Raw genomic sequence first — 288,358 nt, 5'->3', positions numbered from 1 at the left:
TCCGCACTCTCCCACCCGTTTGGGAGCTTTGGTATAATCCCCATGGTCCTTACGGAGTCCCAGCATCCACTTAGGACGTCAGAGAAAATAAGATTTTACTCACCGGTAAATCTATTTCTCGTAGTCCGTAGTGGATGCTGGGCGCCCATCCCAAGTGCGGATTGTCTGCAATACTTGTTTATAGTTATTGCCTAACTAAAGGGTTATTGTTGAGCCATCTGTTGAGAGGCTCAGTTATATTTCATACTGTTAACTGGGTATAGTATCACGAGTTATACGGTGTGATTGGTGTGGCTGGTATGAGTCTTACCCGGGATTCAAAATCCTTTCTTATTGTGTCAGCTCTTCCGGGCACAGTATCCTAACTGAGGTCTGGAGGAGGGTCATAGTGGGAGGAGCCAGTGCACACCAGGTAGTCCTAAAGCTTTCTTTAGTTGTGCCCAGTCTCCTGCGGAGCCGCTATTCCCCATGGTCCTTACGGAGTCCCAGCATCCACTACGGACTACGAGAAATAGATTTACCGGTGAGTAAAATCTTATTTATACTGGTGGTCCCCAGTCCCCACAATAAAGCAGCACACTGAGCACAGATATGGAGTGTTTTTCAGGCAGACAACGTATACTGGTGGTCACTGTCAGCAAAACTCTGCACTGTACTCCTGCTATATAATACAGCTGCTCCCCAGTCCCCACAATTAAGCAGTGTGAGCACAGATATATGCAGCACACTGTGAGCACAGATATGGAGCGTTTTTTTCAGGCAGAGAACGGATAACTGGTGGTCACTGATCAGCAAAACTCTGCACTGTACTCCTCCTATATTATACAGCTGCTCCCCAGCACTCCCCACAATTAAGCAATAGTGCACAGCACAATCAAGTTCAACAATAACGGAGAGGACGCCAGCCACGTCCTCTCCCTAACATTTCCAATGCACGAGTGAAAATGGCGGCGACGCGCGGCTGCTTATATAGAATCTGAATCTCGCGAGAATCCGACAGCGGGATGATGACGTTCAGGCGCACTCGGGTTACCCGAGCCATACAGGAGAATCCGAGTATGGCTCGGACCCGTGTAAAAAGGGTGAAGTTCGGGGGGGTTCGGTTTCCGAGAAACCGAACCCGCTCATCACTACTTTATTCTACCTAAATTGCCCTCCCTCCAGTGTGTACTCCGAAAGAGTGTTTAGTGCAGCCGCTCACCTTGTCAGCAATCGGCGTACGAGGTTACTTCCAGAAAATGTGGAGAAGATGATGTTCATCAAAATTAATTATAATCAATTCCTCCGTGGAGACATTCACCAGCAGCAATTGCCTCCAGAAAGTACACAGGGATCTGAGATGGTGGATTCCAGTGGGGACGAATTAATAATCTGTGAGGAGGGGGATGTACACAGTGAAAGGGGTGAGGAATCGGAGGATGATGATGAGGTGGACATCTTGCCTCTGTAGAGCCAGTTTGTGCAAGGAGAGATTGATTGCTTCTTTTTTTGTGGGGGCCCAAACCAACCAGTCATTTCAGTCACAGTCGTGTGGCAGACCCTGTCGCTGAAATGATGGGTTCGTTAAAGTGTGCATGTCCTGTTTATACAACATAAGGGTGGGTGGGAGGGCCCAAGGACAATTCCATCTTGCACCTCTTTTTTCTTTCATTTTTCTTTGCATCATGTGCTGTTTGGGGACTATTTTTTTAAGTGCCATCCTGCCTGACACTGCAGTGCCACTCCTAGATGGGCCAGGTGTTTGTGTCGGCCACTTGTGTCGCTTAGCTTAGTCACACAGCGACCTTGGTGCGCCTCTTTTTTTCTTTGCATCATGTGCTGTTTGGGGACTATTTTTTTGAAGTGCCATCCTGCCTGACACTGCAGTGCCACTCCTAGATGGGCCAGGTGTTTGTGTCGGCCACTTGTGTCGCTTAGCTTAGCCATCCAGCGACCTCGGTGCAAATTATAGGACTAAAAATAATAGTGTGAGGTGTTCAGAATAGACTGAAAATGAGTGGAAATTATGGTTATTGAGGTTAATAATACTATGGGATCAAAATGACCCCCAAATTCTATGATTTAAGCTGTTTTTGAGGGTTTTTTGTAAAAAAAACACCCGAATCCAAAACGCACCCGAATCCGACAAAAAAATTTCAGGGAGGTTTTGGCAAAACGCGTCCGAATCCAAAACACGGCCGCGGAACCCGAAAAATTTCCGGTGCACATCTCTAGATGTAACTACAATTTTTGTAACAGTGCAACATGTATTTTTCCTGATTTGCAGGGAAGTGACTTGATGTGAATTTCCATATCAATGTGTTACGTTAAAGTTAAAATGTATTAGCACGGTGCATAACACAATCTATTAAATAACTAATATCTACTGTATCAGCTCCAGAGTAGAGTTTACAGGGTAGAGCAGTTATGTAAGAATACAATGAGACAATACAATCCCTTATCCTGACTCTGCTGAGAAGATTACATCTGTTGGGTGATTATTTGCTATTTAGCAGATGGAAGGCAAAGCTTAGGCCTGTCCACTACTTACACCTTGCAGCACCTCTGCTCAATATCAGAATCGGCTTTATTGGCCAGGTATACTTGCGTATAATCAGTAGCGGACCTTGCCACGGGCAAGCAGGACTTTTGGCCGGGGCGCCGCCTTCCGGAGGGTGCCGCACCATGGCAAGATTCGCTACTGTGCCCCCCCCCTGTGAAGGGAACCAGACGCTACGCTGTGAAGGGAACCAGACGCTAGGGGTCATAATTAACCTCTAGTGTCTTTGCTGATCCGAGGAGAGGAGCGACGCCGGCGGAGGTCTGCAGCGGTCTGGAATCAGGAGCAGTGATAGTAAGTATACATTTTTTTTTTCTCTTTCAGCGGCGCTACAGGGGGCACAAATGGGGGCGTAACTGACCACGCCCCCATATGAAGCCACGCCCCTATCATTTTGCCCGGGGCGCCACAAGGGCAAGAACCGGCCCTGCGTATAATAGGAATTTGTCTTCGGTTTTCTATACAACAACCAAGTAGGTAACCGATAAGCAGGTGGTGGGGGGAGGGACATGAGTGAGTTACATGTACGTCTAGTCAGTCAATGTTCAGCAGGCGGACCGCTTGGGGAAAGAAACTTTTGAGGCTTCTGGTGGACCCGGCGGGGAGGGCCCTGTAACGTCTGCCTGAAGTAAAGCAAGTTAAACATGCTGTGGCCGGGGTGTAGCTGGTCCTTTACTATCTTCGTTGGACGCTTTTTAGCTCTGGACAGGTACAGGTCCTGGACTTAGGGAAGGTCAGCCGAGATGATCTTCTCTGCGGTTCTGACCACCTTTTGGAGCCTGCATCTGTCCCTCGCGCTGGCGGAGCTGTACCATACCAGTAGGATTGTAGTAGAAGACTTGTCCTTGTGGCCCCTCAACTAGCCTGGGAATACTCTATACATGATAGGCTCTGCGTTCTGTTGTTAATGTGTAAGTAACTGTACTAGGCATCAGAGCCAAAATCTTTTCATTGTTGAACAAATAAGGGGCTCAAGATTCAAACATTTGTATACCTGTAACCGGTTTAGAAATGTTAGGACCTGGGTTGCATCAGAAATAGTGTGCTCTTTGCATAGGATATACTGTAGGTAGCAATATTTGGAAAACATTTCTGGGAACAGTTTGATCCTTGATAGGCACGTCTGTTAACAGAGGCGGATTGGCCATAGGGTTTACAGGGAGGATTCCCGGTGGGCCGACGCACCCGTGGGGCCTGTTTTGTTTGAGGACATGTGGTCCTTTTTATAGACATAATGAATAAGATGCAAAATAATTTGCATATATGAAAATGACTTTGCCACTTAGCCTGTGATTGCAGATGATCTAGTGTATGCTCTGTCTGCCTGGTTGGCTGACATATAAGATTGAGTGAATAGTGATTGGGATACGGTTGGTGTAATAAGAGAGAAAATATATCTTTCTAAAGAATTATATAGTTTCCTAAATTCTGAAGAAGTATCATATAATGTGCTCATAATATTTAGTTTTATTTCTTTTTAACTTCCTCCTTGATGCTGGACATGCCCACTATCTGGAAAGTCTTGGGGATAGGGTGCTGCTGCCATGGCCCATGGCTAGACCTTACACCTCTGGTGCTGCCCATGTGGTGCCACTAGTACAAATTTTTCCAGGGCCGCTTTTTGTTCCCAATCCGCCCTGTCTGTTAATATTACCAGAGTTCAGAAACCAAAGGACAAGGTGGTGTGCTGAGGCTGTTATGTTCTAATATTGCAGTGACGTGCGGTGGGGTGAGGCAGGTGAGGCAAAGCCTTTCCTGTCATACTAACGTTTGTTCCAGAGTTTTGACTGTATAAAGTATATGAAAAATACAAACTATATAACCCCTTGCTCTATTAAACTTAATTAGAGGCAACAGGACATGAATACACTCGATATAGTAATTGTAAGATAGTTTTAATATCTATAAAATCAATCATATAAGAACACACAGAAAATTCATCAAAGAATGAAATAATTAATATGCGCATATAAATAAAACCAAATCAATAATTAAATAATAAAACTACTAATTGAGCATAAGAGGTGAGAGAAAGTGCCCTATATGTGACCCAGTGGACACTGTCTGTTGGTCCGTATTGATGTGCAGTGTTGTCCGAGATTGACAAGTGGGAGACGGGAGGACGCTATATGCGGCGGCTTGAAGACGGGAGCAGAATCAGCTGTTCAGCACCTGCGGTGCGCAGAGCTCCGGGAGCCGGACTGACATCTCTCTCTCAAAGTCATTAAAGGTGTGTGCACGGGAGCCAGCTTCAGTGGGAGACGGAGGACGCCACTCGTGGTAATTGGAAAACGGGAGCTTTATTCTACAGGTGCTTGCGGTGCACTAAGCCCCGGGTGTTATATCAATTCCTCCATGATCTTTGGACATATCTCCCATAAGTAAAGAACCATCCGTTTATGTGAGCAATCGGTTAAGTCCATTCATTGGTATATATATATAAACAAAGGCTCCATATATATCACACCATATGATATCTAATCATGAAATATTTATGAGCACATCTAATGGGACTGTCCTATTTGGGAACAAAAACAAGGACATCATCAATTTTATGAGTATTGAATAGCCCACTGTGGTCACTATTAGCTATATGATCCACCTCTTATGCTCAATTAGTAGTTTTATTATTTAATTATTGATTTGGTTTTATTTATATGCGCATATTAATTATTTCATTCTTTGATGAATTTTCTGTGTGTTCTTATATGATTGATTTTATAGATATTAAAACTATCTTACAATTACTATATCGAGTGTATTCATATCCTGTTGCCTCTAATTAAGTTTAATAGCGCAAGGGGTTATATAGTTTGTTCAAGTTTACATCTGGTTCTAATCAGGTGGGATTGTGTTGGCTATATCCACAGGCCACTATACCTTTGTTGCTGCTGTATAGATTTTACGAGCTATAAGAAATAATATTATTGGATTGTATCCTAGATACTTGTGCGGAGTGCAGAGGCGTAACTAGGGTTTTTGGAGCCCAGGGCAAGATCAATAATGGCGCCCCCCCCCAAAAAAAATAATTAATAAAATGATAATAAAAAAAAAAATACAAAAGGAAAGTATGTGCAGACGCCACCGGTGTCACTGCATATAAAGATGTCAGGGGGTGTATGTATGTGTATGTAGGTGCAGTGGTCGAAGTTGAATTTTTGAAGGTGTAATGAAAGAGTGTAGATAGCAATTATGCGCGCGCGCTCCGGAAAAGGGGCGCGGTCACTCAAAAGGGGCGTGTCCTTCAGTGTCGTAGGACCCCTTATACTATCTAGTACTGGTGCCCCTTTCACATTATAGCACACGGTATGAGCCGAAATTCACATTATAGCACACAGTATGAGCCGAAATTCACATTGCCCCACACGGCATGAGCCGAAATTCACATAATAGCACACAGTATGACCCGAAATTCACATTACCCCACATGGTATGAGCCGAAATTCACATTATAGCACACGGTATGAGCCAAAATTCACATTTCCCCACATGGTATGAGCCGAAATTCACATTACAGCACACGGTATGAGCCGAAATTCACATTACAGCACACGGAATGAGCCAAAATTCACATTACCCCACATAGTATGAGCCGAAATTCACATTATAGCACACGGTATTAGCCAAAATTCACGTTACAGCACATGATATGAGCCAAAATTCCCATTATAGAGTTAGGGGATCCTACCCCCAGAATTAACATGGCCTGTGGGGCACTATGATGAGGGGAGCCCACCCCCTTAATAGACTAATTGCAGAGTTTAGCAGCGGAAGGGCTGCAGCGGTTTCTCACCCCAAGCTGCGGCGCTTCTGCCACCTCCGACACTCCACATCTTCGGCACCACCCGGGATGCAGAGCACCGCACCGGGTATGCACCCTTTTCAGTGTGGCCTGCTGTGCTCCGAAGGGGTTCTTGTTTCATGCTGCAGGATCCCGATGTGCGCCTTCCTCCCCGCTGTTACTGTCACGGTAAGCATTAGTATCGTTTACCGCAGAGGCCATTTTCTGAGGCATATGTGTTAAACCTCAGGAACTGAGATGCCCTTCTCACCATACAGCTGTGTGGCCGGGCGGGGGGACAGCCAGCAGCAGCATGCCGGATATCAGCAGCAGAGGGTGCGGGCTGTACATACTTGAGGCAGCTGGATATACAACAGTGCTGAAAGCCTCCGGAGCCCGCACCCCCGGAGCTGCAGTACACCGGCAGAGGACACCCATCCCCCGAACCCTGCGTAGCCCAAAGCCGGAGATCAGCAGCATGTTGAACGCGGAAGCAGAAGCTGCTTATTGCCGGTCAGCATGCTGCTGATCTCCGGCTTTGGGCTCCGCATGTGCATTACAGCCCCCACCTTCGGCTGCTGATATCCGGCATGCTGCCCCTGCTGCTGGCTTTCCACCCGCCCGGCTCGCCCACCCAGCTGGATGGTGAGTGAGAAGGGCATCTCAGTGCCCGTGGTTTAATACATATCTCTCTTCGGTAAATGGCCATTAGTACATCCCACACACACTGATTACACACACACAGACTGGCCACCCACAAATCCTACACACACCCACTCAGACTACACACACACATTCTCATACTTTCCTCTCCCCCACACACACACTGGACTGCAAAAATTTACACACACTGACACTGTTCCACACACACACAATTAACACACACCAGTGGCGTGCGGTGAGGTCAGTGGCGTGCGGTGAGGCACTACAGCCATAATGTCCGCCGAATCCTGCCGATGACCCCTACCGCCACCGAGCCAATGCCCGCCACTGCCTCTGAGCCGATGCCCGCTGCCACCACCAATGGCTTACAAACTCGCCCACCATCAACTGACCCAGCCCTCCGCCACTAATTTGCAACTCAGTCCAAAGTCGCCAATGCCCGCTGCATGCCTGCTCATCATACTTGTGATATATTGTACATTTTTATAGAAAAAAATAATAATTAGTGTTTGGGACTGGGAAGGGAGTGGGAGGAGGACATGAATGCAATTTTGTTGTCCAGGGTTTCCATTAACTTAATGGAGAAGGGTCTGAATGGGTTAAAAATGTAAAAAAAAAACTGCGTGAGGTCCCCCTCCTAAGTATAACCAGCCTCGGGCTCTTTGAGCCGGTCCTGGTTGTTTAAATACTGGGAAAAAATTGGACAGGGGTTCCCCGTATTTAGACAACCAGCATCGGGCTCTTAGTCCGGTCCTGGTTCCAAAAATACGGGGGACAAAAGATGTAGGGGTCCCCCCGTATTTTTAAAACCAGCACCGGGCTCCACTAGCCAGGGACATAATGCCACAGCCGGGGGACACATTTATGTAGGTCCCTGCGGCCGTGGCATTACCCCCCTAACTAGTCACCACTGGCCGGGGTTCCCTAGAGGAGTGGGGACCCCTTAAATCAAGGGGTCACCCCCCCTCCAGGCACCCAAGGGCCAGGGGTGAAGCCCGAGGCTGTCCCCCCCATCCGTGGGCTGTGGATGGGAGGCTGATAGCCATGTAAGTAAAAAAAGAATATTGTTTTTTGTTGTGGAACTACAAGGCCCAGAAAGCCTCCCCCGCTTGCTGGTACTTGGAGAACCTCAAGTACCAACATGCAGGGAAATAACGGGCCCGCCGGTACCTGTAGTTCTACAACAGAAAAAATACCCAAATAAAAACACAACTCACACACCGTGACAGTAAAAATTTATTAAAGCACACTGACACACTCACACATACTTACCTATATCCCACACCGGTCACTTCCACTTGTCCAGTAGAATCCAATAGGGGTACCTGTAAAAATGAGAGACAGATTACTTACCTACATCCCACGCTGGTCATGTCCACTTGTCCAGTAGAATTCAATAGGGGAATCTGTAAAAATGAGAGACACATTACTTACCTACATCCCACGCTGGTCACGTCCACTTGTCAGTAGAATCCAATAGGGGAATCTGTAAAAATGAGAGACAGATTACTTACCTACATCCCACGCTGGTCACGTCCACTTGTCAGTAGAATCCAATAGGGGAATCTGTAAAAATGAGAGACAGATTACTTACCTACATCCCACGCCGGTCACGTCCACTTGTCCAGTAGAATTCAATAGGGGTACCTGTAAAAATTAAAATGATACTTACAAACTGCAATCCACAGGAGGAGAGAGAGAGAGAGAGAGAGAGAGAGAGAGAGAGAGAGAGAGAGAGAGAGAGAGGGGGGGGGGTGGAGACTAACCTGCTGCTGCTGGGGAGACCGGCACACACTGCAGGGCCACGATGGGAGGACGGAGCCGGCGGAGGAGGGGGAGAGCCGCACACCGCCGCTCCTGTCAGCGGCAGCGGAGGAGGACGGGGCGCACACTACAGACGCCAATAACCGCCGGGACAATTAACAGACACACACACACAATTAACACACGCACACTGTCCCACACACAATTAACACACACGCACGCACACTGTCCCACACACACAAATAACACACACGCACACTGTCCCACACACACAAATAACACGCACACTGTCCCACACACACAATTAACAAACACGCACTGTCCCACACACACAATTAACACACTCACACTGTCCCACACACACACACAATTAACACACGCACACTGTCCCACACACACACAATTAACACACACGCACACTGTCCCACACACACACAATACACACTCACACTGTCCCACACACACACAATTAACACACTCACACTGTCCCACACACACGCACACACAATTAACACACTCACACTGTCCCACACACACACAATTAACACACACGCACACTGTCCCACACACACACAATTAACACGCACTCAAAACTGTCCCACACACACAATTAACACACTCACACTGTCCCACACACACACACACACACACACACACACACACAATTAACAAACACGCACTGTCCCACACACACAATTAACACACTCACACTGTCCCACACACACACACACACACACAATTAACACACACACACTGTCCCACACACACAATTAATACACACACAATACACACTCACACTGTCCCCCACACACACACACACACACACAATTTACACACACTCAAACTGTCCCACACACACAATTAACACACTCACACTGTCCCACACACACACAATTAACACACACGCACTGCCCCACACACAACACACGCACACTGTCCGACACACACACAATTAACACACACACACTTAACACACACACACACAAAATGTCCCGCACCCCCTTCCCTCCCCTGTCCCGACAGCGAAGTATAAAGAAGATTACCCCGCTCACCTGCACTCACTGCTGTTCAGGGGCCGCACGCCCCCCGAGGTCGCGCACGCGCGCACCTCCGTGGTCGCGATCGTGCACGCGATCGCGTACACTTTGCAGGGGGGAGTAGGGGGAGGCTCCTGGCTGCCGCTGCCTGTCTATTGTGACAGGCACAGCAGCCGGGGAGACAGGGAAAGCGCCGCGGGTAGCACCGGCGGAATCCCTGAAGCATGGGGCGAGTGGGCCGTGCAGGTGCCGGTGGCGCCCCCCTCTGTTTGGGCTCGCCCCGTGCTAGATACGCCTCTGCCGTGTCGTCACTCAGCACAACATCACTGCCCTCTGCGTCGTAACTCAGCACACCATCAACTACCCCCCTGTGTTGTCACTCAGCACACCATCGCCACCCTACACAAACACACGGGTCACGAACACCCTACACACACCTACATGGGTAATTGCCAGCCTACAGTTACACAGGGGCCAATTGCATACTATGCACACACATACACACGCTGTGGGTAGAACCACACACTCACCTTGGGACCAGACACTCCTTCTCCAGCCACCTCCATGCTCAGTCTTGCTGCCAGAGCTCTCCTTGCCTGGCCTGTTCTTCCACTCCCCATCGTAGATATCCCAGTGCCCATTACTTCAAATGTGCAGGGGCGGGGAGAGGGGGAAGGGGGAGAACCGCTGCTGCCGAGGATGGGGGGGAACACCGCTGCTGCTGCTGAGGGGGAGGGGGGAGAACCATTGCTGCCGCTGAGGGGAGGGCAGGGGGAGAACCGCTGCTGCTGCTGAGGGGAGGGGGAGAACCGCTGCTGCTGCCGCCGAGGGGGGGAGGGAACCGCAGCTGCTGCTGAGGACAGTGGGGAAGAACCGCTGCTGTTGCTGACGAGGGGGTAGGGAACCGGTGCTGCTACTGCCGCCGAGGGGGGGGAGGGGGGGGGCGGATCCGGATTTAACATGCATGGGTCTGGGGGATCGGACTGGCACTTTTGGGGCAGACTGACCGGGGAAACGGGAGGCGGGAGTGTCGGGACGTATGTAGCTGGGGCGGGTGAGCGCCCCCCTGGCTGCTCCGTGCACACACTTCTTCTCCAGAGCAGATCATCCCGCCCGCCGTGCGGAAGAGGGTTAGGGAAGGAGCCCAGATCTGGCACTAGCGATACACAGTACGCGGGGGTGCAGGCAGCCGGGCTGTATTGAATGAGGTCAATACTGCAAAATCCGGTGACGCCTCCGGACACCACGCGCAGCCAATGATGGTGCCTTGTCTGCTACTTCCCCACTCCACTCTTCTCCTATTGGACCGGCGGTGGCTACACAGTTCTCTGATCCTCACCCGCCCAGGGACGGTCGGAGCGGAGGTTCGAAGCGGAGGTTCAGACAGAGGCTGACAGTTTACTGTTTAATCTGCCCTGGCCTGGCCATCAGCGCCCCCTTCTGCCAGTCTTGCCAGGGCGCCCAGGGCATATGCCCTGCTCGCCCTACCTTAGATACGCCTCTGGCGGAGTGGGTGTGATTGTGGATACAGGCACCCATCCGTAATTGTATATAAAAAATAGCGCCAGACATTAGTAGTGGTTTATATGAAAAATACAAACAATATGTTTGAAATATCTTCTTTGCATTATTCAAATCATTTTTATAGCCAAAACTCCGGAGTAAAAAGTCTATGGCAGGTGAGGCAGTGCCTCACCTGGCTAGCCTTTCCGCATATCTCTGCTCAAAACTCACCAAATTTCCAGGTGTTTGTACTGCTGCACCTGTGTATAAAGCCCAGATGTACCTTTTGGCTCATATATTGCGTGTAAATTTGGCTCTGGTGCAAGCCAGTGCCTCCTGAGCCATTTAGCTCACCGCACGTCCCTGTAATATTGTCATACCTATTTGGTGCTTTAAGGAGAATAGGGGAGTAGTCAAGTATGGTAGCCCCACACTGCTAATTTTCTTGCTCATCTTAAAGGGATTTCCATCCACTTTTGGGTTCCACTGACAAAGAATCTAACTTGTTGTATTGCAGACCACGCTACCTAAAGCTAACCCTCTGCACTTGGTGCCTAACCCTAACCTCCCCTTCTAAGTGCCTAACCCTGCCTTCCCGGTACCTACACCCTAACCCCTCTTATAATGCCTAAACATAACCCCCCCCCCCCCCCCCCCCTGCTGCTGGATGCAATCGGGCTACCGGCTGTTGGTATTTTGAAGCTGGGATCTCGGCCTCCATCGGGTTTTAGATGCCAGGCTTCTGGCGTACCTCGGGATACAGCGTCGGTATATCGACTGTTGGGATTCCGTCCTTTGGGATATTAACTGCATCCCGGTTGAGCAAATTACATATTTTTCCCCATTACATTTTAATAATAATAAACTAACGTCAGATAATAGTATAAAAGTTTATTATTGGCTATAATAAACGTATTTGTGGTACTTAAATTGGGTCAAATGGCGGTTATATGCATTTTTTTTTAAATGTAAAAATATTATAGAAACGTATTTTTTTCCAGCAAAATAAGTGCTAAAATTAAACTTTGCTTACATAACAATGGGTATTCGTATATATTTAGGCCATTTTAGGGGACTATTTACAAGTGGAAACTTTCAAATACACTGTAGACAGATTTCTCCCACCTGCAAGTCTAAAAACACTTGTCCCACTTAAAAAGCACCCCAATATACCTGTCCCATACCTTGTACCCCAATTTCCATAATTTTGCACTTTTTCACCCCAAAAATGACATGTCCTTATTGGACAATTAAAAACTTCTAAGTGCCTAATTAGTAATTCAGGGGGTTGTACTAGGGGTTCATAAACAAATTCTGACATTTTTAGCTTAAGTTAGAGCTCAGAGTTGGTGAATTTAATTGAAATTTGCGTTAAAATTAAAATTACTGTGAAATCGTTTTCGCTGACAATTGAATAGGCGCTTTGGCGAATTTACCGCAATTCGCTGTAATTTCACCTCTTTACTGTGGAAATGCATTTTCGCAGTTAATTTAATTCCTTTTATAGTGTTAAAAAGGCCAAAGATAAGATAAATGAAATGAAATACTTCTGCTCCACTTGGAACGCAATTCCAGGGCAGTTTGTCCTCTTCCTCAGGCAAATTAGCTTCACTTGTTTGATGAAGAGGATAATGTGTCCTGGAAACACAGAGCTAAGTTGTGAAGTATTTTATTTTCATTTATTTTATCCTTTTTTAATCAGTTTTTTTATACTCTACAGAAGATGTGCTCAAAATGTAGCCCTCTTGCATGCTAAAACTGTGGCAGGGCATAATGGCATTTTCTCCTACGTCCTAGAGGATGCTGGGGTCCACATTGGTACCATGGGGTATAGACGGATCCACTAGGAGCCATTGGCACTTTAAGAGTTTGAGTGTGTGGGATGGCTCCTCCCTCTATGCCCCTCCTACCAGACTCAGTTTAGAAAATGTGCCCGGAGGAGCCGGTCACAGCTAGGGGAGCTCCATAGGAGTCTTTCTAGTTTTATTTTTTTCATTAGAGTTAGGCACAGGGAGGCTGCTGGCAACAGCCTCCCTGCTTCGTGGGACTTAGGTAGGTGTAGTGTCCAACCCTGAGAGGTTAATGGTCACTATCTCCGCTGACAGGACACTGAGCTCCTGAGGGTGATGATCGTTAGCCGCCCCAGGCGACCGCTCACTCCAGCAGCATGCCGCCACCCCCTAACAGACCCAGAAGATTCAGGTGGCGAGTGAGTCACTGGCACCCCAACAAGCGGGGAGCCAGTGTGGAGATGGCGGCAACAGGGTAGGAGCGCAGTACTAACTGCGCTCCGGAGGCTCAGCGGTACATCAGTGCGGCGTCAGGAGGGGCGCCCTGAGCCAGCGACTAAATACCCTACACTGGTCACTACTGGGCTTTCAGGGACCTCAAAAATGCTGATTGCTACAAAACCTCCGGCCTGTATAAAATTCAAAAGTGCGGGAAGACGCGCCATCAGCAAGGGGGTGGATCTTCTCCTCAGAGCCATTTTCCTCCCTGCAGTTCCAGTGACAGAGACGCTGACATGGGAGTGCTGTCCCTCCACACGGCTCCAGCTACCATGTGCGGTACCAGGGGGTTGTAGAAGGCGGGGAGGCTTTGTATTTACTGTGTAGTCGATTAGGTACACAGTCAGTGTCAGGTATTTCTGTTATAATTACCTAAGTGAAGCCTAGTGGGTGTGCTGGCTCCAAGCTCTGTATTTCTCTGAAGGTACTTGGTGGGGAAACGGTCTTACATTTTCCTGTGTGTGTTGGTGTATGTTTTTTCACATAGCCATGTCCAGGGATTCTGTGTCTTATGCTGCGGAGGACATTTCTTCTGCTGAGGAATCCATTCCATGTACCCAAGATTGTAATGTCTTGTCCCAGATCCCTGTTAATGAGCCAGAATGGGTGACTTCTATTAAGGGAATGATCTCTCAGATATCTGCTAGGGTAGCTCATACTGAGACTGAAACTCAGGTTTTAAAGAGTTCTATGGCTGTTTGGTCAGGTTCTGCTCTTATTTCTTCTAAATCCTCTGCCATATACCCACAGAAACGTGCACTTGCCCAGATTATCAAGATGACACGGCAGACGGTGATGGGGATGTGCTGAGGGGTACGGCATCTCTGGCTAAGGGGTTGCAGCTCATGATTGAGGCCATTAGAGATGTGTTAAACATTACTGACACACCACCTGAGCTGGTTGAGGTGGCTTACTTTACAGACAATAAGAAAGCCTCGCTAACCTTCCCTGCGTCAAAAGAAGTAAACGCTTTATTTGAAAAATCCTGCAAAACCTCGGAGAAAAGATTCCAGATCCCCAAAAGGGTTCTGGTTGCTTTTCCCTTCCCTGAGGAGGATAGGAAAAAATGGGAAACCCCACCCATAGTTGACGCATCTGTTCCAGACTGTCAAAAAAGGTGGGTTTTACCTGTCGTCCCTGGATCTACCGTGTTAAAAGAACCGGCTGATTGTAAAATTGACACTACACTCAAATCCATATACACTGCTTCAGAGGTGGCATTAAGGCCTACTATTGCCTGTGCATGGATTTCTAAAGCTATAATAAAGTGGTCAGGCACATTACTAGAGGACGTTGATACAATGGATAGAAGTGACATTGAACTGTTTTTACGTAACGTACAGGATTCTGCGGGGTTCATGGTGGAATCCATGAAGGACCTGGGTATGCTGAATGCACGGATTTCTTCCATGTCGGTCTCAGCTCGCAGGGGACTCTGGCTACGCCAATGGTCTGCAGATGCGGAATTCAGGAGAAGTGTAGAGAACCTACCCTACACAGGTCAGGCTCTGTTTGGGGAAGCACTGGATGAGTGGATCTCCACCGCAACTGCGGGTAAGTCACCCTTTCTTCTTTCAGCTATGCCTTCTACGAAGAAACCATTTTCTTCATCTGCATCGCAGTCCTTTCGGACAGCTAAAACAAAAAAGTCCAAGCCACCTACCACCTTTTTTAGAGGTGGGCGTGCAAAATCCAAAAAACCTGCACCTGCGGGCTCCCAGGACCAGAACAAAGATTTTTTCGGGGGTGTCCCAGGACAGGCGCCAAGCAGCTTATGGTATAACAGATCTCAGGAGATGTCACCACATCTCAAACACAACTCACAATACCAGAAATTTGAGATCTGTATTTATACCAACAGCGCTCTAATAAAACAATTGTAATAAAAATATCACCATTACATCCCTTATTGGCAGTTTCCTGTGGTGAATCCTTCAATAGATATTGGCTGGTGTAATTTCTCCAGTAGAAAGTCCGCTCGAGACACATGACCAACGGACTACAACATCCATGATGCCTAGCGGTGTCGTACTTCCGGTCCGGCGTGAAATTTATTTGTTAGTGTGAATAGTTACACACAATTCTAGGTTTACACTATGTAAATATAAACGTAATGAGGATGTTTGTGAAAACGTCATGTGCTTTGTAATCCTCTGCGGAAACGGCAAGGAGGATCTATAGGTAAAAAGTTTATAATTTAATTATGACATCACTTCCTGCTATTCTTCGATTGGACAGCTGTCCTTTAAATATTAAGTCACAACCACACTCCATTATGTCTCGATAAAGGCCCAGGCCACGGCTGAAACGCGTTGACAAGCAGGAGTGTGAGTAGTGACAACTTTTTCCGGATTTTTATTCATTAGACTTTTATTTGATTTTTTATGCTTTACTAAAAGGGGATATCCTGTGCCCTTGGGACCCCCCTCATTTTTTCCTTGCCGGCTCTGCCTAGGAATTGTTTTATTTTTGTATACTGTGTTTTTATGGATCCAATACAGTTTGTCTGTATCTGTGACTTCCAATAAATTTTTGTACCCCCCTATATCCATCTGAGGAGAGTGAGTTCCTTCTTTTGGGGAGGCAAGACTGTTACCATTAAGGACATTGGACGGGGAGTTGAACCTAAAGATACCTTGATGGGAGTACGACGATATTAAGAACTGTGAGTTTGGGTACTCACAAGTTGATCCACAGATTTTCCTGTTACTTTAAAGATACCTTGATGTGTTTATTACCGTCTTCATGAGTGTGAGTTTTTGGGTACGCTCCATCTAGACATTACAAGTCTCTAAAGATACCTTGATGTGTTTACCACCCATCTCGCGAGTGTGAGTTTTGGGGTATGCTCCACCAATATACTATAGACCACATCTATTTGCCAGGCGCAGTTCAAGTGAATCAGGCCTTGGTATTGGAAAAAGAAACCTTGATGGGCTTAGAAATATCTGATTAAAGTGTGAGTGGGGTACGCTTAGAACCACCACTAGTTCTCTTGAAAAAGATTCATCTGACATATATAAGGAATTTACTACACATTGGTTCTTTTGTTTTCATATTTCCCATCATCCCAGGACCAGAAGCCTGTGTCTGGTACCTCAAAATCCTCAGCGTGACGGTGGACCGCATAGCCTGGAAGACGGATTGGTGGGTGCGAGACTCAGACATTTTAGCCATGTCTGGGTGTCGTCCGGCCTGGATCCCTGGGTACAAGATATTGTGTCCCAGGGGTACAGACTGGAGCTTCAAGAACTTCCGCCTCACCGATTCTTAAAAACAGGCTTGCCAGCTTTGCTGACAGACAGGGCTATCCTACAGGAAGCCATCCAAAAATTGGAAAAGTCACAGGTCATTATCCCAGTTCCACCTCATATGCAAACCAAGGGTTACTATTCAAACCTGTTCGTGGTACCAAAACCATATGGTTCAGTCAGACCGATTTTGAACTTGAAATCGTTAAACCCTTACCTGAGGGAGTTCAAATTCAAAATGGAATCTCTGAGAGCGGTGATCTCAGGGCTGGAGGAGGGAGAGTTTCTGGTGTCCTTGGACATCAAGGATTTGTACCTCCACATTCCGATTTGGTCGCCACATCAGGATTATCTCAGATTTGCACTGTTAGACAGTCACTATCACTTCCAGGCACTGCCATTCAGTCTCTCCACGGCACCGAGGGTGTTCACCAAGGTGATGGCAGAGATGATGGTTCTCCGCAGACAGGGAGTGAACATAATTCCATATCTGGATGATCTGCTGATAAAGGCATCATCCAGGGAGAAGTTGTTGCAGTTCATTGCTCTCAAGACTCATCTACTCAGGAAACATGGTTTGATCCTGAACCTTCCAAAGTCACATTTGAAACCGACAAGGAGATGGTCTTTCCTGGGGATGATCCTCGACACGGAAGTGCAGAGGGTATTTCTACAGAGAAAGCGTTGGTTATACAAACAATGAGTCGGGATGTCCTGAAGCCTGCCCGAGTATCTGTTCATCAGTGCTTTCGCCTTCTGGGGAAGATGGTTGCTGCCTACGAGGCTCTTCGGTACGGAAGATTTCATGCACAGTCCTTTCAACTGGATCTCCTAGACAAGTGATCGGGATCTCACCTACACATGCACCAGAGGATACGTCTGTCGCCGAAAGCAAGTATTTCACTCCTCTGGTGGCTGAAAATGCCTCACCTTCTGGAGGGCCACAGGTTCGGGATTCAAGACTGGATCCTTCTAACCACGGATGCAAGCCTCAAGGGTTGGGGCGCAGTCACTCAGGGGGAAAACCTTCCAAGGAAGGTGGTCAAGTCTTGAATCCATTCTTCCAATAAACATTCTGGAACTACGAGACGTATACAACAGTCTCCTTCAAGCGGCGCACCTTCTGCGACATCAGGCCATTCAAGTAGTTGGACAATGTAACGACGGTGGCCTACATAAACCGACAGGGAGGGACAAAGATCAGAGCTGCTATGTCAGAGGTAACAAGAATCCTTCTCTGGGCAGAAAAGCATGCAGTGGCGTTGTCAGCAATATTCCATCCAGGAGTGGACAACTGGGGAGCAGACTTCCTCAGCAGGCACGATCTCCATACAGGAGAATGGGGCCTCCATCCGGAGGTGTTCACAGATGTGACCAGTCGCTGGGGCGTGCCTCAAATAGACATGATGGCCTCACGTCTCAACAAGAAACTTCGGAGGTACTGTTCCAGGTCGAGAGACCCACAAGCAGTGCCTGTGGATGCCCTGGTAACTCCGTGGGTGTTCAGGTCAGTGTATGTGTTCCCTCCAATTCCACTTATTCCAAGAATTCTAAAACTCATAAAGAGAACAAGGGTTCAGGCAATTCTGATTGCTCTGGACTGGCCAAGGCGAGCTTGGTACGCGGATCTTCTGGATTTACTGATGGAGGATCCAAGGCCCATTCCTTTTCGCAAGGATCTTCTGCAACACGGGCCGTTCACTTATCAAGACTTACCACGGCTACGTTTGATGACATGGAGGTTGAACACCAGATTTTAGCCCGGAAGGGTATTCCAAGCAAGATTATTCCTACCTTGATATAGGCTAGGAAAGGAGGAACGTCTAAACATTGTCATCGCATTTGGAAAAAATATGTGTCTTGGTGTGAATCCAAGAAGTTTCCTATGGTGGAGTTTCAACTTGGACGGTTTCGCCTCTCCCTGCAAGCAGGTGTGGATTTGGGCCTGCTGTTGGGATCCATTAAGGTCCAGACTTCGGCTTTATCCATTTTCTTACAGAAACAATTGGCTACCCTCCCTGAGGTTCAGACTTTTCTGGAAGGGGTTCTGCACATCCAACCTCCCTTTGTGGCGCCGACGGAACCCTGGGATCTTAACGTGGGTTGCATTTCCTGCATTCAGATTGGTTTGAGCCTCTACAGGAGGCTGAGGTCAAGTTTCTCACGTGGAAGGCTGTCACTTTGTTGGCCTTAGCTTCTGCTCGACGTTTGTCAGAATTGGGTGCTTTGTCCTGTAAAAGCCCCTACTTAATCTTCCATGAAGATAGAGCTGAGCTCAGGACGCGTCAGCAGTTCCTTCCAAAGGTTGTGTCGGCTTTTCATATCAACCAACCTATTGTGGTGCCAGTTGCTACTGACTCCTCAGTTGCAGCAAAGTCCTTGGATGTTGTGAGGGCTTTGAAGGTCTATGTGAAGAGGACTGCTCGTCACAGAAAATCGGACTCTCTGTTTGTCCTGTGTGATCCCAAAAGACTTGGGTGTCCTGCTTCTAAGCAGACTATCTCTCACTGGATCAGGTTCACTATCGGCTTTGCCGAGCGGCTACTTGGCCTGGGTCGAACACGTTTGCTAAGTTTTACAAGCTCGATACTTTGGCCTCTGAGGACCTGAAGTTTGGTCAATCAGTTCTGCAGGAGCCTCCGCATTCTCCCTCCCATTCTGGGAGCTTTGGTACATCCCCATGGTACTAATGTGGACCCCAGCATCCTCTAGGACGTAAGAGAAAATAGGATTTTAATTACCTACCGGTAAATCCTTTTCTTGTAGTCCGTAGAGGATGCTGGGCACCCGCCCAGCGCTTTGTGATCCTGCAGTGGTTACCTAGTTTAGTACTGCTTAGTTCTTGGTTAAGTATTGTTTTGTTACTTGGTTAATTTAATCTTGTTCAGCCTTTGCTGAGTTTTCAAGCTGGTTAGCTTGGTTTGCCTTGTATGTGTGAGCTGGTGTGAATCTCGCAACTATCTGTGTAAAATCCTTCTCTCGAAGTTGTCCGTCTCCTCGGGCACAATTTCTAGACTGAGTCTGGTAGGAGGGGCATAGAGGGAGGAGCCAGCCCACACTCTCAAACTCGTAAAGTGCCAATGGCTCCTAGTGGACCAGTCTATATCCCATGGTACTAATGTGGACCCCAGCATCCTCTACGGACTACGAGAAAATGATTTAGCGGTAGGTAATTAAAATCCTATTTTTAGTTCCACAACAGCTGGAGGGCCACAAGTAGTATACCTGTCTTATAGTCTCAATTTGTAAAATATATGTTGTAAATACTGTATATTTGTTTGAAATAAACTTAAAATACTTCCAAATGCTTCCAGTTGCGGCCACCACCCGGGTGCTTGAAATCCTATAAACCTCCTATGGTAAATTAGTCTGGAACTACTGCCAGACTGTTATTTTTAGTCAGCTGGCGGCTTGGCACTTCCCTAAAGGCACAAAACGTTGGGTGGATCTGGAGAGTGAACTGGGCATGGTGGACTGTTTGTCATATCTTCGTTGACTCCTCCATAAACATAGACCATCACCTGTCCTATCTGTTCCCTCGGTCACCCTTACCTTGTTTGTTTGGGACCCTCTTGCCACAAAGTTTGCCCTCTGTACTTTCCCCTCTCCCCAAGCACCCATATGGCACTATCCCGTTTCCTCCAGGTCAATCCCCTCATGTGGCCACTGTCTGGACCAACCGTTTTCAGCATATCTCTGGCAGTTTTGCCCCTTAATCCTTTTCAGAAATCTGGGATAGGCAATCCATACCTTGCTCTTGCTTTTTTCAATACCTGCAGATATGAGCTTTGTCAACTCAGCTCTTCCTTCCCCATCTTCTCCGAGTGCCCCACCCCTATGAGACATCTATACATTTATCGTCCTTTGAATAGAGGTACTACTTCCTAACTATCATTCCTTTTTAACCCTAGGTCACCAACCACTGGCCGCCCACAAACTATTTTGGGAGGAGGACCTCGGTTCTCGCTTGGGAGCTGTTTGGTCAAACATATCGAAATGCACCATCAGTGTTTACATTTAGGTATAAACCAGTGGTATCTTGTCCCAGATCGCTTGCATCAAGTGTTCCCCAATGTCTCAAGTATGTGCTGGCATCACTGTGACCAGGTAGGCACTTTTTACCACACTTAGTGGGCCTGCCCAAAATAATGCCTTTCTGGGATATGGTCAGATCACTCATAATTTCTGTTGCGCCTGCCACCCCCCCCCCCCCACCTACCCCCATCCCTCCCCATTCTTCCCCGCTGCATTACTCTTGCATGCCCCAGTCTGCCAGTTATCTAAACAAGCCAACAAATTGATTCTGCTTATCTCATATGCGGCTAAATACCAGATTGCTAAGACCTGGAAACAGTCCTCTCCACCTTCTCGTCTGGAACTGATTGGCAAGATATGGTATGTGTCTATAAAGGAATATATAACTAGCCTCCAAAACAACACAGTGGACAAGTTTCATGTAGTTTGGAAGCCTTGGTATGACGTTCAAAATGTGTCTCTTCCTGGTCCTCTGCTATACTTTTTCCCTGCACGTATTCCCCTGTTCATCCTTTTGTTGTTTTCCTGCCCATCCACTAGACCATTTCTCCCCCCCCCCCCCCCTTATTTTTTTTCCTCTTCTCTTTTTCTGCACAGACTCATACTTCCTCAGATGTGGATTAAGCGAGCGACATTGTTGAAGTAGACAACTCTTAGACTCCATTAGTTCGACAGAGTCATTAGATCGACACTGTGTAGATCAACAGTAGCACAAGATTGTCATTAAAATTGTCTACTGTAAATTGTATCAATAGATCGACACATTAATTATCGAATACATAAGATAGGCATACAATAATGGTCTGTAATTAGATAGACAATGAATAGTGCGACAATATGAAGACAGACGGTATTAACAGGTCTACATAAGTAATGTAGATAGCTAATAGATCAACCGTGTAATGGTAGGTAAAAAAAAAGGTAGTTAATAAATCGACAGACAAATGATCGACCAGTAATAGATCTACAGGTAAAATGTGGGCACTTAATAGAGCAACGGATAAATGGCACATGATAGATCAACACCCTAGCCATTCCAAGTCCTAGAACTACATGGTGGCACTGTACAGCCCCGTTAACAGCCGCCCACCCGATTACACTTTGAAATATGGTACTGCAAGTACCACACTGCCCTTGCAGCCCTGCAGTGCCCTGGTAGTACTACAACGCCAGCACCTAACCAGCCACCCTTGCTCTTAACTGATGGTCACCCTCTGTACCCTGCTGCGGACATGTGCCATCACCCCCTTCCCTATGCTCCCCGCAAATTCTGCCCACATTGAACTTGGTGCAGCATCACCCCTTATACACCGCAGGTAGTCCAAGCCACCTTATTCTAGGCGGCACAGTGGAGTCCCATTATTAATGGCCCGACCGACTTAACTTCAAAATATGGTGCTAGAATTACCACACTGCCCTTGCAGCCCTGGTAGTGCTACAAGCACCAGCAGCTAACCAGCCATCCTTGCCCTTAACTGATAGGCACCCTCTGTTCCCTGCTGCGGACATGTGCCATCACCCCCTCCCCTATGGTCCCCGCAAATTCTGCCCACATTGAACTTGGTGCAGCATCACCCCTTATACACCGCAGGTAGTCCAAGCCACCTTATTCTAGGCGGCACAGTGGAGTCCCGTTATTAATGGCCCGATCGACTTAACTTCAAAATATGGTGCTAGAATTACCACACTGCCCTTGCAGCCCTGGTAGTGCTACAAGCACCAGCAGCTAACCAGCCATCCTTGCCCTTAACTGATAGGCACCCTCTGTTCCCTGCTGCGGACATGTGCCATCACCCCCTCCCCTATGGTCCCCGCAAATTCTGCCCACATTGAACTTGGTGCAGCATCACCCCTTATACACCGCAGGTAGTCCAAGCCACCTTATTCTAGGCAGCACAGTGGAGTCCCGTTATTAATGGCCCGATCGACTTAACTTCAAAATATGGTGCTAGAATTACCACACTGCCCTTGCAGCCCTGGTAGTGCTACAAGCACCAGCAGCTAACCAGCCATCCTTGCCTTTAACTGATAGGCACCCTCTGTTCCCTGATGCGGACATGTGCCATCACCCCATCCCCTAAACCCCCCCTGCAACTTATGGACACCTAGGCACAGTATCACCCCCTTATACACCCAAGCCGCCTTATTCTAGCACAGATGGAGTTATATTTATTATTGGCTTGCGGTGTATGCACTTAGTTTAACTAACATAAATCGTATTCCCGCCAGCATCCATCCAATCAAATGGCTGCAAACACCCTCTAAAACATATTAGCAGCACAGCATGACCTGACATGTGGTGGTGTCACTGAGCCAACCATTTATACAAAATAATTCCCATGCTGAAGGTGGAGCTCTTTTCATGCTCTTTTATAGAGACAATAAAAGGTCTGACCCACCCTAGCTTAGGCACCATTTTTTTATGACTGCTACCTGCCCCTTCACTGTGTCACAGTGTCTTGGAAGTGGGCTATGGTGATTACTGATCACGGATCAGAGCAATCATCGCTGACTTACCGGGACACCTAATGTGCTGCTGGCAAGGAGACCCATCGGAGCAGGAAAAGAAGAGAACTATTTCCTCTCCCTTTTAAGGTAAGCAGTGCTAAAATTACTTATTTTTTAACTGTCTACCCTATTTTACTATACGCTTTCCATACTATTCCGATTGTCTTCTCTAGCTGTTCCATATACACTTATGCCTTTTAATCCTTCTTTCTTATTTCTATACAGTAGTCATGCCAATTTGCATCACAGATGCCTCGGGGGGAAGAGGCATAACAAAACCGACCCCAGAGAGAGCCCATGCTTCGATGCTCCTTCCCACACACACACACACACATATATATATATATATATATATATATATATATATATTACACACACACATAATATATATATATATATATATATATATATAAAAGCTGTATCAAGCACTAGAGGAACAGAGAAGAGGGCAGAGATCTGCAAACTGAAACTTTGTGATTGCAGGCGGCTTACCCAAAACATCAACTCAAGAAACTATTGGATTTGGAGAAGTAGTTCCAGGAGTACTTCATGCTAGTTGAGGAAGAATCAATTCCGGTGACCAGCAAACAAGGTAAAACACAAGTACTGTATTCTAAATCTGTAAAAAAAAAAAAAAAAATTCTGTTTCCATAGTAGTTTTAATTAACAAGTTATTGGATTCTATATTAAAAAAATTTTTATAATGTTTGCTGATGAATTTTGTACTACAACACACAGGAAAAGACCAAAAATGACTGTCACAGGTGATGGACCGGATTTAAGAAACACAATATCTGCATCCTCAACTGATTGTACCTATCGCTCACAGCATTGACATTTTAGCAGCATCTCATGGTCAATCAAATTCTCTTACAGAGCAAGTCCATCTCTGCATGCTTCACAACAAGCAAATGCCAACACATCATTGATAACCACAAGCCACAGGTGATGTCTGAAGATTTCAGAAGAACGTAATCGCAACCGTCAATAATTCCCATCAGACCTGAAGACATGCCAGGAACTTGAACGCAAATAAATCAACCATCGAGTTCTTTCCCGTCATAATACCTGGAGAGTATGGGGCTTTGTGTACAACCGGAGTACATGAAGATAAATATCCCGACTCCAGGTACACCAGAAAGTTTCCCAAAGGAATTCAAATGAGAAGGTAAAATGCACAAACAAAAAATATTAATATAATCAAAGTTGTATTTTATGCTTAAACATTAGCATCCCTCATCAATTTGAATTGATGGGAAGGGTGTATGTCCAGAAATAAAAGTCTATCTATGAAAACATTAATTTCATTGTTTTTACTTAATATGTTGACTACATTTAGAATTGGACATTTTAGTTAAATGGTTATTGGCTTAGAATAGCAGGCATGTGGGTCTTTATTACTTTACTGAACATTGGCGTTTAGTGCTTTCATCAATATGCCCCCCCCCCCCCCCCCCCCCCAATTTCCTCTGCAATCACACTACAACAACATCCTGCAGGTGGTATGGAATAACTGCAGCTGGCGAGGGCACATACACACTTTCTCAGCCATAAATCCCTCCCCCCTAATACACTCCCCAACACAACAACTTCCACTGCCCCTCCATCCAAAGTCTGCATTTACAGACTGTGCCTGCCTGCTATGCACGCAAAGCACGAGAAGAGGAAGAGTGTGGACCAAACAGCTTTGGTGGACATCATGGACTTGCAATTCAGTGGCCCACATGTCAGTAAATGCAGGGTTTATAATGGAGTATGGATAGCATGGTTACAGATGAAGAGAAAGTGGGAGAATATAAATGTAAGACTTTATGGAACTATTGATTCAGGATGATGCTGGCTCGCCTCCACTGGTGTGACGACGAATATAACGGGGATCTCTCTCAATATATATTACATGTTCAAAAGCACAAGGGGCAAATATACAGGTGGACACACAACCTGGACAGAAGTGTGACAACCCTTTGGCAGAACACTGGATGAATGGGTCCATCTTCAGAAGCAAGAGGGGGGGGGGGGGGGCTATCAAAAAATTAAGATGTGTAGCCTTCTAAGTTATTATGATGCTCTTTAGCCACAAACACACAATGACTAAAAGCTTAAAAGCAAATGTGCATATAAATTAATGTAAAAGAAACTGACATTATATATGGTTTTATAGTAAAAATGTATTTAGACTCAATAATGTTTTCAAATAACCTCACATACTGTAGAAAGGTAAACTTGAAATATAACAGTTGTATATTTTTATTTTGTATTTTTACCAAAAACATTTTATGAAAAATAGAAACAATTTACCAGTCTGTAGGCGGCCAATTTTTTCTCTCAAAGTATGTTATTCAAACGTCTGTGCCACCTCTCTAATTTGTTTTGGATACAAGGGGGGAGATTCAGATGTTTGAAAAGTCAGTTGGGAGTCTGTTTTTTCCTATCTAATAGACAGGAAAAAACAGACACCCAACCGACTTTTCAAACATTTGAATCTCCCCCAAGGAATTCCACTTACTACATTTTTGTGCAATGACCACATAGCAGGTGAAAAAAGTGGAGGAGCTCTCGACTGACTTCGTGTGCATTCTTGTAAATGGCCCAAAACATAAGTCTTCAAAATAATTGACTATGGGTGTAGCATTGGCAGGCATTTCAGATTTCAGTTGCTCAAAGACTAATGAAATTTAATCGGCTGGCAGGAAGGCCAGAGATTGTAGGTGCCTCATCTTCAGCAAATTCACTATCTTGACCATACTGTAGAGCCAGAACATGAATTTTTCATCATAAATTCTGCCCAAGATGGAACGGGCAACATTTGTGTGAACTGTCAGGAAAACTACTTTGGCTGCTTGTATTGTTGCTATTTTAAAATCAGTCATTATAAATAATGAGGCATCTGGATTTCGAAGACCTGTCCATATTCATGCAAATATAAAAAAGAATCTCCTCACTCTTGCTGCTCATCAATCCATATACAAGGGGCAGAAATCTCTGAATTTCTTCTATGCTAACCATAGAATGGATAGAATTAATATGACAAAATAAGGTGGGACATGTTTTGAAATCTGTTATCCAATAGTGGGATTCATGCAGCTTTTTTTTTTTTTTAATTATCTTAAGTACTGAATAACAGTGGTCTTCCATTATGGAAAGTGCTGTCTCTACCAAGAAATGTCATACCATTGATCGCTTTTAACGTGAGAGCTTGGCTCAGGAGAGAAATCTTGACTGCAAACTCTTTTTACATGTTGCCTCAGGGTTTCTCTGTTTGGCATATAAGCAGCACTGGTTGATTGCATTTCTGATATACCTTGCTGATTTATTTAGGAAGGAGGGGCATTGGTATCCTGAGCACATTGGGGCAGATGTATTAATCTGGAGAAGGCATAAGGAAGTGATAAACCAGTGATATGTGCAAGGTGATAAAGGCACCAGCCAATCAGCTCCAATATGTAAATTAACAGTTAGGATCTGATTGGCTGGTGCATGTATCACCTTGCACAAATCACTGGTTTATCACTTCCTTATGCCTTCTCCAGGTTAATACATCTGCCCCATTGTTCTGTAACTGCCCTAGCTATAGCAATGTCTGTTTTCAGAGCTCTTGGAATGCGGTTGTGTGTTCCATGAGTGCATAAATGATGATTTTAACCTACTATCTTGGTCTTTGCAAAACATGGACATTGTCCAGTCTTCCGCTCCGTGCAGTACCAATAGACAATATCTCCACGCTGGTGATTAGTTTGTCACAGCACCCCACCCAAGCCTGCGCTCGGATACACCACCCTGATGCAGATGGGCGGTCGTAATGTAGGTTTTACTTCAATTGCCACCACAACTAGTACTGAATGGCGCTAATAACATCATGACTGCCCAACTACATCAAGTTGGCGCAAGCTGGGGCAGGGTGCTGTGACAAACTGGTATATTGCTAAGATGGAATTTAATTTTGCAGCAATATACCTTCACTATTTAACACAAGAAAGGTGCAGAAATGCAGACGGTCTCTCTGGCACTGCGAATAGGCAGTTGTTGTGTCACAGGGAAGTATGTGATGATCAGCACCTCCCTGTGCCATTCTTAGGGGGAGGTGTGGCATTGCCATAAGTTACAATGATTTCTGAGTCTCTCTGTACCTAAGATTTTGGATGTGATATTTAAACGCAGAAAGAGGTATCAGAAATTGTATTTCATGTACAGCATATGGAACAACATGGCTGCTAAGCTGTGTTGTTTATTTGACCTAACATCCATTAAAATGGGAAAAGGAGAATGCATGTTTAGGGAACAGATGAAGATCTCTTGTCTTGTACCAGTCCTAAAAGTTTTGGGGTGGAAAACTAATTCATTCACTTTCAGAAACCAGGTCCCCTACACAAGAGAGATATATGAGCAGTGGTCCCAGATGCCAACCTAATTTACATCTAAGCAAGCCTTCTGTGAACAAAGGAATTCCTTGCCCAGCCTGAAGTGTTGGGTCTACTGTGTTGTGGGACTATATCTCCCAGGAAGAGACGCTGCTGTGGAATCACTTTTCAAAGGAGTGCTTTGAGGCTAGGAGTGCTTCATCTTTCTGCTTTCTGTGGACTCACTCCATTCAGACCTGACCTCAGCGGATCTAGCAATCGGCAAAGAGCCATTCAATACTAGGTGTGCATCCCAGGCTGCACTCAGATACGCCAACCTGAAGCAGATGGGCAGTTGTGATATGGTTTTACTTCAACTGCCACCACGCCTAGTACTGAATGGCGCTTTGGCAATCACCAGATCCATAAATCAAACAGTTATTATCTACATGTAGCATGGGCTGGTCCAGGAACATGATTGTGTAACACAGAGGTACACTGATAACGTTTTAGGATTTATTGAGAAATATCTCCAGAGTTAAAGTGTATAGTAAAATGGGTGTAACTAAGCAAAACAAACAATTATGAAATATTCACAGTCAACTTTAAGTAAATAAAAATAGAAAGTCAAAAAAAATAACAGATTTTATGTTGATGTTAGGTCTGAGTGGAAGGAGCCCACAGAAAGCAGAAAGATGGAGCACTCCTAGCTTGAAAGCTCTCCCTTCAATAGTGAACTGCCAATCCATTCACTTATCTCCAGATTTGATTACTGTAATCTCCTCTTATCTGACCTCCCTGACAAATGCCTCCAATCTATCCTCAATGCTACTGCTCGTCTCATCTTCCTCACCAAACTTACTACATCCACCTCCCTTCTCTTGCATGACCTTCATTGGCTACCCTTCCCATTCAGAAACCAATTCAAGCTTCTTACACTCACCTACAAAGCCCTCACCCACTCTTCTCACTCTTACATATCTGAACTTATCTCTCTTTACACTCCCACCCATCCTCTTCGCTAGCTAATGCACGCCGACTCTCCTGCCAACTGATTACCTCCTCCCACTCCTACCTACAAGATTTTGCAAGTGCTGCTCCCTATCTCTGGAATTCTTTACCTCTCCCTTCCAACTCTCCACCGCTCTCCTAAACTTCATATGGGCTCTCAAGACCCAGCCAGCTCTCCTCATAACCCTCTTGTCTATGCTCTCTGTCTAACCCTTCTGTGTCAACCCAGTTTGTTAGCCCTTCACCTTTTAGATTGTAAGCTCGCAAGAGCAGGGACTTCTTTCCTCATGTGCCTTTCCTTTTCTTACTTACACTATCTTATACTCCATACTCCCTTTGATGGCACCTAACCCCTGGTTTTCTGTATTTCTCTTATATTGTCTTGAACTGTAAGTGCTGTTTTGCTCATTTGTTTAAGTACTCTGTAATAGGCGCTGCGGGTCCCTTGTGGCACCATATAAAGGATGATAATAATAATAATAATAATAATAGGTATCCATTAACCACTTACCTGGCATGATCAGATGCGACCACACCAGACTGGGCCTTCCCTGACATGGTCGCATCTGATCAGAAATGCCCACTAGGCGGCTGCTGGAAGATAATCTTCCAGTGGTGGCCTATAACAGAGGGACCTCCCGGTCCCTCTGCAAGCGCAACTTAGCACTGTGTGTTCCCCAATCACTGTTGGCTACAGTGATCGGATCCGTTTGTGGCACCCACCCTCCAGCTGGCTCTGCAGTGCAGATGAATAGTAGCTGCAACTTTCCCTCACTTCAAAGAGAAGCCGCGGCTTCACCCCCTAGTGTGTCCCGATCACTGTGCTCAGCAGCGATCGGGAAGCCCGCAGCGCCTTCCCCACCTCCACCCAACAGCTGTGTTTGGCTGTGTCCCGATCACTGTAGCCAGTAGTGATCGGGCAGCCCGCAGCACATCCCCAAAACCCTGCACCCACCTCAGCGCGTCCTCCCCCTGCAGCATTCAGTAAGTGCAGGGAAGAGGACAAATGACAATACAACACATGTGTGTCGCAATTTGAATTTAACGTTTCGGGATCCAAAATCCCGTTGTCAGGAACAGAATAAAAAATAAATAAATGGACAACTAAAAAAAATACTATATATATATATATATATATATATATATATATTGGGGATGAACGGGTTCGGCTCCCTGAGAACCGAACCCACCCGAACATCGCGTCCCAAGCCCGGATCCGAGTCTGGCTTGGGACTTCCCACCAGGCTCGGAAATTAGAACGAAGCAAAACACCATCATCCCGCTGTCGGATTCTCACAGGTTTTGAATGCCATATAAGGAGTCGCGCGTCGCTGCCATTTTTGCTCCGGAATTGGAGAGAGTAGCGAGAGGACGTGTCTCCTCAGTGTCTGTGCGGGAAAGTGGTGTGGCGCGTGGGGTAGCGACCTGCTCTTATGTGTCATTCCAGTGCTGTCTTGTGCTGCCTTGTGCTGCATCCGTCCAATGGTGGTGTCTTGTGCTGCATCAGTGCAGTCACAGTGGTGGTGTCCTGTGATGCCAAATGTCCAGTGCTGCTGTATAAGTCCAGTCCAGTGCTGTGTTGCGCGGCATCAGTCCAGTGGTAGTGTCTTGTGCTGTCATAAGTCCAGTGGTGCTGCTGTATAAGTCCAGTGCAGTGGTGCTGTGTTGTGCTGCATCAGTCCAGTAGAGGTGCCCTGCCATAAGTCCAGTGGTGGTGTCCTGTGCTACCATAAGTCCAGGGGTACTGCCGTATAAGTCCAGTCCAGGGGTGCAGCCGCATAAGTCCAGGGGTACTGCCGTATAAGTCCACATATATTGTGCGTGCATTACTTTTGGGCAAATTCCTGCACGTCCCAAGTTTTGCACACACAATTTGGTGGTGCAGAATTTTTTTTAAAATGACAGGGGCGTGCAGGAGATGCTGACAAAAAAATTGCGGGCCACTTTTGACATTCAGCCACTGTGTGCCACTCCTAGATGGGCCAGGTGTTTGTGCCGCACACTTGTGTCACCTAGCTTATCTATCCAGTTACCTCATTGCACCTCTTTTTCTTCTTTGCATGATGTGCTGTTTGGGGCCTAGTTTTTAAAAGTGTCATCCTGTCTGCCACTGCAGTGCCACTCCTAGATGGGCCAGGTGTTTGTGCCGCACAATTGTGTCGCTTAGCAAAGTCATCCAGCTACCTCATTGCAACTCTTTTTCTTCTTTGCATGATGTGCTGTTTGGGGCTTAGTTTTCAAAAGTGCCATCCTGTCTGCCACTGCAGTACCACTCCTAGATGAGCCAGTTGTTTGTGCCGCACGCTTGTGTCGCTTAGCAAAGTCATCCAGCTACCTGATTGCACCTCTTTTTCTTCTTTGCATGATGTGCTGTTTAGGGCTTAGTTTTTTAAAAGTGCCATCCTGTCTGCCACTGCAGTGCCACTCCTAGATGGGCCAGGTGTTTGCTAAGCGACACAAGTGTGCGGCACAAAGTCATCCAGCTACCTCATTGCACCACTTTTTCTTCTTTGCATGATGTGCTGTTTGGGGCCTAGTTTTTAAAAGTGCCATCCTGTCTGCCACTGCAGTGCCACTCCTAGGTGGGCCAGGTGTTTGTGCCCCACACTTGTGTCGCTTAGCAAAGTCATCCAGCTACCTCATTGCACCTCTTTTTCTTCTTTGCATGATGTGCTGTTTAGGGCCTAGTTTTTTAAAATCTACCACTGCAGTGCCACTCCTAGATGGGCCAGGTGTTTGTGCCTCACACAGTGGTGTGGCGCGTTGGGTGGCGACCTGCTCTTATGTGTCATTCCAGTGCTGCCTTGTGCTGCATCAGTCCAATGGTGGTGTCTTGTGCTGCATCAGTCCAGTCACAGTGGTGGTGTCCTGTGATGCCAAAAGTCCAGTGCTGCTGTATAAGTCCAGTCCAGTGCTTCCAAGCACTATTTGACTGATCTCTGCATGTGCAGAGATCAGCTGCACTCCCCTGACACATGCTCCACTGCGCTCTGCATGTGGGGGGAAGGGGAGATGTATGCCCATGGGGGTGAAGAGGTTGGGGGATATCAATCACTAATGGAGGGATAAAATAAAGTTAAATTATGCTGGAGGGAGGTTAAACTAATAAATAAAATAAAAACATTGCCACAGGGTAGAAGGAGGGGGGTACAAAAACGGGGCTTTTAATGGGGAGGAAGGGGGGGTGTTTGGTTTATAAACATGTATTTTTGTTACTACTAAGGGGGTGGAGAGGTACTATTATTAGGATTTAAGACCATTCGGGGGACTGTTGCCAATTAGGGTTGGAAATATATTTTATAATGGGGCCCTATGGACACAGGGGGATGGGGTGGGGGATGGTGCAAAACACCCCTTACATATATATTTTTTTAAATAAAATATTTTTTAATAAATTATTAAAAATACTTTTTAAACTTTATCAAGTAATACATTTTTTTTTATTTCTAAGCGTTTTTTGGTGGTAAAAATCATCAGTTAAGTGGTTAATGTTCAGTAGCATACCTCTAGAGCAGCCTTTTTCAACTGGTGTGCCGCCGCCCGCCAGAGGTGCCCGCCGCACAGACCCGCTGCCGCCAATCAGCCAAACCTGCCACTGGCCACCAGACTCCAGAGACTCGCCGCCCTCCAGACAGTCCCGCAGCAGCCGGCAGCCAGCTATGTAAGCCTGCTCGGCCAGCGCTGCTCTTCCATTCCACAACATCCGGCCAGTGACCTATGAGTCACCATAGGACACGGGCCAGATGTCGCGGAATGGAAGTGCAGCGCTGGCAGAGCAGGCTTACATATCTGGCTGCCGGCTGCTGCGGGACTGTCTGGCACCCATTGTCGCATTCCCGCTCTACCGCCCACCCACCAGCTCACTCACACACTGCTGCTCTGTGCTGCCTGGTGCGGTCCCAGCGCTCCTGCCTGAGAGATTTCACGTTTATTAAAGCGTGAGAAATTATTATGGGGGCTGGAGGCAGGTGTGTGGAATTACTAAGGGGGGGAGCTGGTGTGTGGAAATGAGAGGGGCATGTGTGTGGCATTAATATGGGGGGAGCTGGTGTGTGGAAATATAATGAGGGGCATGTGTGTGGCATTACTATGGGAGGGGGCAAGTGTGTGGAATTAAAGTGAGGGGCATGTGTGTATAATTACACTGGGGTGCAGGTGTATGGAATTACAATGAGGGACATGTGTGTATAATTACGCTGGGGGGCAGGTGTGTGTAATTACAATGAGGGATGTGTGTATAATTACGCTGGGGGGGCAGGTGTGTGTAATTACAATGAGGGATGTGTGTATAATTACGCTGGGGGGGCAGGTGTGTGTAATTACAATGAGGGATGTGTGTATAATTACGCTGGGGGGCATGTGTGTGGCATTACTATGGGGGAGGGTGGGGGGCAGGTGTGTGGAATTACAACCATCGGTCCTCGGACAAGATGCATCATGAGACATCACCAAGCACAGGTTTTCCAGTGATATTCTTATGTAAGTAAAACCTGTTTATTTCTACTCATTTTAAGAGAAATAATAACAAATATTTATCAACATATTAAATATATGTCGATATTTGTTATTATATGTATTATATTTGATTTAAAAAAAACTGCTGGTGTGCATTGGCAATTTTAGAATCTTGTTTAGTGTACCACAAGTTTAAAAAGGTTGGAAATCACTGCTCTAGAGGAAGAAGCAAATCTGAAAATTCTTCTGACATTGCTCTAAAGGGGTGTAGTATGGTATGCTGGCGGTCGGGCTCCTGGCGACCAGCATACCGGCGCCGGGAGCCCGACCGCCGGCATACCGACAGCGTGGCAAGCACAAAGGAGCCCTTTGTGGGCTCGCTGTGCTCGCCACGCAGCGGGCACGGTGGTATTCTCCCTCCAGGGGGGTCGGGGACCCCCACGAGGGAGAATATCTGTCGGTATGCCGGGTGTCGGGTTTCCAGCGCTGGTATACTGTGCGCCGGGATCCCGGCATTTGGCATACAGAAGATCACCCCTCTAAAGACGTGCTGTATAGTAGGAGAGTTTTAACTTGACTGGACTAATTAGAATAGTTAATGATGTAATAAATGTGCATGAGCAACAAATTATTAAATTACAGGCTTAGTTTGTGTCTGGGGAGGGGTTAATTTGTGCCTGGCACTGGAATAACTAACGTTTGTGGAAGGGGTGAGGCTAATGTGGTGACCGGCCAGACTCAACGGCCCATCGCTACCTCTGCTCCAAGGGTGGTCTTTACTTATGGACTAAACAGGCAGTAACCCAAGGGCCCTACAAATATAGGGGCCGGCAACAGTGGCCAATACACTCACAAACACGGACAAGCTGGAAGCAGTGCTGCAAAAGCAAGTGACAGGCAGCTAACAGTGTAGTGTGCCTTTCCCCGCTGTGCCACCTAACATACAGTGGCTTGGACTAACTTGGCTTGTATAAGGGGGTGATGCTGTGCCTAGATCAAGGCTGCCTGAATCACAGCAAAAAAAGGGGAGGGGGTGATGGCACATGTCCTTAGCAGCGGACTGAGGGTGCCCATCAGTTAATGGCAAGGGTGGCTGGTTAGGTGCAGGTGCTTGTAGTACTACCAGGGCATTGCAGGGCTGCAAAGGCAGTGTGGTACCTGTAGTACTATATTTCAAAGTGGAGTCAGGCAGGCCACTAATAATGGAGCTGCACTGTGCCATGTAGTTCTTGGTGGTTTGGAATTGCTGGCGTGTTGTCGATCTAATGAATGTTGATATTTTCATTGACGGCCTTATTACTGTCGGACTCAAAAATGTCAATCGAAATGGTATAATCAATAATTTTACATATCGATCTTTTGTATATCGAGTTTACATTGTTGAATGTCGATATATCTTTTGGGTTTACATCATGTGTATCTTTATTTATTTTGTTTGTTCAACTATGTATTGTCTCTCGGTTATGTGTGTCATGTCGATATTTGACCTTTGTCAATCTTGTGTATGGCGATGTAATATCATTGTTAATACTACAGAATTTGTCTCCTGCATGTACTATGCTGGAAGCCCCTCTCTAATGTCAATGAAATGGCAGAGTAGCAGTCTCATAGTGTAAAATACACATCCGATGCCATGGGCACTATCCGTAGAGAACAGATCGACTGTAGGCCTACTTAAATATTAAAACAGAAATTCTATTCAGCAATGGAAAAAGTGGCAGTATACTGTAGATAGCTATCTGTGGTGGCAGCCCCCTTGGCCATTGCCCATGGTGGGTACCATCCTTGCCAAACCTTACTTTATGGGCTGTCATTATGCTAGTCATAACTTCCATCTTGTCTTACAAATATATACATACTTGTTTTAACACAGTCATTTTCAAAGTTTCTGAAATGTGAGATTATCAACATGGTCTAATTGAGCAGGCAGGGCTATATTTACAAAGTGTGTCAGTGCCCGACAGCACGGATTATGGCACTGTGCTTGAGTCATTGCTATATTTTGCTCATTGATTGGTATGATTTTTCTGGGGGGAGGGGGCCCAAAACTAATTCAACTCCCCTGAACTGGAGATAGTAACGCCATCAGTTTTGAGCTGAAAATTGGTGGTGATGGGCAGTTATTTACAGACCGACAACAAAATGCTTCATAAATCTTCATGTCCCGTAAGACGTGTCAGACTGTCTAGGCCAGACTGCTAGGCAAGAGAAAGGGGACAAATCAGCCATGGCTTGTATAAAATATTTTGGCTGATGTACTTGTGCTACCCTATAATGTTATGACCTTTACCCCTTCTTGTCTTTGTAGACCTATTAAATGTAATGTGCGCTAAGGGGATCTGAAATCGTATTCATGTACAGCTGTGTTAATACAGCCTGCCCTGACATAGTTGATGATGATGATGATGATAATAATAATACTTTATTGAATAGACATATATGTGTATATATTTCTTTCAGCAACTTGGAATTGTTTTAAGGATAAGAAACAGTGCTATAACTATGATCAGCTTTGGATGCTCTAAATCATTCGGGAGTGGCTAAGCCCCATCACAGGGATGAAAGAGACAGATCTGACAGCCTTAGCTGTCTGAGCATCAGAAATCTGCTGAGGGCAGGAAGATGGTGACTGACCACAGATGGTGGCTGTCAGAGATCTAGGTCAGGACTATGGCATAGCTATCACGGAATCTACTGAACAAGCTACATCCAAGATATTCTGGGAGCACAACTACAGAACAAAACATTGTCAATATGCTGACAAGTTATGCAGACTCTAGTCCCTGCTTGATTCAGAACTGTAGATCGGTCCACAAATGTATACAGTTTTACAAGAACACATTGAAAGCTAATGTTAGAACTTCCTTATGGTCATATGATCTTTATCATGTTTAAGACTGATGGGTCTATTTACTAAGCCTTGGACAGAGATAAAGTACCAACTAACCAGCTCCTGTCATTTTTAACACAGCCTGTAACATGGCAGTTAGTGGCAAAGTAGAGAGAATAAATTACCAGACAATCTATCTCTCTGAGGGCAAGATGTACTAAGCCTTGAAAAGTGATAAATTGCATGGTGATAAAGTACCAACCAACCAGCTGCTGTCATTTTTCAAACCCAGTCTGTAAATTGGGAGTAGGAGCTGATTGGCTGGTACCTTATCACCATTAAATTATCACTTTTCAAAGCTTAGTACATCTACCCCTAAAAGGCTTAGGGGTATATTCAATTGAAAAACTGCCGTCTGTCGAAAAGACTGCAGTTTTCGACTTTTTTTTTAGGTCGGAAGGGGTTCCAACCTATTCAATATTTTCGACAAGTTGAAAAAATCGACTTGTCGAAAAGCACGTGGATCGGCGGAATAGCAGCCAATCCACGCGCTTGTGTCGAAAACGGGGCCAAAACCGACAGGTTCTGGCCCCCTTTTCGACCATTGAAGTCCGACATCAAAAGATGTCGGACTGAGATGCGGACCCAGAGGAGGAGAGGGGGGAAGAGCCGCAGGGAGACGACGGACTGCCGCGGGCAGTCAGAGGAGATCAGCGCTACAGCACAGCGCTGCAGCAGGATGTCACACAGCCGCGCCGCTCACGGCAGCGTCCACCCGGCTCCGGCAAGCTTGCTGGAGCCAGGTGGACACTGCCGTGAGGTCGGGCAGCTGTGTGACATCCATCTGTAGCGCTGATCTCCTCTGGCTGCCGGCGGCTGTCCCCCACTGGTCTCCCCGCAGAATCCCCCCCCCCCCCTCTGCGTCACTCAACTTAATTCGACTTGAAAAAGTCAAATTAAGATGAGATTTGAATAGGGGTTGTCAGATCCATTCCGACAAATACATGTCGGAATGGATCCGACTTTAATTGAATATACCCCTTAGTAAATAGACCCCTGAGTTTGCATGCTGGAATTACCGTATATGGCCCACTTTGCATATCCTGCAGTTGTTTGTTTAGCTATATAATGTGTGAATACTGAAATGTATTTTCTACATTTACATATTATTATATTAATTGCAGGACAGCTGATTCCTGTTAGTCATCTACCTCAGGGTGTTCAGGGACAATAATACAGCAACAATAGCAGCAATTGCATTCACTTGCTGTGGTTTTGCGGTAAGTAGGGATTAGTGTCTACACTACAAACCATAGACAAAGTTCCATGATGAGTCCAGGCATCTGTCACTTTAATACCTACAGACCAAACATACTTTTCATTAGATATAGTAGATGTAAGTTATGGTAATAAACAGAAGTTGGAGGGTATAAGGGCAGTGTGACAATAATGTTGCTGGTATATGTGTATCTGTGTTTGTACAGTGTCTCCACTCTAAGGATCGTTCCCTGATTCTCTGAGCTCTCAGTCACCCTCACCTGACAGGTGATAGTAATCCGGATAACATGGAGGATGTAGAATGACACGAGGTAGAATTATAGACACCACACTCAAATGCAAGTAACCAGCTAAATTCCACATCCCTTATCCCAGCTGTCACACACAAGCTTATAACCCAACTCCGACCTCTCTCACTCCTCGCACTGATGTCACTGTGGGACGCTGCTGCTTGATATCAGCCGCATTAAGCCACAATAACAAATTTCTTCTGCTTTTAACAGGAGATGTTTAACATTTGTATTATTCTGGGGCTATAGGGCATTAGTTATCAAAAGTATTGTTTATTGTATTTCCATTTAATATGCTATTAAGTAAACACACACACACACACACACACACACACACACTGCATAGATATACATGTAAATGTGCAACACTCCCTGTTAACACTGCAGGTATCTGCTTTTCCTTCAGCAGTCCATTTTGGTGATTGGTGATGACTGAAATGAGATAGTGGAGAAGGATGAGCACATGGTAGTGTAAAACACATAATACAGGTAGGTGCATACCAAAAACAGAAATGTGAGAGATTATTTATATAGTAGATATTCTCCTTCCACAGAATAGGTAATGACAGATTCTTCTCCACTTCCTTTTTCAGTAGATACATATCCAAGTGTTGTCAATTCAATTAGGGGTGATGTAACATCTCACATTCTGGGACGAAGTGCAGTGGGCATAAGTCTCATACATAAGGTAGGCTTACATTGTACATTTTCCTGCACCCCTAATGGGGTTCCAAGGTAATATGTGCTTTGTAGGGTGCCAATGTCTAGTGGGATAAGGGCACAGCTGAGAAGAGAGGGGAGTTGGAGATTGTTATCCAACTAATTTGAGAAGTACAGAATAGGAGTCTAGGTTTTCAATGGCAATATCTTGAATAGTTGGTTTCAAATATCCTGGTAATAAGGAGCTACTGTACCTCCCAAAACAGTCTATTGGGTCTGTGGGATTCTCTGTTAAATACTGTAGGACTCTATTTCAGGCATTTATCATTTTACACAGGAGGAGAGTGGTTCCCAAAAAGAACCTGAAAAAATAGTTGAAAATAATCTATCTTTCTGTCTATTTTGCCTCAATGCTACTTTTTTTATTTACATTTTTTATTTTCTTTACTGCCCATAGTGCAGTCTTATTTCACTGTCCTGTTGCCTACCGTTAGTAAATTCACTGTTGAGAACCTTGTGATCCATGAGATACAGATGATACTAAGTTCATCCACTAGAGGCCACCACAATCTAGCCTTTATCTGACCTCCATTAAAAGACAGAACCTGTAATATTATTATTATTATTATTATTATTATTACTATTTATTACCAGTTATTTATATAGCCCACACATATTGGCCAGTCACATCAGTCCCTTCCCCAGTGGAGCTTACAGTCTATATTCCCTACCACAAGTACACGCACACACATATGACCCATACACACTAGGGTTACATTTGTTGGGAGCCAAGTAACCTACCAGTATATTTTCGGATTGTGGGAGGAAATCGGAGTACCCAGAAGAAACTCACGCAAGCACGGGGAGAATATAATGAGTGTGCTTTGTTCCTGAGAGCTTACAATCTATAGGAGAGGGACAGACAGAGATGGGTGACACGGGTATGGGTGACCAGCGGTTGTGATACCATACCGACACCGGGATCCCGGTGTTTAGAATGCCAGCTGGGTGGAGCAAGCGCAACAAAGCCCCTTGCGGGCTCGCTGCACTCACCGCAGGTTCTATTCCCAGTCTACGGGTGTTGTGGACACCCACGAGTGGGAATAGTCCCTGTTGGATGGTATACTGACTATTGGGCTTTCCCACCAGTCAGGATTCCGGCGTTGGTATAGTGACGGCATCCCGGTGACACAGAGGTGTGAGTCCGTGTGTGTGCAAGGACAAAAAGTGGTGTATTATATTATACAGTATAACAGCATCCCTTGTCATGCCAACACGTTAGTAGAGGCAAAATCACTATTTCAGCCTCTACTAGAGTTTTGAATGTCGGCGGGGTGGGGCAAGCGCAACGAAGCCCCTCGCAGGCTCGGTGCACTCGCCACAGGTTTATCCCTTGTCATGCCAACAAGTTAGTAGAGGCTGATTCACTATTTCTAATGGCCTCAATACCTGGGGAAAATGTCTGTGGCTGGAAACTCCCATCAAAAGTTAATAAATTGAAAAATGTGTCATAACAGTCCTGAAGTGCACTGTGCAGGGCATGTGGCGTGACTTGCTGAAGTGTACTGTGTAGGGCATGTGGCGTGACTTGTTGAAGTGCATTGTGCAGGGCATGTGGCGTGACTTGCTGAAGTGCACTGTGCAGGGCATGTGGCGTGACTTGCTGAAGTGCACTGTGCAGGGCATGTGGCGTGACTTGCTGAAGTGTACTGTGCAGGGCATGTGGCGTGACTTGTTGAAGTGCACTGTTACTGGCATGTGGCCTGACTTGTTGAAGTGCACTGTGTAGGGCATGTGGCGTGACTTGCTGAAGTGCACTGTGCAGGGCATGTGGCGTGACTTGCTGAAGTGCTCTGTGAAGAGTATGTGGCGTGACTTGCTGAAGAGCACTGTGCTGTGCAGAGCATGTGGCGTGACTTGCTGAAGTGCACTGTAAAGAGTATGTGGCGTGACTTGCTGAAGAGCACTGTGCTGTGCAGAGCATGTGGCGTGACTTGCTGAAGTGCACTGTAAAGAGTATGTGGCGTGACTTGCTGAAGCACACTGTGAAGAGTATGTGGTGTGCCTTTGCGGAAGTGCAGCTGTAATGCATACTTGCCTACAATGGGAAACTAGTTCCAGGGAGATTTTGGTAGGTAGTATAATGTGCAGTGCTTAGTGTGATGTGCATTTGAGGGGGGGGGGGGTTGTCATGCAGTGTCAATTTTGGGGAACTCTGCGGGGCAGCTGTGTAAAAGGAAAGTCATTGGGGGTAATTCCAAGATGATCGCAGCAGGAAATTTTTTAGCAGTTGGGCAAAACCATGTGCACTGCAGGTGTGGCAGGTATAACATGTGCAGAAAGAGTTAGATTTGGGTGTTTTATTTTGTTTCTGTGCAGGGTAAATACTGGCTGCTTTATTTTTAGATTGCAGATTGAACACACCACACCCAAATCTATCTCTCTCTGCACATGTTATATCTGCCTCCCCTGCAGTGCACATGGTTTTGCCCAATTGCTAACAAACTTGCTGCTGCGATCAACTCAGAATTACCCCCATTGTGCAATCTGTCAGTTAGCTGACATTTTCTCTTAGGTGGTGATATTTTTCATATAAACTACTGTAGAACTATGATTTGAATTACAAAATAGGTTGGGTTTTTTGGGGGGGCGGGTGATTCAATTAGGTGTTAGATTGGTCATGCAAGCTGAAATCACGGCAAATTCTCATATAATTCCAAACTCACATTTCTTTTTCAAAGTAAATTCAGCTGTTCAGCTGCGAGAAGTGCAAATTGACTTTTCTAATTGAATTGTGGAAATCTCAGGTGCGACGAAATGTGCCTTCTGCAGACTTGCACCTAATTATATTCCCTTCTTAATATAAATGATGGAAGACAGTCTTTTGAATCAAAGGACCAAAAACCAAGTTATATAAAATATATATATATTTTTTGAGTCCCTTATTGTAATATTGGTCTAGTTTATATTTAATATGGAGTGTTTTGTACAGCACATAATACACTGTTGTGTGAGCATTATTTGCCAGATTTAGGGGTCTATTTACTAAGCCTTGGATGGAGATAAAGTCGCTGGTGATAAAGTACCAGCCAATCGGTTCCTAACTGTCATTTTTCAAACAGAGCCTGTGACATGGCAGGTAGGAGCTGATTGGCTGGTACTTTATCTCCAGGGACTTTATCTCCATCCAAGGCTTAGTAAATAGACCCCTTAAAGATAAAACTCGTAAGTTGTACAGCATTTGGTACTTTGGCCAAGACAAGTCCAAGTTCAAACCATTTTTTTTTCCAGCTAAGATTTGTCAGGTTTATGTGTAGTATTGATTGTTTTGCTCTGTTGCACAGCAAATTAAGTTTGGCAATTAATAATTATTAATTACCAAATTACTGAGTTCTGTATCAACGCTTGGAGAGAGATAAAGTAGAGAGATGAAGCACCAATCAATCAGCTCCTAACTGCCACTTTACAGGCTGTGTTTGAAAAATGTCAGGAGCTGATTGGTACTTTATCTCTCTTCACTTTATCTCTTTCCAAGCATTGATCTATAGGCCCACCCTTAGGCTCAGACTAAGAGCCAAGAAGTCCAAGTAATTATGAAGAAAAAAGGGTCTTGCCAGGCCGGGCAGCCACCAGCAAGCAGACTATGGATCTGACTCAGAGATGGATGCTATTCTCATCACTACTGCATCTTTGGACGCAGCAACAATGAGAAAATATACTAATGCTGTAGGAGGTATCTGTGGACAAAAGACACCCACTGCCGGCATCACAGATCCAAGTGCTGCATCCAAAGATGCAGCATCTGATCATTATTACAATGGCTGCAGCCCTAAACCATCTAGGTAAATCCTCAGCTTACTCAGAATGACCATTGTGTCTGCATACATCTCTGAATGGGGCCCTATATAATATCTATTTGTAGTGAATGTGACTGTGTGTATCACAGCTTGGTTCACAGCCAGCAGTGCAGTCCCTCCCCTCTTGAATGGACTCAGGGGCAGATGTATTGACCTGGAGAAGACATAAGGAAGTGATAAACCAGTGATAAGTGCAAGTGATAATATGCAAATTGACAGGAGCTGATTGGCTGGTGCTTTTATCACCTTGCACTTATCACTTCCTTATGCCTTCTCCAGGTTAATACATCTACCCCTCAATCTCTGTGAGTGCTCTATGTGGCCTGACTTTCTGGAGCTCCTGGCACCACTTCTTTGCTGGTGACTGTGACTAGAATCTCTACTTCAGGGAGATGGTTGAGCATAGTAGCTCTTATCTGTAGCTTACCAGCACATATGTCTTACAGGCAGGGAAGCCAAGAAAAATTCTGGGCCCGGTACAATAACTTCCTGGGCCCCCCTGCCACCACTGGAGGAGGTGTGACCACAGCATGCTGAGGGCATGGCAACTCCTCTTTGGGGACATGTCTAGCACATCAGAAGCACCCACTCACAGAAGCATGGCATGCCTCCCTGCCAGGGTAGTAGAGAACCTGGCTGGTCCCAGGTACTTTTCAGGGGGCATGGCCTAATCAAAGGAGGTATGGACCTGGGCCCCCACTGGGCCCCTCTATCAGACCTGGACCCAGGTAATTTGATCTTTTTTTACTATTCTTTTTAACATTTAAATATTTTTTTACCACACTTACACAACCCAAAACACCCCCATATGCCTTTTACAACCCCCTTTTACCAAAAATACCTCAGTTTCAGGGATCAGAATTTTCCCTAAAACAGCACCCAGCATTCTATCCTCCCCACTCACATATTTAATAATAATTAATCATACATTAGGAAGCAGCTTGGGAGCTACAAAGAACTGCTTGGTGGGCCACATGTGATCCCCAGGCCACATGTTGCACATAACATCACTGATATATAGTATAGACAAAATCTGTGTGTGGGGGGAAGGGAAGGGGTTGACTGGACTGCACACCCTAATATCAAACATTAGAGGTGCTATCATGCTGTGACTTATAGTGCCACACAGAAAAAAGGCAGGTGCACACTTCAGGCACTAAGGAGTCTGATGATCAGAACAATTATAATAAACTCTACCATATAACATGTAATAAAAATAAGGTTTCGAAGTACATGTTTGGCCAAAAATGTTATGCCACCAACCATGGCAATGTGAACCTTTATCAGGTGGGTCCATAACATCACTAATACTGACACATTCTATTAATTTATAGCCTGCTATGCAGGTACCATACACTAAAATCACCTAAGGGCAGACAGGTGGGGTGCTAGTCCAGACAGATGGAGTCTCACCTTCAAGTGTACAATATATACTCAAATACAGAGGGAAAAAACGGGAAGGGGGGTTTGGCTGGACTGCACTCCCTAATTTCAAATCTAATAATAAGGTGCAATAAGCTACCATGCTGAGACACATAGTGCAAAGCGGAAAAACGCAGGTGTATACTTCTAGCACTAAGAATACTAATAATTAGTACAATTATAAACTATTACTAGTATACTTAGTGCTTAAAATGTGCATCTGCATTTTTCTTTTTTTTTCTGAGCGACACTATAAGTCTTAAGGCCCGTATTCACGGGCCGATGTGGGAGAGATGTGTGCTGAGCGAACCGCTCAGCACACATCTCTCCCACCGCTCAGCACAGCGTAATGTGTGATGAGCGTGCAGGGGGAGACAGGGGACCGCTCATTTCACCCAGCGGTTGAAGTGAGTGACCTGCTAGATTGGCCTGCATGCAGGCCAATCTAGCACAAGCGATAGCGATGTGCGGGACTGCGCATCGCTATCGCTGTGGGGAGTACACACGGAGTGATCATGCTTAAAATCTAAGCAATCTAGTCAGATTGTTTAGATTATCGCTCCGTGAGTACCCCCCTTTACTTATTATTACTTCATGTTAAATTGGTTCTGATTATTAGTATTCTTAGTGCATGAAGTGTGCTCCCGCATTTTTCTTTTTTCCTGCGTGGCAATATAGTATAGACAAGTAATAAATATTTGCAGAAATACATTTAGAAGTTCAGTAATACATTAATTTACCTTGAACTACTTCCACAGTGGGAGATCTTTCGATCATCAGACCTGTAGATATTATACAGAGGTAGAAAACTATGAACGATCATTTCTGCATTAGTCCAATATGCATCACCTTATACAGCAATTTACCTGTCCTGTTTTCAGAATGGACTAGACTGCAACATTATGTTTGACACCTACCTCTACTTGCTTTAGAAGATGCACAATTACTATACCTGTAAGTATGAATACATTTTTAAATCCAAACTTTTTAATGTAAGTGGTGTTTTACTTGTTCCGTTGCTCATTAGTGTACAAAGGAAACCTCCCTGTTTGTAATTTGCACATATTAGGTTTGACTTGTAACTGCATACTGATCTCATATTGAGCAAGATAGGCACATCTGAGAGAAGGATCCTGACTTATCCAATTACTGGAGTGGGGAGGGGTGGTGTGTGCTGTTGTTGCTCATACAGTAATTGCTTGCGTCTCACTTTAATGCAATGTGTAAACGTATTAGCAGAGGATTATGGGATTTACAGCAGGGTTGGCTCTGGACGCACTCCTTTCTGATCCCTTCACTGAGGGGGTGAGGGTTAGTAGTGACTGCTGGAGTACACCTGTAGGAAGGAGATTAAAAAAAGTATTCATAGACCTACAATATTACACAATTAGTTTTGACAGTCACGTACTGCAAATGTCTGATAGATATGGACCATACAGGACACTTGTATTAGTTCATCTTATGTACACTTAGATAAATTTTAGTTAGAAGCAGGAACATTATATTTACTTGTTTATAGTAAAACTTATATTAAATAATAAATAATGTCTGATTATGATTCCAGTTGTCTCAGCATTAAGGACACACCTTATGATTTAGGAACATGCACTGTGAAATAATGATGGTAAGTGTCTTAGTGGGTCGCCCATTCACCATTGTATTAGCACTTTTCTTTAAATGACGGACACCAAACCAAACCATAGATGAAAAGCTGAGAAGCTATCTCGTGTAATGTTGAGATGAATTAATAATAATAAAATAATAATAATCCGCATCATACACCATAAAATCACTACTGCTACTGAGGCTTTCTCATTGGGATCAACAGGAGAAAGATATAAACTAATGTAAACTGAGGTCACAATCACGTATGATAGACAATACCCTCAGTCACTTTGTCCTCCCTGTAAAACCCACCATCTGCCGCATGATTCCTGAGCTTTGGACACGTTTGTCAGCTAATTGTCTTCTGTATTGTCTGCTGATTCTATCATTTCTGGATAAATGGATTATTGAAGGCTTTTTCTAATTACTATCATTTATTGTCTGACCTTACAGCTGCTGCCCTCCTGAAAAGAATCATTATATAAATAAAATGAAATACACCTTTACATTTTTAAAGTTCATTAACAGTTGCATAAGATTTTTTCTTAAATCATCATGTGATCATCTTTGCTAAACTCTAGTGAGTAAACCAGGCACCTGCAGTATCACCATTTTGACATATCACATTACACAGCTCAGCCTTGTATTATATATATACAGGGCCGTAACTAGGGGGGGCTAAGGGGGCATGCGCCCCGGGTGCAGGATTTGAGGTGGTGCCAAGGAGTTACAGAGGAGCAGGGTTTTTTTTTTTAAACTGGCAGTGCTGAGCTGCGCTGCTCCAGTGAGACAGCAGACAGCTCCCTGGGCAATGTATCTGACCCACCTGTCTGCCCGCAGCTGGCTCCGACGCTGTGCGGATGAGCTCCAGTACCTGGGATCTCTCCTATGCTGGCTAATGTCTTAAACTCTCTTCTTTGCCATGCAGTGCTGCGACTAGCATGCAGTGCAACGTACAAGCTATAGAAGCGAACTGTGCTTCCAGTAAGCAGTATCAACCTCCGCTTTGCCTCCCAGATGGGGGGATTTGGTGTAGAGTAGCTATGTAGTGTGCCATATAGGGTATGTTGTGTAGTAACGTACTGCAGTATATAGGGGCATGTAGTGCACTGATGTGGTGTAGCATATAAGGGGATGTAGTGTAGTGATGTAGTTCAGCGTGTAGGGGAAGTAGTATAGTGATGTAGTGCAGTGGATAGGGGAATGTAGTGCAGTGATGAAGTGTTATGATATAGTGCAATGTATGGGGATACACAGAGGAGCATGTAGTTGCACACGCTGGCGGAGCAAGTGACGCTTAGGGCATTTGAGGAATATTGTCTAATAGATTCCCCTTTTAAAACATTTTTTTATAATCTGATTATTTTAGTCGGACAGGGTTTTTGTTTATTTTATGTTTTGTTTTTGCTTTTTTTGGGTGGGGGGTGGGGAGCCAAATTACTGTCTTGCCCCGGGTGACAAAAATCCTACTTCCGTCCCTGATTAATGTGTGTGTGTGTATGTATGTATATATATATATATATATATATATATATATATATACATACATGAGTAATCAGTCTTTGGCTAGTCAATTCAGGTAACAGAAGATCCTCTGGTGTTACTCAAGCCTGGATGACCCCATCCATATGCCCTGTGAGGTGAAAGGTGAAAGACCTCCTCTGTTTTCTAACAAGCTCCATGCACTGTTGGGAAGTTAGATTGCAGTGCTTTTAATAAAATTTGAAAATGTAAAGGGCACATTAACGTTGGTTCATTTGTTTTTGTTTTTAAAGATTTTTACTTTACTTATCAAATATGTTATAGAAATGTCCTTACCGTCAGAGAAGGAAATGGAAAGCCAAGTACTGCTTACTTAAATAGAAGAATAGAACGGTACATGTCAGTTTCAGGGGAAAGTTCATCAAAATTTGGAGAGTGACAAAGTGGAGAGAGATAAAGTACCAACCAATTAACTCTTAGCTGCCACTTTTAAAAAAAACATGGCAGTTAGGAGCTGATTGGTTGGTACTTTATCTCTCTCCATGTTATGATGAATTTCCCCATTAGTCATGGTCATTATCACAGTATCCAATTAGAGGCCGATTTTAATGGCCGACCTTGATCGCACGATAACTCATGGGATCAGGGATAAGTCTCCGATCCCATGTTTTATCTCGGCTCCGGAAGTTGCTTATCGGGGATTATGGTTTGCGTGCCTGAGGCATTGGGGCTAATAGGATAGCCCCATCCCATCTCCAGATGTGCTGTGTCCAGCTCTGTAGCAGTAGCAATATGAGCCAGGTTTATATCACTTGCGGCCTCTCTAAGGGGATCTGCATCTGTATATGGATGCAAAGGTCAACGCTACTGTATCAGGATCCTTCTCAAGTCTTTCTCTCTGCTACAATTTTGTTATATATCGCTCTAATATATAATTTATTAACCCCTTGTCTTAGGTACGTTTTGTAGACTTAATTAGCCTGTGACGCATAGCTTGTTTACAGGGAGGCAATTCGGCATAATAAGCATAGGGGATCGCCGGAGAGCGATGCATTGGCAAACGCAAGAAGATTGACAGGAAGAGGCCGTTTGTGGGTGTCAACTGACCGTTTCCAGGGAGTGTCTGAAGAAATGCAGGCGTGTCTAGCCGTTTTAATGGAGGGTTCCTGACGTCCGCTCCAGGCCAGATCGTTGCAGCTGCTGAGTAAGTCCTGAGCTGTGCAGAGACTTGTTTGTGCAGCTCTCTCCACATGCATTCGCACCCCTGAACAGCGATTATCCCCTCCCCCTATAGGTGGCAACTACTTGGTCGCAGCACTGCAAAAATTGCTTGCTTGTGTCCAGGTCTGAATTAGGCCCGTAGTTCGCATCACGCATGTTCCAAATTTCGCCACATTTAGTGCTTTGTCACATTCTATAAGTATTGTGGGCTGCATATGCTTCTTTGCAAGTGCACACATGATTCACAGTCCTAACCATTCCAGTCACTTATCTGCGCTCTCTAAATGAAGGTTTCTGGGTGGCAACTGGGCAGCGACAATGCAAACAAATAGAAAATCATTCACAAAATCTTGTGCTTCAGGGAACCATATGCTAGAAGTAACGTTACAGAGCACTTGATCAGTCCATATCGCTGCTGTTTTGCCACTTTTTAGACTTTTCTCTTTTTAATGCTGCAAAAGTAAATCGTTTAGGGCATTGAACCAATGACTTCATATGTAAAGGTGGCCCTCCATAATGTTGCTCTTTTTCTGCATACCATGTACTCTGGGCACATCCTTGTTTATTTCATATTTTATGTATAGGAACACCTACTGTAGTTACTTGTTGTGTAACTTGTCATCTACAAGGTCAAGTGCAACTCATCGTTCTATTTTAGCAGAATTCTCTATGAGCCCATTACATTCTATTGTAATAATTTGTAGGTCTTCTCCATTGCCTGGCTCAGCAGAAAGTTCATAATTCAGTCTTCAGCCTACAGTATGTGAATATCCAGATTGCACCTAACAGAATTCACACATTGCTCATTTTTCCTATTGCTAGATGACTGCTCCACCTTCTCATAGACGGTAAAGATTAAGAGGATAACAAGAGGCATCTGCTTACACAGCGTTAGGAGCTAATCTCCAGGCCCTAAGAAAACTAAGGGAGATATTCCATATTCTATCTATCCTTCATCTCTACAGAATCAGCGCTTCTTCACTCTTCTATGTCTGGAGACACCATGACCTGTCCCACACAATATATTGGGTAAATTTCAAGAGATTTTAAAGGTCAGTCTGGCAGACTGTTCACACCTTTGCCGCCGAAAAGGAGCTTAGAACCTGATAAGAGGAGAATCATTTAAGGAACCACTCTAGAAAGTTAAGGTGACATGAGTTCACCCACTGGATCCGTGCTTAGCACCAGTGCAGAGGACAGTCAGTCAGGTAAGGAAACATTGCTGATTCTCTAAACTAATGGGCTATTCATCCATTAATTCACTGCAAAATATAAATATATTCCTCCAAAGCATCATATATTTTTTGTTCACATCAGATATTTGATACTATGCCCTTTCATGCCTTTGTAAACTGTCATTGATGATTTTATATAAATATATATACAGGTTGAGTATCCCATATCCAAATATTCAGAAATACGGAATATTCCGAAATACGGACTTTTTGGAGTGAGATAGTGAAACCTTTGTTTTTTGATGGCTCAATGTACACAAACTTTGTTTAATACACAAAGTTATTAAAAATATTGTATTAAATGACCTTCAGGCTGTGTGTATAAGGTGTATGTGAAACATAAATGATTTGTGTGAATGTACACACACTTTGTTTAATGCACAAAGTTATAAAAAATATTGGCTAAAATTACCTTCAGGCTGTGTGTATAAGGTGTATATGTAACATAAATGCATTCTGTGCTTATATTTAGGTCCCATCACCTTGATATCTCATTATGGTATGCAATTATTCCAAAATACGGAAAAATCCCATATCCAAAAGTCCTCTGGTCCCAAGCATTTTGGATAAGGGAGACTCAACCTGTATATATATATATATATATATATATATATATATATATATACATATATACAGGTTGAGTATCCCTTATCCAAAATGCTTGGGGCCAGAGGTATTTTGGATATCGGATTTTTCCGTATTTTGGAATAAATAGATACCATAAAGAGATATCATGGTGATGGGACCTAAGTCTAAGCACAGAATGCATTTATGTTTCATATACACCTTATACACACAGCCTGAAGGTCATTTTAGCCAATATTTTTTATAACTTTGTGCATTAAACAAAGTGTGTCTACATTCACACAATTCATTTATGTTTCATATACACCTTATACACACAGCCTGAAGGTCATTTAATACAATATTATTAATAACTTTGTGTATTAAACAAAGTTTGTGTACATTGAGCCATCAAAAAACAAAGGTTTTACTATCTCACTCTCACTCAAAAAAGTCCGTATTTCGGAATATTCCGTATTTCGGAATATTTGGATATGGGATACTCAACCTGTATATATATATATATATATATATATATATATTTAGAGAGAGAGATACTAGGTGGGATCTTGTTTCATACAGGTATTAAACATCTACAGTCCAGTATCCATTTTATTTATGCTGATCCGTTCATTCTTGTTATTATACATGACTTTTTCCACACATTTTTTCCATATACAGTGTATTCACTCTGTTATATTACTGTCTAGTTTTGATTATTAGTGGAAAGGCTCAATATATGTTTTAGCAATGCAGTCATAACAAAATAACGTACATACAATATATGGGAATGCAAATGTTTGCTCATTTTCGAACAATATGTTTTCTCCCATAAACAGTCCACACATATTGTTTTGAGTATATCTTCTACCTGGAATATTATGGTGGGTTGTTTTTTTGTAGTCTTTTTTCTTTATGTTTATGCTTTCTGTTGTTTAGTCTCTTGAAAAATGTAAAGCTGGGGTTTCATTCGCTATATACCTTCTATCACAGTTTGTGATCACATAATAAAGTGTTCATGTTCTAAAATATTCTTAACTACAGTAACAGTGAAAACAGCAAAGAAAAAAGAGCAAAAAATAAATAAGTTACCTTTAGACAATTTTCTGTTTTATAAACTCTGCATATTTACTGTTTTATACTTGACTATATATGTGAATAGAAATTATTAATTTAGTAAAATATGTTAATTGAAAATTCTAATTTAAAAACACAATTTCCAAGCAAAAGCTTGTTCATGTTAAGATAAATGGTGACATGTCAGCTGGCAGTACAAACCGTCAACAGACCAGTCGTTACCATTAATAAAGAATGCTAATTATACCTCAAATCTCTCCCTCTTTTCAGTATTTTTTCCCGGCTGCACACTAATTATTGATCTACAGACATAGTAGTATATGGAAATCTAGACATCTTGTCCTTTTACTACCTAATTGCATATGAAATGAATTGCTCTCCTGCAGTTCATTTCATAGAAGTATGAAATACTGAGCCATTGAGATCTATTCAATTAGCCGCTAGTTGTGTCACTCTGTGAGTAGGTGCGCATGTATATGTGCCACTTATGGTAGCCCCATACTCACAGCTATTTGTTTGCAGTCCCAGTAGGCTGCGTACAAACATCCATGAGATCGGGGAAAATGAATATGCTATTTTCGCACTATTGCAATGGCACGTCGCCCTGCTTGCAGATTTTTGGATCGACCCACCAGTTTGTGAATGAAATGTTATTTAAAAAATAATACATTTTGAAATTTTACCTATCCAGTAACCTCATGAAGGAAATTTATGTATTTATTTCCTAGACCTCCTAGAATAACCAAAATCTGAAACATAATGAAATACACTAGATCAGTGGTTCTCAAACTTTTTTGAATCACTGTGCCCTAGAATATCAGATTTTTTTCGCTGCACCCCTAGTTCAAAACTTTCTTATTAAGAAATTTTAAAATATTAAATTAAGTAAATTGTGTTTATATGTCATCCTTGGGTTCAGTTGTGTGGTGAGGGACAAGATTTGCTTCTGTTTGTCCACATATTTTACGATTGACAGCTACAAGAACTGGTTTTACCTATTATAATACCATAAATAATTTGAATTGGTCCTGGACCACCAATCCAAGGCATCCCTGTATGTGTCCCGAGGCACCCCAGGGTGCCACGGCACACAGTTTGAGAACCACTGCATTATACTGTTCTGCGTATCACTATTCCAATAAAATAGATACATGAATTACCATGGTTTGTATATAGTTCTATTATGTATGTAATATTTTGCTTTCTGCTTTTCTTTGCAGCTCCTAGTCCTGCCCCGGGACCTGCCCCCAGCCCAGCTTTGCTGTGCAGAGTATGCGGTGACAGTAGCAGTGGAAAACACTACGGCATTTTTGCTTGCAACGGTTGCAGTGGTTTCTTCAAGAGAAGCGTACGACGAAAACTTATTTACAGGTAGGTTAAGTTCTTTCATTAGTGAGTTAAGTTGGTTGTGCTGGTCTTGAAGCAAACATACAGAGTGACACCAGGCTACAAATAAATAATCTTTTATGCAGTGCAACATAGTGTTGTCAAGGTGCAAAATTACACTTTTTAATTAGATTTGCTCCTAACGCTAATATACTATGAGACATACAGCACAGCCAGTTGTAATAAAGCATTTTACAGCAAGATTTAAATCCGTTTTTTTTTTCCTTTTAAGGCAAAACCAGGTTGGTTTTGCCTTAAAGAAAAAATATCACCCCTTTAAAATGAAAAAATACTGAAAACTGCAGCAATTATATTTGCCCATAACCTCTGTTATAGCACCTATATATTGGGCAAATGAGCTCAATCGTTAACAGTTTGAAAGCTATAGATACATATTTATTGAGAATTACACTTGTGGAGTAATATTTATGTTCCTACGGACTGATTTTTGTGTGTGTCTGTGTAACTCTCACTGCCTGTTAAACCTTTCATAATGTAAAAATCAATATTAAACTAAACAAAACCTGAACAAAAGGCTATATTACAGATGCCAGGCAGGAACAGGGATGTGTCCAGTGGATAAGGCACATAGGAATCAGTGCCAGGCTTGCAGGCTGAAGAAATGTCTACAGACAGGCATGAATAAAGACGGTGAGTTCTCTGCCTATGTACTATATCCATAACAGAGTTGAATGTCTTTCTGTCATTAATGGTAATCAGATCATTATCTTTGACTGCTCTTACTGCCTTTACTTTGTATTTCACTATGTGACTGCTGCTGTTCTTCTACTTACAGCTGTCCAGAATGAGCGCCAGCCTCGCAGCACAGCTCAGATTCGCTTGGACAGCATAGATCTGGACACAGATAGCCGCTCTGAACACTTAGCTACAACTCGAGAGCCTCCTCCGTCCTGTCCACCAGTCAACAACTTACGGGCCCCTGTACCAAGTGTAATGTCTGGGACCCTAAGTCCACCCCATAATCACCGATTCATGGCCAGTTTGATGACGGCAGAGACATGCGCCAAACTGGAGCCAGAAGAAGGTATGTGCAAAAGGGTGGTCATTAGAAAATGGATGGTGGGTTGGGTTTTGCATGGTTCTTGTATGTGATGTGAAATAGTAGTCTAAGTCTGCATGCTCCTATTAAACATACATTTTGATGGTAGAAAATAGCCTGCAAGCCCAACGGGTCTGCCCCAGCAAGGTTTATAACACAGACCAAGAACAACATCTTCCCTTATACTTCCAGCTGATGAGAATATTGATGTTACCAGTAATGAGCCAGAACGCACACCTAGTGACTTTCAAATGTCTGGTTTCATCACATCCAGTCCCGAGGGGGTGTACGAAACCTCTGCTCGTCTCCTCTTTATGGCAGTGAAATGGGCCAAGAACCTTCCAGTCTTCTCTAACCTTCCATTCAGGGACCAGGTGAGACTCAAAAGTTCAACTCCTACATTATTGTGATATTTTACGTATAACCCAATGGTGTATAAAACTGCTGACCACAAAAAAATTTCAACTTATGCGTATGAATAAAGCCTTAGATCTTAAGGATAAGGGCAACTCCTATAATGGGGCGATGTAAGACTCTTGTCTCACAGTGGCAAGGTTCTCACCTGGCCTCCCAGCACCTTTCCCTTTCCTCAATGGTGTCCCTGTGCCTGCAGTTTTCAGTCTCAGAACGAGTGTGTATTGCAGATTTTCCTCACTGTGCTATTTTGCCTGCATGAGAAGCAGGCTTGTGCTGGACAGTAGAAGTGGCGATGGTGGGGGTCTGCATATGTGTACCACCTCCAATGCCGCTGTTCATCCACCAGCCTACTCCTCATCATGTCCTCATGAAAGAGACTGTGCTAAATAGGGGGACTGACATTTTTTACTAATTAAGTTTTGATGGAGGTGATGGCAAAAGGGGCATCCTTGTACTTGGACTGACAATCAAATTCGTACTTCATGGTATTTTATTGTCTAGGAAAACATTATTTCTTCCAGCTGCTATTATATAAGACTACATTCCATATGCTTCAAAAATAAGGACATAAATTACCGTATATACTCGAGTATAAATCAACCCGAATATAAGCCGAGGCACCTAATTCTACCACAAATACCTGGGAAAACTTATTGACTCGAGTATAAGCCTAGGGTGGGAAATGCAGCTCTAGCCGTACACAGCCCTCAGTGCCAGATATGCCCTCATACTGCCAGATATGCCCCCACAGTGCCAGATATGCCCTCATGCTGCCAGATATGCCCCTCATGCTGCCAGATATGCCCCTCATGCTGCCAGATATGCCCCTCATGCTGCCAGATATGCCCCACAGTGCCAGATATGCCCCTCATGCTGCCACATATGCCCCACAGTGCCAGATATGCCCCTCATGCTGCCAGATATGCCCCCCAGTGCCATATATGCCCCTCATGCTGCCACATATGCCCCCTCCCCCAGTGCCTGTTACTTACCCGTCCGTCGATCCCGCGCTGTCTTCTGAAGGAGGGACACGGAGGGCACAGCGCGCGCCTCTCCTATGTCTCTCCGCCGGCCGCGTCGGGTCTATTAAAGGAAGTGCCGGTTCGTGATCAGAGGTCACGAACGGGTACTTCCTTTAATAGACCCGCCGGAGATGCAGGAGGGACACAGGAGAGGCGCGCGCTGTGCGCTCCGTGTCCCTCCTTCACACTGCTCTGCCTGTCACACTGCACTGCCACTGACTTGAGTATAAGCCGAGGTGGCTTTTTCAGCACAAAAAAAAGTGCTGAAAAAGTCGGCTTATACTATATACGGTAATAGGATTTTGTACTTAAGTAAAAAAAACAGCGCTATGTATTCTATGCATGGCACCTGTAAAGGAAATTATGTGGTTAAAAACAAATGTGTTTACAGCTCCTTTTGGAGCAATTATGGCAGCCAGGGGTAAGGTCTTTTAAATATGACTGGCCCTTGCTTTCCCTACCTTATGACGGAGAAAGGTGTTTCACAGTCTTTGCGGCCGTCCGCGGCTCCACGTGTATTGCCGCCTCTCTGCCGCTGCTGGGGGGGGAATGCTGTGATGGCGTGGTCCGTCGGACGTTTGACTGTTCGCGGCTCCTGATGTTTGGCCGCCTCTCTACTGCTGCGTCCAGCGGAGAGTAGGATGACGTGATCTGGCGGGCGCTGGCCGTCTCCGGTGGTAGCGGTGTGAACCTCCTGGCTGTCTTTATAACGTCCCCAACGCGTTTCTTGCATTCAATGCACTTTTTCAAGGATGCATCACTTAAGTATTTTATCCAAACAGTTGAGCAGCTTTTAACATACACAGCGCGGATAACATCTTTTCACCATAATAGGATTTTGTATTCAAATCTTAAAAAACAGATTTAACTCATAAAGGGGTATCCAATTATCTGCAGTCAATGACAGTGGGTAATTGTATCGCCGTGGCCATCCTATTAGCCCTTATGCGGCGGGCTCCTCCACCTGATGCCTCATGCACCCGAAGCATAATCCACGATAAGCGGCTGTTGGAGCTGCGATAACACATGGGATAACGCTTATATTTTATTGCTCGATTGCAGGCCCAATTTCAGCCGATGAAAACAGCCTATAATAGGATACCGCGATAATGACCATTGGTTGGCTGCAATTGAATACCACCCCTTGGAGAAAGAGAGAGTGTAGAAGTTGCCCAAAGCCGCCAATCAGCCTGCGTCATTTCATAGACTGCTAGATAAGTGGCAATTTGAAGCTGATTGGTTACATTGGGCAACTTATCCACTATATTTCTCTCCTAGGCTTGATCCAGTCTCCCCCTTGGTACACTCATACGTACGATCAATGTACTGCTGCAGCATACATCTATAACATATGAAACCAACAAGGAAATAACATAATAGCTGTGTGTCGCCAGGTACAGAAATATTTTGGATAACTTGATCTGAATAATGAAATGAAATATTCACCCATCTTTGTTGTAGGACACGATATTGAGCCTTTGTTACTTTGGAATACTGGCCTTCAGACTCCTAAAGCTTAATGCTCAGATTTCTAGGATCAGCATAAGTTACCAGGTAGACTAAACGCTGTCCTGATATCTCCTTGTCCTGCAGGTGATTCTCCTAGAGGAAGCATGGAGTGAGCTATTCCTGCTGTGTGCCATCCAGTGGTCTATGCCACTTGATAGCTGTCCATTGCTGTCTGTACCTGACCTTTCTTCCAATGCCCATGGAAAATCTATCTCCTCCAGTATGGATATTCGAATCCTTCAAGAAACAATCAGTCGCTTCAAGTCGCTCAGTGTTGACCCTACAGAATTTGCCTGCATGAAGGCAGTGCTCCTCTTTAAGCACGGTGGGGCTTTTTTAAATTTTTGACAAGTGTTTGCAATTGTGTTTCATTTGTTCCATCAAATGACTCATTTAATATTCTTTCTGCGTGAATGTATCTTCCATTTCAGAGACCAGAGGGCTAAAAGACCCTGAACAAGTGGAAAACCTACAAGACCAGTCTCAGATGATGTTGGCTCAACATACAAGAAGTCATTACCCCACCCAGCCTGTTAGGTAACTGAGCAAGACAGTCACCTTTTTATCACTTTCTACCTCTATGTCTGCCTGTTATTAAACAGTTTTGTTTTATCACTGTTGTTTCCAATTGTAAAGTGCAACAGAATTTGCTGCACTATATAAGAAACTGTTATTAATAATAATAACTTACATTTCAGCCAGTGACAATGGGCTGATAATAGATTAGAAAAGTGTCTAAAAATAGAGCAAGCTAAAGACTGTAGACACACACAAAAAATATCAATGACTGTATTAAGTTATATTTTAGTGGATACAGTTGTGTATCTTAAATTATATTTGTGAAAAAGAGGCAGGGAATAGCCAAGAGCGGATATGCAGCTGACCACTATGGAGGTAGTGCTGGGCTCTTCAAGTCATTAGGCCCCATTATGACATATTGGCGTGAATGGCGCGCCTGTGCGGCCAAGCTTGGCTAAAATGAAGCATTTGCATCATTTCAGCCCCAGCCCTCCATATGGACCCACGACTTCCTGTGTTATCACCTCATCCTGCCCACTTCACTAGGAAGTGGGAGATCCACCCACTCTTCCATGAGTCTGTGGGACTACCCCAAAAACTGAGTTTCCTGCACCATCTGGGAGAGTAGGTAAGTATGATATTCAGGCCATCACTAGTAATAGCCCGCACTTTTGGTCCGATGCAGAGATAGACATATGCCTGTGTCTGCTTGTGACTATTGGGGCATAACCGGGCTGTAACAAGGTGTTCTTATGTAGACAATAGTCAATAAGGGTGATCTGAGGTACAAGCTATACGGAGGTGAGCAGAAGCGTAAATACGCATATGTTTACAGGAGCACCTTTTGCCCCAAGCATAATGCAGCGTACAGATTGGGGGGGAGTGATGGGTACAGCTCTGCATGCCGGTAAATATACACATTTTATTCCTGTGCATGCAAAATGGGAGCCAAGTTACATTTTACTCTGCATCTGTCTAATTACCTAGTGTACTCCTGGGTTTCCCAACCTCAGTCCTCAAGGCACACTAACAGTCCAGGCTTTAGTGATATCCATGCTTAAGCACAGGTGACTTAATTAGTGCCTCAGTTATTTTGATGTAACCATCTGTGCTGAAGCCTGGATATCAGTAAAACCTGCCATGTTATTGTGCTTTGAGAACTGAGGTTGGGAATGCCTGCTGTACTCTAAATATTGTTTGACTAGGAAGCTATTTTGCAGGTTAGACTATTTGATGGGTAAACTGTAAATTAGGAAATTAATCTCCTAAATCTGTTCCCTTCCCGATCAGGTTTGGGAAGCTGCTTCTACTTTCCCCATCTCTTCGGTATATTTCCTCTGAGCGCATTGAGATTCTTTTTTTCCACCGCACTATTGGCAATACTCCTATGGAAAAACTCCTGTGCGACATGTTTAAGAACTGACCATGTGACTGAGACCATTGAGTTGTGGACCACTATACCAAGCTGCTAACACAGTAGTGAAATACAAGGACTCTGTAAATCATCTGTTTAACAAGAGCCTGAACTGCGAGAGTCACTGGAACATGTGCAGATCAATGCAATGGCTTTGGACTTCAAGTACTGCAGCTATACATTTTTTACGGGTGGTTTTCAGGTTGCCGGCGGCCGGGCTCTCGGCGACCACCATATCGGCGCCGGAATCCCGACCGCCAGCATACAGACATCTTTTCTCCCTCTTGGGGGTCCACGACCCCCCTGGAGGGAAAATAGATAGCAAGGCGCGCCACCGTGCCCGCAGTGTGGTGAGTGCAGCGAGCCCGCAAGGGGCTTATTTGCGCTCGCCCAGCTGTCGGTATGCCGGCGGTTGGGATTCCGGTGCTGGTATGCTGGTCGCTGGAACCCCGACCGCCGGCAAACCATACTACACCCATTTTTTACACCCAGACAGAATATTTTGGAAAAGTTTGGAATCTGCAATATTAGTCTCTGTTCTGTCTGTGCCACATTTACAAGGACTAAAGCATCTTAGGCATTCTGTGTGAGAGACATGTCAACTGTAGCCTAATTAGTACTGTATTTCCAGGACTAAGTCTGTTTTTCTCCATAAATTAATTTCACCCCTTATGCTTCTAGGGAATCTGGTAACAATATTACACAATATTGTTCTAGTAATAGGAGTATATGTAACATGTGCATCACAGCCCACACCCCATCCATATGTGTCTTATCTTACACACTGGGAATTGCTGCACGCACGCTCCCATGATGTTAGAACAAATGTTTCATGTATCTACACTGTTGTACTGCTTGTATTAAATCACATTTTATTTTACAACTTAAGCCTGTTTATACCAAAGCAATCACCCGGATACTGTTGTATGGTTTGTTAAGTTGTGAACATTTTTCATCTACCATACCTTCTAACCTGGAAGCAGTCCACCTTCTCACTTGGAAAATGTGACAAAAATTGTCTTTTCTGAACGTACAGTAGATTAGTACAATGCCATAAACACAGAGAACAGACCAGGTTAAGCCAGCTTTCCCCTGCAAATTCCTGGGTCCATATGCTTGCTCTGGGAATTTCATCTCTTGTGTGAAAGGGGGTATTGAGCTGGGACCGGGATTAAACCCATGTTACAAAAGCTGGGCCGAAGCCCCGGCTTCTGTCTGAAAGCATTATTGATTTTCCTCTTCAACTGAAGATAATAGGTTGTGCTATCCACCTACATAGGTAGCACATAGTGGGGCAGATGTATTAACCTGGAGAAGGCATAAGGAAGTGATAAACCAGTGATAAATACAAGGTGATAAACACACCAGCCAATCGGCTCCCATATGTAAATTAACAGTTAGGAGCTGATTGGCTGGTGCATTATCACCTTGCACTTAACATTGCTTTATCACTTCCTTATGCCTTCTCCAGGTTAATACATCTACCCCTATATTCACTATATCAGTGGAGACAGGGAAGCCAGAAGCCTGGAGACCAGTCAAATGCCAGGATTCAGGAGCTGGATAGTGTCTGCTGTATTATAATATCATACGGTCTTCTATGAAAGGTGGTGGGATAAAGATCAAACATAGCGATGATCCCATTTACTACAGTTACACACACCCCTCGGTGGATGTTCCCTTTTCTGTGCATAGATCTTGCTAAACTTTCAGTGCCTCTCATTTACCAGCACATAAAGGCAAATGTATTAACCTGGAGAAGGCATAAGGAAGTGAAAAACCAGTGATATGTGCAAGGTGATGAACACATCAGCCAATCAGCTCCAAAATGTAAATTAACAGTTAGGAGCTGATTGGCTGGTGCATTATCACCTTGCACATATCACTGCTTTATCACTTCCTTATGCCTTCTCCAGGTTAATACATCTACCCTAAAGTGTATGGAGAAGGTAGTAACATAATAAGTAATGCAGTAAAAGTCTGTCACTGAATCCTCCCACAGTCATGTAAGACTCACATCACTGACCCTTACTAGACATAACTACAGCCAGTAGGAAGTGTTGGGCAATGTATGGATACTAGCATCGTCTAGTGCAAGTTTCATGACAAAACATATACAGCAATCACTCATTATTTCATATTTTCATTCACTGATTTAATTATTATCACTGCCCATATGCTTATATCTCCATGGAAGTACTGTCTATTGTGTTTTCTATATATTACTTTGTTTCACAGAAACTCCAATAGATCAGTTAGCTATTATGTTGCCCTGCTTTCATTTATTCACAGTCCATAATTTCCATTTCTTCTAATTTAGAAGGTGGCCATATTGTCTGCCGCACTTAGGAGAAAAGAAACACTACTGATTCCGCAATTAACATTCTGCAGCTTTTGTTCTTTAATAAGCTCTGGGTTTGTTCGTGATGTAATGGATCTTACAGCAGTAAATTTACACAGATTGTACTGAATACATACAATAGTACTGTCTCCCATTGCACCTTGCGCTCAGTGGCTTCTCCCAGATGCAGGACATTTACATTCAGTATGGAAGTATCTGCCCACTAGTAGGCTCAGCAGGTTTATGTTGGGGTAAAATCTGCAGCCAGAAGGGTGATGCGTGAAGAGGCAGCTGCCCAGGTTTTAGGTTTGTCCCACACAAGTCCTCTTCTGCATAAAAGAAGATTTCGCTTGAATTAAGACTTCTGAACTCTCAGCACACAGTGTCTAATTCCTGGAATATTTGTTCTCTGGATTATACAATGCGGATCCCACAGAACAGGTGGAATGTACTCACCAAAAGGTCTAAAGTTCTTTTTGGGTCAGTGTTATCTTGGAGTTCAGATGAAAAGAACAAACATGAGCTATGCGGTAATTAACCCCACGCAGAAGTTGATCCATGCATTGCAAGGGGTTCCACCCTTACAAAGCTTTGTGTAACCACAGTGCAGATGCTGCTTTAAATTAAAGGGAATGGTTTATTTATATAGGGCTTAGAAACCACAAATAAAATTAATAATATTAATATAATAATATTTATAATAAAAGCCTCTCTTTTGAGATCAGTATATGTTGATAAAGGGAGTGTTAAGAGTCATGTAATGAGATCTCATAAGTAGTGGATTCGGCTGGATAAGGCTTCTGTTAGACATGACCCCTCTTTTCCTTGGTAGATTGCTGGCAGCACATGCCAAATGGTCTGTAGTTCCTGGTGACATAGGAGGCACCAGGGTAAAGCTATAGGGGACAGCACAGGTCTTGGCAAGAAGAGGGTTTGTGATTTGGTTGATGAAAGTTGCCAATAAGAGAATTAAGAATATACTTCCTTCAAACCATAAACTCATTGCTCCCAAACAAGACAAGGGACTGTGAGCTGCCATCTGATCCCAGAATCCTTTGTTCCCCACTTTCAGGTGGTTCTCTTGATTTCTGAGGAGATTGTTTGACATTCTTTAGTTTTTGACGTCCTTTCTCAGGATTAAAAGTTCCACGACTTGTGAAATGTACAGGGTGCCCAGAGTCCTGAGAGTCAACTGGGGCAGGTTCTCGATAAAAGGGGGATTTAGGGTGTAAATGGAACCTTTTTCTTCCCAGATGAGGTAAACAGGATGAGGCAACAGGAGAGGAAAGGTTGCGGTCCCCACTATCCGTGCTGTCACTTTCTCTCTTAGCTGGTCTCCGTGTTCTCATTGGCTCAGTTCGCATGGAACCGAGAGTGTAGGTTCTTTCTGCAAGAAGACGGTAGAAAGAAACAGAAATCTAAAATGTTATTGAAAAAAGTGAAGATAGTAATCAAAGGATATCATCATAAAGTAATGAACTAGAAGACAATGCACTATGTATATGAAAAGCAGGAGCACTCAATATGTAAAAATACTTAAATACAATGAATAAAGACAGGTGAAGCTGGAAGGAAAGTATTACCTGTCCTGCTGGATGCCGCCCCCTCAGACTCGCAGTGCAGGTTCTCAGAGCTATCTGCTGTCCCAAGAGACGCTTCAGATTCTAAGGTCTCGTCATCTGAGGCTCTTGGCTCTAAAGCTAACATTTCATAAGCAAGTTCCTCTCTGAGTTAGGGAATAAAAAGGAAAAAGAAAAACTACAGTACCAAAACAATCAATGGTACATTCAGCCATATTCTGTGCTTATTATATTATTATATCCATATTCATTGACCTGTACCATTTCTAAATTGTAATAAACAATTGACCCATCAAATGAGAGCCATATTTTATGCTATATAGGTGCAGGATCTGTTAGCAGGAATTTTTAAGACATTTTTGGGTATAGCATTTCTGTGTAAGTTGTTGCGCCATTCCTAAAATGTTTATATCTATCTATCTTGTGTATACAAATAAAATTACAATATACATTCTCTATCATCAACCTAAAGTTGTTTTAAATATAAAGGTCAGTCACAAGGCATAATTATTATGAAAAAAGTTGTAACAAAAACCACAATAATAGAAAATGTGGGCTGATAATGAAAATGCTATGTGGAGGAAAGGCACTCAGCTTATTTTACACTGACATTGAAATTCCTCTGAGCAGACTCAGCAGCGCTGTGTAGGAATAGCAATGTGCTCTGCCTGTGGCTGCCAGCAAATTACAAGTGTTTTATATTACTAAATAGTATTAATAAGGATTGTCAGGAAACAGGACATTACATTATCCATAGTAGTATAACACTTGGAAGGGAGAAAGCGCACTTCTTACACAGTTTAAAAAGAAGCTGTTTTGTTAACAGATGCTTAAGGAGCATATACACTAGACAATTTTTTAAAGTGATATGGACATATCATTTAAAATTGGCAAGTATGTATGCACTATGCAACGCTGATGTACGCTCCCACGGGTCTTTTGCCACATCATCTGATATTATCTACTTGCAATAAGACCTGTAACTATCATTAACATCAGCATACTCCTGGATGTGGCCACTGATGATATCTTTTGTAAAAGTGCACAGAGTGTATGCACTATGGAGGGGTATCCAATTACCCACTATAAAACATCGGGAGCGGAAAATGGTGATTCACTGACACCTGTGCGTTTTAGCTGTCACCCCCCCCAAAAAGCCGGCGCTTATCGGGGATTTTGCTTTGCCTGCTTGATAAGCTGTGGCAACCCCACCAGTCAGTGCCACGCGGGTGCTGCAGCCAGAGACTGCAGGGAGGGTGCCCGGAAGCCGGCCCTGTGGACATACTTCTCCCCTTTTCAGGTTCCCCTGGCCCCCGGGGGTCATGTGACAGGGCGGGGGAGCCGATGCAGGTACCCTATGTGATATAATTTCCGGCGGGAATATACTGCGGGTAATTGGATATCCCGCTGTATCATTTGTCCAAGAACAGAAAGGAAATTGCTGACGACATTGCATCATTTGCAAGTCGTCTAATGTGTACCCACCTTTAGGCAGCAGTGCAGGGTGGGCTCAAATCACTAGCTACTGAGAATGGACTTTATGGGATCTGAGATCTGGGGTTCACTACTTGTAACTATACGCAATGTATGCACTGAATAACAATGACATGTTGTTGGTCATGCTAACCATATGATATTGTGCCCCATGACTTACTTCTCTTTCTGTAGAGTCTCAATCTGCTGGGCCAATACTCTTTCCTCCTGCTGCATGGCTGCTTCCTTCTGGTCGGAGGACTCATCCTCTGAGGGGATGGGTGATAACCCATGGTCACCAGCGGCATCCGGAACAACCGGAGAGAGCCCAGAGATCACAGGGCTCAGACTGGAGCGCAAGCGTCCTTTCCCCTGAGCAGACACAAAGGCATGAATGCTAGACACTGGCAAATCTACAGTTCTATGTACTTAAAAGGTATCTGGAAGCGAGCTGCTAATTCCTTAATCACTGACCTAGGAAACATAACTGTATCTAAAGCCACAGGTACATTCATTACATTTTAACATGTGGCTTCTATGTTTCTCAGATATAATAAAAACCATGTTCCAGTAAGAAAGTGCTCTATCAATTCAGGGCCTTATTCAGGTTTGTTAGCAAACCAAAAAAAGCACACTAATGGGCAAAACCATGTGCACTGCAGGGGGGGGCAGATGTAACGTGCAGAGAGAGTTAGATTTGGGTGGGGTGCATTCAAACTGGCAACTAAATTGCAGTGTAAAAATAAAGCATTCAGTATTTACCCTGCACATAAACAATATAACCCACCCAAATCTAAAGCTCTCTGCACATGTTACATCTGCCACACCTGCAGTGCAACATGGTTTACTAATAACCCCCACAGTGCAGACATGCAGTAACCCAATGCATCCATTCAGATACTTGCTTTTATTATCTCCCTTTTACAAAACCCAGGTCAAACAAATCACATTGGTTGCCATTGATTACTGCACATTTGCCCATTGTTCATTTTTGAGATGTGCGGGTTCGGATTTACCCGGATCTCAAAACGGCATCTTATTAGCTCTCGAATGTGTCAAAGTCAGAAAAATATCACTATGCACACTGCCATATTTGCACCTCATACAGGTCCGCGCTGCGCATGCGTGCGCTCTCCCGTGCGTGCGCATACTCGCTGTTGCGGGCACCCGCAGGCGCACGGTATGTGCATTTACGGTAGAGTTTATGTGTTCGTAGCGTGCGACTCAATCGTTACGTATTTTCACTATATAATGTATTTTGTAGATCATGGTCCCTTTGATAGATTCTGAAAGTTTAGTTAATGTAGCATGTTCATGGACAGAGAGATCCCTCTTTGTCTGATACAAAGGGTCAGACAGGGATTATACAGTGGTGTTTAGTATCCATCGGAAGAGTATTTAATTAGCAATATTCCGGTGTTGGTTTGAAGCGAATTAATCGCTCGTGCGAATAGTTATGGACATAAGAAGTTTATGTCCATTTACTATTATTTGCACTTACTTATCCATGCGGCGGGAAACCTAGTTTCCCACCCACCTGAGCAGTTGGAAATTGTCACAGCCCACCTGTATGAATCAACCTATGACCTTTTGTTATAATGCGAAGACGAATTCCTGTGTCCAATGAACAATGAGATTGTAGGGACCATTGAATTGTATTGTGTGTGGGGCATAAATAGACAAGCCGATCACATCCAGCTCACTCTTCAACGGTTCTCATTGCTGATAATCGGGAGCTGGATGTCCAGAGGCGCATGCGATCGTTTCCCCTTTGTGCGTAAGTTTTTCTCCGCAATCATATTGTTTTTCTTGTTATTCTGAGCCATATCTCTCGTTCTCTCTCTCTCTCTCTCTTTCTCTCTCGTATTCCCTTAAACGTAATAGTATTGTATTGTATTTCCTGTGTAGTTATCTGGTTAGTTAGTCTATGTTATATTGTAGTGTATGACTTGTACTGTATTATTCTTTTTGCAAGTATAACATTCATATAAGGCGTTAGACCCTAAGCCCGGTAGTTGTGTATTTCTTATAGTGTTAAGTATTCTCAGAGCGTCGGTGACGCTCAAACAGCTTTTAAGTTAATAAGGTTACACTGTGTTGCATCTACACTCTATCACTACACAAAGGTTTTCCTGTATGATACATTGTTTATGGTTTAAATATAAAGGTTCAACATTGTGAGCGTCTGCGCCGCTCGTGATCTCCTCGTGGTCTCGAGCGTCCGCTACGCTGATAGCGTAGCATTACGGTAGTCGCTCACCTATAAGTGTGCCCGATACCAACAGCGTATTCTCGCGAGCGTTTGTGTCGCTCGAGCGGCTCGCTCCAGATACAGCGTCCGCTACGCTAAGAGCGTACCCTTACGGTACCTCGTGCGCCAGTTGCGTACAGTGTTTCATAACCTCTTTATAGTGTGATATATAGGATACATATTTGGCTTTATCTAGTCGGCAGCCTATAGCATGCCTGTCTGTGATCTCTTGGTCGTGAGCGAACGTAACGCTTGAGCGTCTCGACTACGGCTAAGCGATTGTTACGCAACGTGCGTACCCTTACGGTACTCCAGACGTAAATAGCGTACAGTGTTCTTAGACCTCTTAAAGGGTTTTTAAATAAGATAAATATTTAGCTTTATCAATTGGCGGGTCGTCCTGTCCTTCACATATCTCTGCTAGGTAATTTCAGCAGACATTATCCATCAGCAAAGGGCGGGAGATCATATTCTTCGCAGTGCTGACGGGATAAGCGTCTGCTTCGCTTAGTAAAGGGTGCTGAGGGAATCCGGAACCGGAGGTAAGAACAACACGCTAGTGTCTTTTAAAACTGTTTATTTCTATCTTGCGTACGCACACACGCATATCTGCATTTCTTTTTCGTGTATTTTCATATATCACTCTCCTGTTTGCCATTTTATAATTGATAAACGTGCTAAAAGAAATTTGTCGCTATTTCATAGTTAAAAGTGTAAAAGTAATATATTAAGGGATAAATTGTAAAGCGCAACTCTACCTAAAGGTACAAGGAGAGATTGGCGTGGTGCTTGGTAGATGATTAGAGTTAAAAATCATCTACATTGATAAACGTGTAAGTTGTGTTACGGTGGACATTTGCTTTGCGTCCACGTGTCTCTAACAAAGGACTGAGACTCGCGTACGCAAAGGCCGACGCACGCAGCGTAAATTACGCAACGGAGCGTCTGGGTACGCCCACGTAACTCAAGTCACACGATAGTGTTGATTTTTAACAGGCGATAAATAGCGCAACAGGCGATAAATAGCTCAAATCTATTTTAATATCCGAAATTTAAATCAACAGATCCTTCTCCAAATTTACAACACATCTGGTTTAAAGAAAATTTCTGCGCAGAAATAGAAATAGAAACAAAAGTGTACATGTGGTGAGTGAGTGTGTTATATACAATTTTGAGGTTGAACCACAAGAAAAGTATCGAGTTCTCGTGGAGGTACATACATGTAAGTGACGTGCATGGTGGCTAGGGAGGCATCCCTGGTTAAACATAAAATTTGAGCATTAGAGTGTAGCAGACCAGGAGGTCACACTGTAGCAGCAGACCAGGAGGTCTTATAACAAGACCAGGAGGTCCAGTTACAGCAGACTAAGAAGTCCGCTATAGAGACGAGTAGCACAACACCAAGAAGGGTTGGTGCGGAACCCATATAGGCCATAAAGCTCTGGCTGAAGGAATTCGCAGCCGTAATTTTCGATTCCACTGGTCGCTCCGCACATAAGATTAGTTGCTTATGTGCTGAACGATTGTACCGCACGTAATTGTGTGCATTAGTAAACCTGACCGGTACCATTTGTGTACGAAGGTCATAAACGCTATTTGTACATTTTAACGTGATTTGTGAAATTTTTTTATTTTAAGGGAAGTTCGCTGGTCACTCAGGAACTATCCAACAACCGATACTTGCTGGGGAACGCGCCCCAGTAAATAAAGGTTCACAGGGGCCCTAGGTTGGGTACAACAGCTCTGGATACAGTGATTGTGTTACTGGCCAACGTGGGCGAGAAGTGAGTGGAGTACTTGGTAAACTTCACCGCCAGCCTGCCCCGGACATCTTGGTTTTTGTAAGGGTTCGCTGAAGAAAAGCAACACCTGCAAGTTATGGGGGCCAGTTGTTCAGGTAGGGGGCGATCAACCTCGGTTCGGGTTGATTTAGTAAACCGACCAATCGGGTCGGCAAGGTATGTAATGTGTGAAAAATACGGTTCACACACAGAGGTTTTATGTGATGAATGGGAAAGAATGACTGTACATGACGGGGAGAAATTCCCAAGAATAGGTAGCTTTAGCCCAGAAGTGTTACTAAATCTAAGGAGAAGGATAGGTCTTATTAAACCAGCAAAGAGACGGATCAAACATTATGATTGTTTAAAACTGTGGCAACAGGAAAGTGAGATGCAAAGAGAGTTAACGGACATATCTGACTCTCATCTTGGGAGGAGAGATATGGCAATGGAGAGGATTATGGTTGCGGAGAAAGGCACAATGGTGTACGATAAAAATGCACTTAGTAACTGTATTAAGAATGAAAGTGTAAAATGTAATAATGTTTATGAAAATGAAAGTGTAAAAATTACAAATGTTAACCCGTGCAAGTCGCACCCCATGTCAAACTTCCCTCAGGAATACAAACAAGAAAGTGAACCCAACACGATGTCGGCACCTCTTCCAGCAGCCATCACACAAGACATCCAGGTGGACGCGACCAAATCGGTAAAGGCAATAATCAAACCCCCTAACGGAGGGTCAGGTGAGGTCGTGTCCACAGGTACGTACAATGTTTTATATCACGCACAAACAAATGTACCCCATATTGTAAGACCAAAACAAGGTGATGTAATTGAGTTTAGTCCTGTCAGGGTGATCACAGTCCCCAATGGGAAGACTGACGATCAGGGAACCATTCCCGTCCAGGACAGTGCAATGCGCTGTCCATGGTCCCGGACCGAATTGAGATCAATTATGTCTGAATTTCCTGATCCTAGGAAAAATCTAGTCGCATGTCAAAGGTTCATTAAAGAACTAGGAAACTCAACAGAACCCACCAACAAAGAGTGGCGGACAGTGCTGAGGGCATGTTTGCCCTCCGGTGTTGACTCTGCGAAATTTATTACTGATTGTCAATTAGACACAGAAGTACCTCAAACAGAGGAACACAATCAGGAATGTATTAAGCAGATAAACCAACAGTTGGAAGTATATTTCCCTGCCGTTGTCAAGTGGAATGAAATCTTCTCCATAAGACAAAACGAAAGGGAAAGTATTTCCAATTATTTCAATCGAGCACTGCAAGTAATGGCTAGGAACACTGGGATCACAGACATCAAAACATGCGCACAGCATAGAGAAATAGCGGTTAAGGTATAATGAATGGTTTAAAGGAGGTATTGAGAACAAGGGTACAGACCACCAACCCAAACTGGAGAAATATCTCAGTGGCCGCATTAAGAGAGGCCGCTATTGATCATGATCGAAATATCACCAGACACAGGGAGTCACAAAGTGATAAGTTAATGGCCGCAAGTATACAGGCCCTAACCACAAGACCACTCCAGCATAAGCCCCAAACCCCTGCGAGAAATTTAAATGCGGAAATCTGTTACAATTGCCAGAAGGAAGGTCATTTTGCAAGAGATAGTAGATCAGGAAGTAGACAAAAGTCACATCAGCCCCCTAGACAACGACATAATCATGGTATCCAAGGAATCAGGGAAGTACAGGGAAAACGGTTGATGGTGATGAGCATCCGAGCGTTTGAGGAGGCATCAAATCAACCAAGACCTCAGGTCATTGACACTTGGAGGAAACCCAGGGTTTGTTACCTTTGTAAAAGAGAAGGGCATTATGCCAGTAACTGTAACAGCCCACATAAAGTCAGACCCCCTAGACATGAAAATGAGCAAAAGTTAGGACACACCAAATTGTAACCAGGGATCATATAGGAAGAATTTTGGGCCACACCCATAATATATAGTCAGGAAAGGTGATTATTAGGATTGATGGTAAGCCTGAGGTTATGGTTAACAAATTGGGAGGTCATTCCCTGAAGACACAGGAATGACCGGGTGAAACGTTGTAAATGTATTTGTGAAATGTTTCTTTTTCTCTCCCCATCTCTGACGATTATTGGTAAGACTCAAACATTGCATGTCTGCTTGGTCTTTGCAGAAGTCTACCAAACCCCAGCATGACCTACCCACATCAATGTATCCTGGCCAGATACAAAGGGTGGAGTATGGAGGTGCTGATGGGAGGGACTGCGCAAGGAAACCATTGGACATGTAGATATGACAGCCTGATGATCTGACAATTTTTTAAAAATGTTTGAAAAATGTTTTTCCCTGTTGTTGTTTATTGTTGATTTATGTGATATATACATATATGAACGGTTCTCTCTCTCTTGTTGTTTTTTTTTTTTCCTCTCCCTCTTCTCACTCATGTTTTTATGTTTTAAAGATGGTATGTCACACCTCAGTTAGACAAATGGTAATGCAAGATTTTTTGCTCCTTACAGAAAGATCGCTGGTTTGGAAGGAATATTGCATCATCGGAATGTTCGGTTGGAAGACTGAGAGACAGCACCTTTGAGATGACAGCAGAACAAGAGGAACAACAAGACGAGAGAACTAATTATCGTAACAAGTTTCTCTCCCCCTCAAACTGTTTTTCTGTACCCCCATTACAAATTTCTTCTTTTCTCCTCCTGTAAGATGGACTTGCCCAAAGAGACTGTGATATGGATTTTCCTGTTGACCATGATGTTGACCAGAGCAGTCTGTTCCGGCGAGAGTACCAGTGAGGTCGAGAAAGGATCCAGAAAGATCCCGATGACTGAGACAGAGGTGTAAATTTCCAATAGCAACACAACCACCAAGCAAAAGGCGAGTACCGGAAACGATCTAGCAGCCATGTTATTTGTAAACATTGTGAAGGATTGTTAGCTGAAGAAAACTGTATCTGTAGGCTCTGTGACAACGTAGTTGAGGATGGGTGCATTAAGAAATGCCAATCCAGTTTTAATATCCACATGGACCGGCATCTATTGAGTGACTATCACTCCTTAGTGGGTAGTGTGTTAAACCAAACAGATTGTTGGGTATACTCTCAAGTACCTCAAGGTCATAGCAAATCAGGACTAGTACCATTTCCTTTAACGGTAGGGGAGGTACTTGAGCTAAGTGGTGGGAGACCGGTGGACAGGAGGTTTAATATCTCCAGTCCTCCTAGTTTGAAGCTCCACCAATATCATGTGGATAGATCCCTAATATGTTTTAACATTACCAATCCCCGAAAGCCGGGAAATTGGGAAGTGTCATGGAGTAACCAAACCATGACCTTTTCATATAGAGCAGATAGAATGCCTACAGATACAGAGCTTATACGCCACATAGCCAGTAGAGAAAAATCTTTCCGATATAGGTATACCCTAGGAAGTAGGATTACGAGAGTTGGAGAAGTATCACCAGGATACTGTGCACATATCGTACAAACTGATACGTGTACTAGACAGATGGGAGAATTAGGGGTAGGAGATTTCACATGGAGGATGTGTAATATGGTTATGTCCTACTCCGTCCCATATGTTCTCCCCGATGATGCATATTTCATATGCGGGAGGAAGGCGTATAAGTGGCTTGCCCCAAACTCTGAAGGATTGTGTTATATTGGAAAAGTACTGCCTGAAGTAATGACTGTATCACATGCCAAAATGAAAGATATACACCATGTTGCCCAAGCTCCTTATACTCATACTGTATGATGACACGTTTAGGTATACTGGAAGAGAACTTCAAGCTTATAAAACAGAACTGGTACAGCATAGAATGGTTCTTAATTATCTCACAGCAGTGACAGGTGGATATTGCGTCACACTGGCAACGCAGTACGGCGTGAAATGCTGCACATATATAACGAATAGTACCGAGGACCCGGTCGAGGTCATAGACCAAAAGATGGACGATATTCTCCAATTATAGTGGGAATTTCGCAGGAGACACAATCTCACCCTTGCTGCTGTGGGTAATGAGCTGACTGGTTGGGTGTCATGGTTGAACCCGCGAAATTGGTTCTCTGGTTTAGGTGAATGGGCTCAAGGAGTCATAATGGATGTTGGGAAGTTTCTTCTATGTATCTTAGGTGTTGTCATATCCATTGGCTTGATATTTAGATGCGGTCAGGCTTTAATGAAGTACAAACATAGTACCAGGGTAATGAGTCTAAGGAGTGAGGAAATTGTAATTCCAATGGATTTGATTTATGACCCAACGGTAGAAACAATGATGTGATGAAAATGCGATTATACGGTCCGTTTCTTTCGCCTGTTTTTCCGTTTTCTCCAAGGTAAAAAGACCCACTTGGACGAGGAATTTGATGATCCTGTATACAGACAACTGATGGATTAAAGAAGAAGTTTTGACAACCTAATACACAGATATTTGATGAACTATGCCATAGACCCCCAGTTTCCCTAGAAATTTTAAAATTACGCTAGCCCAACACTTTTGTAAGTCTATGGACATTGACAAAGCTTTTTGCTTGCACCTTTTGGGCAAAAGCACAAAGAAGACGGCATTCAACAGACACCGAACAAGACTTCAACCGACAAATGTTCATTAACCTGACATAGAATACCACTGCATTTACCATAATTGTGTCTTATCTTCATCTCTACAACCTTCAGGTAATGACACACATAGTCGATAGGGAATACAGGCACAGATATCAGCAATCACATATTCCCCCATTCATGTATCATCAACTAAAATGTGCTTCTCCATTTTGTTACAACCACAGCCGAAAAGAGCTCGGTAAAGTTTGACAGCCCATCCACAGACCCGTACCACGGGATAAGAAGGAATTCAAATGTATACTTCGCAATACCTCGAAGCTTGATTTACAACACGTACGGCACGATGATACATTACCCCCCAAACATGGATTCATACACACATGCTTCTACTATCTCACTAGGTCATACCCTCTTCACACCTTTTCCTCTCTCCCCCCTTACCCAACCATGGAAATGTATTTACACCTGACATATATTTTTCTCTTTTTGAAATGTTTTAGGAAGTGGCAGTTATTGTTGACTGCCAAAGGGTGGACTGTCAAAGTCAGAAAAATATCACTATGCACACTGCCATATTTGCACCTCATACAGGTCCGCGCTGCGCATGCGTGCGCTCTCCCGTGCGTGCGCATACTCGCTGTTGCGGGCACCCGCAGGCGCACGGTATGTGCATTTACGGTAGAGTTTATGTGTTCGTAGCGTGCGACTCAATCGTTACGTATTTTCACTATATAATGTATTTTGTAGATCATGGTCCCTTTGATAGATTCTGAAAGTTTAGTTAATGTAGCATGTTCATGGACAGAGAGATCCCTCTTTGTCTGATACAAAGGGTCAGACAGGGATTATACAGTGGTGTTTAGTATCCATCGGAAGAGTATTTAATTAGCAATATTCCGGTGTTGGTTTGAAGCGAATTAATCGCTCGTGCGAATAGTTATGGACATAAGAAGTTTATGTCCATTTACTATTATTTGCACTTACTTATCCATGCGGCGGGAAACCTAGTTTCCCACCCACCTGAGCAGTTGGAAATTGTCACAGCCCACCTGTATGAATCAACCTATGACCTTTTGTTATAATGCGAAGACGAATTCCTGTGTCCAATGAACAATGAGATTGTAGGGACCATTGAATTGTATTGTGTGTGGGGCATAAATAGACAAGCCGATCACATCCAGCTCACTCTTCAACGGTTCTCATTGCTGATAATCGGGAGCTGGATGTCCAGAGGCGCATGCGATCGTTTCCCCTTTGTGCGTAAGTTTTTCTCCGCAATCATATTGTTTTTCTTGTTATTCTGAGCCATATCTCTCGTTCTCTCTCTCTCTCTCTCCCCCTCTTTCTCTCTCGTATTCCCTTAAACGTAATAGTATTGTATTGTATTTCCTGTGTAGTTATCTGGTTAGTTAGTCTATGTTATATTGTAGTGTATGACTTGTACTGTATTATTCTTTTTGCAAGTATAACATTCATATAAGGCGTTAGACCCTAAGCCCGGTAGTTGTGTATTTCTTATAGTGTTAAGTATTCTCAGAGCGTCGGTGACGCTCAAACAGCTTTTAAGTTAATAAGGTTACACTGTGTTGCATCTACACTCTATCACTACACAAAGGTTTTCCTGTATGATACATTGTTTATGGTTTAAATATAAAGGTTCAACATTGTGAGCGTCTGCGCCGCTCGTGATCTCCTCGTGGTCTCGAGCGTCCGCTACGCTGATAGCGTAGCATTACGGTAGTCGCTCACCTATAAGTGTGCCCGATACCAACAGCGTATTCTCGCGAGCGTTTGTGTCGCTCGAGCGGCTCGCTCCAGATACAGCGTCCGCTACGCTAAGAGCGTACCCTTACGGTACCTCGTGCGCCAGTTGCGTACAGTGTTTCATAACCTCTTTATAGTGTGATATATAGGATACATATTTGGCTTTATCTAGTCGGCAGCCTATAGCATGCCTGCCTGTGATCTCTTGGTCGTGAGCGAACGTAACGCTTGAGCGTCTCGACTACGGCTAAGCGATTGTTACGCAACGTGCGTACCCTTACGGTACTCCAGACGTAAATAGCGTACAGTGTTCTTAGACCTCTTAAAGGGTTTTTAAATAAGATAAATATTTAGCTTTATCAAATGTCATGTGTTTTGGATAGCCAATAAGAAAAAGCTGGATAACTATCTTTTTCACGCTAACTACCCCAAATTACTTTTGCAATTTCAGAAGGATCTTGAAAACTGGGATTGGCCGTGTCAATGCCGTTAACATTAACCTACTACCAAGACTTTTATATTTATTCCAAACACTCCCAATTTGAGTGCCCCCCTATGTTTTCAAGCATCTCCAACACATTACTTCAAAATTTATATGGTCCAAGAAGAAGCCCAGAGTGAAGCGTATGATAATACAAAAACACACCTCAGAAAGTGGCCTTGGGGTCGCAAACTTCAAATCCTATTATTTAGCTACCAGACTAGCACAATGTATTCAATGGAACAGTCCCAAGAATGAGAGGGTTTGGGTCTCGATAGAAACCAACGCACTCAAACTGCATTATATTTCCTCATTACTGTGGCTTCCTAGGTAAGCTTGACCCCGCATTATTCAACTTTATCCTGTGGTTTCCCACTACTTAGATATTTGGGATTTGGCTAATCAAGATCATATAGCCCCATAACCAAGCCCGCTTTTAAGCTAGGTTGTCAACCAACTGCCTTCGCACACTGGCAAGAGGGAGGTATAAAATTGCTGAACGATATCACGACAGACTCGTTCCCTACCTTTCTAGATATCCAATCCAAACTCTCTATCCCTCATAAATTTTTCTTCCAATATTTGCAAATCCGACACTTTCATTCTACGCTTTTATCGCAGCTTAATCATAGATCCCTTACTACTTTAGAAGATCTTGCACGCCACATGGACTCAACTAAAGGGCTTATTTCTACTATATACACATCTCTTGTGCTCCCCTCACAGACGAACAGAGATCCTCACAAAAGAGCGTGGGAATCACTTAGGAGAAACGCTAGATAACGATGAATGGTCTGATATTTACTCAAAATTAGTGTCGAGTTCCATCTGTGTGCGAGCGAAAGAAAACGTGTATAAGCTTTTTTATAGATGGTATTATGTTCCCACTCGCCTTAACAAAATGCATCCTGAGCTTTCACCCCTATGTTGGAAATGCAACACATTGGATGGAACGTTTTTACATATTTGGTGGGGTTGCCCAAAACTCTTCTTGTTCATGGAAGGAAATTGGGTCTTTGATCAGCTCAAGTTCAGTTATTCAGATTCCTTTATGCCCTAAATATTTTCTTCTTGCTGTGTCTCTACCTGAAGCTTCTCGATTTCAAAACAAAATATTTACCCATACAGTCCTGCCAGCTAGATGTGTCATTGCCCCAGCCTGGAAATCTATGGAGGTTCCTACCATTGGGAAAATTATAGGAAAAATCTGGCACATCCACTCCATGGAACATATTACTAGCATTTTAAAGGGGTCCTCCAAAAGTTTCATCAAAGTCTGGGAGCTGTGGACCTCCTTTTTTCACCCCCCCCCCCCCCCCTTCCTTTCATTGACTGGTCATTGCTCTCCTACGTACACTAATTGTATAAATGCCAATATGGTGTTCTCTTGGTTGTTACCCGGTGATTTGACCAGTCAAGGTACTGCCCCCTCCTCTTATCTCTTCCTTTCCTATTCTCTTACTATATTTTACCTCCTTTAATCTCCATCTCTCCTTTTTCCACTTTTCAATGAAATTCACACTCTCATTATAACAAAAATACGATGAGACTGTTTAATTGTGTAAGGGTGAACATGATTTCAGGAATTTTTCGGTACCAGACAATGTCTTCTCAAATACTGTATTGTCCAGAGAGTCTGTTAAAATACTAGAAATCCTGGTGCAGGCTACCGCTGAAAATTTCTGTACTGTACCTCATCTTTTCAATAAAATTTGACTTTAAAAAAAAAAGAAAGAAAAAGCTGGACAAATCCGAACTTGCGTTAATTTTGGCATTAAGAATTGAGTAAATCTGAACCCACACATCTCTTGTTCATTTTAAATAAAATACATGTATACACGCTGATGTATATATGTAATCTATGTTAAACATAAAATATAATTCAAAAAAGATAATAAGAAAAAAACAAACAAAAAAAACCCCAGCTTGATGTACAGAAGTTTGCACACAAACAGAATACACATGCTTGCCATAAAACAAATGGCCATTCACAGTCCTAACTTTATCATTAGAATACAACCTTTTTTTAATTAACTACAAAAAAAAAAAAAATCACACTGGGCAAGAACCGGTAACATTTATTAGTATATATGTTATGTATGTATGTATGTATGTATGTATGTATGTATGTATGTATGTATGATTGAATGTATGTACAATTACCATTGTAGTACTGTATGTCATTTAGTTGTGTACCTTTCAGAATAAAACCTTATGTCACGTGCTCTAATACAATGTTATATCGATTCTCGGTACAAAGCAAGAAGCCAAATTATGTTATGTATGTGCAGGACGCAGTTTATGTCTAGAACGCTAGTAAACTACTGTAATATTTATAGTTCCAGGATATGTACATTATCATTACCCTTTAAAACTCCTGCTACTTAGTTCCAGACAATCCTGACAGGAAGTTATCTACTAATAAATCATCAAGACTGCTGCGTAGTACACAGATTTCATTGGCTCATGTAATGCTAGAGTGTGCAGTATTGTAAGTAAAAGTAAGTGTGCATATTATCACTGACTTAGACACAAGGTATGTTATTGCACTTGCTAACAGGTAACCTGCTTGATAATGGGATTGTTGTACTTACTCTCAGTCCATTGAATATCATGTGTACTGTATACAGTGTGGTGATAGGATATTGGGCACTTTTAGGTCACTGGCAAAAAGCTCAGGCACCTACCACTTTATACCCCATTTGTTACCTGTCTCACAAAGCCCCAAAGGCCAGACAATGAGTATAAGAAAGTACAGTATCCAACAAAAACAATCCTAACTAGAACTGTGGAAAACACAAGTGTGTAAAAGAAGGATATCCAAACTCCCTAATGGACTGACATTTTCTGTAGTGTCCATTTGGGAGACACTGGATACCATAAATGCCCGAAAGCTATCAGCAAGGAATGGTCCATCTTTCAATACAAAAAATATTAGATGTGTAGGTGACCGACACAAAAGTTTAGCAGATGTCACATACAATGCTACGCCGCCCACAAAGCTGCCACTGACCGGGTATGCACCCTCATATTTCAGGAACAGGTAAGACCTACCCCATGGCAAAGTACCAAAATAACCATTTTGGAAGCTTTCCAGCTGGTCTCGTGGACACTATAAAGAACCAGAAAGTCAGACGCTCCTACGGACAGACTCTAAAGGCCCTTACAATAGCCAGAGAACAAAGAGAGACCTCTTTTCCCAGAGGATTTTTTTTTATTTCTTCAGCTGGGTGAACAATCTTCTTATTCAAATAAAATGTAGGGCCTAATTCGCAGCTGCAAAATCTTTTTCTTATGGACAAAACCATGTGCAGTGCAGGTGTAGCAGATGTAACATGTGCAGAGAGAGTTCGATTCGGGTGGGTTATTTTGTTTCTGTGCAGGGTAAATACTGGCTGCTTTAATTTTACACTGCAATTTAGATTTCAGTTTGAACACACCCCACCCAAATCTAACTCTCTCTGCACATGTTATATCTGCCACCCTGCAGTGTGCGTGGTTTTGCCCATTAGAGAAAAATGTTGCTGCTGCGATCAGGTCTGAATTAGGCCCTTAGGGCCCCTTAGAGACAACTTTTGGTGAAAAGAAGGTTTGGTTCTAAGAACAGTCCTATCTTCATGGAAGGTGTAGAAGGGAAAACTACAAGACCGTCCACTCTGACATTCTCCAAGCTGTGGAGGCAACAACCAATAGGATTTTTGGTCACTTACCATTGAATCCTTTTCTATGAAGCAGGCTGGGGAACACTGTTTCATGGGATTGCAGGTTGGCTGGAGGAGTTGCCAGATAAACCATACTGTAGCTTTAAATTCTAAGCTCCTCCCCCCTGAATTCCACTATTTCTTTATGAGAGTCCAGAAAGGAGTAGCAGGAACCCAATGAAATGGATATAACAATAAAATAAACCAGTAGGGAAGAGACTGTCAAGAACCAAACCTCACTGAGCATGAGGGAGGGAACGCTGTGTTCACCAGCTTGCTTCAGAGATAAGGATTCAATGGTAAGTGACCAAAAATCCTCTTTTCTCTTTCAGCAGGGCTGGCTGGGGAACACCGGACCATGAGATGTTCAATGACCCCTCCCCCAACCTTCCCAAGGGGAGGGAACACTTAGCCTGCCAGACCAGAGAACTGTATGCCTAAGGTGGGTGTTGCAAAAACCTGAAAACAGTAAAAACGTGTGACCAGACAGCTGCAAGACAGGCTTGTTTCATCAAAGCTTTGTGTTGTGCTGGCCTGGAGATCACCACTGCCCCTACACAAACGGCCTGTAGGCTGTTGGTTGCCTTGCACTATGTATGTGCATTATAAATAACAAGCAGAGAATCTGTGCAAAGATTATCTTATTCAAGGAAAGTCGCTGAAGGAGGAAAAACTGGAAAAGATTATTTCTGGTTTAAGCTAAAACCAAAACAAGTCTCTGCATAAATGTAGGAATAGTAAGGAGTACCACTTAAACATCATTGAAGAGGAGACAAGACTGCTTGCAAAGCAAAGCCCCTAACCTGGAAACAGAATGGGCTGTGGCATTAGCCATAAGGTAGATAGCTTTGCTATAATGAATTGAAGATCTGCTGAATGTAAATGCTCAACCGCAGCCGGTTTGAGAGTTAACGAGACCAGATAAAGATCCCACTGTGCACTCCATGAGGTACATAAAAAAAAGACTGGAATTCTGGGATTGCAGGGGGGGGGGGGGGGGGGGAGCTTACAATTTAAAGCTACAGTATAGTTTATGTGCCTACTTTTCCAGCCAATCTGCTATCCCATGGTCCAGTGTTCCACAGCCTTGCTGAAAGAGAAAGGAATTTTATCTCCAACGAAAGCATTGATGTGGAAGAAATCAGCACCAAGTTGAGCTGCCAAGGAGGTATTGAGAGGATGAATGAAAGCTACACATGCATTACTCCCTGTAAGATGGTCAAAAGCAAAAAGGACTGAGGGCCTGACCACCCTTCCAGACCATCCTGCAGAAACGGCTGTAACCGGTCAAAACAAAAATAAAATGTAGCCAATCTCAATGATGTTGGTATTCCAGACCCTTCAGTAATAATTGGCCAAAATCCTTAGCTCTGAGGATCGTGGATTCAGCAGCCATGCCATAAAAGTCAGCAAAGGTAAACGCTGATAAAAGAAGGGAACCCTGACTAAAGAGATCGGGTCTTGAATACAAGCATCAGCCTGCCATGTTTAAAATGTTTGTAACCAGGTCAGTGCTGCCATAATCACTGGACAGTCCTCACTTTTTAAGTTGGGGCTAATTGATCCCCTGGAGCTAATCAATTAGCCCCAACTGCAGTCCACAGGCTGCACTTAATGGGATTCTTTTGGGTCTGTGCTAAAAATAAATAGCCAATAATAGGGTGCCGCGCACCCATTAACACACAGATCCGGCAAATTAGCCCGGATTCTATGTGTTAACACCCGATAACAGACTAATTTATCGGATGAGAAAATAAGATTTTAAACCTACCGGTAAATCTATTTCTCCTAGTCCGTAGAGGATGCTGGGGACTCCGTAAGGACCATGGGGTATAGACGGGCTCCGCAGGAGACATCGGCACCTATAAAGAACTTTTAGTATGGGTGTGCACTGGCTCCTCCCTCTATGCCCCTCCTCCAGACCTCAGTTAGAGAACTGTGCCCAGAGGAGATGGACAATACGAGGAAAGGATTTTGTAAATCTAAGGGCAAGATTCATACCAGCCCACACCAATCATACCATATAACCTGGAATACACATAACCAGTTAACAGTATGAACAAACAACAGCAACGGTCCAAGACCGATTCCAACTGTAACATAACCCTTATGTAAGCAATAACTATATACAAGTCTTGCAGATTTTCCGCACTGGGACGGGCGCCCAGCATCCTCTACGGACTAGGAGAAATAGATTTACCGGTAGGTTTAAAATCTTATTTTCTCTTACGTCCTAGAGGATGCTGGGGACTCCGTAAGGACCATGGGGTTCATACCAAAGCTCCCAATCGGGCGGGAGAGTGCGGATGACTCTGCAACACCGACTGAGCAAATGCTAGGTGCTCATCAGCCAGGGTATCAAACTTGTAGAATTTAGCAAAAGTGTTCGACTCCGACCAAGTCGCTGCTCGGCAAAGCTGTAATGCCGAGACGCCCCGGGCAGCCGCCCAAGAAGAGCCCACCTTCCTAGTGGAATGGGCCTTTACTGAATGTGGTAACGGCAATCCAGCCGTAACATACGCCTGCTGAATCGTGTTACAGATCCAGCGAGCAATAGTCTGCTTTGAAGCAGGCGCGCCAATCTTGTTGGCTGCATACAGGACAAACAGAGCCTCTAGCCGTCCTGGCTACATAAATCTTTAAGGCCCTGACTACATCCAGGGACCTGGAAGCCTCCAAGTCACTCGTAGCCACAGGCACCACAATAGGTTGGTTTATATGGAATGAAGAAACCACCTTAGGTAAAAATTGAGGACGAGTCCTCAATTCCGCTCTATCAACATGAAAAATCAAGTAGGGGCTCTTGTGAGACAAGGCCGCCAATTCTGACACCCGCCTTGCAGATGCCAAGGCCAATAACATGACCACTTCCAGGTGAGAAATTTCAACTCAACCGTGTTAAGGGGTTAAAATCAGTGTGATTTTAGGAACTGCAACACCACGTTCAGGTCCCATGGTGCCACTGGGGGCACAAAAGGAGGCTGGATGTGTAGCACTCCCTTTACAAAAGTCTGGACTTGTGGAAGAGAAGCCAATTCCTTCTGAAAAAATATCGACAGAGCCGAACTCTGTACCTTAACAGAGCCTAATTTCAGGCCCATATCCACTCCTGTCTGTAGGAAGTGGAGAAGACGACCCAGGTGGAAATCTTCCGTAGTAGCATTCTTGGTTTCACACCAAGAGACATATTTCCGCCAGATACGGTGATAATGTTTTGCCGTCACCTCCTTCCTAGCCTTTATTAGAGTAGGTATGACCTCTTCCGGAATACCCTTCTCAGCTAGGATCCGGCGTTCAACCGCCATGCCGTCAAACGTAACCGCGGTAAGTCTTGGAACATGCAGGGCCCCTGCTGCAGCAGGTCCTCCCTTAGAGGAAGAGGCCAAGGATCTTCTGTGAGCATCTCCTGAAGATCTGAGTACCAGGCCCTTCGAGGCCAGTCTGGAACAATGAGTATTGTCTGTACTCTTTTTCGCCTTATGATCCTCAACACCTTTGTGATGAGAGGAAGAGGCAGAAACACGTAGACCGATTGGTAACGCCATGGGTGTTCCAGAGCGTCTACTGCTATTGCCTGAGGGTCCCGGGACCTGGCACAATACCTCCGAAGCTTCTTGTTGAGGCGTGACACCATCATGTCTATTTGAGGAACTCCCCAAAGACCCGTTATCTCTGCAAAGACTTCTTGATGAAGTCCCCACTCTCGTGTCTGCTGAGGAAGTCTGCCTCCCAGTTGTCCACACCCGGAATGAAGACAGCTGACAGAGCGCTTACGTGATTTTCCTCCCAGCGAAGAATCCTGGTGGCTTCTGCCATCGCGACTCTGCTCCTTGTCCCGCCTTGGCGGTTCACATGAGCCACTGCTGTGACATTGTCCGATTGAATCAGCACCGGTAGGTTGCGAAGAAGACTCTCCGCTTATCGAAAGCCGTTGTATATGGCCCTCAATTCCAACACGTTGATGTGCAGGCAGGACTCCTGGCTTGTCCATAGTCCTTGAAAATTTCTTCCTTGGGCGACTGCTCCCCATCCTCGGAAGCTCGCGTCCGTGGTTACCAGAACCCAGTTCTGAATGCCGAATCTGCGACCCTCTAGGAGGTGAGCACTTTGCAGCCACCATAGAAGAGACACCCTGGCCCTGGGGGACAGTGTTATCTTTTGATGTAATTGTAGATAGGGCCCGGACCATTTGTCCAGAAGGTCCCATTGAAACATCCTCGCATGGAACCTGCCGAAGGGGATGGCCTCGTAGGCTGCCACCATTTTCCCCAGAACACGAGTGCATTGATGAACTGACACTCTTTTTGGCTTTAGCAGGTCTCTGACCAGGTTCTGGAGGTCCTGGGCTTTTTCCAACGGGAGAAAAACCTTCTTTTGTTCCGTGTCCAGTATCATACCTAGGAACACTAGTTAAGTTGTTGGAACCAACTGTAACTTCGGTAGATTGAGAATCCAACCGTGTTGCTGGAGTACTCTCAGAGAGAGTGACACGTTTCTCAGTAATTGCTCTTTTGATCTCGCCTTTATCAGGAGATCGTCCAAGTATGGGATAATTGTGACTCCTTGCTTGCGCAGGACCACCATCATTTCCGCCATTATCTTGGTGAAAATCCTCGGGGCCGTGGAAAGCCCAAACGGCAACTTCTGAAACTGGTAATGACAATCCTGTACAGCGAATCTCAGGTACTCCTGATGAGAGGGATATATTGGGACATGAAGGTAAGCATCCTTTATGTCCAGTGACACCATAAAATCCCCACCCTCCAGGCTGGCTTACTGCTCGGAGCGATTCCATCTTGAATTTGAATCTTTTCAAGTACAGGTTTACGGATTTTAGATTTAAAATGGGTCTGACCGAACCATCCGGCTTTGGGACCACAAAGAGGGTCGAATAGTACCCTTTTCCCTGTTGGTTCAGGGGAATCCTGATAATTACTTGCTGTTGACACAGCGTTTGAATTGCAGCTAACACTACATCCCGCTCAGGGGTAGAAGCTGGTAAGGCCGACTTGAAAAATCGGCGTGGGGGCGCCTCTTCGAATTCCAGTTTGTAGCATTGGGAAACTATTTCCAACGCCCAAGGATTCACGTCTGACCTGACTGAAGAGTCGAAGGCGTGCCCCCACTGGTGCGGACTCCCGCAGGGGAGCCCCAGCGTCATGCCGTGGATTTTGTAGAAGCCGTGGAGGACTTATGTTCCTGGGCACTAGCCGAAGCAGGTGTTCTCTTTCCTCCACCCTTACCTCTGGCAAGGATGGAGGATCCCCGACCTCTTCTGGACTTTTGCGACCGAAAGGACTGCATGTGATATTGTGGAGTTTTCTTTTGCTGTTGGGGAATAAAAGGTAAAAAGGTAGATTTACCCACGGTAGCTGTGGAAACCAGGTTCGCGAGCCCATCCCCAAACAACACGTCACCCTTATAGGGTAAAAATAAGAATTTACTTACCGATAATTCTATTTCTCATAGTCCGTAGTGGATGCTGGGGACTCCGAAAGGACCATGGGGAATAGCGGCTCCGCAGGAGACTGGGCACAAAAGTAAAAGCTTTAAGACTACCTGGTGTGCACTGGCTCCTCCCCCTATGACCCTCCTCCAAGCCTCAGTTAGGATACTGTGCCCGGAAGAGCGTACACAATAAGGAAGGATTTTGAATCCCGGGTAAGACTCATACCAGCCACACCAATCACACCGTACAACTTGTGATCTGAACCCAGTTAACAGCATGATAACAGAGGAGCCTCTGAAAAGATGGCTCACAACAATAATAACCCGATTTTTTGTAACAATAACTATGTACAAGTATTGCAGACAATCCGCACTTGGGATGGGCGCCCAGCATCCACTACGGACTATGAGAAATAGAATTATCGGTAAGTAAATTCTTATTTTCTCTAACGTCCCAGTGGATGCTGGGGACTCCGAAAGGACCATGGGGATTATACCAAAACTCCCAAATGGGCAGGAGAGTGCGGATGACTCTGCAGCACCGAATGAGAGAACTCCAGGTCCTCCTCAGCCAGAGTATCAAATTTGTAGAATTTAGCAAACGTGTTTGCCCCTGACCAAGTAGCTGCTCGGCAAAGTTGTAAAGCCGAGACCCCTCGGGCAGCCGCCCAAGATGAGCCCACTTTCCGTGTGGAATGGGCTTTTACAGATTTTGGCTGTGGCAGGCCTGCCACAGAATGTGCAAGCTGAATTGTACTACAAATCCAACGAGCAATAGTCTGCTTAGAAGCAGGAGCACCCAGCTTGTTGGGTGCATACAGGATAAACAGCGAGTCAGATTTTCTGACTCCAGCCGTCCTGGAAACATATATTTTCAGGGCCCTGACTACGTCCAGCAACTTGGAATCCTCCAAGTCCCTAGTAGCCGCAGGCACCACAATAGGCTGGTTTAAGTGAAAAGCTGAAACCACCTTAGGGAGAAATTGAGGACGAGTCCTCAATTCTGCCCTGTCCGTATGAAAAATTAGGTAAGGGCTTTTATAGGATAAAGCGGCCAATTCTGAGACACGCCTGGCTGAGGCCAGGGCTAACAGCATTACCACTTTCCATGTGAGATATTTTAAGTCCACAGTGGTGAGTGGTTCAAACCAATGTGATTTCAGGAACCCCAAAACTACAGTGAGATCCCAAGGTGCCACTGGAGGCACAAAAGGAGGCTGTATATGCAGTACCCCCTTGACAAACGTCTGGACTTCAGGAACTGAAGCTAGTTCTTTTTGGAAGAATATTGACAGGGCCGAAATTTGAACCTTAATGGACCCTAATTTTAGGCCCATAGACAGTCCTGTTTGCAGGAAATGCAGGAAACGACCCAGTTGAAATTCCTCTGTAGGGGCCTTCCTGGCCTCACACCACGCAACATAGTTACGCCAAATACGGTGATAATGTTGCACAGTTACATCCTTCCTGGCTTTGATCAGGGTAGGGATGACTTCATCCGGAATGCCTTTTTCCTTCAGGATCCGGCGTTCAACCGCCATGCCGTCAAACGCAGCCGCGGTAAAGGGCCCTACTCACTGGCCGACCCGCCGCCGAGCTGCCCGACGGCGGATACGGCCGACGAGCGACCCGGCGGCGGGGGGGCAGTGACGGGGGGAGTGAAGTTTCTTCACTCCCCCCGTCACGCGGCTGCATTGAAGTGCAGGCAAATATGGACGAGATCGTCCATATTGGCCTGCATGCACAGCCGACGGGAGACCAGCGATGATCGAGCGCGGGGACGCGCATCGTTCATCGCTGGAGTCTCCACACTGAAAGATATGAACGAGTTCTCGTTCATTTATGAACGAGATCGTTCATATCTTTCAAAAAATCGGCCAGTGTGTAGGGCCTATAAGTCTTGGAACAGACATGGTCCCTGATGGAGCAGGTCCTTTCTTAGAGGTAGAGGCCACGGGTCTTCCGTGAGCATCTCTTGAAGTTCCGGGTACCAAGTCCTTCTTGGCCAATCCGGAGCCACGAGTATAGTCCTTACTCCTCTCCTTCTTATGATTCTCAGTACCTTGGGTATAAGAGGCAGAGGAGGGAACACATACACTGACTGGTACACCCACGGTGTTACCAGAGCGTCCACAGCTATTGCCTGAGGGTCCCTTGACCTGGCGCAATATCTGTCCAGTTTTTTGTTGAGGCGGGACGCCATCATGTCCACCTTTGGTTTTTCCCAACGGTTCACAATCATGTGGAAGACTTCTGGGTGAAGTCCCCACTCCCCCGGGTGGAGATCGTGTCTGCTGAGGAAGTCTGCTTCCCAGTTGTCCACTCCCGGAATGAACACTGCTGACAGTGCTATCACATGATTTTCCGCCCAGCGAAGAATCCTTGCAACTTCCGTCATTGCCCTCCTGCTTCTTGTGCCGCCCTGTCTGTTTACGTGGGCGACTGCCGTGATGTTGTCCGACTGGATCAGCACCGGCTGACCCTGAAGCAGAGGCCTTGCCTGACTTAGGGCATTGTAAATGGCCCTTAGTTCCAGGATATTTATGTGAAGTGACGTTTCCATGCTTGACCACAAGCCCTGGAAATTTCTTCCCTGTGTGACTGCTCCCCAGCCTCTCAGGCTGGCATCCGTGGTCACCAGGACCCAGTCCTGAATGCCGAATCTGCGGCCCTCTAGAAGATGAGCACTCTGCAACCACCACAGGAGAGACACCCTTGTCCTTGGAGACAGGGTTATCCGCTGATGCATTTGAAGATGCGATCCGGACCATTTGTCCAGCAGATCCCACTGAAAAGTTCTTGCGTGGAATCTGCCGAATGGAATCGCTTCGTAAGAAGCCACCATTTTTCCCAGGACCCTTGTGCATTGATGCACTGACACTTGGCCTGGTTTTAGGAGGTTCCTGACTAGGTCGGATAACTCCCTGGCTTTCTCCTCCGGGAGAAACACCTTTTTCTGTACTGTGTCCAGAATCATCCCTAGGAACAGCAGACGTGTCGTCGGAATCAGCTGCGATTTTGGAATATTTAGAATCCATCCGTGCTGTCGTAGTACTACTTGAGATAGTGCTACTCCGACCTCTAACTGTTCTCTGGACCTTGCCCTTATCAGGAGATTGTCCAAGTAAGGGATAATTAAGACGCCTTTTCTTCGAAGAAGAATCATCATTTCGGCCATTACCTTGGTAAAGACCCGGGGTGCCGTGGACAATCCAAACGACAGCGTCTGAAACTGATAGTGACAGTTCTGTACCACAAACCTGAGGTACCCTTGGTGAGAAGGGCAAATTGGGACATGGAGGTAAGCATCCTTGATGTCCAGAGACACCATATAGTCCCCTTCTTCCAGGTTCGCTATCACTGCTCTGAGTGATTCCATCTTGAATTTGAACCTTTGTATGTAAGTGTTCAAGGATTTCAGATTTAAAATAGGTCTCACCGAGCCGTCCGGCTTCGGTACCACAAACAGCGTGGAATAATACCCCTTTCCCTGTTGTAGGAGGGGTACCTTGATTATCACCTGCTGGGAATACAGCTTGTGAATGGCTTCCAATACCGCCTCCCTGTCGGGGGGAGACGTTGGTAAAGCAGACTTCAGGAACCGGCGAGGGGGAGACGTCTCGAATTCCAATTTGTACCCCTGAGATACTACCTGCAGGATCCAGGGGTCCACTTGCGAGTGAGCCCACTGCGCGCTGAAATTCTTGAGACGGGCCCCCACCGTGCCTGAGTCCGCTTGTAAGGCCCCAGCGTCATGCTGAGGACTTGGCAGAAGCGGGGGAGGGCTTCTGTTCCTGGGAAGAGGCTGTCTGCTGCAGTCTTTTTCCCCTTCCTCTGCCCCGGGGCAGATACGAGTGGCCTTTTGCCCGCTTGCCCTTATGGGGACGAAAGGACTGAGCCTGAAAAGACGGTGTCTTTTTCTGCTGAGAGGTGACCTGGGGTAAAAAGGTGGATTTCCCAGCCGTTGCCGTGGCCACCAGGTCCGATAGACCGACCCCAAATAACTCCTCCCCTTTATACGGCAATACTTCCATATGCCGTTTGGAATCCGCATCACCTGATTACTGTCGCGTCCATAACCCTCTTCTGGCAGAAATGGACAGCGCACTTACTCTTGATGCCAGAGTGCAAATATCCCTCTGTGCATCTCTCATATATAGAAATGCATCCTTTAAATGCTCTATAGTCAATAATATATTGTCCCTGTCCAGGGTATCAATATTTTCAGTCAGGGAATCCGACCAAGCCACCCCAGCACTGCACATCCAGGCTGAGGCGATTGCTGGTCGCAGTATAATACCAGTATGTGTGTATATACTTTTTAGGATATTTTCCAGCTTCCTATCAGCTGGTTCCTTGAGGGCGGCCGTATCAGGAGACGGTAACGCCACTTGTTTAGATAAGCGTGTGAGCGCCTTATCCACCCTAGGGGGTGTTTCCCACCGCGCCCTAACCTCTGGCGGGAAAGGGTATAATGCCAATAATTTTTTAGAAATTAACAGTTTTTTATCGGGGGAAACCCACGCTTCATCACACACCTCATTTAATTCATCTGATTCAGGAAAAACTACGGGTAGTTTTTTCACACCCCACATAATACCCTTTTTTGTGGTACTTGTAGTATCAGAAATGTTCAAAACCTCCTTCATTGCCGTGATCATGTAACGTGTGGCCCTACTGGAAAATACGTTTGTTTCCTCACTGTCGACACTGGAGTCAGTGTCCGTGTCTGGGTCTGTGTCGACCACCTGAGGTAACGGGCGCTTTAGAGCCCCTGACGGTGTTTGAGACGCCTGTACAGGTATTAACTGATTTGCCGGCTGTCTCATGTCGTCAACAGTCTTTTGTAAAGTGCTGACACTATCACGTAATTCCTTCCATAAGACCATCCAGTCAGGTGTCGACTCCCTAGGGGGTGACATCACTAATACAGGCAATTGCTCCGCCTCCATACCATTTTCCTCCTCATACATGTCGACACAACGTACCGACACACAGCACACACACAGGGAATGCTCTGATAGAGGACAGGACCCCACTAGCCCTTTGGGGAGACAGAGGGAGAGTTTGCCAGCACACACCAGAGCGCTATATATATACAGGGATAACCTTATATAAGTGTTTTTCCCTTATATAGCTGCTGTATAGATTTATCTGCCAATTTAGTGCCCCCCCTCTCTTGTTTTACCCTGTTTCTGTAGTGCAGGACTGCAGGGGAAAGTCAGGGAGCTTCCCTCCAACGGAGCTGTGAGGAAAAATGGCGCCAGTGTGCTGAGGAGATAGGCTCCGCCCCCTTCTCGGCGGCCGTTCTCCCGCTTTTTTATGGAAAAACAGGCATGAGTTAAATGCATCCATATAGCCCAGGAGCTATATGTGATGCATTTTTTGCCCCCTAAGGTGTTTATATTGCGTCTCAGGGCGCCCCCACCCAGCGCCCTGCACCCTCAGTGACCGGAGTGTGAAGTGTGCTGAGAGCAATGGCGCACAGCTGCGGTGCTGTGCGCTACCTTATTGAAGACAGGACGTCTTCTGCCGCCGATTTTTCCGGACCTCTTCTGCTCTTCTGGCTCTGTAAGGGGGACGGCGGCGCGGCTCTGGGACCCATCCATGGCTGGGCCTGTGATCGTCCCTCTGGAGCTAATGTCCAGTAGCCTAAGAAGCCCAATCCACTCTGCACGCAGGTGAGTTCGCTTCTTCTCCCCTTAGTCCCTCGATGCAGTGAGCCTGTTGCCAGCAGGTCTCACTGAAAATAAAAAACCTAAAACTAAACTTTTTTCCAAGCAGCTCAGGAGAGCCACCTAGGCTGCACCCTTCTCGTTCGGGCACAAAAATCTAACTGAGGCTTGGAGGAGGGTCATAGGGGGAGGAGCCAGTGCACACCAGGTAGTCTTAAAGCTTTTACTTTTGTGCCCAGTCTCCTGCGGAGCCGCTATTCCCCATGGTCCTTTCGGAGTCCCCAGCATCCACTAGGACGTCAGAGAAACCTCCATATGCTTTTTCGAATCCGCATCACCCGTCCATTGACGGGTCCATAAGGATCGTCTCGCTGAAATAGCCATGGCATTGGCTCTGGAACCCAGCAACCCAATGTCCCTTTGAGCATCTCTCATATACAAGACTGCGTCTTTAATATGGGCTAGAGTTAACAAAATAGCATCCCTATCTAGGGTATCAAGGTCAGCCGACAGGGTATCTGTCCAAGCTGCAACTGCGCTACATACCCATGCCGACGCAATTGCCGGTCTGAGCAAAGCACCAGTATGTGAATAAATAGACTTTAATGTAGTCTCCTGCCTGCGGTCCGCAGGGTCCTTGAGGGCCGCTGTGTCTGGAGACGGCAGCGCCACTTTCTTGGACAGGCGTGTTAAAGCCTTGTCCACCGTGGGAGAGGATTCCCAACGTACCCTGACCTGTGTAGGGAAAGGGTATGCCATATTAATTCTTTTGGGAATCTGCAGTCCCTTATCTGGAGTCTCCCAAGCTTTTTCAAATAACTCGTTAAGTTCATGAGATGGGGGAAAGTTTATTATCTGTTTCTTTCCCTTAAACATGTGTACCCTCGTGTCTGGAATAGAGGGTTCATCAGCAATATGCAACACATCTCTTATTGCAATAATCATACACTGAATACTCTTTGTCACCTTAGGGTGCAATCTAGCTTCATCATAGTCGACACTGGAATCAGAGTCCGTGTCAGTATCTGTTTCCACAATTAGTGACAAGGGACGCTTTTGAGACCCCGACGGGCCCTGTGTGTCTGTCCAATCCGAGGATTGACCCCCTGATGCCTCCCTGGATTCAGCTTTATCTAGCCTCTTATGTAAAGATGCCACACTTGCATTCAACATATGCCACATGTCCATCCATTCCTGAGTCGGCACTACCGACGGGGACACACCACTCATCTGCTCCACCTCCTCCTTGGAGAAGCCTTCCGCTTCAGACATGCCGACACGCACGTACCGACACCTCACACACACCTATATATACCTATAAGGGGACAAATCCCCAACCAGGCCCTTAGGAGAGAGAGAGTATGCCAGCACACACCCAGCGCCAAACTGACACTGGAAACTCCAGACAGCGCTTTTATATTATTATATAATGCCAATCTTCCCACTCACTGCGCTCCAATGTGCCCCCCTCCTCTTTTTCAGCCCTCTGAAGTGTTCAGCAGGGGAGAGTCCGGGGAGCCAGCGTTCTCTGCAGCCTCTGTGGAGAAAATGGCGCTGGTTAGTGCTGAGGGATCAAGCTCCGCCCCCTCCAGCGGCGGGCTTCGGTCCCTCTTCAATTTTAATAAAATGGCGGGGGATCATCTATTTGCTGCCTCCGCAGCCTAATGTGACCTTTTTTGCCCAAAAACAAGGTTTATTGCTGCCCAGGGCGCCCCCCCCTGCGCCCTGCACCCATCAGTGCTTTCTGTGTGTGGGAGCAATGGCGCGCAGCTTACCGCTGCGCACTTTACCTCATGAAGATTTGAAGTCTTCTGCCGCCTTTGACGTCTTCTTGCTTCTCATACTCACCCGGCTTCTATCTTCCGGCTCTGTGAGGAGGACGGCGGCGCGGCTCCGGGACAAACCCCCAGGGTGAGACCTGTGTTCCGACTCCCTCTGGAGCTAATGGTGTCCAGTAGCCTAAGAAGCAGAGCCTATCATTTAAGTAGGTCTGCTCCTCTCCACTCAGTCCCACAATGCAGGGAGTCTGTTGCCAGCAGTGCTCCCTGAAAATAAAAAACCTAACAAAATTATTTTTTCCACAGAAAACTCAGGAGAGCTCTCTGCAGTGCACCCTTCTCCTCTGGGCACAGGATCTAACTGAGGTCTGGAGGAGGGGCATAGAGGGAGGAGCCAGTGCACACCCATACTAAAAGTTCTTTATAGGTGCCCATGTCTCCTGCGGAGCCCGTCTATACCCCATGGTCCTTACGGAGTCCCCAGCATCCTCTAGGACGTAAGTGAAAAAACAGCTACAATTGAATAGCGCAACCACCTTTTTTTCATGCCCGGTAAATTACTGGGTCTATTTGAATACCCCCTATAGTGTCTTGTCGGAGACACTTATAGATCTCGTCTGGGAGTAGAAACACTCCACACTGTGGTTCAACTGAGATGCCATCATGTTGACTTCTACTTGCCTCCACGAGTATACCAGTTGTTGAAAACTCTTGAGATGAGGAGACAATCACTGAGATAGGATGTCATGTTCTCCAGACTGAACAGCAATATTTTGTCCGAGTTGGGGACTAACATATGTTGGATAAATTGTAATGTGACACTTTTTCTTCTCACTTTGGTCAAGAGGCGGGACTGTAGCACTTATGGTCAGCAAAGACCTAAATCGGCGTCCAGTGGCATTATGGTGTTTGTTATTTTTTGCTTTCAACATTTAGTCACAATGCAAACCCTATTCTTGAGGATTCCTACAGTGGGCTATCCAATTAGCACCGATGCGGTACGCTCCTGTCCCCAATGCAGGCACTTATCAGGGATTATGCTTCAGGCACCTGAAGCATAATCCGTGATATGTGGCCTACCGGAGTTGGGATAACACTTGGGCTCGCGGAGTAATCCCCGATCCAATGTGTTTTTGCGCGATCGCAGGTCCAATTTCATCTGATCAAAATAGCCTCTAAGTGGATACCACGATAATGAGCATTGGTCATTAATTGCATATCCAGCCATTTTGAACGGCCAAAACGGCATCTGGGCTAAATAGATTGCCCCAATGTTTTATGCATGGGTGTTACACTAACTTATACCTTCCTGGCTTTATATACATACTGATGGAGCCCTGCTCATCTATCCCTTTAATAGGATTAATTGAGCCAGTGCTGTCGGATTTAATCCCCTGCTGTATTGTTCTCTCTGTATTGTATTACACCTGAGAACAATAGATGAAAGGCTTATGCTAATAAACCTTGGTGCACCAGAGAAGGCTAGATGAGCGAGGCTTCGTCTGTACATATTACATGACATATTAAATACATGTCCATAGATTATGTGACAAAAACACAAACAGAGGTATAACACCACATACCACACATGGATTCTATTTCTAGTAATGTGCATGTAGTAGGATATACAGAGATTGTGAGTGGAATGGCATGTGTACACTGAAGAGGATAGAATTGGTCAATGAATTAATAAAGTGGAGTTGCTGGAAAGCACACACAATGTTTATAAAGACAAGTAATATAAGTACAATGAGCTTAATGTCAAAATGGGGATAAGACATGCATAAGAAATGCTATGTAGTGGTACCATATACAGTAAAGTGAGTGTAAGAGTATACTTGTGTTAATGGGGACAAAATGAATGAGCGTCACAGACAGCCTGATCTTAGTATACATACCGACAGGGTGCTGCGATTTATGCTCATAAATCTAACTGCAATTAGTACGGGTTTCTGGATTGGAGAAGGAGATGAAAGGAAAGCAGAAGGTTAGAAGCGGAGAGGAGTTAAAGATGGCGAGCAGAAGGGGCAAGTCTGAGCGTGTTACAGTTACAATGGAGTTTACGTCTCAACCCCCCTAGAAACACAAATTTCCCTCACCATGGACCTGCGAATTAAAGACAGGCGACTCTTGGCTTTGTTCTCTGCAAACTCCAGGCTATTGATATCCTTCAGGCGAGCTCTGTATTTATTCATTTGTTCCAACACAATCAGCTCCACACAGCTACATCGAGAGAGACATTACCAGAGCAGTAGAAGACATTACTTCATCAGTAGATACAATCAAAGATATTAGGAGGGGGTCATATGATGTCACTGAGCATAATCTATGGCATAACAATTGTTTCACATAGTGTAATATTAGTAGGTATTCTAAGAACTAAAACAAATAGTATATAAGAGGAGCTATATTGTTGAATCTATGAGTATCTAGAATCTAGGAGTAATCTATGAACAGGTTACATAGTAAAATATGGCAGGCATTCCCAACCTCATTCCTAAAGGCACACTAACAGTGCAGGTTTTACTGATATCCAGGATTCAGCACCGTTGGTTACATCAAAATAGCTGAGGTACTAATTAAGTCACCTGTGCTCAAGCATGGAAATAACTAAAACCTGGACTGTTGGTGTGCCCTGCGGAGCGTGGTTGAGAATGCCTGAAATAGGATGAGGTACTTGGCTTAGTTGATCATACAGACTTTAGTTTAAAAAAGAAAGCCAATGATTAAAATAACGAAAGGCTGCGTCTCTTACGCTGTCGTCTTTCCAATATCCTGCACACTTTGCAGTGGGTCTGTGGTATCTGGGCAACGGAGAATACATGGGGCAAATACAATTGCTAGTGCGTTGGCAGACATGCGATTGGTCTCCTCCTGTTGTGCGATCCTAAAGACATTAAAAGTGGTAAATAAGCATATATGGCTGTGACATATACAAGTCTATACAGTAGCATCACTAAAAGAGTTGCCACCTGACAAGATGAAAGATGAGTCTTTCCAAAGTACTGAGGTGCGTCCGAGAGAGTTGATCTATTACTGAATAAACCCCCCGCACTGTTTCCTTCCTCTCTCCAAGACCTGAAGAAAAGAGGTAGGACAATTCTTAATGTAAAGCAGTATTATAGAATAAAGCCAATACAAACAACCCCCCCAGAAATATATAAAAAAAAAAAAAGAAGGTGGTGCCTATGTGTGTTTAAGACCTTCAGGTGTTTAAATGGTGGAGTGGAGTGCTTATCTAAATGTCTCCCCCAGTAGCTTATGCGGCTGATACCTGGGAGAGTGCACTATCAGAGGCTCTGAACCTGCCTGCTGCACCCAACAACTGGGGTACAGCCAGCACTGATTTTCTTACAACTACCATGTATACATGTTTTATGATTTCTACTATTTATATATTCTTATTTGTACTACTATAGTATGTCGGTAATGTACTTTTGCATGCACTATATATTCTACTATGCTTGTTTTGTACTTCTGTATGTACTATGTAAAGTGCTGCACACACCTTGCGGTACCCTATAAATAATGGATAATAATAATAAAAATCATAGTAATGACAAACAGGGAACAAACACAAAAAAAAGAAGAAGGTTCGGCTGAGATGTTTAGTAAAGGAATTAAGTGAAAAAGCAGGAAGCACAGGAGTGAAGAGTAAGAAAAATCATGTCAGGGAAAGGACAAAGTACATGGAAAAGTCATTTAAGGGTAATCAATTGGAGGAGACAGAGGCATGGCATTCAAGGCTCAAAGTTGTCTGCAATTGCTCACCCATAGATCTGAGGAACTCTTCATATAGTTCAAATGTCATCAGGGGATTGGGAAGCTCCCTCAGCCACTGTTTGAACACACTAGCAATCACATGGATGTTGTAATCGTCCAGATTTACACTGTCAATATCTGCAATAGTCACAAAGATGAGAAACCGCATTACAGGACTAGATACAGAGAGTGAGAGACAGCACCACCATAGTTTTGGATGTACTTTACAACTGAAATTGTCATTATATAGGAGGCCCACGGAGAATAGAATAAACTTTAGGTCATCTTAACGGATAGCTGTAACTTCTGCCACAAACTATGACAACCAGAAAAAAAAAAAAAAAGTTAATAAATAAAAAGGAGCCTGGATACCAATGATAAAGTTAATTATATGTGAGAAATCAAGAAATATCATTAAGCTGCATTCACATGGTCTGACTGGTTCCAGGACATCTGCAGCTATCCTAGAATGAGATGCTTTCTCCTAGGTGGCAGGCTTTTTTGAAGCACCTACTGGCATCATCAATATGAAGCGAATATTAAGCTATCTGTTTGCACCACGACAATGCTCAGATTGAAAAAAAAGTCTGCAAGAACAGGAGATTGTACACCAGGCTTGTACTTTTGCAGACATTGAGGTAGCTGTCAGATACTGTAGGAAGGATATGTGGGCTCAGAATACAGACTTTTTCTTTCATTATACACTCAAAATTGTAGTTTGAGGTAGAGGCAGAACTCAAGGAGACGTTTATGGTAACCACAGATGGGGACTGTGGAAGAGAAAAGATATAATCACCTGTGTCCAGGTTCTGTCTCAGCTCACGAATCTTGTTTGTGGATCCAGGTTTCCTGTATATGCCTTCTGTATACAAGCCATGCATCTCAATGTAACTGATAAGTTTCTCTAGCAGCACAGGAACAGTCCTCTCTTCATTAGTGAGACGTGACAACTCTACTCCAAAGTGACGGGGGGACAGCTCACAATCATACTAAATTGTAATAATCAAGATGGTAGAGAAAGCGTGGCATAAATAATACTGTATAAAGGGAATAATAGGACAATCTAAAAACAAATGAGTGTATAAGTAAGACTTGGCTATGTGCATACAAGACATAGATCATTTTGTCTTATCCATACATTTTAGAAGAATAAAAAAAACCCAAAGAGATGGAAGCTGATCATTGATCTTACCGAGGCAGATGACGCAACAGGTCTTGGGAATGTACATATGTTCTATCTCTCCCCCATTCCTGCATTGATATTTGCCTTGCTATGGATGTGTGCACTGCATGAATGTCTTCCATGTCAAAAAGCAACCTTGGTGCAGCTATGAAACTGCCAAATGCCTATATGCTTGCTGTGGCGATATGTGTGTGATAACTACGGAATACGTAGGTTTATGGCTAAATTCAGATGTACAGCTGTACTCACAGTATCAATGCAGGTAGCGGAGGTAATGCAGAAACATACAGAGGACCAGTCAATGATATATGTGCAGCTGTATGCAGGTAAACAGCGATATTTCCTACACAGCCATGTAGTACTGTGACACTCAAACACCATAAAGATGGTGCTGCGAATGCGCAGAAGCTCTGTTGGTGGATATCTTGGAAAAGGTCCTAATGCCTCAGTAAAGGCACAATGGAGATAGCACAGGAACACACTCTATTACCAACAGAGACACACATAACTCAATAAAGGCAGCAAACAGTACACTCACACATACTGTATAATACATAGCTCACCTTTTTACTGCATGTTGTAGTGATCTGGGAACAGCACTTCTTATGGCAAGCAAATCTACACACTGAGATATAATACTGTATAAATTTCCATAATAAAAACCACACAGAATGACAAAAACATATTCTATAACAGAGGAGTATGCGGATAAAGCATGTTGTGAAAACCATATATATATTATATGTTCCAGTCTGGAATAATAATAAAAAAAAGCGGTCTAGCTTGGAAATGCTGCTGTGGGGTAAAGAGAATACTGGAATCATACATTAAGCCATGCAACATTTCAAATTAATATTATATATATATATATATATATATATATATATGCGAAAGCCCTCACTGACTGACTGATTGACTGATTCATCACTTAGGGGTGTATTCAATAATTGTCTTGTCGGAAAGACAGTAACTTCCGACAGGTTTAGGCCGGAAGGGGTGCTGACCTATTTAATAGAGGGCCGTTTTTTTCCGACAAGTCGGGAATTCTCGTCTTGTCAGAAAGCTGTCGGAATGCACGCGTATCCGAGTGTATTGTCGGAAGCGCAGCCAAACACGACAGGTTTTAGCCCCGTTTTCGACCATGTCAAACCGACTTTTAAAAAAAGTTGGATTGCCATTGTCGGGATCGGCAAACCTGTCGGGTTTGGCCCGGCATTGAATACTGACCTGTCGGATCTTTTCTGTCGGAAAAGATCCGACAGGTATTGAATATAGCCCTAATTCTCTTACTTCCTGATACGTTAGGAAGATGAATTTTAACATATGTATTCTTCAGGTGGGAAATAGAAAAACTACGTAATTAGAATTTTGAAAAACCTCCCCTATAGGGATGAAAAGGGGGTTGACATAATTATGTCATAACCAATGTGTGGCTTGTGTTGCATGAACAATAATGCCCAAATGGACAACCAGATCAAAATTTGGATTGCACCTCCAGTGTGTAGAATATAATAAACTACAAAAATGCAAAAGCCATCACTCACTCACTGGCGTATATTCAATAACAGTCGGATCCATTCCGACATGCAGTTGTCGGAATGGATCTGACAACCTCTAATAAATGGATGGCCAAATCTGACTATCGGATTTGGCCGTACACAGGGTCCTGTCAGGCCGCTGCTGTCAGCGGCTGCGGATGAGCTGACAGCAGCGGCCAGGGGAGCAGAGATCGGCGTCCGCGAAAGGGAGGGACTGCCTGCGGGGGACATGTGTGGAGCGGCGGGGGGAGGCGCTGCAGGGAGAGAGGTGCCTGACCGGGGGACAACCCGGCACCTCTCTCCCTGCAGCGCCTCCCCCTGCCGCCGCAGACATGTACCCCGCAGCCAGCTCTCCCCGCCGGCCACCGATCTCAGCTCCACAGCCACCCACAGCACTGCCCCTCTCCTCACCTCAATCAGACTTGTTTTCAAGTCGGATTGAGTTTGTCGGAAAGGGGGCCAAAACCTGTCGGATTTGGCCCCATTTCCGACAGAAGCACGTGGATCGGCGTCTATTCCGCCGTTCCACGTGTTTTCCGACAAGTCGGGAATTCCTGACTTGTCGGAAAAAATAAGCCCCTATTGAATAGGTCAGAACCCCTTCCGACCTATTTCTGTTGGAAGCTGCCGTCTTTCCGACAAGACGGCAGCTTCCGACAGTTATTGAATACACCCCAGGTGGGAAATAGGAAAACTACGTATCTAGAATTTTACTAAACCTCCCCTAAGGGGATGAAAAGGGGGTTAAGACGTCTCAAATTTACAGCTCTATAGATTTACCAAATTTTTAACACTCATTTATATTTACAACCGTGACAATCAGAAATCCCTGTGCGGAGAATGAGTAGAACAGCTAGTTACTTGAAAAACTCCTCTTCCCCAAAGAACTGTAGAAGCGCAGATATGCCGCTGCCTCCTCTTTGCCGCAAATGCGATTATTTGAGGTAATGTAGGTTCAATTAGTGTGCCCGTGAATGGGTATGCGTGCTGTAGACGCACCCATGTCCCAAAGGAATGCATGGTGCATACGCACCAGCGACTAAACGTGCACGGTCATAATAGTCACATGCCGCAATGTGTGCGACAATCTTGGCAAAGATGAGGCTGGGCAAGAGACAAAGATAGGTTAAAAGTGCCTTTAAAATGTAGCAAATTTTGTTTAATAAACAATTTCTGATAGAAATTAATAAGAATTTGTCTAGCTTGAACATATTATACTTCCGCATATAAAAGAGAATTTATGTTTAAATAGAACTCCCAATTTCTCGACTTCAATTTTATTTACACTTTAAAAAAAATATATTCTGCATTACATTTTCAGAATACCATTAAAGTATTAAATTATATTATTATTAATTATATTAAAAACTTTATTAAAGAAAAATATTTATGAAAGTGTCATTTTGATACAATATCAAGCACTTTTATAAATAACCTATTCTTGCACAGATTTTGCATCGTAGCTATGAGATTTATCAGCAAACCTCTGCCATATATTCCTAATCACTTAGGGGGAATTCAATCAGCCCCAAAAAAAAAATTGGGAGAAAAAACAAACAAAAAAAAATAAATGATTTTTACTACAATTTTTTGCCCAATGTTTTTTTTTTCTTGGCAACTCAATTTTAGCCACTTTATTTCTCACAAAAAAGTCCCATTTTCAGGTGAAAACAAATAGAATACAGGATAAGTTCCTGGACCTACCGTATATACTCGAGTATAAGCCGACTTTTTCAGCACTTTTTTTTGTGCTGAAAAAGCCCCTTCGGCTTATACTCGAGTCAGTATTTAGAAGGAACACGGAGGGCACAGCGCGCAGCTCTCCTGTGTCCCTCCTGTGTCCCCCCTGCGTCTCCAGCGGCAACGGCGTGTGTGTGTGTTAAAGGAAGTGCATGAACCGGCACTTCCTTTAACACACACATACACGCCGCTGCCGCCGGAGACGCAGGAGGGACACAGGAGAGCCGCGCGCTGTGCCCTCCGTGTCCTTACTTCAGAAGACAGCGCGGGAGCGACGTATGGGTAAGTAACTGGCACTGTGGGGCATATCTGGCAGCATGAGGGCATATCTGGCACATCTGGCACTGTGGGGCATATCTGGCAGCATGAGGGCATATCTGGCACTGTGGGGCATATCTGGAAGCATGAGGGCATATCTGGCACATCTGGCACTGTGGGGCATATCTGGCAGCATCAGGGCATATCTGGCACTGTGGGGCATATCTGGCACTGTGGGGTATATCTGGAAGCATGAGGGCATATCTGGCACTGTGGGGTATATCTGGCAGCATGAGGGCATATCTGGCACTGTGGGGGCATATCTGGCAGATATGAGGGCATATCTGGCACTGAGGGCTGTGTACGGCTAGAGCTGCATTTCCCACCCTAGGCTTATACTCGAGTCAATAAGTTTTCCCAGGTTTTTGTGGTAAAATTAGGTGCCTCGGCTTATATTCGGGTCGACTTATACTTGAGTATATACGGTATGTGTTTTTGCAGCCATGATCGCGAAAACAGGGCACTTAGTGGTGAGTTTTCTATGGGACCTTAGCAGGTTCCCAAAACAATCCCAGATAAGTTTTCTTTGTCGAATCCCAGATAAGTGCCAACATCGGGCTTCCTTGGGGGCTAATTGGATAGCCCCGGAGGAATCAATTAGCCTGCGCAACTGAATTCCCCGCCAAATTGCATATAATAAGAATGGAGAACACACAAACGACTACCTAAAGATACAAAGTTGTAACAATGCAAGTTTGCTACCCGTATTTGGAGATGGCAAAAATGTGTATGTTCCAATCTTACGTTTACAAACAGCAGCTCTGTCCATGATCCAGATAAGTGAAGAGCAGAACTCGCAGTATGTGGGAATGTTGTATTGGGTGGCTTTAAATATATGACCATTGTGTTCCTCAACCTGAAAAATATGGTAAGAATACCGTGAAGGAAAAGAAAAAAAAGAAACAGATGCAAAGTATGGCTGTTTAGGGGCTGGTAGAATGGCGGTGATCAGTACAAATACCAAATTAGAAGACTTATAAAAAGGAAAGCTTTAGCAGCAGTAAAATAACAGGACAAAGAAAAGAGGATAACAGGAAAAGAAAGTTTGAAAACCATATGGAAATAATCACATTAACTTACGATATCGGACTCCTTTTTCCTTCTCTTTTTTCTTTCCGTCTTCTGTGTCTTGCAAGAAAGACATAATATATAATATAAATTATTAATATAATATTTTCAATATTTAACTCACAGACGAAGGCTTTGACTCATTTGGTTATAATTACCTTTCCTGTGGTGTAATTCAGAGGTTTATAATCATGAACAAATTCATCTAAGAAAACCTTGAATGTATTGATCCAAACTCTCACTGGGGATTCGCTCCATGCCCGTGGTTGATGCTGTTTCATGGTCTTGTCCAGGATCTGCTCAAAGAGAGCCCCAAGGTCCCTGTAACGGATGCTTTTCCCATCTTCTCCCTGTAGCATGTGATGGGATTAAAGGTTTATAAAATATTAAAACAACTCACACAAATCTGAATAATCAAAAGGAAGGTTACTGCCGGGGCGGAGGCAATGCAACACTGACAAATTCATAAAAAAAAATAAAAATAAATGAATGTGCGAATGATCAGGGTGTGAGAACATAATATTATCATACCTATTAGGGGTGTGATAACCTCAGATTATCAGAACGAGGATTGTTAACTACACAGTGTGGGACTGATTACAGAAAAACACCTTGATCACTGTGCTCTAAACTGTTCCAACATCAACAAGTCAGACGTTAGTTACCATGAGTGAAGTTGAATAAAGACTGAAAATATTCTGCCGAAATTCTTTTAGAGCTCTTTTGAAGAGAACATCCACCATAGAATCCTTCTTTCCATCTTCTGAATCCAAATCATTAATCTGTAAAGGGAGATATGTTAGATCTGCTACATAAGCAAATGGAAATAAAACAAAAAACACTAATACATATTCTGTAGATATAAATATAATAAACCCTCAGTTGTGTCCTGGAATAAATGAAGCAAGGAGTACACATTTGCAATATATGCACAATACCTGGGACTAGTGAGAAAAGCTACTGCCTGATATTAGTCTACATTACTATAAAGCCCAACCGTGCCAACCATCACACTGGCTGTGGTGAAGAGAAGGTGTGGCAAGGTTCTCCCTCCCCCACACCCTGCTCGTGCTGTATAACATATTTTATCTAATTTGCCCATTGCATTGTAATGCAGACACAGCATGCCTTGTATATAAAAATGTTGCAAATCAGAACTAATCATGTACTGTGGTGGTTCAATGGGAATCAGTGAGAATCTGGTGGAACAACACTGCCACTTCTGTAACCATTTGCAGGAATATTTGATATGCGGTGCGATTGGATTTCCAGTAACTGACTATTCAAATATTGTACTGTAACAGATCTATTGTCAACGGTACGTGGGATCTAAGAGTCTGTAAGGTTTCTGCCTTTAACATAAAGTCGTTTAAATATAGAATTACTTTTACTCCCTTTGATCATTGAAATGTGTCCATAACTGCCACCAGTTTTGTAAAAACCCGAGATTGTAGTTGAGAGGCCAAAGGGGACATCCCGAAATTCAAAAGCGTGAGAACCTACTCTGAATCAGAGGAATTGCTGGTGTCCCTCACAAATGGGTACATGGAGATAAGCAACTCTGATGTCCAGAGATACCATGTATTCCATTTTTTCCATACTGTTTATAACCGATCATAGAAACTCCATTTGAGACTCTGCCTCTCTAGATGAAGTTTCAATGACAGATTTGGAATTCGGATGGACCAGTCTGTTTTTTTTTTTTTTTAACTAGAAATAGATTTGAGTAAAAACTGAACTTTCTCTGAGTGACTGGGACAGGAGTGATGACTGCAAACATTAAAAAAAAGTGTGAATTGCTTCTGTTGGAGTCAAGTTTGTCTGCAACTGGGGGAACAACAATCGTAAAAAAACAAACAAACTATTGGGTGAAGGATTTTTTAGGTTTAAAAAAATAATCCCAAGAGACTGTGCCCATCACCTAGATGTCTGATATTATCGCCAACCACCTGTCCCTGTAAGCTGATAAACGCTCCCACCATGGTCTCCACCAAGTGAGAGGAAACACTGTCATGCTGGTTTGTCCACAGACTTGATTTGGCTACCGGACTGTGATCAGTCCTTGCTTGCTTCCCTGTAGGTCTTCCATCTCTACCTGAGGTGGACTGTTCCCTAGGCTTTTGGGCGAAATGAACGAAAGTGAGGTCCACGATAATTTAGAGCTGAAGCAGGTAATAATGCTTCCTTTGTAACTGTAAAAGCAGCAATAATTTATTTTTCTAATACTACTAGACCAGAAAATCTCCTATGATTCTTGGTCTACCTGCCAGTAACAATAGCTGCTTCCTAAGTGCTGATTCTCTAATGTGCTCTACATGGGTAAGAAGCTTGGATCTAGGTTTGCCGAACTTCAGTCCATTCTCTAAATAATATACCCATCTTTCCACACCTTTATTGACCATGCAAAGCGAACATATGTTGATGAGAAGCCCTAGCTGCTATGTAAATTGATTTCTACCTGAACTGCCCTTAGAGAAGCACTAAGAGGATGAATATTAATTTTCTTAAAAAAATCGTGCAATTAGAGAGTCAACTTTTGGATACAAAGAAGCATGTTTTGTGGAAACCTGAAACCCCTTATTCAGATTTTAACCATATTTCTCATAAGAAACCATCTAACTGAGGAAAATTGTTGTTTACAGAACCTCTGCTAATTATATTTAGCACTTCTTTGACTGTGTGAATAAGATTTAATACCTCATAGCACTGATTCTGTCCTCTTCAGCTAGTGAGGATACATCTTGATCAGAATCTGGGTTACAGTCCTCTTCCATTTGAGAGGACACAGTGATCGCGCTGAGACCAAAAAAAAAGTGGGTCCCAGGGACCCCTCACTTTTAAAAATTGGGGTCCTACCTGTCCTTTTTTGGGTCCCATCGGAATGAAGGTTTTAATTAGTCTTATTAATGATTCAAATATAAAAACACAAACTTGATTTGGACACTACAAAAGGGGTGCATGGGGGAGGATGGGGTGACGATGCTGCTGGGCTGTGTAGCATACAGGACAACCCGCACTTTAGATGTAATTAGACATTTTGGTGACCTTGTGGCAGAAAGAGAATTGGTTCTCCCGCACCGACACTGAAAACAGCGACAGTGCGCGCCGAAGGCGCGCTGGAATTTTTTAGGGGCGTAGCTTTGTGGGGAAGGGGCGTGGTCACATAACAGTACCAATTCACATTATTACACACAGTAGTGCCGCTTATACACATTGCACCAGGTAGAACCTCCTATACACACTGAGCCAAGGAGAGCACGTTATACACATTGCGCCAGGCAGAGCACGTTATACACATTGCGCCACACGTTGCACCAGGTAGAGCACGTTATACACATTGCACCAGGTAGAGCACGTTATACACATTGCGCCAGGTAGAGCACGTTATACATATTGCGCCAGGCGAAGCACGTTATGCACATTGCGCCAGGCAGAGCACGTTATACACATTGCGCCAGGTAGAGCACTTAACAATTATATGATTAAAAAACAGGACAACATTATTAAATACATTTTCTATATGTAATTGGTTTATGGTGCCGCTATAATAGAGCCCCAGACTGGATTTAGACACTACAAAAGTGTTGTGGGGGAGGGAGGGTGACAATGCTGCTGGGCTGTTATCATATCGGAAGTATGCATTCAGGATCCTGGCTGTCGGGATCCCAGCAGTGTAATACCGATGCCGGAATCCTGACAGCCGCCACAATACCAACGCTGGCATCCCGAGGAGATCAGGATCCCGGCAACGATATCCTGACAGTCCGGATCCTGAAGGGAAGTATGCACTGCCGCCACTGGTTTAGCGTGCGGGTGGGAAGGGGGGGGGGGGGGGGGGGGGGGTTAGGATATGGTGCTTGGGGAGGGTTAGGGTTAGGCTGCAGAGAGGGGGTATAAGTGTTAGGCACTAAGGGGGTGGGTTAGGTTTAGGCTGCGGGAAACGGAGGGTTAGGGGTGGGAGGTTAGGGTACCCTCTGCACTCGTCACTCTTGTCGGCTTTGCTGCGATCGGGATGCTGGTGTCGGTATACTAAATGCCAACATCCTGACCGACGACTTCGGACACTTGGTACAACCAATGGATTTGAGTCATCCTGACTGTAATTTATGTGCTGACTGATCAACTTCAGTGACACTCACTGTGCTGGCTGCCTGTACAGTAACCAGCGGCAACCAGCAGTAACCAACAGCAACCAGCAGTAACCAACAAAGGCAGCCAGAACAGTGAGTGTCACTGAAGTTGATCAGTCAGCACATAAATTACAGGCAGCATGACTCGAATCCAGTGGTTGTATCAAGGGTCCTGTATGCTGCAGAGACCAGCAGCACTGTCACCCTCTCGCCTCACCCCCACTCCATACCACAAAAATGTTGCGTTTAACACCTGTTTGCCGGCGCCATGCAGCCCCCATCCCACCGATATGAACAGCCCCCCAGCCGCCACCGCAAGTCCAGCTCACCCTTCCGCACAGCACGCACAGTCCGCGGTCACCGGCGTTCAACTTCCCCGCAGCACAGTGTGTAGCGCGCCGCAGAGCCGTCCTCACTCTCTGTCCGGCTCCCTTGAAGCTGCAGCAGGTGATCGGGGGGGGGGGGAGCCGTCCTCACTCTCTGTCCGGGGGGTAGGGGGGGGGGCGGCCCGCGCCGCCACAAGAGGACTTAAACAAGATACAGGAAGCTTAAACAAGATGAACAGCTTCAGCGGAGCGCGTCCCCGGGGACCCACACAGTTTAGAAAAGTGAGTCCCCGGACCACAGATCAGGGTAAAATACGCGCTATAGCGCGTATTTGCGAACACTGGGACATATCAGCTGAGTCATGTAGAGACTGAAAAGTTCCAGGAAGATGCATCTGAGGCATGATCTAAAGGGCCCCATACATTACAACGAAATGTCTGAGGCTGAAGTCGGATGTAATTTCCCTTGAACTCTCCCGGGACCTTCCCGGGAGTGATTCCATACGATTTGGCACTTTTGTGCTATTTTTGCATAAGATATATCGCATGCGATTGATGAAGCCGCTATACATTGCACGCAATATATCGTATGGCATACAATTGTACCATGATATATATCTGATGGGCAGGATAGAGGGCTACGGGGGCTGGGAGTGTCCTGAGAATGCCAGTCAAACTTCCCTGTGATACATCGCATGCAATATATCACATGCACAAAAAACACACTTTTTCCATCCGATTCCATACAATTCCGATATATCATTAGTGCAGCACTAACGACCTAGGGGATCCTATCCGACAGCCACGGGGATGCGCATCAGATTGGATACGATCTAAAACACATACGATTGTACACAATTTCATACAATATATCAGACGGATATATCGGAATTGTATGAAATTGTGTAAAATCGTCCTAGTGTATGGGGCCCTTAACAGTGTCCCTGGGAAAGAAGAAAGCTGAACCAGACCCTCAACTAACCAAAATAATGCTTGCACACAGGTGGGTTAATCAGAATTCCTTGGTGAAGGTAAATTACTTTCCAATGGTAAAGTTGTCACACACTCCACAGAAATACCTAGTAATTGAACAGGTGGCAAAGCTCTATTAGACAATTCTAACATAATCTGAAACCTGAAATACCCACAATGGCTAACTAAAGATTGTTAAGGGTAAGGGAGCACTAGGTTCTAAAATTCATTGGTCTGAAGACATACTAGGGGATTAGGGTCGTCAGACTTTACGGCAGAATGCGCCAGGCAGAACTTTGACCTAGGGAGCCTGGATAGATTTGGAAGAAAATTTCACAGAATGGTAACATTGGATCCCAAGACATACTAGTGGGCTGGGGTCCCAGTCGGACCTCCCATTGGTGTACACTGGGAGCATGTTCTGGGCCTTCCACTGGATGGATTTGGATGAAAACTTTAATGAACTATAATAACTGACAGAAATGACCATAATTAAACGTCCTGAAATAACTGTAAATCAATTAACTAAACTAACTGACAGAAATGGAGGTGGGAAGACAAAAAAATGTTGTGTACCCAAAATCCTTGGAATAGCAACATCGATAACAGAAGGGAATCTTTAAACCCAACTTGCAATGGAAAAGTGATTATAAAACTGAACAGAAAGAAAAGCTGGGAATCAGGGACGCTGGCCCCAAAAAGAAAAACGACACTGGGCAGCATCTCATAAGTGTGTTGGAAGAGCTACTAAGCTACTATTTTTAATATGTTGACAGTTACATCCAACTCATTGATAGCTTAATAATATTTTATATATATATATATATATATATATACATACACAAAATATTATAGATATATATCTATATCTATCTATCTATATATATATCTATATCTATATATATATATATCTATATATATATATATATAATATGTGGGTGTTTTTAAAATATAATACAACATAAAATAACTGGGATATAGATATGGAGGAAGCAGGATGTTAAGCTCAGAAAAAGACACTTAGCATCTGAGAGTCATGCTGCTACTGCTGTTGCAGCCTCCCAATAACCGGCAGTGTCTGACGAGATTCTTGGCAAGTGTCTGAGAACAAAATGAACACCAAAGCAGGGGGAAGGAGAGGTGGCTGGGCAAATCTCCCTCCACGCCTCAGCCTAAACAAATAAAGGACAGCTACCAGAACAAACAACAAAAAAAGACTTTAAAATTTGTTCTTGGTCACACAAGACATCATAGACTACTGTATGTCCCCTGACACAAGGGTATGCTGTATCTCCCTCCTGTGATGTCAGGGACTTACCACGACTTATGTAATCTTCAGAGAAAAAATTCCTCTGTAGCGCAGTCCCAGCCACGTACCAGTAACTGGAATGTCCACTGCTCTGGGGACTAGGCAGCTATAAAAGGGACATTACAAGGATCTATCAGGAGATGTGTTTATCAAGAGAACACTACACTGGACACATGGTCACCTTCTGAGGCTAGAGGAGAGAAAGTTTCATACCCAACGTAGGAAAGGGTACTTCACAGTAAGGACCATAAGGATTTGGAACCGTCTGTCAGAGAAAGTAGTAATGGTGGACTCAGTAAATACATTTAAAAATAGTTTAGATAAATATCTAACTGAAAAAGATATCCAAGGACATAGCATTTAAAATAATTATGTTTTAGGAAGAGTACTAATTATAGTTTCAATTAGTATTAGGGAAGCCAATCCCGGGTATCAGGATTGAAAAATGGCCAATCCCAGGATTCCCGGGATTAGCTTTTACCTAGGTGGCCGCCCCTTCGCCCCGCACATATAACTCACCATATACCGGGGGCGGGCGGGAAGAGAACATCCTGTGAACGCTGCAAGAGAACATCCTGTGAACGCTGCTGGCGGCTCCCAGCAGCAGCTGACAGCGCAGCGTGACCTCTCACGCTGCGCTGGGGACCCGGAAGCAGGAAGCCGGCCAGCGTTTGAGCGTCCTGTGGACGCTCAAAGCTGATCCCTCAATCCCCAGGATTGGAGCTTCCAATCCCGGGATTGAATCCCGGCCATTTTTGGGCCTAAATCCCAGGATCCCACCGATCCCGGGATTGGCCACCATAATTAGTATTAAAACATCACTTCAGCTGGGACATTATAGTAAGCTTTAGCTAAATACAGCATAGGTTAAGAATTATAATACAGGTTGAACTCGATGGGTAATTTGCCATTTTTCAACCTCATCAACTATGTTACTACGTTACTATCTGCTACGGAACCCTACAGAGGTACAGGCTGCAGCAGCTAACCAACCACCTCCTGGAAACCCTGAATGGGACTGAAAAGAAAATTAAGAAAATAACTGCTGCCAGAGCAGTCTGAAAATAATAACCCGCCTCCGAAAGACACTGAAAAATGTCTTGGTTGGGCCAATTTTGGTATAGAGGGGGAGGAGACTAAGCTATGGAGGATATATTATTCTAAAGTGCTTATGCTCCAATGTCCCCCTTGCGATAACAGAGAAAAAAAAGTTGCTTCTTTGGAATGAGATACAAATGTAGGTGTGTTTTGTATTCACAAAGTATAGCAGTAATTTGAGAAAGAACAGAATGGAAATTCATAATAAAGCAATAAAAATAAAGATGAGATCCATTTCAGATGGTTGTAGATTTGCATTAGAGCTATGCAGTGCTGGAAGCAAGTTTTACAGTGTAACGGAGCATTCCTCTCCCCTTCACCCCCAGGTGTGTTGGCATTTACCCAATGTTCCCAGAGATCTTACGCATGACAATAACACCGGGTTCTGCAAGATCAACTATATGCTGCTTACTGCTAAATTTGGCTGACACATGACCAAGGCAACCTCCCCCCCCCCAAAAAACCCCCCCCAACAACTCATGGAATTTGATGAACAGAAACAGAAGCCACAGACACTGAAGCCAAGCATATTTTTAAATAATTGTTTGACTTGAAGCTCGTTTTGCAGAAAGGTATTTCTACTAAAGTAATTTTGCAAAGATTGAAAACCAGGGCTGTGGAATGTAGTGCTTTACCTTTTTCAGTAAGAATTCATCCATACATTTCAGGTCGCTGGCACTACAAATGATTTGAACTCGCTCATTCTTCCACTGTGTAGGTTCCAAAGCAGCACTGCTGATCTTCACACTTCTCCTGCGCTGCACCTTCGGGGATGGGTCCTTGTTCTCCTTCTCACGTCCTCGGCTGAGATCAGGACTGTGTGGAACAAGCCACAGTCCTGAGTCCACTAAGGATGAAGAATATAATATAAAAAACAATTATATAGTACTCACTGAGGAAGCATGGGACGTAGAGTAAGCACAAGCACCCAAAATTATTTACAGCTGTATGGATAGTTATATTAAAACGGTTTTATAAATAGGTGGTCAGAAAAATAAAGCAGCCTGAGAAACACATCAATAGGATATTACTCATGAGTGCAAACTTTACAATCATAGCCTATTAGAGAAGCAGAATATTTGCTACAGCCTTCATTTAAAGAGACAGTATAGAAGACAGATTAAAAAGGATAACCGCAGTGACCACATTGAAAGTGCTGAAGCTCTGATGTCAGGAGTACAACATTCATATCACAATTATTGAATTAAACAAGACTTGAAGAAAACAGTAGCAAAATAAAGCATAACCTATTTAAATAACGTTCTAGATAGATACTAAGAAAACACACAAAGTTTTACTTACCATTCTTGTGGCAAAAGGCTCAATGGTCTAGCACTGCGATGTAGGCTTTAACTTACAGTTGTGTTTATCCCTTAACATTATTATAAAGTTCGGGCAAGTGGTTAAAGACTTGTGAAACAGGGTACTGCTGCATTGATGATAAAGTTGTATTTTGGGCATTTATGTACCATGGCCACTATACTGTATTATAAGCACAGTACATCTGTTTGTTATAAAAATGTAATGAGTAAAAGTAAAAGCACTTAACCTGTTGGCCAAGTGGGGCATTGGAAGATAGAAAAGATATGGCACAGGACCTTCAGTTTCACATTCATGGGAACTGAAGAGTGGGTGGGACCAGGTGGTCTCCATTTCTGGTGCTCTCAGTATAACTGAAAGCATTTAATTACATATGGAAGGCAAGATCCTTTTTGGGTGTTCCAGGAAGCAAAGCGATACACTACAGCTCTAGTACAAGCACTTGTACCAGAGAACTAGCATCAGTGGCATTGGGATTTGACTGCTGTCCTCATGGAGTTTAGATCAGTTTAGAGGTACCACTAGAAACCTCGGAAGATGCCCTGGTTGTTAGTCTATATCCTGCCATTCAGGAGCGACACTCTGCTTATAGGGGGAAAACAGAACTCGGGGAGCAAAGTCCTGGAGGATTTTGGGAAAGTGATTTAAATATACATTTCCCAGTCTAACCTTAGCAGAACTGAAATTGAGATGGGGGCCGAGTCTCTCTAAGATCCACTCCCCCTCAAACAAAGCCAATATGCTAATGACTTTCACGTGCTGTGTGTAAGAACAATGGGGTAGATGTATTAACCTGTAGATGGCATAAGGAAGTGATAAACCAGTGATAAAGCAGTGTAAAGTGCAAGGTGATAATGCACCAGCCAATCAGCTCCTAACTGTTAATTTACATATGGGAGCTGATTGACTGGTGTGTTTATCACCTTGCACATATCACTAGTTTATCACTTCCTTATGCTGTCTCCAGGTTAATACATCTGCCCCAATGTCTGAGCAATAGCCATTACTACTACTAGGGACACATATTGCAGCTGTATTCCTGTGACCTAGAAATTAGCTAATATTCATCCACAAGCTGTTCTGTGGAGTCCAGAGTTCTTACTCAATGTCCTGCTAGCACAGAGGTGCTGCAGCAGACAGACAGACAGACACACACACACACACACACACACACACACACACACACACAATCTACAAGTTTGAAGAGTTCCAATAAGCCTGGTGGTGGCAGAGATATCCTCCTACATCTGGGAGCCACGCGCTGGTACATAAGTGACACACAATCAGCAAGGATCTGCCATGACCAAGCAGTACAGTAGAAGAGGTCAGTGAATGAGTTATTAAGTTAAGCAAGACTGCATACACTGGTAACCCCTCAAGCAGATTGCAGAGTATGCACACATGGCACATGATTCTTCTTTAAATTATCTCAGTGACCTAAGAATTCTTTTACATGACAGATAGACACACTGTCTCTTGTGCATATGAATGTAAGTTGCAACAATAATCACAAAACCGCATCAATCTCACCATCACTGAAATGAATCCCTTCTTTCCCTGAAGGCTCAGTGTCCATCTCTAGTACCTCTGTCTGCGGAGTCAACTTCTCTGCTGCTTTCATTTTCCCCCAGAAGCGAATCTTTCCCCTCTGGGGCCTGATATGGCATATAAAGGAATCAATGTTACCACCTTAATCAATTTGTATATTTGTCATCAGGACACAAATAAATAATCATCAATTTAAAGAACATTATATTATGATTTGCCTACTGCTTCTGTGCTAAAAAACAACAATATTTGTCTGAAATTAGAATAATGAGAGGGGGAACACATTACTTGTGTCTTCCAGAAACACAGCAGTTTTCATCATGTTATATAGACTGTGATTTGGGGTAGCGCTGAAGACATGGCTCACCTAGAGTCCGGCTCTGGACCCCTGTGCGCAGTGAACATTTGAGACATCTCTCCTTGGGACACAGCTTTCTGGAGTTTGCTGGGTCGTCCTATACCCTGGACTCTCTGTAACATCTGGAAGAAAAAGGAGACCTATAAACCACAGAGACAGCACTAAGTAGTTATCATACTATGAAAGTCTTTCACTGAGGAAACACCTCTAAAGCACTGCATTGGAAATCTCTTAATGGGATACGGTCGTTAGGTCGACACAACTTAGGTCGACAGTCATTAGGTTGACCACTAAAGGTCGACATGGTCATTAGGTCTATAGGCACACTAGGTTGACATGGTCATTAGGTCGACTTTTTCATACTTTATGATCCACGTGGACTACAATTGGGAACGGTAACCTGTGCCGAGCGCAGCGGTAGCGGAGTGAGGCACCTTGCCCGCAGCATGGCAAGCGAAGCAAACCATGCGAGGGGACACGGTGCACTTATTGGGTTTCCCGTCACTTTACGAAGAAAACTACACCAAAAAAAGTCCAAAACTCCACGTCGACCTTTTGACCTGTCGACCTAATGACCATGTTGACCTAGTGTACCTAATGCATGTCGACCTTCAGTGGTCGAACTACTGACTGTCGACCTAAGTTGAATCGACCCAACGGCCCATACCCCTCTTAATAGTGCTGGGTCTGATGCATCTGTCCTAATGGGTAATGTCATATTACTATCATATCCATTACCACATCGTTTGATAGACTTCCCTATTACAACTGTAAATCTATGCCCATTTACACTTACAGGAGGGAATACAAGTGAACACGTTGTGCTGCCGCGATACCTGGCTGTGCACATATCGGAAATATATACAGTAGTGCCGACATTGCAAGTTTTCCACCGCATTCAAGCACAGCAGTCACTGTTACAAATAAAACAAGTTATGTAGTCATCAGGATTCCTAGTAAATGCATAAGAACTGCTCCAGTTGCCGTAATAACTCGGAATTCTGAAACACTAAACCACAAGCCTATGCTGGGAAATGACTCTAATGGTTCCCAATAGACGTCATCCGGAGCTCCCCTCTACTGCAGAAGGGGGAAGGGAAGAATACAGGAGAGAACATACTCTAGTGCATGTTTATTAGACATTATGGTGGTTGGTATTTGTGCAGCCTTGCCTTAGCTTAATACTTTATTAACAATTATGGAATTATCTACAACTAGACTATCCGTGCATGATGCTCAAATTCATGTGAAGTCTATTAACTGCCTAAAAGGTAATAGTGAGGACTGTATTACAATGTCACTGCACTGAGGAACACAACAGCCATTCAAATCTGTGTACAGTATGACGCCTTCTAATTTTTCTGGATAACCAAATGACCCCCCCCCCCCAAAATCATTAACTCCTTTGGAAAACAGCCTTAGAAACTTTGAAAAGTTTTTGGTTTCTTTTGTTTTTTTTACATGCTGAACACAATAAGATTTAAATCGCCCCAGTTTATCCACACATAATCCAAATTATAAGAAAACCGATAAAAGGTACAGTAAATGTGCTTTTAAGTCAGGACACAAACAACACCCCTTTTATAAAATGTCCTCTATGTTCTCACTCCACTAATTCTGCTTGCCTAACTTCTTAGTGTACAGTCTACTCACAAGAAGCAGTAAGTATAGGGCCTTTCAAAATGAAAGATAATAACCTCTCAGCACATCCAGAAGACTAACTTTGCATATTCTGTGAAACAACAGACTGCCCTTTTAATAAAACTGTGTTTCCCCTCGCACTGCTTAGTATGCAAACCAACCAGTTCACCTCACAGGGCAGTTGGAAAAGAAGAACTGGAAAAGACCACTGTCCTTGTGAAGTACGTTTTATTAAAAACATCCAAAGAATAAAATATAATACACTTACACTTCATATAATTATAGTCACTTTCAACATAAACTTGTAATAAATAGATATACATTCCAGAATGGAGTTGATTGTACTGCATATAGTGTTACAATGTATTTTATTGTTTGGACCTTTTTAATAACACGTACGTCGAGGAAAGCAGTCTGTTCTTGTTCTCCTTTTCTAACTTCTCTCCTAGGTGTATTGGATATAATTACATACAAAGCAGTGCGAGGAAAAGCCGTTTTATTACAAAGGCGGTATTTAGGAGTGTTCCAACGCAATTATTATTCACACTCTTAGCAAAAACATGTAAAATTCTGGAAGCATTAGCAGGTGACTCCTAACTTTACAACCCTTTTAAAAGCCATTGACCATCAGGGAGGTAAAACGTATGTAGAACAATCGTATTAAATTCTGTAACTGCAGAAGACTACTGAACGGCTACAACTGCCTTCATACACATACAAAATTATAATCATAATACTTATACTTTAATTTGATCATGATAGAAACTTTCAGTAAATTGTAAAATGATATGCAACCTTGTATTGTGCTCTAAGTTAAACAGAATTTTGGCAATTAACATTTTTTTGTTAAGCCATGTTTAGTTAGAACAATAAATATTCTTCAGTTTAAGTGGGGACTACAGCATGTTCTAGGATCTAGAATAATTCTGAAGCCATGTGACTGACATTCCTGCAATTTGCACAGTGTTCAAATTTGTTTCAATGATGAATCACTGCTCTAGACACCAATGAGCTGATGTTGAGCTGCCTGCAAAATTCCAGACCATATGCCTTATGGTTGACATAAAAAAAACACAACCACCTGCTTTATGGCAGGCACTACTTACAGAACCTTACATACCACTTGTGCCCATGTTTGTAACAATTTATTTTAAATGAAAAAAATTCAATCATTATTAGGCATTACAGTACAAAATCCTCAATGCAGAAGAAACAACTGCCCATCTCATGTACACAAAAAAGCCAATCATAAGCTGTTCGCTACTGCCAGTAACCATCCCCATGCGCTATTTGCACCCGCCTTTGACCATCAGCAAATAATAAACCTTTCTTTGGCAAATATGCACTATTTTCACCAGTCGGCATGTGGTCAAAGTTGCTCAAACACAAGCGTGCTGTACAAAACCTACCTTAGAAAGCCCCTTTCAGCCCCGTTCTGCCCATCTGGGTATAAGCATATGTAAGTAGCAGAATTAGGCAAATCTACAAGGAGGCATGTGTGTGCACGTAATGTGCTGGGCAAGCATATTGCAACTTCACACAAAAAACACTACAGCCCCTACGGTCTCAAATCACTTTCAATATGACTATTGAGGGACACTCGTTCAAAGACAAAAAGGTGTTTTATTTTATTGCAGTGTAGAACATGTAGGCAAAGACTGATGAGGTGCTCTGGCTAGCAGCATCTATTTGCACATTAGTGTTCATAAATGTCCAACTATGTGTAGTAGTCTTACCAAAGAACCTTAATCATAAGACAGTGGTTCTCAAACTGGGGTGCCTCAGATTTGGGTATCCGTTCACATGGTCGACCATGTTATGGTCGACAGTCATTAGGTCGACAACTATTGGTCGACATTGACGTGGTCGACCTGGACACATGAAAGGTCGACACATGAAAAGGTCGACATGAGTTTTTTAACTTTTTTTCCTTTTGGGGAACTTTTCCATACTTTACGATCCATGTGGACTAGGATTGGAACGGTAATCTGTGCCGAGCGAAGCGAAGGCACCATGCCCGAAGCATGGCGAGCGAAGCGAGCCATACGAGGGGACGCGGTGCACTAATTGGGGTTCCCAGTCACTTTACGCAAAAAACGACACCAAAAAAACTTAAAAAACTCAAGTCGACCTTTTCATGTGTCGACCTTTCATGTGTTGACCATGTGTCCATGTCAATGTCGACCAATAGTGGTCGACCTAATGACTGTCGACCATAACATGGTCGACCATTCATACCGGAACCTCAGATTTGTGGTCCAGAACCAATTCAAATTATGTATGGTCAATGTAATAGGCAAAACCAGTGCTGCTAATCATAAAATACATGGACAAACAAAAGCAAATCTTTTCACTCACCCCATAACTGACCATAAGGATGACATATAAACACAATTTACTTAATATAATATTTCTTTCAACATTTTTCAATAAGAAATCTTTGGCCTAGGTGTACTGTGTAAAAAACTCTTGATACTCTAGGGCGCCGTGATTCAGAGGAGTTTGGGAACCACTGTCATAAGATGTGAATGCTATAGCAAGCCTCAGACATATATAGAGAAGGCAGTATTACATGCACTGATGTTTGTGTACTAGAATATGGTAGCGTATTATTGTAGAAGATGGAGAGGTAAAGCATTAATATTTGTGTACCAGGTGAGAGATTCATGCAATGAAGCCTGTAATAGGAGGAGGCCGTTATCTATGTACCAGGAAGTGGTGGAAATTACATACGATAATACTTCTGTATAAAGGAAGCAATGCGGTATAAGTCACTGTAATAGCAGCTGATGGGAAGCATACGTTTTAAGTCTGTCTATTATAAAGGGAGTTGAAGTTTATTTTATGTCCACAAGTTTTGGGCACACCTTCTCTTAATAATTAATTGCAGACGTTTGTGGACTGTTTCTGGACTTTACCATTTCAGAGTCGCTGTGACAAGCCTGGATCAGGCTGCCTGCTTCCTCAGCTGCATCAGAGGGGGGGAGCCGCTCACCCTGTTCATCTGAATCTTCCTCAGAGCCTCCCCCCCCAAGAGCTCCTCTAGTCATGAAATCTGATCGTGTTCGTGCCATGCGAGCTTTTCGTCTGTGCGGGGCCTGACGGACAGAATGACAACGTACATGGGGAACACAAAATAAAATCACAAGCACATGAGGGAAAAGGATAAATCAATACACAATAAAGAAAAATCAATAAATGGACATGTCAGACGACACAATGGGATATAAAATTGTTTTTTAACCGTAAGGAATGTTAAAACGAGTATGGAAGGACTACAATGAATAATGAGGAAAGCAACAAGTAGAATGAACATGAAAACAGACTGGATGGTAGTAGGGGACATACTGTATGACACAAGCCTATTTATGCTGGGCTGTCGTCTAGAAGATCCACTTTATCATTCCTCTCAGTGTCAGAAAGAGCTGGCACTCACCGTACTCACCTCACTTACACCGGACGGCTCTGTTGCATCCAATCTCTTTGTGGAATCACTACGTGCAGATCGGAGTGGTTGAATGGAGGAATTACTATAATAAATTATAACAAAATCAGTAACAGAAATTAAAATACATGGGCATCAAGAGAACATCAATGAAGGTGTAAAAATAAAACTAAGACCCAGATTTATCAAGACTTGGAGAGTGATAAATAGCACAATCAGCTCATAACTGTCATTTCAAACACAGCCTGTAACATGGCAGTTAGGAGCTGGTTGGTTGGTAATTTATCACTCTCCAAGGTTTGATAAATCTGATCATAAATGTACATTTACATCTCAGTGTGTGAGTTATGTAATATTTCATATCAAGAGCTATGCTCAAAGACAGACATGTATATGATCTCACTGTGTTTAGTTGCTATCCTGTGATTAGCGTCCGGGATTTGTGAAAAAAAGGCCACATAATCCACAGACCCCATTGGTGCCTCTATGCTCACTTTTTCTTTCATTGTTTTTATTCATGTTCTTTATTACTAATTTATTAATTGCCTGTTAATATTTTTTTTTATTAAATCTGAAATACTGTTTTTAAAGATAGGATTCTGTGGGAGCTCGGACAATAAAAGTACCAAAACCCACAAAAATCTATCATATACTGGAGCCCAATGGTCCAGGATTTAAGTATATCCATGCTTGGCCACAGGTGACATAATTAGCACCTCAGTCAATTTGATTTAATCATCTGTGTTGAGCCATGGATATACCTAAAACTTGGACCGTGGGGTGCCTTGAGGACCTCGATTGAGAAACTCTAGTTTAGGCTGAGGGGAGGGGGGGGGGGGGGGGGGAGAGATGGTCTTTATAGAAACAATACAATTAACAGAATGAGCAAACAGTACACTAATAATACAAAGTATAATGAGAGCCACTAAAGTTTATCTAATGAGTTAGAGAGCAATGTTCATTAAAAAGAAACAAAAGCAAAAAAATAACGTTTAAACACATAACTTGATACATATTGGAGATAATTTAAAGAGGACTTGATGAAAATAACAAATGACACAAAGGGGGATAATTCAATTGTTTGAAAAGTCACTTGGATGTCTGTTTTTTCCTATCTAATAGAAAGGAAAAAACAGACACCCTACTGACTTTTCAAACATTTGAATTCCCCCCAAAGAATTGATATGTAATTTAACATTAATCAGTAAAGATTGCTTCCAGATGGCTGCCCGTCTATAATGTAGGTGGACCTACTGACTTAACTCATTTGTGTCAGGAAGCTCTAACAAAAGTACAGCTGCGCTTCTGCTGTTTTTTGTTGCTTTTTTGTAATCTATTAGACTATGGAGGGAATTCACTTAGCCACGGTAGCTTACGGTGGTTAACTGATCTCCTGAGGGATAGCCAATTAGCCCCAAAAGTCGGCATTATCAGGGATTTTTGTTTTACTTGCCCAGAGGCTGGCGAAAAAACATCTCTGATAAATTATCTGTTTTTATGATGGCAAAAACACATGGATCTGGGAAATTTATCCAGAATCCTATGTGTTTTCAGGTCAGAAAAATTTCAGACATAATTGAATTCCCCCCTATGTCTGATCAAGAAAAATGATGAAAGTAGTATACCCACTAAATTACCCTAACTCCCACAATTTTGGATTTTTTTTAATCAGGACAAGGAACACTGCAGTGGCACACTGGGCATGTGGCATGCTGAAGCATGGTTACCATTTCATTGGTACATATGCTGGAGGCATGGGAATACAATGGCATTGGTGCAAAAGTCTTAACAAAAATTAAGAAAGTATCATATTTTACATAATAACAGTCTCAAGAGGGCATATTTTATTTGCACCAGATTGTATTTATAAGAAAAGGGACTCCAGATTTATTAAGGGAGCAACATTTCCGTTTCTATTTTCTTTTTTTTTATGACCAACCAGAGTACCAGGGTAGGGAAACTTAGCTTTGGCCTGGGCATATGTCCAGAGGCATTCAATTTGCCAGTTGTCGGGATACCAGCTGTCAGGAGACAGACGCCGGAATCCCGACATCCGGTGAAATACCGGTGTTCGGAATCCTGACTGTTGGACGAAATCCCCACTTGGATGGCGGTCTACGCCACCACCCGAGGGGGAATATAACCCTGTGGCGACTAAAGGCCGCCACTGGACCCGAAGCGTGGTTAGCGCATCGAGCCCGCGCGGGGACACGCCGCGCTCGCTGCCGGATATCATACTGATCCCTTTTGGACTCCCTGTAAAGAAGAGTGGGACCTATAAAATGTAGTACGGACTCTCAGGTAAGTATCTTGTCTGTTGCAACCAACTCTTTACTGTCCGCTTATGCGGTAGGTTTATCTGCACTTGATGTAACTGCAGATTAATGTAATGTAAAAAAAATTCAAGATGGATATTTGTGGTGGGCAATGTTTGGAAATGGTTTGCTTTAATAAATCCGGTAGCTTTTAAAATCACACAAAATCATGGCAAAACAAAGTTCATGAAGTAGCTGCATGTCAAATTCCCCCATAAATATTTTTCACTCCACAGAAAGCCTCTAGTAGCTGAACAATGTCTTTTTTGTTTATTCGTGGGGATATTGAGAGAATTGAAAGGGAACTAAACAACCCCAGCTTTAGTTCTACCGAGCTAAAAGATCATATCCATCATATGTATGCTGAGAAATGTATTATAGGTGACATTTATTTAAATTTGGCCCTATATCTTGCTACTGGTTTTATTTGCTGATTTCCCTATCAAGTGTTGCTCTGACAATAAAAAAAAATATTTTATCAAAAGTTCAGCAACGGAATACTGGTAATATAAGGTAGCAAGAAGCAGCAAGCCACAGTCTCCATGTAACTCTCATAAAACACCATGATATTTAAAACCTCAAATAAGCAACTGTGTTGACAGTACTAAACACAGAAGTGTTTGTAATTCCGTTAGCAATCTGGTAAGTGTAAAACATGCAAGCCTCTCATTTGCATAGACTGCCTCTGGCAGTCGGAAGGGACAGAAGAGAGAGGGTTTAGTCTAAAAATACTTTTATAGATTTGTGTAATAAATAACTAGCTTTATGGACACAAAAGTCATGTGACACCAAGTCATAAAATGTTAAATCAATGATGTCAGCACCACTGTAGGCAATTAACACATTCAAGCCCGGAGATGGTTTGCACTTCTACGACCAGACTTTGTCTTAGTTCTGCACTACATCATTTTCACTCAAAATCACTTTTCCTGTTTAATTCCTCATTCTAGCCAAGCAAGTTTTACTCTTTTTTTATTTTTGATCAGGTCATATAGGATGTCCTTTTGTTAACATATTGAAATACAACTATAGTGTAGAGTTTCCCAAACTCTGCCATTACAGTCCAGGTTTTAAGGATATCCAATGCTTGAGCACACGTGACTTAATTAGTAACTCAAGTAAATTTGATTTAACAATCTAGACTGAAGCATAGATATCCTTAAAATCTAAACTGTAATGAGACACAGAGCTGCGGGTAATTAGGGATGGCAATCGATGGGTCATTGGTGGTTTGCATTGATGGCATGAAGACATTAACGGTAAACCGTTGGTTTACACCATTGTTGGCTCTCACTGACTGGGAAGCTGAACTCGGCGGACGGCTGGTCAATAAGGGGATATGTGCCACCACCTGGGAGAAGAAATAACATTAGCATGCTCTTTGCAATCGATGGCAGAGAACCATTTGATCTCTAGTAGGTAAAGAGGCCTGCCAATCTAGAGGGATATACGATGATAATATGATGATACCCTAGTGCTAGAATTCCATCTTTATCATGGTTCCATAAATTAAATAACAGGTCTGCGACTAGGGGTGTATAATTGTGCGGCTGCCCCGGGAGCAATTGGGGCAGCATCTGTGGCACGAAACACTCCGATATCTGGAGAGGCACCCAATGTGTCCTTAGGACCGTCACATTGCCAGCTTTCTTCTCCAGACCCCTCTTTTGTGACATCATGAAGGCACATGTGCTGGGGTTCACATAAACAGCTCCTGTCCCCATTGCTTTACCCAGTGTGATAATCTCATCTATATTATAACATTTACTAATATCAATCTAAAGGACTGAGACCGCCAAATGTGAGGTTTCTAATCATTATTTCATGTCAGTGAGTTGAGATGCCTTGGTTTTCATTTATAATCCATTTAAAAAAAAAAAGTATAATAATAATAATAGTTATTCACATTTTATACTCTTCTTCATTTCCTGATGCATGTGACATCTTATGCAAATGGAAGAGTACATATAAAGCTGAATTTTAATTGGGATTTTAAAAAATGGCCACTGTAATTTTGGGACAGTTACAATAATGAAACATCAGGTTAACATCCTCCACTCATCTTTATTGATGTGGAGTCACTTGAAGTGCAAATGCTCCTCTCCTTGCACAACAGTGAGTTCTCACTTGGTAATATCTCAGACTACCTAGGCTATAGACACCTCTATCAGTGATACTGCAGCTACCTATTGTTTACATCTCAATGAAAAGTGACAAGCAATTGAGACAGTGGGAGGAAAGCTATGATGGGACCTGCAACTTTCACTAAAACATTCAATTTTTAAGCAAAAAGTAAACACAAAATAAAACAAAACTATGTTTTCCTGTTTAAATCTAAAAAGTATAGAGTTTTTATAACTGTGTCCCTTTATTTATTGCAACAATAAATACATTTAAGGTATGTAGTCATTAAAATGCTAAATACCCCTGATATTTATTTTTTTACTGGCAAATACGGTAGGTTGAAATGGTACTTACTCTGAGTCACTACTAATATTCCCTTTAGGAGTAAAAAAGATGGTGGAATTCACAGTGCTGTGCAACCAAGGGCGTCTCCCTGAATCACCAATGTCTCCTGTGACATTCCCTCTGGGAGCTTCACGTGGCTCCCTTTGATCCAGGAACATGCTAACTGGACGGTCATTGTGAGGAACTGGACTAGTCTTCCCTTTAACGGTCAGTCCCTTGATCTCTGTCTTAGGAGGGCTATTCCAGTGTTGGCTTTGTAATAGAAGAGACTTTGGCCTATCAGACTGTTTTTTGTTGTCTATCTTAGACAAATGCAGCGAGCTGTCTGGATCTCTGACATGTCCTTTTTGTTCCTGTAATCTACGTTGTCTCTCTAGCTCTTGTTTTTCTCTGCGGATCTGCTCCATCATAAGTCTTTCTTTTTCGTGCTGCAGTTGTTTTTGTAGCTCCTCCTTCTCCTTATTAAGTTTCTGAAGCCGCTGTAGGGCAGTTTCAGAAGGCATGGCTCCAACATCACTGTGCTCTTGTCCCCTAAAATATTCCTGGTTTGGAACATAAAATGTAGGGAGACTGCAAGAAAGGTGGGACTCACGAGTATGTGTCTTGTTAGAGAGAGGGACGGAAGTCTTGGCAGGGGCACTCTCTGACAAGTCAGGTCCAGGAGACTTCTGTCTCCAGATGGATGATGATCCATAGGCAATATTAACAGCATTGGAAGGAGGAGATGGAGGATGGTGGGAAGTGGGGCTTTTCATGATTCCAGAAGAGGCTCCATGTGGTGCAGGGAAAGATTTACAAAGGGAAACAGGGGACTCTTGGCCTGGAGGACATGGTGAAGTAGCTTGAACATTAGATTCAATAGGTCCATTCAATGAAATATTTTCTTGATTAGTAGGCAAGGAGTGTTCATCAGAAGGTGCACATGAAATGCCATTGGATTGAGAGTAAAGTGATCCATACTGAGGAGATTCTTGTGGGCCATTGGAGTGTGATATAAAAGGTGGAGAAATAGAGCTTATTTGGCTATGAATGGTAGAACTTGGATACTCATTGTAGGAGTGGTTAGTGGGTTCAGTACTGGTAGTGTTTAGGGCTTCATACAATGGAGTGTTTAATGACCTTTTGGTGGAGGAACTGTAAGGTTCACATAACTGGGAACTCATTGGTTCTGATACTAAAGTGTCTGGTAGCTCACGTGTGGGGGATTCTTGGGATACTTCACTGCAATTTCTTGAAAGTCTATGAGTGGGAGACCTAGGATGTTGATTGTAATGTGCCAGATCTGCTGTAGGATCTTCACATGGCTGTTGATTTTCTTCATAGCTAAAGAGTTCCAAGCTGCCCAGGGATCCTTCACTTTCAGGGGTATCTGGTAGTTTCTCTAAAATGATCTCTGCAGACCAACGCCTCTCATCAGAAGGAGACACACCCCCACTACGCACCTTCAGTAATTCAAGACTGAACTGTGCTTGCTCTAGTTCTCTCATGCGACGGCTTTCTCTTTTGGCTCGGACAACCTTCCTTTGGTTGGGGTTCTCCAATGATTTTGGCCTCTCCCGAATATGAACTTCACCCGATATATCTTTTCCAGAGAGTAATGGTGTTGGACTTGGGGGGTTTGGGTGGCTATGTTCAGAAGGGTCTTCCCAGTGGCTGTCAATGTCTGGAGATTGGGGTAAAGACCTGGAGGCTATATTACCGTGATCTCCTGATGAATGTAACCTAAAAACGAAAAAAATAAAAATAAAAATGCATTCTTTATTTCACAACACATTTTAAATCTCTGCTATTCAATTTATAATAGTAATGCATTACCTGTGCCTGGCTAAATAACCTCTGCATGCTGCTTGTAAAGTTATAATGTGTTGTCTCTGACGATGATATTGCCTCCTTTGAACATAGCTCCTCCAGGTAGTTTGGATGCATATTGCCGCATTATTCCTATGCATCCAATGTCTGCGCCAGAATCTCTGAATGATGATGGCTGAAACCTTCATTTGCAGGTAGACCTGCCTTGCCCTGTAGCCTCTCCACCACGTTTGAATTATATAGGCTGCCTGAAAAAGTGTGTCTGCTTTGTCTGGTGGTTCTTCTTCATTCCACTTCCTCTTGTAATGTCTCCAGTATCTCTGAATAAGGACATCAGATATAAGTTTTCAAGGAATAAAAGGAGAAATGGAGAGCAAAAAATAACTAAAGGTACCTGAATAGTGATGGCTGCTTCTTTAAAGTGCAAAAATCTCTGGCGCTGGAGCCCTGCTCTTATCCAGCGCTGTAACAGAATGATGCGTTGTAGGACAATCTGATGCAACATGTCCCGCAGACACTGCCGTTCCTGCTCCTTCAGAAAAACCTAGTAATGAAGAAACAAAAGGAATAGAGGAAAAGTGACTAAATCATTGTAAAAATATATATAATAATAATATAAAGGATGAGCTGTGAGAGACCTATTAGAAGAAAAACAAACATATACAACAGCAACAAGGAAATCAAAACTCTTTACACATAACACCAATGTAAGTGTTCACCAAGAATGATAATTACAATTGCACAATAAAATTCACCAATTCATTCCTCACCATGGTTCTCCCAACTTGATATTGATCAGGACTGTGTCCCATCCGCCAAAAGAATTCCTGAATACTTTGCCGAGTGGGGGTAACATTTCTTGGCAACAATACTGAAAACTGAGTAACAAAGTCCTAGGAAAGGCAGTAAGAAAAGTCAGTAGTAAATATATATAATAATTACCACACAACTGTGGCCCAATCATTTCAGAACCATCAAATATGTTACTTGAACTGTCAGGTAGAATGAATAGGATTGTCTAGCTGAAACAAAACATTGACTGTGAGCAGTACATAGTGAAATCATATGATACACTGACCGGGATGAGTATGTATTGCCGACGGTCGGGACGCCGGCCGTCAGTATACAGACAGCGGCATCCCGGCCATCAGTATGCTGGTAGCGGGGAGATACCCACGAAACAGAGTAGACCCTGTGAGTCGGGATTCCAGTTGGCGGTATTGTCAGCAGCCGAGATCCAGCGTCTGTATCCTTACCGCCGGGATTCCGACTGCCGACAGTATAACTGCATCCCCACTGACTGTGTCTGTCCACTCACTCTTCATTAGAGGCACCTGTTTTCTCACCGTCCATCACTAACCAAATCTAGCTCAGTGAGAAGCAGTTTGAATGACAATTTGTCATAACCAGCCCTCTATAAACAACTTGGAAATAACTTGAAGAACATGCCAAGGCATGAGGAGACCAGGCACAAGGAGAGAGTAGACTGTGTACTGCATACAAATAATAAGTTCTAGGACAACCTGTACCCTACTATAAAAGAATGGTCATTTTACAAACTGTACTTTGTGCAAATAATAAAGTTGTACAGAAAAATTGCCCACAGTCTAACCTGAAAGGGATATTTGCAGCTGTAGCCCGATTGGCGAATTCGGACCGTTTCCAGCATTCCAGTGTAACGAAGTTGTCTGAGCACCAATGAGTCATTGAAACGCAAAGGCACCTATTTAATGAAATGGAAAAATGCACATGAAAATAAATTCAAATATAGCAGTATTGTTCTAAAGGATGCAACACATTCACTACTTCTGTTTAAGTGGCACAAGATCCTTTTACAAAAAAAAAGAGTCTGCAAAACACCACACTGTGGGCTTGATTCAACCTGGGAGCAAAGCAAAAAAGAGCAAGTCACTTTGCACCTTGGAAATACCATGCCTGTAGGTGGGGCGGATGGAAAATGTGCAGCGAGATTTAGATGTATTCGGGTGTATCCAAACTCAAACCTACATTGCAGTGTAAAATTACAGCTGTTTAGCATTAAATCATTTAAACCCAAAAGTATATTTAATAAATTAAAATAAGAATTTACTCACCGGTAATTCTATTTCTCGTAGTCCGTAGTGGATGCTGGGAACTCCGTAAGGACCATGGGGAATAGTGGGCTCCGCAGGAGTCTGGGCACTCTAAAAGAAAGATTAGGTACTATCTGGTGTGCACTGGCTCCTCCCTCTATGCCCCTCCTCCAGACCTCAGTTAGGGAAACTGTGCCCGGAAGAGCTGACACAATAAGGAAAGGATTTGGAATCCCGGGTAAGACTCATACCAGCCACATCAATCACACCGTACAACTCGTGATACTATACCCAGTTAACAGTATGAATAACAACTGAGCCTCACGAAAAGATGGCTCATAACAATAACCCTTTAGTTAGGCAATAACTATATACAAGTATTGCAGACAATCCGCACTTGGGATGGGCGCCCAGCATCCACTACGGACTACGAGAAATAGAATTACCGGTGAGTAAATTCTTATTTTCTCTGACGTCCTAGTGGATGCTGGGAACTCCGTAAGGACCATGGGGATTATACCAAAGCTCCCAAAGGGGCGGGAGAGTGCAGATGACTCTGCAGCACCGAATGAGCAAACTCAAGGTCCTCCGCAGCCAGGGTATCAAACTTGTAGAATTTTGCAAATGTGTTTGAACCCGACCAAGTAGCAGCTCGGCAAAGCTGTAAAGCCGAGACCCCTCGGGCAGCCGCCCAAGAAGAGCCCACCTTCCTCGTGGAATGGGCTTTTACTGATTTAGGATGCGGCAGTCCAGCCGCAGAATGTGCAAGTTGAATCGTGCTATAGATCCAGCGAGCAATAGTCTGCTTTGAAGCAGGAGCACCCAGCTTGTTGGGTGCATACAGGATAAATAGCGAGTCAGTATTCCTGACTCTAGCCATCCTGGAAACATAGATTTTCAGGGCCCCGACAACGTCCAGCAACTTGGAATCCTCCAAGTCCCGAGTAGCCGCAGGCACCACAATAGGGTGGTTCAAATGAAACGCTGATACCACCTAGGAAGAAAATGGGAACGAGTCCTCAATTCCACCCTATCCATATGAAAAATCAGATAAGGGCTTTTACATGAGAAAGCCGCCAATTCTGATACACGCCTGGCCGAAGCCAAGGCCAACAGCATGACCACTTTCCGCGTGAGATATTTTTGCTCCACGGTTTTAAGTGGCTCAACCAATGCGACTTTAGGAAATCCAACACCACGTTGAGATCCCAAGGTGCCACTGGAGGCACAAAAGGGGGCTGAATATACAGCACTCCTTTTAACAAAAGTCCGAACTTCAGGCAGTGAAGCCAGTTCTTTTTGGAAGAAAATCGACAGAGCCAAAATCTGGACCTTAATGGAACCCAATTTTAGGCCCATAGTCACCCCTGACTGTAGGAAGTGCAGAAATCGACCTAGCTGAAATTCCTCCGTTGGGGCCTTCCAGGCCTCACACCAAGCAACATATTTCCGCCATATGCGGTGATGATGTTTTGCGGTCATATCCTTCCTAGCTTTAATCAGCGTAGGAATGACTTCCTCCGGAATGCCCTTTTCCTTTAGGATCCGGTGTTCAACTGCCATGCCGTCAAACGTAGCCGCGGTAAGTCTTGGAACAGACAGGGCCCCTGCAGTAGCAGGTCCTGTCTAAGCGGCAGAGGCCGAGGGTCCTCTGAGATCATTTCTTGAAGTTCTGGGTACCAAGCTCTTCTTGGCCAATCCGGAACAATGAGTATAGTTCTTACTCCTCTCTTTCTTATTATTCTCAGTACCTTGGGTACGAGAGGAAGAGGAGGGAAACATATAAACCGACTGGTAAACCCATGGTGTCACTAGAGCGTCCACAGCTATCGCCTGAGGGTCCCTTGACCTGGCGCAATATCTTTTTAGCTTTTTGGTGAGGCGGGACGCCATCATGTCCACCTGTGGCCGTTCCCAACGGTTCACAATCAGCTGGAAGACTTCTGGATGAAGTCCCCACTCTCCCGGGTGGAGGTCGTGCCTGCTGAGGAAGTCTGCTTCCCAGTTGTCCACTCCCGGAATGAACACTGCTGACAGTGCTATCACGTGATTCTCCGCCATCAAAGAATCCTTGTGGCTTCTGCCATTGCTACCCTGCTTCTTGTGCCGCCCTGGCGGTTTACATGGACGACCGCTGTGATGTTGTCTGACTGAATCAGAACCGGTTGTTTTTGAATCAGGGGTTCTGCTTGACTCAGAACGTTGTAAATGTCCCTTAGTTCCAGAATATTTATGTGTAGGGAAGTTTCCTGACTTGACCACTGTCCTTGGAAGTTTCTTCCCTGGGTGACTGCCCCTCAACCTCGGAGGCTTGCATCCGTGGTCACCAGGACCCAGTCCTGTATGCCGAATCTGCGGCCTTCGAGCAGATGAGCACTCTGCAGCCACCACAGCAGAGACACCCTGGCCCTCGGGGACAGGGTAATCAAACGATGCATCTGGAGATGCGATCCGGACCACTTGTCCAACAGATCCCACTGGAAGATCCTGGCATGGAATCTGCCGAAGGGACTTGCTTCGTAAGAAGTTACCATCTTTCCCAGGACTCGCGTGCAGTGATGCACCAACACCTGCTTTGGTGTCAGGAGGTCCCTGACCAGAGATGATAATTCCTGGGCCTTCTCCTCCGGGAGAAATTCTTCTGTTCTGTGTCCAGAATCATGCCCAAGAACAGCAGACGCGTCGCAGGAATCAGCTGCGACTTTGGGATATTCAGAATCCAGCCGTGCTGATGCAGCACTTCCTGAGATAGTGCCACGCCAACTAGCAACTGCTCCTTGGACCTCGCCTTTATAAGGAGATCGTCCAAGTACGGAATAATCATGACTCCCTTCTTTCGGAGGAGCATCATCATTTCGGCCATTACCTTGGTAAATACCCACGGTGCCGTGGACAGACCAGACGGCAACGTCTGGAATTGGTAATGACAGTCCTGTACCACAACCTTGAGGTACTTTGAACTTGAACTTTTTTATATAAATGTTCAAGGATTTTAAATTTAGAATGGGTCTCACCGAACCGTCTGGTTTCGGTACCACAACATTGTGGAATAGTAACCCCGTCCCTGTTGAAGGAGGGGTTCCTTGATTATCACCTGCTGAAGATACAGCTTGTGAATTGCCGCCAGTACTACCTCCCTTTCTCTGAGGTCAGCAGGCAAGGCTGATTTGAGGTAACGGCGAGGGGGTGTCGCCTCGAACTCCAGCTTGTATCCCTGTGATACTACTTGCAGAACCCATGGATCCATCTGTGAGCGAGCCCACTGGTCGCTGAAGTTCCGGAGACGCGCCCCCCACCGCACCTGGCTCAGCCTGTGGAGCCCCAGCGTAATGCGGTGGACTTAGAGGAAGCGGGGGAAGATTTTTGATCCTGGGAACTGGCTGTCTGGTGCAGCCTTTTCCCTTCTTCCCTTGCCTCTGGCAGAAAGGAAGCGCCTTTGACCCGCTTGCTTTTCTGAGGCCGAAAGGACTGTACCTGATAATACGGAGCTTTCTTAGGCTGTGAGGGAACCTGAGGTAAAAATTTTGACTTCCCAGCTGTTGCTGTGGATACGAGGTCCGAGAGACCATCCCCAAACAATTCCTCACCCTTATAAGGCAGAATCTCCATGTGCCTTTTAGAATCAGCATCACCTGTCCACTGCCGGGTCCATAATACCCTCCTGGCAGAAACGGACATTGCATTAATTTTGGATGCCAGCCGGCAAATATCCCTCTGTGCATCCCTCATATATAAGACGATGTGTTTAATATGCTTTATGGTTAGCAAAATAGTATCCCTGTCGAGGGTAACACTATTATCTGACAGGGTATCAGACCACGCTGCAGCAGCACTACACCTCCATGCTGAGGCAATTGCAGGTCACAGTATAGTACCTGAGTGTGTATATACAGACTTCAGGATTTCCTCCTGCTTTCTATCAGCAGGCTCCTTCACGGTGGCCGTATCCTGAGACGGCAGTGCCACCTTTTTTGACAAACGTGTGAGCGCCTTATCCACCCTTGGGGATATCTCCCAACGTGACCTATCCGCTGGCGGGAAAGGGTACGCCATCAGTAACTTTTTAGAAATTACCAGTTTCTTATCGGGGGAAACCCACGCTTCTTCACACACTTCATTCAATTCATCTGATGGGGGAACAAAACACTGGCTGCTTTTTCTCCCCAAACATAAAACCCCTTTTTAGTGGTACTTGGGTTAATGTCAGAAATGTGGAACACATTTTTTATTGCCGAAATCATGCAACGAATGCCCCTAGTGAATTTTGTATATGTCTCAACCTCGTCGACAATGGAGTCAGACTCCGTGTCGACATCTGTGTCTGTCATCTGAGGTAGCGGGCGTTTTTGAGCCCCTGATGGCCTTTGAGACGCCTGGGCAGGCGCGGGCTGAGAAGCCGGCTGTCCCATGGCTGTTACGTCATCCAGCCTTTTATGTAAGGAGTTGACACTGTCGGTTAATACCTTCCACATATCCACCCACTCTGGTGTCGGCCCCGCAGGGGGTGACATCACATTTATCGGCACCTGCTCCGCCTCCACATAAGCCTCCTCATCAAACAAGTCGACACAGCTGTACCGACACACCGCACACACACAGGGAATGCTCTGACTGAGGACAGGACCCCACAAAGTCCTTTGGGGAGACAGAGAGAGAGTATGCCAGCACACACCACAGCGCTATTTAATCAGGGATTTACACTAATAGAAAGTGATTTATCCCTATAGCTGCTTTTTTATATACAGTTTGCGCCTAAATTTAGTGCCCCCCCTCTCTTTTTAACCATTTGAGCCTGGAAACTGCAGGGGAGAGCCTGGGGAGCTGTCTTCCAGCTGCACTGTGAAGAGAAAATGGCGCCAGTGTGCTGAGGGAGATAGCCCCGCCCCTTTTTCGGCGGACTTCTCCCGCTCTTATAATTGTATTATGGCAGGGGATTTTTACACATATATAGCTTATTTGGCTATATTATGTGTTGTTTGCCAAAGTTAAGGTACTCTAATTGCAGCCCAGGGCGCCCCCCCCCCCCAGCGCCCTGCACCCATCAGTGACCGGAGTATGTGGTGTGCATAGGGAGCAATGGCGCACAGCTGCAGTGCTGTGCGCTACCTTAATGAAGACCGAAGTCTTCAGCCGCCGATTTCCAGGACGTTCTTCTTGCTTCTGGCTCTGTAAGGGGGACGGCGGCGCGGCTCCGGGACCAGACGACCGAGGCTGGGCCTGTGTTCGATCCCTCTGGAGCTAATGGTGTCCAGTAGCCTAAGAAGCCCAAGCTAGCTGCAAGCAGGTAGGTTCGCTTCTTCTCCGCTTAGTCCCTCGTAGCAGTGAGTCTGTTGCCAGCAGATCTCACTGAAAATAAAAAACCTAACAAATACTTTCTTTACTAGGAGCTTCAGGAGAGCCCCTAGTGTGCAACCAGCTCGGGCCGGGCACAGATTCTAACTGAGGTCTGGAGGAGGGGCATAGAGGGAGGAGCCAGTGCACACCAGATAGTACCTAATCTTTCTTTTAGAGTGCCCAGTCTCCTGCGGAGCCCGCTATTCCCCATGGTCCTTACGGAGTTCCCAGCATCCACTAGGACGTCAGAGAAATATATTTACCTAATTGTGTCCACCCTTCTAAACCAACAGTGAGAACCACCATATCTGGTGAAGATTTTGCTTACTACTTCAAGGACAAGACTGACCAGATCCAACATGGTGCCTTCTTCTATGAGTAGCAACCTGTTATCGCCTCTTAATTTGAGCCCACAAATGAACAGGAAGTATCTACTCCCTTCTCCGCCCAACCAATCAGTAGATTGGCATTTCCCGTGCTCATCGAAGTCTTAAATTATATCAGTTATCTCTCTTGTCATCTATTTTTCTATTATCCAGAAAGTGGGTATTGCGTTTATTTTGAGAAAAAATTATTCTGACTCAAACTTGCCCACAGACTGCTACAAGATCTCTCCTCTTCCATGGAGTTTTAAACTTCTGAAGAGGCTTCCCTACACTCGTCATCCTTTCTTTCTTCACACAAACTATTGGGAGTCTCTTCAGTCAGGCTTTCATTCCCAGTCTCCACAGAGACTGCAGTGACAAAGGTGGTCAATGATTTGATAACTTCAATCTAAAAGCCACTATTCACTTTGTTGAAGTTGCCACAGTAAACCTCTCACTTTGTATACCAACAAAGTCTTCAGAACACAGTCCTATCCTGGTTTTCATCTTACTGTTTTAGTGTTTGATTCTCTGGATCCACCTACTCTTCCCTTAATCTATCAGTACCACAAGGCTCAATCCAATGCCCCAACTGATGAAATTCCCACCACCAAACAAAAGCTTTCTACCAGACACCTATTTTGGTTGATAACATGACTGTAATGAGTCCTATGCATCCCAGATTCAATCTGTATCCACATTACATACATTTTAGAAATATATTCTAAAATGAACTGGGTTTGGATTATGTCCAGTTAAATACACAGGCTAAAACTGAGATTTTGCAGCAAGCATGCATACGTGAATAAAACCTGACAGTTAAGGGCCAGGTTAACTTGACTAAAATGATTTTCCGACCTGAGCTTTTGTATGTGTTTTCCAGGCCTACCTCTGATTCCTACATTTATTTTTCATAAAATTGACCAGCTTTTGTCTTCTCTTGCTTGAAAAAAAGAGTCTGCAAAACACCACACTGTGGGCTTGATTCAACCTGGGAGCAAAGCAAAAAAGAGCAAGTCACTTTGCACCTTGGAAATACCATGCCTGCAGGTGGGGCGGATGGAAAATGTGCAGCGAGATTTAGATGTATTCGGGTGTATCCAAACTCAAACCTACATTGCAGTGTAAAAATACAGCTGTTTAGCATTTAGGCTACATGAAAACAGAGCTGGTATTTACCCTGCACGCAAAAATGGATTTACACCCCTTGTATTACAGCATGGTTTGTTCCAGATATAAAGCTTCATATTCAAAGTTCATATTGCTTTGTTCCCCACTCAGACTCCTGAATCTAGACTTTATTTTGTATTACTAGGTTCTTTCACCTACTGTTAAATCTTTTTTATGTCTTTCACCACTGGGGAGATGGAAACATGTAGAACTTGAAAAAAGGACTCCTAAAGCCTAAACAATTTTCTACTAGCAGTAGCTTCAGTTTCTACTAGAACAGTCAAAAACAGGAGCCACAAAAAAGATAAATGAAGCATGCAAAAGGCCAAAAATAATTTTCCCTTTAAGACAAAGGCCTGGTAAGGGCTTACGCCACTGACATTATAGACAAGCAGGAAAAGGAATCAACATTAAGTAACATGGGCCATTGTCACAGGCACCAAGATCACGGACAAGCACATTGCTATGCACAGAGCTATGATTTTTGTTATTTTATATATTATCAAAGCATGACAGAAAGACCAGGAAACAGCCTATAGATTTAAGGTAGCATTTATAAAAGCGTGGATAGAGATAAAGTACCCGCCAATCAGCTCCTAACTTTCATGTTACAGGCTACATGTGACAGGAGCTGACTGGTTGGTACACTTCTCTCAAGAAGCTTTGATAAATATCCCCCCTTAGTTAGTTATTAAACTGAACAACCTAGATGTGTCACCAGGCCTCCTGCAAAGAGCGAACTAGAGAGCCATACACCATAAATGTGCATAAGAATGACTGATGGTAATATTCAGTTTCATAGGAAGTTTCAGAAGGCAAAATATTTCTTTACTTAAGTCGTGGTGATCCACTTATCTGGCGGATACCTCAACATAACGTGTTTCACTCACTTGAGGCTTGGACCTGCCTCCTCAGTTACCAACTAGCTGTGTTTTGCTGACAGACACTGTACTGTCTTCATGATAAAAAGCTGCCTTGGCATGACTGAGGACAGTCCTTCAATTTCTGCCCTGGTCTGGATGCTTTCCTAACTCCTGTTCAAGCAGGCTTTCATCACAGGGTGTTGTCTATGACCAACATATGGACTGCAGATGTAGGAACAGCTTCATCTGGTTCCACACAAATGTCCAACAACCAGCCAGATTGGGTGAGCTGCTGTCAAGTTTGTAAGTAGTAATTTGCATAAAAATTTAATATATCAAAGTGCACCAATAACCATGAGACCCTATTTCCCTGGCAGGACAAACATTATGGAAACTACCTCCATTAGCAGAGGTGTCTATACCCTAGGGTTAAAATTAAAGATTTACATGTTGTCCATACCTCAAAGTGTTAAAGGGAATAGAATAGATACAGGACAGAATTTAATCTCATGAAAGCAATAACTTGGCTTTCAGTGAATAAAAAATGAAACACAGACAGGTCATAAGACTGTCGGCTGAGGTTTTCATCCCTGGGGATCATTCTAGAAATTATTTTAATAAATATATTTACATAAATAAAGTCAGGGAGTTATAGAGACGACAGGGCCGAGTTGCTTTTGTTGTTCACCAAAGTGATAAAAGAATCAGTAAACCCTCAAAATGTCATATTTGGTAAACAGACTGTTCCTGCTTACAAAAATAAGAATTTACTTACCGATAATTCTATTTCTCATAGTCCGTAGTGGATGCTGGGGACTCCGTAAGGACCATGGGGAATAGCGGCTCCGCAGGAGACTGGGCACATCTAAAGAAAGCTTTAGGACTATCTGGTGTGCACTGGCTCCTCCCCCTATGACCCTCATCCAAGCCTCAGTTAGGATACTGTGCCCGGACGAGCGTACATAATAAGGAAGGATTTTGAATCCCGGGTAAGACTCATACCAGCCACACCAATCACACCGTATAACCTGTGATCTGAACCCAGTTAACAGCATGATAACAGAGGAGCCTCTGAAAGATGGCTCACAACAATAATAACCCGATTTTTGTAACAATAACTATGTACAAGTATTGCAGACAATCCGCACTTGGGATGGGCGCCCAGCATCCACTACGGACTATGAGAAATAGAATTATCGGTAAGTAAATTCTTATTTTCTCTAACGTCCTAAGTGGATGCTGGGGACTCCGTAAGGACCATGGGGATTATACCAAAGCTCCCAAACGGGCGGGAGAGTGCGGATGACTCTGCAGCACCAAATGAGAGAACTCCAGGTCCTCCTCAGCCAGGATATCAATTTTGTAGAATTTTACAAACGTATTTGCTCCTGACCAAGTAGCTGCTCGGCAAAGTTGTAAAGCCGAGACCCCTCGGGCAGCCGCCCAAGATGAGCCCACCTTCCTTGTGGAGTGGGCATTTACAGATTTTTGGCTGTGGCAGGCCTGCCACAGAATGTGCAAGCTGAATTGTACTACAAATCCAACGAGCAATAGTCTGCTTAGAAGCAGGAGCACCCAGCTTGTTGGGTGCATACAGGATAAACAGCGAGTCAGATTTCCTGACTCCAGCCCTCCTGGAAACATATTTTCAGGGCCCTGACAACGTCTAGCAACTTGGAGTCCTCCAAGTCCCTAGTAGCCGCAGGCACCACAAATAGGTTGGTTCAGGTGAAACGCTGAAACCACCTTAGGGAGAAACTGAGGACGAGTCCTCAATTCCGCCCTGTCCGAATGGAACATCAGATAAGGGCTTTTTCAGGATAAAGCCGCCAATTCTGACACGCGCCTGGCCCAGGCCAGGGCCAACAGCATGACCACTTTCCATGTGAGATATTTTAACTCCACAGATTTAAGTGGTTCAAACCAATGTGACTTTTGGAACCCAAAACTACATTGAGATCCCAAAGTGCCACTGGAGGCACAAAAGGGAGGCTGTATATGCAGTACCCCTTTTACAAACGTCTGAACTTCAGGGACTGAAGCTAGTTCTTTTTGGAAGAAAATTGACAGGGCCGAAATTTGAACCTTAATGGACCCCAATTTCAGGCCCATAGACACTCCTGTTTGCAGGAAATGTAGGAATCGACCCAGTTGAATTTCCACCGTCGGGCCTTACTGGCCTCGCACCACGCAACATATTTTCGTCAATTGCGGTGATAATGTTTTTGCGGTTACATCCTTCCTGGCTTTGATCAGGATAGAGATGACTTCATCCGGAATGCCTTTTTTCCTTCAGGATCCGGCGTTCAACCGCCATGCCGTCAAACGCAGCCGCGGTAAGTCTTGGAACAGACAGGGTCCTTGCTGGAGCAGGTCCCTTCTTAGAGGTAGAGGCCACGGATCCTCCGTGAGCATCTCTTGAAGTTCCGGTTACCAAGTCCTTCTTGGCCAATCCGGAGCCACGAATATAGTGCTTACTCCTCTCCATCTTATCAATCTCAGTACCTTGGGTATGAGAGGCAGAGGAGGGAACACATACCCTGACTGGTACACCCACGGTGTTACCAGAGCGTCTACAGCTATTGCCTGAGGGTCCCTGGACCTGGCGCAATACCTGTCGAGTTTTTCACAACGGTTTATAATCATGTGGAAGACTTCTGGGTGAAGTCCCCACTCTCCCGGGTGGAGGTCGTGCTGAGGAAGTCTGCTTCCCAGTTGTCCACTCCCGGAATGAATACTGCTGACAGTGCTATCACATGATTTTCCGCCCAGCGAAGAATCCTTGCAGCTTCTGCCATTGCCCTCCTGCTTCTTGTGCCACCCTGTCTGTTTACGTGGGTGACTGCCGTGATGTTGTCCGACTGGATCAACACCGGCTGACCTTGAAGCAGAGGTCTTGCTAAGCTTAGAGCATTGTAAATGTCCCTTAGCTTCAGGATATTTATGTGAAGTGATGTCTCCAGGCTTGACCATAAGCTCTGGATATTCCTTCCCTGTGTGACTGCTCCCCAGCCTCGCAGGCTGGCATCCGTGGTTACCAGGACCCAGTCCTGAATGCCGAATCTGCGGCCCTCTAGAAGATGAGCACTCTGCAACCACCACAGGAGGGACCCCTTGTCCTTGGTGACAGGGTTATCCGCTGATGCATCTGAAGATGCGACCCGGACTATTTGTCCAGCAGGTCCCACTGGAAAGTTCTTGCGTGGAATCTGCCGAATGGGATTGCTTCGTAGGAAGCCACCATTTTACCCAGAACCCTTGTGCATTGATGCACTGAGACTTGGCTCGGTTTTAGGAGGTTCCTGACTAGCTCGGATAACTCCCTGGCTTTCTCCTCCGGGAGAAACACCTTTTTCTGGACTGTGTCCAGGATCATCCCTAGGAACAGAAGACAAGTCGTCGGAACCAGCTGCGATTTTGGAATATTTAGAATCCAACCGTGCTGCAGCAACACTACCTGAGATAGTGCTACACCGACCTCCAACTGTTCCCTGGATCTTACCCTTATCAGGGAATCGTCCAAGTAAGGGATAACTAAAATTCCCTTCCTTTGAAGGAATATCATCATTTCGGTCATTACCTTGGTAAAGACCCGGGGTGCCGTGGACCATCCATACGGCAGCGTCTGAACTGATAGTGACCGTTCTGTACCATAAACCAGAGGTACCCTTGGTGAGAAGGGTAAATTTTGACATGAAGGTAAGCATCCTTGATGTCCCGAGACATCATGTAGTCCCCTTCTTCCAGGTTCGCAATCACTGCTCTGAGTGACTCAATCTTGAATTTGAACCTCTGTATGTAAGTGTTCAAAGATTTTAGATTTAGAATCGGTCTCACCGAGCCGTCCGGCTTCGGTACCACAACAGTGTGGAATAATACCCCGTTCCCTGTTGCAGGAGGGGTATCTTGATTATCACCTGCTGGGAATACAGCTTGTGAATGGCTTCCAAAACTGTCTCCCTGTCAGAAGGAGACATCGGTAAAGCCGACTTTAGGAAACGGCGAGGGGGAGACGTCTCGAATTCTAATTTGTACCCCTGAGATATCACCTGAAGGATCCAGGGGTCTACTTGCGAGTGAGCCCACTGCGCGCTGAAATTCATTGAGACGGGCCCCCCACCGTGCCTGATTCTGCTTGTAAAGCCCCAGCGTATACTGAGGGCTTGGCAGAGGCGGGAGAGGGTTTCTGTTCCTGGGAACTGGCTGATTTCTGCAGCCTTTTTCCTCTCCCTCTGTCACGGGGCAGAAATGAGGAACCTTTTGCCCGCTTATCCACGAAAAGACTGCGCCTGATAATACGGCGTCTTCTCATGTTGAGAGGCGACCTGGGGTACAAACGTGGATTTCCCAGCTGTTGCCGTGGCCACCAGGTCTGAAAGACCGACCCCAAATAACTCCTCCCCTTAATAAGGCAATACTTCCAAATGCCGTTTGGAATACGCATCACCTGACCACTGACGTGTCCATAACCCTCTACTGGTAGAAATGGACAACGCACTTAGACTTGATGCCAGTCGGCAAATATTCCGCTGTGCATCACGCATATATAGAAATGCATCTTTCAAATGCTCTATAGGCAAAAATATACTGTCCCTATCTAGGGTATCAATATTTTCAGTCAGGGAATCCGACCACGCCAACCCAGCACTGCACATCCAGGCTGAGGCGATTGCTGGTCGCAGTATAACACCAGTATGTGTGTAAATACATTTTAGGATACCCTCCTGCTTTCTATCAGCAGGATCCTTAAGGGCGGCCATCTCAGGAGAGGATAGAGCCCTTACAAGCGTGTGAGCGCTTTATCCACCCTAGGGGGTGTTTCCCAACGCACCCTAACCTCTGGCGGGAAAGGATATAATGCCAATAACATTTTAGAAATTATCAGTTGTTATCGGGGGAAACCCACGCATCATCACACACCTCATTTAATTTCTCAGATTCAGGAAAACTACAGGTAGTTTTTCCTCACCGAACATAATACCCCTTTTTGGTGGTACTCGTATTATCAGAAATGTGTAAAACATTTTTCATTGCCTCAAAACATGTAACGTGTGGCCCTACTGGAAGTCACATTTGTCTCTTCACCGTCGACACTGGAGTCAGTATCCGTGTCGGCGTCTATATCTGCCATCTGAGGTAACGGGCGCTTTAGAGCCCCTGACGGCCTATGAGACGTCTGGACAGGCACAAGCTGAGTAGCCGGCTGTCTCATGTCAACCACTGTCTTTTATACAGAGCTGACACTGTCAGGTAATTTCTTCCAACAGTTCATCCACTCAGGTGTCGACCCCCTAGGGGGTGACATCACTATTACAGGCAATCTGCTCCGTATCCACATCATTTTTCTCCTCATACATGTCGACACAAAAGTACCGACATACAGCACACACACAGGGAATGCTCTGATAGAGGACAGGACCCCACTAGCCCTTTGGGGAGACAGAGGGAGAGTTTGCCAGCACACATCAGAGCGCTATATATATACAGGGATAACCTTATATAAGTGTTTTTCCCCTTATAGCTGCTGTATTGTTAATACTGCGCCTAATTAGTGCCCCCCTCTCTTTTTTAACCCTTTCTGTAGTGTAGTGACTGCAGGGGAGAGCCAGGGGAGCTTCCCTCCAACTGAGCTGTGAGGGAAAATGGCGCCAGTGTGCTGAGGAGATAGGCTCCGCCCTCCTGCTTTTTTATGGATTCTGGCAGGGGTGAAAATTCATCCATATAGCCCTGGGGGCTATATGTGATGTATTTTCGCCAGCCAAGGTGTTTTTATTGCTGCTCAGGGCGCCCCCCCCTAGCGCCCTGCACCCTCAGTGACCGAAGTGTGATGTGTGCTGAGGAGCAATGGCGCACAGCTGCAGTGCTGTGCGCTACCTTGGTGAAGACAGTCTTCTGCCGCCGATTTTCCGGACCTCTTCTGTCTTCTGGCTCCGTAAGGGGGCCGGCGGCGCGGCTCTGGGACCCATCCATGGCTGGGCCTGTGATCGTCCCTCTGGAGCTAATGTCCAGTAGCCTAAGAAGCCCAATCCACTCTGCACGCAGGTGAGTTCGCTTCTTCTCCCCTTAGTCCCTCGATGCAGTGAGCCTGTTGCCAGCAGGTCTCACTGAAAATAAAAAACCTAAACTAAAACTTTCACTAAGAAGCTCAGGAGAGCCCCTAGTGTGCACCCTTCTCGTTCGGGCACAGAGATCTAACTGAGGCTTGGAGGAGGGTCATAGGGGGAGGAGCCAGTGCACACCAGATAGTCCTAAAGCTTTCTTTAGATGTGCCCAGTCTCCTGCGGAGCCGCTATTCCCCATGGTCCTTACGGAGTCCCCAGCATCCACTTAGGACGTTAGAGAAAGTCTACTATGACTCTGTCCTGCAGTGAAGCTAGTGCATACCAGGGGATACATACCGTAGGCCGATGGTCACTTTGTGACGAGATCAACAGTAGAATGTCCACAGCAGTATCTCGACAAGGTAAATGCAACTTAAGCATATTTACAGTGCAGGCATTCTAACCTTATACACAAATTCTTCATAATGAAGTATTTCTGCATCTTTGGCCTGCCAGGGATTTCCAGACACCTGTGCTTGTCTATGATTTACATTATCTCCTTTGTACCCAGAAAAGTTTGGCAGTTTACTGTCTAGCTACAGAAAAATATCCACTGGTTTCAGATTGGGCAGAATAATACACATGATATTGTGAATGTAGTAGAATGTCCCTGTAATCATATAAAAACACAAGACAGAGGCTCTGCACACACATGCACATAGATGGGGTGGCTAAGCAACTGCACAAACACACCCACACTCCAGTAGATGAGTGCTCTCCTACAACTTCTTTCTTTAATAGCTACACATACTATTTTCTCTCAGAGCCACATCTGACTCAACCCTGGCACACAAAAGGAAAGCTCTGCTTTCAAATACTCTCCCACAAAGTAGAAAATCACTGGTACAAGTAGTGTGCTGCTAAGGACTTCCACAAATATACTGCTGCCTTCCACCTCTATCATAATACTCTGTACGTTGATGAAGATGCCTCCAATTACTCATCTGCGCTTACTCATTTAAACCCAAAAGTATATTTAATGAATTAAATATATTTACCTAATTGTGTCAACCCTTCTAAACCAATAGTGAGAACCAACATATCTGGTGAAGATTTTGCTTACTACTTCAAGGACAAGACTGACCAGATCCAACATGGTGCCTTCTTCTATGAGTAGCAACCTGTTATCTCCTCTTAATTTGAGCCCACAAAAGTACAGGAAGTATCTACTCCCTTCTCCGCCCAACCAATCAGTAGCTTGGCATTTCCCATGCTCATCGCAGTCTTTTTATTTTTATTTTTTATTCTTTATTTTTGCGTGGTTAAACAGAATGAGCAAACGATACATTGACAGAAGGGACAGGCGGTCAAGCGAACCAACGTCCAACAGAAACCACAATTTTAGAATAAACAACGAGAATAATCAGAAGTAAAACATTAGTAATCAAGTATCAAATTTGGGGGGCAAGGGAAAGGCGGAAGAGGGGGATAGGGGGGAGGGGAAACCACGATATAATCCAATCACAGTACATTTCCTGGAAATAGTGAGATCAGAAAAAAGAAAGTGGGAGGGCAAGGGAGAGAAGAGAGAAGATAAGAAGGAGAAAAAGAAGAGAGAAGAAGAGAAAAGAGAAGAAAAGGAGCAAGGCGATGGAGGCGGAGTAGTAGGCAATGCCCATGGGTCTGCGGAAGGAGCTAAGAGCAAGAAGGGGGAGACGGCGATCTACGTTCAGCAGCGAGCCAGGGGGCCCAAACCTGCTCAAAAACGTGACGCCGGTCGTGGAGATAATATGTAATCTTCTCCATTGATGCAATATGCCAAATTTTGGTTTTAAGGGACGAGAGAAAGGGTGGAGAGGGGTTCTTCCAATTAAGAGCTATCAGTGATTTTGCCGCAGTTAGAATATGTGCAGTCAGTTTTTGGGAGAATTTATTAAGCATCGGGGGAGGGTAACACAGCAAAAAGTTCCAGGGATCTTTCAGCATGGGGGAGTCCAGAAGGGAGTTAAGGAGGGAGTGGACTAGATTCCAAAAGGAGACTATGGACGGGCAGGTCCACCATATGTGTAACATAGTGCCTCTAGATCCGCAGTTCCTCCAGCAATTAGGGGAGGAAGACGGAAAGAGTTTGTTAAGTCTATCAGGGGTGTAGTACCAACGGTAGTAAATTTTGTAGGCAGTCTCCTTAAAAGCAGTAGCAATAGAGCATTTAGCAATCCCCAGTCTCATGTCCTCCCAGTCTTCGCTCTCCGGAGGGGGCCCAAGATCACGCTCCCATGCGAGTTCATGGGGCCAGGAGGAGGGAAGGGAAGAATCTAGTAAATGGGAGTAAAGTTGGGAGATTAAGCCTTTGGAGAGGTGAGAGTTAATGCATAAACTTTCAAAGGGAGTGAGGACTCGGAGCAAAGCGGAGGAGGGCAGAGAACCTAAGAAGTGTCGGATTTGTAGGAATTGAAAGGGATTAAGTGAGTACGAGGGAGTCTTCTGTTGGAGGTCAGGTAGGGACAGCCATTGGCCCCGATCGGCAAAATTAGTCGGGAATTTGAAGACCAGCGTTATCCATGTACGGAATCTCGTAAGCGAGAATCCAGGAGGAGACATAGGGTTATGCCAGATGGGGGTCAAGGGCGAGGGGGTAGTGGTGAGACCCATCTTCAGAGAGTGGGAATCCCACATTTTAAGGTTAAATTTAATAGTGGGGAGGAGTTTGCAGGGTGGGGGTCGGGAGGTAGAGGGCAGACCCCATAAGGGGGTCAGGTCCGAGAGGTTAACGAGGGCTGCCTCGATATCCAACCAGGATACAGATCCCGGAGGAGCATAAGAGGTGACAATATGAGATAGGTGGGAGGCTAGGTAGTAGAGTTTGATATCCGGGAGACCTCTACCGCCAGCGGAGGTTGGCCGTTTCAGGGAATTGGCGGCGATGCGGGGGGGTCTGTGGTTCCAGATAAAACGCATGAGGGCTCGTTGGGTAGTGCGAAGAAAGGAGGCCGGAACTGCCACAGGGAGGGTCTGGAAAAGGTAAAGCCATTTGGGGACTATGGTAATTTTAACCGCTATGATCCTGCCCAGCCACAAAATGAGGAGACTGTTCCAGGATGTCAGGTCAGCGAGTGTTCTGGTGAGGAGGGGTGGAAAGTTTTCCCGGATTAGAGACTCGTAGCGGGAGGTCAAAGAAATCCCCAAATATTTAATCTTTGTGGGCTGCCATTTAAAACTGAAATTGGCGCAAAGGGATTCAGCCTCTCGGCGAGGGACATGGAGCAGCATAGCCTCGGACTTGGAATAATTGATCTTGTAGCCTGATATAAGGCTGTAAGAATGCAGGACTGAAAATAAATAAGATTTTACTCACCGGTAAATCTATTTCTCGTAGTCCGTAGTGTATGCTGGGAACTCCGAAAGGACCATGGGGAATAGCGGTTCCGCAGGAGTCTGGGCACAACTAAAAGAAAGCTTTTAGACTACCTGGTGTGCACTGGCTCCTCCCACTATGACCCTCCTCCAAGCCTCAGTTAGGATACTGTGCCCGGAAGAGCTGACACAATAAGGAAGGATTTTGAATCCCGGGTAAGACTCATACCAGCCACACCAATCACACCGTACAACACGTGATACCATATCCAGTTAACAGTATGAAACAAAACTGAGCCTCTCAACAGATGGCTCATAACAATAACCCGTTATTAAACAATAACTATGTACAATTATTGCAGACAATCCGCACTAGGGACGGGCGCCCAGCATCCACTACGGACTACGAGAAATAGATTTACCGGTGAGTAAAATCTTATTTTCTCTAACGTCCTAGTGGATGCTGGGAACTCCGAAAGGACCATGGGGATTATACCAAAGCTCCCAAACGGGCGGGAGAGTGCGGATGACTCTGCAGCACCGAATGAGAGAACTCAAGGTCCTCCTCAGCCAGGGTATCAAATTTGTAGAATTTTGCAAACGTGTTTGCCCCTGACCAAGTAGCAGCTCGGCAAAGTTGTAAAGCCGAGACCCCTCGGGCAGCCGCCCAAGATGAGCCCACCTTCCTTGTAGAATGGGCTTTAACTGATTTAGGACGCGGCAGTCCAACCGCAGAATGCGCCAGCTGAATTGTGCTACAAATCCAGCGAGCAATAGTCTGCTTAGAAGCAGGAGCACCCAGTTTGTTGGGTGCATACAGGATAAATAGCGAGTCAGTTTTCCTGACTCCAGCCGTCCTGGAAAATTTTCAAGGCCCTGACTACGTCCAGCAACTTGGAATCCTCCACGTTACTAGTAGCCGCAGGCACTACAATAGGTTGGTTCAAGTGAAAAGCTGATACCACCTTAGGGAGAAACTGGGGACGAGTCCTCAATTCTGCCCTATCCATATGGAAAATCAGATAAGGGCTTTTGCATGACAAAGCCGCCAATTCTGAAACACGCCTGGCCGAAGCCAAGGCCAATAACATGACCACTTTCCACGTGAGATATTTAAGATCCACGGTCTTCAGTGGTTCAAACCAATGTGATTTTAGGAAATTCAACACCACGTTGAGATCCCAGGGTGCCACTGGAGGCACAAAAGGGGGCTGAATATGCAGCACTCCTTTTACAAATGTCTGAACTTCAGGTAGTGAAGCTAGTTCTTTTTGGAAGAAAATCGACAGAGCCGATATCTGCACCTTAATGGAGCCTAATTTTAGGCCCATAGACACTCCTGCCTGTAGGAAGTGCAGAAATCGACCCAGCTGAAATTCCTCTGTTGGGGCCTTATTGGCCTCACACCAAGCAACATATTTCCGTCATATGCGGTGATAATGTTTTACAGTTACATCTTTCCTGGCTTTAATCAGCGTAGGAATGACATCCTCCGGAATGCCTTTCTCCTTTAGGATCCGGTGTTCAACCGCCATGCCGTCAAACGCAGCCGCGGTAAGTCTTGGAACAGACAGGGCCCCTGCTGCAGCAGGTCCTGTCTGAGCGGCAGAGGCCATGGGTCCTCTGAGATCATCTCTTGAAGTTCCGGGTACCACGCTCTTCTTGGCCAATCCGGAACCACGAGTATTGTCCTTACTCCTCGTTTTCTTATTATTCTCAGTACCTTTGGTATGAGAGGCAGAGGAGGGAACACATAAACCGACTGGTACACCCACGGTGTCACTAGAGCGTCCACCGCTATCGCCTGAGGGTCCCTTGACCTGGCGCAATATCTCTCTAGTTTTATGTTTAGGCGGGACGCCATCATGTCCACCTGTGGCCGTTCCCAACGATTTACAATCAGTGTGAAGACTTCTGGATGAAGTCCCCACTCTCCCGGGTGGAGATCGTGTCTGCTGAGGAAGTCTGCTTCCCAGTTGTCCACTCCCGGAATGAACACTGCTGACAGTGCTAACACGTGATTTTCCGCCCATCGGAGAATCCTTGTGGCTTCTGCCATCGCCGTCCTGCTTCTTGTGCCGCCCTGTCGGTTTACATGGGCGACTGCTGTGATGTTGTCTGATTGGATCAGTACCGGCTGGTTTTGAAGCAGGGATTTTGCCTGACTTAGGGCATTGTAAATGGCCCTCAGTTTGGTTTCAGGAGGTTTCTGACTAGAGACGACAGCTCCATGGCTTTTTCCTCTGGGAGAAACACTTTTTTCTGGACTGTGTCCAGAATCATTCCCAGGAACAGTAGACGTGTCGTCGGAACCAGCTGTGACTTTGGAATATTTAGAATCCAACCGTGCTGGTGTAGCACCTCCTGAGATAGTGCTACTCCTACCAACAACTGCTCCTTGGATCTCGCCTTTATTAGGAGATCGTCCAAGTATGGGATAATTAAAACTCCCTTTTTTCGAAGGAGTATCATCATTTCCGCCATTACCTTGGTAAACACCCTCGGTGCCGTGGACAGACCAAACGGCAGCGTCTGGAATTGGTAATGGCAATTCTGTACCGCAAATCTGAGGTACTCCTGGTGAGGATGGTAAATGGGGACATGCAGGTAAGCATCCTTGATGTCCAGGGATACCATGTAATCCCCCTCGTCTAGACTTGCAATAACCGCCCTGAGCGATTCCATCTTGAACTTGAATTTTTTTATGTATGTGTTTAAGGATTTCAAATTTAAAATGGGTCTCACCGAACCGTCCGGTTTCGGTACCACAAACAGTGTGGAATAGTAACCCCGTCCTTGTTGAAGTAGGGGCACCTTGACTATCACGCGCTGGGAATACAGCTTGTGAATTGCCTCTAGCACAGCCTCCCTGTCCGAGGGAGTTGCTGGCAAGGCTGATTTGAGGAAACGGCGGGGGGGGGGGAGACGCCTCGAATTCCAGCTTGTACCCCTGAGATACTACTTGAAAGATCCAGGGATCCACCTGTGAGCGAGCCCACTGATCGCTGACATTTTTGAGGCGGCCCCCCACCGTACCTGGCTCCGCCTGTGGAGCCCCACCGTCATGCGGCGGACTTGGAAGAAGCGGGGGAGGACTTTTGCTCCTGGGAACTAGCTGTTTGTTGCAGCCTTTTTCCCCTACCTCTGCCTCTGGACAGAAAAGACCCGCCTTTTCCTCGCCTGTTTTTCTGGGTCCGAAAGGACTGTACCTGATAAAACAGCGCTTTTTTAGGCTGTGAGGGAACATGGGGTAAAAATGCTGACTTCCCAGCTGTCGCTGTGGAAACGAGGTCCGAGAGACCATCCCCGAATAACTCCTCACCCTTATAAGGCAAAACTTCCATGTGCCTTTTGGAATCTGCATCCCCTGTCCACTGCCGGGTCCATAAGCCTCTCCTAGCAGAAATGGACAATGCACTTATTTTAGATGCCAGCCGGCAGATCTCCCTCTGTGCATCTCTCATGTATAAGACTGAGTCTTTTATATGCTCTATGGTTAGCAGAATGGTGTCCCTGTCTAGGGTGTCAATTTTTCTGACAGGGAATCTGACCACGCAGCTGCAGCACTGCACATCCATGCTGACGCAATAGCTGGTCTAAGTATAATGCCTGTGTGTGTATATATAGACTTCAGGATTGCCTCCTGTTTTCTATCTGCAGGCTCCTTCAGGGCGGCCGTATCCGGAGACGGAAGTGCCACCTTTTTAGACAAACGTGTGAGCGCTTTATCCACCCTAGGAGGTGTTTCCCAACGTGCCCTATCCTCTGGCGGGAAAGGGAACGCCATTAGTAATTTTTTTGAGATTATCAATCTTTTATCAGGGAAAGCCCACGCTTCTTCACACACTTCATTTAATTTTTCAGATGGGGGAAAAACTACGGGTAGTTTTTTCTCCCCAAACATAATACCCTTTTTTGTGGTACCTGGGTTTAAATCTGAAATGTGTAACACCTCTTTCATTGCCTCAATCATGCAGCGAATGGCCTTAGTGGACATTAGATTAGACTCATCGTCGTCGACACTGGTATCAGTATCCGTGTCGACATCTGGGTCTGCCATCTGAGGTAGCGGGCGTTTTAGAGCCCCTGATGGCCTTTGAGACACCTGGGCAGGCACAAGCTGAGAAGCCGGCTGTCCCGCATTTGGCATGTCGTCAAATTTTTTGTGTAAGGAGTCGACACTTGCACGTAATTCCTTCCATAAAACCATCCACTCAGGTGTCTGCCCCGCAGGGGGTGACATCACTTCTACAGGCATCTGCTCCGCCTCCACATAATTTTCCTCCTCAAACATGTCGACACAGCCGTACCGACACACCGCACACACACCGGGAATGCTCTAAACAGAGGACAGGACCCCACAGAAGCCCTTTGGGGAGACAGAGAGAGAGTATGCCAGCACACACCAGAGCGCTATATACTGCGCCTAAATTTAGTGCCCCCCCCTCTCTTTTTTACCCTGTTTCTGTAGTGTAGACTGCAGGGGAGAGCCAGGGAGCTTCCTTCCAGCGGAACTGTGAGGGAAAAATGGCGCCAGTGTGCTGAGGGGGATAGCTCCGCCCCTTTTTTGCGGACTATTCTCCCGCTTTTTTAAGGATTCTGGCAGGGGTAATTATCACATATATAGCCTCTGGGGCTATATATTGTGATTGTTTTGCCAGCCAAGGTGTTTTTATTGCTGCTCAGGGCGCCCCCCCCCAGCGCCCTGCACCCTCAGTGACTGGAGTGTGAAGTGTGTATGAGAAGCAATGGCGCACAGCTGCAGTGCTGTGCGCTACCTTGGAGAAGACAGAAGTCTTCATGCCGCCGATTTTCCGGACTTCTTCTTGCTTCTGGCTCTGTAAGGGGGACGGCGGCGCGGCTCCGGGGCCGAACACCAAGGCCAGTTCCATGCGGTCGGTCCCTCTGGAGCTAATGGTGTCCAGTAGCCTAAGAAGCCCAAGCTAGCTGCAAGCAGGTAGGTTCGCTTCTTCTCCCCTTAGTCCCTCGTTGCAGTGAGCCTGTTGCCAGCAGGTCTCACTGTAAAATAAAAAACCTAAAATATACTTTCTTCTAAGAGCTCAGGAGAGCCCCTAGTGTGCATCCAGCTCGGCCGGGCACAAAAATCTAACTGGGGCTTGGAGGAGGGTCATAGTGGGAGGAGCCAGTGCACACCAGGTAGTCTAAAAGCTTTCTTTTAGTTGTGCCCAGACTCCTGCGGAGCCGCTATTCCCCATGGTCCTTTCGGAGTTCCCAGCATCCACTAGGACGTTAGAGAAAATTTGGGAGTGAGATAAGGGGCTGGGTCAGGGAGAGTAGAATGTTGTCAGCGAAGAAGGAGATTTTAGGATCGATACAGCCTACTTGTATACCGTGTATATTTGGATGAGCTCTAATTTGAGAAGCGAGGGTTCGATAATGAGGGCAAATATTAGCGGTGAGAGAGGGCATCCCTGACGTGTACCATTTGAGATGCGGACCGGAGCAGATGGGGCGCCATTGATTAAGACTGTGGCAGAGGGGGCGGAGTATAGTGCCAGGACACCAGTGAGAAAGCCACCAGACAAGCCGTAGGCCTCGAGGGCGGCCCTCAGAAAACTCCAGGAGATCCGGTCAAATGCTTTTCAGCATCTAAGGAGAGCATGATAGTGGGGGATCCCCTGGAATTCGAGATGTGTATAAGATCAATAGCACGTCTGGTGTTATCCCTCGCCTGGCGGCCCGGGATAAACCCCACCTGGTCGTAATGGACAAGGGAAGGGAGATACGGGTTAAGGCGGTTGGCTAGGATTTTAGCGAAAATTTTCAGGTCCAGGTTCAAGAGAGATATAGATCGGTAGCTAGCGCAGTTAAGGGTATCCTTGCCTTCCTTAGGGATCACCACTATTCTAGCCTCCAACATCTCAGGAGGAAAGGAGTCGCCATGGACAATCCTATTAAACAGGGACTGAAGGTGGGGGGAGAGAAGATCGGAGAATTTTTTGTAGTAAAGAGCCGTGAACCCGTCCGGGCCCGGGGATTTACCAATTTTTTGCACGAGTATAGTCTGGGCAATTTCTTCCACCGAGATCTCACTGTTAAGATGGTCCATGGCGTCCAGAGGCAATCTAGGCAAGTTAGAAGCCGAAAGAAAATGAGAGACTAGGTCAGGGTGGGACAGAGAGGAAGAACCAGGTGAGGGGGGTGGAAGGTTGTACAAGTCAGTGTAGTAGGATTGAAAGGCGGCCCTAATGGCAGTGGGGTCATGAACTAGCTGGTTGAGAGAGTTTCTGATAGAGATAATATTAGTTTTGGCTCTCGTGGAACGGAGTCGTGGCGCTAGGATCTTGTCTGCCTTGTCTCCCTTCTCGTAAAAAGACTGGCGAAGCCATTTGAGATGTTTGGCCACCCGTCTGGAGAGAAGGAGATCAAGTTCTGCTTTGACAGTACGGAGTTCAGACAAGATAGCCTGGTCGGAGGACGCTTTATGCTGGGCCTCGAGTGTGTGGAGTTTAATAGAGAGTTTGTTGAACTGAGTGAGGGACTGTTTCTTGGTTTTTGAGGCCAGGCTGATAATGTGCCCACGAAGAACTGCCTTGTGTGCCAGCCAGAGAGTGGACCTAGAAATGTCAGGGGAATCGTTCAGGGTAAAAATAAGAATTTACTTACCGATAATTCTATTTCTCGTAGTCCGTAGTGGATGCTGGGGACTCCGTCAGGACCATGGGGAATAGCGGCTCCGCAGGAGACAGGGCACAAAAGTAAAAGCTTTTGGATCAGGTGGTGTGCACTGGCTCCTCCCCCTATGACCCTCCTCCAAGCCTCAGTTAGGATACTGTGCCCGGACGAGCGTACACAATAAGGAAGGATTTTGAATCCCGGGTAAGACTCATACCAGCCACACCAATCACACTGTACAACCTGTGATCTGAACCCAGGTAACAGCATGATAACAGCGGAGCCTCTGAAAAGATGGCTCACAACAATAATAACCCGATTTTTGTAACAATAACTATGTACAAGTATTGCAGACAATCCGCACTTGGGATGGGCGCCCAGCATCCACTACGGACTACGAGAAATAGAATTATCGGTAAGTAAATTCTTATTTTCTCTAACGTCCTAAGTGGATGCTGGGGACTCCGTCAGGACCATGGGGATTATACCAAAGCTCCCAAACGGGCGGGAGAGTGCGGATGACTCTGCAGCACCGAATGAGAGAACTCCAGGTCCTCCTCAGTCAGGGTGTGCCCCTGACCAAGTATCAGCTCGGCAAAGTTGTAAAGCCGAGAGCCCTCGGGCAGCCGCCCAAGATGAGCCCACCTTCCTTGTGAAATGGGCATTTACATATTTTGGCTGTGGCAGGCCTGCCACAGAATGTGCAAGCTGAATTGTACTACACATCCAACTAGCAATAGTCTGCTTAGAAGCAAGAGCACCCAGTTTGTTGGGTGCATACAGGATAACAGCAAGTCAGTTTTCCTGACTCCAGCCGTCCTGGAAACCGATATTTTCAGGGCCCTGACAACATCTAGCAACTTGGAGTCCTCCAAGTCCCTAGTAGCCGCAGGTACCACAATAAGCTGGTTCAGGTGAAACGCTGACACCACCTTAGGGAGAAACTGGGGACGAGTCCGCAGCTCTGCCCTGTCCGAATGGACAATCAGATATGGGCTTTTGTGAGACAAAGCCGCCAATTCCGACACTCGCCTGGCCGAGGCCAGGGCCAACATCATGGTCACTTTCCATGTGAGATATTTCAAATCCACAGATTTGAGCGGTTTAAACCAATGTGATTTGAGGAATCCCAGAACTACGTTGAGATCCCACAGTGCCACTGGAGGCACAAAAGGGGGTTGTATATGCAGTACTCCCTTGACAAACTTCTGGACTTCAGGAACTGAAGCCAATTCTTCTGGAAGAAAATCGACAGGGCCGAAATTTGAACCTTAATGGACCCCAATCTGAGGCCCATAGACACTCCTGTTTGCAGGAAATGCAGGAATCGACCGAGTTGAAATTTCTTCGTGGAGCCTTCCTGGCCTCACACCACGCAACATATTTTCGCCACATGTGGTGATAATGTTGTGCGGTCAAGTCCTTCCTGGCTTTGACCAGGGTAGGAATGACCTCTTCCGGAATGCCTTTTTCCCTTAGGATCCGGCGTTCAACCGCCATGCCGTCAAACGCAGCCGCGGTAAGTCTTGGAACAGACATGGTACTTGCTGAAACAAGTCCCTTCTTAGCGGCAGAGGCCATGAGTCCTCTGTGAGCATCTCTTGAAGTTCCGGGTACCAAGTCCTTCTTGGCCAATCCGGAGCCACGAGTATAGTTCTTACTCCTCTACGTCTTATAATTCTCAATACCTTGGGTATGAGAAGCAGAGGAGGTAAGACATACACCGACTGGTACACCCACGGTGTTACCAGAACGTCCACAGCTATTGCCTGAGGGTCTTTTGACCTGGCGCAATACTTGTCCAGTTTTTTGTTCAGGCGGGACGCCATCATGTCCACCTTTTGTCTTTCCCAACGGTTCACAATCATGTGGAAGACTTCCCGATGAAGTCCCCACTCTCCCGGGTGGAGGTTGTGCTGAGGAAGTCTGCTTCCCAGTTGTCCACTACCGGAATGAACACTGCTGACAGTGCTATCACATGATTTTCCGCCCAGCGAAAAATCCTTGCAGTTTCTGCCATTGCCCTCCTGCTTCTTGTGCCGCCCTGTCTGTTTACATGGGCGACTGCCGTGTTGTTGTCCCACTGGATCAATACCGGCTGACCTTGAAGCAGAGGTCTTGCTAAGCTTAGAGCATTGTAAATTGCCCTTAGCTCCAGTATATTTATGTGGAGAAAAGTCTCCAGACTTGATCACACTCCCTGGAAATTTTTTCCTTGTGTGACTGCTCCCCAGCCTCTCAGGCTGGCCTCCGTGGTCACCAGCATCCAATCCTGAATGCCGAATCTGCGGCCCTCTAGAAGATGAGCACTCTGTAACCACCACAGGAGAGACACCCTTGTCCTTGGAGATAGGGTTATCCGCTGATGCATCTGAAGATGCGATCCGGACCATTTGTCCAGCAGATCCCACTGAAAAGTTCTTGCGTGGAATCTGCCGAATGGAATCGCTTCGTAATAAGCCACCATTTTTCCCAGGACTCTTGTGCAATGATGCACTGACACTTTTCCTGGTTTTAGGAGGTTCCTGACTAGCTCGGATAACTCCCTGGCTTTCTCCTCCGGGAGAAACACCTTTTTCTGGACTGTGTCCAGAACCATCCCTAGGAACAGCAGACGTGTCGTCGGAAACGGTTGTGATTTTGGATATTTAAAATCCACCCGTGCTGTCGTAGAACTACTTGAGATAGTGCTACTCCGACTTCCAACTGTTCTCTGGACCCTGCCCTTATCAGGAGATCGTCCAAGTAAGGGATAATTAAAACGCCTTTTCTTTGAAGAAGAATCATCATTTCGGCCATTACTTTGGTAAAGACCCGGGGTGCCGTGGACAATCCAAACGGCAGCGTCTGAAACTGATAGTGACAGTTCCGTACCACGAACCTGAGGTACCCTTGGTGAGAAGGACAATTTGGGACATGGAGGTAAGCAACCTTGATGTCCAGGGACACCCTATTGGTTCGCTATCACTGCTCTGAGTGACTCCATCTTGATTTGAACCTTTGTATGTAAGTGTTCAAAGATTATCCATTTAGAATAGGTCTCACCGAGCCGTCCGGCTTCAGTACCACAATATAGTGTGGAATAATACCCCTTTCCTTGTTGTAGGAGGGGTACTTTGATTATCACCTGCTGGGAATACAGCTTGTGAATTGTTTCCAATACTGCCTCCCTGTCGGAGGAAGACGTTGGTAAAACAGACATCAGGAGCCTGCGAGGGGGAGACGTCTCGAATCTCCAATCTGTACCCCTGGGATACTACTTGTAGGATCCAGGGGTCCACTTGCGAGTGAGCCCACTACGCGCTGAAACTCTTGAGACGACCCCCCACCGCACCTGAGTCCGCTTGTACGGCCCCAGCGTCATGCTGAGGACTTAGTAGAAGCGGTGGAGGGCTCTGTTCCTGGGAATGGGCTGCCTGCTGCAGTCTTCTTCCCTTTCCTCTATCCCTGGGCAGATATGACTGGCCTTTTGCCCGCTTGCCCTTATGGGGACGAAAGGACTGAGGCTGAAAAGACGGTGTCTTTTTCTGCTGAGATGTGACTTGGGGTAAAAAAGGTGGATTTTCCAGCTGTTGCCGTGGCCACCAGGTCCGATGGACCGACCCCAAATAACTCCTCCCCTTTATACGGCAATACTTCCATGTGCCGTTTGGAATCTGCATCACCTGACCACTGTCGTGTCCATAAACATCTTCTGGCAGATATGGACATCGCACTTACTCTTGATGCCAGAGTGCAAATATCCCTCTGTGCATCTCGCATATATAGAAATGCATCCTTTAAATGCTCTATAGTCAATAAAATACTGTCCCTGTCAAGGGTATCAATATTTTCAGTCAGGGAATCCGACCAAGCCACCCCAGCGCTGCACATCCAGGTTGAGGCGATCGCTGGTCGCAGTATAACACCAGTATGTGTGTATATACCTTTTTAGGATATTTTCCAGCCTCTCAGCTGGCTCCTTGAGGGCGGCCCTATCTGGAGACGGTACCGCCACTTGTTTTGATAAGCGTGTGAGCGCCTTATCCACCCTAAAGGGTGTTTCTGGCGGGAAAAGGTATACCGCCAATAATTTTCTATCGGGGGAAACCCACTCATCATCACACACTTCATTTAATTTATCTGATTCAGGAAAAACTACAGGTAGTTTTTTCACACCCCACATAATACCCTTCTTTGTGGTACTTGTAGTATCAGAAATATGTAACACCTCCTTCATTGCCCTTAACATGTAACGTGTGGCCCTAAAGGAAAATACGTTTGTTTTTTCACCGTCGACACTGGAGTCAGTGTCCGTGTCTGTGTCGACCGACTGAGGTAAATGAGCGTTTTACAGCCCCTGACGGTGTTTGAGACGCCTGGACAGGTACTAATTTGTTTGCCGGCCGTCTCATGTCGTCAACCGACCTTGCAGCGTGTTGACATTATCACGTAATTCCTTAATTAAGCCATCCATTCCGGTGTCGACTCCCTAGAGAGTGACATCACCATTTCAGGCAATTGCTCCGCCTCCTCACCAACATCGTCCTCATACATGTCGACACACACGTACCGACACACAGCACACACACAGGGAATGCTCTGATAGAGGACAGGACCCTACTAGCCCTTTGGGGAGACAGAGGGAGAGTTTGCCAGCACACACCAAAAACGCTATAATTATACAGGGACAACCTTTATATAAGTGTTTTTCCCTTATAGCATTTTAATATATATATATACATATCGCCAAATAAGTGCCCCCCCTCTCTGTTTTAACCCTGTTTCTGTAGTGCAGTGCAGGGGAGAGCCTGGGAGCCTTCCCACCAGCATTTCTGTGAGGGAAAATGGCGCTGTGTGCTGAGGAGAATAGGCCCCGCCCCCTTTTCGGCGGGCTTCTTCTCCCGTTTTTCTGAGACCTGGCAGGGGTTAAATACATCCATATAGCCCCCAGGGGCTATATGTGATGTATTTTTAGCCAGAATAAGGTACTATCATTGCTGCCCAGGGCGCCCCCCCCCAGCGCCCTGCACCCTCAGTGACCGCTGCTATGAAGTGTGCTGACAACAATGGCGCACAGCTGCAGTGCTGTGCGCTACCTTATGAAGACTGAAGAGTCTTCTGCCGCCGGTTTCTGGACCTCTTCACTTTTCGGCATCTGCAAGGGGGTCGGCGGCGCGGCTCCGGGACGAACCCCAGGGTGAGACCTGTGTTCCGACTCCCTCTGGAGCTAATGGTGTCCAGTAGCCTAAGAAGCCAATCCATCCTGCACGCAGGTGAGTTCACTTCTCTCCCCTAAGTCCCTCGTAGCAGTGAGCCTGTTGCCAGCAGGACTCACTGAAAATAAAAAACCTAACAAAACTTTTACTCTAAGCAGCTCTTTAGGAGAGCCACCTAGATTGCACCCTTCTCGGCCGGGCACAAAATCTTAACTGAGGCTTGGAGGAGGGTCATAGGGGGAGGAGCCAGTGCACACCACCTGATCCAAAAGCTTTTACTTTTGTGCCCTGTCTCCTGCGGAGCCGCTATTCCCCATGGTCCTGACGGAGTCCCCAGCATCCACTTAGGACGTTAGAGAAATAGTCTGAAATCTTGTCCCGAAGATGGGAACGTATCTCCGGGTTGTGAAGGAGGGAGTCGTTAAGACGCCATGTCATGGGGCGGGGGCGTGAGAGCAGACCCGAGAGGTCGCAAGAGATAGGGGCATGATCAGACCAGATCAGTGGGTGTTTATGGGCAGCGTGGAGATTCAAGGCAAGATCATGGCTGAGCAGGACCATATCAATGCGGGAGTAGGAGTTATGAGGAGCAGAATAAAAGGTATAGTCACGTGCAGAGGGGTCTTTTATCCTCCAGGAGTCGTAGAGAAGCTGGGATCGCATGAGATGGAGGAGGGATCTAGAGCGGAGGGAGTCCGACGGGGAAGCAGTGGGGAGAGAGGGAGAGCGGTCTATCTTTGGATTTAAAACAGAGTTAAAGTCCCCAGCAAGTATGAGGTCGCCTTGCCGGACTCGAGTAAGGAGAGCATCTAGCTTTGCAAAGAATAGTTCCCGTCGTTGGTTAGGGGCATAGACGTTAGCTAGGGTGCATAGTTTGTTGTTAAGTTTCCCCACTAAAACAAGAAACCGGCCATCCTTGTTGGCATGGGAATCTAGAAGCTCAAAGGTGAGGTGACGGGCGAATAAAATCGCGACCCCCCGCTTCTTGGCTGAATGATCACAGGCATGGAAAGAATCAGGGTATGGTTTACATTGCAGCGTAGGGTGGGAGTTATGTAGGAAGTGGGTCTCCTGGAGAAATACCAGGTCGCCTTTATGGAGTTTAAGGGAGGCAAAGAGCTTACCTCTCTTTTGAGGGCTATTCAGGCCCTTCACATTAAAAGAGAGTACCCGGAGACCCATGGGCAAGCAACAAAGAGGTAGGCAGAATAGAAGGAGTGTAGAACACTGAAAGTAGGGGAAGGAAGAAGAGAGATAGAGAAGGAGGATACAAAGCGAGAGACAACGTGGTCAGAAAGGAGGGAGGAAGGAAAGGAAACCGGGAGGGGTGGGAGGGTGGTTGGTCGTCCGGCAATAGGGGCCAGGACCGGTAGTGCTGACAGGGGGAAGGGATACTAGGTGTCGGGAGGGCACCTAGGTCAGCAAGGGGGCTCAAAGCCCTAAGGGGGTGCGGCATGGGATCCGGATGATGGATCACAAACCACATAGCAATAGGTAGGAGGCAAATCTCCCCTGGGGGTACCTGAGGGAAAAAGCTGGAAAGAAAGCGGAAACAAAAAACAGATGGAGCGCCGGGTCCAGAAAGAAAGGGAAAAGCAGGGGAAAAAACAAACAAAAAACATTATCACTTTTTAGTATATTAACATGTTAAGATTCTAACATTTTAACAAGGGGTAACAACAGAACAATCGAGAATCAACTAAGGGGTCGGGAAATCATGATGTGGGAGATCTAAAGTGAAACAGCTCCCCGGCTAGGGGAGTACAACCAGGAAAGGTCGACACAATTGTAAAGAGAAGGCATTAAATCAGAGAGCTAGAGGTCCATCAGGGAACTGGAGGTGGAGCCAGGGAGGCCGCAGAAGCTGGTACCGTGAACCACTCTGATCGGGGAGGCTGAGTTGAGTTCCGCTGTGTCCGCGGTGGCAGGCATTGAGCAGAAATATCCTGCTCAGCGGCGTGGATACCCAGCTTGGAGAGCAGCGTGTGAGCCTCGGGTAGGTTCCTGGCCGTGAGCAGCTTCCCTTGGTGCCAAACCAGGATACGGAAAGGGAAACCCCAGCGGTACTTGACATTATGACGGGAGAGCAGGGAAGTGACGGGTTTAAAGTCTCTACGTTTGGCCAGGGTGAGCGGGGATAAGTCCTGGAAGATCTGTAGGGGGGCGTTCTGGAAAGTTACAGACCCCAGCCGTCGGGCTTCTCTCATAATGGCCTCTTTCGCATTGAAGTAGTGCAGTCGGAGGATGACATCCCTGGGCTGGGAGGAGTCTTGGGAGCGAGGTCGGAGGGCTCGATGCGCTCGATCCAGGAGAAGATGTTCCTCAGGGGTGTCAGGCGATAGGTGGGCAAAGAGGCGCTTAAGGTAAAGATCAAGGTGGGCCGCTTCGACCTCCTCAGGAATATACCCCAAATCCTCAGGTTATTTCTCCTCGCCCTATTGTCTTGGTCCTCATGCTCCTCCCGCAATTGGGCAACATCTTGGCGGAGTTGATGGAAGTCGGTCTCGACCGTTTGTTGGAACGACACCACATCTTCTACTCGCCGCTCAAGTTGATCCGTTCTGGAGCCAATGTCGGCAATGTCGGATTTCAGGGAGTGGAGAGCCTGAACAGAGGTTTTAACATCCCGCATCTCCTTAAGGAGGGAGAGAAAGTCCCTGCGGGTAAGGGGTGTGAGATCGTCTTCTTCGGTCTCGGAATCGGAGGGACCATGGGGGGGGTTCAGGAGCATCGGGCCTGCTCTTGGCTGGGGTGCTCTTTTTAGTAAGGAATGGTGTGAGGTCGGACCCCTGTGACTTTTTGCCGCCCTTGGGCATCGTGAACATATGAGAAAGGGGGTGGAGAGCAGGGTGGGAGGTAGAGAAGGCGCTCCAGCAGTAAGGCTCAGGACCAGGGTGGGTAAGGCGGGGGCCCTAGAGAAGCATCATGACGTGGCCAGCCGAGCAAGGCGGGTGGGACAGGGCCGGGGAGCCTCGGCAGAGAGGAGGGTCCACGTGGTCCCGGAGAGGAGCCAGGCAGTCAGAGATTGCAGGAGACAGGGCACTCCGGAAGTCCACCCCCGTCCAGGAACAGCAGGGATGAGACCCGGACACGGACCAGCCAGGGACCGGGGCAGCACCGGGACACTCCAGCAACCCACCCCCGTCCAGGATCCGTAGGAGGTGATGCCCGGACACGGACCAGCCAGCGACCGAGGCAGTACAAGGATCAGGCGGCAGGGAAGGGGTGTCTGGCCCCAGCAGCAGCCAGGGACCCCATGGGCACCGAGAGAGCGCTGGTGCCCTCAGTCAGGCTGGAATAGGGGCTCTGGAGGGCCGCAGCAGGGGGACCTCCAGCGCGGGGTCCCGGGCAACAAGGATGCGGCAGAGGCAGCCGAGGGCCCGCGTAAGGTGATAAGCCGAGGAGGGACCCAGCCACAGGCCGCAGCCGAAGGGTTCCCCCTCAGCCTCCAGACAATATCAGCACAGGGGGGCCGGGGAGATGACCCAGGAGGGAGAGGCCATATAGTGCAGGCCCAGGAGAGAACGAGAGCCAGCCCCAGGATAAATTTGCAGGAGGGATGGGGCTATTTTTCGTCTGGTGCCTCACCCAGGGTCCCCAGCGGCCGCCGCCCGCAGGCAGTAAGTGCAAGGCTGCAGTGAGAGGAGGGGGTAGGGAGTTGCACTGCAGGGCCAGGGGATCAGCTCACCTCGGCAGGAGGAAGTGTTACCGGAGCCGAGCGTCCCCTGCGTCCGTCCCCGGCTCCCGAGATCTAAGATGGCCACCGCCGGGACTCCGGAGCTCCCGCGTTCGGCCGTGCCAGCAGCGCCGCCAGCTCCAGCAGGCAGGTGAGGTAAGCCAGCCGCAGGGGTGTGGAGCGGGGGTCCGCCATCCGATGCTCCACGGGAGTGTGCCGCAGGCGGCGGGCAGCGCCGGCCCCAAATCGAGGCCCCGGCTTCAGAGAGGTGGATAGGCCGCAACCCGCGGGAGCCAGTAAACCGGCTGCCCGATTCCGCAGCACTAATCTACCACAGCAGGGGGTCCCCACAGCCGCAGGGGGTAAAGGCAGAGGGGATATAAATAGCAGGGGGGAGAGAAAACGGAGGTTTATTTCCACAGGTAGAGTGGAGCCTCCCGTTCGTGCTGCCACTCCGTTCAGCCTCCAGGCCACGCCCCCTCAACGCAGTCTTAAATTATATCAGTTATCTCTCTTGTCATCTATTTTTCTATTATTCCAGAAAGTGGGTATTTCGCTTATTTTGAGAAAAAATTATTCTGACTCAAACTTGCCCACAGACTGCTACAAGATCTCTCCTCTTCCATGGAGTTTTAAACTTCTGAAGAGGCTTCCCTACACTCGTCATCCTTTCTTTCTTCACACAAACTATTGGGAGTCTCTTCAGTCAGGCTTTCATTCCCAGTCTCCACAGAGACTGCAGTGACAAAGGTGGTCAATGATTTGATAACTTCAATCTAAAAGCCACTATTCACTTTGTTGAAGTTGCCACAGTAAACCTCACACTTTGTATACCAACAAAGTCTTCAGAACACAGTCCTATCCTGGTTTTCATCTTACTGTTTCAGTGTTTGATTCTCTGGATCCACCTACTCTTCCCTTAATCTATCAGTACCACAAGGCTCAATCCAATGCCCCAACTGATGAAATTCCCACCACCAAACAAAAGCTTTCTACCAGACACCTATTTTGGTTGATAACATGACTGTAATGAGTCCTATGCATCCCAGATTCAATCTGTATCCACATTACATACATTTTAGAAATATATTCTAAAATGAATTGGGTTTGGATTATGTCCAGTTAAATGCACAGGCCAAGACTGAGATTTTGCAGCAAGCATGCATACGTGAATAAAACCTGACAGTTAAGGGCCAGGTTAACTTGACTAAAATGATTTTCCAACCTGAGCTTTTGTATGTGTTTTCCAGGCCTACCTCTGATTCCTACATTTATTTTTCATAAAATTGACCAGCTTTTGTCTTCTCTTGCTTGAGGGAATAAGTAAGCTACAATTACACTTAGGGAGATATGCAGCCCCAGGGATTGAGGCAACTTGCTCTGCCCAATTTGTAGTTTTACTTTACGGTGCCCTTTGGGGCAATTTTCCAGGGACAAGATGATAGTATGGATTGCTAGGACAAGGGTCTCGGCTCCATTAGCTTTGCTATTTTCTTGTCTTTTTATGACTGCACAGATCGTTGGTTCTTTATGAGGATGCCATGCTGTTTGTTTCCAAGGAGCTTATGTTGGCCAAAGTTTTGATGGTGCACACTTGGCTAGTCCCTGAAGCACCTTCCCTTTGTGAATGGATTGTATTGGTGAATCATGCAGTGGGACATGAGCATTTTGTTTACATGGAGCAGAATAGCCCTTTACATATGACAGAGTGTGGTATGAATGGTGGAATTATTCAGTTTGTTCTCTTTCTAGGGTGCAACATGAGGCAGCACGTTTGGGGTTTTTGATTTCTAAGCAACTACTGATAGTTCTTCTGTCTGTTTTTTTCTTCTTAGGTCTATCATTGTCTTTTCTTTTTCTTTTTTTTCAAGGTCATATCTCTTTCACGTGCATGGTTTCTATTGGGATTTGCTGAGGGTTACTTAACGCTTCATGATGTAAAGCAATTACTCCCTCTGTATCCTTTTATTACACTCTAGTTAACCTCTATGTCAATAGATATGCCTTGTCGTCTGTATATGTTCTTTTAAGTTAAATACATTGAAAATAAAAATGATCACATAAATTTTTTTCCCAAAATTTACATTAAAAATCCAAAATTCAGATTTGTGTTAAAGCTCGAGGCTACCCTCCTTTTTCACACATGGTAAAGTTGAATTCCCCAATAATCTCCTTCCTTGACAAATGTAATTCCCCCCCTTACTGGTCTTCCCTTAACCAGACCTTTACCCCTACAATCTAGTTTGCTTGCAGTAGTTAGTCTAGTTTTCCTTGCCAAGTATTCTTCCACTGCTCATCTGCATTTTCAGTCCATACTCCTGTATTTTACAATCTAAAATACTTGTACATACAAAATAATGTACAAAATAGCACTAACACCTCTTCCCTTGTCTCAATATATCACACATATAGACCTCTCTGTTCTGCATAACATTTTTCATATTCCCAGTTACAAGATATTTTCTTGATGCAACTACTGTGGAATTCTTTCCCTTGTACAACAAAAAGTTACCAAAGTCTTTAATGCCTTCTAACTGAAAACTCACCTCTTTAAATAAGCCTATCAAATTCCTGAGCTATCTTATAAACCGCCTTAAGGGGGGTACACACAGAGAGATCCGATCTTAAATTCTAAGCAATCTGACTAGATTACTTAGAAATTAAGTACGGATCTCTCCGTGTGTATGCCTCATAGCGATGGCGATGCGTGACCCCGCGCATCGCTATCGGCGGTACTAGATTGGCCTGCATGCTGGCACAATCTAGCACATCGCTCATTTCACCGCTTGGTGAAATGAGCATGTCCCCCCCTCGCTCAGCACACATCGCTCCCCGTGTGTACTGGCCTTTAGGCAATTTTACATTACACACCTCTACACAGTTAAAACCTACATCTAATCTCATTCTATGCTCAAAGAATCCCCTGACCGTCAAATAAACACTACCCCCAATCAGCATCAGTGTCCATGGCAATCTGACCGGACCAATATGCCATGTGTGGTACTTAACCCATGTATCAAACCTCTATTTTCTTATTGATTGTAAACTTGCAAGCCTTCTTATATGTCTGCTAATACATAGCCTTGTATTATTACTGTTTGTTCCTAAGTTTAAAGTACTGTACTGCTAATCGTACAGGCACTAAATAAAAACAAATGTATTAATAACTATAATGGTGGTTCTACATGCACACACACAAGTAGATATAATAAACAAATATATGGTAGTTTGCAATCATATGCATATAGTTTGCAATCCGGCAATCACAAAAACACATACCGGTACATAGCGGATCTGCAATCATACACACAGAAGTAGATGGCAGCACTGCAAATGCGCACACACACACACACACACACACACACACACACACACACACACACACACAAATATGGCAGCTCTGCAATTACACACACACACTTAGACAGCAGCTCTGAAACCGCACGCAAGTAGATGGAAGCTCTACAATCACAAAGAAACAAGAGCATGCAATTACAGCCCCATTTGGGCGAGAGGATATTACCTTTTCTGCATTGGAGCGGATGCATTTCACAAAATAGGGTTCTGCCTGCCCCAGTGTCTCCATCAGCTTGTTTAAGGATGCCTAAAGCATGAAAAAGAAACTTAAGTCTTTCATATACCCTGGCATAGCAAAGAGAATTTGGTGGGCGGAGCGTTCAAGGGACCGACATTAAAGAGTATTCGTCTCACCTGGAACTGAGCACTAATACTTGGTGGCTTCTTCTTCTTGTGCAGATGCAGTAGGGACTTTGTGATGCGATCATGCAGAGTGAGATTGGAGAGATGTTTCAGGGACTTTACATCCAACAGATGCTGAGGATTCATAAACAGAAAAAGTACCGAAAGTTGTTAAATTGTCTATAAAAAAAACACATTTTGAAAACAAATTACTAACAAGTTAAATACAACTGCCTTCAGGAAAATATTGGGAAACATTATTATTAAAATCTGTAGGACTCACCTTGGGAAGGGTAGGTTTGGATTTTGTGTTCTTGTTTCTCCTGAAATAGGAATATTTTTAATTATGCCATAATCTACCATACGTACAAATCCCAAACCTACTTGATGGCACAGTGCTACATTACTATTTTCCTCAATAACTAATTGTAGACAATATAACCACTTGTCTCAAATGCACCAGCATGTTTACAAGATCCTGTGTATGTATACTTCTTCCCTGATGACATATTACCACCAGCTTATTCTGTTAGACCCTAGAAAGAAGTGTCCACAGATGTGAAGTGTCCCTTCCCAAACAAATGTGTTACTCTCACTGTACACACAATGGCCACTCTTACATAAGAATGCCATGGGCTCTCTCCAACAATTTGCTGTCACTGTTGCTGTTCAGATTGGAGCTGGGTGAGCTGATGAAGATTCCACCGCCCTCTAGGTAGGGGCTAGATGATGACAAGCGACCCTGTCGCCGTGTTGCCCAGGTCAGCTCTCTAAAACACAATAGCACAGTATAAAAAAAAATCTATTTTGAAAAAGAATAAAAAAGGTAATATATGACACAGCTGTATTAAGCAGGCAATAGAGAAGAAAATAAAAAGAGGGATAAACAAAATAAACAGACAAATAACTACAAGTTCTGCATTCACTTACCGCGGGCTTCTTTCTTGTATGGTATTTACTCCTTGTAGATCAGACAGAGGGGTGCGAGGAGTCCTACGGGGAATATCTGGAAGAAGATAGTACCTTTAGATTCCAAATGAGCATGACTAGGAGGAACCACAGTCCTCCAACAGATAATGGTGTACCTGCTCTTTTATAACTAGTACTGTGTGTTTTGTCTGTGTTTATGGACTTCTGCAGGTGTGTGCGCTTGTGTCTTTCTCTTCTCTCTCTAGCAGTACTAATGTGCAATAGATACAGTACATGTGCCAATGTCATATCAGAATATCAATTTAGAGAACTCTGATTTAGCAACTTTATGTAGTCATGTGTTTTTGAAAATGTTAGGAACATGCCCAGGTGACCAGTTCTTGCAGCTCCATACTTTTCCTGCATACTGAAAATGGTGGTAGGAACACAAGGACATTAATATATGCATGGCAAGGGTAGCAGGCAACATTAGGGAGTGAAAGAGCAAGACAATAACCAGCAGGCCTGTAAGGAATGACACATGCGTTCTCATGATGTCACATGCCAGAAAGAGAGTGGTAAATATATTAGAGACATAGGTAGGTGTAAAGAGGAACATGCAAAAAATTAGTTAAGTTACAAACGCTGCAATAATGAAACCTAGAGCAAGAACCATTAGCAATCTGTTCTCTGCACCCCATCCCTACCATCTGCATAGAGTCCCTTACTATGCCCTGTTCTAAGAACAGAAAAAATAAGAATTAGGGGTCCTGTAACATAACATGGAATTAGATACAAATGTTGCCTCATACTTGCAAGATGTTTTGCTCATAAATAAACAAAAAAAAAACCCAAAACATTATTTTCTTTATCCTCTAGTCTAGACCTGCACATGTCTAGTAGAGGAAAGCCTTACCTACACTGTCTTTATGCAAAAGGGAAATGTTAACCAGTGCTGCAATTTAAATGTACTACTGCATTCTAAACGAAGCAAGGTGATCAGACCTATTCTACGTCCCACAATGCTACTGTAGTTATGCATAGATGTTACTGCAGCCTCATGCACACCTTTCAGACAGTGTTTTCTTCTCATTCACGGGTCTAAATTAGTACAAGCCGATGAAGTCGGTTCATTTCTGGTTGACTGTAAGCAGGTGACTGGGGGCATCAACTAACTGTACTAACACATCAGTAACAAAGACTTGTTCTAACATTTCATAAATCTAACTCTACCGTGGAACGGTCACATTTAAACTCATCATCTGGGTAATGTGATAGAGACAGCGTTAATCAATGCAAACTGTATGGACACTTGAAAGGTTATAATTTCTAAATTCTATAATGTTCAGACATTAAAAGAATTCCCTTCAGATTACGGACAGCTGGCAGTACAACACATTTGGCAACCATGACACTACTTATCCACCTATGCAGCCTGTTGCAGGAAAATCAATGAAAGGTAGATTTATGAGGGCTAAAGTAAATACAATAAACATAACTTATGTATAATCATGGTGCAAGCTGGCGCTGGTGCGCAGGGATTTCTGTAAAAAATGTGCTGAATTGCAAAGCAAGATAGAGGTGTTTGTGGAAGGGATGACATTTGCACCATTTAGGTCACTTCTCATCCTTCTCCTGCCAGGGGCAGTTGTGAAGCACATTTATAGCAATGCAACAAAATAAACGTTTCTGAGACACAAATGTGCCAAATGTAATCTCTGTGGATGCATCACTATAAAAGCGTTGGAAGTACCATTTATATGAAAAGATGTTAAAATGCCATTGTAATCCACTTCATAAATGAGGTCCACAGCTTGAATGTGTTAAGTTACATGAATCCTATCTAGCATTCTCTGTAATAAAACACCACTCTCTAAATAAAAATACATCTATAGGGATTTATGCTCTATAATAATTTGGAAGACAGTCCCACAGATTATCATAAACCTGTTGATTAATACATTAGTACTGACAATAATTTAGAGCAAACTATTGAATTCATGTGGGAAACATTATACAAACCAGAAACAAATACACTAGACTCCAGTAAACTGCACTAATGAATAATATGATGCAGGGGATTATGTAATGTGCATAATAAATACATGTGTGTATATTTTCTGTAAAGCCTTGCTTAATATGTCTGCACCGTATAAATAACGTTTAATAAATACATGAATTTGTAAGTCTAATACGGTTACAATTTTCTATGGAAAAAAGGAACCGTACTATGAAGGAAAAAAAAAAAAAAAGATAGAAATGAATGTAGGAGAACTTCCTGCTGCCATAAGAAAAAACAGGTGGCAGCACTTAAAGCACCTTATTTGAGTCAATTCGAGACTGATAGTCTTTACTTACATAGCCAGATAAGAGGTAATACTGGCATGTGTGTGCATGAGAAGCTAGACAGAATTTTGTATAGGAGATGACTGTAATTTCTCTTTCATCCATCTGGGGGACGCTGCGCCGTTACTTGTGGGTTAGAGGTGTGTGGTTGTGGAGTTTGGCACAGAACTATTAAAACCTAACTCCTCCCCCCTCTAACCCCTCCCATCTCCTTCCTGCCTAGCCAGCACCTCAGTCTTAAGGCCCGTACACACTGGTCGATGTATCGGCCGTTCTCTTGAACGGCCGATACATCGCGGGACCGTCGGCCAGTGTGTACGGGCGATACGTCTGTGAACTCCGTCGTTCACAGACGTATCGCGTCGGCCGCGCAGCACAGCCGACAGCCAATATATCTAACGATATATTGGCCCGTCGCTGTGTGTGTACGGGGCGGTCGTCCGACCGCCCGTACACATGCTGAGGCGGCCGGCGGTGATTGACAGGTGAACTGGGCGGGCGCGAGCGCCCGCCCGCCCAGTTCATGACGTCAGTCCCCCGACGGATCGGGCTGTGTGTATGCACAGCACACTGCCCGATCCGTACATAGATATATCTGCAGATCAATTGATCTGCAGATATATCTGTTAGTGTGTACCCACCTTTATGCTGGGTACACACTGGCAGATATATTGGCCAATCAGTTGGTTGTCCAATATATCTTTTGCTGATCTGCAGGTGTGTACAAGCAATATGTCTGTGAAAGACGTCTTTCACAGATATATTGCATCTGCTGTGCGACACAGCAGATGACCAATATATCTGCAGATGCAGTGCATCTTTCAGTGTGTATGAACAATCTCCATCTGCTTATATAGCTGCAGATCGATTGAACAGCAGATATATCTTTAAGATATATTGGTGCATCTTTCTGTGTGTATGAACAACCACCATCTGCAGATATATCTGCAGATCGATTGAACAGCAGATATATCTGCCAGTGTGTACCCAGCTAAAGTTTTGTGCCTGTGGAGTACAGACACAGTTCTTTTCTTTCTCCTTAGATAGTGAGATTTTTATTATTTTTAGACTTTTTCTGAAGTACCTAGTCCCTGTTTACAGGTGGCAGGTACTGCTGGAGTGGATTTAGTTAGATTTGTTCCACTCTGCGCTGCCGCTGGAGGCCACCACACTCCGGTCACTGGGGCCTCGTTCTAATCTACACAGGATGCGGCAGGGATAAGGTACAGTGTCACAATCTGTCACTGACAGTATTGGGCTGTCCGCTCTATTACTATTTCTATATTGGTACTTTTATCACAGCCTCCCTGTACACTACTACCACCCGCGCGCGCGCGCCCCCCTCCCCCTTCCACCTCCTCTCCTCCAATAAGGGCCTCGTTCCGGGGCTGGACAGTCAACTTTATTTGGGGGTCACTATCAGGGGCTGTGGTAGTGTTACTGATCAGAGGCCGGGAGAGTGGTGTCGCGCTCCCCGGGGCTTACATGCAGTGGCCATACAAGCCGCTCTGTATAGCGGTGCGCGGGAGAGACTGACTTCCGGTTAGTAGTCTCTCCCTGTAAGCAGCCGCGGCTATTACATAATTGTACAGGGACGGCTTCCCGCCCTGCTCTGCCCGCTCGCGCGCTCCCCTCCAGTGTACAGAGGGCTCCGGGCGCCATCTTCTCCTACTACTGACCAGGGGACGCTGTGCTATTCAGCACGGACACTACAGCTATTCTCAGGGGAAATTTCTATTAGAAGCAGCAGCATTTCTCACTTTGTCTTCTCAAATGGGGATCAGCTAACTGCAAGTATATTTGTGTTTTTTTTTTTGTTTGTTTCTCTAGCTATAGTGTGAGATAACAGTCATCCCCTTTGGTGTCACTAGCATTGTGGGTTCACTGCTAGGTCACTGTTATAGGGGATTTATAGTGCATTTATAGTCCTCTTAAAGATTGGTTTATTTTTCTTGTTCAAGGGAGGTTCCATAGATCAGTTTATACCTCCATGGGCTGAGAACATGGTAGTTGTCATTTCTGAATTGCGTCAGTCTAGATCGGTGACTGAGTCCGGTCAGACTCTGGTGGAGCCTCTGTGGGCTCAGATTATGGGCAAGACAGATTATGGGCGCACGCGGATACCCTCTGTGCTTCATGCTCTGGTGCATCTGTGGTGGACCAACAGGGAGGTTCCGCGGATCAGACTATGTATTCTAGGGCCAGGAACATCCGGTGTGGACTCAAAATCTGGGCAGATGTCTTGCTGATTTAACTCAATCCCTAAACAAGTTTGTAAACTCTGCCGGCAGTTCTTCTGCTAAAAAAAAAAAAAAATCGACACAGACGTTGCCCGCTATAACTTTCTGGGGTAGGAGTTGGAGTCATTTCCGTTGGAGGATGGGGAAGTAGACCCAGAGTGGGACGAGGTTTCGGTCTGGGAAGTTGATTTTTCTACTAACTCAGGTGTTAGATTGCTGATAGACACCATCCTTCAGACTCTTAATAACGGATATTTTAAAGGAGCCCTGGCTTAAGCCGGATTCTTGTTTCCAAGCCCCTAAGAAATTAAAATTCTATGTCCTTTTACAGAGGAGGATATGAGATTTTGGGAAACAGCCCCAAAGGTAGACGCTCCCATTTCACATTTAGCAGGAGCTACGCTTATTTCTTCTATACAGTCTGTGACGTTGAAAGATCCTAGAGATAGGAAGATTGAAACAATGCCTAAATCGGTTTTCTTTATCACAATTCTAGCTGGCGCTTGGGTCCTCAGGGCCGCGGATGACTGACTAGCACAGGTCATATCTGGAATGCAGTCTGACGATCCATCGGACATTCAATTAGCAGAACAGATTTCGGAGGCTTTTACTTATGTGGGTAAGGCCTTGGTTGATTCTACAATCCCGTATTTCTGCCTTGACCGTGACAGCAAGACGGTCTCTTTGACTTCGGGTTTGGAATGCCGATTTTGACTCCAAACAGACCTTGTCGGCGGTACCCTTTAAAAGGTGAGTTCTCTTTGGGTCGGAATCAAAGAAGATTATTTCATATACTACAGGAGGGCAAGAGACCTTTCTTCCAGTTGCTCCTCCGAAACCGAATACTACAAGGTTTCGATCCTTTCGTATACAGGGCAAAGGTAGTTTCCATTCCTTTCGTGCTTTCTCCAGATACCCACGAAGAGAGGCATTCAGAGATAGAAGTAAGCCTGCCGACAAACCTACTGCATGACGGTTCAGGATCTCCGGAGGGATCAGTGACGGTTGGGGCTCGGTTACTACAGTTCAAAGAAGTGTGGCTCCTGTCGAAACCAGATCGGTGGGTGACGGAGGTCATATCCAGAGGATATATGTTAGATCTCGAGGAACCAGTCCCATATCGTGTGTTCATCACTCCCCTTCCAAGCGGTCCCTCCAGACGTCTAGCTCTCCGTCATGCAACAGCCCCTCTTTTACGAAATGAAGTAATTCTTCTAGTTCCCGCTCAGCAGAGAGGTCGGGGATTATACTCGTGGACAAACTGGACGGTTCATTTCAACCCAAAAGTTCAAGATGGAATCCATCCGCTAGATTATCGTCGCCATGGAACCAGGGTGATATTTGGCCTCATTAGACATAAGACAATCTCTTCTGAGATTCGCAGTCGGCCTTGATATTTTCAGTTTCAGGCTCTTCCCTTTGGTCTATCCACGGCTCCTCGGGTATTCACAAAGGTCATGGGCCATGTGGTGGCAGTTTTGCAGTGTCAGGGAGTCAACATGACTCTATATTTGGATGATCTGTTGATCAAGGCCCCGTCAGAGTTGATTTTTCACAAGAACTTGCGTTTCACAATAGAGACTCTACAGTCATTCGGATGAATAATAAATTGTCCGAAGTCGTCTTTGCTTCCTTCCCAGAAAATGATGTTTCTGGGACTTTTTATTCGACGCCAACAACTGAAAGTGGTTCTTCCTCAGGACAAGATTCAGGACATACAGTCCAGAATTCGAGCACGGCTGCATTTACCGGTGGTTTCGGTTCTCCGATGCATGCAGGTGTTAGGCAAGATGGTGGCAACCTTCGAGGCAGTTCCATATGCCAAGTTTCATGCTCGACCCCTTCAGGCTCAGATTCTCAACTGTTGGACTCTGACAGGGCCTCATTTCGAATTACAGCTGGTCCGCTTGTCTTTACAGAATCGTCAGTCGCGTCGCTGGTGGCTTCACAGTTCCAATTTGACCAAAGAAGTTCCGTTCACAATTTGGTCTTGGGTGATGGTCACTACAGACGCCAGCCTCAGAGGTTGGGGGGCGGTGTTTCAGACTCATCACTTTCCAGGGCTCTGGACCAGTCAAGAGTCAAAGTTGCAGATCAACATCTCACAGTTGAGAACAATCCGGTGGGCACTACTTCGGATTCAAACCATGGTTCAGGGTCATCCAGTGCGGATTCAGTCCGACAACGCCACGGCAGTGGCTTACAAAAATAAGCAAGGAGGCACTCGAGGCTGCTCCGCCATGAAAGAAGTTGCTCAGATTCTCACACGGGCGGAACATTGGGTTCCGGCCATATCCGCGATTCACATTCCAGGAATCGAGAACTGGGAAGCGGTTTCTTAAGCCGTCACACGGTGCTCCCGGGAGAGTGGGAGCTTCACCAGGAGGTCTTTCTGACTCTAGTAGCCCGGTGGGGGATACCCGATGTAGATTGGATGGCGTCTCGCCTCAACAACAAACTTCCTCTCTACGAGTCACGTACTCAGGACCCTCCAGCAGTTCTAATCGATGCACTGTCAGCGCCATGGCACTTTCAACTGGGATATGTGTCTCCACCATTGCCATTGATTCCACGTCTGCTTCAACGCATTCAGAGAGAAGGTCTTCCTATCATTCTGGTGGCTCCAGATTGGCCACGCTGACAATGGTACACTCTTCTGCGCAATATGGTCGTCGAGGAACCATTCCGACTCCCTCTGCGTCCAGATCTTCTGATTCAGTGACCATGTCACCACACAGGTTGGGTCAGCTGGCTTTGACGGCTTGGTTCTTGAATCCAACATTTTAAGGAAAAAAGAGGTTTTTCTCGCTCTGATTGTATAAACGATGATTTAGGCTAGAAAGCCGGTGACTTATGGAATTTACCACAGAGTGTGGCGTATTTACATTGATGGTGGTTTAAAACCGGATTTGTTTAGAGTCCCTCGTCTGTTATCCTTCCTTCGGGAGGGTCTCAATAAGGGTCTGAGACTTTCTTCACTAAAGGGTCAAGTTTCTGCCTTGTCGGTTCTTTTTCAAAGCTATCATTCCAGAAGTTCAGACGTTCCTTCACGGAGTTCTTCGAATTCAGCCAACTTTTGTTCCTCCGGTTCTTCTCTGGGAATTTATCTTAGTCTTTACGCCTCTTCAGAAGTCTCAATTTGATCCTTAGGAATCTGTAGCATAGCGGTATCTAACGTTCAAAAGTTGTCTTCCTATTGGCAATTGCCTCCGCAAGACGAGTATCTCAATTGGCAGCTCTCTCCTTTTTTTTTGCAGACCACCCTTGTTGATGTTTCATGATGATCGGGTGGTTCTGCGAACAAAACCTTCCTTCCTTCCGAAAGTTGTGTCAGCGTTTCATCTAAATCAGGACATTGTCCTTCCAGCGTTTACTCCTTCTCCTTCCGGGGAGGATTCCCATTGGCTCTCTTAGATATGCTTAGGGCCTTAGGGTTTAATCATCTCGTACGGATCCTATCTGTCGTACGGATGCATTGTTGGTTTTTAATTGATGCGTCCAAACGAGATTGGCCGGCTTCCAAGAACACAGTGGCTTGTTGGGTGACTTCGGCCATCAAACAGTCTGATGTTTCAGTTCCTGACTCAATTCCAGCTCATTCGAGTTGGAGCTTCTTGGGCTGCTCGCGGGGGTGCATCTATTGAGCAGCTGTGTAGGGCGACGACCTGGTCGTCTGTGCATACGTTTAAAAAGTTTTACCGTTTTCATACTTTCGGTTTGGAGACTGCCTCTGTTGGGCGTCAAATTTTACGGACGGCTATGCCGTCTACTTCTCCCTCCTCTCATTAGCTTGCTTTGGGAAATCCCACAAGTAACGGCGCAGCGTCCCCCAGATGGATGAAAGAGAAATAGGGATTTTTGTTTACTTACCGTAAAATCTCTTTCTCTGATTCCATCTGGGGGACGCTGCGATCCCTCCCATATGTTTGTCTGGTTTAACCAGTTAATTTTTTTCGGTCTATCTCCTTTGGCTTGGCTAAACGTTAACTGAGGTGCTGGCTAGGCAGGAAGGAGATGGGAGGGGTTAGAGGGGGGAGGAGTTAGGTTTTAATAGTTCTGTGCCAAACTCCACAACCACACACCTCTAACCCACAAGTAACGGCGCAGCGTCCCCCAGATGGAATCAGAGAAAGATTTTACGGTAAGTAAACAAAAATCCCTATTTTGCAATCAGTTTGGGTCATATGTGAGGAATTCAATGACTAAGGTCCCTATACATCTGGCCGCTGTTTCCCTGAGTGTGCACAACAATGCTACTACAGCCAGCACAAAGTAACAGTACGTAAAGTTTTAACTTTAGCAAATTTTTGTACTTCGTGCATTTGAAGGGGTGTTACTATGCCACTTATGTGCTTAATAATAAGTGTTACAATAGTATAAACTTTTGTCAGCTGCCCAGGCATTGAAATACTTATGTAGGGCTTGACGCAGAGTTGTACGTGTCGCCCATAATTCTTCCTGTATTGCGTGCACTGGATTTAGCATATAGTCTCCCATATGTAGAGTTGCGGTGCAACCACCCACCATCAGTACACTTGTGGCGGGATGTAAAGAGGGTCATAGAGATCGCCGGATGTGCGTGATGCAGGACATTTTTTTTTTAAAGTGGCAAACACTTACAAGGCTAAACCATGCGTTGTAAGTGATTGCCCCTTTAAAAAAACATCAGAGATCGTCCGGCATCACGCACGTCCAGCGAACTCAGACTCCATTACATCCCGCATTGGTCTGATACCCATCATCAACATCAATCAATGGGGTGCACTTGCACCAGCCTGAACAAGGTACAAAAGGTCTGTCTGCAAACAGGTGTACAGTTCACTTCCATCCAACTCTGCACAGTCTGCAATTCCATTGGTACATCATCTCTGAGCTCTGCCTACGTCAGAACATCCCAGTACCAACCCTGTAACAGGGCGGCACTGCGTCTGTGCTGCATACAGTCCCTAAATGGGGCTCAAGGAGTCATAACTAAATGCCCCAGGGGGCGGGAGGGTAGGTCACATTGATCCGGCTAACTAGTCTGCTGTCCTGAGCTCCAAGTGGCAGAACAGCTCCCAGGGCACTAGGGGAGAAGACTTAGCTTCCCTCCACACACAGTGCGGAAGCCGTGAGACTGAGCAGGGCATGTTCTGCAGCGGAGGCTAAAGGCCCATATAGACGGGAGAGATGTGTGCTGAGCGAACCGCACAGCACACATCTCTCCCGCCGCTCACCACAGCGCGATGTGTGCTGAGCGATGCGGGGGAAGACGGGGGACCGCTCATTTCACCCAGTGGGTGAAATTAACGACGTGCTAGATTGTCTAGCACCGGCGATAACGATGTGCGGGGCCGCGCATCGCTATCGCTGAGGGGGGTACACACGAGTGATCTGTGCTTAAAATCTAAGCAATCTAGTCAGATTGCTTAGATTTTAAGCATGGATCTCTCCGTGAGTACCCCCCTTAAGTATTCCTACTATCGCCCCCAGGGAATCCCACCCTATGCAATGGTACCGGCCTCACCCCATTACTTACAGCCCTGCTCAGTACAGTCCAGTTACACTACTTCTGGTGTAAGTGGAGCTGTGACTGAAAAGCATACTGTATGACTCGCAAAAAACACTATGCAAACAGGCATATATGTAACTCTGCATCAGGCCCATAACTGTACAATAAAACATAAAAACTCAGAAATGTTCTTATTTACTTACTTTCTCCACTACTATTCATCAGCTAACATTAGATGTAATTGGTGACTTATAAGAAAAGAATTGCAAAGATAAAACTTTGCTAGAGGGAAAACTTGCCTAAGGCATGTAACGTTGGGTTGGAAAAAAAGATCAAACACTAAAGGCCCTTTTTCTTTCCATTACTTGTCTTAGATGTTATCACTTGGCTATGTTACCTTAATGCTGGTTAATACCTACTGTTGTCATACCATACAGAACTAGATCTCATTGGAGATAAAAACAAGGGAACAATGTTGCATGGTGTCCAGCTTCAGTGATCTATCACCATGCAAGATAACAGAATAACATTGGCAACTAAATGAAATTAGTTTAACACGTATTACCAGATCTAGGAGGACAATTATGAGGGGCTTGCACTATTAGCAGAGTTTTGGGTTGACATTCACATACCTCCCAACTGTCCCGATTTTCACACCTGCAGTGTCCCGCGGTGGAAGGGTGGGAGTTGGGAGGCTCCTGTCATACCCCTTTTCCACTAGAGTAGCACGGGTCGCCTGACACGGCTGCGACCCCTGCTAATGCCCCCTGCAGACAGCGCTCACCAACCCGGCAATTGCCGGGTTGGTGATGCGCTAGAGACGCGGCAGGGGCAGCGCTGGGAGATCACATGATCTCCCAGCGCCGCCCTCCCTATGCACTGTGAACGGGAGCAGTGTCACCTCGACACGGCTCCCGTTCACACTAGACAGCTAGCCGGGTTGAACACGTGTTTAACCCGGCTAGCTACCCGGGTAGGATTCCCGGATCACTTGATCCGGGAATTTGCCGGGGGACCCGTTTCCACTAGGGAAAAACACGGGTAAATGCACGCCCCCGCGCATTCACCAGTGTTTAAAAAAGCTAGTGGAAAAGGGGTCTCAGTCACTGCTCTGTCTAGCTGATCAGCGGTGAATAAATGATGTGCGCACAGCTTCTATTCACAGGAGTCAGGACTGGGGGCATGCCAGCTGCTCAGAGCGCTGGGCATGCCCTCACAGCGGCAGAAAACGTGGGCGTGGCTCATGATTGTGGCACTCTCATGAAACCACACACCCTTTCCCATAGACCACACCATTTTCTGCCGGGCGCGGCTGCAAGTACCTCCTTATCTCTCAATGTTGGGAGGTATGCATTCATATGTGTGTCACACAGAATGCACATACACATAAAATGACTGATGTTATTTAATAAGGCAGGGAAGGGGGAGATGACCGAACAGAAGAAACTTTATTTTTATTTATTTTTTGTTTTGTTACTGCTTATTTTTAGCATTTTTCTAGATGTTGGTGATTTGTCAGAGTTAAATAAGGCAAACACTTATACAATCATACTTAAGATGCGATTCTTCTTACTATTACACTTCAATGGAAAGTCCAAATGAGCATATACGATTCATGCGTACACACTATTACAATATACCATGAGATCTGTGATTCTCATCTCTTGACACCATCTGCTGAAAAAGTTGTGACTGCAGAAGTATTGGACAGAAAGATTGATGGCAAGTACACAGGGCCCAAATCATGTTTATACGCAATGGCCGATGTTCACGCAATGGCGTGTTTATCGGAAATCTGCGCACGTGCTGCATTCACATTACGAATGCTCGTAGATGCCGCTGCAATCCTGCTCGCACTGAGAACTTTGTTGCATAGTGATTGACAGGAAGTGGCGGTTTGGAAGTGTTAACAGGGAGGTGAAAGGGGAGTGATTGGGAAAATCCAGGCGTGTCATGGCCGTTTTCAGGGAGTGAATCTTCTGATGGCTGCATGATCGTACATGCAAATGCATGGTGTCTGAGTCACTACTGCTGTGGCCAGTCTGCATAGCCATATACAAACCTTTAGCTTTGATGTTCTCGATAATTAATTTGCTAATGTGTACGCAATTGCGACTGAGCTTGCGATGAGTCCGGTTGGTGTATCTTTTCATTCCTGGCCTGCAGCTTCATTTGCTAGCATTAGCAACTCTGTAGCCTAGAGAATCGCAATTGGTGGACCTTTCCTGAACCCTAACATTGCCAGATCTATGTAGACTTTATAGGAGGCTTAAATGTATAGGATGTAGTTAAGATTTACACAACACTAAGATCTAAGTATTTTGGTGACAGAGGGAACTTGAGGAGGACCACCCTTACCCTATTAATCCACACACTAACCTCAAACCTTAAATAACACCAGCGAGATCACCAAGTTTTCTAGCAACCTCTCTGCATTGAATGCTGAAAACCTTGCACGGAAGACCTAATGAATCCCTACCCTCTCTGAGTGGAGATTTCAGTTACTGTTACTAGGCGCTGTTTTTCTAGATCACCCCAGAGTCACAGATAGACTGCTGGCAGTCACAAGCTAGTTAAAGTGCTGTCCAATATTAAATAGAACTATCATTTATTTCATTAGCTGTAATTAACTGTGATAGTCACTGCTTTATTTATGTTCCTCCTCTGTTATGAAGAGCAGCCCTACACATATACTATGCAGAAAAGATTGTCGTTATAGCAGTAAATAAAACAGAGATAGACACAAAAAAAAAAAGATTCTTACAGACATAACATATAAACTACAGAACAATCAATTTTCTATATTATTTCATTTTTTGTTTTCCTGGTGTGATACAAACAGAGCACCTAACCTATCCCAATAGGCTCAAATTATTCTGAGCCAACTCAATTGGTTTTACATGTAAGGAAACATTTTAGCAAACTGAACTACCTACAGGCCTGAAAACATTTATTCAAAAATATTTCATGAAATATCTATATATCCAGAAAATGAAGAAAAAAAAATGTCAAAAAAAAAAGTGAACAATTGCTGTTGTTTGGTAATCAGGATCCACTGCAAATGAGCGCTGCTGAGCAACAAGATGGGGAAGAGGCATATGAATATCCTTACAAAGAACTAAGGTTCAAAAAGGGTTGAGATTACCTAAAGCAGAGGTTCTCAAACTCGGTCCTCGGGGGCACACACAGTGCATGTTTTGCAGGTCTCCTCACAGAATCGCAAGTGAAATAATTAGCTCCACCTGTGGACCTTTTAAAATGTGTCAGTGAGTAATTAATACACCTGTGCACCTGCTGGGTTACCTGCAAAACATGCACTGTGTGTGCCCTCGAGGACCGAGTTTGAGAACCTCTGACCTAAAGCATAGGTCTGCAAACTCGGTCCTCATTGCCCCACACAATGCATGTTTTGCAGGACTCCTCACAGAATAATTAACTCCACCTGCGGACCTTTTAAAATGTGTCAGTGAGTAATTAATACACCTGTGCACCTGCTGGGTTACCTGCAAAACATGCACTGTGTGGGGTAATGAGGACAGAGTTTGCAGACCTATGGCCTAAAGCACAGGTTCTCAAACTCGGTCCTCAGGACCCCCCACAGTGCATGTTTTGCAGTTCTCCTCACAGAATCGCAAGTGAAATAATTAGCTCCACCTGGGGACCTTTTAAAATGTGTCAGTGAGTAATGAATACACCTGTGCACCTGCTTGGTGACATGCAAAATGTGAACTGTGTGGGGTCCTGAGGACCGAGTTTGAGAACCACTGACCTAAAGGATAAAAAAAAAGGGCATACTAGATGGGCCAAGTACAGAGCCGGATTTTCCACTAGGCACGTGCCTAGGGGCGGCACCTGCTGGGGGCGGCACTAATTGTCTCATCAGTCTAGCTGATGTCCCACTGGGGACGCTGGCTGCTCCTGGCAACCCTGGTTAGTAACGCAGCGTTGCAGCCCTGGTTACCTGATAATGTCCGTGGGCGCTCGCTGCTCTCTCTTCTGCTGGCTCTGCTGCTGTTAATGTCCCCGCTGAGGCTGTGAGTGGCGCCGCCGGCGCGGGGCGGACGCTTGCTGCTCTCTCCTCCTCTGCTGTCATTGTCCATTCGAATCGCCACAGTGTCAGTGGCAAACTGACAGCAGAGGGGGAAGGGAGCAGCGAGTGCCCGGCGCAGGCACTCGCACTATACTGAGCTTCACATCACCCTAATAATTCTTATACACAGCCGGTGTATAAGAATAATTAGGATGATGTGAAGTGCAGTGTATTAGAAATATTGTGCCTAGGGGCGGCCTTACCCTTAAATTCGTCACTGGCCAGGTGGTTCTTATCTGCCGTCAAATTCTATGTTTCTATGTTTTAAGAGGAGGAGGAGTAAGGATAGTGGTGTGGGGAACAGAGCAGGAATTTTTTAAACATATATTTTAGTATATTTTATACACTGTGCTCCAAATTATGGTGGGAAAAAAAAAAACCCTCATCAAGGAAGGAGTTGCAGTGCATAGGCCAATACTTTTATTTGGAAAAGCTAGATGAGATAGTTTTGAATAACTGCTGTAAAATTTATTATTTTGGGATATCTTCAGATTACACAACAAAGTTTAATAATTTAATCACTTGTAACATTTCCCTTAAATGCTTGGTGATAAGTATGGCAATGCAGAGAAACATCTAGATCAGTCCTGACCAAACTGTGGCTCTCCAGCTGTTGTGAAACTAAACAACCCAGCATGCCCTGCCAGTTTTAGCATTCCTTAATAGCAAAACTGTGGAAAGGCATGCTGGCATTTGTAGTTTGACAATAATTTGAGAGCCAAAATGTTTGCCAGACCTGATGTAGAGGTTCTAGATGTACTGTAGCATTGGACACCTCTCCCTATAATAGCACAAGTGAAAGCTAATGTAAGTGCATATTATTATTATTATTATTATTATTATTATTAGGAGCCACACAGGCTCCGCAGGGCCAATAATTGGAGTAAAACTTACAACAAAGCGCATAAGTACAAAATGGTACAAACAGGATTATAACTTTACATACAGTATACACAAAATTGCAATGCTTATATTACATTATTACGTGGAGAATACTGAGGCATAAAGAGGATGAAGGGAGCAGCAGGGGCATAATTGGCAGCAGTGCAGCAGGTGCTTTGATCCGGGTACCACCACAAAAAAAAGGGGCCTGCAGCATCGGCATTATAATGAGTACGACTGACTCATGTTAGTACACTGCCACTGCACTGCGGGCAAAGGTAAGGACCCGTTTCCAATTACCGTGTGGGACCCGGCATTTGCGATGTGAGAGGGGTATAAGAAACTAGTTTTAAGAGCACATATTAAGGTTGGGAAGCAGGAGGCAAGTCTGATTTGGCATGGCAGAAGTTTTGAAGGCAAGAGTAAGAGAAGACAGTCGTTGGCAGAGTGAAGTATGTGGGAGAGAGTGAGGCTGGGGATGTATACAAGAGCAGAGTGGTAGAGAGCTTTATAGGTGAAATACAAAAGTTTGATTTATTCTGAGTGGTATAGAGAGCCGTAACTAGACGTTTTGGTGCCTTGTGCCATAAAGAGGGGGGAACTGCAAGTGAAAGTAATTAAAACAGATAATTGACAAGTGCTGCCAACAGCACCCACTACCCTGCAGCCCTATGTGCGTTGGCACACTCCGCACACACCTAGTTACGGCCCTGATAGGTATATAAGTGGAGCAACTGGTAGAGCTCAGTAAGATAAATCTCACCATTTGTCCAGCTCTACTTCACTAGCGTGTGTTAGGTTTAAATCCAGAACAACAAGAATAGCATATTTACTGTAATATAGTATAAGAATATTTAATGCGCACATAACATTCATTACCCAATCTCTATACAATGTCCAGAAAGTTATCAATAGGTGCAAAAAGTCACATGTACCATGTAAAATAAAAATACAAATTAAAATAAGTGAAAATATACTGAATACAAAGAACTGTCTCTTTCACATTTAAAAATCTTTCCTTTTATAGTCCACATGTAAATATCAATTAAATAATGCAAGTAAACACTCAATGCCTCATATATTGGAGCAACCACACTAATGAAGTACTGTTAGCTGCAGAGGTGATTCTACAGACATCCAAACTGAAATATTAGTTAGTTGCATATCATTGTACCAGCCTTCCAGCAAATGCAACTAACATGCCTGCAGGCTGCTGTCTATGCAGAAAGGTCTGCCTCAGTCACAGTTATGGGAACAGCCTATGCTTACCCACCACCACTTCACCAGTCATTAGGAGCTGGAAGTGTAAGATACCACAAATAAAAACACTGACATATGTGTATGCCTTATGGTACACATGCAGGCTACTATAATATATAGAAGTATGTCCAGCTGTACATGAAAACAGTGGGGTTTCTGAAGAGACCAGGTGTACTTAGCAGTAAGGATTTTGAGATCTAAATAAAATGTTGGGCTGGCATTACAAGATTGTGGGCTAGATGAATCATCACTTGGAAAGTGATAAAATGGAGAGTGAAAAACTACCAGCCAATCAGCTCCTAACTGCCATTTTTCAAACACAGCCTGTGACATGGCAGTTAGGAGCTGATTGGCTGGTACTTTATCTCTCTCCATTTTATCACTTTCCAAGCGATGATGCATCTAGCCCATTTTATGGTATTACATAACTAATATGAGGTACGGTAGGACAAAGATAGTTACACACAAACTGGGCAACATTAGTTCCAGAGATTGGATCACTAATTACAACTTACTGCCATTTATAAACAGTGGTGCATTAGAGACCATTTTAAGTTACAAAATGATGCCAACTTCAACTATATAATGAAAAGAGTTGGGCATGATATGGCAGCGGTCAGGATCCCGACAGTCACAATGCTGATGGATCTCAGTAGAGATATTGAGTTGTATGTAGTACCTCAGCAGAATGCAAATATCTCCATAACATTTTCAGTGGCATGGGGTTGGGTACGATATATTGGTATTCAGGACCCCTACAGTCAAAATTCCAACGGTTACAATACCAACGGATCCCAATGAATATTCTAATCCCTAGCTACCCCTCCCACATCCTAACCCTAACCGCCCCCTTCGGCAGCCTAATCCTAACCATCCACTCCCACTGCCTAAACCCTAACCCTTCCTCCTAGTGCCTAATACTCACCGTCACACTCCACTGCTGGGATTATGACTGCATCCCAATGAGCACTATAGGGAGATATATACATTCTGCTAAGGTAAGGGAACAAATCAGCAACCCTACGGAATGAGTTGCAATGTCTCAGAATGGGATTTTGGATGCTTTACCTACTGGGTATTCCGACCTCGGCAAATACCAAGACTAAATCACAGCTACGGACATTCATCTCCCTCAGCTGTCAGACAAACTGAGAACGCTAAAAAGGTGGTCACAATAAACATGTCAATGCCTACAATGACTCATGACGATACTGCAGCACATCTCAGACACGTGTAATTAACTAAAGTTTATATACTAGCGCATTGGTCATCAAACAAAATGTTTTAAAGGTTATCAATAAAATAAATTAAAAAGGCTAGCAAGCATGTTAATATAAAGAGAACTCTTGTATTACACATCTCGTGAAAAGGAAACAAACAGATGATTATATATTGCATTATACATACAGATGAGCTGGTTTTATGTATGTATGTGGATAGACAGAAAACATTCAGGTATAGGCACATGAGTAAATGCAGTCAGAAAACACTTTGGTATGGAGCCCCTTTGTATACAGTATGTATGTGTACAGTCAGATCTGCAGTGTGTGTATCTACATATAGGTGCACTATTGCACTAAATTATAGAAACGGAGCCTCATGTTCATGAATTTGCAGAGGATTCTGGGATGGGAGCCTTACTGTATTGGTCGTTCTGACACCTCTGCAGGATCTGTAAGCTCCTTTGGTGGACGGGGTGCTGCAGAAAGCTAAAGCTAGAAAGGCCTTTGTGAGATGAGCCTGGAGGCCCCGGTGTACAGGGGGGGCCCGAGCCTTGAGAGCAAACACACAGGAAGAGAAGACAGAGACAGATTAACCAGAGAGAGGGCAGAGCAACAAACTCCCAGCAAAGACAGAGGCAGAATACCCCAAAGATGCATATACTGAACCCAGAAATAGAGATAGAAGTATGTGAGCTGGTATATCATACGGCAGCTATGTAGCAGTCTTATGACATACAACAGGCAGGAGGGCATCTCTCAGTAGGAGACATGTCAGTAATCTGTCAGTAATTGTGCCATCCACAATCAAGTTCAATATATATACAGCATAAATGGTTTTTAAAAGACCCATCTCTTAGAGCTCTTTTAATATATCCCATTAAAGCCTTAACTCACAAGACCTCTCCCAGTGACTCCATGTTGTCTCCAGCCTCATCCCATAATAGTGATCGCTCACCAGTTCACTCCCAGAACATTCCAATGTTTTATTTCACTTACCAGTCTTCTTGCCCACGTTGTTTCTCCCACTCTGTCTAAAAGCCCACAGTGCTCTGAAAAATGCTCTTAGCAAAGCCCAACGAAATGCTCCCACTGGATTGATGGCAATCATTCCCCGAATAAAGGCATTCCGGCTGCTGCGCAGTAAGGCCACAATGTCTGGGCGCATGTGATCTGTGTTTTTCTCCCGGAAATCCTAAAAGAAGTGATAATTCATCAAGTCCAGCATAGAAGACTGGCCTCATATCTAATTTTCACTTTTCATAAAAGATATTTGTCATTCTATTACTTACAGGATACATATGAGCAGATTGATGGCTGCTATGAGTGCATACATTTGTCAACATACACCATCTCCTCACAAAAAAACCAAACATGGATATTTTGCCGTAATGGCCTTTCAGTTATATTCACACTGGTGTTTTGGATTCCCCTCTCAAATGAAACTTAATTTACTCAATCTCACGCTTCCACCTATGTTATGTCCACTGGAAATAATCCATACTTCTCTGAGCTAATCATGTCATCAAAAGTATACTAAAACAAGAGTTTGTTTAAGCAAGGTTTTTCATTCCTAATGTCTGGTCTCTAACAAGTGAACTGGTTGCAACGGTTTAGCGCACAGGACTAGACACATTTGAAACAAAGACAGACAACTTTTATTGACGTTTTCTGACTACAGTTGTGTCCTCCTACATCTCTGCTGCATTCACGTTAAACAGCCCTTATAGTCACACCTAGTCGTTAGTGCGTTTACTAACGCCAGTGTCTTTTTGTGCATTGGTTTCCTGAAAAAGCACCTCATTCGCATCACTATGCCTATAAGCAGACTCTGCTGACTAAAATTATATGCAACATGCCTATATTCTGTGTGCGACTGTAGCTATATCTGCATACAAAATGCTATGTTACATTGTTTTCCTGGAAAACACTGTAAGGTACCATTTCGGATGCAGATACAGGCACAGTCGCACACAGAATATACGCATGCAGCATATAAATTTAACCAGCAGAGTCTGCTTGTGCGTCTTATTGACATAGTGATGCGAATAAGATGCAAAGAGACCACCCATGTCAACAGAGCTGCCGGGGAACTGTTGGCACACTCACACCAAGCATCTCACGGTGAATGGCTATAAAAAAGGTGCACACTATTATGTGGCAGTGCCCCTCTTCAGCAATGACCATGGCATTGCCTAACATACGGGCAAATGGAGCTTTTAGGGCATGAATTTCTCACACACACACACACACACACACACACACACACACACACACACACACACACACACATATATGATAGATAGATAGATAGATAGATAGATAGATAGATAGATAGATAGATAGATAGATAGATAGATAGATATATGTACACGTATATATTCTCACCTTAACACCGTATTTGACCTTGCCAGCATAGTGCTGGATAATGAAAGCTGGCTCCATAACTGCTGGGAACTCAATGTAGGGGTTGCCTTCATGGTGACGTTTAAACTTCTCAAGCAGCGTTTGATGAGTAGCTTGGGGGAAACTAATTAAAAGAAATAACAGTTAAGAAAAAAACATCAAAAATAAGAAATGGTAAGAAGAAACATTACAATGAACATAATAAGCGTCTAGAAAATATATTAAGGTACACAATGCTACATCTTACTTGCTTTCCTCATCCAGCAACTGGATCAGCCCCGTCGGCCTCTTGCTGATAAGACTGATACAACCTCCATTATCAGAGTAGTTAATATTATTCCAGGTTATTCCCTCTGATCGATACTGCTCCTGGAGATATAAAACAGGCGACAGGACCCTGAAGTCACCAAAGTACTTTATACATGTACTTGCCACACTGACCAGGATTATCAAAGCCATGATAACTGAAAAGCTATTATATTATTGCATTAAAAGTCACTCTAGAATTTCTGGAGGAGTCATTTTTCTAACAAACTATATCCAAATCTAATATAGTAAAATATATGGTTATAATGCAGTGTGAGAACAATTAGAATACAGGTCTGGCTGATCAGCATGTTAGCTGTGCTACTTACTCATAGCTATGCATGTTTCATTGATTTTCTAAGGGGAAAGGCTGTGAATACTTATGTACATGTGATTTCTTAATTTTTTATTTTTAATAAATTAGCAAAAATCACAAAAAACCTTTTACATGTTTTTATTATGGGGTATTGTGTGTAGAATTTTAATGGAAAAACTGAATTTATTCCATTTTGGAATAAGGCTGTAACATAACAAAATGTGGAAAAAATGAAGCGCTGTGAAGACTTTCCGGATGCACTGTATAACCTCTGCAGAACACAATATTAAATGTATAATATTTCTGCACATTTTACAAGTTACCATGTATTTATTCATGAACTATTAAAACAGAACAGTTAATGGGATACAGTATGTGCTTGGATACCCTGTCAATCAGTATTTAATGACATTTTAATCGGAAAAATTTAAATTCCAAATATTTTTGTTGCCAGCTAAGAGTCTTTAAATTCTTGTTTTGTAGAACTCTTCACAGCCCGGTTATGGATCAATTGGACATAGATTACGTAGACTGTCAATAGGTCGACCACTATTTTTTAACATTGCCATTGTCGACATAGGAAACTGGTTGACGCGTTAAAATGGGCGACACATGAAAAGATCGACATGACATTTTTTTTTACTTTTTTGGTGCCATGACCAGGGACCCCAATTTGTGCACAGCGTCCCCTTGCTGAAGGTGCCTGCCTCTTCTACTGCTGTGCTCGGCACAAGTTTCTATTCCCAATCATAATCAATATGGATGGTAAACATGAAAAAATAACAATCAAATATTTTTTTTTCAAAAAGTCATGTCAACCTTTCTTTTAACGTGTCAACCTTTTTCCTATGTCAACCATGTCAATGTCGACAAATAGCGGTCGACCTATTGACTGTTGACCTACCATCCGGATACCCACAGGCCTTTCAGCATGCTCTGCACAACTGAGATCTTCCCGAACATTACTAGTGATAGCCAAGCCTGGGGATATACCCATTCTACAACCTTAATCTTTCATTCCTTCAAGTGCCTCATGGTAGATTTTGAGTAATTTTTTGGATCACTGTCTTGCCTAATGAATTAAGCTAAAATAATACGTAGTACACAACTCTTAAGAAACTTAGAGCTATCCTCTTGCTTAACAAGGTGTCATTTAAGGTCTTTGTTTTTTCTAGAAACCTTTACTACTTTTATGGTCGTGACTAAAAGTTTCTGTCTTATCCACATATTGCTTGGTATATTCCAGACATTGCATTTTGTGATGAGGTCATATAAAAAGGTTTCCATCTGACAACTCCTCCATGCAGGTGATATGTATAGAAGTAACCCTGTACTGCAGACCTATGGTCCACTACTCAGCGAAACTATTCTGTAGCTTCTTGAATCAACAGGTTACACCTGCGTTTCATATCTGACCAAGGTTGACGGTCATAATTTCCACTTCTACCTTGTCGACACAAGACTGTCAACATGATCATAATGTCAACATTGACCATGTCGACGGTGATGCAATGTCGACATGTTAGAACCTCAACATATTGTCCCTGGTGACCGAGCGGTGACAGAGATCTGGTGAGCATTTCCCCCCTATCCAAAATCCTCCTTCTAGTTCTGCCTAAACATAAACTCCCCTCCCGCACAGCCTAACCTCCTCCTAGTGTTTGTTAACCTTTCACCTGTCCACATTCTATCGACATCATAACTGTGGACAATGTGACCGTCAACCATTTGACTGCATCCCCTTGCCAGTATAGGAGCGGTTCTAGAAGAAAGTCTCCTGGGTCTTACAGATCTTTTCACAACTGCAGAGCTAGCATCTTCCTGGCCGCGGTCTGCTGCAATAAACTGAAACCTGAGAACTTGAATTGATTCAAACAATTATTACATTAAATTGCTCAGAATTAAATCTAACCAATTTAATAGTGAATAGGATGAATACTGTGAGCCATAACACTTATTACATTATTTTAATATACACCAGAAAATGAAGCTAGTCTCTGCATCCATTCAGTCAGGCCTGCAGGAATGATCACATTAAAAGAGACAAAGCCAGTGACCAGACCTCCTGCTATTATTCCCCTTCAGCGAAGTAAGTGTCTAACCTGTTCCAGCTGAAACAGATGCTGATTGAAATAATGCTGCAAACGTTCATTGGCAAAGTTAATACAGAATTGTTCAAAACTGTTGCTGCCGTAGTCCTCAAAGCCAAAGATATCAAGAACCCCAATGGATAGAGTCTGGAAAGAGAGAGGATATTTTTAACAATACATATACTGTTATAGGAAGAGTAATGACAGTAAGCAGAATTATCTACTCCCCAAGGGGCCAATCAAGAAACGCAAGTAACTTTGTATCTGGAACAAACCTTGCTGCAATGCAAGAGGTGCAAACACATTTACTATTTTTGCATACAAGGTATTACTGGCTGATTTTTGTAACCCACAAATACTTGGCAGCTTTATTTATACTTTGGAATTTACGTAGATTTACATTTGGACACACCCCTTTATATATCTCTGCACGTTACATCTGCCCCACCTGCAGTTACTTCTTTTTGCTTTGCTTCCAACTCCGAATCAGCCCATAGATGAGAATATACTAACAGCAGTTTCTATATTCTGAAAACTGAGCTTTTATGTTCCAAACATGAAACAATTAGTACCCTGTCAAGTGCTAACTCATTTTCCCGACTCTACCCTTATCTCACAAATACTGCAGTATTTACCATCTTCTTGAGAAGCCCACATTTGTCAACACTCAGTCACGTGTGTGCTTCCGACTGTACCACTTTCACTAGGTCATATTGTGCACTTCAACTACCATTACATCTAAAATACCATAAGGCATCTTGTAACATTCCTAAAACATATATTTTTTATATTATATACAGTGTATATACACATTCTATTTTATATTCATTTATTTCATATATTTTGTTTTATGATTAAGATTATTTATTACTAATACTATGTCGGGTTGGAAGTGATTAGACAGCCCCTTTTTTATGGTTACTCTATTGTATATTTTCTTCAAGATACATTTAAAGGAGCGTACAAACTGACTGATATATCAGCCATTGATGTACTGTAGCTTTTTTGACTGTTAATTCTAATTTATTAAGTACTGTATCAGATTACGTTAAAAAAAATAAAAGCTACATTTTTTTAAATCATATATATATATATATATATACACATATACACACACACATATATAAATTTTAAAGTGTCAGAACACAACATTTTGTACTGTTCCAAAACCTTCTAAACAGCTTAGTGTATGTTGTTTTATCATCTTGTTTCATGCAGATGCTCCCTACTGGGCTCTTCAAGAGGCAGGAAGTGTTACATCTATTATCATAGCGTTATCTAAAATACACATTTTGTATTGCTTATCTGAAGTGTTTTGTATTTCAGATTTTTAAATATTTACATACACTATATAGATTGTAAGCTTGCGAGCAGGGCCCTCTTACCTCTGTCTGTCTGTTATTATCCAGTCTTATTTTATTACGGTTAATCAATTGTAAAGCGCAACAGAAAATGCTACCACTATATAAATAACGTAATAAATAACTATACATAATAAAAATTATACTTCAAATATATCTTATACGCATAGCCTGAAGGTAATTTTAGACAATATTTTGAATAATTTTGTGCATAAAACAAAGTTTGTGTACATTAAGCTTTAGAAAGCAAATGTGTCCTTGTCACAGTCTCGCTCAAAAGGTTTTTGATTTTGGAATATTTTCGGATTTAGGGTTGATCAATCTGTATCCGATTCTGAAACTTGCACAGGTGTATTTGTGAATGTTGTAAATAACTCTTTAATAGAAGGAAGTGCCATTTGAACATATACAGTATATTTGTCTCCACCTATCAACAATAATAAAATGGGATCTTTCATATATTGTATCTATGACTACTCTTTTGTAACAGACAGTATTAGTGACTTCTATACACTGATCTCATGTTACCTGACTTCCTTCATCTATCGCCTTGCTGTTGATGTTGAGCAGAGCATGGTTAATGCGAAAGACAATCCAATCAAACAAGGCGCTGTAAAGAGACTTGGCCAAAGAGTCTCTGACGGTGATAGCCTGGAACACACAAAAACAAACAAGAATAACAGTAAAGCGGGGTACACACTTGTCCAATCCTCGGCAGACCAAACTCTAGCTCAGACAGTTTATACAGATCTACTGCAGACCTGTTCACAGATTCTATATCCAATCCACACTTGACTAATCTGCTGAAAATATAAATATGGCTATGGGGGAGGGGGCATTTATTAATGATAATGTGGTGGTGGTGGTGGTGGTGGTAGGAGAAGGGGGGGGGTGGTGTTAAGTACTATTAATATTGTGGCTGTGGTATGGGGACAGGAGAATTTAATAATGGTTGTTTCCAATATTTAAAAAAAAAAGAGAAAAAAAAAAAAGGGTTCCCCAAAAATCAACAACCAGCTCTGGACAATTTGAGACTGATCTGAGAGTGGAAAATAGTGGGAAAAATGGCGGGGGGTTGCCACTATTTCCCAAAAACCAGTACCAGGCTGAACCAGTCAGGGGAATAATGCCACAGAAGGTAGACACTCGGTGTGGGGTCCCCCTGTCGTCACACTAACCACCCCCAAAACTGTTCAGCCCAGGGCAGGACTTATTCCACAAAAATATAATGAGGTCCACCCTCCCGAGCCAAAACTATGCCCCGTACCCCTGGTGGTGATGGGTGCGGGGTTCATGGTACATTAATATTGTTCTTTACAGGTGTCCAAAACACTGAATATTGTAGTCATCTATTGGGCAGCAGCTTCACCCCAGGATTTGCACATCCTCTTTGATCTTCCCCAAGGAGGCAGCTACCTCCCCAAAGGTTGCGGCACAACACCAGGACAGCAGAGTAAGCTCTTTTGCATGGTCGCTGCCTCCCCAGGGCTTGCGGTGGCGACTTCCTGTGATCTTTACCTGGGAGGCGGCAGCTTGTAAGCTCTTTGAGGTGGTGTCTTAGTCTGTGATATTCCCCCGAGAGATGGCAGCCTGTAAGCTCTTTTGCATGATTGCCACCCATCCAGGACTTCTTCTGCGTCTTCACCTAGTGGGTGGCAGCCTGTAAGCTCTTTTGCATGGCTGAAGCCCACCCAAGACTTCCTAGGTCTCTTCACCTGGAGGGCAGTGTCCTTTAAGCTTTCTTGCATGACCTCCGCATATCCAGGACTTCCTCAACGTCTTCTCTCTTTAGGAGCTCTTCCTCATTCCTCCTCAGACGTCAGACTGTCTTTTACTAATATTAGCCAGTACAAGGGAGCGGGGCGATAACGTGGTTAGCCTTTTTAAAAAAGATAAACAGTGCCATAGTGCACGCCACCTGCTGCTGAATTCTGCAAGTATAATTCCGGTCCCACCACTATGCCCACAGCAACCTCCTGCTGCCATGCCCGTATCGTTACACTGCGTCACGCCGGGTCCCACCGCATTGTCGGATTATTCCGGGATCCCCCGGATCCCACAACGCCACCATGCTGTTGGCTAGCTCCGATCTCAGCAACCTACACACTGTAGAATCGATCGCCAGGTCGGCGGGCGGGTATCTATGTTTTCAAGCATATTTAAAAACCAGGAGACCTTCATCGGGAAAAGGGGTTGGTCGGCGGAGGGTATACACTTGTCCAATGTCTCACAGACAGGTAGGTCGGAAGGCAGATCTGGCAAGGGTTGGACAAGTGTATCCCAGCTTTAGTGCTTCCCAAACAATTAACTATATTTACTTAACATTCTCCTTACCTCTGGCAGGCGATACGGCAAGATGAGCTTTTCTCCAACAGTAACAGTTTTCCTAGTAATCAAAGCATCCAGAAGCATTTCTTCACGCACCTGAGATATAAAGAAGAACCAATACGTAAGTTAATAAAATTGCGTGGCACACATTGGGGCAGATGAATTAAGCCTGGAGAAGTGATACAGCAGTGATAAGTGCAAGGTGATAACGCACAAGCCAATCAGCTCCTGATTGGCCGGTGAGTTATCACCTTCTGCTTATCACTGCTTTATCACTTCTCCGGGCTTAATACATCTGCCCCAATGTACAGAAAAACAAGCCTCCGAGATGTGATAAGGCTATTGCATAAGCAAAATAAAAAATTGTTTATTCACACACTATTAAAGAATATGGGAGATTTCTGTAAATCTTTAACGTGTGCCATAGCTGAATACTTAAAGGAATGTTGAAAACAATTTAATTAATATTGAATAGTAAACTATCTGAATGCTTCCCTCAAATACTTTCCTATAAATAAAAAGTATTTAATTAAATAAATGATTGCCAGGAGGACTTTTGTTTTGTACACAAGACAGACAATCTTTTGTTGTGTGCTGCTATCAGACAACAGAACACGGACACATGATTTTGCAATTATTTGCCTGTGGATACTTATAGATGTGAATAACCTTCACTACTGTATTGTTTTGGGGAGGGATGGGGGGTGGGGGGGGGGGGGGGGGGGAACAGAGTGCCATTCTTTACACAGTAAGTTTCCATTATTGCAGTTAAGAACCCTGTCAATTTGGGCAAAACTACACGATTTTTGTCACTTAAGTGTAGCAGGCTGTTTTCCAACAATGGCCCAATAGTCTGCGGCTTATTTTCTATAGGGTTATGTACAGTACGGCTACTACTGCAGCATGACAGTGCTGTTTCATTATATCACGTGTCCTTAAGACAATACAACTGTTCTTTGACAATAATGGAATTCATTTTCGGTCATTGAGCTTTAAGGGACATAGGGCAGGAAATTATACTCTCAGATGATCAATCGCAGAAAGGTGCAGGAAATAGCACAATGTATGTAGTCTACGAGATTAATCTAAATCCATTTAATGCAAAGGATTAAAACAATCACCTGTGTGGCCCCATCATCATCTATGGAAATGAACGAATTCCATTAATTGTTTACACTGAATAATGATTTTACCAATCATACCCCTCTATTTGTGGAAGGATATGTGAATTTGGGTTGGGTTCGGGTGACTGGCGTTTGGGATCCCGCCGGTCACCATACCGACGCCTGGATCCCGATCTGTAGATTGGTGTCAGCGGGGAGCGCAATGAAACCACTGCGCTCGCCACGCAGTAGGCTCGGTGGCTCGCTTCGCTCACCACAGGTTCTATTCCCACTCTATGGATGTCGTGGACTCCCACGAGTGGGAATAGTCCCTGTTAGTCGGCATAACAACTGTCAGGCAGGCAATCGGTCGGGATCCCAGTGTCGGTATAGTGACCATAAATACATCCCGTGTATTTGGCTTTCTGTACTGTTGTGTAGTTAAAGGGTATTCTACTCCTTCAGATGACTTTACTGTATTGGTTGTCACATGGCATCCTGCAATGTTTGTCTAACTGCAGTACTTTGTGGCTTTTTCTGTGATTCTCAGCCATCTATTTATATAATCATACAGAGATTTATTTTCATAGCCCAGGGACATGGCACAAAAGTGCTCTCTGGAAACAGCTATATCCATTGCAGAGAACAGAGCAGTGTTGTGACATAACCCAGGTGCAATGACAAGAAGTGACTCTCCCTGAAGATAATTGATAGCCTAATAACAGAAGAAAGACAGAAATATAAAGCAATGTGTTTAGCAGAAATGTCAGTAGGACAAAAACTCCACCTAAACGGGATTTAAAGAAAAAAACAAAAGTTTAGGGTGGTACAAGACTATAAATAGACATGGGTGTCAAAATCACTCCCCCAAAAACTTTCCAATCATATGAACAGTAAGGTGACAAAGTTAAATGGTAAGAGCACAGTGGCAAGGGACTGTTACAGTGGATAGAGACCCGGGAAAAATCAAGTTGCATAAAAGGCAAGTATATATATTATTATTATTATTTTTGACTCATTTTTCTTCAAAAAGTAATTGTAGCAAAGTGCCACTACCCATACTCCTGAGCCTTTCTGGCCCCTTCCACAACATCAATCATCTGCCTCCCACCACGGGGCTTTGCAAAACAGTTCTTTCCGGATTCCCTTTCTAACCATCCAACTTCTCCTTCATGCAGGTATCTTTTGTATATCCTCCCATACAAGGCTGCACTAGGCCCTCTGCTTTTCTCACTTGTTTCCCACTATACATTCATTTCATACAGAAAAACACACCCACTCTGGTGACTGCTTTCTTCCCAAAAAGATTATGGGGAACTGACTATTCTAAGCAAGTATGTGCTTTAGCTTTGATTAGACAGATTATACATTTTATTCAATAAATGTAACATATCCACATATGTAAGCAACACCAATACTATACATATTTTGAGGATATGCAAATAAATATAGAAAAAAAAAATGAAATCAGTGCCAACGCTTCTCACAACGCTGTCAAAATATTCAGTGCACACAGGAGAGAAGACGAGCACAGACTCACAATAGATTAAGGTGGACTCTGGTTGTGACAGTTTACAATCTAGAAGGCCATTTTAAATGAAATAACAAATAAAAAAAGGATAAAAACTTGTACAGCATTTAGGATAGGTTTACACATGAGGGAGACACTTAGTCATGGCTGAGGTGGCTAAGAGAGCATTGCACAGACTATGGCACTACATACTTAATTCAGAATGCAGGCATTTTTGCTGCAGGGATAATGGAGAGGTAGAATAGATTTATGAGATAATGTTGGTTGACTGCATAGTCATCCCTTTTAAGTTTGTTTATATTAGGCAAGGGGTCACTATGCCTAAAGTAATGTACAGTTCTTTTCTTTACTTTAAGGTGATATAGTAAGGAAGAGGAGCTTCCACTTAACCCACAGGCTTGTCATTACTAGCAGAGAAGTGGTTTCTGTTCTGGGATTACATCAGTTGTATTTTATACAGTGCCTTGGGTTTTTACCTATTTTGTTACATTACAACCCGTAATTTAATTTATTTTTTTATCTGAATTTTATGTGATGGATCTGCACAAAATAGTCTAAGTTGGTGAAGTGAAATGAGAAAAATTAGAAAAATGTATAATTTTTTTTTTTTTATAAATACAAATGTGAAAATTGGCATGTGCATATGTATTCACGCCCTTTGCTATGAAGCCCCCCAAAAGTTCTGGTGCAACCAATTACCTTCAGAAGTCACATAATTAGTGAAATGAAGTTCACCTGTGTGCAATCTAAGTGTCACATGATATGTCAGTATAAACACATATTTTCTGAAAGGCCCCAGAGGCTGCAAAATCACTAAGCAAGAGGCATCACACCATGAAGACCAAGGAGCTCTCCAAACAAGTCAGGGACAAAGTTGTTGAGAACTACAAGTCAGGGTTGGTTTACATAAAAAATATCCAAATCTTTGAGGATCCCCTGGAGCACCATCAAATCCATCATCTTCAAATGGAAAGAACATGGTACCACTATAAACCTGCAAGAGAGGGACGGCCACCAAAACTCACAGACCGGGAAAGGAGGGCATTAATCAGAGAGGCAGCACACAGACCAAAGGTAACCCTGAAGGAGCTGCAGAGTTCCCCAGCAGAGACTGGTGTATCTGCGCATGTGACCACAATAAACCGTACACTCCATAGAGCTGGGCTTTATGGAAGAGTGGCCAGAAAAAAGCCATTACTTAGTGTTAAAAATAAGAAGGCACGTTTTGAGTTTGCCAAAAGGCATGTGGACAACTCCCCAAATGTATGGAGGAAGGTGCTCTGGTCAGATCAGACTAAAATTTAACTTTTCGTCCACCAAGGAAAACGCTATGTCTGGCACTAACCCAACACATCCCATCACCCCAAGAATACCATCCCCACAGTGAAACATGGTGGTGGCAGCATCACGCTGTGGGGATGTTTTTCAGCAGCAGGGACTGGTAAACTGTTTCGAGCCAAGGGAAAGATGGATGGTGCTAAATACAGGGATATTCGTGAGCAAAACCTGTTTCAGTCTGCCTGTGATTTGAGACTGGAACGGAGGTTCACCTTCCATCAGGACAATGACCCGAAGCATACTGCTAAAGCAACACTCGAGTTGTTTAAGGGTAAACATTTAAATGTGTTGGAATGGCCTAGTCAAAGCCCAGATCTAAGTCCAATTGAGAATCTGTGGTCAGACTTGAAGATTGCTGTTCACAAGCGGAATCCATCCAACATGAAGGAGCTGGAACAGTTTTGCCTTGAGGAATGGGCAAAAATCCCAGTGGCAAGCTCATAGAGACTTATCCAAAGCCACTTGCAGCTGTAATTGCCGCAAAGGTGGCTCCATTTTGTCCTATTTGGTGTTTGCTTCACAAATAAAAAAATAAAAAAAATCTTCAAAGTTGTGTCCACGACACCCATAGAGTGGGCATAGAACCTGTGCACTGAGCGCGCAGCATGGCAAACGCAGCAAGCCCCCAACCCACCGACCATCTAAGTGCCAGGATCCCGCTGTCGGTATTGTGACTGGCGATCTCCTGACCGCCGGTCACACATACCCAACCCATAAGATAGATAGATAGATAGATAGATAGATAGATAGATAGATAGATAGATAGATAGATAGATAGATAGATAGATAGATAGATAGATAGATAGATAGATAGATAGATAGATAAACCATTATAAAAGAGACAGATGCACACATGCAAAAATTGGAGAATGAGGCTGCATTCAAACTTTTCTACTACTACAGAGCACAAACACTACACCTCTGACAATGTCAGGCAAATCCAATATGAAAGTATGCATCCCAAATAACATGTTTGTACTTACCTTCAGAAGGTCAGACACAATGTGCAGAGTATCAGGGTTTGAAATATCAATTGACTCATCTCTGTAGGTCTTCCTCTTATACTGGATATTACCAAGGTGCAGGATTGCAGACAATAAAGACACTATCCTGTGAGGGTGCAAATACAAGAAGAAGAGAAAAAAAAAAAAAGAGAATCTGACATAAACCTGTAGACACTACGGATATTGTAGATAAATGATAACACATGGCATAAACCTGGAGACACTACGGATATTGTAGATAAATGATCATAACACATGGCAAACTAAAACGTTAAATCAATTAGCAGCAAGGCGGGCGAGTTGCCATTGCAGCGGCATGGAAATGCTGACAGCGGCATATCAATCTGCCCCCCTCGTGGGCTGACTCGCCCAGGATTTGCAGATTTTTGTAAGAAGACCTATGTGGCTGCTAACAAAAACCAGGGAGTCCTGAGCTACCGTTAGTGCAGCATATAGCCACACATACAGGCACAGACCCAGGGGAGGGCGAGAGGGACACATAAATCAAGCACTTAACATTCACAGCCATGTAAAATCCTAAACAATAGAAACAAGTGAACAGAAAATATTGATTTTTGTTTGATCTCCAGGAAGTCTCTATACTATAAAACAAAGGCAAGCAAGTATATAATAAATCGCACTCTGAACGGATAGAGTAGAAGTATCTGTGCTACTGTTGGCCTGAGAGACAGAAGCAGATGGGAGCATTATTAAGGTCCTGGACAGAAAGGTAACACAGGATATTTAAGAAAACTGAAAGCTGTGACCCATAGCAACAAAACAGATGGTTGCTTTCATTTTATGTCAGAATCCCATTGCTTTCTGTGGGCTGCCATACATTGCATGCTGCACAAACACTTTCAGAAATACCCCTCATAGTATGTTGCAGTGCAGCTCTAAAATGTGAGTAGAATATAAATTTGATAAAATAAAGCTCCAAAAATCTCTTACCAGATGTCTCACAGCATGGACTAGATTTGCGAGACTAACTCAATTTCTTCTGTGTAACCATCGCATACAGTACTTACTGTCTACGTGTTGCTGGCAGGAAGCCAACCATCTCCATCGCCAGCTGCAGTCGCTCAAAGTCATGTCTGAGATCCTCACCCTCCCCGCTCAGGGAATCCTGTAATATACAAGATACGGTCACAAGAGAATAAAAGCTCATTGTGCAGAGCAGCTCGAAAGTCACATAACAAAATATAACCAAACACATTGTTAGAAAACATAACGCGAGTACAAAATAAATGATACAAAGTTGCAAGGTGAAACAAACTGCACAAAGAACTCACGGTTTCATCTTCACAATCATATACTCCCCAACTCTGTCTCTGAGGCTTCCGTGTCCTCTGAAAACAAGGATGCAACAAGTGACATTGCAAATAATATACAGTCTTCATTTATCTCATTAGAGGTTGGTTAGTTGGCTGTCTTTTTCAGGAAATAGCAAATAGACATACATCTAGTCTTTCAGCACATTATGTGACAGTACCTGCATCAAACAAACCAAACAATCCATATGAAGCATCACCATTGTTCTACTTCTATTTGCCAATTTCCCCTATTCCCACCCCTTCCTGCAATTAAACGCACTTTACTTTCTTGTGAGACATTTGTTAAGGGTTAAGAACTTTCCCTAAGCATGATTTACTTATCTACCCTGTTCTCCTATACTGCTGTATCATTCCTTACACTAGTCCATTTTTATTCTGTGACAATAGACCTGTCTCACCTCGTTCAAGTAATGATAGCTCTCTGGAAGATCAAGATGAAATTCTGCCTTCTCCTCCTCACTGGCCCCAGCCAACAGATAGTAGAAAACATGGTAATTCCTATCAAAATTGTACAGAACAACGCAATTCATACAGTATTCCATTTATCCTTATGAGACATATTTGCAGCACATTCTATAGCACTGTACAGCAAGTGATTATTTTGGACAACGCATAGACAGAGGAAACAAGTAAAAGGTAGAGAGGTCTTTGTTTGGAACTACAGTATAATCCAGAACCCATGGTAAAGGTTACCAGTATCTATAAAACCATGTTATTTACAAATAATAAGAGAAGATTTCATAGTGGAAATAAGTGAAAATGCCAGATTATGCATGAATGACAAGCAAACAAAAATACAGGAATATACACCAAAATGTGCTTATGCTGGACAGTGTGGACACAGCTGTGTGAAACACTGTACGACTTATACTGTGTACATCCTTGTCACTGAACTGTGAGTGCCCTTACTATACCAGGCTGCCAGCACTTGTTTGGGAGTTGGCAGAAGAGATATCCCTCAGTACTGCCCTCAGGAAGTTGGATGCAGCGACTATTAGGAAATGTCTGCCCACATGGCATAACACCAAACAGTAGCACCAAGAACCACAAGCCACACATGATTAGTTCTTACATCACTTGCATATAACAGGCCAGATACCTATGGTTATCGGACACAGACCGAACTTAAGACACTGCAATTTCATAATGAGACAATATTCATCTATATGCCATACAATAAAAGCTGAGAGTGGTAGGACATTTCTACACTAGTCATTTTTCTAAGTGCCCATTAGGATTCTGACATTCATTGGTTGATGATTTGATATTCATTGGTTGAGCTAAGCATTTAAAAGCATTCAAATTTGTGTCATGAGTCCCCCATTATGTAATAGATAAATTATTTTAAAAAAAGAACTACCTTGCACGTTATTAAAGTATTTAATCAGAATTTGGATTTGTTAGGAAAAAGTTTAGAAGGAGAAAACATTTGTAACCATTTGATATGTAATTTTAGGAAAGATCCAGTCATATAATACTGTGGTAGAAAATGTGTGAAGAAGCCACCTAATGCAGGCAACAGAGACAAAAAGTGGCATTACTATGAACTACGTATATAGTTTAATAGAGCAAGTGGCTTGAACAGGACAATTTGAAAATCTGTCTTATAGATACAGAAGTGGCTCCAGAACCAATGTTATGTATTTTTGTGATCAAAGGACAAATATTTGTAACTTTAAAAAAAACCTCAAAAACATAATTTGCATGGTCTAATGCATGCCATACAATCCCCGACAATTATCTGATCCGTGGACATCAATGATTGGTTCTCTGTCGGGAAATCGGGAAAAACAGCATATTTAAAATCCTTGAAACCGACCATTTTTTGGCGTATCAAGGATTTCCAATGTCGGGAGAATTGAAAATTGCCCGATTCTCCCTTAACGTATGGGCCCATTTTCACAACTGGAAAAATTTGCAAGAATACAGTATGTTCACAAAGTTGGTAAACACCCATTATAGAAGGGGTAACCAGCCATACAAACACCAACCCCCTCCTCCCCCCCCCTCCCCCCAACACACACCAAGCTGAAAGTGACAGAGAAGGCAACCCTAACAATGACAAATGGAACATGTTTAAATTAATATAAAACCCTATTTTGTGCTTTAAACTTCAAAATGTCTCAAATACATACAGTACACCGCTTTCAACCACACTATTGTCACTGAACTGTGTGTCCTCACTTTACCAGGCTGCCAGCACTTGTTTGGGAGTTGGAAGAACAGATTTATCTTCACACTCACCTCTCTTGCTGCTCTTGGTAAACAAGCCTGGACTTCTCCAGAAGATACTTTTCCACATACGCTCTGCGTAGAAGAAAATGTTAGAAAAATGTAATATATCAGGATATACCCGTGTTAGTTTAAATATATATTTTCATCCATCCACAGCAGCCAGCACTCATATGTAACATAATCACCAAGCCCCAGTGCACATCCAGCAATTCATATCCTTCATCAAAGAAACAGCACTCAGACCATTTTAGATGTAATAAACGTAGCCAGTATTATATCATCAAAATAGTTTTGAAGCATCCGCTCCTTCATCCGGATGATACAAACTTAAGGACAAACCTGGATATACTGGCCGATCAATTTAGAAGTAATAGACGTAGCCTGTATTATATCAGCAACGTTGATAAGTTTGACTAATATTTTTGCAAAAAAATGAAAAGTGACACTCTCCTGTAATTTAGAAATATATCTAAACTGCACTATTATACTAGACATCTGTTTCTTACTACAAAAACTGACTAAAGTAGTAAAACATAAAAAGCACAAAACAATACAAAAAAATTAGATTCAAAACAAATATTGGACCCTAAGGGGCTGCAAACTGAGCATCAAAATGCTTTATAAAAACCTTAAGGGCCGTATTCACGGCCTGATTTGGGGGGAGATGTGTGCTGAGCGAACCGCTCAGCACACATCTCTCCCCCTGCTCAGCACAGCGCGATGTGTGCTGAGGGTGCAGGGGGATACGGGGGGGGAGGCGCTCATTTCACCCAGCACCAGCGATAGCGACGCGCGGGGCCGCGCATCGCTATCGCTGTGGAGGAACACATGGAGTGATCATTGCTTAAAATCTAAGCAATCTAGTCAGGTTGCTTAGATTTTAAGCAGCGATCGCTCCGTGAGTACCCCCCTTTAGTGATATAGGGGCAGATGTGTTAAGCCTGGAGAAGTGATAAAGCAGTGATAAGTGGAAGGTGGTAACACACCAGCCAATCAACTCCTGTCATTTTTCAAACTCGTAATGATTGGCTGGTACATTATCACCTATCACTGCTTTACCACTTCTCCAGGCTTAATACATCTGCCCCACAATGACAAATAAAAGTTACCCTTTATCAATAGAAAAACTATAAAAAAGTGTGAAAATCACAGCACACAGTATGCAAGCAATGATAATCTATTGGCTCGATTCAATTCAGTACAGATTGAATAGCGCCGGGAATCAGCTCCCGATACTATTCAATTCAGCGCACTGTGACACCCGAGGAGAGGATTTCTTCTCACACCCCCTCCAGGGTTGCGAGTATAAAGCCGGCAAATGTACTGGCACGATGCTGATTTCTGCCCTTAGCGTAGTGGAAACAGCAGCGCGCCGGGCACTTTAGACGGATAATGTCTGTTCCTTTTTTGACATAACAGAGCACTGAATTGAATAGCACCAGGAGCTAATTCCTGGCGCTATTCAATCCGAATTGAAATTGAATCAAGCCCTATGCGACAAGTGAACAAAGATGGCCACTTGCATACCCGCGGACTGTTCCTGTCTCATGGTAGTTAACTTGGATGAACTTCCCAAAGCGACTGGAATTGTTGTTCTGTGATGTCTTAGCATTTCCGAAAGCCTGAAACAAAGAGAGGTGAGAAAACGGTTACAGAGAAAATAAGAATTTACTCACCGGTAATTCTATTTCTCGTAGTCCGTAGTGGATGCTGGGTACTCCGTAAGGACCATGGGGAATAGACGGGCTCCGCAGGAGACTGGGCACTCTTTAAAGAAAGATTAGGTACTATATCTGGTGTGCACTGGCTCCTCCCTCTATGCCCCTCCTCCAGACCTCAGCTAGGGAAACTGTGCCCGGAAGAGCTGACATTACTAGTAAAGGATTTGGAATCCAGGGTAAGACTCATACCAGCCACACCAATCACACCGTACAACTTGTGATAACTATACCCAGTTAACAGTATGAACAACAGCTAAGCCTCATTCAACAGATGGCTCAGAACAATAACCCTATAGTTAAGCAATAACTATATACAAGTATTGCAGAAGTCCGCACTTGGGACGGGCTCCCAGCATCCACTACGGACTACGAGAAATAGAATTACCGGTGAGTAAATTCTTATTTTCTCTGACGTCCTAGTGGATGCTGGGTACTCCGTAAGGACCATGGGGATTATACCAAAGCTCCCAAACGGGCGGGAGAGTGCGGATGACTCTGCAGCACCGAATGAGCAAACTCAAGGTCCTCCTCAGCCAGGGTATCAAACTTGTAGAATTTTGCAAACGTGTTTGATCCCAACCAGGTAGCAGCTCGGCAAAGTTGTAAAGCCGAGACCCCTCGGGCAGCCGCCCAAGAAGAGCCCACCTTCCTCGTGGAATGGGCTTTTACTGATTTAGGAAGCGGCAGTCCAGCCGCAGAATGTGCAAGTTGAATCGTGCTACAGATCCAGCGAGCAATAGTCTGCTTAGAAGCAGGAGCACCCAGCTTGTTGGGTGCATGCAGGATAAACAGCGAGTCAGTTTTTCTGACTCTAGCCGTCCTGGAAACATAGATTTTCAGGGCCCGGACTACGTCCAGCAACTTGGAATCCACCAAGTCCCGAGTAGCCGCAGGCACCACAATAGGTTGGTTCAAATGAAACGCTGATACCACCTTAGGTAGAAATTGGGGACGAGTCCTCAATTCTGCCCTGTCCATATGGAAGATCAGATAAGGGCTTTTACATGACAAAGCCGCCAATTCTGACACACGCCTAGCCGAAGCCAAGGCCAAAAGCATGACCACTTTCCACGTGAGATACTTCAACTCCACGGTCTGAAGTGGCTCAAACCAATGTGATTTAAGGAAATCCAACACTACGTTGAGATCCCAAGGTGCCACTGGAGGCACAAAAGGGGGCTGAATATGCAACACTCCCTTAACAAACGTCTGAACTTCAGGCAGTGAAGCCAGTTCTTTTTGAAAGAAAATAGACAGGGCCGAAATCTGGACTTTTATGGATCCCAATTTTAGGCCCATAGTCACTCCTGACTGTAGGAAGTGCAGAAATCGACCCAGCTGAAATTCCTCTGTTGGGGCCTTCATAGCCTCACACCAAGCAACATATTTTCGCCATATGCGGTGATAATGTTTTGCTGTCACATCCTTCCTAGCTTTTATCAGCGTAGGAATGACTTCAACCGGAATGCCCTTTTCCATCAGGATCCGGCGTTCAACCGCCATGCCGTCAAACGCAGCCGCGGTAAGTCTTGGAACAGACAGGGCACCTGCTGATGCAGGTCCTGTCGGAGCGGCAGAGGCCAAGGGTCCTCTGAGATCATTTCTTGTAGTTCCGGGTACCAAGTTCTTCTTGGCCAATCCGGAACGATGAGTATAGTTCTTACTCCTCTCTTTCTTATTATCCTCAGTACCTTTGGTATGAGAGGAAGAGGAGGGAACACATAAACCGACTGGTACACCCACGGTGTCACTAGAGCGTCCACAGCTATCGCCTGAGGGTCCCTTGACCTGGCGCAATATCTTTTTAGCTTTTTGTTGAGGCGGGACGCCATCATGTCCACCTGTGGCCTTTCCCAACGATTTACAATCAGCTGGAAGACTTCTGGATGAAGTCCCCACTCTCCCGGGTGGAGGTCGTGCCTGCTGAGGAAGTCTGCTTCCCAGTTGTCCACTCCCGGAATGAACACTGCTGACAGTGCTATCACGTGATTCTCCGCCCATCGGAGAATCCTTGTGGCTTCTGCCATTGCCATCCTGCTTCTTGTGCCGCCCTGTCGGTTTACATGGGCGACCGCCGTGATGTTGTCTGACTGAATCAGCACCGGCTGGTTTTGAAGCAGGGGTTTTGCTTGACTTAGGGCATTGTAAATGGCCCTTAATTCCAGAATATTTATGTGTAGGGAAGTCTCCTGACTCGACCATTGTCCTTGGAAGTTTCTTCCCTGAGTGACTGCCCCCCAACCTCGGAGGCTTGCATCCGTGGTCACCAGGACCTAGTCCTGAATGCCGAATCTGCGGCCCTCGAGAAGATGAGCACTCTGCAGCCACCACAGCAGAGACACCCTGGCCCTCGGGGACAGGGTGATCAACCGATGCATCTGAAGATGCGATCCGGACCACTTGTCTAACAGATCCCACTGAAAGATCCTTGCATGGAACCTGCCGAAGGGAATTGCTTCGTAAGAAGCTACCATCTTTCCCAGGACTCGCTTGCAGTGATGCACCGACACCTGTTTTGGTTTCAGGAGGTCTCTGACCAGAGATGACAACTCCTTAGCCTTCTCCTCCGGGAGAAACACCTTCTTCTGTTCTGTGTCCAGAATCATACCCAAGAACAGCAGACGCGTCGTAGGAACCAGCTGCGACTTTGGGATATTCAGAATCCAGCCGTGCTGTTGTAGCACTTCCTGAGATAGTGCTACTCCGACCAACAACTGCTCCATGGACCTCGCCTTTATAAGGAGATCGTCCAAGTACGGGATAATTATAACTCCCTTCTTTCGAAGGAGTATCATCATTTCGGCCATTACCTTGGTAAATACCCTCGGTGCCGTGGACAGACCAAACGGCAACGTCTCGAATTGGTAATGGCAGTCCTGTACCACAAATCGGAGGTACTCCTGGTGAGGTGGGTAAATGGGGACATGTAGGTAAGCATCCTTGATGTCCAGTGATACCATAAAATCCCCCTCTTCCAGGCTTGTAATAACCGCCCTGAGCGATTCCATTTTGAACTTGAACTTCCTTATATAAGTGTTCAAGGATCTCAAATTTAGAATGGGTCTCACCGAACAGTCTGGTTTCGGTACCACAAACATCGTGGAATAGTAACCCCGTCCCTGTTGAAGGAGGGGAACTTTGATTATCACCTGCTGGAGGTACAGCTTGTGAATTGCCGCCAGTACTACCTCCCTTTCCTTGGGAGTAGCTGGCAAGGCTGATTTGAGGTAACGGCGAGGGAGAGACGTCTCGAACTCCAGCTTGTATCCCTGAGATACCACTTGTAGAACCCAGAGATCCACCTGTGAGCGAACCCACTGGTCGCTGAAGTTCTGGAGACGGGCCCCCACCGCACCTGACTCCACCTGTGGAGCCCCAGCGTCATGCGGTGGACTTAGTGGAAGCAGGGGAGGATTTTTGTTCCTGGGAACTGGCTGTCTGGTGCAGCTTTTTCTCTCTACCCCTGCCTCTGGGCAGAAAGGACGCGCCCCTGACCCGCTTGCCTTTCTGGGGCCGAAAGGACTGTACTTGATAATACGGTGCTTTCTTCGGCTGTGAGGGAACCTGAGGTAAAAAAGTCGACTTCCCAGCTGTTGCTGTGGACACGAGGTCCGACAGACCGTCCCCAAACAGTTCCTCACCCTTATAAGGCAAAACTTCCATGTGCCTTTTAGAATCAGCATCACCTGTCCACTGCCGAGTCCATAATACTCTTCTGGCAGAAATGGACATTGCATTAATTCTAGATGCCAGCCGGCAAATGTCCCTCTGTGCATCCCTCATATATAAGACTACGTCTTTAATATGCTCTATGGTTAGCAAAATAGTATCCCTGTCAAGGGAATCAATGTTATCTGACAGGGAATCAGACCATGCTGCTGCAGCACTACACATCCATGCTGAAGCAATAGCAGGTCTCAGTATAGTACCTGAGTGTGTATACACAGACTTCAGGATAGCCTCCTGCTTTCTATCTGCAGGCTCCTTTAAGGCGGCCGTATCCTGAGATGGCAGTGCCACCTTTTTTGATAAGCGTGTGAGCGCCTTGTCCACCCTAGGGGATGTCTCCCAGCGTAACCTATCCATTGGCGGGAAAGGGTACGCCATTAGTAACCGCTTAGAAATCACTAGTTTCTTATCTGGGGAACCCCACGCTTCTTCACACAATTCATTTAACTCATCAGATGGGGGAAAAGTCACTGGCTGCTTTTTCTCCCCAAACATAATACCCTTTTTTGTGGTAACCGGGTTAATGTCAGAAATGTGCAACACATTTTTCATTGCCGTAATCATGCATCGGATGGCCCTTGTGGATTGTACATTTGTCTCATCCTCGTCGACACTGGAGTCAGACTCCGTGTCGACATCTGTGTCTGCCATCTGAGGTAGCGGGCGTTTTTGAGCCCCTGATGGCCTCTGAGACGCTTGGGCAGGCGCGGGCTGAGATGCCGGCTGTCTCAAAGCTGTTACGTCATCGAACCTTATATGCAAGGAGTTGACACTGTCGGTTAATACCTTCAACATATCCATCCACTCTGGTGTCGGCCCCGCAGGGGGCGACATCACACTTATCGGCTCCTGCTCCGCCTTCACGTAAGCGGCCTCATCAAACATGTCGACACAGCCGTACCGACACACCGCGCACATACACACACACACACACACACACAGGGAATGCTCTGACTGAGGACAGGACCCCACAAAGTCCTTTAGGGAGACAGAGAGAGAGTATGCCAGCACACACCAGAGCGCTATATAACAGAGGGATTTACATTAATACAATGTGAATTTTCACCCCAATAGCTGCTTATTATCACAATTGCGCCTAAATTTATGTGCCCTTCCCTCTCTTTTTTACCCTTTCCATAGTGTATACGGCAGGGGAGAGCCTGGGGAGCGTCCTTCCAGCGGAGCTGTGAAGAGAAAATGGCACTGGCTGTGCTGAGGAAGATAGCCCTGCCCCTTCAGCGGCGGGCTTCTCCCGCTTTTTTAATAATATTTATGGCGGGGGATTAGGCACATATACAGTTTAGAACTGTATTATGTGCATTTTGCCAAGTAAGGTATACAAATTGCAGCCCAGGGCGCCCCCCCCCCCCCCCAGCACCCACCAGTGACCGGAGCGTGTGGTGTGCTGTGGCAGTGCTGTGCGCTACCTTATTGAAGACCGGAGTCTTCAGCCGCCGATTTTCTCTGGAATCTTCCGTCTTCTGGCTCTGCAAGGGGGACGGCGGCGCGGCTCCGGGAACGGACGATCGAGGTCAGGCCCTGTGTTCGATCCCTCTGGAGCTAATGGTGTCCAGTAGCCTAAGAAGCACAAGCTAGCTGCAAGCAGGTAGGTTTGCTCCTCTCCCCTAAGTCCCACGTAGCAGTGAGTCTGTTGCCAGCAGATCTCACTGAAAATAAAAAACCTAACAAATACTTTCTTTTCTAGTAAGCTCAGGAGAGCCCACTAGGTGCATCCAGCTCTGGCCGGGCACAGATTCTAACTGAGGTCTGGAGGAGGGGCATAGAGGGAGGAGCCAGTGCACACCAGATATAGTACCTAATCTTTCTTTAAAGAGTGCCCAGTCTCCTGCGGAGCCCGTCTATTCCCCATGGTCCTTACGGAGTACCCAGCATCCACTAGGACGTCAGAGAAACATGCAATACCACCATTTAAGAAAATATGTCACAAAAAGAAACAAAAAGGTTCAAATACATGTGTAAGTAGTGTAGCTAGGTCTGCCACGTAAAACTGGACACATGAAGTGTTCATAAGTTTGGTTGCACCATAATTAATGCCTGCAGTTTCAACAATGCAGAATGCACCTGAACAACATTAATGCATCAATGCTTGTGTATTTCACAGATCATAAATGGCTGACCTGGCAACTGTGCTTACTATTCCTATTCACAAATAATATGGCAGTTACAGTTTCATATAACAGTTACACTAAAGGTTCTTTATAACATAAGGCATGCTGTCCAAGGCCTTTTACTCCAACTATATCCGCCAAAACGACAGCAATAGATATATTCCTGAGGCGTGGAATGCTAGGGGCAGTTTGCCTTTTGTTTGGCTGAACACATAAATTAAACTAACACTGCCCAGCCCTGAACTCAGTTTCTGTTACCCCTAGCCTATGCAAACTCTGCTCTCAGCTACCTTAACATTTTAACTCCAATTCCCACTCTGTTAACTGCATGCTTCCTTTCCCACGACTTGCTGACATGCTTAATTAGGATAACTTACAAGGGTTAGTATACTTGTAAATTTACCAATTAGTATAACTGTACGTTTACTGATCCTTCCTACTCAAACGCCTTATATACAATACTGAGGTAAATCTGCTCCCACAAGTCCTGTTCTATTTTCTACCCCTGCAATTTACTCCTCAGGACCTGAAGCCGAGCAGAAACCCCATACAACACAACCACTTATGTTCATGAGAGCTTTCTTATCTCTGCTACACTGACAGTATACACAGACAGATTGCACTCTTTTCAGTGGTTCCGTTTTACTAACAAGTGACAAGAGCAGCTCTGTTGTCTGTATACAAACAGGGAGGTCAGAGACTACCAGATTAGCAGTGATAGCATGCATATCAGTATAGGGAACAGTATGCATATATTTGTGTTAGGTGGACAGTGTGAGTGATTACTAGTGGTGTGTGTGTGTGTGTGTGTGTGTGTGTGTGTGTGTGTGTGTGTGTGTGTGTGTGTGTGTGTGTGTGTGTGTGTGTGTGTGAATGATCCGTTTTACTAACAAGTGACAAGAGCAGCTCTGGTGTCTGTATACAAACAGGGAGGCATAACTGGAGAGCTCTGTAGATGGATGCGCTTCCTTAGATATGATAATGACAATTTGGGGAATGTAAGTAATTAGGGAAGTTATATATCTGTTTATAAATAGAGGGATAGTGTAGGGAGAAGAAATATCCAACTGATTTGTGAGTTTCCATATCATTCTACTACTGTGTTTGAGAGTATTACTTCTCACCTCCAGCACTGGTCCAGCTCCTAATATTATCTGTTCCACCCCACTGGCATATCCCTTCTGGCTGAGAGCAGTCAAGTGGTGGATAAGAAAGTTGGTACTTTGGGTCTTTCCAGAACCCGTCTCCCCAGAGATAACAATGCACTGATTTCGCTGCCGACGGAGCATAGCATGGTAAGCAGCATCTGCTACTGCATAAATGTGAGGCTCACGTTCTCCCAGCCTTCGGTTGTCATACATCTTCACATACTTAGGGTTGTAAATTGGTAAGAAACGGAATGGGTTAACTGCCACCAAGATGCTTCCAACATATGTGTAGATCTTTTCCTGTCGGAATCGTGTACGAAGAGTCTCAAGCAGCGCCCTCTCACTAAGATCAGGCAAGCCACAAAGGTCCTCACACTCTGGTCCCTGTTCCTGAGGAAGAAAACCCCTTTCCACCATGCGTCGGCGCTCCTCTGTCACTTTCAACCAGGACTGGAGACTACCGTAGTGGATGGAGCCATCCACATTTTTCTCCCTCAGGAGAAAGCGATAGTCCTCTCCAGAACCACGAGCCTCTAAGGCAAGTCTGGGCCACAACATCATTCGCTGAACAGGACAATCGGTAGGGTTAAGTATCCACTCTTCTCCACCAAACTCCTTGACCTCTGCCAACACATAGCATTTGGCTCTGTCCAAGCGCAGTGCCGTAATGACAGCATCAATGACATCAGCAGCTGTGGTGTGCCAGCGGGCAGGCACTGGGCAGTAGATGACCTCTGGTGAGATGCTGCCAGGGTAAACCTGCAGGGTGAACTCTTCTTCCAGTAGACGGCGGCGCCCACCACCACCTCCCACCTCAGACATGGCGGGACTCCGTGTCCCATCAGAAGGAGTGTCGACGGTTCCCCGTCAGTGGGGGGACACCTGCAAAAAAAAAAAAAAAAAAAAAAACTTAGGTAGTCAGTACACAGTATGTTTCAGGTATTACTGGTCTGGTGGACAATTTTTTGTCTAAACTCTATTAGCTGTTCATAAGATTGAAGCCAAATTGAGATAATGATTTTACAACCCACAATGCAAAGAAAATATCCAAGTTACATCCATAAAACATAATATAGTTTTGGGGTTAAATAAGTAATTAGATTTAACAGAATAATACAGCAATACCACCAATTTGTCAGGATTTGGGAGACCCTCGCTCCTGCTTGTTTAATCTTTCCGAAATCAAAAGTGAGGTAGTCATTAATTTTTTCAGCTGCGTGAAGTCTTCGAGGCCTAGCCAACCTGTGGCACTCCAGCTGTTGTGAAACTACAAGTCCCAGCATGCCCTGCCACAGTTTTGCTTTTAGGGGATGCTAAAACTGTAGCAGGGCATGCTGGGACTTGTAGTTTCACAACATCTGGAGAGCCAAAGGTTGGCCAGACCTGTCTTAGACAACACTGCTTCATGTCTGAATTAGGAAAGCGGTAACAGGAGAGAGGATGCAGGACCATTGTAAGCATCAGAGGACGTGTGGAATATGGGTATCAGCAGAGCCATTTTATTTTACTTTAATGCACCCAAAACTGCTTTTAGGATTTTGTTGTAATTAGCATTTGGGCTAAATGTGTCAGAGTTTGAAATTCATATTTTTCAATTAATATGCCAAAGAACTGTAAATCCTGTTAGTTATTATGATTATTTTATAATACTGCTACAGAAATGTTTATAAAACCTTTTTTTTCTGTAGCAACATTGCTGCAAAAAAGTTAAAGTTCCTTTTGAGTCAGACTAGTGTTAAATATGGATAAACTGGCCAAAAAAGTCAAATCTGCAGGCCCTGGATAATCCCTGCTCCCTATGACAATCTTTCCTGCCTATTCATAGCTAAACAACTATTAAAGAAATGTCTAAAATGCTGCATGCACATTACATATAGACATTTGGGACATAGGACCAGATTCAGAAATGTCAAAAAGTGCATTCACAATTGTGATTTCAAGTGCTGTGCAATTCAGAAAATACGCTAATGACTCAGACGCCGTCTTGTGCATGGAGGGGGTTATTCAGGTTTGTTAGCAAACCAAAAAAGTACACTAATGGGAAAAACCATGTTGCACTGCAGGTGGGGCAGATGTAACATGAGCAGAGAGTTAGATTTGGGTGGGTTATATTGTTTCTGTGCAGGGTAAATACTGGCTGCTTTATTTTTACACTGCAGTGTGCGCCATCGCTAAGTACAAAGTGTGGTTTTGCAGCACGCACAGTGACAAATGATCGCTTCACTGAAGTATGTACTGCTGTGCATTGCCTATATTTGTGCCCACACAGTTCTGAAGTATGTGCAGTGCAAAAACCCATAAGAGATGGTCTGCCAACATGCATACAGCAATACTCTGCAGCAGCCCCTTAGGTGTGAACAAACAAGAACAGATTCATAGGGACAAATATATGGTTTTACTGCGGTTAAGGCTTGGCTGCCACTACTCTGAAGCAAACATATCTAACAATACTCTTGACAGTCATCCAAGTTTTACTGGAGGGAACTGAAATCTCCATTACACAAGTAGTCTGGATAAATACAGCTTTATTATATGCTTATTTTATAGTAACACTAACAAACGCAGCAGTACCGGTAGGTCAATAATTTGCCAATTGTCACCAAATGGGTAGCATCATTTTACAATAAACATTTGCCTGGAGTTCACCCTTAATAAAAACATTATGAAATATAAAAGGAAAAAAATGGAGTGAATATTTTGAAGAACAATTATTGTGCGTCTTTGCTTTGTTTTTCGCTCATTATCCAATGAACCGCAGGTTGAAGACCCATGAACTAGATGTTTATACAGAAACACTGGATAGTTGTTTGTTCTGTATGTAAAGGAATTAGGTTTAAACAATAATCTGCAATTTATTTAACTAAATTATGCTTTTTCATTTTCGAATAATGTGTGTAACTTAACTTATATAATTGTTTATGCGCAATCTATAATGGTTTTCTGACACTTGCCAGGGTCTCCTCCACACAGTGAGAACAAGTTAGAGAGGATAAATGTGATTACTTATCTAGAAAAGCTTCAGTCAGCAGCAATGGTGGATTTTACCTATGGGCTGCAGCTCAGCTCAGTGTCAGTAAGCCAGATGCAGTCTATGACTGCACACTTCATTGTGATTAGAAGTGCTACCTGCCAGTCAGCTGCAGGACAGGCAGTCCCATAGGGAGGTGTTTCCTCCCTCTGATCCTACCAGACCAGGCTGTGAGTAGCAGAGAGCGTGCTTCTAGTAGGAAACCCACTCCCGGCCTTTCGTGCAACCCAATCCGGCTTCTATGGGCTGCAGCTGATGCAGTCCGTAGCAGCTGGTGTTTTGCATATGTGCAATCCCACTGCCTCTTGTGCACATGCGCTGGTCCCGGCACGTCAGATCCATTGCACAGGCATGGGTACCTGGTTGGCCAGGGCTGGCTCTCTTCTCTCTGGGCACGGGTAGCAGCAGCTCCCCTCCTACCAGAAGGTAGGAGCTGCCGCTGGTGAGCATACTCCTAAACTTTTTTTCCTTGTTCAAATTAACACAGAGAACAGTAGCAGGTCGCTATAGAAAACCAGCAATTTGAAACACTGTCATACACGGTCTTAATCCGTAAAACTCGGAGACCTCAGAGATACGGCAGCCGTGTTTTTGCTTAAAATGGGCTGATAGAGAGTGCGTTTCAAGACCTTTTTTAATATTTCGGACGTGCTCTCCCAATCTGGTTTTCAATGGTCGAGATGTTCGTCCGATATAGGTCAAATTACATTTGCATGTGACAGCGTAGATCACATTGCTTGTGTCACACGTGATGAAATCTCTTATTTCCACTGTTTTCGCATTGAGATACACCTGAGAGGAAAGGATCCGTCACTCAGCCTAAAAGGGACGTTATGGTGATATCCTGTTTTAGCGCTTGTGGTGTATGACAGTGTTTCAAATTGCTGGTTTTCTATTTCTTGATTTAAATGTGGTGACATTTATTTTCGAAATCTGTGACACCTGAGCAGCTGAGCGCCAGTTAGGACCATCCCGACACCTTTTTTCCATAGTAGCAGGTCGCTATTGCCCATGTGCAAACATGATTTGTTTGTGCATTGAACCACCTATGTCCATCCCTAGTTCAAATCTATTTGCAATGGAGGAGTTCAGTTTGTTTAGTGGGGTCTGCAGAAATCTATAGCCTTAGTTAAGTGACTGAACATAAAAACTGAAACTTCCATACTGTATTTTAATCAGAAAAGTCAAATGCACTGTTAAGTCCTAACTATCCATTGCAGCTCTGTTAAGAATTACAGTGTGTCCCCAGTTGTCAGAATAGCTATTGCTCATTCTTGGAGCTCTTCAACGCTTGACCTTTAAATGGTTAAAGTCAAAGTTAATTGGATTATGTTGGAGGAGAAACCAATACTCATTTTCCTGGTAAAACGGCCTGCCTTTTTCGAAATTCGAGAGCTATAACTTTACAGCTTATTTACTCAGACAGTCACAAAAAATGTAAAAAATAAGTGAAACGGCTGTGCCCTAAAGAATCCATATATTATTCTTTCTGATAGCAGAATAAATTGTGGGTAATGATATATGCACAGTCAATCCCAAAAAATCAACCAGAAGTAAAAACAAGGAAGCTTCACCTTACTTTCACAATGCTGCGCTTTAAATAAGAACGCAAATAATTTTGCTCAGGCATTTTTTTTAGACTACTGTACGTGAAATCCTCAATCACTTTCATACACCATAAAAAATTAATCATAAAAAACATAGTTTAGTCCATTTCATTTCAATGATATACCCCATCCCCTCTAATTGTTTTAATACGATCATTGCGGGCTCGCAATGTGTTTCAATGTAGTCAGGGACTGTTTAAGAGAGTAGGGGGCCTGTATCAGTCTCTGTGTGGGCCCCATATCTCTGAAGCAGCACTGTAGACTCCAGCAGCTGGCTTTATGCGCTGGACTCTGCAAACATGGTGCCTGCGCCTTGTTCTCAGGGACATCTCTACTGAGCATGTGCAAATCACTGTGAAAATGGCCACTGCAACATCTTCCCAGTGATCTCTGTCTGCAGCGCTGGAGGTCACACTGGGACTCCGTAGGGCTAATATTCTAATGGGCCCTACACACATACCGATCCGCCGCCGAGCTGCCCGACGGCGGATACGGCCGACAGGCGACCCAGCGGTGGGGGGGGGGGGTGACGGGGGGGAGTGAAGTTTCTTCACTCCCCCCGTCACCCCGCTTCATAGCATTGCACTCTAATATGGACAATCTCATCCATATTGGCCTGCATACATAAGCGACGGGGCACCAATGATTAACGAGTGCGGGGCCGCGCATCATTAATCGTTGGTGCCTACACACAGAACGATATGAACGAGTTCTTGTTCATTTATGAACGAGAACGTTCATATCGTTCTGTTTTATCTGCCAGTGTGTAGGCCCCATAAGTCGTCCAGATTGCAAACAAATCGTATTGGATATAGATATAGAGATATACACACACACATCGACATAGGGAAAGCACAGTGTGGTGGAGTAAACAACAAAAGACGCCCAACAGATTTATGAAAACAACCATCTTGCACTAGACAGGATGTCAGCTATTTGACTTCAAACTGGCCTCAACAAGACTGTCCCTGTCCCTGTGTGGGAACCAACTGTACAGATAATTTATTTTAATTAGGAGACTCCAAGCCTGTGACTATGAATTCTGCATCACTGAGTAATGCAAGAAAAGGAAGCTCTGGAGTGACAAATCAAGCAAATGGGTGGGATACACAATTCAAATTCTATTAAAAAAAACTAAATTTATATCTGATGCATTATTCATTCTATTATATGTATGTACACACACACACACACACACACACACACACACACACGTAATAGTTTAATAGTCTATAATAAAATGATGGGCAGCAAACTAGACAGCATCAAATGTTTCTTTTTCTGTGGTTATATTCAATATACAGAAGTAATTTTTCATGGGTGTGATTCTCACTTATAGTACAATTACAGATGAAGCTCCATTTATATATCATTCTAGTAACACTGGAACAGTGATTAATACATGTAGAAGGGAAAGCACAATATGGGTCTGGGGGATGTAGTATGGTATGCCGGTGGTCCTGCTCCTGGCAGCCAGCATACCGGCGCCGGAATTCCGACCGCCGACATACCGACAGCTGGCCGAACACAATTGAGCCCCTTGCGGGCTCGCTACGCGCGCCACACTATCTATTCTCGTGGACCCCCAAGAGGGAGAAAAGCTGTCGGTATGCCAGCGGTCAGGATTCCGGCACCGGTATGCTGGTCGTCGGGAGCCCGGCTGCCGGTAACCTGAAGACCACCCGGGTCGGGGTAATGACAGATGCACATTTCTGATTTATTTATAAGGTAAAAAGTGGAAATGTATATTATTATAATTTACAACTGAAATAAATGTATTTTGTGTCTGCTCACCTCCATCCCTAAGGTACAATAATTATTTAGGAAGCATTGTAATCAAAAGTGTCGTCTGGAAAAGCTAGCTGTGTTCATGCAGAGTGAAAATGAAAGCCATTTTGAGATTAAAGAGTAAATACCACAATAGGAGGAATAGTCACGGCCCAATATCACACCTGACAGAACTTCAAGTCTCTGTGTCTATGGTCTTAGAGGACAAATGATTCATTTATGAGTACATGGTCTGCAGGACTGACTCACCCGAGCTAAATATGAAATAAATCCACAAATAGAAACACAGAGGCAACCAAGTTTTTCCCCAGTAAAAGACTTCTGAACTAGTAATTGTGGTATGTCTGCTACAGGAATGCCAGCATTGTAAAGTTCTCACATAAAGATGATGGGAAAATGAGCAACCTTTATGCACTGCCCAGCTTATCATGTTTAGTTAGATAAACCCTCTACCAGGGCGTATCTACCTGTTTCTGCAGAAAACTTCACACAGGTAGAAAGGATCAGTATACATTTCTCTGATTCCGTAGTGCCAGACGTTCGTCTTACAGGTCTGACATACATCTTACATATATGACTATAATAAAAGATACATGAATACAAGCATAATACAATATACACGTATAGACAAACTATCAATTAATGTTACGGCTACAGGAATTAATTAATGTTACGGCTACAGGAATGAATTCCACACAAACAGAAGAAGAATCGGTATAAGACATGACATCAGGGGCACACATGAGACGTAGGCCGTGCCCATTAGAGCTTACACTCTAGAAGGAGGAGGTAGTCTGAATGCCATCTTTCCATCACTTGCTGATGCTAATAGTGTGTATTTGAAAACAACTTACAGTACATCAGGCATTTGATATTGCGAATTCAGGGGTCAGGCCTGCCCTAGGCACATTACCGGTCGCCTCCAATCATGTGACTGCCCCCTTCACGTTTGGGTGTCACGACTGACAAAGCAGCACCAACCTCACCTTCTCCCCATCACCACCACCACAATTTAGACCATTGCCCCTCCTCCCTCAACAGTTACAAAATAAATAAATAAATAGGTCTTAATAACAAAAAAACAATCACCTGGCCATCGGCATTGTAGGGCTCTCATGTAAGTGACCATGCTGTGCCGTCTTCTAGCAAGTGTCATCCCAAGCTTACGTGCCGAGTGGGAAATCCACCACTGCTTACAACCCTTTCTGCTTGTAAGAGGACTGTGTAGCTGTAACATTAGATATATTATATTTGATTATCTAACCTACCTACCTAACGTGATAGATAACGACTTCTAAAAACAAGAATAAATATGAGAATTAAGCCCACGTGGACTTTTCCTTTAAGGAAAAGTGTTGCTTGTGCTTTGAAGAGATTGAGCTCAATAGGAGAGCAATCCCACAGTAAGCCTTTCTAGTGAACAATACTTGGTACGATGGTTAGCATTGCTACCGCATAACACACAGTCTTGGGTACAATTCTAACCCAGAATTCTATCTTCATAGAGTTTGCACTTGTGTAGGTATCTTCCAGGTAGTCTAATTTCTCCCCACACCCCAAAGACATATTTGTAGAATAACTGCTAATGGAGAAAATACAGAAAGGAAATTAGATTGTTGTAAGGGCCACAGGGGCAGATTTATTAAGCCTGGTGAAGTGATAAAGTGGAAGGTGATAAAGGACCAGCCAATCAGATCCTAACTGCCACGTTACAGGCTGGGTTTGAAAAATGACAGTTAGGAGCTGACTGGCTGGTGCGTTATCATCTTCCACTTTATCACTTCACCGAGCTTAATAAATCTGCCCCTCAGTGACTAGTGCACCTAAACACAATCATATTATACAACCCAGCAGAATATGTTGACACTATATAAAATAGGATTTTGGTACTTACCGATAAATCCTTTTCTCCTAGTCCGTAGAGGATGCTGGGGACTCCAAAAGGACCATGGGGTATAGACGGGATCCGCAGGAGCTTGGGCACACTAAAAAGACTTAATCTGGGTGTGAACTGGCTCCTCCCTCTATGCCCCTCCTCCAGACCCCAGTTATAAGAACTGTGCCCAGGAGAGACGGACATTTCAAGGAAAGATTTTTGTTCAAACTAAGGGCTACAAAACTACCAGCCCACACCACAAACATACCGTACAACCGGAGTAACTTTAAACCAGATAACAGTATGCATTAACACCAGCAACAAGCTGCAATAAACAATACACAACCCGTGTATAAACCAATTTAACCAGCAAGAAAAACACTGCAAGTAATAGTCCGCACCGGGACGGGCGCCCAGCATCCTCTACGGACTAGGAGAAAAGGATTTATCGGTAAGTACCAAAATCCTATTTTCTCTTATGTCCTAGAGGATGCTGGGGACTCCAAAAGGACCATGTGGATATACCAAAGCTCCAGAACGGGTGGGAGAGTGCGGAGGACTCTGCAGCACCGTCTGAGCAAACGCCAGGTCCTCATCGGCCAGGGTATCAAACTTATAGAACTTAGCAAATGTGTTAGACCCCGACCAAGTAGCCGCTCGGCAAAGTTGTAACGCCGAAACGCCTCGGGCAGCCGCCCAAGATGAGCCCACCTTCCTGGTAGAATGGGCTTTTACTGACTTCGGCACCGGTAGTCCGACCGAAGAGTGAGCCTGCTGGATCGTACTACAAATCCAGCGTGCAATAGTCTGTTTTGAAGCGGGATGACCAATCTTGTTGGCAGGATACAAGACACACAATGCCTCAGTCTTCCTAGCAACAGCTGTCCTAGAAACGTAGATCTTCAACGCTCTTACAACATCCAGAGATTTTGGAATCGCCACCGCTTCCGTAGCCACCGGAACCACAATAGGTTGGTTAATGTGAAATGAAGAAACCACCTTCGGTAGAAATTGTTGACGAGTCCTCAATTCCGCCCTATCCGAATGAAAAATTAAGTACGGGCTCTTATGAGATAAAGCCGCCAACTCTGACACCCGCCTGGCAGATGCCAGTGCCAAAAGCATAACCACCTTCCAAGTGAGAAACTTCAACTCAACCTTACGCAAAGGTTCAAACCAGGAAGACATGAGAAACCGTGGTCCCATGGAGCTACAGGAGGTACAAACGGAGGATTGATATGCATTACTCCTTTCACAAAGGTCTGAACCTCTGGGAGGGCAGCTAATTCTTTTTGAAAGAAAATAGACAAAGCCGAAATCTGCACTTTGATGGAACCCAATTTCAGGCCTGCATCTACGCCCGCCTGTAAAAAGTGGAGAAAGCGACACAAGTGAAAATCTTCCGCAGGAGCCATTTTAGACTCACACCAGGAAACATACTTCCTCCAAATACGATGATAATGTTTCGCCGTAACCTCCTTCCTAGCCTTAATGAGAGTTTGAATGACCTCCCTGGGAATAACCTTACGAGCTAAGATCTGGCGCTCAACCTCCATGCCGTCAAACGCAGCCGCGGTAAGTCTGGAAACACGCATGGATCCTGCAACAACAGATCCTCTCTTAGAGGAAGCGGCCAAGGATCTTCCACCAGTAAGTCCTGAAGATCCGGGTACCAGGCCCTTCTTGGCCAGTCTGGGACGACGAGAATCGCCTGAACCCTTGCACGGCGAATGATCCCCAGTACCTTTGGAATGAGAGAAAGTGGAGGGAACACATACACCGACTGGAACACCTACGGAGACACCAGGGCGTCCACTGCACTGGCTTGGGGGTCCCTTGACCTGGAACAATACCTCGGGAGTTTTTTGTTGAGACGAGACGCCATCATGTCGATCAACGGAATTCCCCAGCATTCTGTCACCTCTGCAAATACCTCTTGGTGAAGAGCCCACTCTCCCGGATGGAGATCGTGTCTGCTGAGGAAATCTGCTTCCCAGTTTTCCGCCCCCGGTAGGAAGACCGCTGACAGTGCGCTCACGTGTTGTTCCGTCCCAGCAAAGGATTTTTGTGGCCTCCGCCATTGCCGCTCTGCTCCTTGTTCCGCCTTGACGGTTTAGATGTGCCACCGCTGTGATGTTGTCTGACTGTACCAGGACAGGACGACCCTGAAGAAGGCTTCTTGCTTGTAGCAGGCCGTTGTAAATGGCTCTTAACTCGAGAATATTTATGTGGAGACAGGCTTCCTGAAGCGACCATTTTCCCTGGACGTTTCTTCCTTGGGTGACTGCGCCCCAGCCTCGGAGACTTGCATCTGTTGTCAGAAGTACCCAATCCTGGATACCGAATCGGCGTCCCCCTAGGAGGTGATGACCTTGTAGCCACCGCAGGAGAGAAATTCTGGCTCTGGGAGATAAACTTATCTTCCGGTGAATGTGCAGGTGAGACCCGGACCATTTGCTCAGCAAGTCCCACTGAAACACCCGGGCGTGAAACCTGCCAAATGGTATGGCTTCGTACGCCGCAACTTCCCCAGAACTTGAGTACAATGATGGATCGACACACTCGTCGGCCTCAAAAGTTCCCTGACCATCGTCTGCAGTTCCAGAGCCTTTTCTTCTGGAAGAAATACCTTCTGTAAATCCGTGTCCAGAATCATTCCCAGAAAAGGAAGTTGAGTGGTCGGAATCAACTGGGATTTTGGCAAATTGAGCACCCAACCGTGCTGTCGCAGAACCGACAGTGACAACTCTACACTTCTCAGCAACTGTTCCTTGGACCTCGCCTTTATCAGGAGATCGTCCAAGTACGGGATAATTGAAACCCCTTGTTTGCGAAGAAGAACCATCATTTCCGCCATGACTTTGGTGAAAATCCTCGGAGCCGTGGAAAGCCCAAACGGCAACGTCTGAAATTGGTAATGAGAATCCTGTATCGCAAACCTGAGAAAAGCCTGATGAGGAGGATATATCGGCACATGTAAGTAGGCATCCTTTATGTCGACTGACGCCTTAAATTCCCCCCCCCTCCAGGCTGGCAATCACCGCTCGAAGGGATTCCATCTTGAACTTGAACACTTTCAAGTATGGATTGAGGGATTTTAGATTTAGAATTGGTCTGACCGAACCGTCCGGTTTCGGCACCACAAAGAGGCTTGAGTAGAACCCCTCCCCCCGCTGGGATGAGGGAACGGGAATAATGACCCTCTGTAGACACAATTTTTGAATTGCTGCTAGCACCACCTCCCTGTCCGGAAGAACTACTGGTAATGGCGAAATGAAGAACCGGTGAGGGGGCATCTCCTGAAACTCCAGTTTGTATCCTTGAGACACGATCTCTAACACCCATGGATCCAGGTCTGATTGAATCCAGACCTGACTGAATATCCGAAGACGGCTCCCCACTGGTCCGGACTCCCCCAGGGAAGCCCCAGCGTCATGCAGTGGACTTGGTAGCAGCAGGGGAGGACTTTTGGTCCTGTGCACCTGAGCCTGCAGGAGGTTTCCTTCCCCTTCCTCTACCCTTTGAAGCGAGGAAGGACAAACCTTTTCCACGCCTGTATTTATTATGACGAAAGGACTGCATTTGCTGATGTGGTGCCTTTTTCTGTTGTGTGGGCACATAAGGAAGAAAAGAGGACTTACCCGCAGTCGCGGTCGAGACCAGGTCCGCCAAGCCGTCCCCAAACAAGACAGTACCTTTGAAGGGTAGTGCTTCCATAGACCTCTTGGAGTCGGCATCAGCGTTCCATTGATGGATCCACAGGGCCCTCCTGGCAGATATCGACATGGCATTGGTTCTTGAACCCAAGAGACAGACATCCCTCGCCGCGTCCTTAATATAACCGAGAGATAAAAGGGCATTATCTTTGTCAAGGGTATCCATATCACCAGCTAAATTCTCAGCCCATTTAGCAATAGCACTACTCACCCATACCGACGCCACAGCGGGTCTGCGCAAAGCCCCCGAATTAGCGAAAATGGACTTCAGACACGTCTCCAACTTGCGATCCGCCGGATCTTTGAGAGCTGCCGTGTCAGGAGACGGAAGTGCCACCTTCTTAGACAAACGGGATAGAGCTTTATCAACATTTGGAGATGTCTCCCATTTTTCCCTGTCATCAGAGGGGAACGGATACGCCATGTAAATCCTCTTGGGAATCTGCCATTTCTTATCCGGCGACTCCCAAGCCTTTTCACAAAGAGTATTCATTTCATGAGAGGGGGGAAACTTCACCTCATGTTTTTTCTCCTTGAACAAGCAAATCCTTGTTTCCTGTACCGCAGGTTCATCAGAAATGTGTAAAACATCTTTTATAGCCACAATCATGTACTGAATACTCTTAACTAACCGTGGATGTAAAACTGCCTCAGTGAAATCGACCTCGGAATCAGAGTCCGTGTCGGTATCAGTATCTACCACTTGAGTAAATGGCCTCTTATGGGACCCGGATGGGGTCTGTACTGAGACAAAGCCTCTTCCATGGACTTTTTCCACACCTGCGTCTGTGACTCAGACTTACCTAACCTCTTTGATAAGGAAGCTACATTGGAATTTATTGTATTGAGCAGTGCTAGCAAATCAGGTGTCGGCTGCGTCGACAGTCCCAATTCTAGCCCCGCATCCACCCCCCCAATAACCTCCTCTGGTGAATAACATTCAGCCTCAGACATGCCGACACGTAGTACCAACACCCCAACACACAGAACGTCCCAGCTAGGTGACAGGCCCACAATGAAGCCCAGAGAGAGGACACAGATGGAGTATGCCAGCTCACACCCCAGCGCCCATATATCGACACAAACGATATATGTACCCAGCGCTGCCTTTGTTAAATTCAAGCACCTCACTGCGGCCCCCCTTTGGAAATGCTCCCCGTTACTTTGTAGAGAAGCGTGGAGGTCCCGGCAGCGTCTATCCCTCAGCCGCGTGTAGGGAGAAAATGGCGCCCGTGAGCTGCGGGACGAAGCTCCGCCCCCTTCCTGGCCCGCCAATTTCAAAATTGAAAGAAAATGCCGGCGGGGGTCTGTAAAGGGTGCCGAGGCACCTACAATCTCTTTATGCCGCCCTCAACTCCAGTAACATGCCGCCCAGGGCGCCCCCCCACCCAGCGCCCTGCACCCAGTGAAATACCGTTGGTGATGTGTGTGGGAGCATGGAGCACAGCGTTGCCGCTGTGCTGTACCTTTACTGAAGTCTTCTGCCGTCCTGAAGTCTTCTGTTCTTCTCATACTCACCCGACTTCTGACTTCTGGCTTCTGTGAGGAGGCGACGGCGTGGTTCCGGGAACAAGCAGCTAGGCGCACCAAGTGATCGAACCCTCTGGAGCTAATGGTGTCCAGTAGCCGAGAAGCAGAGCCCTTAAACTAAGAAGAAGTAGGTCTGCTTCTCTCCCCTCACTCACACGCTGCAGGGAGCCTGTAGCCAGCAGGTCTCCCTGAAAATAAAAAACCTAACAAAAGTCTTTTTCTAGAGAAACTCAGTAGAGCTCCCCTAGTGTGCATCCAGTCACTCCTGGGCACAAAGTCTAACTGGGGTCTGGAGGAGGGGCATAGAGGAAGGAGCCAGTTCACACCCAGATTAAGTCTTTTTAGTGTGCCCTAGCTCCTGCGGATCCCGTCTATACCCCATGGTCCTTTTGTAGTCCCCAGCATCCTCTAGGACGTAAGAGAAACATAGGATTATAATGATAAACAAAGACTATTTAGGAAACACTCCCCATCCTAAATATTGGATTGTCCTGGCTGTAGGTCAATGCAGATGACTATAAAGTTTCCACCAAACCTGCTGATAACTGAATGCAGGCTTTCGGTCCATGCTCGCGTGAACCTGTTTGCAGATTGCTCGGGGGCAAACTGAGGTTTGCAGATCCTCAGAAATATTTTGGTACAGTAGTGATAAAACATGACAATGTCTTCTGAGCTGCCTTATAGGCCCTACACACTGGCCGTTTTTCTGAAAGATATGAACGATCTCGTTCATAACTGAATGAGAACTCGTTCATATCTTTCAGTGTGGAGACTCCAGCGATGAACGATGCGCGGCCCCGCGCTCGTTCATCGCTGGTCTCCCGTCGGCTGTGCATGCAGGCCAATATGGACGATCTCGTCCATATTTGCCTGCACTTCAATGCAGCCGCGTGACGGGGGGAGTGAAGAAACTTCACTCCCCCCGTCACTGCCCCCCCGCCGCCGGGTCGCTCGTCGGCCGTTTCGGCCGTCGGGCACCTCGGCGGCGCATCGTCAAATGTGTAGGGCCCTTTAGGATATTTTAAGTATCTTTAGAAGCCAAACAAACTCTGATGTCTTTAAATGGGTAATAAATAGTGTTACAAACTTAGCTGCCTCTGTGTGACAATACAGCAATACAGTGCTACACATTTGTAAAAGTAACAACTGCAAATCTATTTCTCACTTGTGAGAGCTTGCATTCTAATGTGACACTATTACCAATTTAAACACATCAGAGTTTGCAGGCTTCTAAAGCAGCAGGTGAGTTAGAATACAGAAAAAGGCGAGTTTTATAATACGCAAACAGGAACACAAATATTTGCAATTCCATTAACATCTGATACAATGTTTGGGCTAGTGCAGTGCAATGGATGTATTGCATTTGTTTGGAAAGAGGCATTGTAGAGACTCAGCTGCTGTCCAATCTGTGAGCAATTTCTCTGCTGAAGGAGGAGATACTGTAGCTAAACTGCATGCTGAGATTTGTAGGATGTCTGTGTCTTTGAGGCCTCCACTGTCTCAGAGAGCCACCAGAAGACATTCTGCCTGGACTACTGTGGGCTCTCAAGGGCAGAGATTTCCAAAGGGACACAGACACCTCCCGCAAGCTGTGACACTGCAAAACTCATATGCTACTCTTGCAGGGCTGGAAGATACAACTAATAGAGGCACTACAGAACATATGGGGACATCTACTAACTACAGTAACAGAAGGAACTGGAAAATTGCATCTCCAAAAAGGACTGCACTTCTCTTGGGAGATTCCATTATTAGAGGAATACATCTGGGATATACAAATGAAGTAGAGAAATAAGTAACGTGCTTACCTGGAGCCACAGCTCCAAGCGATAAAGAGCGCATGCTAAGAATTGTGAAGGCAGGAAGAAAAGATGGAGAGGTGGATGTCATTGTCCACCTATGGACAAATGGCCTGGCTAATGCTGAACTCATGGCCATAAAAGATGAATTTAGGAAGTTAGGGACTGCTCTGAAGCAGGTGGCAACCACTGTAACTTTTTCAGAACTATTGCCAGTACACAGAGGGGAGGACAGAATTCATTGCATCAGAAACTTCAATGTTTGGCTAAGGACATGGTGCAATGAGGAGAGATTTGGATTTATAGGCCATAGTCACACCATCTGGCAAGATAGGAGCTTATACAAAAGTGACGGCTTGCACCCATCTTCAAGGGGAACGAGAATACTAACTGAACAGTTTGGATGTTTCATCAAGAACTATTTAAACTAACAAATGGGGGCAGTGAACCTAATAGAAATAAAGCAATCTGCTCCCCCAACAAAGAGGTATTGTTTCTGCAGGCAAAGGGAATAGGAAGCATATCCACAGCAACAGAAGATAATTCGGATCAAAACCAAATAAACATAGGCAGAGAGAAGAACATAGCTAGGAACAGGAAAAGCACAAACAAAACTCTAAAAGCTATGTGTGCAAATGCCAGGAGCTTAGGAAATAAAATCCCAGAACTAACTGCAATAATCACAAGGAATGATCTAGATACTGTGGCAATTACAGAGTCATGGTGCAATGAAAAGCACGACTGGGACATAGCTATACCCGGATATACTTTATTTAGGAAGGACAGAATGGGAAAACTCGTAGGAGGGGTAGCTATGTAAAAAAAAAGCGCATAAATACTACCTTAATACAAAGTATTGAAGAAAAGACTGAGGCCCTTTGGGTGACCACAGAAACGGGAGAAGTCGATTATTCGTATTGGCGGGACAGGAAGAAGAACTGGACAAGAACCTATTGCAGGATATAACTAATGGCATTAAAAGAGAGGTAATAATCATGGGAGTCTTTAATCTTCCTGATGTAAACTGGGAGGTGTTTGTTGCTAGTTCCACTAGAAGTAGAGACATCTTAAATTCCCTTCAGGGAGCATCCTTCCACCAATTGGTGAGGGAGCCCACTCGAAAAGATGCAATATTAGATTTAATACTTGCTTCCACTTTTGTGCAGTGGGATTACATTCGCTCTTTTCCAGTCCTCTGAAATTACTCCTGTAGCTAATGACTGGTTGAATAATTCTGTCAATGGTGCTACCAGCACCTCTTTAAGTTCTTTTAGTATCCTTGAATGTATCCCATCTGGCCCCATAGATTTGTCCACTTTCAGCTTTGAGGAAGGCTAGTCAGATGCTTGGCTGCATTGGGAGAGGAATCAGCAGCAGAAATAAAGAAGTAATAATGCCACTGCATAGGTCATTGGTACGGCCTCATCTAGAATACTGTGTTCAATTCTGGAGGCCATATCTTCAAATGGATATTAATACAATAGAGACTGCACAAAGAAGGGCAACTAAAATGGTGCATGGCCTACATCACAAAAATTAGATTTATGGTAAGAACTTACCATTGTTAAATCTCTTTCTGCGAGGTACACTGGGCTCCACAGGAAATTACATTGGGGTGTAGAGTAAGATCTTGATCCGAGGCACCAACAGGCTAAAAGCTTTGACCTTCTTCCCAGAATGCATAGCACCACCTCCTCTATAACCCCACCTCCATGCACAGGAGCTCAGTTTTTGTTAACCAGTCCCATGCAGTAGCAGGTAAAAGACGACAACCGTTAGTAGCCACATACACCACATTCTCACGACAGGAGAAAGTGTCAGCGGCTAATGCCATACCAACCCAAAGAATCTAAGTGCGTCAGGGTGGGCGCCCTGTGGAGCTGAGTGTACCTCACAGAAAGAGATTTAACAACGGTAAGTTCTTACCATAAATCTCGCTTTCTGCTGCGGGGTACACTGGACTTCACAGGGAATGACATTGGGGATGTCCTAAAGCAGTTCCTCAAGGGAGGGGACGCACTGTAGCAGGCACGAGAGCCCGGCGTCCAAAGGAAGCATCCTGGGAGGCGGAAGTATCGAAGGCATAGAACCTTATGAACGTGTTCACTGAGGACCACGTAGCTGCCTTGCACAATTGTTCAAGGGTCACATCACGGCGGGCCGCCCAAGAAGGTCCAACAGACCAAGTAGAATGGGCCTTGATGGTAGCAGGAGCTGGAAGGCCAGCCTGTACATAAGCATGTGCAATCACCATTCTAATCCATCTAGCCAGGGTCTGCTTATGAGCAGGCCAGCCACGTTTGTGAAAACCAAACAGTACAAAGAGAGAATCAAACTTCCGAAGGGATGCAGTTCTCTTCATATAGATACGGAGAGCCTGTACCACATCCAAAGACTGCTCTTTGGAAGACAAGTCAGGAGAGGCAAAGGCCGGAACCATGATCTCCTGATTAAGGTGGAAAGAAGACACCACCTTAGGTAAGTACCCGGGACATGTTTGAAGAACCGCCCGGTCATGGTGAAAAACCAGATAAAGGGACGTACAAGATAAGGCACCCAAATCCGACACCCGTCTAGCAGAGGCAATAGCCAGCAGAAACAACACCTTAAGGGAAAGCCACTTAAGGTCTGCAGATACAAGAGGCTCAAACGGAGACCCTTGCAACGCCTCTAGAACCACCGACAAGTCCCAAGGAGCCACAGGCGGGTCATAAGGAGGTTAAATCCGCAACGCATTCTGAGTGGACGTATGAACATCAGGTAAAGTCGCAATTTTTCTCTGGAACCACACCAAAAAGGCAGAAATATGAACCTTGATGGAGGCCAGACGAAGGCCCAAGTCCAGGCCCTGTTGTAGAAAGGCCAAAAGTTTGGCCATACTAAACTTGTAAGCGTCATGATTGTTAGTGGCACACCAAGCAAAGTAAGAACTCCAGACCCTATGATAAATCTGAGCAGAAGACTGTTTCCAGGCCTTCCACATAGTTTGAATGACCGCCTCAGAAAATCCTTTGGCCCTCAAGATGGAAGCTTCAAGAGCCACGCCGTCAAAGCCAGCCGGGCCAGATCCTGGTAGATACAAGGGCACTGAACGAGGAGGTCTGGTCGTTGTGGAAGCAGAACAGGACGCTCTAACGATAGACCCTGAAGGTCTGAGAACCAGTGCCGCCTGGGCCACGCTGGAGCCATCAGAAGTAGGATTCCTCCTTCTTGCTTGAATTTCCTTAGTACTCTGGGCAGGAGTGACACCGGAGGGAACACGCAGGGCAGCCGAAAGTTCCATGGAATTGCCAGTCAGTCCACGAACGCTGCTTGAGGAACCCTTGTCCTTGCTCCGAAGACTGGAACCTTGTGATTGTGTCGAGACGCCATCAGGTCCACCTCTGGGAGGCCCCACTTGTCCACTAGGAGTTAAATACTTCTGGATGGAGACTCCACTCTCCGGCGTGAACGTCCCGACGACTGAGAAAGTACGCTTCCCAGTTTAGGACCCCCGGAATGAACACTGCCGATATGGCTGGCAGATGGCGTTCTGACCAGTGAAGAATTCTTGATTCTTCCCTCATTGCCATTCGGCTGCGAGTGCCGCCATGATGATTTATGTACGCCACCGTGGTGGCGTTGTCCGATTGTACTTGAACAGGTCTGTTCTGTATTAAATGCTGGGCCAAGTTCAGATCATTGAACACCGCCCGCAGTTCCAGAATGTTTATTGGGAGGAGTTGATGAGCACCCGTGGGCTTGCAGAAACTGGAGCATCTGATCCAGATGGTATAGGAGAATTTCTGGGGAATTTGCCAGGATCAACAAGTCGTCCAGATATGGCAGGATCCTGACCCCTTGACGGCGGAGTACAGCCGTCATTACAGACATGACCCTGGTGAAGACTCGCGGAGCCATGGTCAAACCAAAAGGTAACGCCTGAAATTGGTAATGGAGATTGCCAACCGCAAACCTCAGGTACTGCTGATGTGACATTGCAATGGGAATATGCAGGTAAGCATCCTGTATGTCCAGGGAGACCATATAATCCCCAGGTTCCAATGCTAGAACAATAGAGCGAAGAGTTTCCATACGAAACTTGGAGACCCTCACAAATTTGTTCAAGGACTTGAGGTTGAGAATGGGCCGAGAGTACCGTTTCGGTTTTGGGACTAGGAACAGCGGTGAATAGTACCTCTTGCCTCTCTGAGCCAGAGGCACCTGTACTACCGCTCCTGTGTCCAGGAGGGACTGTACCACCGAATGAAGAGTTTTTGCCTTCACCTGATCCGAAGGGACATCTGTCAGGCAAAATCAATGAGGGGGACGATTCTTGACGGATACGGCGTAACCTCGAGTGACGACTTCCCATACCCAGGCATCGGAAGTGGTCTTCAACCATTCCTGGGTAAACCCTAGAAGTCGGCCCCCCACCCTGGGATCCCCCAGAGGGAGGTCCGCCCCGTCATGCAGCAGGCTTGTCAGTTTTGGAAGCCCAGGCCAGTTTAGGTTTGAGCTTAGTGGGTTTAGAAGTGCGAGCCTGTTTCGGGTACGCCTGACCCTTTGCTTTCCCTGAAGGACGAAAGGAGCATAAGGAAGTACTCTTAGCCTTCTGTACCGAAGGAGCAGTACTAGGAAGACAAGCTAAGTCAGCCACTATCTTATTAAGGTCTTCTCTGAAAAGAATGTCTCCCTTAAAAGGGAGCACCTCGAGGGATTTTTTTTAGAGTCCAGATCTACAGACCAGGAACGCAACCAGATCCGGTGAGCCAAAATGGACGTAGTAGAAGCCTTGGCCGCCAGAATACCGGCATCAGAAGCCGTCTCTTTAATATAATGAGAAGCTGTGACAATATACAATAGACATTGTCTAGCATGATCAGAAACGTTGGAAGGCAGCACAGCTTCCAACTGCTGAGCCCTCGCTTCAATAGCCTCTGCAGCCCAAGTCGCTGCAATGGTGGGCCGATGCGCAGCACCTGCTAGGGTGTAAATCGCCTTTAAACAACTCTCCACGCGCTTATCCATGGGTTCTTTCAGAGACGTGACGGTAGTTACAGGCAGAGCTGAGGATACCACCAGCCGCGCCACTTGCGAATCCACTGGCGTGGGGTGTCTCACAATTTTTACTTAACTCCGCCGCGAAGGGATAGCGAGCTAGCATCTTCTTGTTAGGCGTGAATTTCTTTCCTGGATTTTCCCAGGATTCCTGACGTATGTCAACTAAATGGTCAGAGTGAGGCAAAACCTGTTAAACCATTTTCTGACGTTTAAATCTGTCCGGTTTCTTATGGGCAGTATCAGGTTCTGGGTCATCAGTAATTTGAAGAATTATTCTGATAGCCTCCAACAAGTCAGGAACATCCACCTGTGAAACAGATTCCCCATCAGAATTATCAGTATCAGTGTCTGTGGGCTCAGTATATACGCCATCGTCATCAGACGAGGTGTCTGGGACGTTGGTGGATAGTGAGGAAGTAATAGCCCGCTTAGAGGACCCCTTGGTCTTAGGCGGACGAGGGTGAGATTTCTGTTTAGTCAGTGATTGGTTCAATTGCTGTAACTGAGTGGACAGTTGATCTGCCCATGGCGGATTAACCGCAGGGACCATAAACGGTTGCACAGGCACAGGAGGTCCCATGGGGGGGCGTAAGTCTAGTTACCAGCGTATTCAATAACGTGGAGAAAGCAGCCCAAGGTGCGTCATTATGCACCCCCGTTGCTACGGTCCCACTAGGGGTAGGGAACCCCCAGAACCTGAACCCTCTGCTGTTATGTTATCCTCTAATGTGTCTGCAGCATCACCAACATGCAATGTGGGATCAGCCCCAGCTCCATCGCCTCTTGTAGCTGACATGTCTGAAAGCTCAATTCAAGGCAACCCAGTACAATATCAGCAGCACAACCCCTGACAAAAACCCCCTGTGTAGTGTATTAGCACAAACAGAGAGCTCCAGAGGTGACTAAAAATCACAGAGAAAAATACACAGTAAGTATAGCTTGTGAAACGCCTATATTAAGTAATGATCCTGACGCACTTAGCCCCCCTCAGGTTACAGAATATAGGGATAGCAATCTGAGTGAGATAAACTAAATGGAGGTCACACAGCAGCTATATGCACACACACATAGTCACATTGTACAATGCAGAAATTATGACATGCAATAAAACTGCACTGGACTAGCAATACAGAGTAATACTAAGTATAGCTATACACTCAATAGATATAACAATGCACAGTAAAGACTGGATGTATATCACAGGGTACTTGTACTAAATAATCCTGACTAAATGCACTTTTTCTTAACTAACACTGTCAACAGACATGTAGACTACTTAAGTGTCCTGTAAAATGCACAGTGCTGACATGCAGGCAGCTTTACAGAGGAGGATTTGCCCAAACAGTCCCAGGATCAGCTCTGCTTGCTATAATGGCACCCAAACGCTGACAGGGAGTGAGGGAGAGAGAGAGATGCAGCTCCAGGGCAGGAACATTTACTCTAAATGGCGCCCTGGGGCTGGGGGAGGGGCTACAGGTCAGAGCCTTATCCCCTTGCTGGACTTCACCACCGGGTACTGCGGACCTTAACAAATGGATTTTTGAGAGAATCCGACCTGTGCCCTTGCCCTAGTGGTCTAGTGGGATCCCTGTACTGCCACAGCGTCCATGCCAGCGCGCGGCCCGCCTCCCACCGGCCGCGCTGGTTCGCGATTTACAGTGGGACCCACTTACCTCCTCCCTGAATGCGGCCACGCGATCCTGGAGAGCTGCGGTGGTGTGTATGCCTGACTGAAGAAAACCGGAGCATCTGCTGTAAGTACCCGGCAACCAGGGCTCGGAAGCATACAGCGCCGCTGGGGAAGGTGATGGAGCTGCAGCAGGAGATGTCTGACTGACATCTAACACTCACAGCGTCTCTGCTGCAGCCCTTGAAGTCTTAATTTTTCACTTAAAAAGGTTCTTCTGAGGGCTGCTGGAGCAGCCCACCTGTTGTATGCCTGCACTGCAAGGCACCAACTACAAAACTGAGCTCCTGTGCACTGAGGCGGGGTTATAGAGGAGGCGGCGCTATGCATTCTGGGAAGAAGGTAAAAGCTTTTAGCCTGATGGTGCCTCGGATCAAGTACCTACTCTACACCCCAATGTCATTCCCTGTGGACCCCAGTGGACCCCGCAGCAGAAACATACCCAGAAAGATTAAAAAATCTCAATATGTATAGATTGGAGCAGAGAAGGGAAAGGGGGACATTATAGAAACTTTCAAATATATCAAGGATTTTAACAAAGTCCAGGAGGGAAACCTTATCCATATGAAGAGAAGCAATAGGACACGAGGACATGCACCGAGACTGGAGGGGGGGAAGGTTAATGAGAAATATGAGGAAAAATTACTTCACAGAAAGGGTAGTGGACAAGTGGAATAGCCTCCAATCAGAGGTGGTAGAGGCTAAGACAGTAGAGCAATTTAAACATGCATGGGATAGACATAAGGATATCCTTACAAAGAGATAAAAATATGGTTTAAAAAAAAAATGGGCAGACTGGATGGGCCAAGTGGTTCTTATCTGCCGTCAAATTCTATGTTTCTTGCAAAGTGGAAAAAGTAACCGAAAAATATGGAAGAGAAAACATTTTCTTTCAAATATTGCAACATGCACTTACAACGCATAAATGTTTATTACAATAAAACAAACCTACTGATATACAAGTTTAAACTGCAGGCCTAAAAATGTGTTTTGTGTTTAAGGGGAGTATCCAATTAGCTGCGGTTAATTGTATCGCCGGCGGCTACCCTATTAGCCCCGATAAGCCAGCGCAAGATGTGGCTTATCTGGGATTTTGTTTCACCTGCCTCAGGCAGGCAAGACCAAATCCCCAAAAAACAGTCCTGTTTTTATCTGAAAATGGGGCTGTTTCCACCGAAAGACTCTCCGCTTGTCGTAGGCCGTTGTATATGGCCCTCAATTCCAGTACGTTGATGTGTAGACAAGCCTCCTGGCTTGACCATAGTCCCTGAAAATGTCTTCCTTGTGTGACTGCTCCCCATCTTCGGAGGCTCGCGTCCGTGGTCACCAGTACCCAGTCTTGAATGCCGAACCTGCGACCTTCGAGAAGGTGAGCACTCTGCAGCCACCACAGGAGAGACATCCTGGCCCTGGGGGACAGGCTTATTTTCTGATGTATTTGTAGATGGGACCCCGACCACTTGTCCAGAAGGTCCCAGTGAAACGTCCTCGCATGGAACCTGCCGAAGGGGATGGCCTCGTAGGTCGCCACCATTTTTCCAAGTACTCGAGTGCATTGATGGACTGACACTTTTTTCGGTTTTAACAGGTCCCTGACCATGTTCTGGAGTTCCTGGGCTTTTTCCATCGGGAGAAAAACCCTCTTTTGTTCCGTGTCCAGAATCATGCCTAAGAAAGATAGCCGAGTCGTTGGAATCAACTGTGACTTTGGTAGATTTAGAATCCAGCCATGCTGCTGCAGCACTCTCAGGGAGAGCGACACGCTTTTCTGCAATTGATCTCTCGATCTCGCTTTTATCAGGAGATCGTCCAAGTACGGGATAATTGTGACTCCCTGCCTGCGCAGGAGCACCATCATTTCCGCCATTACCTTGGTGAAAATCCTCGGGCCCGTGGAAAGCCCAAACGGCAACGTCTGAAACTGGTAATGACAGTCCTGTACAGCGAATCTCAGGTATGCCTGATGAGGGGGATATATGGGGACATGAAGGTATGTATCCTTTATGTCTAGTGACACCATAAAATCCATCCATAGATTCCATCTTGAATTTGAACTTTTCAAGTACAGGTTAAGGGATTTTAGATTTAGAATGGGTCTGACCGAGCCATCCGGTTTCGGGACCACAAACAGGGTTGAATAGTACCCCTTCCCCTGTTGCACTAGAGGAACCTTGACAATCACTTGTTGTTGACACAGTTTTTGAATTGCAGCTAAAACTATCTCCCTTTCTGTGGGAGAGAGAAGCTGGTAAAGCCGATTTGAAAAATCGGCGAGGAGGCACGTCTTCGAATTCCAGCTTGTAGCCTTGGGATACAATTTCCATCGCCCAAGGATCCACGTCTGACTGAACCCAGACGTGGCTGAAGAGTCGAAGACGTGCCCCCACCGGCGCGGACTCCCTCAGAGGAGCCCCAGCGTCATGCGGTGGATTTAATAGAAGCCGGGGAGGACTTCTGCTCCTGGGAACTAGCCGTAACAGGCATTCTTTTCCCTCTACCCTTACCTCTGGCGAGGAAGGAAGAGCCCCGACCTCTTCTGGACATAATGCGACCGAAAGGACTGCATCCGATATTGTGGCGTTTTCTTTTGCTGTGGTGGAACATAAGGTAAAAAAGTAGATTTACCCGCGGTGGCTGTGGAAACCAGGTCCGCGAGACCTTCCCCAAATAAAACCTCACCCTTGTAAGGCAAAACTTCCATATGTCTCTTTGAGTCGGCATCACCCGTCCATTGGCGGGTCCACAGGGCTCGCCTAGCAGAAATCGCCATTGCGTTGGCTCTCGAACCTAACAGCCCAACGTCTCTCGAAGCGTCTCTCATATATAAGACTGCATCTTTAATGTGACCTAAGGTCAATAAAATACTATCCCTATCTAGGGTATCAATGTCAGATGATAAGGTATCTGCCCAAGCTGCTACAGCGCTACAAACCCAAGCCAACGCTATTGCCGGTCTGAGCAAGGCACCCGTATGTGCATAAATTGATTTTAAGGTAGTTTCCTGTCTGCGATCAGCAGGATCCTTGAGGGCTGCCGTGTCTGGAGACGGTAACGCCACCTTTTTGGACAAGCGCGTTAAAGCCTTGTCCACCCTGAGCGAGGATTCCCCCCGTAACCTGTCCTGTGCAGGGAAAGGATACGCCATAAGAATTCTCTTGGGAATCTGCAGTTTCTTGTCTGGAGTTTCCCAAGCCTTTTCAAACAACGCGTTCAGCTCATGAGATGGAGGAAAGGTTACCTCAGGTTTCTTTTCCTTAAACATGCATATCCTCGTGTCAGGGACCGAGTGGTCATCTGTGATATGCAAAACATCTTTTATTGCAATAACCATATAATGAATACTTTTGGCCACCCTTGGATGTAACCTCGCATCATCGTAGTCGACACTGGAGTCAGAATCCGTGTCGGTATCAGTGTCTGCTACTTGGGACAGGGGACGTTTCTGAGACCCTGGAGGGCCCCGTGATACAGCCAAAGCAATGGATTGACTCCCTGTCTTTTCTCTGGACTCTGCTTTGTCCATTCTCTTATGTAATAAAGACACATTTGTATTTAAAACATTCCACATATCCAGCCAATCAGGTGGCGGCGTTGCCGACGGAGACACCACAATCATCTGCTCCACCTCCTCCTTAGATGAGCCTTCCGCTTCAGACATGCCGACACACACGTACCGACACCCCCACACACTCTCAGGGATATTTAAAAAAAAAATTATATATATATATATATATATATATATATATATATTTCCAAAAGAGACAGCGGCACTCGGGGATTTGTAAATAGAAAAAAGTGTATTCAAAATCGTTTACATGAAGCCGACGTTTCGGGGCTCACATGCCCCTTTGTCAAGGTGTGTAACAATAACAGAATGTGCAAACGTACCTTATATCCCAGTGAAGCCCGCCAGTGCTCGGTGTACGGCCGGAGACGCGACGGAGCCGCCGTACTTCCGGTCGCGACGTTGTGACGTCAGTGCTGATGCGTCTGTTGCGTTGGCAACCAAGACGCCAATGTTCAATGTAAACAGCGGTGACGTGACATTGGTAGCATCTGTGCAAAATGTGTCAGTGAATGAAAGGATAACAAAAACCTCGGCACCATAAGGGCCCCACCACCACTGGAAGACATGATATGACAGATGCAAAAGGGGGTCATGGTGGCACTTAAAGGGTGTATAAACCAGGCCTTAATGGATGCTGGTCACTCCGCTGACAATGGATATACGGGGTCTATGTGCCTAGTCTGGAGGCTGCTGCCGTGTCAGTCTAGTAAACATGACTTGGCTGTGACTGCTTTATGCACCAGGCTGGAGCATGTAGCTATAGCGCCCTCAACTGATTGGAAACTAAGAACGCTAAAATGGCAATTGCATGGGACTCAGGGTGGGAGATCCAATAAATATTGCACGTTCGCATGTCAATCAGGGGGTGTGTGTTCTCTGGTCTTTTTCTTAGCATAATGGATGCTGGGTTTACATTCCCTATTATTTAGTTTCAGTGTGGTTTTACTTTATTGGATCTCCCACCCTGAGTCCCATGCAATTGCCATTTTAGCGTTACACACCTTGACAAAGGGGCATGTGAGCCCCGAAACGTCGGCTTCATGTAAACGATTTTGAATACACTTTTTTCTATTTACAAATCCCCGAGTGCCGCTGTCTCTTTTGGAAGTTTGCATTATCACCACAGAAGGCACCGAGGTTGGAGATATCAGTCAGGAGAGTGCCAGTCCATTTGGGAAGTATACATTTTGGCGTGAACAGGCAGCACCTGTCTGCCAGCCGGGGTCGAGGCACCTCCCCCCCTGAGACTTTCATATCACATTGCTTTACCGCACCCTTTTGCCCAGGTGGAGTTTTCCAGTCACACATACAGCGTTGATCACACACTTAGTTGCACCAGCCATTCATTGGAGCACCCACTTCCACCACACATGGAGACCCCATCCACCGCAAGGCATGACGAGGACATACCAGGATGCAGAGGGATGCAATCAGTCCTGGGTGAATCCTTCAGCTTCACGGATGATGACGCGGAGCGCCTTCGTTTCAAAGAAAAACTAGGTGCATCGGAATGTACAGGGGGAATTGAGGACGTCTATCACCAATTACTGAAGTTGAAACGTCGCGAATGCGACTATTTACTGCATGGAATCTCACTGTCGGAGTACCACCGTGAAAAATTGATACCTAGGGGGTTCAGGGTGAGGAACGTCCCCACCATTGGACGGTTCAACCCAGAGTTCTGCAAAAAATGGGTTGGTATACTCAATAAGTGCAGCCTCGACCTGATCCTGCTTGTCGTGGAGGAGGCGGGCCGAGAATTGAGACATACCAGGGATAAAATCACCAAGATTGAGTCTGAACATAAGTCCGTCCTACAGGCCGATTCCAATCAGGATTGGCTTATGAAATTGCAAAGACAATGCGAGGAGTATAGAAAAGATCTTATTAAATTCAAGCGCAATAAGCACCTGATAGTAAAGGAGGACTATGACCTGAATAAAGTATACAGATGGTTGATGGGGGGAGAAGGTGGTCAGAACTCTACTTACAATTCTAGAGGCAGACAAAGTTGGAGAAGACGACGGGAGCAGAAGTCGTACACTGCCGGCACGTCTAACAGCGACAGTGAGAGTGCCTTTTTAGACTCGGAGGGGTCATCCAGGGCGCAGCCAGTCCCTTTAGGGACACCCGTGGAAACCCCCGTAGAGAAAGGCAGAAGGGGACGCCCACCCGCCGGGGCAAGCAGTGCGCGCGGATTAAAAGGGCGCACGGCCAAAAAGAATCCCTAATCTTCAACTTGTCCGACAGATCCTTCTCGGATATAGAACTGAGAGTTCTGGAGAAGGGTCTTTCATTCGTGCCGACGAACCCGTTTAACAGCTTTCAGTGGCAAGTTGACCTGCACCGTTTCTCGCGTAAGCTGAGATTGCAGGAATTTTTCCAAAACTCCAACCAGCAGGATTCAACGAGCAATTCAGCTCTTGACAGTTTCTATCATACACGACACAAATCCACCTTTGATCCCCCATCAAACAACCCTTCCATCCAATCGTTTACCAGACTTCTGGACGACTCGGTCATTAAATACACAGCAGCCGTACCGACAGTACATCGGAACCTTTCCAGGGCCGAACGGACAGCCCTTAAACAGCTGGGGGCATTCTGTGATGTGATCTTTCGTCCCGCAGACAAGGGGGGAGGATTGGTCATCCTCAACCTCTCAGATTACATCAAAGAAATAGAGGGACAACTGGCAGACCCCGAGACATATGAAGAATTGACACATGACCCGACTCCCGAATACCAGCATGAACTGGCGCACCTTCTAGATCAGGCCAAGACCAATGGGTTATTGTCTGGAAAAATGTGTGAGGCTCTTAAGCAAGATCATCCACTTGTTCCCATCTTTTTTGTGGTACCCAAGATCCACAAGAGTGCCACATCACCGCCGGGTAGACCGATTATTGCTGCAAGGGACTCCATCTTTCAACCCATCTCGATATTTCTAGATGGGATCCTTCAGCCGTTGATCGTCAAACATCACAACTATATCAAAGACACCACCAGCTTCTTGGAGCGGATCAATAACATCGGGCAGGTTCCCCCAGGGACACTGTTGTGCGTGATCGACGTTAAAAGTCTATACACAAGCATCCCGCACCAAGAAGGTCTGCAAGTGATGGAAGAGTATCTCATGAGGGAGAAGATGGACACCCTTGACATTGGGCTCTTCATGCAACTCCTCACGCTGACACTTAAAAGGAATTTCTTCAAGTTCAATGGCAGATTCTTTCGACAGAGGACGGGGTGCGCGATGGGGAGCAATGTCTCCCCATCGTTCGCTAACGTCTTCATGTTTCAAGAGGAACAGGCGGTGTTCTTTGACAACAGAGCCATAGCACAACACATTTTGATGTTCGTCAGATACATAGACGACTTGTTCTTGCTCTGGACCGGGGATCCGGCACTATTTGAACAACTAATGGAGGAAGCCAATAAGAGACCTTCTACCATCAAGTATACCTATACCACCAGTAGGGAGTCTGTCAATTACTTGGACGTCAAGATAACCGTCAAGGATGGCACATTAATCACTAGCCTGTTTTCCAAACCAACGGATAAGAATGTCCTATTGAGGGCCAACAGCCATCATCCGCGACCCCTCAAAGTTGGACTCCCTAGATCGCAAATGATAAGGGCTTCCAGGATCATCAGCGACCGATCCAGTTTAGAGCAAGAACTAGAAATCATGGTCAATAAATTTACCCAAAGGGGGTATGATCACCACAAACTACAATTGCAGAAAAAAGAGATCATGGACATACCAAGGGAGACCTTAATGACACCCGCAGCACGCAAAACCAAAGCGGTAATACCATTCGTCAATACGTTCAGCACTGCTAGCCCGGTGATCCAGAGAGCAGCTAGAGCCTTGTGGCCCATAGTGGCCTCGGACAAGAAACTCCCAGTGTTTAAAGAAAAACGCCCCATGTTATGCTTCACCAGAGGCAAGAGCATAAGGGACACCATAGTGCATTCTGACATCACGGGATTCCAAAATGAGGCACAAAGACCCTCCACCTTTCTCACTAAAACCCCGGGCTGCTATAGGTGCCCCAAATGCACCACATGCAACAACATGATCATAGGGTCAACCTTCAGACATCCCCACAAGCAGAGGATCTACCAGATCAGACATGTGGTGACATGCACGACCACACATATCGTGTATATACTTACCTGCCCATGCCACTTAGTGTACGTGGGCAAGTCCATCAGAACTTTTAGAGAGAGGATGGCCCTCCACAGATCCGCGATCAAGCAAGCACTGACGGGCAAACCCTCTGAACAACCCGTGGCAAGACACTTTGCACTTATGGGCCATTCCCTGAATGACATCAAGCACCAGATCATAGACCATGTGCCACGCAGCATCCGAGGAGGGGATAGGGATCGAAAGTTATTGCACATCGAGTCCAAATGGATCTACGAATTGGGAACCATCAGCCCAGGGGGACTGAATGAGAAATTTTCCTGGAATATCTTCCTATAAGCCAGTGATGAACTGTCCGTTTGTCCTGTCTCTCCCTGGCAGCCCTGCACCGTTTCACAGCCACCTATGGGTGGCATGTAATATTGCACGTTCGCATGTTAATCAGGGGGTGTGTGTTCTCTGGTCTTTTTCTTAGCATAATGGATGCTGGGTTTACATTCCCTATTATTTAGTTTCAGTGTGGTTTTACTTTATTGGATCTCCCACCCTGAGTCCCATGCAATTGCCATTTTAGCGTTCTTAGTTTCCAATCAGTTGAGGGCGCTATAGCTGCATGCGCCAGCCTGGTGCATAAAGCAGTCACAGCCAAGTCATGTTTACTAGACTGACACGGCAGCAGCCTCCAGACTAGGCACATAGACCCCGTATATCCATTGTCAGCGGAGTGACCAGCATCCATTAAGGCCTGGTTTATACACCCTTTAAGTGCCACCATGACCCCCTTTTGCATCTGTCATATCATGTCTTCCAGTGGTGGTGGGGCCCTTATGGTGCCGAGGTTTTTGTTATCCTTTCATTCACTGACACATTTTGCACAGATGCTACCAATGTCACGTCACCGCTGTTTACATTGAACATTGGCGTCTTGGTTGCCAACGCAACAGACACATCAGCATTGACGTCACAACGTCGCGACCGGAAGTACGGCGGCTCCGTCGCGTCTCCGGCCGTACACCGAGCACTGGCGGGCTTCACTGGGATATAAGGTACGTTTGCACATTCTGTTATTGTTACACACCTTGACAAAGGGGCATGTGAGCCCCGAAACGTCGGCTTCATGTAAACGATTTTGAATACACTTTTTTCTATTTACAAATCCCCGAGTGCCGCTGTCTCTTTTGGAAGTTTGCATTATCACCACAGAAGGCACCGAGGTTGGAGATATCAGTCAGGAGAGTGCCAGTCCATTTGGGAAGTATATATATATATATATATATATATAGAGAGAGAGAGAGAGAGAGAGGGAGGGAGAGAGACAGTCCCCCAATAAGGCCCTTTGGAGAGACAGAGAGAGAGAGTATGCCAGCACACACCCAGGGCCACCGGACACTGGAATAAATCCCAGTCAGTACAGCGCTTTTATAAATATACTCACTGCGCCAATTAAATGTGCCCCCCCCCCCCCCCTCTTTTTTGCCCTCTGTACTTGTGTTCAGCAGGGGAGAGTCCGGGGAGCCAGCTTCTCTGCAGCGTGCTGTGGAGAAAATCATGCTGGTTAGTGCTGAGGAATCAAGCTCCGCCCCCTTACCGGCGGGCTTCAATCCCGCTCAAATCTTTATACTGGCGGGGGGTTTTGCAATATACTGCCTCCACAGTATATATCTATGCCAGTGTCCCCAGAGGGTTAATAATTGCTGCCCAGGGCGCCCCCCCTGCGCCCTGCACCCATACAGTGCCGCCAGTGTGTGTGTGTGTGTTGGGAGCAATGGCGCGCAGCGTTACCGCTGCGAGTTACCTCATAGAAGATCAGAAGTCTTCTGCCGCCTTTGAAGTCTTCTATCTTCTCATACTCACCCGGCTTCTATCTTCCGGCTCTGTGAGGAGGACGGCGGCACGGCTCCGGGACGAACGGCGAGGGTGAGACCTGCGTTCCGACCTTCTGGAGCTAATGGTGTCCAGTAGCCTAAGAAGCAGAGCCTATCATTTAAGTAGGTCTGCTTCTCTCCCCTCAGTCCCACGATGCAGGGAGCCTGTTGCCAGCAGTGCTCCCTGAAAATAAAAAACCTAAGAAAAAGTCTTTTTTCAGAGAAACTCAGTAGAGCTCCCCTGCAGTGCACCCAGTCTCCTCTGGGCACAGGATCTAACTGAGGACTGGAGGAGGGGCATAGATGGAGGAGCCAGTGCACACCCATCTAAAGTCTTTATAGTGCCCATGTCTTCTGCGGAGTCCGTCTATACCCCATGGTCCTTACGGAGTCCCCAGCATCCTCTAGGACGTAAGAGAAAGTAAAATTGAGAAATGAAGCGGTAGCCTGAGTGGTTTCACCTAACACCTAATATTGGGAAATAAATTTAACACAACCTTTTGGGCTATAGGAATAACACATTCAGAAATAAAAAAGTTCCACACAGTACTGGTAAGTAATCTGTCAGTAGTAGTAGTAGTAGATTTTCAGAGGGCAGTCCTCTCTCTTGCATTACAGCACATTAAAGGTCTTGATTGATAAAGAAATCACTCCAGGAACCTCAAAAACATATCAAAGAACTCTCATGGTATAAAATAATGGCCCTCATTCCGAGTTGTTCGCTCGGTAAAAATCTTCGCATCGCAGCGATTTTCCGCTTAATGCGCATGCGCAATGTCCGCACTGCGTCAAGTAAATTTGCTATGCACTTAGTAATTTTACTCACGGCTTTTTCATCGTTCTGGCGATCGTAATGTGATTGACAGGAAATGGGTGTTACTGGGCGGAAACAGGCCGTTTTATGGGCGTGTGGGAAAAAACGCTACCATTTCCGGAAAAAACGCAGGAGTGGCCGGAGAAACGGAGGAGTGTCTGGGCGAACGCTGGGTGTGTTTGTGACGTCAAACCAGGAACGACAAGCACTGAACTGATCGCAGATGCCGAGTAAGTCTGAAGCTACTCAGAAACTGCTACGAGGTGTGTAATCGCAATATTGCGATTACTTCGTTCGCAATTTTAAGATGCTAAGATTCACTCCCAGTAGACGGCGGCTTAGCGTGAGCAACTCTGCTAAAATCGCCTTGCGAGCGAACAACTCGGAATGACCTCCAATGTACTAATCATGAAGCAGAAACATAAAACATATAACTAAAAAAGAGACACCAATGGCGATTATAATTGAGTACCAGATCCCAAATGGGGCCAGGGCCGTATCATAAATGGAGTTCTTTAGAGAACCATTTCCAACACCCTTGGGGGGAATACAATTGTTTTTCCCCAGGATGCCACTAAATGGCACCCGACGGAGCAATTCAATTGTTGCTTCGTTTGGGTGTGACTAGCCATGGCCACACACATTTCAGCTTGCTTCCTGAGGTGGCGAACGGATATGTGCAAAAAGTCAGCAGTTTTGACAACAAAACTGCACTTTACGCAGCTAAACCCTGTCTGTTTGGGCACGAAACGCGTGCAAAAAAAACCACATTTGAATATTGTCACACAATCTCCTATCACTTTAGATGGGAGATAAGGCGCAAAAAAGCAATTCATTTGCCACAGCATCCTATTCATCCACCACTGAATTTCAGCCAGAAGTGTTTATCACCAAAAAGATACCACCTTAAAACAGACGTCTGATTTAAACACATTGGTGGATGGAGAAGATCCAGTGTTTCTTTTGTTTTGTTTTTAATCACGCCCTGCAGTGATGGGTTTAACCAAGTAGAACGGCTAAACCCAACTAAAGTGCCACTTGGACACTCAAACAAGTCACTTCTCGCACATTTCTGCTCACCAGCATGGGGGGCTGCATACAGAAATGACAGCGCCAGCAGTTGTTTGCTCCCGAACTAAGCAACTGTTGAATTGCTCAGTCAGGCGTCCGGCACTGCTTCATGTTTATTAAATGATTTTACACCATGAGTAGCTGTTTGATATGTTTTTGAGGTTCCTGGATTGATCTCTCTATGAAGCAAGAATTTTAAAGTGGTTGATGCACGCTGGTATGCAAGAGAGTGGACTGACCTATGAAAATCTACTACAGATTACTTACTAGTACTGTGTGGAATTTTTTTTTTATTTGTTAGTGTGTTATTTATACACCCCAAAAAGTTTCAGTTCGTTTCCTAATAGGAAGCTCTAATTTTGAGCGGTATCTTATTACCGCGAAAACATCGGTTGCGGTTGTTTCCACAGATTTGATTTCGCTTGCCCGAGGTAGGTGAAACAAAATCCCTGATAACTGTAACCCATGCCTCTTCCACTGGAGGTCACACCCCCTTTTGGGTCACAGAAGACGTCTCAAACTTACTAAACCAAAAGTTGGGAGGTATGTCATACAAGGGTCGTACTTAAGAGCTCCATGACTTTCAACATAGCACTGTCAAAGGATGCCAAATTTCTAACAAGATGGTCTGTCAAATATCTATTGCAGAATCAAAACGGAAGAGAAATCCTGCACTAGAGATACAGTTTAGTTGATTGCATTTAATGTGAAAAGATATATTATCTAGGGAAATTATCAATGTTTTTTTATTTATTTTCTTTTTTTAATTCAAAGGGTCAAAAAGATCCTTTAAACCAGGTTACAACTGGGTGCTACCCACTGATTCAAATATACAATATAATAATAAATTATAAATAAATAGTGATTTTCTAAAACTAGCTTTGTCCTATAAAGGGATGAAAGTGCACCCAACTCAGAACGTATTCATTTTCTTACTTTGTTTGGTATTATCCAAATATCTGTTGCGTCAGAACTACCCAGTTCAATTTAGCATTACCGCTAGGCTGTTTAAGCAGGGTGTTGTGCCCAGACACATATTAAACTATCAAAATGAACCCTGCCCTTTTGGATACTGCCAGAAACCCTGCTGACTATTCGCTGGCCCTCAGGGTTCCCACAGCACCCTGCCTCCTGGACAACTTGGTTACGCAGTGCTCCGGTGCTGATCACGCTCCCCATACACCTGAAGTGTGTCCCCATTTGGATACATAAGTATCTGGAGACAGACAGGAGGACTCTGCCCACCAAGGCAAACCCAGCCCCCTGTCTGTATCCAAATAAAATGATTCAGGACAGAAGATACCGTACAAATGAGGCGTGGCCATAACCAGCTCATCTTTATGGACAGCTACAGCGGATAGATGGTGAGCAAGCCCCCCATCTGTCTCCATATAGCAGTGGACGCCAAAGAGCAGCCATTACATACCAGCTCATCTTCCCAGGGATCACTCTTACAGCAAGTATCTAACTCATTTGGGGTGGTTTGAGGAGCATTGATGGGACATATGAGGTGGTCTGAGGGGCATAGATAGGGCACGTGTGGTGGTCTGAGGAGCATTGAAGGGACATGTGGGATAGTCTGAGGGGAATTGATGGAGCATGTGCGGTGGTTAAATGCCGGACAGGACACGCCTCCAGATTGACGGAAATGGGCCATGCCCCTTCCTCACTAGACCACGCCCCTTTTCAAACATGGACATGAAACGCATGCACTTCAAAATCAAATGCGTTCTCGATGATCAGTACCCTGACCTAAAAAAAACAACTGTAATATTATAAAGTGGAAACCTCTAGGAGCAACAAAATGATCATCCAAGAAGTGGTATTCCACACAAGCTCACATAATGAGACCCCCGAGTGCTGAAGAGTATAACGTGCAAAAATAAATTACTACAGTACTTGTTTCAAACTGCTTCTGGAAACACCCTCCGCACAAAATTCTTAATTAGGAGCTTAAATGATTGGGTTTCCATGGCCAAGCAGCCACACACAAGTATCAGATCACCCAATAGATGAAATGCCAAATGAGGGTTGGAGTGGAGTAAAGTAAACCACCATTGCACTCTAAAGCAGTGAAAACGGGTTCTCCGGAATAATCAATCACAGCCATCTCCAAAATCTAGTGTACAGTCTTCCCAGAAGAGAGGAGACTGACAAAGCTCCGTACTAAAGACTATGGTTTTAGAATGAGATGTTCATCAAGTACATATGGGTGTAATGCAGAGTTTCCCAAACTCAGCCTTAAAACCTGGTCTGTAATGGCGATCTATCCATCCTTGAGTCCAGATGGTTACAACAAATTGACTGAGCTAAAAAAGCTGAATGGCAGAGTTTGGGAAACTGATGTAATGGTCAGGTGTTCACACACTTGCAGTTTATGTATATCAATGTATAATAATAAATGTAAGGTATTACACATCTTAGAAACGCTTCCTATGAACATTTTACAGAACAGCCAATGGTCCCAAATACAGTACAGTGCAACTTCTCTTTCTATAGGCAATGTCTGCACTCATTCTGTAACTGCAAATATTTACTTAAGGGGTGTTTTAAAATACAATGCAATTATAGTGTGACCATGGTAGGCGTGTCTACAAACCTGCATTTTTCTGTGAAGTCATTTTCTGCTGGCAAAAGTTATATAAAGTAGAGATATAAAACAGACATAAATAGAAGTCACTTGACATAATAATAATGTGCAGTCACTGTACAACAAATAACACATACCCCTTACACAGCAAAGGACAGCAATGAAAACATTAAACATACTGTAGGGTAAGGGGGCAGAGGGAATCTCCGTGAATGAATAGTATAGGGAACATCCCCAAATGTGTTTAGAAAATGGGAAAAGCTTAATGAGTGTGGGAGGGGGGAGAGAAAGCCCAAGGGAAAATGCATACATACAGTAGACATTGTAGTACATTTGTACTGTATGCACAAATTAAACATAAGGACTGTAAGGGAAACACAAGACAAGACATTTGTGTGTAAAACACATTTGTGGATAAGAAAATAAATATAAAAGTATGTAATTTTATATTTTGCTACAGATGTAAACTGAAGTTCTGCATGGACTTTATATCTTGGTGTTTAGGATGTGTGTGTGTGTGTGTGTGTGTGTGTGTGTGTGTGTGTGTGTGTGTGTGTGTGTGTGTGTGTGTGTGTGTGTGTGTGTGTGTGTGTGTGTGTGTGTGTGTGTGTGTGGTGATAGAGATATATATACATTTTGTACATAGACTGGCTATGTCCATTTGCTACACATCCTGCACTGGCCTCGCCCCTCCACATACCTTCCACATTAACCCTAACCATTCCAAGTCGGACAATACACGGAAACTGCAGGAGGAAACAAAGCAGTAGCCACTCCTCTGCCAGAATCCTGTAAATGTAACTATTAATCCAGATACCTGAAAACTCCGTTTATATCACTCGCTGGTACATCTGATAGCACACATTATATAAAAAGGTATTATATAAAGTCCCAAGAAGTATTATGAAAAAGAAATACCCATATTCACATCTATTTCCCTCCTTTTGCTCCATATACACGTAAGGACCACTGTCCCTACTATTGCCACATGGCAGAGATTTTTGTGTGTTGAGTCTACAAGACTTTTGTTTTCACAGTGCAACTTCTTTTGACCTATGTACAATGCAAAATTATAAGTATGTTATTAAGTATTTGTTCTCATAGTATAAGCTAACATTTACTGAAATGGAATTAAATGTTTCTGTAATCATGCTCAAGGGTAATGTCATGTTACCTTTAGGGGTACATTTACTAAGCAGTGATAAGAGCAGAGAAGTGAGCCAGTGGTGAAGTTGCCTATGGCAACCAATCAGCACTGAAGTAACATCTATAATTTTCATACTATAAAATGATACAGAGCTGCTGATTGGTTGATGGGGAAATTTCTCCACTGGCTCACTTCTCCGCTCTTATCACTGTTTAGTAAATGTTCCCCTTAGTCACTTGCCTAAATGGATTAGTGCATGTTGTCATGTTGTGCCTGATCTTTACAATAATGTTCCTGAAAATTGCAGTATTTTAAGAAAGTATTGTATAAAAAGTGACAGAGCATGTAGCAGCAAAGCATAGCCTTATGTGGTCACCCTTATCACAGTAAAACTAGGATTCTAACCAATTCCGACCGACCCCAATGATATTGAAAATGGCCGATGTACAACACACTACCCAATAATCTGTTTGTTTTAAATGATCCATTCCATTACAAATCATCTCACGGATCAGTATGCACCAATCCGTGTACATCCAACAGCAGAAATCAGCCGAAGTATGCACACACCGTACTTTTCTGAATGATAGCTCTCACTATATCAGGAGCAAAAATGGGCGGTTTTTGGTGGACCATCAGGCCAGTAAGCAGTTATGGGCCATTTCGGTTGGAAACAGCCATATTGCCCAAATTTCCTTAAAGTATGTACCCAGCTTTAGTTAGTATGGTAAATAGAATTTCCTTCGATACATGCTATTTTCAGATTATGTTATGCGATATATATAAAGCTTAAGTAATACTTAAATCAAAGAGCTATGCACATCATTAAATTCAACATTCAGCACCTTATTATCTGTAGCTCAATGTCCTGCAAATGCAACAATGCCACCAGTTCTGAAGTACTCAATACTACTACACCCTATCGCTCATCTCTCAAGTGCAGTACACTTAAAGCTGGGTACACACTACATGATATCTTGAATGATTTGCCCGATTCCGATGCATCGAACCAAATAACTGTTTAAATCATCAGGTGTGTACCCTCTGTTTTCAAATCATCAGGTGTGTACCCTCTATTTGTGCCCCCCCCCCGTGGTCATCAGCAATGTTTAATAGTCAACCCTACGTGCACGTCAATCTGATATCGTCAACAACAGCATACACCTAGATGTGGCCACTGACATTATATCTTTAGGTCTTTTGCAAGATTACACAGTGTGTTTGATGAACTATGGACCCTATTCAGTATGGATCACATCTAAGATGCGGTTGCATACTGAAAATTTTGTGGCTAGTTTGCACATGCAGTGTCCGACCTAACAGGCAAAGGCGTTCGATGGGTGGCGACGCAGCGTTGGGCTGGTGTGGTGTCCAAAATGAGTGTGGGTTTGGGCGGCCGCGTGACATTACATGCGCGTGATGCAAAATGGGACATAGCCGCTTTGTGGAGGCAGGGGGGCATCCACAATTCAGTGATGCAATTCAATTGCAATCGCATCACTGCCGGCCATTTGCATGCTGACCGTCACTTGTGATCACATGCAGTTGTAGTTTTGCTAGAATAACAAAACTGCAACTGAAGCTGAATCACTCCTTATATCGTTTGTCTGGGAGTGCAAGGGAAATAGTTGACGACATTGAATGATTTGCCTGTCGTCTAGTGTGTACCCAGCTTTATGGAAAATGTGCTGTCAATAGTTACAGTCCAATTATTCCTAGTGCACTCTCATTGGCTGGAGATTGTTATGAAGACTTTTAGCCTGAAACCAATGACATGACAATGCAAACACTGTTGCAGCTGCAAATGTCACACTGCTAAAACGTGTGGGTTGCCTGTTATGGAACGGCATTAAAATTTTGCTATTCAGTGTATAGGCACCCATCAACTGCCTAGGTACACCTAGTGGTAGTGTTGGCCCTGTATTCCCACCTCACCACTATATACTTTACTATTTTCTACTACTGGAATATGTGCTTCTCTCAAATGGGGCACCATAACCAGAGTCCATAATTTAGCGGTTGACGGGATATGTCTGTACTTGGCAATTATACTGCTGCTTTGAATTACGTAAAACACAGTATTCTCTTACATTCTGTGCCGACATTAGTATTGCACGCAATGACAGCTCTTACTATTATTTTCTGCAAATTGTGCATGCATCGTAGCCTGCATACACAACTTCAAGGAATTGGGGCGATTTAAAGTCATCATGATTTTGGCAGTGATGCCAAAATGGGGGTGGAGCAGGTACTGTTTACCTGTGCTTGGGCTTGTTAGAGGGGCTGGGTTAGTTATTGAGGGGAGACAAATGTCCCACTTTGCAGCATGTGGCACCCCCCACAGCAACTTGCGAGACTACATATAGTAGTTTTTATTTTCTTTTTTGAGGGGGTGTGGTCATCTCATAGGTTTGGCCATGCACCCCTGTACCCAGGCCTGTCCCTGCTATCGATGGCCCTGGATATGTCGTATCATCACTTGCGGCTGTGTGGGTGTAACTGGGTGGAAATGGGGAATTCGCACATAGGATAATTGTGCCGGGGTGATTAGGTGGAACTGCAAGCTACAGAGATAAGCACATCCAGAGAAATGTCTAGTTTCAGACAGATCTCTTGCAATAGGGCTTGGTAAATATGTGCTTTCAGTGATGACAGCTACTTTCACAAACGGATGGATAGGGGCGGTGCGGTCACATGGATGTGGCCAACATTCAATATAGGCAGATAATTGCATTTATTTCAACAATGAGTATAAAAAAAAACAGTATATTGCATGCACCAGTTTGTTGCCAGGAAAAAAATTGTATATTGCATGCGCCAGTTTGACGCAGAGATAAAACACAGTAGTATCATGTATGCACCACTGTGATTCCAGGAGACAAAAAAAAAAAAGAGTACTGTATGCACCAGTATGACAGCACTTGCATCTGGTTTACAACAGAAGATGTGGTTTCACAGTTAGTTGAAAAAAGACTAAAGTTACAGTACTATATGTACACAATAAAGTAATTTATACCCCTTTCAGACTGACACAGCCAGGTCGCACCCAGGAATTTGTACACGGGTGCGACCCAGCTTAAGACCCCTTTCTGACTTGCGGCCCGACCTGGCATAGTGCCGGGTTGGTGACGTCACTGCTGACGCTACAGGAGGAGGCGCTTGGAGATGATCATCTCCAAGCGCCTCCTCCTCCCATGACCCGGCTTACCTGTTCACATTGCACACATCCCAGAACGATTCCAGCTTCAACCCAGGTCGTGACCTGGGATGAAATGCCGAGACGCTTAACCCGGGAAATTCCTTTAGGACCCTTTTAGAGTAGGCAAAATCCTGGGTTGATGCGCATTCCCGTGCAATAACCTGGGAAATTTTTGCTAGTCTGAAAGGGGTATTAATTAAACAGTCTGTCTGTGTCTGGACATGATTATTAATATATATACTAGAATTGCAAATACAATGTCAAATCAGAAGTGGCTGCCGATTGTCATCATCATTAGCACATATTTTGCACATACAAAACAAAATAAAATAAACTGGTTACACTTTTCTCTCCACTTACTTACTGCAGACACGAATGGGTGCAAGAGAATGAGAAATACAAAAATGTGTTGGGATGTCTAAAAGTGTTCTGGAAAAGGAAGGTAATGAAGTGACATTATATATGTCAGAGATGTTTACAGGAAAGAGGAGAAAAGAAATAGTGCTCGGTGTCACAGTATAGGGGAGAGGAGGAGCCAAGGTCAGGAGGAGAAGCAAGTTTTTCCTGAACTGAACAATTAGTAATGTCATCATGTGTAGTAGCCTGATAGTCTATCAGATGGTTGCTGTTTTTAGGGCTTCAGTAATAAAATGACATGGCTTTCTTTTCACTCTCTATTGACAAATAAAGCAGAACAAATGTTAACATATATTAATATCTATCGAAGCACAGGTCCATATAAATGTAAATTAAATCATTTTCATTAGTACAGCAATTAGCAATTTGGCTATATAGTTTTAGATTAAAAAACAAATGAGACAAACTAAGTTTTAATAAGCTTTAATTACTAGGACTTATAAAAAAAACCTAGTTAACATACCGCAAATATTCAGCATGAAATGTTACCATTTACACACTACTACTTCCCTGAGGGCTGGGAATGAGGTGGGGCTGCAAACGAGAGGGGGGATCATGATCTTTTCCTATAAAGAATTAATTGTATGCGCCTCTATGGCATAGGGTCATGTGGGACACGTGCTTCCTCTCCCTACAGCTGTTCCCAGTGTGAGCAGGCACGGCTCAGTGCACAACTAAGAAAAAAGGTCTGGCACAGTCTTCACCAGCAGTACTAGCTCCTACAGTACGATAATGCCAGACAAAGTTATCATGAGAAATTAATCCTCTAACATCAACACAGTGCGTAAACTATCTGAAGCAGGTGACCATATGAGTCATTCAGGTAAGCAGCAGAAGTAACTGGCATATTAAAAGAAGCTGTACACAGCACAAGAAACAAACATCGTACAGTGCAACGATCCACCACTGCCTAACCTCACCTGGTCGCCTGCTGGGAAAATAAGCATGTGCCATTTATCACAGGAAATTTGTGTGACAAATGTACCGTATATACTCAAGTATAAGTCGACCCGAATATAAGCCGATGCACCTAATTCTACCACAAAAACCTGGGAAAACTTATTGACTCGAGTATAAGCCTAGGGTGGGAAATGCAGCTCTAGCCGTACACAGCCCTCAGTGCCAGATATGCCCCCACAGTGCCAGATATGCCCTCATACTGCCAGATATGCCCCCACAGTGCCAGATATGCCCTCATACTGCCAGATATGCCCTTATACTGCCAGATATGCCCCACAGTGCCAGATATGCCCTCATGCTGCCAAATATGCCCCACAGTGCCAGATATGCCCTCATGCTGCCAAATATGCCCCACAGTGCCAGATATGCCCTCATGCTGCCAAATATGCCCCACAATGCCAGATATGCCCTCATGCTGCTACATATGCCCCTCATGCTGCCAGATATGCCCCCTCATGCTGCCAGATATGCCCCCTCATGCAGCCAGATATGCCCCCTCATGCTACCAGATATGCCCCCTCCCCAAGTGCCAAATATGCTCCCCCAGTGCCTGTTACTTACCCCTCCGTCGATCCCGCGCTGTCTTCTGAAGGAGGGACACGGAGCGCACAGCGCGCGCCTCTCCTGTGTCCCTCCTGCATCTCCGGCCGCCGCGGCGGGTCTATTAAAGGAAGTGCCGGTTCGTGATCAGAGGTCACGAACGGGTACTTCCTTTAATAGACCCGCCGCTGACGCCGGAGATGCAGGAGGGACACAGGAGAGGCGCGCGCTGTGCGCTCCGTGTCCCTCCTTCACACTGCTCTGCCTGTCACACTGACTGACTCGAGTATAAGCCGAGGTGGCTTTTTCAGCACAACAAAAAGTGCTGAAAAAGTCGGCTTATACTCGAGTATATACGGTAATACTTAAAAAAAAAATTGTGTTTATTATTTTAGACTACCCAGGTTCATTAATATACGACTATAGGCCTGATTAAGAGGTGCACGCGCTGCTGATGTCGGACGTAGTGGAACCATTTTCTTTTACTGCACATATTTCTAAGTCGCAGTTATTTCAGTTGCACGCAGAAAGAAGGGTATTTATAACGTGGGCGTTCCTGGGCGGTGGTAGAGAGATCTCTTGGCTCATGCACGGTCCGTCTTACGGGCACGCTGGTGAACGTGGTTTTGTACACAGACGTTCAGTCACTCACATGGCAGGCCATACTCGGACAGTGAAACTGTATCTGCCATAAGGCTGGTGTAAGTTCCCATGGTACGACTAACTGCGGCGGCAAAGAACGCTCCAACTGGAATTACTGTGTGTATGGAGACTGAAAGTGGGTTTCTCCATCCCTGCACATGAGGAAGCACAAGGGTACACAAGGAAAGGTCTTTGTATCGGTATTTGCATAAAGTCGCAGATGGGTGACTTCCAGTAGATGATGCTGTGTGTGCTTGTGTGTCCACCTTATGCCCTTTAGCTCCCCCATTAGTCACTGCATAAACAATTGTATTTTGTCACCAATATTAGGAAGCAGTGAACTAAGGAATGTGATAAATATTTCTACAACAGTGGTAGGAATAGTAACAGCAATAGTACTGAAGCAAAGAAAACACTCCCCTTTAATTAATGATCTCTGGAAAGGAAACATAGCTTTATGCAGATGGCGCACAGGAACTGTGTGGGCAATGTCCATTTATAGATCAGAAGAAAACGGACATGGTGTGGGTGACTGGCGTCCAGGAGGAAGCTACGCTGCATATAATGAGATGACTAACGAGGTGTAAACTGAAATAGTGTTCCTGTCACCTCTTACACGCCGCAACAAAAATATTTTAATAGCCTGATGGACACTTTATTCTATATACAAAACAGTGAAGCGATAATTTTTGGGGAAAGGATAGGGAGATTACAGTATAGGACCGGGTAGTTTGAGGCAATTACAGACTATGCATCCCCATACAAAAGAAGTGTGGCATGCCTGCTGAGACAAAGCCAGACAGTCTGTGCCTTTACAAAGGGACACCAGTGACAAGAGGAACTGACACATGGCCCTTAGAATGTGTCCCACCCTAGAATGACACTTGGAATGGAGCAGTAACACACTATAGAAAGTGGGTGAGATCCCATCACCCTCCCATTGGCTACTGTCTCTGGAATGAGGAAACAATTTCTAGGTTCAACAAATAAACATTACAACAAAACTAACATCGCATTACCCAGAGCTGGGAGTATCCCAGGAGAGAGAAAGCCAGTCTAAAAGTTACTGCTGTCTCCTAACTATTGGGATAATATCTGTTGAGGTCAACAAGATACTACTGGTTCATAAATGTAATTGATTGGCTCCTTTAATGAGCATTCACGTCAGCTCCTCCCCCAGTAGACCCTACAGCATACATTCTCCATACACAACTGTATGCACTTTTCTTACTATCTTTTTAACAGTGGGAAGAAGCCAGGGCACCAAGGGGAAAGCCATCCATTGACAGGGTGAACAGGAAAATGTCACAAAGATGGTACCTTGGTTGGTATGGAACAAGAGGCCACAGTGGTGTGCCAATAATTCTACATTATTTTAATCTCTTCTGACCTCCACCAGCAGCGGAACACGCAAGGGGCGGATTCTGAATACCCAGACCCCCACCCCAACCCTGATGGAAACAGCCAAGTGTCTCCATCTCTACAGTGGATGGCCCTTGATTAGAGCCTGTCCCCCATGCATGCGATTCCCACAAAATTGCATCATGTTAGCTCTGCAATGCCACAAAATGCAAATCCGCATTGGTAACCTGCTGCCTGCTATTTGGGCATCTTTCATTTGTTGCCCGATCGAAGTAACAATTGATTATTTTCATCAGACACCCATTAACTGCCAGAGACATTTCTTCTCTCGGTGAAAAGTAATGTGCAAAAAGTCTGTAGTTTGGGCACCCTAACCAGGACTTTAGACGAGTTTAGCTGCTTTGGGCACATCAACACAGTTTAATTTATTTAATTATATAAAAAAATAAAATAAAAAAAAAGATTTTACTTACCGGTAAATCTATTTCTCGTAGTCCGTAGTGGATGCTGGGGACTCCGTAAGGACCATGGGGATAGACGGGCTCCGCAGGAGACATGGGCACTTTAAGAAAGAATTTAGGTTCTGGTGTGCTCTGGCTCCTCCCTCTATGCCCCTCCTCCAGACCTCAGTTAGAGAAACTGTGCCCAGAAGAGCTGACAGTACAAGGAAAGGATTTTGGTAATCCAGGGCAAGATTCATACCAGCCACACCAATCACACCGTATAACTTGTGATAAACTTACCCAGTTAACAGTATGAACAGAGCATCAAGTCGACCCTGATGCAACCATAACATAACCCTTATTGAAGCAATAACTATATACAAGTATTGCAGAAGAATTCCGCACTTGGGACGGGCGCCCAGCATCCACTACGGACTACGAGAAATAAATTTACCGGTAAGTAAAATCTTATTTTCTCTAACGTCCTAGTGGATGCTGGGGACTCCGTAAGGACCATGGGGATTATGCCAAAGCTCCCAAACGGGCGGGAGAGTGCGGATGACTCTGCAGCACCGATTGAGCAAACACAAGGTCCTCCTCAGCTAGGGTATCAAACTTGTAGAACTTTGCAAAAGTGTTTGAACCTGACCAAGTAGCCGCTCGGCAAAGCTGTAATGCCGAGACCCCTCGGGCAGCCGTCCAAGAAGAGCCCACCTTCCTAGTGGAATGGGCCTTAACTGATTTTGGCAGCGGCAATCCAGCCGCAGAATGAGCCTGCTGAATCGTGTTACAGATCCAGCGAACAATAGTTTGCTTTGAAGCAGGAGCACCAAGCTTGTTGGACGCATACAGGATAAACAAAGACTCTGTTTTCCTGACCCGGGGGGTAATTCCAAGTTGATCGCAGCAGGAATTTTTTTAGCAGTTGGGCAAAACCATGTGCACTGCAGGGGAGGCAGATATAACATGTGCAGAGAGAGATAGATTTGGGTGGGTTATTTTATTTCTGTGCAGGGTAAATACTGGCTGCTTTATTTTTACACTGCAAATTAGATTGCAGATTGAACACACCACACCCAAATCTAACTCTCTCTGCACATGTTATATCTGCCTCCCCTGCAGTGCACATGGTTTTGCCCAACTGCTAAAAAAATTCCTGCTGCGATCAACTTGGAATTACCCCCCCTAGCCGTTCTGGCTACATAAACCTTCAAAGCCCTGACCACATCAAGCAACTCGGAATCCTCCAAGTCAGTAGTAGCCACAGGCACCACAATAGGTTGGTTTATATGAAAAAATTAAACCACTTTGGCAGAAATTGTGGACGGGTCCGCAATTCTGCTCTATCCGCATGGAAAACCAGATAGGGGCTTTTATGTGACAAAGCCGCCAACTCTGACACACGCCTAGCCGAAGCCAAGGCTAACAGCATGACCACCTTCCACGTGAGATATTTCAACTCCACCGTTTTGAGTGGTTCAAACCAGTGGGATTTCAGGAAACTCAACACCACGTTAAGATCCCAAGGTGCCACTGGAGGCACAAAAGGGGCCTGAATATGCAGCACTCCCTTTACAAACGTCTGAACTTCAGGTAGAGAAGTCAACTCCTTTTGAAAAAAAATGGATAGGGCCGAAATCTGAACCTTAATGGAACCCAATTTTAGGCCCAAATTCACTCCTGACTGTAGGAAGTGAAGGAACCGGTCCAGCTGGAATTCCTCCGTAGGGGCATTCCTGGCCTCACACCAAGCAACATATTTTCGCCATATACGGTGATAATGTTGAGCTGTCACGTCCTTCCTAGCCTTTATCAGTGTAGGAATGACCTCATCCGGAATGCCTTTCTCTGCTAGGATCCGGCGTTCAACCGCCATGCCATCAAACGCAGCCGCGGTAAGTCTTGGAACAGACAGGGCCCCTGCTGCAACAAGTCCTGTCTTAGAGGAAGAGGCCACGGGTCCTCTGTGAGCATTTCTTGCAGATCTGGATACCAAGTCCGTCGTGGCCAATCTGGAACAATGAGTATTGTTCTCACTCCTCTTTTTCTTATTATTCTCAGCACCTTGGGTATGAGAGGAAGAGGAGTAAATACATAAACCGACTGGAACACCCACGGTGTCACTAGGGCGTCTACAGCTATCGCCTGAGGGTCTCTTGACCTGGCGCAATACCTCTGTAGTTTTTTGTTGAGGCGGAATGCCATCATGTCCACCTGTGGCAGTTCCCACCGACTTGCAATCTGTGCGAAGACTTCCTGATGAAGTCCCCACTCTCCCGGGTGGAGGTCGTGTCTGCTGAGGAAGTCAGCTTCCTAGTTGTCCACTCCCGGAATGAACACTGCTGACAGTGCGCTTACGTGATTTTCCGCCCAGCGAAGAATTCTGGTGGCTTCCGCCATCGCCACCCTGCTCCTTGTGCCGCCTTGTCGGTTTACATGAGCCACTGCGGTGATGTTGTCTGACTGAATCAGAACCGGTTGGTCGCGAAGCAGGGTCTCCGCTTGACGTAGGGCGTTGTATATGGCCCTTAGTTCCAGGATGTTGATGTGAAGGCAAGTCTCCTGACTTGACCACAGACCTTGGAAATTTCTTCCCTGCGTGACTGCTCCCCACCCTCGGAGGCTTGCATCCGTGGTCACCAGGACCCAGTCCTGAAAGCCGAATCTGCGGCCCTCGAGAAGGTGAGCACTCTGCAGCCACCACAGGAGAGACACCCTGGCCCTGGGGGATAGGGTGATTAACCGATGCATCTGAAGATGTGATCCGGACCACTTGTCCAGTAAGTCCCATTGAAAGATCCTCGCATGGAACCTGCCGAAGGGAATGGCCTCGTATGATGCCACCATCTTTCCCAGGACTCGAGTGCAGTGATGCACTGACACCTGTTTTGGTTTTAATAGGTTCCTGACCAGTGTCATGAGTTCCTGAGCTTTCTCTATCGGGAGATAAACCCTTTTCTGGTCTGTGTCTAGAATCATGCCTAGGAAAGGCAGATGAGTCGTAGGAACCAACTGCGACTTTGGAATATTTAGAATCCAGCCGTGTTGCCGTAACACTTCCAGAGAAAGTGCTACGCTGATCAGCAACTGCTCTCTTGATCTCGCTTTTATGAGGAGATCGTCCAAGTATGGGATAATTGTGACCCCTTGCTTCCGCAGGAGCACCATAATTTCCGCCATTACCTTGGTAAACATTCTCGGAGCCGTGGAGAGAACAAACGGCAACGTCTGAAATTGGAAATGACAATCCTGTACCACAAATAGAGGTACGCCTGATGAGGTGGATAAATGGGGACATGAAGGTATGCATCCTTTATGTCCAGAGACACCATAAAATCCCCCCCTTCCAGGCTTGCAATGACCGCTCTCAGCGATTCCATCTTGAACTTGAACCTTTTCAGGTACATGTTCAGGGATTTTAAATTCAATATGGGTCTGACTGAACCGTCCGGTTTCGGGACTACAAACATGGTCGAATAATAACCCCTTCCTTGTTGAAGGAGGGGAACCTTGACCACCACCTGTTGAAGATACAATTTGTGAATTGCAGTTAACACTATTTCCCTCTCGTGGGGGGAAGCTGGCAGGGCCGATTTGAGGTATCGGTGAGGGGGCATCTCTTCGAATTCCAGCTTGTATCCCTGAGACACAATATCTATTGCCCAGGGATCCAACTGGGAGTGAACCCACCTGTGGCTGAAATTTCGAAGACGTGCCCCCACCGGGCCTAGCTCCGCCTGTGGAGCCCCAGCGTCATGCGGTGGATTTTGTGGAAGCCGGGGAGGACTTCTGTTCCTGGGAACTAGCTGTGTTGTGCAGCTTCTTTCCTCTGCCCCTGCCTCTGGCAAGAAAGGATGCACCTCGGACTTTCTTGTTTTTCTGTGATCGAAAGGACTGCATTTGATAATACGGTGCTCTCTTAGGCTGTGAGGAAACATATGGCAAAAAATTTGACTTTCCAGCAGTAGCTGTGGAGACCAGGTCCGAGAGACCCTCCCCAAACAATTCCTCACCCTTGTAAGGTAAAAATAAGATTTTACTCACTGGTAAATCTATTTCTCGTAGTCCGTAGTGGATGCTGGGGACTCCGTAAGGACCATGGGGAATAGCGGCTCCGCAGGAGACTGGGCACAGCTAAGAAAGAATTAGGACTACCTGGTGTGCACTGGCTCCTCCCACTATGACCCTCCTCCAGACTTCAGTAAGGATACTGTGCCCGGAAGAGCTGACACAATAAGGAAAGGATTTTGAATCCCGGGTAAGACTCATACCAGCCACACCAATCACACCGTATAACTCGTGATATTATATCCAGTTAACAGTATGAACATAACAGAGCCTCTCAACAGATGGCTCAACAATAACCCTTTTAGTTAACAATAACTATATGCAAGTATTGCAGACAGTCCGCACTTGGGACGGGCGCCCAGCATCCACTACGGACTACGAGAAATAGATTTACCGGTGAGTAAAATCTTATTTTCTCTAACGTCCTAGTGGATGCTGGGGACTCCGTAAGGACCATGGGGATTATACCAAAGCTCCCAAACGGGCGGGAGAGTGCGGATGACTCTGCAGCACCGAATGAGAGAACTCAAGGTCCTCCTCAGCCAGGGTATCAAATTTGTAGAATTTTGCAAACGTGTTTGCCCCTGACCAAGTAGCAGCTCGGCAAAGTTGTAAAGCCGAGACCCCTCGGGCAGCCGCCCAAGAAGAACCCACTTTCCTCGTGGAATGGGCTTTTACAGATTTAGGCTGTGGCAGGCCAGCCACAGAATGCGCAAGCTGAATTGTGCTACAAATCCAGCGAGCAATAGTCTGCTTTGAAGCAGGAGCACCCATCTTGTTTGGTGCATACAGGATAAATAGCGAGTCAGTCTTCCTGACTCCAGCCGTCCTGGAAACATAAATTTTCAAGGCCCTGACTACGTCCAGTAACTTGGAGTCCTCCAAGTCCCTAGTAGCCGCAGGCACCACGATAGGTTGGTTCAAGTGAAAAGCTGATACCACCTTAGGAAGAAATTGGGGACGAGTCCTCAACTCTGCCCTATCCATATGGAAAATCAAATAGGGGCTTTTACATGACAAAGCCGCCAATTCTGACACCCGCCTTGCCGAAGCCCAGGCCAAAAGCATGACCACTTTCCACGTGAGATATTTTAAATCCACGGTTTTGAGTGGCTCAAACCAATGTGACCCTAGGAAACCGAACACCACATTGAGGTCCCACGGTGCCACTGGGGGCACAAAAGGAGGCTGAATATGCAGCACTCCCTTGACAAATGTCTGAACTTCAGGCAGTGAAGCCAGTTCTTTTTGGAAGAAAATCGACAGAGCCGAAATCTGGACCTTAATGGAACCCAAATTTAGGCCCATAGTCACCCCTGACTGTAGGAAGTGCAGAAATCGACCTAACTGGAATTCCTCCGTTGGGGCCTTCCTGGCCTCACACCACGCAACATATTTTCGCCATATGCGGTGATAATGTTGTACGGTTACATCTTTCCTAGCTTTAATAAGCGTAGGAATGACTTCCTCCGGAATACCCTTTTCTTTTAGGATCCGGCGTTCAACCGCCATGCCGTCAAACGCAGCCGCGGTAAGTCTTGGAACAGACAGGGCCCCTGCAGCAGCAGGTCCTGTCTGAGCGGCAGAGGCCATGGGTCCTCTGAGATCATTTCTTGAAGTTCCGGGTACCAAGCTCTTCTTGGCCAATCCGGAACAATGAATATAGTTCTTACGCCTCTTCTCCTTATTATCCTCAGTACCTTGGGTATAAGAGGAAGAGGAGGGAACACATAAACCGACTGGTACACCCACGGTGTCACTAGAGCGTCCACAGCTATCGCCTGAGGGTCTCTTGACCTGGCGCAATATTTTTTTTTCCAGCTTTTTGTTTAAGCGGGACGCCATCATGTCCACCTGTGGCCTTTCCCAACGGTTTACAATCAGTTGGAAGACTTCTGGATGAAGTCACAACTCTCCCGGGTGGAGGTCGTGCCTGCTGAGGAAGTCTGCTTCCCAGTTGTCTACTCCCGGAATGAACACTGCTGACAGTGCTAACACGTGATTTTCCGCCCAACGGAGAATCCTTGTGGCTTCTGCCATCGCCGCCCTGCTTCTTGTGCCGCCCTGTCGATTTACATGGGCGACCGCCGTGATGTTGTCTGACTGGATCAGAACCGGACGGTTTTGAAGCAGGGGCTTTGCTTGACTTAGGGCATTGTAAATGGCCCTCAGTTCCAGAACATTTATGTGCAGGGAAGTCTCCTGACTCGACCAAAGTCCTTGGAAGTTTCTTCCCTGAGTGACTGCCCCCCAGATCCGAAGGCTGGCATCCGTGGTCACCAGGACCCAGTCCTGTATGCCGAATCTGCGGCCCTCTCTGAGATGAGCACTCTGCAGCCACCACAGCAGAGACACCCTGGTCCTTGGAGACAGGGTTATCAACCAATGCATTTGAAGATGCGATCCGGACCATTGGTCCAACAGGTCCCACTGAAAAGTTCTGGCATGGAACCTGCCGAATGGAATCGCTTCGTAGGAAGCTACCATCTTTCCCAGGACTCGCGTGCAATGATGCACCGACACCTGTTTTGGTTTCAGGAGGCCTCTCACTAGAGACGACAGCTCCTCGGCTTTCTCCTCTGGGAGAAACACTTTTTTCTGGACCGTGTCCAGAATCATCCCTAGGAACAGTATACGTGTCGCCGGAACCAGCTGAGACTTTGGAATATTCAGAATCCAACCGTGCTGGTGTAGCATCTCCTGAGATAATGCTACGCCGACCAACAACTGCTCTCTGGAACTCGCCCTTATCAGGAGATCGTCCAAGTATGGGACAATTAAAACTCCCTTTTTCCGAAGGAGTATCATCATTTCGGCCATTACCTTGGTAAATACCCTCGGTGCCGTGGACAGGCCGAACGGCAACGTCTGGAATTGGTAATGACAATCCTGTACCACAAATCTGAGGTACTCCTGGTGAGGATGGTAAATGGGGACATGCAGGTAAGCATCCTTGATGTCCAGAGATACCATGTAATCTCCCTCTTCCAGGCTTGCAATAACCGCCCTGAGCGATTCCATCTTGAACTTTAATTTTTTCAAATATGTGTTCAAGGATTTCAAATTTAAAATGGGTCTCACCGAACCGTCCGGTGTCGGTACCACAAACATTGTGGAATAGTAACCCCGTCCTTGTTGAAGTAGGGGCACCTTGACTATCACCTGCTGGGAATACAGCTTGTGAATTGCCTCTAACACAGCCTCCCTTTCTGAAGGAGTCGTTGGTAAGGCAGATTTGAGGAAAAGGACTGCACCTGATAATACGGTGCTCTCTTTGGTTGTGAGGGGACAGGTGGCAAAAATGCCGACTTCCCAGCTGTTGCTGTGGAAACTAAGTCTGAAAGACCATCCCCGAACAACTCCTCACCCTTATAAGGCAAAACTTCCATGTGCCTTTTGGAATCTGCATCCCCTGTCCACTGCCGGGTCCATAACCCTTCCTGGCACAAATGGACAGTGCACTTATTTTTGATGCCAGCCGGCAAATATCCCTCTGTGCATCTCTTATGTAAAAGACAGCGTCTTTAATATGCTCTACGTTTAGCAATATAGTGTCCCTGTCTAGGGTGTCAATGTTCTCTGACAGGGAGTCTGACCATGCAGCTGCCGCACTGCACATCCATCTTGAGGCAATAGCTGGTCTCAGTATAATACCAGTGTGTGTATATATTGCTTTTTGGAGAGCCTCCTGCTTTCTGTCAGCAGGTTCCTTTAGGGCGGCCGTATCTTGGGACGGCAGTGCCACCTTTTTTGATAAGCACGTAAGTGCTTTATCCACCTTAGGGGGTGTTTCCCAACGTGACCTATCCTCTGGCGGGAAAGGGTACGCCATTAGTAATTTTTTTGAAATTACAAATTTTTTATCAGGGGAAGCCCACGCTAGTTCACACACGTCATTTAATTCTTCAGAAGGGGGAAAAACTACTGATAGTTTTTTTCTCCCCAACATAATACCCTTTTTTGTGGTACCTGGGGTCACCTCAGAAATGTGTAAAACATTTTTCATTGCCTCAATCATATAACGAGTGGCCCTATTGGACATTACATTAGTCTCTTCGTCGTCGACACTGGTATCAGTATCCGTGTCGACATCTGTGTCTGTCACCTGAGGTAGCGGGCGTTTTAGAGCCCCTGATGACTTTTGAGACGTCTGGGCAGGCACGGGCTGAGAAGCCGGCTCCCCCACATTTGGCATGTCGTCAAATTTTTTATGTAAGGAGTCGACACTTTCGCGTAATTCCTTCCACAAGTCCATCCACTCCGGTGTCTGCCCCGGCACCTGCTCCTCCTCCACATAAGTCTCCTCATCAAACATGTCGACACAGCCGTACCGACACACCGCACACACACAGGGAATGCTCTGACAGAAGACAGGACCCCACAAAGCCCTTTGGGGAGACAGAGAGAGAGTATGCCAGCACACACCAGAGCGCTATATAATACAGGGATTAACTAAATTATATCCCCTATAGCTGCTATATATGTATTTTGCGCCTAAATTTAGTGCCCCCCCTCTCTTTTTTTACCCTTTTCTGTAGTGTAGACTGCAGGGGAGAGTCAGGGAGCTTCCTTCCAGCGGAACTGTGAGGGAAAAATGGCGCCAGTGTGTAGAGGGAGATAGCTCCGCCCCTTTTTCGCGGACTTTTCTCACGCTTTTTTATGGATTCTGGCAGGGGTATTTATCACATATTTAGCCTCTGGGGCTATATATTGTGATATATTTGCCAGCCAAGGTGTATTTATTGCTTCTCAGGGCGCCCCCCCCCCCCAGCGCCCTGCACCCTCAGTGACCGGAGTGTGAAGTGTGTATGAGGAGCAATGGCGCACAGCTGCAGTGCTGTGCGCTACCTTGGTGAAGACTGATGTCTTCTGCCGCCGATTTTCCGGATTCTTCTTGCTTCTGGCTCTGTAAGGGGGCCGGCGGCGCGGCTCCGGGACCGAACACCAATGGCCGGTTCCATGCGGTCGATCCCTCTGGAGCTAATGGTGTCCAGTAGCCTAAGAAGCCCAAGCTACCACCAGTTAGGTAGATTCGCTTCTTCTCCCCTTAGTCCCTCGCTGCAGTGAGTCTGTTGCCAGCAGATCTCACTGTAAAGTAAAAAACCTAACATATACTTTCTTTCTAGGAGCTCAGGAGAGCCCCTAGTGTGCATCCAGCTCGGCCGGGCACAGGATTCTAACTGAAGTCTGGAGGAGGGTCATAGTGGGAGGAGCCAGTGCACACCAGGTAGTCCTAATTCTTTCTTAGCTGTGCCCAGTCTCCTGCGGAGCCGCTATTCCCCATGGTCCTTACGGAGTCCCCAGCATCCACTAGGACGTTAGAGAAACCTCCATATGCCTTTATGAGTCGGCATCACCTGTCCATTGCCGAGTCCACAGGACCCTTCTGGCAGAAATGGACATAGCATTTATTCTAGAACCCAGTAGACTAATGTCTCTTTGAGCATCTCTCATATATAGGACAGCGTCTTTAATATACCCCAAGGTCAACAATATAGTATCCTTGTCTAAGGTCTCAATGTCCTCAGAGAAGGTATCCGTCCATGCTGCTACAGCACTACACACCCAGGCCGACGCGATCGCCGGCCTCAGCAAGGTACCCGAATGTGTATAAATGGACTTCAGGGTAACCTCCTGTTTGCGATCCGCAGCATCTTTGAGGGTAGCCGTAACCTGTGACGGCAGGGCTACCTTCTTGGATAAGCGTGTTAAAGCTTTGTCCACCTTAGGGGAGGATTCCCAGCGTAACCTGTCCGTTGGCGGGAAAGGATACGCCATAAGAATCCTTTTGGAGATCTGCAGTTTTTTATCTGGAGATTCCCAAGCCTTTTCACATAACTTATTTAGCTCGTGTGAGGGGGGGAAAGGTTACCTCCGGCTTCTTTTCCCCATACATATATACCCTCTTGTCAGGGACTGGGGTTTCCTCTGTGATGTGCAACACATCCTTAATTGCTATAATCATATAACGGATGGATTTAGCCAATTTAGGCTGTAACTTTGCATCATCGTAATAGACACTGGAGTCAGAATCCATGTCGGTATCTGTGTCAACAATTTAGGATAGTGGGCGCTTCTGAGACCCTGACGGCCTCTGCGACATTGGATCAGGCACGGGTTGAGACCCTGACTGTCCTGAGGCTTCAGCTTTTTCTAACCTTTTATGCAAGGAATTAACATTAACATTTAAAACCTTCCACATATCCATCCAATCAGGTGTCGGCGGAGAAACCACATTCATTAGCTCCCGCTCTGCTTCCACATAGCCTTCCTCGTCAAACATGTCGACACAAGCGTACCGACACACCACACACACAGGGAATGCCCTTTTTGAAGACAGTTCCCCCACAAGGCCCTTTGGAGAGACAGAGAGAGAGTATGCCAGCACACACCCCAGCGCTATAAACCCAGGAATAACACAGTAACTTAATGTTAACCCAGTAGCTGCTGTTTATATTGATTTTTGCGCCTAATTATGTGCCCCTCCTCTCTTTTTACCCTCTTCTACCGTGTATCTGCAGGGGAGAGCCTGGGGAGCTTCCTCCCAGCGGAGCTGTGGAGAAAAAATGGCGCTGGTGAGTGCTGAGGAAGAAGCCCCGCCCCCTCAGCTGCGGGCTTCTGTCGCGCTTAAATGTCCAATTTTTGGCGGGGGCTCATACATATATACAGTGCCCAACTGTATATATGCTAAACTTTTGCCAAAGAGGTTCCAATTGCTGCCCAGGGCGCCCCCCCTGCGCCCTGCACCCTTACAGTTACCGGAGTATGTGATGTGTGTGGGAGCAATGGCGCACAGCTGCAGTGCTGTGCGTTACCTCAGTGAAGAACGGAGTCTTCTGCCACCGATTTGAAGTCTTCTTGCTTCTCATACTCATTCGGCTTCTGTCTTCCGGCTCTGCGATGGGGACGGCGGCGCGGCTCTGGGATCGGACGACGAGGGTGAGATCCTGCGTACGATCCCTCTGGAGCTAATGGTGTCCAGTAGCCTAAGAAGCAGGACCTAGCTTCAGAGAGCAGGGCTGCTTCTCTCCCCTCTGTCCCACGATGCAGGGAGTCTGTTGCCAGCAGAGCTCCCTGAAAATAAAAAAACTAACATAATACTTTCTCTCAGCAAACTCAGGAGAGCTCACTGAAAAGCACCCAGCTCGTCTGGGCACAGTATCAAACTGAGGTCTGGAGGAGGGGCATAGAGGGAGGAGCCAGAGCACACCAGAACCTAAATTCTTTCTTAAAGTGCCCATGTCTCCTGCGGAGCCCATCTATTCCCATGGTCCTTACGGAGTCCCCAGCATCCACTAGGACGTTAGAGAAATATAAATAATATAATATATATCTATATATATGTACAATCAAGGATGCGGCACTCACGAACACTTTGTAAAGAATCACAGACACTGGTTGAGGTATGATCAACGTTTCAATCCTTTACGGATTTCCGTCAGGTTTGTTTGTTCCTGACGAAAATCCGTAAAGGATTGAAACGTTGATCATACCTCAACCGGTGTCTGTGATTCTTTACAAAGTGTTCGTGAGTGCCGCATCCTTGATTGTACATGCTTTATTTATGAGGGCACCAGAACCAGCATAATACAAGGTGGAGTGCCGGGTACATTGCATAGTGTGTGTGTGTGTGTGTGTGTGTGTGTGTGTGTGTGTGTGTGTGTGTGTGTGTGTGTGTGTGTGTGTGTGTGTGTGTGTGTGTATATATATATATATATATATATATATAGTCTGAAGAGATTATAGGCGGCACTCACGGACTCACTCAAAAACGACCTGTAACCCCCAAGTCTGCTTACAACGTTTCGGATTTTAATATCCTTCGTCAGGTAACAAAACGTTTTGTTACCTGACGAAGGATATTAAAATCCGAAACGTTGTAAGCAGACTTGGGGGTTCCAGGTTGTTTTTGAGTGAGTCCGTGAGTGCCGCCTATAATCTCTTCAGACTGTTGCATAACCAGAGGAGGGCACCCGGCTTGTTGCTTGTTTGATTATTTGGAGTGCCGGACGCTGCATGATATATATATATATATATATATATATATATATATATATATATATATATATACACACACATATACGGCTTATTTAGAAGTCAGTCCGTCCCCTAACACCAGCTGTTTTCATGACACAACAGTGCAGGTGTGTAGCCACTTTGCTGTAGGTGCTGTGGGGGTAAGCAGCTAGATGTTATCTTATTCTCATGTGATAATAATAATAATTTACTAGAGTGGTGCTTCTGTTCTCAAGGAAATTGTATCAATTCTCATTACAGGGGAATCTTGTAGAATGTAATAGTGGCCTCACGGCTCTGATTATTGTTTAGGTGTTCTTCATTGAAACAGCTCTTTTTTACTTTAGTAGAAATCTCAACATACTCTTTGTAAAATAATTATAGCTGTTTGGTAATGCCAATAGATCTTTTGCCTGCAGGAACAGAGTGCTCTTTTGTTCAACTAGGCTCCTGTGCTATAAAGGCAGAAAATGTTAAGTTCTGTACAAGTATAGATACCTAAAAGTATCTAGCAGCAGAAAAAAATACAACAAAAGCATGGTTGGGATGACACTCTAAAATACAAGACAGCTTTCTACCACTGTATATTTAATTGCAGCGATTTGCATTGCAGCTACAAACCACTTAGGATTTCACATCGTGAAAGTCCATTTTAAAAGAAATAGCTGTTTTTTTGTTTTTAAAAGAACCAATACATCATAAAATTGAAATTTCTAAATATGAACCATAAATGTAAAATACATTGTTCTGTGTTAACCTAATGTTCCATTGCATATTTATTAAAATGTCAATTACAACTACGCTTACCATACTATCCATTTAAACTGCACAGGTTCTGTGGCTGGCTTTATTCAAGCCTCAGTTTCACCTGGTTTTAATCAGCCACAGAACCTGTGTAATTCATGTGCGTCCCGGTTTAAAGGGATAGTATGGTAAGCCTAATTATAACCAACCCACTCCCTCCAGCTGCAACACCTCCCATATGTTTAAAGCTTGGTACACACCTGCACAATCACACTTGCAATGTGATTTTACGCATGATCGGAAATCCAAACCGCAATGCTAATACACGCATACAAAGCTGTACAATCTAACTTACAATCTCCAACCCTATTTGTCTAAAATATTGGCTGAAAAGACAAAGGCTGCAGCAGCATATGTAGAACCGTTGGCAGTACGTATGTACACACTACACTTTTTGTCCGATATTGTACCATCAAATCTAAAAACTAAACTACACATGATCTTTTATTGCGACCTGTTTTCATCCGATAAAACCTGATGGAAGGTGTGTATTCACTCTTGCAATATTTTGTGAATGGGTCAGAAATCAAAAGCACGGGACGGTGATTTTACAGGCGTGTATCTAGCTTCAGTCAGTGTCCCAAAGAGATCTGCTGCAGGTTCGAAATATAAACCTTTGAGTTGGGGAGATATTAGGCCTGAAATTGGGAAGGGAACCGGTCAAAACACCAGCAGTTGGGATATCAACAGTCAGAAGACCGACAGCGGGATCACAACGGCTAGATTCCACACATCCCAGAGGTAAGTACCCGGATTAGGGTTAGGCACTAGGGGGTGGGTTAGGGCTAGGTTTCGGGAAGTTGAGGTTAGGCTGTGGGGGGACGGGATGGTTAGGCAGCGGGAGGGGTAGGGTAGGAATAGGGTAAAAATACTTACAGACATGTGTTGGGATTCTGACTGCCAGTATTTTGTACTCACCCCATTGGGAGACAAACATTGCAGGTGCTTGACACCTGGTGCAAAATGCACATTGATGAGGAGGATGTGGCTGGTCAGCCACTTCTAATTAGCTAAGTGCACACGATCACTTCCACTTATGCTACACAAGATTTATAAAGTATAAATTATTAAAATAGCTTCTGCAGTCAATTTGCATTATTTAATCAAGATATGCATTTCGTCTGCGGCACAAAGAAGATTTGACATCTGATTTTTCAAAAAGGTAGACAACAGATGTTTGTCTTTATTTGAATTGAATCAGTACTTTAGTATTTGCATATGTATCTAATTCTACTTTACATAATAAATAATGCATCTTTATTATTTATTGCTTACACTGTGGAGATAGATAGATAGATAGATAGATAGATAGATAGATAGATAGATAGATAGATAGATAGATAGATAGATAGATAGATAGATAGATAGATAGACTTCTTTAAGTAATATATTATGTCCGTATTGGGTAATATACCTATTGCTTTTATGACTGACACGATCAAGCCACAAGTCAGACACCCGCCCTGCCCACATGCCAGACACCCGCCCTGGCATAAACCTGGTGCACAGACTTAACATTTTCTCCTGGCATAAGCCTGGTGCATATATTACTACTGTTTTCTCCTAACATATGCTAGCTAGCGTTCATTCTAGCACCCTTCACCTTTCAAAACCGTGCAGTTCCTCTTTCCTGCCTGTGGTGTCGCTCTTTGCTGTGGTGCTTCTAGCACACTCTGGTCTGCATCATCTAGAAGCACCAAAGCAGGGAGCGACACCATAGGCAAAATAGAGGAACTCCACATGTTTTGAAAGGTGCAGGGTGGTAGAATGAACTCTACTGAACCCTTGCAAAGCTGGGCACATTTTGAGATACGTCCAACTCTGAAAAATATTTTTTTTTCTGGGGAGATTTTAGGTCTGCTCTTTGAATGCAAACAACACACCACTGTACATCAGCCCCAGTGTACTTCTTCAAAGCAACAAGGCTATGATGTAAGTTACTTTTTTCTCCTTCAGCACATGGCACTCTGCTATAGGCGACTGAACAAAAGTATGATGGACATACAGTATTTAGCTAAGTGTAAACCATTTTATTCAGCTCTTAAAAACATAGCCAATCAAATATATTAGATCTTGTTTCACTGCCGTTGCACTAGCACTTTTTTTTGTTGGTTGTTTTTCTTAGCTCTAGTAAAATGAGTGAACATGCATTTGATACACTTTTGTTACTAGGGTTATTTCTAGCATTTGGAGTTAACTTGGTGCTCCCGTTAGGCTTCCAACATGTGCTTACCCATGGGAATAGCATGTGGATAGAACAAGATGCATTCCAAACACTATCACAAACCAAAATATACTGCAAATAGCAAGATTAGGATCCCTGGACTGGCTATAATAAATGGTGTCGCTAATAACTCTGATCGATCATTATATCAGAAGAGTAAATATTACAAACCTAACACACATACAATTTAAAAATATGATTCATTTGAATCCAAGACTTCTCAAATACCTAGTTCAACATTTTATTGAATAAAAAAAGAAAAAAAAATTTCAAACACAAAAAATAGGCAATCTGACCGCAAACAAAGAAAAAGAAAGAAAAAAAAAAAAAAAAAAGACCCAGCCACTCACTCCGAATGATGGACTCCCCTTTACCATTTGCCAGTCACTAGTGGCCAGCATGTGACTGATGGTTAAGGGTAGTCCCAGTTACTGTGCATACGATCATTGGGCCTAATTCAGAGTTGATCGCAGCAGCAAATTTGTTAGCAGTTGGGCAAAACCATGGGAGTAATTCCAAGTTGATCGCAGCAGGAATTCTGTTAGTAGTTGGGCAAAACCATGTGCACTGCAGGGGGGCAGATATAACATGTGCAGAAAGAGTTAGATTTGGGTGTGGTGGGTTCAATCTGAAATCTAAATTGCAGTGTAAAAATAAAGCAGCCAGTATTTACCCTGCACAGAAACAAAATAACCCACCCAAATCTAACTCATTCTGCACATGTTATATCTTCCTCCCCTGCAGTGCACATGGTTTTACCCAACTGCTAAAAACTTTCCTGCTGCGATCAACTTGGAATTACCCCCCATGTGCACTGCAGGGGGGGAGGGGGGGCAGATATAACATGTGCAGAGAGAGTTAGATTTGGGTGGGGTGTGTTCAAACTGAAATCTAAATTGCAGTGGGAAAATAAAGCAGCCAGTATTTACCCTGCCTCACCCAAATCTAACTCTCTGCACATGTTATATCTGCCACACCTGCAGTGCACATGAGGGGTCAATCCGAGTTGATCTCTCGCTGGCTACTTTTTGCAGCACTGCGCTCAGATAGTCGCCGCCTATACTTTATTTTCGCTTTGCAAGTGTGCGAACGCCTGTGCAGCCGAGCTCTGCAAAAACATTTTGTGCAGTTTCTGAGTAGGTCTGAACTTATTCAGCGCTTGCGATCACTTCAGCCTGTCTGGTCCCGGAATTGACATCAGACACCCGCCCTGCAAACCCTTGGACACGCCTGCGTTTTTCCAAACACTCCCAGAAAACGGTCAGTTGACACCCATAAACGCCTTCTTCCTGTCAATCTTCTTGTGCGAATGGATTCTTCGTTAAATCCGTCGCTCAGCAACGATCCGCTTTGTACCCGTATGACACACCTGTGCATTGCGGTGCATACACATGCGCAGTAGTGACCTGATCGCTGCGCTGCGAAAAATGGCAGCGTGCGAACAGGTCGGAATGACCCCCATGGTTTTGCCCAACTGCTAACAAATTTGCTGCTGCGATCAACTCTGAATTACCCCCATAGACCTTTTGCATTGGATGTTCTTTGTGAGCGGGTATGTTGTATTTGAAGGGATTTATTTCTACGGAAGTTTGTTTACTTTTCAATATGGACTATTTCAGATTTAGGGGGAGATTCAAATGTTTGAAAAGTCGGTTGGGTGTCTGTTTTTTCCAGTCTATTAGATAGGAAAAAACAGACACCCAACTGACTTTTCAAACATTTGAATTCCCCCCCTAGAATCAAGAATATTTTATTTTATATTTAATAAAGTTGTGAACATAGGTTTGGGAGTCTTTTTAATTACATCTCGTTAACTATATCAGTCCCAACTGCTCAAGGGAGTCAGTCATGAGGAATCTAAATGCTTTTCAGTACAGACATGGTATCCTCTTCGAGGGATGAAAGGGAATTATTATTATTATTATTATTTTTTTCTTATAGCCTGTCTCCCTACAGTCACCATCCTGGGGCTGCTTTTCACTACTGCAGGGAGGACCTCACACTCATGGTCTCCCTGTAACAGTGGAAACAACCATAGGTTGTTCAGAAACGGAGTGAGTTAAGGATTTTTTAAATGGCCATGTTGCCCAGGTTTACCTATTTATTTTTTAGAATAATACAGCATCTATGGTCTGAGCAGAGGCAACTGTCAATCATTTGCAACTCTCTACTATTTAGCTCCCTGTGTTTGTTTGTTTTTGCAAATGGCTGACTGTTACCTGCACTCAGACCACAGATGCTGCCAATTCACTATTTTTTAATTGTTTTAAATTATTTGCTATTGCCTGCATCAGTCACTAAGTGTGAAGGTGGGTACACACTAACAGATATATCTGCAGATCAATTGTTCTGCAGATATATCTATGGACGGATCGAGCAGTGTGTTCAGCATACACACTGCTCGATCCGTCGGGGACTGACGTCATGAACTGTCAATCACCGCCGGCCGCCGCAGCATGTGTACGGGCGGTAGGCCGACCGCCCCGTACACACACAGCGACGCGCCAATATATCGGTAGATATATTGGCCGTCGGCTGTGCTGCGCGGCCGACGCGATACGTCTGTGAACGACGGAGTTCACAGACGTATCGGCCGTACACACTGGCCGACGGTCCCGCGACATATCGGCCGTTCAGGAGAACGGCCGATATATCGACCAGTGTGTACGGGCCTTAACACTTACATTTAGTGACTGATGCAGGCAATTGTAAGTGTTAAGGGTCCCATACACTAGAGAGATTATGCCCGATTTCAGCCCAATTCGGGCATTCAGCCCGATATATTGGGTGAAATCTGGCATTTTTGAGGTGTCTCCGGTCCGATCTGATGCGCGTTCCCGCGAGCATCGGATCTGATCCTCCAGATTGAATGTGCTGCACATTCAATCTGGTCCGACCTGGGGGCATGGCTGGGATCGCCCAGGATACATCGGATGCAAAAAGACAGCATCCGATGTATCTTGGGCAATCTTGCCCCCCGGGAGGCTGCCAGGGTGATCGCCTGCGATCGTCTCCGACATGCGGTCGGATAAGTGTATGGGGCCCTTTACATTTAGTGACTGATGCAGGCAATTGTAAGTGTTACTATTGCCTGCATCAGTCACTAACTGTAACGCTTACTATTACCTGTATCGGTCACTAAGTGTAACCTGTGGTCTCACCACAACCTGATATTTACAATGATTCATGTGAACATTATGTATGGAGAAAGCATTCTGCATGGGCTACGCAATGGCAGAAAATCCACCTAACATTAAGAGACAATATGACATTTGATTCATGTGTAGTGGTTATGTTTGCCGTCTACGGAAAATATCCATGTTCACCTCCGATTCCATTCTGTGCCTGTACACTATTCCAACATATTTCACTAGGAGTTCAAAAAACAATAATAAACCTTATAAATAAGTTCTATTTAAGGTTTGGATAATTATCTACTGCAATTACAAAAATTCAAAATGAGTTATTCAAGAGTATGAAGCTTTTAATGTTTCTTTCATGTCTGACATGACGTCAACACCACATTCAGTACATGCGATTTTTTTACAATTCTTTACCTGTTAACATTGTTATATAAGTGCACACATAAAATTGTCACATCAGTATAACATGTAATATTGTTTTAGTATAACTTTGTTACAGATTTGTTTTTGCCAACCACCCAATATTTTTTACAGCTTATAGCCGACATTCCAGGATGACAGATGGGCGTAGTATGTGATGTGTCATATGGGTCACACAATGGAATGACATTCACCAGCATAGCACATGTGACAGTGTGGAATAGAGATTGACACAGAAATTAGGGTAACACAGTGAATTGCTTATTGCAACTTGAAATCAAAGGCCACAGACACTGCCTCATACCCCACTCACCAAGACTGGCATGCATATGAATTTAGGATCTATAGGTCAAGGTCCACTCATGTTCGGTTAGCAATGTATTGTTATAAAAAAGTAGATTTGCATTGTCCTACTATTATTCTGTATAGGGCTGAAGAACGTGATGCTTTGCAAAGTAACTAGATTGATGAACAATATCATAATGTATTAGAGTGGCTAAAAATAAAGAAATATACTATAAAATAATAAGAATTTACTCACCAGTAATTCTATTTCTCGTAGTCCGTAGTGGATGCTGGGAACTCCGTAAGGACCATGGGGAATAGCGGGCTCCGAAGGAGACTGGGCACTCTAAAAAAGAATTAGGACTACCTGGTGTGCACTGGCTCCTCCCTCTATGCCCCTCCTCCAGACCTCAGTTAAGGAAACTGTGCCCGGAAGAGCTGACACAATAAGGAAGGGATTTGGAATCCCGGGTAAGACTCATACCAGCCACACCAATCACACCGTACAACTCGTGATACTATATCCAGTTAACAGTATGAACAAAAACTAATCCTCACGAACAGATGGCTCATAACAATAACCCTTTAGTTAGGCAATAACTATATACAAGTATTGCAGACAATCCGCACTTGGGATGGGCGCCCAGCATCCACTACGGACTACGAGAAATAGAATTACCGGTGAGTAAATTCTTATTTTCTCTGACGTCCTAGTGGATGCTGGGAACTCCGTAAGGACCATGGGGATTATACCAAAGCTCCCAAACGGGCGGGAGAGTGCGGATGACTCTGCAGCACCGAATGAGCAAACTCAAGGTCCTCCTCAGCCAGGGTATCAAACTTGTAGAATTTTGCAAATGTGTTTGAACCCGACCAAGTAGCAGCTCGGCAAAGTTGTAAAGCCGAGACCCCTCGGGCAGCCGCCCAAGAAGAGCCCACTTTCCTCGTGGAATAGGCTTTTACAGATTTAGGATGCGGCAGTCCAGCCGCAGAATGTGCAAGCTGAATCGTGCTACAGATCCAGTGAGCAATAGTCTGCTTCGAAGCAGGAGCACCCAGCTTGTTGGGTGCATACAGGATAAATAGCGAGTCAGTTTTCCTGACTCCAGCCGTCCTGGAAACATATATTTTTAGGGCCCTGACTACGTCCAGTAACTTGGAATCCTCGAAGTCCCGAGTAGCCGCAGACACCACAATAGGTTGGTTCACATTAAAAGCTGAAACCACCTTAGGGAGGAATTGGGAACGAGTCCTCAATTCCGCCCTATCCATATGAAAAATCAGATAAGGGCTTTTACAAGACAAAGCCGCCAATTCTGATACACGCCTGGCCGACGCCAAGGCCAACAGCATGACCACTTTCCATGTGAGGTATTTTAGCTCCACGGTTTTAAGTGGCTCAAACCAATGCGACTTTAGGAAATCCAACACCACGTTGAGATCCCACGGTGCCACTGGAGGCACAAAAGGGGGCTGAATATGCAGCACTCCTTTAACAAAAGTCTGAACTTCAGGCAGTGAAGCCAGTTCTTTTTGGAAGAAAATCGACAGAGCCGAGATCTGGACCTTAATGGAACCCAATTTTAGGCCCATAGTCACTCCTGACTGTAGGAAGTGCAGAAATCGACCGAGCTGAAATTCCTCCGTTGGGGCCTTCCTGGCCTCACACCAAGAAACATATTTTCGCCATATGCGGTGATAATGTCGTATGGTCACATCTTTCCTAGCTTTAATCAGCGTAGGAATGACTTCCTCCGGAATGCCCTTTTCTTTTAGGATCCGGTGTTCAACCGCCATGCCGTCAAACGCAGCCGCGGTAAGTCTTGGAACAGACAGTGCCCCTGCTGCAGCAGGTCCTGTCTGAGCGGCAGAGGCCATGGGTCCTCTGAGATTATTTCTTGAAGTTCTGGGTACCAAGCTCTTCTTGGCCAATCCGGAACCACAAGTATAGTTCTTACTCCTCTCCTTCTTATTATTCTCAGTACCTTGGGTATGAGAGGCAGAGGAGGGAACACATAAACCGACTGGTACACCCACGGTGTCACTAGAGCGTCCACAGCTATCGCCTGAGGGTCCCTTGACCTGGCGCAATATCTTTTTAGCTTTTTGTTGAGGCGGGACGCCATCATGTCCACCTGTGGCCTTTCCCAACGGTGTACAATCATTTGGAAGACTTCTGGATGAAGTCCCCACTCTCCCGGGTGGAGGTCGTGCCTGCTGAGGAAGTCTGCTTCCCAGTTGTCCACTCCCGGAATGAACACTGCTGACAGTGCTAACAGATGATTTTCCGCCCATCGGAGAATCCTTGTGGCTTCTGCCATCGCCATCCTGCTTCTTGTGCCGCCCTGACGGTTTACATGGGCGACCGCCGTGATGTTGTCTGACTGGATCAGCACCGGCTGGTGTTGAAGCAGGGGTCTTGCCTGACTTAGGGCATTGTTAATGGCCCTTAGTTCCAGAATATTTATGTGTAGGAAAGTCTCCTGACTCGTCCATAGTCCTTGGAAGTTTCTTCCCTGTGTGACTGCCCCCCAACCTCGAAGGCTGGCATCCGTGGTCACCAGGATCCAGTCCTGTATGCCGAATCTGCGGCCCTCTAGAAGATGAGCACTCTGCAGCCACCACAACAGCGACACCCTGGTCCTTGGAGACAGGGTTATCAGCCGATGCATCTGAAGATGCGATCCGGACCATTTGTCCAACAGATCCCACTGAAAGATCCTTGCATGGAACCTTCCGAATGGAATTGCTTCGTAAGAAGCTACCATCTTTCCCAGGACTCGCGTGTAGTGGTGCACCGACACCTGTTTTGGTTTTAGGAGGTCTCTGACTAGAGATGACAACTCCTTGGCCTTCTCCTCCGGGAGAAACACCTTTTTCTGTTCTGTGTCCAGAACCATCCCCATGAACAGTAGACGCGTTGTAGGAACCAGCTGCGACTTTGGAATATTCAGGATCCAGCCGTGCTGTTGTAGCACTTCCCGAGCTAGTGCTACTCCGATCAACAACTGTTCCCTGGACTTCGCCTTTATAAAGGAGATCGTCCAAGTACGGGATAATTATAACTCCCTTTTTTCGAAGGAGTATCATCATTTCGGCCATTACCTTGGTAAATACCCTTGGTGCCGTGGACAGACAAAACGGCAACGTCTGGAATTGGTAATGACAGTCCTGTACCACAAATCTGAGGTACTCCTGGTGAGGAGGGTAAATGGGGACATGCAGGTAAGCATCCTTGATGTCCAGTGATACGATGTAATCCCCTTCGTCCAGGCTTGCAATAACCGCCCTGAGCGATTCCATTTTGAACTTGAACCTTCTTATATAAAAGTGTTCAAGGATTTCAAATTTAAAATGGGTCTCACCGAACCGTCCGGTTTCGGTACCACAAACATTGTGGAATAGTAACCCCGTCCCTGTTGAAGGAGGGGTACTTTGGTTATCACCTGCTGGGAGTACAGCTTGTAAATCGCCTCCAGCACCGCCTCCCTGTCTAGGAGAGTAGTTGGCAAGGCTGATTTGAGGAAACGGCGAGGGGGAGACGTCTCGAATTCCAGCTTGTACCCCTGAGATACCACTTGTAGAATCCAGGGATCCACCCGTGAGCGAACCCACTGGTCACTGAAGTTCCGGAGACGGGCCCCCACCGCACCTGGCTCCACCTGTGGAGCCCCAGCGTCATGCGGTGGACTTAGAGGAAGCGGGAGAGGACTTTTGTTCCTGGGAACTTGCTGTTTGGTGCAGCTTTTTCCCCCTACCTCTGCCTCTGGGCAGAAAGGACTGTACCTGATAATACGGTGCTTTCTTTGGCTGTGAGGGAACATGGGGTAAAAATGTCGACTTCCCAGCCGTCGCTGTGGAAACGAGGTCCGAGAGACCATCCCCAAATAATTCCTCACCCTTGTAAGGCAAAACCTCCATGTGCCTTTTAGAATCCGCATCACCTGTCCACTGCCGAGTCCATAATACTCTCCTGGCAGAAATGGACATTGCATTTATTCTAGATACCAGTTGGCAAATATCCCTCTGTGCATCTCTCATGTATAAGACTACGTCTTTAATATGCTCTACAGTTAGCAATATAGTGTCCCTGTCAAGAGTATCAATGTTATCAGACAGGGAATCTGACCACGCAGCTGCAGCACTGCACATCCATGCTGAAGCAATAGCCGGTCTCAGTATAATACCCGAGTGTGTATATACAGACTTCAGGATAGCCTCCTGCTTTCTATCCGCAGGCTCCTTTAGGGCGGCCGTATCCGGGGACGGTAGCGCCACCTTCTTTGACAAGCGTGTGAGCGCTTTATCCACCCTAGGGGATGTCTCCCAACGTATCCTATCCTCTGGCGGGAAAGGGTACGCCCTTAGTAACTTTTTGGAAATTACCAGTTTCTTATCGGGGGAAAGCCACGCTTCATCACACACTTCATTTAACTCTTCAGAAGGGGGAAAAACCACAGGTTGCTTTTTCTCCCCAAACATAATACCCTTTTTTGTGGTACCAGGGTTAATGTCAGAAATGTGCAACACATTTTTCATTGCCGTAATCATGTAACGGATGGCCCTATTGGAATGTACACTAGTCTCATCGTCGTCGACACTGGAGTCAGTATCCGTGTCAACATCTGTGTCTGCCATCTGAGGTAGCGGGCGTTTTTGAGCCCCTGATGGCTTTTGAGACGCCTGGGCAGGCACGGACTGAGAAGCCGGCTGTCCCACATCTGCTATGTCATCAAACCTCTTATGTAAGGAGTTGACACTGTCACGTAATTCCTTCCACATATCCATCCACTCAGGTGTCGACCCCGCAGGGGGTGACATCACATTTATCGGCACCTGCTCCGCCTCCACATAAGCCTCCACATCAAACATGTCGACACAGGCGTACCGACACTCCGCACACACACACAGGGAATGCTCTGACTGAGGACAGGACCCCACAAAGTCCTTTGGGGAGACAGAGAGAGAGTATGCCAGCACACACCACAGCGCTATAAATCACAGGGATGTACACTATAATGAGTGATTTTACCCTATAGCAGCTATATATATATTATTTGCGCCTAAATTTAGTGCCCCCCCCCCTCTCTTTTTTACCCTATTGAGCCTGGAAACTGCAGGGGAGAGCCTGGGGAGCGTCCTTCCAGCGGAGCTGTGAGGAAATGGCGCCAGTGTGCTGAGGGAGATAGCCCCGCCCCCTTCACGGCAGACTTCTCCCGCTTTTTTTATGGAAATATGGCAGGGGATTTTACACATATATAGTCTTAATGACTATATTATGTGTATTTTTGCCAATGTAAGGTAACCTTATTGCAGCCCAGGGCGCCCCCCCCCAGCGCCCTGCACCCATCAGTGACCGGAGTGTGAGGTGTGCAAGGGGAGCAATGGCGCACAGCTGCAGTGCTGTGCGCTACCTTAATGAAGACCGGAGTCTTCAGCCGCCGATTTCCTGGACGTCTTCTTGCTTCTGGCTCTGCAAGGGGGACGGCGGCGCGGCTCCGGGACCGGACGACCGAGGCTGGGCCTGTGTTCGATCCCTCTGGAGCTAATGGTGTCCAGTAGCCTAGAAGCCCAAGCTAGCTGCAAGCAGGTAGGTTCGCTTCTCTCCCCTAAGTCCCTCGTAGCAGTGAGTCTGTTGCCAGCAGATCTCACTGAAAATAAAAAACCTAAATATACTTTCTTTTCTAGAAGCTCAGGAGAGCCCCTAGTGTGCATCCAGCTCGAGCCGGGCACAGATTCTAACTGAGTTCTGGAGGAGGGGCATAGAGGGAGGAGCCAGTGCACACCAGGTAGTCCTAATTCTTTCTTAGAGTGCCCAGTCTCCTTCGGAGCCCGCTATTCCCCATGGTCCTTACGGAGTTCCCAGCATCCACTAGGACGTCAGAGAAATAACATTAGCACAGAACTATTGTAAAGACCGGAACAGCTGCATTTTAATTAAAATAATATGGGGATAAAAAGACTAGCATAATTAATAGGAGACATAGCCCAAATCATCTAATTATAAGAGGTCTACAATAGGATCCTAGAAAACTTTGGAACATTTAATATTATGATTAAAGAGTGTCGCAAAACTGCTCATTTTACAGATAAGCTACTAGTAAACCACAGGGAAACAGATGCTGAGACACAACCAGGGTGACATATGGACAATGCACAAAATAACAAGATAATACAAAAAATTGCTATATGAACACATGTATATACCTAGGTGACAACGGCAAATGTCAGAGACACAGCCTGCTTGTTATCTGTAGACATTACATGAATGGCCTTCGGACAAATATAGTCAAATGAATTGTCATTTACACAAAGATGAAACAGGTTACATACATTATACAATCATGTCCACGTCTTATATAAGGAAGAGCCTGATCGCTAGATATCAAAACCAGACTTCATTTTATTTTGCGCATCCGTATTGTTACCAAGATAGGAACCCTGCAAAGTCGCACCTGCATACAATGTTATTAAAACTATAGCGTATGTCTGCTGTTATGCCCACTCTGAACTTTAGGGTAGATGTAACAACTAGTGATATTCTTGTTATCACACGTTACGAATGATAAATGGTGCTCCAGACAATCAGCTGCTAAGTGTCATTTTTCAAACACGTGACAAGAGCTGATTGGCTGGAGCACCATTTCTCATTCACAAAGAGTGATAAGAATATCCCTCATTGTTAAATCTGCCCATTTATTTCTCATTCCTCCTTTTCCTGAAAATGTTTTGTGGATGTTACTGGGCTGGTTTCATAACATACAGCTGCATTGCCTACTTCCATGTCCAGCTATTTATATTTCACTTATACTATAACATTTGAACTTTGTGTTTTTCTCTATTTTAACTTTTAAATAAACAACCAACATAATAACATATAGAATATGCCAGAAATAATTCCATATATTTGATTTAGGACCAGGGGGTCATTGACATTAGAACTACTTAGGACGAAGCCATGAAAATATTATACATTAATTTTCTACTTATTTGTTTGTTTTCATCTGGCTGGTCAATAACCCAATCAAAACAGTTAAAGATTTTGGTAGTCATCATTATACAGTGCTAAAGTATTGTTTTGGGCAACACGAACCTTGTGAAAAAAAGGTTGCATTATATATCCAAGTATACCCAAATGATAAATTCCATCCACACAATCACTGTATTATACAGCACTGACCCTAAGTTATGTGTGATCGGCAACGCAAGTAATCCAAAGAGGACACATGAACACCACTAGCACAAATACATGTAGTATCCTTTGACATGTGAATGGCAATTTATAAAGCACCAGAGGGTACATTCAGTGGCAACAAATGACTCACTGATAGCAGTAATGGACTGCAAAGGAGAACTATCACTGCCATAAAATGATGTGCCACTGTACTGTAGTGACTCAACGATGGAGAGTGCACTTTCCCGAAATGGGATATCCTGGGTTTGTCTCCCGTCATCTGAAAATGTCATCGTCCCACAACATGAAAAGGGCTTTGTGCAACACGCTGAAATACATGATTAACCCCTCACTTGACTCTTCAAAACAGACTTGTGGAACTCTGCACTGACTTACATAAAATGACAAGGCTTATGAGTAACGTGGTGATGCAGGCACCATTTGAGGTTATGCCTGCAGAGGCTGTGGCCTCCTGCTCCCATAATCAGGACTATTCCACATATCTGGGTCAGGGCAGATTTTAGTGACAGATGTTCCTGCACTGGCTGTTCTGTCACACCAAGCGTTATCTTCTCTTTCATCCATATGACACCAGACACACACAGACCACAAAATCACTGTGATGTAGCCAAAAGTCCACACAACAGAATTCCTCAATCAAAAAATGCCTAGACTCCATCTCTCCATTCTCAACACTAACAAATATTGTAGTTGCTGTACTGATAATCAGTATACGTGTATTACACCTGCTTGTATACACACTCAGTCACGTGTTTAAATGTACACTTCACACATTTGAAATGGTGGGAATCAAGCAAGAGGAGAGATGCAATCAATGCATCCATATAACCTCTGTATTGATATTTCCAAGTAGAAATGTTTTGTCATAAAAAGAGCTGATTAAGAACATTACAAGCAAACACGCAGATCTCTGGTTAACAGCTACAGAGATTACAATACAGCAGACTACTGAACAATTACTTAAAAGGTTTGCTGCATTTTATTCTAACAGGAAGGAGTCTCTGTTGCTATAAATAAAATGTAGAACCACTAAATGAAAGTTAGCAGTTCTAATTCAAAAATAAATAAACTGACCTGCTTGAAATGTACAAAATATATTTATCATTAGTATATTTTAAATAAATAAATAAATAAATAAATAAATATAAAAACTATTTTATGCTCCGGCACTGGGCACTGCCCCGGCTATGGGGCTGACTTGCTCAGGTGCCCTCCTCCAGGGACAAGACCCATATGGATAACGATGGGGAATGATGAGGCAGCACTCAGTCTTGAAACAGCTTAAAACTGATATGCACTGTTTCAAGACTCTGAGTGCCGCCTCATCATTCCCCGTCGTGTGTGTGTGTGTGTGTGTGTGTGTGTGTGTGTGTATGTATATATATATATATATATATATATATATATATATATATATATATATATATATATTATATATATATAGTACGAATGGTGTAATGGATAGCATTACTGCCTCACAACACTGAGGTCATGGGTTAAATTCCCACCATAGCCCTAACTGTGTGGAGTTTGTATATTCTCCCCATACTTGTGTGGGTTTCCTTCGGGTACTGTGGTTTCATCCCACAATCTAAAAATATTCTGGTAGGTTAATTGGATCCCAGCAAAAATGAACGTGTGTGTGTGTGTGTTTGTGTGTGTGTGTGTGTGTGTGTGTACATGTGGCAGGGAATATAGAATGTAAGCTCCACTGGGGCAGGGACTGATGTGAATTGCCAAATTATTCTCTGTAAAGTTCTGCGGAATGTGTGTGTGCTATATAAATAACTGGTAGTAATTATATATTATTTTATTTTTTACACACACACACGATAAACGAGGGTAGTTCTGGATTGGGAGAAGATTTGACAAGTTATTAGGAGTTAGTATGGGTTGAGTATGACTGTCTTTCACATAACTATATCCCGTTAGTGTATATGGAGAAAGGGGTTTCCTATAGGGTGGGGCTCTAGAGAGTAAAAGGAGGAGATACGGTATAAGGAATGTTACACTGACAAAAAAGGATGTCACAGAGCTAATGCTCTATGGAATCTTCTGTTTCGCCACATACAGTATTAATGTACTGTCATCTTGACTTGTTCAACATGTCTATTTTTGCAAAGTGCTACAGAATATGTTAGAGCTAGACAACCAGCAATGCAACTGTAGACTTTATCCCACTGGGCTACTGGGGTTTTCTTCCCCCCCACTATAAGTGCTGAGGTTTTGCTTTGTTTTTGTATAATAACATTGTGCTCAGTCCCCTGCAGAAAATGCTGCTGCTCTGCTTACAAATAGTTACTGGACCGAGAATGCGAACTGTATAATTGGAATACTGTAGGCTACATCTGAGTGAATAGGGCTCAGCAGCACTGGCCCCATCTTCCTTCCAAATATTGCCAGACATACCACAAATACCGGACATACTGACAGCAGCACCGCACACACACATTACCCAAAGGGAATGCCTGGCATGGGCCGGCTGGGACCCAGATGCAGGGGAGAGGACGGGTATGCGGGATGGGAGGTGTGTGGGTGCTGTGGGGAGGGGGGCTGTTACTGGCACCGGGGGAGATGGCACCTCCTGTTGGGGTGATTAGGAGCAGGCAGTGTGTGGGGCGGGGGAAGGGATGCGGGATGTGTGGCAGGCGCGGTGCTACTGCGGGATACCCGGCGCTGACAGCAGTATAGTACGCTCAGTTACCCCGTTCTCTGTTCCCGAAGATCTCAGGCCGTGTCCTGACAGCAGGGCGAGACATCCAGAGGGTGTAAGAGACAGCCAGGCAGCTCAGGCTGATGAGACGTCATTAGAATAGTGGTTGCTCAGTCCGGAGACGCCCGCTGATGTATCCAAAGACAGCGGGAAGAGAGGCACCTCAGGCCTGGGAGCCGGGAATCCGTACACAGCCCGGGTGAGACATGCAGAGGGAGCTGGCATGGGCCTTACACAGACGGAGGAGGAGGCCCTTTCCTCAGATACAGCCTGGAGAGGCCGGGGACTCGCAGGCACTCAGCTCGCCTGGGCGGGGAGGGGGGACCCTGGCGAGACGGCTCACAGATGTCTCTCCCAATCCCAGCAGGAAGAGACCCCGGAGACAGCGGCAGGAGAGAGACAGAGACTGCAGGATGTGACTGCAGGGCGGAGAGAGGGGAGGGGGTGGGGGAACAGCCCAAGCAGGCGTGTTCAGAGAGAGACAGAGATTTACTACAGGGGTAGACAGAGAGAGCGGCCACAGACGCGGATCTGCGCTGAGACAGAGGCGACCTCTAATAGCCGCAGAGACAACCCTGACAGCCGCGGATGGCACACAGAGACAGCCGGGCAGGGAGCGGCAAATTATGGGCACCGCCGGCCTCCTCCCGTGCTCGCCACCATCAGCACAAGACGCGGAGGCGCTGGGAAGGGAGCGCTGACCCTGAGGAGGGGACGGTGCTCCCGCACACACAGGCTGCTGCTAAGTGACAGGAGAGTGCGGGCGCTGCGGGGAGCGCCGGTGTAAATGTACACATGGAGATATCAAAGGGACACGCGGGTGACAATAGGGACAGGGCTGCTCCTCGTTCCTCTAAGCCGCAGAATGTCCAGCAGCAGCAGCAGCAGCCATGGCATATATCGTATACTGCACACCAAGGCAGTAATAATCACAATATGAAACTGCCTTCACAATGGCCCTCATTCCGAGTTGTTCGCTCGGTATTTTTCATCGCATCGCAGTGAAAATCCGCTTAGTACGCATGCGCAATGTTCGCACTGCGACTGCGCCAAGTAACTTTACTATGAAGAAAGTATTTTTACTCACGGCTTTTTCTTCGCTCCGGCGAACGTAATGTGATTGACAGGAAATGGGTGTTACTGGGCGGAAACACGGCGTTTCAGGGGCGTGTGGCTGAAAACGCTACCGTTTCCGGAAAAAACGCAGGAGTGGCCGGGGAAACGGTGGGAGTGCCTGGGCGAACGCTGGGTGTGTTTGTGACGTCAACCAGGAACGACAAGCACTGAAATGATCGCACAGGCAGAGTAAGTCTGGAGCTACTCTGAAACTGCTAAGTAGTTAGTAATCGCAATATTGCGAATACATCGGTCGCAATTTTAAGAAGCTAAGATTCACTCCCAGTAGGCGGCGGCTTAGCGTGTGTAACTCTGCTACATTCGCCTTGCGAGCGAACAACTCGGAATGAGGGCCAATGTACATAGGCTTCTGAATTATAAATAGTGCTTTGTGCTCTTAGGTTCGGCTTATACACAGACACTTTTTTTAGGAGTGCAAGGAGCACTGGTGTGAGAAGGAAGCATCATTTTCATGCTTCTGCCCAATTCATTTTGCTTCCTGCATGTCCTCAAAAAGGTGACAGTATTCTTATCTGGGGAGGAGGAATAATTCCTCATAAGTTTCACCTAAAACGTGATGATTTTGTTTCAGCTTACCCAATTCTGAGACATGGAGTCATATTTTCAGAGTAGCCACATTTCGTTAGTGGTAGCTGTAGATTTTGCCCCCTTTTCTTGTACAAACTATCATACATATCCTTATGCTATATGCACTTTAGCAGACAAATCCTGACATTTTAGTATTATGAAATCTAGAAGCCATTTAAATCAAGTAATGAAAAAAAATGGCATTACTTCAAATCAATCTTCTTTATGCTGCAAACCACACCTGAAAAACCTACAAAGCTAGCTTCCTAAAACCGCTTCTTAAGGGCGCCTCATTATTGGCGCACTCCTGAAAATGTGCCAAAATAGCTACTCTGTGTACAGAGTCCTAAGGCAAAGTCGAGACACAATTGTGATTTTTAGGATTATGGTGGACATTCCGAGTTGATCGCTAGCTGCCGTTGTTCGCAGCGCATCGATCAGGCATTTCTGTGCATGCGTATGCATCGCAATGCGCACGCATGACGTACGGGTACAAAGACAATTGTTGTTTTGCACAGGTTCTAGCGAAGTTTTCAGTCGCACTGACGGCCGCAAGAAGATTGACAGGAAAGGGGCGTTTCTGGGTGCCAACTGACCGTTTTCAGGGAGTGTTTGCAAAAACGCAGGCGTGTCTGAAAAAACGCAGGCGTGGCTGGGCGTTCGCTAGGCAGTTGTATGACGTCAAATCCGGACACGAATAGGCTGAAGTGATCGCAAGCGCTGAGTAGGTTCAGAGCTACTCTGGAACTGCACAAACTGTTTTTGCAGAGCTCGGCTGCACATGCGTTCGCACTTCTGCTAAGCTAAAATACACTCCCCAGTGGGCGGCAGCATAGCGCTTGCACGGCTGCTAAAACTAGCTAGCGAGCGATCAACTCGGAATGACCCCCTATATTTCCAATGCTGCTTTTGACAGCTATCATTGGCTAGTTTACAAGAGAGGAGTGGGCGTTTATTGCCCTGGATGGCAGCAGCCAATTCTAAGCCACATCCTATGACTGTAAATGGCCACTCCTCTTTTCAAGTGCTATTAAATCCCTGTTATAAATGTATGTAAGTTTGGCTGTGTATATCACTGAGAATTACAATTCCCCAATATTGTTAATTTGCTTATGTATCTCTATGGGGTGCGAGTAAAATTTGTCAGTAATGGTGACCATGAGGTGCTGACGTTCCGACCAATCCCTCAGCACTTTACAGACTTCTGAGAATGGAACATCTCCCCTTTTTATACTGTAAGGGACAAAATACCCACTGTTGCTTAATAAAAACATACATAAAGGGGTTGAGTTTGGCTGACTGGCGGTCGGGAGACCATCGGTCACCATACCTATGGCGGGATCCCAGTTGTTAGGTGGTCGGCTGGGGGGGGAGGGGGTGGTGGGGGGGCGCAACAAAAGCCCCTTGTGGGCTCGCTGTGCTCACCACAGGTCCTATTACCACTCTATGGGTGTCGTGGACACCCACGAGTGGCAATAGTCCCTGTTAACTGGTCGGAATCCCGGTGTCAGTGTAGTGACCGGCAGTCTCCTGACTTTGGTCACATAACCGCATCCCACATAAAGTCACTTTTAAGTCCCATGCATAGCTTAGTGATGTCATCAGTGAAATTTAGTGTGTTGTGAAGTCACTTGTATTAGATGACTCATTGTCAAAGTATCTAGTTGTGAGGATTACCTTTTATAAGCAACTTGTGTTCCAAGAGGAAACTTTTGTAGTACATGAAATTATGTATCATCTACTATTAAACTAAACTGGTGTAAGACGGTTGGTAGGTTATACTCATCAGTGTTGAAGAGTGGGCCCGATTCATGTTTGTAAGTACAACAAAAAAGCATGCAACTGGGCAAAACCATGTTGCACTGCAGGTGGGGCAGATGTAACGAGTAGAGAGAGTTAGATTTGGGTGGGGTGTGTTCAAACTGAAATCTAAATTGCAGTGTAAAATGTAGCTAACATTTTTAGGTTACATGCACAAGCAGCCAGTATTTACCGTGCACAGAAAAAAATCTAACCCACCCAAATCACTGGGCATTTCACATACTGTATTACATCTAGTATTTTACAGTGTGATGGATCACCAGCAGCTGAGTAGTCTGGGCTCTATATTGCAGACTCTGTTATGCATAGCAAGTGATTTTCAGTTCACTTCTCAATTTATTCTGGTTGCCTTTCTTTGACACCATCTCAAGTTTGTTTTCAGATGTATTTTTTATATGACATTCCCCTATTTGGCTCCAGAGGCTCATCAGTTAGGCAAATACCAACATTTTGGAACAGATTTGTAGGAATTCAATTCTCACCAGGTACTCAATTATTTCCCGTTATAGGGGATGTGAGTGGTGTTGCGTGGAGCCATGGCACCCGGAACAGGTACGCTATGACGCCTCCCCATCCCCTGTACTTCACTGACAAAAGTGAAGTGTTATCCTTGCTCTATAATCTACGTTACACCTTGTAGTCTGGCCGGTCTGCTTCATCTCTGTTGCTTCTCAGGAGCAGGACGGGGTGCTTGCATCACTCTACATTTTCTCCTACGTCCTAAGAGGATGCTGGGGACTCCATAAGGACCATGGGGTGTAGACGGGCTCCGCAGGAGACATGGGCACACTATAAGACTTTGAATGGGTGTGCACTGGCTCCTCCCTCTATGCCCCTCCTCCAGACTTCAGTTAGACTTTGTGCCCAGGAGTGACTGGACACACACTCGGGGAGCTCTACAGAGTTTCTCTAAAAGACTTTATGTTAGGTTTTTTATTTTCAGGTAGACCTGCTGACTACAGGCTCCCTGCATCGTGGGACTGAGGGGAGAGAAGTCAGACCTACTTCTTCTTAGTTCAAGGGCTCTGCTTCTTAGGCTACTGGACACCATTAGCTCCAGAGGGTTTGATCACTTGGTTCGCCTAGCTGCTTGTTCCCGGAGCCGCGCCGTCACCCCCCTCACAGAAGCCAGAAGAAAGAAGCCAGGTGAGTAGGTGAAGAACCGAAGACTTCAGGACGGCAGAAGACTTCAGTAACGGAGGTAACTCGCAGCGGTCACGCTGCGCTCCATGCTCCCACACACCAACGGCACTCGCAGGGTGCAGGGCGCTGGGGGGGAGCGTCCTGGGCAGCAAGTTACTAGAAGTTGTTAAGACTGCTAAATAGGGGCAGACTCTCTCCCTGGGCACCGTTACGATACCCCCGCCAGACATTGCAGCGGTCACGCCGTGCGCCATGGCTCCCACACGCCGGCGGTTGGTACGAGAGTGCAGGGCGCTAGGGAGGGAGCGCCCTGGGCAGCAGTATATATATATATATATATATATATATAATTTGGGGGTGACAGTGCATCTATACAGTGTCTTAACACTGTATAGAGACCCCGTTGACAGACAGGACTGTATATTATTTGCGGGCTGGAGCGCGCCGGAAGGGGGCGGAGCTTAGCCTTCTTTGGAGGAGACAGCGCCATTTTCTGCTTGTCCCCGCCAAAAGTATGAGGGGGCACAAGGTTAGTGCTATTTAGAGAAAAATAGCACTACGTTTGCACAGATGGGCTTGTATACTGTGGGTTATAAATATATGTTTATACTTGTGTGTTCCCTGTCGGATACCCACTATAGTTTAGTCGACATAGGTCGATAGGTGAGTGCTCTGTCAGTTATGCGGATCACATTCGACTTCGCCGACTTTTCTGTGAGTTCCCTGTTAGATGTACCCTCTATAAGTCACTTGTGTCGACACAAACACCTATGCAGTTCACTGTCGGCATCGCCGGAAACTGTTTGGTACTTGATACGGTAGATACTGAGTCAACAGGTCGGTAGGGGTATGCTTGTAAATAAAGCAAGGTTTGGGAGACACAGTAGTTGGTGGGTGACCCTGTCGGCACCAACCGTTATTGCCGAAATGTCTAGCTTATTCCTGTATGTATATTTTTATGTATAGGTGTGGTACGGTTCTGTGGGCCTGTAGCTCGTGCACAGCCATGGTAGTATTTGTGAGGGAGCGATATTAAAATGAAATGTATACTTCCCTCGGACCCCTCGGGGTTGCAAGAATGTTATTTTACCTGGTTACTACCCCTTGCTGTCGACGAATACTAGGTTTTCTGTCGACTATAATGTTTCCTGGTAGATCCTCAACTGGGGCATTCAGTACACATTCAGAACACATTAATGTCACTGGGGACCAGAAGGCTCCGGACAATCCGCTTATATGTATGTTCTATATATGTATAGAGATATGTGGGATATGTGTGTAATTGTGTATTACATTTTATATATTCATATTCGGATTTATACTGAATGCTGAAGTAATAGTACTCCTTCTCATGTGCTGCTCGCTCTGTTGATAAAGCTCTAGGTCGGCCGTGACGAGTTGGTCTCAGATCCTCGCAAAGAGTACGAATGTTTATTCTTTTCCCGTTGTGGATAGAATACTGTGAAGGTCAACTACTGGTCGAAGCGGAGCCCTGTCGTAAAGGATCATACACAGGAAGCTAAGTGATATTTTATTTCTATACTTTGGATTTATTTGCATTGCATGCACATGGGGGAGTGTTATATTCGGATAGGCATCCAATAGAATTACCCTAAAGAGAGTGGGTAAGGTCTCTTATGAGGATTCTACTCTATAACATTGCAGCAGGTTGCCGCGTGACGGCAGGAGGTGCGGCCGGGGAAATGCTGAGGTTGTCTCCGAAAGATACTGGTGGGATGGTATAATGCTGTTTGGGGATGCCTCAGCTCAGTCGATCTCGGCGGATACCACTGGTAGTTCTAGCTTCGGATGTTAGACTCCTTCACGACGGTGGGTGACGCATTCTTTTGTGGGATGCAATCGTTTTAACCGGTTCGATACCGCTCTTTTTTTCCTTTTCTGTGCAGACAATGGAAGGTGAAAAGGTAAGAGTTCTGCAGCCTTGTTAGGTTCGCAGAAGCGGATGTCCTTTTTTGTTTCTACCACATCCACCACATATCGCTGAGTCTATCTGGCTGGAGACCACTCCGGTGGGAACTTGTCTACTACTTTTCAGTCGGCCTGGGAATAGACTAGGACCTGTGGGTTAATTATAGAATCTTAAGGGGGACATTCTGGCGTTACAGGTGTTTCCCCTCACTGATTTTTCTAATAGATTTTGCCGTTCCCCTCTGGAAGGGGCGGTAGTACGCGACGCCATACCTGAGGTGCGTCAGGTTCAGGGCATTGTCCGGCTGTCCCTGGTTTAAAAAAAAAAAAAGAATAGAGGTTAAGTACGTTGTTCTCCGCATTCGTATTACTTGGGTAAATATCCAGGATTGTCTTTGCTATTTCACCAGAGTGATGGCAGTACGACCATTGTTAGGCTGTACTGGGACACTCTCCTGTTTATGGTGTGGTCACGACACAAGTAGTGCAAACCGTTGTTTTCTCTCTGACTGTTCTTCAACACAGGGGAAGACTTGCTCCCAACGTCGCTGACGTCGGAGGTGGGTATCAGGGTAGATACAAAACGGTTGGAGTTTCTCTGTGTTCCTGTGGAAAGTGGTCTGAGGATCCGTAGTCGGATCAGATTTGCAGTGACAATCCATCACTAGGTTCCGTCGATGAAGACGATGGGTGCGGCCTAAGAGGCATTTTTCGGTGAGCAGGTCAACTGCCAGAATGGTTTTCACAGGGTCACTTAGAAATGTGGTCCGGGTCTCACCTGCACATACGCCGGATTATATTCTTAATGGCCAGGATATCGCTCCTGTGGTGTCTGCTCAGTTCTCACCTCCTAGAGGGACGAAGGTTCAGAATCCAGGATGGGATCCTGGTGTCTATGCATACAGATCTCCGAGACTGGGGAGCAGTCCTTGCGAGGGAAGTATTTCCAGAGGGAAAGGTCAAGCTGGGAAGCTTGTCTGCAATAAGCTTTCTTGGATTAAGAGCTATTTTCAGTGAACATATGCTTAGTGATCTGCCCGTGTTAATTCTGTCGGACGACTTGACAGCAGGGGTGTAAGTAAGCCGCTAGTGCGGAACAAGGAGCAAAGCCGCAATGGCAGATGCCGTAGAAGTTTTCCGCTGGGTGAAAGGACTGGTAAACGCTATATTAGCAGTCTTCGTTCCGGATGTGAACGACCGAGAAATAGATTCCTCTGCAGATGCGACCTCCATCCGGGAGAAATACAGTCGTCATCGAGAAGTTTCACTGAAGCGACAAGTCTTTGAGGAGTGCCTCAATTAGACATGTTGGCGTCTCGCATCAACGAGAGATCTCAGGAATATTGTTCCAGGTCAGGGGACACTCAAGCTATAGCAGTGGACGTCCTCGGGACACCTTTGATGTTTTCAGTCGGTCTATGTGTCCCCTCCATTTTCACTCTTCTGAAAGTGATAAACGTAAGACGAACAAAGCTTCAGGCGATCCTCATTGTTCCAGTCTGAACATGGAGGGCTTGGTGTCCAGTTCTTTAAGATTTACTCATAGAAGATCCCTGGCCTCTTCCACTATGTGAGGAACTGTTACAGCAAGATCCGGGCGTGTATCAAGACTTACCGCGGCTGCGTTTGGCGGCGTGGCGGTTGAACGCCATACCCTAGCCAGGAAGGGTATTCCCAGTGAAGTCATTTCCACTTTTCTTCAGGCTAGAACAGAAGTAACGGCAAAGCCTTCCCACCGTGTTTGGAGAAAATGTGTCTTGGTGTGAATCCAAGAAGGCTACTGTGGAAGCTTCAGCTGGGTCGTTCTTCTCCATTATTTGCAAGCAGGTGTGGGTGCAGGCCTAAAGTTAGGCTCCATTCAAGTGCAGTTTTGGCCTTATAAATTTTCTTTCAAGAAAGAATTGGCGACCTTT

At 45.1% G+C, this 288,358-nt stretch overlaps 2 protein-coding genes across 6 annotated transcripts; one reads left to right on the top strand and one right to left on the bottom strand.

The window, feature by feature from the left end:
- The first annotated feature begins 47,683 nt into the window (after positions 1–47,683).
- NR2E3 (nuclear receptor subfamily 2 group E member 3) lies at positions 47,684–58,884 on the top strand. Its single transcript, XM_063930430.1, has 9 exons — positions 47,684–47,800; positions 48,640–49,025; positions 51,914–52,064; positions 52,627–52,730; positions 52,876–53,124; positions 53,332–53,513; positions 56,172–56,412; positions 56,519–56,624; positions 57,897–58,884. The coding sequence occupies exons 2-9, from the start codon at positions 48,971–48,973 to the stop codon at positions 58,027–58,029; spliced, it is 1,221 nt and encodes a 406-aa protein (XP_063786500.1). The 5' UTR covers positions 47,684–47,800; positions 48,640–48,970; the 3' UTR covers positions 58,030–58,884.
- Positions 58,885–60,397: 1,513 nt separating this feature from the next.
- Positions 60,398–280,578, bottom strand: MYO9A (myosin IXA). 5 transcript variants are annotated; one of them, XM_063926498.1, is made up of 44 exons: positions 279,840–280,578; positions 206,109–207,014; positions 198,933–199,027; positions 197,415–197,477; positions 195,569–195,668; positions 195,129–195,185; positions 194,865–194,962; positions 193,816–193,942; positions 188,867–188,956; positions 187,061–187,183; positions 185,184–185,318; positions 182,707–182,828; positions 182,442–182,583; positions 181,053–181,248; positions 180,475–180,606; positions 162,546–162,621; positions 162,236–162,385; positions 161,899–161,938; positions 161,628–161,750; positions 161,440–161,520; positions 124,820–124,930; positions 123,978–124,100; positions 123,602–123,751; positions 123,214–123,527; positions 121,408–123,120; positions 116,615–116,699; positions 116,088–116,267; positions 111,538–111,650; positions 111,153–111,277; positions 108,938–109,149; positions 101,133–101,249; positions 100,626–100,817; positions 100,480–100,521; positions 100,144–100,255; positions 96,367–96,428; positions 95,417–95,609; positions 94,630–94,758; positions 93,831–93,936; positions 93,614–93,745; positions 92,958–93,081; positions 92,757–92,810; positions 63,596–63,786; positions 61,945–62,087; positions 60,398–61,748 (listed from the first exon to the last, which is right to left on the bottom strand). In XM_063926498.1, the coding sequence occupies exons 2-44, from the start codon at positions 206,952–206,954 to the stop codon at positions 61,348–61,350; spliced, it is 7,920 nt and encodes a 2,639-aa protein (XP_063782568.1). In that variant the 5' UTR covers positions 206,955–207,014; positions 279,840–280,578; the 3' UTR covers positions 60,398–61,347. The 5 variants fall into 5 exon arrangements, with proteins under 5 accessions (XP_063782568.1, XP_063782567.1, XP_063782571.1 ...); XM_063926497.1 differs by having other exon boundaries at positions 100,480–100,527; positions 279,840–280,577; XM_063926501.1 differs by lacking the exon at positions 116,088–116,267 and having other exon boundaries at positions 100,480–100,527; positions 279,840–280,577.
- Between the last annotated feature and the right edge of the window lie 7,780 nt (positions 280,579–288,358).

Source organism: Pseudophryne corroboree, chromosome 6 (genome assembly GCF_028390025.1).
Source record: "Pseudophryne corroboree isolate aPseCor3 chromosome 6, aPseCor3.hap2, whole genome shotgun sequence".
NCBI classification, from domain to species: Eukaryota; Metazoa; Chordata; class Amphibia; order Anura; family Myobatrachidae; genus Pseudophryne; species Pseudophryne corroboree.
The sequence above is the reverse complement of the archived record's forward strand: the minus strand, read 5'-3'. Positions and strand labels throughout refer to the sequence as shown.

What these genes read in the sequence shown, in the direction of transcription:
- MYO9A (XM_063926497.1), bottom strand. Translation starts at nt 206,954, where the DNA reads ATGTCTGAGGTGGGAGGTGGTGGTGGGCGCCGCCGTCTACTGGAAGAA. An exon ending in GGTCCAGAGCCGGACTCTAG is followed by an intron (nt 111,278 to 111,537) that starts GTGAGCCATGTC and finishes ATGCCATATCAG; the next exon opens with GCCCCAGAGGGGAAAGATTC. An exon ending in GGCGGCATCCAGCAGGACAG is followed by an intron (nt 61,749 to 61,944) that starts GTAATACTTTCC and finishes GTCTTCTTGCAG; the next exon opens with AAAGAACCTACACTCTCGGT.
- NR2E3 (XM_063930430.1), top strand. Translation starts at nt 48,971, where the DNA reads ATGAGTTCACCCACTGGATCCGTGCTTAGCACCAGTGCAGAGGACAGT. An exon ending in CGACGAAAACTTATTTACAG is followed by an intron (nt 52,065 to 52,626) that starts GTAGGTTAAGTT and finishes GCTATATTACAG; the next exon opens with ATGCCAGGCAGGAACAGGGA. An exon ending in CAAACTGGAGCCAGAAGAAG is followed by an intron (nt 53,125 to 53,331) that starts GTATGTGCAAAA and finishes TTATACTTCCAG; the next exon opens with CTGATGAGAATATTGATGTT.